This window comes from Thermobia domestica, chromosome 17, assembly GCF_964235325.1.
Source record: "Thermobia domestica chromosome 17, izTheDome1.hap1.1, whole genome shotgun sequence".
Lineage (NCBI taxonomy): Eukaryota > Metazoa > Arthropoda > Insecta > Zygentoma > Lepismatidae > Thermobia > Thermobia domestica.
The window spans coordinates 79,080,383-79,368,740 of NC_137470.1; the positions used below are offsets into that span (position 1 = coordinate 79,080,383).

Genomic DNA, 288,358 nt, shown 5'->3' on the forward strand with positions numbered 1-288,358 from the left:
GAACAAAATTTCAATTAAAATACAGTGACTTTCAAAATTGAAAATCGGGGTCTTTTTGTTTTTTTCTTGAAAAAGGAAATCACTTGAAAAGCAATATTTTCAAATGAGGGGTCACTAATATGAGGCATGAAATTCTTTGTGTTTTTCCATAATTGCACTGAAATCTGGAATAAGTTTTGTCACTATCAATCTTGAGTCCGATTACACACATTAAGACGATTTCGCTTGAAGGTTTTAATACTTCAAAGAGAAGAGATCTGCTTACCTAAGTAAATGGTAGGGAAAGGCATCAAAAATTACAAAACCTTTTTTGACAATTCTTCATACTCACAACCTACACGCCACCAGAAGCTTCTTTGAAAATGTTTTTCCATGAAGTATCGCAGGATAGTTCCAATAGCTGTCCTTGATATGTGTTAGAGAGATTCATACCTTGTATGTCATGCATTTCTACATTAGTGAAGGGATTTTCAATCCAACCATTACCAGGTTGTGGGTCAGGGAAATATTCTCGAAAAGTTGTAGCTAATGCTCTCAGCTGTCCTACAAGTGTTTTGTGCATTTCAGCAGAGATTTTTCATCTGAAGAATCAATGAAATCCTTGAGCACTGAAAATGATGAATAGTTATTGTTTTGTACTCGTACTGCCCACAGCTGAAGTGCCTTAATGTTAAAAGTATTTCTTGCATAACAGCTGTGATTTCCATTTTATTACAATACATTTCAATTTTCAGGCTTCATGGATCTCCTGGCTAGGTCCCGCGAACCCCGTTTTGAGAACCACTATCTTAAAGAAAACAGCTTGGACGGTATTTTTTGCCTATCACAAATACAAATTGCAATAAAAAAATCGTAAAATAGTTATCGAGCATGTATCTCAATAAATTAAAAATAAACTTATTTACGGAAAATGCGATTTTCGTTCCGACCATTATTTCGAAACGCCCTAAGTGATTACGTACAGATGACTTGAGTGAATATTTCGTTACCCGTTCTACATTACTGCATAATCAATTTATCTTCTAAAAATTTACAGAGGAAATCAGGTAGTTAAATACTTATGGTGATTTATAATTTATTATTTTTTTTAAACGGGGAAATTGAAATTGTTCATATTTTGTAAGTATTATCTTACGAGGAAACGGTCTTGAGTGTAAACAACCGATTTGGCTGGGGTCCGGATATGTGTTACGGGAGACCAAAGTAGGAGACATGTATTTTGGCGTTTGGGCCCATACGCAGAAATTTCCGAAATACGGGGCCCCAAAGTGGCCCTACATGCTATAACTAGGAATACCTACCATTTCCTTATTGACATCTGTATGTCAGTATGTATGTACGTTCAAAGAATATTTCGTCAACGATAAATCATGTAAAAGATTATATATACACACGTTGCCCTGAATAACTTTTCACTTGCTTCAATATACGTGAAGTGCCTGAGATTTAATATGCAATATCTTGCAAACGGTACAAGCAACTCACTACACCAATGAATTTCCGAGAAGATTTTACATGAATTTTATGTATCACTTGCACCAATTTCCATTTGGAAACCGAAAGGTGAATCCAATATGGCGGATTTAAGATGGCGGCCGGGGTGGGTAACATGTGTCAGAGAAGCAGTACTTGATCCAATTTGTTTTGCATATGCCCACATTCATGTCAAATTACGTCTAAATAAACTAAAAGCAATTTTGTCTCCGAGTCTTATAGTGTACATTGAATTCCGGATACATGAAGGCCCATAAATATGCAACTTGCCGGTATGTGTCGCTAAAATTAGTACAATACACATTGAGTTGCTGAGAACTTTTTATTTTTGAATCAATTTTACACAAATGTCAAGATGTATCTTGTCAGATGTAAGTATCAATGAAATCTAATGTTGAAGTGAGTAGCGAAGAAGCAAATCATAGAGATCTGAAACCAATTCCAATATCTATGTTTTAATCACATTTCGTGTTCGGTTATTGGTTTACATATTTGTTTATCTGAAATTGTAGTTTTGCTTATTAGTTAGTGTCTCGTAATAACAAAAATAAGTAAATGCCATAATGAGAAAGGGCTTGCTGCTTTCAACCACTCTAGTTGTCTTTACAAGAAAGTGATTATGTTATTTAAATCACCAAACAAAACTCGCCACGGTATTGCATACGTACATAGCAGTCTGAAGGCTTGCCTCTGAAATTCGATTTTAAAATTTTAACAGTTGTGCATGACAATTAAAATTACCGTACTATTCTTAAGCTATACGTGGGATTTTGGTGGGCTATACGTGGAAAATTTATTTACGTAAAGACAGTGGCATTAAAGTTTCCAATAATCTTTAAAAAAATGCATAACTTTTCCAACCTTATCTATATCAGAAAAAAAATCTTTCTTACTGCACATTGTGGTAAGTAAGTAGAGTATATTTCCATTGTATAATATTAAAGACTAGAAAGAATATATTGATTCAATTAAAGTTTTGTAATACGAAAATTACTTAACCTTATTAGGGATCCTGATAATGAAACATAAGCTTAGTGTGCAGTAAAGACAAGTTTAAGACTCAGAAGAATAAAACTAAGATGAATGCATTTATATTAAGTATTCCAACTTAAATATGATCTTACATACATATAAGGAAAGGCTTTATTATTTAAGCTAATATTATGTATTTAAAATAATTAATATTTCTACCCAATTTGTTTGATTACGACCTATCCGTGGAAGCGAGGACGGGATAATAATTTAGATGCAAAGAGAGAGAGAGAACAAAATGAAATATAAAAACCTGATATTTTAAGGACTTTTAAAATAGATTTCCTGTACGAATCATATCTAAATTCGGAGAAACATGAAACAATATACATTTTTAAATACGTTTGATAATTTACCTTCAAATCCTCATAAGGAAGAAAATAATTCAATTACAAGCTCCTTCAATTCCGAAGCACCAGTACCTCAGGGCTGCGATTGCAACCTTTTTATGAGAATATCAAACTCAAGATGAATTCTCCAATCAAGAACTCAGATGTCACGTGTTAGAATTCCGTCATAAGAGTTCCGTGCTGACGCAAACGTAGTACTTTGCTTACTCAAAATTAACAATTGTTTTCTTTCTTAATCCCTTGTTTTTTCTTTACTAGTATAACATGTTTGGAAATTGAACCATTTATCTAATATTATACACGGATGTTGCTTGTACCATTGTTCTGTAATATAGCTAAAACGAAAATTAATACTTGTTTATTTCTTTTTTCTTGGTTTTCAGTCACACTTTTATGACATCTTGAAAACTATAACATGAATACAATAAAAGTCAAAACGTGTTCAAATTACGACGTCTATGTGTTTTATTGAAATTTAACTTGTTCCAAGAAATACTTTTGGTTGTTCCAGAAGGAATGAGAATACCCAGAAACAGGGTTTCACAAAGATACTAACGCCATCAAGCGAATACAGACCAAACTTTATTTGCCTGATCTAAGGTTGGAATCAATGCGAACAATTTATTTAACGGCTGCAAATCTATTTGATTGCTTAACTTCTTAAAAATAGATCCTTCTGATCTTACCTTGATTACGTTAGGATCAGAAGTGGGTTACCTTCATAAAAACGAAAAGGTCAGTGGTAGAGCGGTGCTATTCTAATTTTTCACGACCGGTTCTGTATTATATATATATATATATATATATATATATATATATATATATATATATATATATATATATATATGGGGTGCTCAAAAATGGCGCCCATGGACTACAGAGCACTATTATACAAGTCAAAAGAAAGCAAAGAAGTACATATAATACCTTTGGAGTCCACGTTTGGAGACGCGAATTGCACTATGTGGCAACGTTGCAGACAAAGAACCACAGAGATGATCTACCAATCTTTAAAATAGTTACTTCGATTCCTTCTAGATGGAAGTTAAAGTTGACACAAGCACTATTTACTAGCATAACAATCGATGTAACTGTTTGATGGATTCGTAAGACAATGTTAATGGTTCCAAGTTTGCGACGTTGCCACATTGTGAAATTTTGATTCTCTCTATCGATTAAAGGAGGCCTTGGAGGGTATGAAATTATGCAGGATGTTCGCTTTATTTTCACATGAAGAATAGTGAATAGTTTTTTTTACAACACCCAATATATATATATATATATATATATATATATATATATATATATATATATATATATATATATTAGGGTAGTCCAAATTTATATGGGGAAAAGTAAATTTAGGAATTTCTTTGGACTCACCCCCCTAAAATGGTTCCATATGGAACCAAATTAAGCCAGGAGAAAAATTAGATCCATTGAATAATTTTAAATGGTGTCCCAAACGGCCTAAAATTTTGAATGCGCTTACAATACATAGTGTATGTGGAAAAGCTGGAATAAACTCTTGTAATTTAGAAACAGTTCAAGGGAATGAAAAGATATCTTGGATAATTGAACTAGAGGAAGATACTAACCTGATCTTGTATACATTATTATGGCGGCCGTCTTGAAGTCCGCCATCTTGAATTCAGGTCAAAATTTTTAAATAGGAAGAGGGTCATGTGACATATATTTTTCAGGTAGCATTTTACCAGATGTAGAAATCTGGTATTACTTTCAAGTTACCTATATTCATGTAAGAGTTATTACATGTGAAAAACAAAATGCTTCATATAATGTTATTTTATTGCAGTTATAGAACACAGATTTGTAAGAATTTTGGAAGTGTTTTACATAAACTGAAACAAACTGCTTGTTTCGCTTTGAACTACAAAAGTTTTTTTTCCCCCATCAAGATGATTCATAGACCATTATGAGTGTTCGTTATGTTTGGTATGTGTGATTGATAAGCAATCGTTGGAGGACCACAGCTAAATTATAAACAGAACTGTATTTCCTAGGAGGTTCATCCACGGATACGCAAGTTGAATAATAATCGCATTCGTGTTCAATAGTAATTTAATTTATCACATATATAATAAGTTGAGTAACATATAAGTCAATTAAAGAAATATATAAATATTGATTGCAGATTATAAAGTTAACTAAATATATAACTTGAATCTATTGTTTCACTTGATCGATTGTTTTTGTTTGTTTATTTTATAATTGCTGTATAAGCTTTTACGGTGATTGTTCTTGATATACAATTGTTGTATTGCAATGTGCATAATGAAAACTTTGATTGTTTATATGAATATTGAATGTTAATTTTATGCACTACACAAAACCACCCGCGCACTGTCCATCTCTGCTCACTTCTGTTCCTCGCGACGAACCCTCTTCGCTCAGCGAGGACACTTCTTTCCCCTTCACCCTTTCTTAATGGTTGTCTTTGAGGTGAAAGTTGGAAACTAGGACTGTTTACAAAAAATGCATTCCAATGCCATCTTTGGGCCAAGAAAACACCATTTGGGAAGGGAAATAACAAAATACTAACATACTCTCCCATCTTGATCGGATAACGACCAACAAACAATGACACGCTTTCACACATAATTGTCACTGATGGGAAGAAACTGGGGAAGGTAATGGAACCAGTTTATTTACTGCACGTTTGTAAATGCCGCTGTTCGTACAGTAAGACCCCTTTTAGGGAGCTTTTAGACTTTATGATAAATCATCAAGGGTAGACATTTTTTTATCATATGCAAGTGAGATATTTCTATTTACACATAGCGATATTTTCCGGAGATATCTCTGGCACATGGTCAATAGAGTCTGACATCTTTCGGAGATTATGTGAACTACTTCAGAAACTGCGATTCTCTTGGACGAACAAATGATGACCACGATGTTTGTCTTAGTGTGTATGTCGTGTCACTCGGAAAAGGACAATTCCTGTTTCTCGCTATTTTGTTCCCGCTGTAGTGAGATAAAGGCCTTGAAATGGAAGAGAGCAAAGCTGCAACTTTTAGCTTTATCACGTCCGTGGCAATGGTATCATTCTATTTATGTTTAAAAAAGAAAAGAAATCGTAAAATCTGGGTAAAAGATTGGATTAGAAGACGATACGGACGTGGGATTCATGCTAACCTCGTACAGGAAATCAGGACTGATCAGGCTGTAATTTCATTTTTTTTACGTTCAATAATTATGCCGTAAATGTAAAGAAAGCCATGATAAATACAAGTAAATTATAAATAAATAATAGGTAGAATATTTCTGATTATGGACAGAGCATATTAATGGAGTCGTAGCTATGGAGGGGCCGTCGCCTCGGGCGTTGAACTCGGGCGAGCAAGCAGAAAAAACTGTCAGAAAAGAGTAAGCTTTGCGGTGCCCCATAAAAGTATTTGCGCCCTATTAAATTAATGTTGTCGGTTTCTGTAGAAATACATTTCGTAAAAAGAAAAGAAACTTCCCCGCTTCGGTCGTAACCCAAATGTTTCAAAAAGTTACAACTTTTTACTTGCTCGACACTTCTTAAGAAAAGTTATTCTATCCTAATGACAATGTGATATACAAGGTGCGAGTAATGACTTATAGTATACACAGGAGTATTTTCAAAAATCAGACATGGTCAAAGTATGCTTTCGGCGTTTTGATGATGAGCTTCGTTAGTTAATCCCACTTTTCTACCCACAAAATGTTGAATTTGCAGAATAGGGGATTGGTGGCGTGTTGTTTGCCACTTTAACATTTTTTATCTTTGATCTGTGTGTGAAAATGTAAAGAGAAGAGGACAGAAAAATATTGGTATATTCCATTCTTATTATTAAATCTTTCAGCTTGTTGAAGAAAGAAAACATCTCCACTATTTACCCAGAATATGATTAATAATGCTGTATGTATATGAATATGTATCCTGGAACTTCATATTCTATTTTTAAATACTCATGTGAGATTGAAAAGAAATGTAACATTTTATGGAATTAATCCCACCAAGAGATTGTCTTCTGGTGGGAGCTCATCCGGTTCGGGATCCTGAGTATGGTTGTAGGTCCACGTCCCATATAACATTCGTGCTGAAAGTGATGTCAAACTGTAAATCAACCAACCCATTAGTTTTACGGCTTATACATTTCAGTGAACATTACTTTTTTTTGTTATCAGTGAAGGGTCAAAATTAATCTAAAAACCATGCATGTAGGAAATTCCATGTGCAACCAAAAACAGATTAAAGTCACGAATATGGATATAAAAGTTGATCTCTAGCTGAACATTGAGATTCAATATTAAATTTCGGACTTTTTGCTTCCAAAATTGTGCACTTAGGTTTCCAATATGGGTTCAAGAGATCTTAAGTATATTCTGAAAATCATAAAATAAAATACACATTTTAAAGAAAAATATTACAGTAGATGGGGGAATCTTTAAAGGGTAGTCACGAACTAGTTCTAATTCCCATTCTTCGAACGAGAAAAATAAGTTTATAGAAATATTATTTGCGAAATGTTTAATCCCCTTCCTCCAATAGTATAGCATTTCAATAAAGGTGAAATCATAAAGATCCACGGGAATCTAACAAGGAGACTTACGGAAGTGTCACTAACCGATTTGAATGAAGCTTTGCATGCTTGTAGAACATCGAAAACTAATCGACACGTATTGTTTTGTTTCGGGAATGGCGAAGATTTAATGGCAGAAACCACCCTTTGAACGTTAGGGGTGGTCTCTAAGCATACACAGAAATCAATCATTTAATATAGAAGAAAACATACTGCCAAGAGGGTTTTAGGACAGCTGATTCAGAATCTGACTTAAAATTACAAAATCTAAAATGGCGGATCCACAAAATGTCTTCTTGTTTGAAATTCTTTGCATTTAACCAAGAACAATTAAAGTTGGTAGAGGGTACTACGAGAAGGTTGCAGACAAATTTGAAAACCCTTTCTGTTGATTTGAAACTCCTTCATTTTAACGGAATGCTTGATTAAAGTGAGTCTCTGCATCTCTCCCTATTCGGGGCGCTTATGTGTAGTGAGTCTCTCACTATGTCAGGACTTCACATATCCTCAATTATAATTACGAATTCATTGGGAAAACTCTTCACAGTAATGATATTTCGTAAAAAAAAAAAAAAAAAAAAAATGTGTGTGATACATAAATGTTGTTTACACCGAGTTCACCTTATTACAGCAATAACTGTGACAAATTTTAAAATGCAGCACCACCTTCTTACAAATAACTGTTTTTGTATCTAATAAGATTTGCAAATCTTTGAGAAGAAAATCGATTGTGATTGTGATCTGAAAGAACTCATAAATGAATCGGTGATTTGGATGTAAATTATATAATTACGAAAAGTAAATTTATGTTATAGTTGTAAAGGACAATATCAGTAAAATGACCCAAGAAGATTTTCCACGGCCTAAAGACGAACATATCAAGAAGCTAGGTCCTACTAGTTGTTAGTGACGAATGGTTTCTATTTTGTGGTACTCTTTTGTTCGTAAAATAGGTTGAACCGTTGATTAATTGTGACCACTCTACAAATCTAATAAAAATATACTTTGCATTAGACAGTGGGAGAAAAAACTTCTTGAGACCATGATCTCACAAGGCCTGATGTTAATTTTCCCTAATTTGATGCTTTCACAAGGACATTTTCAGATTAAACGAGGTTGATTTGGACTATAGGGCCAAATGTTCTATTCTTCTTCTGCAAAATAATTAACAACGGTGATAGCAGAAACCATTTTCAGAAATTAAAGGCTGTATGTTGTAGCTGTGAGGCATAGATTTATTGACTGTGCCACACTTTCTATTGTTTGTGTGACTGTAAAGGCTATAGTGAGAGGTGCAGAGACTCACTTTAATCAAGCACCCATTAAAATGAGTACAGGAAGGGGTTTCAAATTAGTCTGCAACCTCCTCACAGAAATCTCTCCCAACTATAATTGTTCTTGGCTAACTTCAGAGAATTTCAAACCAGAAGACATTTTGTAATTGCAATCACTATATTGGATCGGCCAGTTTGAATTTTGTAATTTTACCTAAGATTTGGAATCAGCTGTGCTACCCCTGGCAGTATGTTTTCTTTTAAATTAAATGCTTGTTTTCGGTCTATGCTTAGAGACCACCCCTAACGTTCAAAGGGTGGTTTCCACCCTTAAATCTTCACCATTGCCGAAACAAAAAATACGTGTCAATTACTTTTCAATGTTCTACAAATGTGCAAAGTCCCATTCAAATCGGTGAATGACATATCCATAATACTCCTGGTAAGTGCTAGCAATGTTCAAGGTTAATTTTAAGGTTTTAAAATTTTCCTCGTTTTGGCCAATTTATGAATACAAAATGGGAAATTAAGATATTGTGGCAGTTACTTTCCTTTTCTGGTAGAGGTAGAATGTTCGAAACGGTGGAGAACATGGTCACACATTTTCAATTCGGAGTTTATATGTCGAGTTTCATCTTCCTATGATGAGATATTCCTGAGATACTCTATTTAAAACAAAATGTTTAATTCTGCTTTCTCTGCTTAGGATAAGCATTGTAAAATAAAGTAACATGATAAAAATCCGTCCGCTAATTAACAGCTAGTCAGGATTTAAAAAAATCATTTTAGGTGGTTCATCCGTTTTGCTGTGATGACAAGACATATAATTTCGATATCATCATTCTGAAATATGGAGCTAAAGAAACTGCCTTTCTTCTCCATTTAACATCGCAATTTCTAAAAACGCTTGGACAGGTGCCCATTAGGTTTCAATAATAATTATTATTATAAATAATAATTTCAATAATATAAAATTATAATTATATATACCGCGTTTCATCTCCCGAACGTTATTTTCTGTATGCTATATTATTGGCATACAGTTTTAGCCCCCTCTCCTCCATTAGGATACCTTTTCGGAAAGTGCTGGAAACTTTTACATTATTCAGAGAATGGTTAACTGCGGCTAAATACAAAATTTCAGGTGGGAGTGCGCACGGACGGGGATGTTATGAGGATTGAAGTGAAGTTTAACACTGAAACTCAATAAGAAACAGAATTTGATGCAACCGTACACGGCCAGCATCAGTGTTGTGCTAAATAATTTAGAAACGCGTAAGAATTGTCAAGCTCTCGAGGCAAATAATTTGTTCATCAGTTGTTCATGTATTCAAATCTTGAAAAACGTTAAGGTTTTTTCGTTTGCGCTTTTCAAATTCTTTTTCTCTAATACTTCCAGTGCTAAATTTCAAATCCTTATTATTTCTCCCCTCACTAAGGGTTTGACACATGTTTACTTCCACCTAAATTTTATGTTTATACATAATTCTAAATTCTGTCCAAGATTTTTCAAATACCCTATGAATGCTAGTGTTCGAAAATTCATATCAGAGGCTTCATTCGTTTTTCAGTAATAATCAGACAGGCTACCACGATATAACTTTTATATGTTGACAAGCATTTTGAGCTTGCTCTCTTTTACCTTAAAAGCGGATTATTCGTAGACGATGAAGGATGTGCTCATATGTTTTAACATAAGGTGTTTATATACCTAGTTTCACCTTTCTAACATAAGGAGCTCAACACATACTTCATTTTCGCCCTACCTTTTAAATATATATTCCTCTTACGATATACATTTTAATGAATGTAACATAGTAAAAACCCAACTGGAACCAACTGCTAAATACAATATATTTTTAAAAAAATCATTTCTAGCGGTTCATCCGTTTTGCTGTGACGACAACACAAAACCTCGATATTGTCCATTCTGAAATATTGAAGAAAAGCTATAGAAATTAGCCCTCTTCTCCATTTAACATCGAAATTTCTAAAAGAAAAAAAAAGCTTGGACACACACCCACTCGTTTTTAATAAGGGTTTTAAATGCAAAGTTTCATCTTTGTAACATGTATACTATATTTTTGGCGTACAGTTTTAACCCTCTCTTCTCCATTAGGATACACTTTCATAAAAATGACGTGACAACAAGCGAGTTAGAGGTAGATGTTAAGTACGTATGTTTTAAGAAAATCATTTCAAACGGATTAGCCATTTTTCGTAATAATAGACAACGCGTTTTCATTTGTATATTTTGTATATACGAGTATACAGATTTGATAGTACTGCTGTTGCCTTACATGTGTAAGTTCTTTATCGATATCAAAACTCAGTTGCAATATTTAATGCGGCTAGCAATACATAGCAACATATCCCATGTTATCAAAGGTCAAGCTGTGACTTTTTTGTAAGATTTACCTTACGTTGAATTAATATGTCGCTGCACTAGCTAGTACATTAGTAGCAAATTAAGCTTAAATTCTTAAGCATTATTCAGTTTCATTTCTCAATAGATTTTCTTTTTTCTCCAGTCATTATTTTGACAATATCTTCCCAAACATTGGCATCAAGCTTTTTAACGTTTTCTCATATATTTTTTATACTATCTTACATTGTTGAATTTATTCCTGAACACATTTTTTTTTAATTCCTAAAAGTTGTTCATCTAGTGATTTAGCATTTGTACCATCCTGAAGTGTGCTTCTGATAAAGAGTAAAATTAAACTGAATATGAACAACATCATGTTTAGATCGTTCCTCTTGTAAAAGTTTCTTTGCTATCGATATCATGCACTCTTCTTTCTTGATAAATTATTTGCTACTGCTGCAAGTTGGATTACTTCGGTCACTGATTAATCCACATCACACGATTCGGAAATTGCATTTCAGGCCCAGTATCACTTCAATAGATCCGGTAACCAAAACAAATCTAGCTGTTTAAATAGATTCGATGATCGGGAAGCTAGTGAAATGTCAGTTCTACAGCATTTTGGAGGTCTAATAATGTCTAGTTAGAATATTCACATTTTGACTCGCGCTGTGATATTTCTTAATGTACCAAGTCTTAACCTACCACTATTTCAAATATAATTTTATGTTTATTCGTCTTCTTGTACTGTAAGTAATACAGTGGTTTTGGACATACCACGGAAAAGATTTAACAAAACACTCGTTTTGGTCAGTTGTATCTCTCATATTTTACACGATAAGTTCCACTTCCTGCTCCTTCAAATTTTGACGATCCTTTATTTAAAAATATCATACAGTTTATCTTTTCTCTAATTCCCGTACGTTTAAACTCTTATACATTTTGCAGTTTTCTTTCCGCTAAATGTTTTGACACACACACAAACGCAAACACATCAAGACAAAAAAGGATATTACAAGTTTAGTGAGAAGATAGGGCATCACCGTGTCTGCTACAATTACGTTTAAAAACGAAATGAACTTTTAAAAAAAAATATTAATGAAATACTAGTCTAACATTCCATGTTAAATCTTTTAGGCTAAAAAAGACTATAGACTAATGAAAGTAAATGCTAGATAAAGTAAAATTTTAGTGATCATCCAGCAGGAATCGAACGCGAGGCTACATGTACCAAAATCGCACCTGCTAGCTATTAAACAAACGAGAGGGATCAAAACTACATTAATAGTATCGTACAAATTCTCCATGTATATAACGATGTTTCGTCGATTACAGGCCTGTTCGGGACATACCAGGTAGCTGGTCTGACTGCATCACTCATTCCCAATACGTTTGCTTCAACTACAAGACTGTGGCCGGATATTTTTTTTTAAAAAAAGAAGTTCAATTCACGGGTGGAAGATTGTGCGGTTCCGATCCCACATTCAGTTGTGTGCCCATGTTTCATGTAGCCACGCTGCTGAACGAGACGCTAAACTAATATCAACTACAACAAATAATAGCAAATATTCTAGAAAGGGCTCCACAGACCATATTCTTCATGCTAAAATTCTATTCGTATTAAAATGAACTAACATGCATAACAACAAACATTCTGTAAAACATTCAGAAATATTTAAACACCCTAAGAAAACAGGTTTGATGTTGCTTCTACCAAAAATAAATTATAATAAACAAAATAGGCTATTTTGACATTATTAAACTTGATCAGTTGCTACATTTGCTAATAAAGGTGGACATTACTTTTTCTTCCTGAAATATGCAGAAAGGAAGAATATATCTTATGACCGAAAACCTGGCATGTACTAAAAGTGTAATTAGTTATGTTGATGCATAAACAAATCAGGAAACATTAACTGGTTCAGTAAACCACTTCCTCGATTTATCACTAGTTTATTTAGTTTGTAACAACAATACTATAGCCATGGAACGTCAAAATTGTGTTGAGTTTCTCAAGGATTAAAGTTCTTAATGTATTTCAGATTCTGTCGAAAATTGAATTCAAGATGTATATTTCAAGATGAAGTGCCCCTATGTAGTCAACAAACTTGTGTTACAGCATAAAAGGACAAATATTTTTGCTACATTAAAATACCTTGAACTTTATTACGCTTTATTTCATTATAGATTTTGCTTAATTTATTACATAATTGTTCATAAGGTTTCTCACATTATCTTTTACATATATTTATTTTTTTCTATTTATTTATGAATAGAAACGTAATGGTATAGTTCCATTTTCTACTAAGCTTTCTGTTTTGTTTAGAAATAATGATGAGTATTTTATATGTATTGGTTTTAGTTATATTTAGTTCCAGGAAACCAAAAGATGATCAATGATCATGTGATGACTATACACAAAATAAATATGTATCGTTTAATATAACTGATTATGGGCTATATTTAAAGATAATTCAATTTAATTTTCAACTTTAAGCCCATTCATAACTTTTATTAATAGAAAAATCTGGAACGTTCCTTATGCTTGTAAAATTTTACTTTATTCTCTCTACTTCACGATAAAAAAAAAGAATCAGAATGTCTAATCATGCATAAAATTGAACTCATTCTTTTCTGTTGCTATTGTCCTACCTTTTGAAAAAAGCAAAAGCAAAGTGCAATAAAAACTTCAACGTCGGTCATGTTGGTAGAAGTCATGCAGTGAGCCATGGAATAACATGTAACAGAACTGGTATGCTCTACAAATATATGGCTAATAGCCGTAAGTGAAAGAACTAATTTTATTTTCTTGCTTTTATTAAGTTTTGTTTTATTTCTATAGTGTTTTGTGCTCTCTAAAAGTGATGGAGAGGTTTAAGAAAATCTTTTGGGTCTCGTCCTAAACGAAGGGAAAATCCCAACCTACACCTTCTCTCGAAAGAAAGCGTGTAACGTCTTAGACAGCTAACGTAGGTTGGGATTGATAGACTCCCGGGATAAGGAGCCACTACAAAATAAAAAGGGCCTTCTAGCAGGGCGGATGAGCGAGTGGAAGTCAGGACATCTTCTTGTCCTTAGGAGCGGAAATTGTCCTAAAAGGCGAAGGAACTACAAAATGGTCAATGGCATGGAAATGTGGAAAGCAAATGGAATACTATCACAGTATCTTTTTCCCGGGAGGGACGAAGGAGAATATATATGATGATTCTCCTTGAGGTAAAATATTCCGAAGGTATAATAATTCCCCGTTCGGATCTCCGGGTGGAGACTAGTCCGGGAGGATTCATCAGAGAAGAAAACAATAACTTTCATTTCAGCATAGGAACCTGGAACGTAGGAATTTCACGACCTGAGGGAAAACTCGAAACTTTAAAAGTGGAAATGGATAAATATCAAGTGAACATAGTGGGCTTAAGTGAAGCGAGATGACCAAGAAAGGGTGAGACAGTATCGGAAAATTACAAAATATTCTATTCAGGCAGCGTTAAGGCCGAGAATGTTGTTGCAATAGCAATGAAGAACAGAACTGGTATGCTCTACAAGTTCTGGTATCAATAAGTGTAACCAAAGTGAAACGCTGCAGTGACCACTTGATGTTTGTAAAATTAAGTGCAAAACCAGTTGATGTTGTGATAGTAAAAGTGTATATGGCAAAAACCGACCGGGATGAGTAATATATGATGAGGTTAGTGAGAAAATTGCATCAGGAGATAAGAGGTAAGGTCAATGCTATAGTAATAAGAGGGTTCAATAACGTAGTAGGAGAAGGAGCTGCGAATAAGGTGGTTTGACGATTTGGACAAGGAAAAAGGAACAAACGGGGCCAAATCTTATCGACTTCTCTACCCAACATGATATAGTGGTGATCAACATGTGGTTTAAGAAAAGAGAAAGAAAGCTGTACAAGTGGGAAAGTCCAGGAGATAAGAAACACTACCAAATCAATTACATTCTTGCCAAGCAACGTTTCAGGAATAGTATACGAGACGTGAAGGCAATACCGGAAGTGGACATTGATTTTGATCACAATCTCCTAGTGGTGAAAGTGCAAAGCTGGTTAAAGTCGATCAAGAAAAATGGAAGGAGAAATCGAAAATGGAACTTAGAGCGACTAAGAAGTATAAACAGTGATGTGAAAGAAGATATTGGAGAAAATTCTGTGCAATGAGTAATATAGTAGGCAATGTAGAAAATAGTTGGGGAGCAGTTAAACAAAGTCTACTTGACACGCTCAACATCGGTAGAATGGAAAGAACACTGAGAAAACCAGGAATAACTGAAACAATACTTAAGAAGATGAAGGAAGAAGAAAGACGATAACCACGGACGTCAAAGAATACAAAATAAAGGAGAAAAAGAAGAATGAATTGAGAACAGAGATGGACAAAACCAAACACAAGTACATGGGACACATATTCGAAAAAATAATGTAACTTCAAAGGCGCGGCCAATATAATCTGATGTATCAGAAATCACAAGTTAGGAGGGAAAGCTAACGAAAATATATGGACATTTGGAATTAAAAATCAACAAAGTCATGTAGTCACTGACTATAAAAATCCTTAGAATTTGGGAGGAATACATAGCTGTATGGATCAATAAAACTGCTCCAAAGATAGAGCGGAGGAAGAGGTGGATGGTGAAGAGAAACTTCCTAGTACATTGAAAAATGAAGTAGTACAAGTATCAAAGATATGCGTAGAAGGAAGGCCTCTGGAGACAACGACATACCAGCAGATTTACCCAAGAGACTAGGAGACAATGCAATGAAGGTACTAACATTACACATTAACAAGATGTACCTGAGTGTAGAATAACTGAAGGATTTTCTTGATGTTACAATGATCGCATTACCAAAGAGGAAGCAAACAAAGAAGTGCAGCAAATATAGAACCATTAGCCTTATTTCACACACTGGAAAAATTATTACACGCATACTGAACAGGCGGCTGGAAAGTAAGACAGAAGAGATGTTAGAGGAAGATCAATTTGGATTCCGTGTAAAAATGTCACAGAGATGCTATTGGGTTGATGAGAATCTTATCAGAACTAGTTCCTGATGTAAAGGAATAATTGTCTTTGTGCTAAATCAACTGGCAAAATGCCTTTGACAGGGTTAATTGGATGACATTTCTGAAAATACTTAAAGAAATTGTGGTCAACTGGAGAGGAGGCCAAAGACCCATTCGGAACCTGTATATAAGACAACGAGTGAAGTTGAATGAAGGAGATACTAATAGTGTGGAAATTCGAAGAGTAGTCAGACATGGATGTAGTATGTTGTCCCAATTATTCAACATTTACAATGAAGGGGATTTCAATTGGGGATAAATGAGAATTGGGGATTTCAAGATTGAAAGGTATATCATTAATAAGATCAGGGATGAAGACAATACGGTTATTGTAGCTAAAATCGAAGAATACAGGAGATGAGATGGCACTGGGCAACTATTATAGAATGGAAATTAACATCTAAAAATCGAAAGTCATGAGAATATCCCGTGGAAACGCACGGTGAGAGTAGAACACAGAGAACTTGAATAGGTCGATTATTTCAAGTATTTGAGAAGTATTTTGACGAGAGATGTTTATTGTACCAATGAGATCAGGCCACGAGTTGTCATAGCCAAAGAAGCATTCAACAAGAAAAAATGGCAGGCCTTAACAAGCAGACTTAATATTGCACTATGGAAGAACTTTGTCAAGTGCTATATATGAACAATGGACTGTATGGTTCGGAGACATGGACATTGAGGAAACTAGAGACGAAATATTTAGAATGCTTCGAAATGTGGAGGAAGATGGAGAAGATAAAATGGACTTGGAGAGTAAAAAATCAAGATGTTTTGAAACGGTTAAGAAAAAGGAGAACGCTTCTAGGCAGCATCCTTTATAGGAAGGTCAATTGGATAGGACGCATCTTGAAAAGAAATTGTATTCTTCATACCGCCATAGAAGGAAATATAGAAGTAAAGGAAGAAATAATAATAAGAAGAACACAACTGATCGATGATTTGAAAAATAGAGGAATATATTGGGAGTTAAAAGAGGAAGCTGAAGATAGGGAAATGAGGAAGAAATATTTTCAGGGCCAGACCTAAAACCGAAAAAAAGTCATTAGCTCCAGGACGTGCCAAAACCAGATTACTTAATAATAATAATAATAATAATAATAATAATAATAATAATAATAATAATAATAATAATAATAATAATATGCTCTTCCGTGAAAAATCATGCATTTTCTTTTGTAACAGATATGCACATACTTAATATTCTCTATCATCAACTTCCAAGTTTACGATTTTTCTCTTCCAGGGTGATCAAAATAGAGAAGGTGAGTGCCTTCGAGGAGAAGTCAATAATCGTTCGAGAGAGAAGTTGGAGGGAAAAGTTCTAAGTGACTAATCGATTACTTCTCAGCTCTTTAGTTTTTAGAGGGTGTACGTACGCTTAACACTTCCGCAAAATTGATAGGTCCTAAAGTTACCTGAAGGTCACTAGTTTAAAGTTGTCAATGTGTGCATGACTATTTACGTATATTTATTTCGTCGTGGACATGAATAACGTAGTAAACACTATTGAGTATGTCCAGTCAGACCCATCAGTACTAGACGTTGTATTTTTATCATATTGGATGAGACAAACAGATTTTTCCACAAGACCAACTTTTCAGTTGGGCAACTATGGTATACTGAATTTGCCTATACTTTAAGGTAGATTTTTCTTTACTTACTCTACTTTTCTAACATATCTTCATGTACATTTTTATTGTTGAAATTCTATTATTTCAACCTAGGTCCTATGTTTAAAATCCTAGAACATCAGGTTTAACCATCATTCCCATTTATATTCATTTAAGAGTGTAGTCTGAGCTCAATTTTTGTTAACACTAACCACTTGTTGCATTGTATTGATGTGGTATTATATTCCTTTTTTTCTTTATTGTTAGTTCATTTTTTTTAAAAAAATTAGAAGTTGTTATTATTCTTAGTGTTGTGATTTTCAGCATTTTATCCTCACAGGTTTGAAGAATCGGCTAAGTTGATTTTTTCCTTGAGTTTTTACAATAACTATTGTGTTAAAATAGGTATGTTGGACTTCCCGCTTATTATCTGTATTGTTTGATTGTTGTAATTTGAGTAACTATTGAGAAATTTTCGAGTTGTCTATCCTTCGTTCTAATTAGGATTAGTAATGGAAATAATTCGTTTTGTGTTACATATTTAAGTTTTTCTTGGTGGTATTTTGAGTTGTACAGTATCTTTGGCATCACCATGGAACACGAAGATAATCCTAATATTCATTCTTCACTGACAAGATATCATGTTGTAAAACTAGTTTTCCTCCATAAGAATGGAAACTAGTTTTACATCTGAAACTTTACATTCGGGGAGATGTTGAATTATGTTGGACAAATCCGGAAACTGCGCATTAATTTGCGATCTTGACCGAGATTAAGTGCTAGTATCTTTTGTTATACTGTCTTAGGGACTCGTTTCGTCTTTGGTACATAGCTTTCGACCGTACTTCTGAGTTTATGAATTTAACATATGTTCAGCTAAAACGACGTTTACTTGGTGCATTTAGTAGCCTTTTGCTTTTCAAGTAACGGAAGACGAGATGAGTACTTTTGAGCGGGATTAACCAAAATGTGAATTGTGGCATGTTTATGCGAAGCAAAATTTAACATTACGTTATAGTAGAAAGTGTCAATGGAAGATCAATTAGAGTTAATTCTGGGAGGGTTGATCCCAGATTTGTATAGTGCTGTTCACAGTACAATTACTGCATCAGTTGAAGTGCTCGTAAGGATTCTTCTCTCGAAAGAAAAAACTGAATATTATTTTCAGTAATTCTTGAAAAGAACAACAATTACTTCGTAAAGAGAAAATGATTGTTGTAACATCCTCTCGTTCACGCCACTTCAAAAAGATGTTTGTCATGTATAGACATCGGATTTTTATGCAAATTCATATTTTATTTGCTTATATGCACCTCTGTTAGACTTGGTAGGGGTTACTAACAACAATAACGCCGGTAGAATTTGAAGTTTTATAGTGCATACAAATGCATATTTCAAGGGATAATGCATATACTTGTGCTTAAGAGTATATTCAGCATATTCTAGGATTTCATTTAAGATATGTGCTTATGCATGCAAAAATGTCTATGTAACAGAATGGCTTTTTGCATTTGAGCATGAAGAATGCGTAGTTTATGAAGAAACTATTTTTAGCAACCAAGACAAACAAGACATTAACTTGTTCCAAAATGCTACAGATTTTTCTCTCACATCCCTAAGCCCTCCCTCGCTTTCCAGAAGGACTAGGCAGAAAATGGAAAATAAAAAAAAAAACTTTTCGAGGTCATTCTCTTGTAGAAGGCAAAGGAAAGTTAAGAGGAAGAAATAATTGATATACTCCCTCCTCCTGCTCCCTGCCTGCCTAGTATATTTTCTTTTATTGTCTCCGAAACACCATTCCAAACAAATGCTTTTCGGTAGAAAAGTAAGAAACAAACCATCCCACTCTTGGACAAAGTGAGCAAGATGCTGCACTCATTTCAATTAACCTGCTGTGGAATTTTTTGTGCAATTTAGGCTACTGAGAGGGTATAGTTTCTTCAATTATGCTGCCTTCTATGGATGGTGCCTCGTGCCGTAAATAAGTCATCGTCTGATCACATGGAAAGAGAATTTCTGAAAAATACAGCTGTCCTTTCAGTTAGTGGTTCCTACATTGCCTGACATTTGTTTCATATTCATATTGGCCATAATATTTGGAAGAAAGTAGAGACACAGTGGGCGTTAAGACGTTGCGACCCCGCAAATCCGGGCAAAAGAGGGATGAAGAAAGGAAGGGATGCTGTTGTAAAAATTAGCATCGAACTTGAAAGAAATAAGCCTAACTGCTCCCGTGTTGACTGAACGCACTGTTGTAAGTTCAGTTCGTCGTGAAGTAGTGTTCACATCGTACTTGCATTTACTCTAGTTTACTGTGTGCGTGTTGACTTTCTCTATAGCGTTACTGAGCGATTGAATGGGTGTGAACAATGTCCAAATATAAATCGACAAGAAGCTTACTGCTTAAGCTAAGCAGTGGGTAGAAAACACTACTAACTACATCACAGATGGTAAAATATTTTTAGTCAATCATGTTACAAGCAAATTGCGTGTGAGAAGAAGTAACAACTGGTCCAGCATTCCAACACCAAAGGCACATATCGATGCAGCTGACAGATACGTGAGCTATATGTTACATAAATCCTTCTGTATGTGAGATCCTGATAGCCTATATAAAGTTCTATCGTTCTTACAGAAAGTACGATTATTCGGAACAATTGTACGGAAAGTACGTCTAAAACATATTTTTTCAGTTGGAAATATAAACGTTTTCTGTACGTTAAGTCCAAAAACTACAGGATTTGCACATGTAACCTACGATTTTACGTATATCATATAGGATTTTTTCTCAGTGTAGGTGACATGATTATTATTCTTATTAAAATGTTATTGCAAGTTTAATAACATAAATACGACGAGATGTACGCTCCTTATAATCGTATGCGTAAAATGTGAATATTAGGTACATACACCATGCAGAGTAACAGCTGTAGTTAGCAGTACCCTCATACATAAACATAGAACTTACCACTTTTAAATTTCTTATATCTCAACTGATAGTCATAGAAACTTGAAAGCACACTTTTGTACTTTTCTCGTCTTTTCTCTTCTTTCCATTTATTTATATATTTTTCTATGGTAATTAAGTTGAATTTGATATACTTCTGCGAGTATATTTATCCACATTCACAAGTATTAAAATATATTACATTCTCCAAGAATAAATTAATATAGGGTCTACCAGTAACACAGATTGAATGCTTGTTGTAACCGCAACCAAATTATGCATTTTTCAAACAAAGAATAGACATTATAATCCAACACAGTTATATGGAAAATACCCAGTCGTGCCATAAGTTCTGTCCCTAAATTCACTAATGCCACACAGCTAATCCGACTAATGTTCGCGACTAGATTTGTTTACACATCGTACCGAACCTGTAGTGCCTACCAGACCTCAGTTTATGAAGTTCACTCGTCCACTTAACATGGACTGGTTCATCAAAGAGAGTCGTATCGATGTGATCGCGTTGCGTAAGTGCAACAAGTCGCCAGTACAGATTTTCAATATTCTAAAGCCTTTGCAAGTTAGGCAAAAAAAATGTGTATCGGGGCATCAAACGGTTCAAGGACACCTCCTTGATCCATGACAGAGCAATAAGTGGCCACTGCGCATTTCAAAAACGCCAGCAGCTGTGAAAGCCGTAGCTGCGTGAATTCGTCGAAATCCTCTTCGCAAAAAGAAAATCTTGACACGATAGATGGATATACCAAAGAAAACAGGACCTCAAACTTGAGCTTACAGAAGAACCACAGGACAAACGTTGACACCAGCTTTAAAGAAGATACGAGCCACAAGAACCAAGGGGTTTCTCCAACAGTACGCGAACGGGGAACACGGACACATCCTGTTCACCGATGAAAATATATTTACAGCACAACCAAAAAGCAACCAGTAAAATGACAGAATTTATGCCCATAGTTCTCGGGAACAAATTTCTAGGGCACAACGAGGCCACTACACAGTTTCCATGATGGTTTGGTGGGGTGTGTCTTACGACGGTGTCACCCAGCTCCACTTTTGCAAATGGGCAACCAAGAATAAGGCGGCTAATTACGAGAACGATGGTTTGGAGTAGGGAGTGAAACCATTGAAGCCCAGTCTGTTTTCTGGCGCAGAATGGATATTCCAGCAAGACTCCGCGTCGGCACGTATGGAGAAGGTGAACCAGCAAATGTTCCTCACTTCATAGCCGCTGATGTTTGGCCGTCTTGAAGCCTGGATCTCACCCGTTGGACTACCACATTTAGGACTACTTAGACGAGAAGGCCTGCAAGAAATATCCCGCAATATTGAGTCGTTTAAGGTCGATTTAGTAAAAACATCCGCTTCCATGCCTCAAGATATTGTGCGTGCAGGCATTGACGAGTGACCTCAACGATTGAACATGGGTGTGAAGGCCAACGGAGTCCCTTTTGAACATACTAGTTTTTTTTTCCTTTAGTGCTGAAGTACACACGGATTTAGTGTAATACTAGAAAATTCGGTTTCGGTTCTCCTGTTCGAATAAGGAGCAGAACTTATGGCATGACTATGTTTTATGGGGTCAATGTCTATCAAGGCTCAGTTGGAACTTTGGTAATTTTTTTCGTTGTTTCCAATGTTATACATCAATTAAATCTACATTTCATCTCTATTGTTCTTTAATCCTGTCTTTCAATGCTTCAATAATTTGTGTGTTAATGGAGGCCTACGTTAATACGTGTGATAGTGGTGACCAGATACCATCACCATTGTTGGACAGAATTCTTCGTATAAACTTGGATCGGAAAAGGAGCCGTAATTTATTTTAAAAAAAGTAAACAAAAAAACAGCAAAATCGCTAGAGAGAAATACCGTTGTATAACATATCCATAGTAGATTACGTTATGTGTTGTTTTAAGCATATTCTTCTTTGCAAACTGTGTGTTTTTTTTACATTGTGTAGTAGTGCTCGTTGAAAGACTTCTGTTATCAAAATAAAAGAATGTTTTTTTTTGTTGTTATTATTCAGATTTCCTGAACGTTTTTAATTAGTATCTTGAAACAATTATCATTACGATACATTATATAAAATTGCATTACTTATAGCAACTAGAGGTACTAAGGAAAATGGATTAGCACTTCTGCGTTCTTCATCTTGGTATGATCTTTTGACGTGTTTCTGCAGTTTCCATTGGGCTATAGACTAGAAGTGAGAAAATAATTACCTAAGAACAACTAAAACGAATGTTTCACAAAATGTACAAACAAATTACCAAAGAAAAGTTCTTCATTACTGTAATTATTTGCAGAATACTTAGAAAGTTAATATATGCTTACTTCCAGCTATTGGAAGTACAGTTTGCTATTTTGCACATTAGAAATTAGTTTAGGCATTCTAGTAAAACAAGATACTAACAAGGCATTAATGCATAGGGGGGCAATGACTCGTAATCATGAGTCAAAATAGACTTGTAATAGACTTGTAATATTAAGCATGAGTGTTATTTGTATTGAATTGCAGTTAAAATTAGATTAATTTAACCTATTGATAGTTATACATGTAAAGACATCAATTATCTTTAGTATCCATACCAATTGTTACATTTATTAGGAAAACTGGTTAAAGTTAATGCTATCATATGAGTTGAATAACAACGCAACAATTAGCTTAATCTATCATTTTATTTTAATTCAGCTGAACTGTGAGATGACGAATGGCTCTTACAAACATAAAATATGATTAAAGAAGCCGACATGGTTGTTTAGAAATGTTTCTTGATCATACAACGTTAAAGCAACAAATATTGAACATAGAATTAGAATATGAGATATTAACAACGTTTGGGCATAAAAGCCTACTTCTCTGAGAAATTTAATTTTGACTAGTACTGCTGGCTATGTTTAAGTACAATAAATATAACTAAAAAGTAATATCCAACTTACATTTTCCATTCCATTTCTGATACACCAGTAGGCGGCTACAAACTATTTTGCATAACTTCGGTGGCGAGTACAATATGTGCACCTGCCCGAAATTGAATACAGAATGTGTTGGTCTCTCGATGTGAACGCGACAAAGGCCAAACGCAAAGAACGAATGAACCTCCTAGTCTATTTTCACTGCTCTACAATAATTTTGCTGTTTAGAAACTATTAAGGTTTTCTTAACCCTTAATTGGTGACGTGAGGTCCCACGGACACTGAACATCTTTTTTCCTTCTCCGTCTAGCAGACGATTGACCTTGAAAACGTACCACTTCCAGTACCTTTCTCGCTCGCAATTGGTTGCAAGTAGCTGTAGATTTCGGATGTCTAACAAGGTACATTCACGAAGTGTCCCCTCGGGATTCATGTAAAACTGATTTAAATGCAAAGTTCTCCACGGCCAAAGGTGTATTGTACTAATTTTAGCAGCCCATATGGGTAATTTGCATATTTATGAGCCTTCATATACCCAGAATTCAATCATACACTACTATAACGCTCGGTCACAAATTGATTTTAGTTTCTTTAGATATAACTGAACATGAATGTGGTCATATGCAAAACAAATTGGATCAAGTACTGTTTCTCTGACAGGTGTTATCCACACCGGCCGCCATCTTAGATCTGCCATATTGGATTCAACTTTCGGCTTTTCAAATGGGAATAGGTGCATGCGATACATAAAATTCATATAAAAATTTCTCGGAAATTCATTGCTGAAGTGAGTTTTACGGTAGCTTGTACCATTTGATTACTTCTGCTACATATGTGGCAGTTTTTTTAGTCTCAAACAGAGACAAAAAATTAGATTGTTTGTGAAACCTGCATATTAGTTTATTTTGGAATAAAGTTAGAGGATCAAGAGCAATCATTTGAGCCACGCATAGTATGTAAAGTATGTGTGGAAGACCTAAGGAACTGGACAAAAGGTAATAAGAAATCTCTACGTTTCGGTATACCAATTATATGGCGTGAAGCAAGAGATGATAGTAATTACTGCTATTTCGGTTCGTGTGAGGTTAAAGGTTTTATCGCTTAAAAAAAACGAAGCCTTACATATCCTAACCTGCCATCTGCATTACGGTCTTTGTTATATAGTTTTGGTATTACAGTACTTAACTAACCGCAAGAACTACTGTCTACAGATTTTGCTTCTAGTTCCACCGAATGTAGTGATGAGATGTGCTGCAGAGAAGAGGAAGCTGCTGAGCCGAAGTATTTACACAATCCGAGTTAAACCATTTAGTGTGTGACTCGAATCTGTCCAAGCAAGCAGTGGAACTCTTAGGCTCAATGCTAAGTGAGAGGAATTCATTGGCTTCAAGGGCATTATGTTCATATTTTAGACATCGTGAGAAACAGTTTGTACAATAATCCAATGTTCTCGGGATTGCTGCCAGAGTGAGTGTTGCTGTGCTGAGCTTTCGGTACCATACAGCGGCAACATCTTCAGAGCTATGTGTTGAAGTGTGCTGGTCGTACAATAGAATAGGAGAAGCTGCATCCAGATGTCAGGTAGACGATAACCTTCGTCTCTGTTGATGGATGGCTTGTATGTACGGATGAATAGAGATTCATGTATTTTCCTGTCCCAGAACTGTTTGCTTTTCTTTAGTACTTCAATTTGGTCCCACATGGCCGTATGATTGTATTGTATGCAGTGTTCGGCTATTGCAGATTTTTCCGGTTGTTTAAGTCTGGTGTGTCGCTGGTGTTCTTTCATTCTGTCTTCAATGTTCCTTCCCGTTTCATCTATGTAAGTGGCGTTACATTCACAGGTGACCCTATAGAGGCCCCCTGAGACCCTATAGTGTGTTTAATCCCAATCAGTCTTTTGCAGTTGGTAGTAAACTCCTGTTCTTCGGTGGAGGGCAGTGTACAGTCTTGATGTTAAATTTCTTCAATAGTCTTGCTAGTTGGTTGGAGGTTTTTCCCATATATGGAATAACTGCAATATTTTCCTTCTCTGCCGTGTTGTCCTCTTTTATGGTGCAATTTCTGCTACTACATTTTCTCATGGCTGTCTTGATCTGTTTGGACGAATATCCGTTGAATTTGAATACCGTTTCCAGGTGAGACAGTTCTGTGCTTATATTATCTGGTTCTGCTATTTGGTATGCTCAGTGTATTAGAGTATTTAAAACCCCCATCTTCTGTGCAGAATGATGAAAACTGGTCGCGTCGAGGTAGAGATCAGTGTGCCTGGGTTTCCTGTAGATTGAATGACCTAGACTTCCATCTGGTTTCTTGTATACGAGTACGTCCAGGAACGGGAGTCTTCCTTCTGTTTCTGTTTCCATTGTGAACTGGATGTTGAGGTGTATAGAATTCAGATGCTGCAGGAATTCGTCGAGTTTCTGTCTGTCATAGGGCCATATGACAAATGTGTCGTCTACATATCTGTAGAATACTTTAGATTTGTATGTTGCTGTTTCTAGCGCTTTGTGTTCAAAATACTCCATATAGAAATTCGCTATTACTGGAGAGAGAGGAAAGCCCATTGCCACACCATCGCTTTGTTCAAAGAAATTGTCTTGGTAACTGAAGTAGGTAGACGTTAGGGTGTGTCTGAAGAGATGTACTATATCCTTGCTGAAGTACGATTCCAGGAGTTTAATGGAATCTTCTAGTAGTACCCTCGTAAAGAGAGAAACCACATTAAAGCTGACGAGTATGTCATCTGCGTTTGTCTTGATGCTGTGTAGTAGTTGTACGAAATGGCTGGAGTTTCTGATATGGTGTGTACACTCTCTTGTTAGTGGCTGTAGCAGTCCTGTTAATTTCTTAGCCAGGTTGTACATGGGGCCTCCTATGGTGTTAACTATGGGTTGTAATGGAACTTCTTTCTTGTGTATCTTCGGAAGACCATAACTCCTTGGTGGTATTGAACCGGAAGGTTTAAGCCTCTTCTTTTCTTCTTCATTCAGACTGGAACTTTGTATTAATCTGGAGGTTTTCTTTTCGATAGGCTTGGTTGGATCTCTGTCTTGTTGGATCTTGGACGAGAGTGCTTCTTCAGAACAGAACCAACAACCTTCTGTACCCATTGCTCATTCTGTACATCTAAAGAGACGAAAATATGAAATGCTTTTGAAAAAAAAATCAAATACAGCGATCATCACTTGTTATTGTGCGACAATCCATGGGTGATATACATGCTTCTTGGAGAGCAGCAAGTGTGCACCAAATACATTTGGGAATAAGACAGCAGAGAACGCGATAAAGACTGGACTTAAACTGATTAGCCTGCCAAGGAAAACGGCAATATAGAAAGTAAAAAATGTGAAAAACGTTGCCTCTTAGAAGCATGGAAGCGTAGGTCCTCGTAGAAGCATGGATTGCATTCAGGGATGTGAGTCATAATTTCCTCGGGAACAGCAAGCACAAAAATTAGTACATTATGCTCCAGAAGTTTAAAACATTAGGGTGAAAATGAGTCTTAACATTCATTTTCTGTATTCACATTTAGACAGTTTTCCTTCTAGATTGGATGATTTAAGTAAAGAACATGGTGAAAGATTTCGCCACAACATCAAATCAATTGAATGCCGCATATAGGGACGTTTAATACAACAATGCTGTCTGATTATTGCTGGACGTTGGTACATGAAAAAACACGAACTACTCACAAAAGGAAACCTAGTTTTAGGATTTTACATGCGAAAAGGCAGAGACAAAAATTATATAAGTTGTTTATCAGTGGTGTTAATAATTTAGAATATCGGTGTTCAGATTAGTTATTAAGCAAAATAATGTTCCTTTGTTAGAAATGTTTAGTCATAATGTTACTTTATATTACCAGCGTTGTTGTTTACCGGTAAATAGCACAATTTACGCAATCATGTTTTCCGATTTGTGAAAAAACCTGACGTGCTGAGGAAAAACTAACTTCATATTTGTAATTAGCAGCCTCAAATTATATAAAAGTAGATGTCAAATCAGAAACAGCTTCCATAAAGTTTCATTTTGTGGAGCAAGTTATTTTCCTTCTCTTGCCTTTCAGAACCAGGACTTGCTGTTCTGAAACACTCCTAGAGTTGCTTCCGTTTTGAATGCATTTGTCAACTTGGCTAATGAAATTCTTTTAAGGATAAAGTTATAATATTGAGCTCTTAAAAATTTCAATAAAGTTTATGCATTCATGTGATACTAGTGAATTGCACATTTTGGAATGTGCTGAGTTACCAGTGGAATCAAGTGTTGTATGAAATATGACTGCCATATACTGAAAGGTTGTTTCTCTATTGTCCAAGTGATGGCACTAGTATGCTGGCATGGTGGAGTCTCTGAGTAGATCTCCGGTTTTCTCATTTATTGAAATGTGTCATACAGTGTTTCTCGATGGAATGCTTGAATCGTATAAAACAGAAAAAAATGTTATTATGTAGTGAATAATAAAAGGTAAAAAAATAATAATAAAATAATAAAAGGTAAAGAAAAATAATATGAACTGTTAGAAGTTTCTTGGAACTATTGCCGGTTTCAGCTTGAATTACTTCAACTTGGAGAAATTGGATTACAAAAAGTAGACATTGAGGTTAGTTTAAAAGGACAAGTTTCGCCGATAGATGTCACTGGAGTCTTCGTATCTCTCTCATGTATTTTTTTACCTTTCACGAAAATTCACGATTTCTCTTACAAATTTCAACCTAGAGATTTCAAATTTTTAGAGAAGGAACTTCATAACCTATCGAAGAAAACAATTTGTGCCGATTTTTTATTTAGAATTTTCTTCATTCTTGAAATGGCTTGTTTGTTGAAAGGTATATTCAAACCTTTAACTACAATGAGTAACCTCTTTCAACAATGAATAAAATTTTAAATAAGAAATCGGCAAGGATTGTTGCCTTCGATAGGTTATGAAGTTCCTTCTCCAAAACTTTGAAGTCTGTACGTTAAAATTTGTTAGAGAAATTGTCAATTTTCGAGAAAGGTAAAAAATAAATCAGAGAGATACGAAGACTGTTGTGATATCTATTGGCGAAACTTGTCCCTTTACACCAACCTTAATACGACACCTTGTTATTAGATACTATAGAGAACGGAATTGTTTTTTCTTGATATAAAGAAGAATCTTCTGAAAAATAAAACAACACCAGTGGTATCAGGCAATATTTCCAGTTAGAACAATATCAATAGAAGTTTTTCAGTAGTTAGATAAGGTGAAAAAAACTTGTAAATTTAGTCCTTTCTATACATATACTTTTTTCCTTAGTGTTATACGAAGTCTATTCAGAAAGAAACAAAATTTCCTAAATATAAAGATATTTTCCGTTTGTGGAAGTCATTCAGACTTATTTCCTTCAAAATAATTTCCTCCAGTATAATACATCGTTCACAGCAATGTCCATCACTGCTATAAAACATCCTGGAACTCACTGTTTGGAATAACTTGGACGTATCGTAGCGAAGTTTTTGTTATCTTTTCTATGGATTGGAAACAATGATGTTTCAGAGTGGATTTGAATAGGGATGGGCACGAGACAAGATTTGTGACTGTCTCGTCTCGAAAATATGCTGTAAAAGTGAAGTCTCGACTCGAAAAATGTATATTTTACTATTGCAAGAGCCGTGTCTCGACTCGAGTTTTGTCAGGAAAATCCTGTCTCGACTCGTCCCGTGCGCATCCCTAGATTTGAAAATGAGAAATAGAAAGAAGTTTGCAGATGCCAAATCAGACGAGTAGCTTGATTAGAGTACAACAGTCGATTTCTTGAAAAATTCCTGAATGAGGAACGCCAAACGGCTAGGAGCACTGTCATGGTACAACATACATGCTTCATTTTTCGATGCTTTCGGTCTCAAAGCCTCCTTCAAAACACCTCATCACTTCTAAATAACTGTTTTTGTAGATGGTTTAAAACGTGGGACACATTCATGATGAATAACACTATAAAAGTTAAGGAAAACAACAAACACCACTTTGACGTGCTGTTTCGGGTCTCATCGAAGATTTTTCCATCCACTTGGTTGCATAGCTATAGACCCAGATCTCGTCACCTTTCAGATCTATTGTCCTCGTTTGCAGGATTTAAGAGATCTCAAAACTCGAGTGTTTCCTTTTGTTCATTTGTTAGCATCCGTGAAACGAGTTTTGCAGGAAAAAGTAAACGTTGAGTTTTCCAAGATCACTATTTTGTACTTCGTCAGCTACTTCATTGTCGGCCAAACGACGATTTTTCCTTACAACATCGAGCACTTCCTTAACGTGAACATCATCACATAGTGTTGATTGGCACCTTTTGTTTTGTCTTTGTTTGTTGTTCTTCCTATCTTGAAATGCTGGAACCACTCGTAACATTTGATTCGGCTTATACAATTTTCCCAATATACTTCCTGCAACAATTACGAAGTTTCTGTTAATGTCTCATGCAATTTGAAATAAACTTTGAAGCACAGATGATGTTCTCCCTAAATGTTCATATTTTTTATGCCACAAAATTGTCACAAGTTTGTTACACAAAATTCTTATAATGATACAAAGTAGAACAATTCAATTACCATTGAAGTGGTTAGGAGGAATCCACTAGACGGCGCTGACAAGCACAAAGTCAAGGACGGTTCTGTTTATCTATTGTCGAGTTAGATTTCTGTCAGGATAGAGCTCGTGAATCATTTATCTTTAAATACCCTTATTATTTTCAAATTAAAAGTAAAAACGTGAAGAAGTTTTACGATAAAAACATCAATAGGAGAATAATATTTTCCATAACGTACAACACTATCACGTTAAATATTTCTAGTTGCCAATCCAAAATGAAGCTTTATATATATATATAAGTTAAGACTACGACAGATTATTGCATATTTCAAATATACAGCACATGTCACATTTATCATGCCATGTTGCAAACTATGGAAGCTACAGGGTGCTACAATATCACAAGCACTCAAACTTTGGAGGCCTCTACATCAGAATTTACGCAATTGACACGTAAGGGGCAACCAAAACTAAAAGTACACTAGTGTTGGAAGCTAAGATGATATATTTCTAATAAACAGGAACAAAATTACAAGTTATTAAAAGCTCCTCTTCTTCTTAAGAAAAGTTATATTCCGAAAAAACTACTGACATAAGTATCACCTTTAATCACACCCATAATAAGCAATAGACGTAAATGTCATAATGTAATTTTGCCAATATGATATTTCCGAGATATTTTAAAGATCGACAAAGCTCGCCACACTGCTTCAAATTATATAATTGTGAGTATCGGTATCAATTACACCTACTAAAAGACTTCCTGTAATATTATAGAATCAAAAGTAAGCAGTCTTTATAAATAAAAAATCGCAATATGTCGTTTAGGCAGAATACAAATATACAGGATATTACAAAAATTTGTTAGAATATTTTGGGAACAGATTCCTCACGTCAAAATAAGAAAAACGTTCATATGAACCTGTGCTCAAAAGTGGACAGTTTCGCAGTTATAAGGTGCCAAAAAATTGAATCTAATGCACTTTGAAAGTTCATAGGTCTACTACTATGGGACTTATCGTTGGCGTGTTAAGACATCACTAAGAAGCTGGTATGGGAACTATCTAAATATCCATGCTTAAGAATGTTCCAGTACTTGCACACCAATTTTTAGAGAGGTAGGTGGAAAGTGATCAAGTACTCGCAAACAGATTCTCTAAAAATGATTGTGTATGTACCGGAGATTCTGAAAGATGGATATTTAGAAAGTTCACATACTAGTTCCTCAGTGATGTCTTGACCCGAAAACGATCGGCCATATAGTAGTGGAATTATGGACAATGTCTGGTGCTGAAAATTAGTCTGGTACACTGAATTATTCTGATTGGAAACACAATAACACAAACAACCAAGAAATAGAAACGTATCTAGTTGACAATTAAAATGGATAGCTTTACTCTTAATAACTTTCCGGAATTACTAAAACTCCCCACTGGTGAAAGGAGCCTATATAGCTCATGGTTTTACCAAAACAGATAGGGTAAACGTACAACTATTTCTTGAATTCCTGTACATGCTTTTTCTTGATCACATCTTCTTTCACCACGCTTTTGTCAGGGTAGTGTTCTGGCCATTGACCTGCAAAAACAAATATTGGGAATCTATGCTTCTTTATCTCCAGTCATAAATACAGACACATGATTCTCATATGGGGTTAGGAAAGAGTTAAGCAAAACAACAAAGTGGTATTTTGGGTGGTCAAGATACGCAGGTTAATTTATGATTATCATAATAGGGTAATCATTGCTTCAATGCGGCTAACTTCAAAGATAGATAACTGACCAACTTACAGAGTAATAAGTTCCGAATTTGTTATGGAGAAAATGCAGGTTCAAGACGAACCAACCCTAGATGAACACGTGGCTCACTTAGACAGGTGTCCAAGTTGGCAGGTTTTACTTTACATGTTTGAGGAACACATAAGGTAATGTATTCGAATACAAGAAGAACTAGGCAACTCATTGTAGGGAACAGTTAAATCACAAGTGTCTTATCGTAGGTACAGTGCTAATGAAAGAAATGAGGTACACGACGAAAGTGTGGAGGAAATCTTTCGAAAGATAACTCTTCAAATGCTCCGCCACATGTTAGAGAGAACATGGATACTTATACATATGTTTTTGTACGCAACACGATGAAACACATCCACATCCACTGGACACATAATTAATAAATAAATAAACTAATATTATATTGACATTGATCTCTATGGTGCTCAAACCTAAGAGTATGGGGATTTCACGGACATCCAGTAAGTAATCGGGTGCAATTGTTATTTTAACACCTCTTCAACACAAATCCTTCTGGAAAAGTAAAATTTTCAATTAATTGTAACCTTGTTTCTGTTATTTCGAAATACATCATTTCAAGATCATTCTGTACAACACTAAGGCACTTTCCATTTGCAAGGCTTTGTGCGTCTCACTTACGCAATAATTGCTGTACAGACCTCCGAAATTTAAGCGTTTATAATAATACAGCGTCCTTAACCTTTTAATGGGCACATATTTCTGGAAATATGTACTCTCAGGTGGCAGACGTAGAACTACGTCGTAACCATAAAGATCTAACCATATATTACTTCTGCTGTCGTCACTTCCCACACATACATACACACTTACTCCTTCCGTCCCCTCATCTATATATATGTGTGTTGCGCAATAACCTCCAAACCGTGTTTTATAAGGGTAATGACAGGTTTTCAGTTTCATAGCTATAAGTCACGTTGTATTTGCACTATTCATGTTATTTTCACTTCATTGGTATAACAAGAGACTATGCTTACGGACTCTTACACATGGGGGAAGTAGGGAAGGGATTTCTTCTTTTAAAAATCCCAAAAATTTTCCTTCTTCCGAATACTTTTTCTTAATCAGTTTACAATCTTGTCCTCTGAGAATAGCAACTAAACTTATATTAAATACACCATAATACGGAAAATATAGCCTACAAGTTTTAATGGGAATGATAGTGATAGAAAAAAAGCAACTGGTGTAGCAGGTTTCAATCACGGAGTCAGTTATCCGACTAAATTTATCAAATTCCCTCTAAAGACAGTATTAAATAACATTGCACAACATTATTAAATTAATAATTTACTGAATAATATTTCAAAGTTCTTTTACATTTCACAGACATTCGATCAAAGAAAAACGCGTGGAAGTTATTTTGCTTGGAACGCAGATTATTGAAACATATTCTGTAGTTGGTAAGCCTACTGGCAAGGGATGTTTTGATGCTAGTTTTACTTGTGGCGACGACCTGCTCACCGGTCTGTCGACCAGTAGTTTGATTATTCTTTAAATAAAATAAAGTGTTCGACTATTCCTAAAACAATCCAAATTTTGAGCTAAAATAACCAAATAACGTGTTAAATTAGCTTCAAATTGTGGGATTACATGAACACCAATTTAAGGGAGAATTTTTGTATGTTAGTCTCAGTGTAAAGAAATTATATTAGCTGAGGTTTATAATCAAAGGACCGTTGATGCAATTGCACACTTATGACATTTTATCGAAAGAAATAGCGAGAGTTGTGTTTTATTATAGCCCAATCAAATTAGAAGGCAAAAAAAGCTAAACCCAGAAGAAAATCATAACAAGCTTAAATTTTGCACACACCTTTGAGAAGGTATATATAACAACATACTAAAAGTCCTAAAATATCCGGTGAAGGGTTTGGCTGATGGCAGATCAACTTTGTTTTCTTAAAGGTAATAACCGGTCCTATATTTAATAGCTATAACTCACGTTGTATTTGCACTACTGATGTTATTTGTAATTCATTCGAATAAAAAATGACTGCGCTTACTGACCATGCATCTCACTTACCAGTTTACTGCACATGCGGGACGTAACGGAGGGATTATTTTTAAATCCCCAAAATGTTCCTCCTTCCGATTACTTTTTTTATTAATCAGTTGACAATCTTGTCCTCTGGGAGTAGCAATTAAACTTGCACTAAATATACCGTAATGCACACTGTATAACATCCAAGTTTTATTGAGATATAGTCATAGAATCGTAATAAGAAATAAAACTTTATTAAGTACTGGTTCTTGACTACGCATGGAGCGAATAAGGTGTTCTGTGATGCTACATTACCCAACTGTTATGTTTACTTCAACGCCAGTTGTCACATCTCAAGAAAAAATTCCTTGCAAATCTGAAGAAGAAATCTAGATTTATTGAAGTACTTTCTAAGCATCTCATTGCTTGTTGTTGGCATCAGTGTTCTTCAAGCCTCTGGAGATGCAGATACCAAGACAGTGCGTACAGCAATAAAATTCTCTCAAACAGACAGATCCAGTATCAATTATTGGGGAAGATATTGATCAACTTGTACTTTTGGCCACATTAGTAAGTGACGAAATAAATGTTACATTCATTAAAACTGGCAGGGGAAAAGTCTCTTCTAATGTCTTCAGTTCAAGAAAATTACAGCAGATACTTGGAGACATGAAGACGCATTTACCATTTTACACGCTGTCACAGGCTAGGATAGAACATCACCTCCTTACCGACAAGGAAAGCAAAATGCATATCATTAGCTGAAGAAACGCAAAGACCTACAAGAACTCAAGACTCAACAATGAGAATGCGACTCGTGAATCCGTCACGGCTGCTGGTGAATTGTTTCTTCTTACTTTGTACGGTGCTAAAATGTCAGTGCTTACCTTAGATCAGCTGCTTTAACGTGCATTCATGATATTAGTGCGAAATGTCTAGATTCAGTTAGAAGCTTTGCCACCTAGCAGTGCAGCAGCCCATCAGCACTTATTTCGTTTTTACCATCCGGTACAACTCTGAAAGTGTCGAAGCTACTCTCTACTTTCTGGAGATAGCAACGATTGAGGTACATTACTTACTACACAGTGTTGCCAGATGCAACCAAAGGTTTAAATCTATCTATCTATATCTATATCTATAACTCATACGTATAGATATTCTGTCATTAATTTTCAGTTTGTTAAGTTGGAGTAGCTCGGATACTATGGAGAAGAAAAAATATGTTTTCATTTCAAACGATAACTAATTGGATGAGGCCTCTGTAAGGGGGAACTAGAAAAATCGTAGTTTTCATGAATTAGCACTGAATTGGCAACTCTGCTGATGTTTCAGTGCAACTAAAGAAGTGTTAAGAGTCTGTCTACATTATGCAATTCCTAAAAAGAAACTTTGAGATTTTCATGATAATGGGGCTACTTAAAGGGAAAGGTGTGCAACAACAATCCTCGAACTATACAAGACCATAAAACGAACATTCGCATTACCATTGAGAACATTTAACACTTCTACTCTTCGTAAAGTTGCTGCCAACAATGTGAAATGTAAGAACCTCTGTTAGAATCAAACAAAGGGTGTTTCCAACATCTGTTGTACAGCTGATAATTTACTACGTGATAGTAACAGTGTTGCCGGTGCATGTAAGTAACAGTTTTATCATGATAATTTCAAAGTTTATTTTCCGTTTTTTTTTCAGGAATTTCAAATTTGTATACATACCCTTAACACACCTTTTGATGCACCGAAACATCAGCAGATGTGCCAATTCAGAGTGCTAATTCACGAAAACTACGATGTCAATATAATATTAGTTTATTTATTTACGAATTATGTGTTCAGTGGATGTGGATGTGTTTCATCGTGTTGCACAAAAAAACATATCTATAAGTATCCATGTTCTCCCTAATATGTGGCGGAGCATTTGAGGAGTTATCTTTCGAAAGACTTCCACCACACTTTCGTCGTGTACCTCATTTCTTTCATTAGCACTGTACCTACGATAAGACACTTGTGATTTAACTGTTCCCCACAATGAGTTGCCTAGTTCTTCGTGTATTCGCATATATTACCTTATGTGTTCCTCAACCATGTAAAGTAAAACCTGCCAACTTGGACACCTGTCTAACTGAGCTAACTGTTCATCTAGGCCTGGTTCGTCTTGAACCTGCATTTTCCTATAAGACATTCGGAACTTATTACTCTGTAAGTTGGTCAGCTGTCTATCTTTAAATTTGGCCACATTGAAGCAATGCTTACCCTATTATGATAATCATAAATTAACCTGCATATCTTGACCACCCAAAATACCATTTTGTTGTTTTTCTTAACTCTTTCCTACCCCCATATGAGAAACATGTTTCTGTATTTATGACTGGAAACAAAGAAGCATAGATTCCCAATGAACCATGATAGACATTGGCCCGATAATACATATTCATCCCATAAGTTCTGCTCCTTATTCAAACAGGAGAAACGAAACCGAATTTTCTAGTATTAGACTAAATCCATGTGTACTTCAGTACTAGAGGAAAAAAACACTAGTATGTTCAAAAGGGACTCCGTTGGATTTCACACCCATGTTCAATCGTTGAGGTCACTCGTCAATGCCTGCACGCACAACATCTTGAGGCATGGAAGCGGATGTTTTACTAAATCGGCCTTAAGCGACTCAATATTGTGGGAGATTTCTTGCAGGCCTTCTCCTCCAAGTAGTCCTAAATGCGGTAGTCCAACGGGTTGAGATTCAGGCTTCCAGACGGCCAAACCTCAACGGCTATGAAGTGAGGAATATTTTTGACTAAACACTGCTGGTTCATCTTCTCCATACGTGTCGGCGCGGAGTCTTGCTGGAATGTCCATTCTGCGCCAGAAAACAGAGTGTGCTTCAATGGTTTCACTACCTACTCCAAAAATCGTTCTCGTAATTAGCCGCCTTATTCTTGGTTGCCTATTCGCAAAAGTGGAGCTGGGTGACAGCGTCGTAAGACACGCCCCAACAAACCACCATGGAAACTGGGTAGTGGAATCTTTATACCCTAGAAATTTGTTCCCGAGAACTATGGGCATAAATTCTGTCATTTTACTGGTTACTTTTTGGTTGTGCGGTAAATATATTTTCATCGGTGAACAGGATTTGTCCGTGTTTCCCGTTCTCGTACTGTTGGAGTAACCCCTTGGTTCTTGTGGCTCGTATCTTCTTTAAAGCTGGTGTCAACATTTATCCTGTGGTTCTTCTGTAAGCCCAAGTTTGAGGTCCTGTTTTCTTCGGTATATCCATCTATCATGTCAAGATTTTCTTTTTGCGAAGAGGATTTTGACGAATTCACGCAGCTATGGCTCTCGTAGCTGCTGGCGTCCTTGAAGTGCGCAGCGGCCACTTATTGCTCTGTCATCGATCAAGGAGGTGTCCTTGAACTGTTTGATGCACCGATACAAATTTTTTGCCTAACTTGCAAAGGCTTTAGAATATTGAAAATCTGTACTGGCGACTTGTTGCACTTACGCAACGCGATCACATCGATACGACTCTCTTTGATGAACCAGTCCATGTTAAGTAGACGAGTGATCGTCATAAACTGAGGTCTGGTAGGCACTACAGGTTCGGTACGATGTGTAAACAAAATGGTCGCGAATATCAGTCGGATTAGCTGTGTGGCATTAGTGAATTTAAGGAGAGAACTTATGACACGACTGGGTATTTTCCATATAACTGTGTTGGATTATAATGTCTATTCTTTGTTTGAAAAATGCATAATTTGGTTGTGGTTACAACAACCATTTAATCTGTGTTACTGGTAGACCCTATATTAGTTTGTTCTTGGAGAATGTAATATATTTTAATACTTGTGAATGTGGATAAATATACTCGCAGAAGTATATCAAATTCAACTTAATTACCCTAGAAACAAAATATATAAATAAATGGAAAGAAGAGAAAAGACGAGAAAAGTACAAAAGTGTGCTTTCAAGTTTCTATGACTATCAGTTGAGATATAAGAAATTTAAAAGTGGTAAGTTCTATGTTTATGTATGAGGGTACTGCTAACTACAGCTGTTGCTCTGCACGGTGTACACACCTAATATTCACATTTTACGCATACGATTATAAGGAGCGTACATCTCGTCGTATTTATGTTATTAAACTTGCAATAACATTTTAGTTAGAACAACAATCATGTCACCTACACTGAGAAAAATCCTATATGATATACGTAAAATCGTAGGTTACATGTGCAAATCCTGTAGTTTTTGGACTTAACATACAGAAAACGTTTATATTTCCAACTGAAAAAATATGTTTTATACGTACTTTCCGTACAATTGTTCCGAATAAAGGTACCTTCCGTAAGAACGAAAGAACTTTAGGCGGTCAGGCTCCCACATATAGAAGGATTTATGTAACATATAGCTAACGCATCTAGCATACGTATGTGTATGTAATATATGGAAGACTTTTAGATGTCATACATCCTGCAACGGCATGATGTAACATCTAACCAGGGAAGGGTACGAATGGGGTACTCTAGTTGCCGAACGACATGTATCAGATATGAAAGAGGGTCTGAAACTATGTACATATGCACATTTGTAGCGGTTGAGTGCAACATGGAGAAGCTTGAGAGTAGGAAGATATATGGAAGACCGTAAGGCTCAACAACAGAGAAAGCTAAGGAATTACTGAATGGCCACAGAAATGAAGGTCAAATGTTTAGTAGTTGATACATGGTAAGATCTCTTATATGTTGGGTAATATGAACATCAATGCCGCCATATTGAAACTGGCCATCTTAACTTTAGATTCACAATGTAAAAGAGAAAGTGGATTATGTGAAATGTCGAATAGCATTGAAATTTTAACAGGAGTTCATTGGTGTTAGCCATTCTGTAGTAATTCTGTTGTGAGTTGAAAGTCGCATGCAAACAGCACGCATAGAAAATCTGTGTCTCACTAGTAGCACGCTAAAACTGGAGCTTGGAGAACTTTGGTTTGCATACAGACCAAAGGAAAAGAGTGTTTATATGCGGAATATTTGAGAGTAAAGGAAAAATCGTCGAAGATTATCAATTTCCTGCAAAGACGCCTGATATCCCTTCTGATATCAAGGCACTTGCTAGAAAATCAGCAAATATGTGCAAGGATGATTTGAAGGTTTTTTCTTCAGGAAGTATTTAGCCACATGTGCACGAGAATCCCATCTCGCTTCTGGTTGGTTCGTTATTTTGTAACAAAGATGATAAAGTGATACATTCCACTGTTTCGGATAATATAGAGTTTCACAAGAAATACCAACGGGTATCCACGTGGGAGGGTACCATGTAATTTCTTACTGACCCCTCTAAAATTTTCATGGTAGGCTTGCAAATGAACTATAATATGTTTGGTTCGGCACCCCCATATACTTTTGGGCTAGCTGTGGGCCTAAATGCATTGGAAGTATTCAACCTGTCGACGTTGGATTATTTAGCACATACAAACAGTCACGGATGCTGCGTTACATATTGATGGGTTTCATGTATGGCATCATGACTTCATCCATCTCCAAGCGTTTATGTACTTCTAGTTTAGTGCTCCCCGGTCACCAGTTTTAAACATGTCTTTCATATGGCTGGATATCTTGAAGATCATCCAGTCTTCAATGTCCTTTTGTTTTGATTATGGAACAGATTGTCAGCAGCATCAGGCAATAATCGCTGTTTTCTCAAGCGTGGACACTTTGAACAGCTCTTGTGCTTTCATCACAATCATATAGATACTCTTCACATCAAATGTCCTTCATAGATTTGTATGCACCTTTATCAGTATACTTGATGAAATATGAAGATCCACATCGTAATTGTACTTGTAATCCTCAGCCCTCATTTGTTTCGGGTGTTTTAACGTGATGACGACCACCAATCTTTAACATTGCAGCTTTACCAACTCTTTGCATGTGCAAATACTCTTTGTACTCTCTTTCTAGATGCACATCCTGTGACAACATTTTGCAGATGGTTTAGAGCATATACGATTGTCCACACGCTCATTAGAACGTACTGGCTCATTAGAACTCAACTCACAATAAAGTTACTACAGAATGGCTAAAACCAATGAACTTCTGGTAAAATTTTAGTGCTATTTGATACGCCTCATGACCTACTTTTTCTTTTACATTGTGAATCCAAATTTAAGATAGCCAGTTTCAATATGGTGGCCATGATGTTCGTGCTCCCAACATATAGCAGATCTTCTCATCTATCTATTACTAAACATTTGACCTTTATTTCTGTGGCCATTCACACACGGAACGAGTAATTCCTTAGCTTTCTGTGTTGTTGAACCATACTGTCGGTCATATTTCTCCTACTCTCATGCTTCTCCATGTTGCCCTCAGCCGCTATAAGTTTGCATATGTGCATAGTTTCAACCCTCTTTCATATCTGATTCATGTCGTTCATCAACTGGATTACCCCGTTTGGGCCCTTCCCTGGTGAGCAGAGAAAGTATGTAGCATTGGGTAACGTTTTCTCCATACTGATTTCCATAAAGAAAATAAAAGGATTCCGTATATTTGTACAATATTCCGCTGTTTGGATAACGGATTTTTTTCAGTGTATAACACTATTTTTTTTAGTCAGTACGTCTTTTCTTCGTTTTTATATTATATTATAAGTTGCTTCTATAATAACTAAAACATACATTTGAAGCATAAGCTTTCCTTATAACAAATTAGATTGATTCATATAGAGAGTTCGTCAGTGTCGGAATATTTAGTGTTATTCTTTTTTTACTCTTTCCAAGTTTAACAAAAAAAACTATTAAGCTATTGTTTAAAGATATTATTATTAAGCACCTTTTTATATTTCTTTTCTTGAAACAGTAGGGCCTAAATGTTTGTATTTATGACACTCATTGCGGAAGAGTATCATGTCATACTTCATTAGAAAATATATTTTTAAAAGAACGAAAGCGTTTTGACTATACTAACTGCTTCACTATTCTCTTCGTTTGATTTATTAATTGATTGATTGAAGGATTAATGGAGAGGTCAGCATCAGTTCTATTTGTTCTCGTTAAAGCGGGCGGATCCACTACGTAGTTTGTATCAGTAATACAGTCCCTGTCCATAAGACCCGTAGGAAAGTCACGTCTGACGGCTATTCTCTCCAAATCCTGTTAGTACATGTCTAAACAAGTGTAAATCACAAGGGTAGACTTTTTAACTTATGGGCAGTTTTTTTCTGCAGGGGCGTATTCCTAGGGGGACGGCGCCCCTTTTGAGTTGTTGCCGACTTTTCTTAAAATGATTGTAGCTGCCATTGAGATTGTAGCAGAACAATGAGTGAAGGTTGTTTTCTTTCTAAATAGTCCACGAAATAAATCTAGGTATAGATTTCTGTCGTAGCCGTACAAATAGAGGGGGAAGAGGGGGACAAATTCCAATTTTTGCTAATTTTTTAAAAGCTTGTTTTTATTTTCTTTCCATAATGTCCAAACGGTGATCTCTTGGGTGACAACGATTTTTTTTACCAAGGCTTACAACAATCCTCTAGTCAAGGACGCAATTTTTGATAAAAATCTTCCAATAGTTATCTCCACAAAAAAGTAATATAGTCAGATGCGCGAAATTTTTCAGGATGTAAACTTCAGTTGTTTCGTGTTTGCTTCACTACACACGTTGCAATTCTAACAGAAGTAGAAAATTATTAACAGATCCTTGTATTATTATTCACGACTCTTAGAATAAACAACACTGATTATGTTGTGTGTGATATTCCTGCTCCAAAACGTACATGATGTACAAGAATATTTCTATGTGTTAAGTGGCTTTATTTGTGAAGCTTTTGCTAACGGTGGATAACTTTGTTTTCATTGTGTGAACTAATAATGAGTTTCAATATAAAATGTCTCGAATTTTACCACTAAAATAGAAATTTTGTCGTATGTGAGTTTTTCCAGGTTTTCTTTACAGCAGCTACTAGAAAGGATGGAGACAAACGTACTGATTTAGTGTGCCTTACTGCCTGCTACGAGGATCACCACTTAAAAAATTCTGGTGAAGTGTGAAAAGTTCTTTACGTGGAGTGAAATTAACACAAGGAACTAGTAGTGATTTTTGAACTTACAACATGTGTGATTTTCCAAAAGATAGACAAAGATCACAAGACTACAACTTTAGCAATTTGTAGAAATAATATAGAAATGCTGCTTAAATCGGGCAAGATAAAATGTTGTAGAGACTTCGTTCAATGGATTCTGAAGTGGAATGTATCATTGCAATAATACCTACTACAAGCCTTACACACTGAAAAAATCGTTACTTAAATTACAAAGAGATAGTGACTCTACGATTCAAGACTGTGAGGATGAAGAATCGGCAATTAAACAATCTACAAAAAAGCTACGTTCAGACACACTATTCCGTACAGAACCGTCATGTCCAAAAAATCCAGTATACGAAGTAACATACGTAGTGTGTGTGGTCTAAATAAACACGCAAGTGTCACGCAGAAACACAGGATTTGTGAAAATAACCAAGCTCTTGTCTTCCTCGAGGCAGCAATGTTTTTTAAAGACAATGTGTATACGAAAACTTGTGATCTAGAAGATGAGTCATCAGTTTTTGGAGCAGACTTATACTATCATAAAATATGCCTAGAAACATACCTTACTAAATTCAGAAGAAGTTCACAGGAAAACAAAAACACTGAAAGAAAGTCGCATAAAGAAGAAATGATGAAAGAACTTTCACCTATAATCAAACAGCTTCTGGAAGATAGCTGCGGTGTGACTTTGTCATAAATACGAGATTACTTAAACGGTAAAGGGACAGGAATCGTGATAAGCAATAACGGTCAACCATTTTTTACTGAAGATTTTTGGAACTACGATTAAATTTTCTAAACCTACTAAAACCAATGAGTCTCTTACTGCCTATTCATCAAATTTAGACTACCGAGAAACTAACACAGACCATCCGGAATCACAATGTTATAAGAGATGCAGGAAGATTAATAAGAAACTCCCTTAAAAGCTGCAACTTTGACCTTGACAAAACAATTGGTGATGCTCAGGATCTAAAGACGTCATGGATCACTACCCCTGTTCCACAAACGCTGCTTGATTTTTATCAGAACTTTTCCAAGTAGGACGATTGTCTCTTATGTCAAGCTCCACTGAAGACGTGGATTTACTTGAAGACCATGGAGTCGTTTATAGTGAGATCACTGATAAAGCTGAAGATGACGTACTGACAGAAAATTCTCTTTCTTGTAGAATAAAGTCAATATTTCAGATTCTCTTTTATAACGTACATAGAGGCAAGAAAAAAGAACACCTTTACATGTCATGACAGCCTATGTTATACATGAAAAATTTAAAAGTAAAAGTTTGATAACATCTTTCAGTAAACTTGGTGTATCTGCAAGCTACAACCAAGTTATGCATGCACGTGCCAAATTAACCCAATACACTGTCAAGTATTGTTCTGACGGTATTTCTCTTCGAAGTTACTTTGTTAATAATGAATGTACAGTGGGTGCGATTGATAACTTCGACCACGAAGAAGCTACACAATCAGGTTTGCAAGGAAGTCATGACACTGTTCTGGTAGTATTTCAAGAGAAACTTAAAGAGGTAACAAAAAAGTCCTATTCACTGGATATTGTTAAGAAGAATTTCTCCAAACGTGTGACGTCTCAATTCCCATGTCAAAGCCTAAAGCATTATCGCAAGCAATCGCCGCCTTTGATCGTACCTCAGAATTTAAAAGTGTTTGAAGATTTTTTTGATGCGGATGTAAGTGAAGTGACATTAAGGGAATCTGTGTTCACCATGATGGAAGCTTTGCATTCACTTAGTGATAGGGACGTTAGCGTAACTTGGGGGACTGTGAACGAAGTGATATCGAAATCTGAAGTTCCTCTTCAGCAAGTTGGGTTCTTACCTATATTCTTACCATACCCTATTACAGCATACGACAGTGTCTATTCTGCAATGAAAAACTTCCAGTACCTTCTCAATCATCTTCATCAACCCGCTTTACCTATAGCTTGCGACGAGGGAATTTACCACATCGCTGCAGAAATCGAAATTACTTCAAACGAGTTCCCAGACATCATCCTGATGATGGGATCTTTTCATATGACCAAAGCACTATTGGCGTTCATAGGTAAATATATATCAGGAAGTAGATTAGAAAAAAATCCTTATTGAAAACTCAGTATTTGGACCAAGAGTAGTCGAAAGTGTACTGAAAGGGAGTAACTATTCACTCTACAAAAGCAGTGTTCATGCTTGCCGAAGTAATTGAAAAGCTGAAATGGAAATCATTTTTGAAAAGTAATGTCAGTGCACCTATAAAATAGCCACCGACACATTGAGAGCAGTTAAAGACAAAGATATTGAAAAAGTACAACTTCTGTTTCAAGATCTTACTAACAATTCTATAAGCTTAATCCAAGGGATGAAAGAGTTCTCTCAGATGAATGCGGAGCGATCAGAAACGTGTCAGGATTTGGAAGGAATTTTGTTTCTTGTGTCTCTTCCAAAGAATCTTATTCGAGCAGATAGAGAAGGTAATTGGCTTCTTCATTTGAATTATGTTCAACAACTCCTTTCAGTGTTTTACGTTTATGATAGAATCAATTACTTGAGATGCGAAACTTGGAATTTCAACATCCACAAGTTTTTGAAAAATTCATGAAAGGATATTTGAAGTCCGAAGAACCACAGGAAAATTCAATGCGGTTGGCTTGGACATGACACTGGAGCAGACGATAAGTAGATCCCAAAAATCAAGGAGGAATAATTGTCCAAACTAAAAGAAAAGAGAACGTTGTTGAATGGCAGTTAATCTACTACGAGATTCTTGAAATAAGAAATGCTTTTTGGTCATTAATAGGCGTTGCAGTGGTTAACTACGATCTTCAAATACATTACAAATTAGTAGGGAAACAGAGTGAGGAGATTGAAGCAACCAGATGATGTGCAAGCATCCAGATAATGTGCTCTTATATTGAGGATACACAACATCCTTGTGATACCACTGGAACGATGAAACTCCAAAATCTATCGACAAATGAACATATTCCGCCACATAATGCAAAATCAATACTTTCCTTTGCTGCAAAAGGAAATGCACTTTATATTGAATTTAGGAATGAGAGGTTTGTTTCCAAATCAAAAGCACTATCTGTCCTCATACACCAAGTGAAGTTGCCATCTTTCAATTCTGTTGGTTCACAGGATGCAAAAAATGTTAGGCGTAATTCAGTTACAGATATCATCCATGCGCAAAGACTTGTTAATATTTGTAAGGAAGGAGGCATGTTATTGAGCGAGATTCTAAGTTATGACATTTTACCAGTTACAACATTGGTGGATAAAAACAGTGCAACCATTAAACCGCAGAAATCGGATTTGATGACTGCTTTGATAAGGAAATTATACGATTCCGAGTGCAGTTCTACTTTTGAAAGAAACCAACCGACGTGTTTGATAGTGGATGTTATGAATCAAATCCGCACGATTCCTCTAAAGGAATTTAATATTTTCGGTAACCTTTTTGCTGCCCTCGTTGAAAGCACGAGTTCCATTCACCAAGAAAAGTCAGGAACTAATTTTGTCTTTGATAGCTACGTAACAAACTCGATTAAGAACGGAGAAAGGGAACGAAGAGCTGCGGTTCAACCAATAACTGTATCTAACATTTCAGCTTCTACTCAATTACCGGTTCAAATTAACAAATTTTGGGCGTCTATTGAAAACAAAAGTATGCTTCAGAGCACTTTGCGATATTATATACAAGAACCTTCACTTCCTTTGCAAGGAGCTAACTTTCTGAGTAGTGAAGTACGTGATGGAGGACCAATTTCGACTGTAACAATCAAATCTGGCAAGTGCAATGAAGTTTCGGATGACGATTTAATGAAGCCTATTGAAGAAGCAGATTTGAGAATAATTCCACATATATATCACGCACTTCAAGAAGGCTATCACCAAGTAGTCGTAACATCAAATGATACAGATGTACTTGTCATTCTTCTTCACTTCTTGAAGTTCGTTCAAACAAAAGGTCTTGAGGCTTTTTGACTGCGAAAATCTTCAAAAGAATGAATACCAATTCACACGTTAGCACGAAAAATTGGCACATTCTGTGACGTTATTATATCAGTGCATTTCCTCACAGATTCGGACGTCTTTAGTAAAGTGGGGACCAAGTTTTCGGCCTTGAAAGCAAATCATGAAAAGTACATTCTATATTTTGGCTAGCAATTACCTGCAAATCCGGATACATTTCGACTAGCAAAACCCAAACTTGTACAGGTGTTAAAGCCTGGGAGTCCCTCTGCAACGTTTGATTAGCTACGGCTCAAACTATTTTCATATTCAGGGACTCCAAATCTGCTATCACTACCACCAAAAAGCTTTTCATTAAGTGTACATCGTCAGCATAACTTTTTCATGATTAACACTTGCTCTTCTGTATTGAGTTCAAACGCGTCACTGTTACCACAAGATTATGGTTGGTCAGTGGATGACAACGATACGGTAATTCCAGACTCTCATTTAAATTTCCTCCCAGAAGATCTCTTGATTACTTGTGGTTGCAAAATGAAATATACAAAACGTTGTCGCTGTATCTCCAACTTTGTGTGTTGCATAGACTTCTGCAAGTGCTGTGAATTCTGTGAAAATCGAGAGAAAAATGACTTCTAGCTACGTTAAAGAATTTAACAGAAGTGCGTGATTACGTAAACAAAAATATGAAATTTTAAATACTGTATATATATTTATAAAGAAGTAATTCTTCACCTGATCTATTTATGTAAATATTCTCCAATAATATAACAACATACTATATCATTCAAAAAGGAAAAAAAATCCCTCTCGAATAATGTCTCCTTGATCTCAAGAACATTATCAGTGCTGTTTATTCTAAGAATCGTGAATAATAATACAAGGATGTGTTAATAATTTTCTACTTCTATTAGAATTGCAACGTGTGTAGTGAAGCAAACATGAAACAACTGAAGTTTACATCCTGAACAATTTCGCGCATCTGACTATATCACATTTTTTGTGGAGATAACTATTGGAAGATTTTTATCAAAAATTGCGTCCTTGACTAGAGGATTGTTGTAAGTCTTGGTAAAAAAAAATCGTTGTCACCCAAGAGATCACCGTTTGGACATTATGGAAAGAAAATAAAAACAGGCTTTTAAAAAATTAGCAAAAATTGGAATTTGTCCCCCTCTTCCCCCTGTATTTGTACGGCTACGACAGAAATCTATACCTAGATTTATTTCGTGGACTATTTAGAAAGAAAACAACCCTCACTCATTGTTCTGCTACAATCTCAATGGCAGCTACAATCATTTTAAGAAAAGTCGGCAACAACTCAAAAGGGGCGCCGTCCCCCTAGGAATACGCCCCTGTAGAAAAAAACTGCCCATAAGTCAAAAAGTCTACCCTTGTGATTTACACTTGTTTAGACATGTACTAACAGAATTTGGAGAGAATAGCCGTCAGGCATGACTTTCCTACGGGTCTTATGGACAGGGACTAGACTACAGTATCAAGAGAGGTCACCTGCGTAGGTCGCTTCTATCGCCTGTAGTGAACTCAGTTGGAGCTAGCTTCTCAAAGTGTTTTCATCTCAACATACCAAATGGTTTCGTTTCGTTTCGTTTCATTAAAGTACAGGGTAAATCACCCTGAAATTGGCACAGGCCAGTTTTTTTTTTTTTTTTTTTTTTTTTGGCACTTTGTAGATTTTTCAGATTTATTAACATCGGCGTTATCTACTTTTCCCCCTGTCTTTCGTCGATGACGTTACCAAGTGGCGTCTGTTTATTTTTTTTAATTTATTGTAAAAAATTCGCTTTTAAGTGAAAGGCTTTCATGATATTGAAGTTTTTTGCTCGATTCTAGGCAATAGGTTAGGGAATATGTTTTCAGTGTTTCCGCGTTATTTATTGTTCTAAAGGAAATGTTGCACATATTTTATGTTGATCCCTTCGTTAAGCCCTAAAGAATGTGCATTTATGTCATACTGTTAAAAATTGTACATTCGTCGCATGCTTACAACGGTGCTAGAAACGTGGCTAGGAGAGGACATGGGGGCCCACGGACCCCCTAAAAGTTGGCTTAGCCCTCCAAATATTTATTTAAAGTTATTTATATGGAGCCCATTTGCTAATATGGCTTCCCAAAATCAGAACTCTAGCTACGTTCCTGAACGGTATCAAAAATTAGAATTTCTAATGTACAGTCATGTCCAAAATTATTGTCGCATGTCTATAAATATGTTGTTCTAGGAATAAAATTTGATAACAAATCCGCCCAGTATTTCTTACAATCTTAGAATGTGTATATGTGGCAAATTTCATGTCAAAAGAGCAGTAAATAGGAACAGTAAAATGAAAATAAAATTGCTTTGTCCATTTAGCAACATTTTATTTTACTCATTACTTCTACTAGTGCATTCTCTTCAACTCCATACCCAGTAAATATGCAGATAATCCCAATTATAACATTAATTATTACTTTGTGACGATTAAGGTGTTGCATATGAAAAATTAGTATCCTCCCTATTTCAAATTTAGTCAAAAACTAAAATTTGTTCGACACTGTTTCAGGAGAAAAGGCATAATTAAAGGCAAACTGCAACTCTTCAATCAAATTAAACTCTCGTGAATTACAAATTATGGGCAATATTTTCCCTTGCAGTTCCAAAATCATAACTATTTGAATTCATATTGGTACGAAAACTGGGTGTGAACGTTTGCACACAAACACATATAGGTGTTATTGAAGAATGGCATACTAAATTATTTGTTGTATAACTACACGTATTATAAAAATCGCCTTGTAAACGTTGAAGTTTATTCAGGAAAAACAATTTTTTTAATGTTTAGGCTTCTAAGATTTATGTAGAAGAACATATTTTGAAATTATTTCGAATTTTTTAATTATGATTTCGTATATGCTAAGACATATTCTCTATCAAAACGAATCCAACGACCCCTTTGTTTAAATCATTTAAGTAAGTTTCGGCTGTAGAAGTTACTGACCACATGTTCTTGTAAAAGGTAAATAGTCAGATAAACTGTAAAATCATTATTTGAATATGTAACATTATTAGAAGGCGGCATAAAGTACATTGAAATCTGCTGAATGCACTTTAATTGATTTAGTCATATTTTAAACTGGTATAAACAACAGAACAATTATTGATTTTAGAGGGAAAACTTTTATTCATAGTATGAAAGGCAAGAAACTAAAAAAAGCAAAGAATAAGATACAAGTTCAATTTTAAGTATCCAAATTGTACAGTCTGGTAGCATTCCACATTTATATATATATATATTTTTTTCACGGAAATAGAAATCAAGTAAGTATCATTACCAATTGAACTTTGGGTAGAAATTTTCGAAACAAACTAAAATAATAACAATAGTCGTCATCATCATCATCATGAAGTTCACTACGTTGTAGCTCTTTTATCAGCAGTGTTCTATTTTCTACGGAGAACAAAAGTTAAGGGCGTTCACGAGTTGTGGGTCATTTAGGTTGCCGTCCATAAATTCTTCAATTGTGATTAGACTGTCTTCATCTTCCTCTGCGAGATCTAATACTTTGTCTACTTTCTCTTTCAGGACTTGAGGCTCACTTATTGTTACACCCTAAAACAAGAGAACGGAAACATTAGTAAGTCAATTTTAAACATAAGAACTTCCCGAACACACACACACACATACTCAATAATATAGATATAGATGTAGTTACAAGGTGCACACAAGTAGGGTTAGGGGTTTCTATATCGATATCAGCACGCAGGAGTCTGTGTCGAAAATCATCATCTATGTGAATTTTCTCGTTCTTCTGGTTCTGTTCTATGCTTTCAAGAGTTGAAGTGAAGAACGAATTTCTGTTTCTAGTGAATCACTAACGATCTTTATTCCAAACTGCCTAAATTATATTATCTAACTTAAATTTGTCATGCGCAATAACCGGAACATCTCATCTCGTACATTACAAGATTTAACATATATTCACACATAAAACATATTTGTTTAATAAATCGAACACGTGATTTTAATATAGAGAAGGGAACACTATTTTTTTTATTATTCTCAACAAATTATTGGATTTCATGGTAAGTTTTGAATTTCCACTTGCCTTTATCCACGCATGCACGACAGTACGTGAAGTATTTGGTTCGGTCTTATTTGGTCAAGTAATCGTAATATCTGTTAATAACTGCAATCTATTGACATTTGAATGTGACAAGTGAAGGGGAATGCTAATGCCTCTTGAGTTAGTAGAATTCTGAATGATACACAAATGTGTTTACTTTTAAAGAAATAGCTAAATATGGGCAGTTATTGTGAATCGCTGCTATCTATGACACATAGCTGCTACTGGTGTGCAAATCAATGTTTCAAGATGTCGAAAGTAAGCGTTTCTAGGAAAGAGAAGATGATAAATTTTGTGAATGTCTTTGGTGTAGTGTGTTTTTATCAGATGGTTCTGCATTACTTTGCAAATTATGTTAAATTTGTTTTAACGAGGACTGTTATTTTGTCACATCACATCCGCACTATAAAACGCAAATATGCAAGGACACTCAAATAAGGCTTCTAAAACGATCCAAAATATTCTTGCAACATTGACGAATTCCATTTTACTCTACTTACAATTTTGTGAGTAATCTGTTGGAAGCTCTATTATTTATGTGTTAAAGTTTACCCTGCTGTAAAATATTCTATTGTCTTAACAAATATCGAAGATACTAAAATCAATAAGAGCTCAATCCGCTCATTGTTTTGAATGAATGTGAAAGTTGATCCCTTTCGCGAATAGAAGAACGGGAATTGAAGGGTTTCAAAAATAAAATGTTCATAAAAATATTTGTAGCGGAAAAGGCAAAAATTCAGGTGAATTAAAATAATATACAAGCTTTTATTTCGTAACTACTACAGGTCACCGAGTATTATTGAAACAGTAAAGTTAATACGTATAAGATAAGCATAATACGTTGCTTGTATGGGAAATACGTTCAGCCTAATTCCCGTTCTGCCTAAAGGCCCTCCAGCACTTTGTAGAAAATATTTTGAATTGTCTCATCTTTAGGCAGAACGGGAATTCTCGATCTGCCTACTTCCCGTTCTGCCTAATCTTTGGAGACAGGGAATTTTATGCGGGGAGGGATCTCTTAGGGAAATGCAGCACCGAAATGCCTGACTCCAGCTCTTTTTATCCATATTGGAACTCATGTATATAATGGCTGCAATGACGAAGGTGAAGACAAAATCCAAGCGGTCAACATCCAAGAAAAATTCTGACAGGATGGAAAAAAAATACAAGGAACAGAATCATAGGAGTATATATTGGATGTACCAGTGCACCCCCTGTATGATTATTTTTCCCTTCAACTGTCATATATTCTAAAGTGTTATCTGTAATTTTTCAAATTGCTGAAATCATTTTTTAAAAAATGAAAACCTAATTAAACCAATATAATAAAAGGGTAGATTGGCTTTAATTACTTTCATAGACACCCATATGAAAAGTTTTGGGTACTTCTATTTATTATACATATGTTACATTTGAAATACGTTCAACATATTACTGTACGACCATTCATTTTCATTACGAAAACTGACTGTGATGTTATTTGACATTTTTAAAGACTTTCATCCTTAAGCTAGGTAACATATAGAGTTTTTTTGAGTGTTGTATAAACATTTACTTATTTTAACTCTGAAATATTGATCAACATTTTTTAAATTAAAGATCAAAATGTGAAATATATAGATACTTACTAAAACAGTGTTACGTGTTTTATTGAGTTTTCAGTGTTTAAAGAAAAATGTTATTTCGCTAAAGTGAAGAATTACACAACATTTTACATGCATGAAAGTTGAGGAAAAAAATAATCTTCCTTTTATTAGGTCGAGTCTATGATTCTGTCCTTTGAATGTTGTCCGTCCTGTCAGAATTTTCCTTGGTTTTGTCCTCTTAGATATTTTCCTGCGTTCGGAATAATCTGTTTAGGAATTCTAACAGATTCTGTAAGAAGAATAGCTATATCTTTTAATATCATCACAAATTTAGATGTTATTCTACTTATTCTTCTCGAAAAAATGACTAAGATACAATTTTGTTATTAGCGGTGTTATTTGCATCTACTTTACAAAAGATGAGTGTGATTTATTTTTAAATGCCTGCAAGGAAATGGAAAATATACTCTTTGCAAGAAAACGATTTGACATTGTAACTGAAACGAACACAACAATAACTAACCTTGGTCTAATATCAAGTCATTTCACAGCAAAACTTTATTCGGATTTCCACAAACTTATATCCAGCATTCTAAGGGTCGCAGTATTTAAAATATACTTAAGATATGTTTGGTCATATTTAAGCAAACAATGTAAGAGGATCCATAAGGCGGCTCTTAAGAAAGTCTTAGTCCCCTACATAACAACTCCTTTTTCGGCATCACCTTATCGGCTGATTTGTATTCTGTATATAGCAACAATACAAAATATCAATATCACATATTGAAATACTTGTATGTTTTTGTAGACTTTCAACCAAATCTAATGGTCAGATAATCGGAAAGGAAAAGGAATTAGTAAGATTTTGTTTCAGTTTACAACGTTTGAAGGTGATTGCCTACTGGGTTTACTAGTAGCAAATCAGCGTTCAGAACTTCAAGTTTCTATGTTAATGTTGGAGGTAGGAAAGAAGCCAAAGGAACGGTAGGCGAATTGAACAGAAAATCAAATTATTCAGAAGAAGGCTGGAATCACATGTAATAGACTTGGCGGCTTACATAGATGTGGTTACATACTGTTTACATTTAGAACAGCGATAATGAGATCTTAATTTAAATTGTATTGGCTATATTAACGATACGTGGTATTTAGTATTGTTAGTATTTGCATTGATAGTATAAATGAAATGAAATGAAATCTAAGTTTTACGTCCAACGGTGATGCCGGCTAGGCTAAAGGAAACAGTGATGATGAGAAATGAATGGCATAATGGAAAGTGGGAGGCAACGGTAGAACACCGAGAAAACCCATGCACACGGTGTTTGTCCAACACAAAGCTCACCTGGTTCAAGCTGCGATAGAACCATGGACCCCATGCACCAGATGTAAACGCTCTACTGCTGAGCCATCGCGGCCCCATTTTTTTTTTTACAATATAAGTACGACATATTTTGTGTAGTACAGAACCATGTGTAGAGGACAAAGCACCTGATCATGTATAGAGGTGATGCCGGAAAAAGAACTGTGATGTAGAAGACAAAGGCTCTTTACAGAAAAAGAAAAACAGTCCGAATTATGCATCATCTTGCACTGTTTTCTTAATATATGGCCCAACATATCTTGAGGATGTGAACTGTAGCACCTTTTACGTACTGAGATTCTTAGGATGGTGGAGATGAACTACTGGAAAACTGAATAAAATTTTGTTGTGAAATTACTCTATATCAGACCGAAATAAGTTTATTTTATGTTCGTTTCAGTTACAATGTAAAACGACTTTCTTGTAACTGAGTCAATTAATTTTCCATTTCTCTGTATTAAAAAATCACATCTTTACTAAAGTAGACGTGAATAACGCTGCTAATAACAAAACTGTGCCCAGTCATTTTTCAGAGAAGAACAAGTAGAATAACATCTAAAATATACGATGCAACTTGAAGAAATAATTATTCTTCTTACAGAGTCTATTAGAATTACTAAAGAAAAATTTCCTATAAAAGATCCCTCACTGCACAGAATTTCCCGTCTCGATAGATTAGGCAGAACGGGAAGACACCGAAACTCCACGTTCGAAACTTAAATAATCACGGAGCGTGGGTAAATTTATGGTGGAATCTTCTTTCTGTCACCCATGTAGCAACTATACAGTTACATGATCGACATGCAGTGACAACAGAGTGGTATCTTACTTATTACTAGAGCAACCCAAAAGCATAAAAAGCATAAAAAGCATAATAGCAATTTAAACATGTGGTTGGTACCTTGAACATGGTTGTGTTTATTTCAGGGTCCAGAAGAAACTAATTTTAAATGCATAATAAAGCATAATTTTAGAAAATAAAGCATAAAGCATAATTTAAAATATATAGCACAACTCTTGGAAAATTCTGTTTAACTGCAAGTTTAACATACTATATTAATATATTTTTAAAACCAACATTTACAAAGCAAAGTCATTGAGAACATAATGCAACAATGAAAAGCTAATTTTTCTCTAAACTTTTCGGTGTAATCCTTTGAAGTGGAGAAAAAAGGAAATGAATAAAACATTCCGCCAACAACGAATAGTACACAAGAACTCCACACTATTTTGTTATGTGTACCACTTGAACGTGAGCACTATCTGTATTTTTTGGTAATATCTTTTACTGTACCTTCTATATATATATGCACCTCTAAGGCGCACACAAGTGAAACAAAAAAATGACTTGAGTAAAGCATATCTCTTTACAATGCATTAAGTAGAAATTTCATTAAATGTGAAAGAAACTGGTTGCATAAAATATTAATAAACAGAACAAGATATTTAGAATATTTAATGTATAGTAAATATTTTACATTATACATGATTAATATAAAACAATGACTGAAATTAACAATAAAGCATAATTTGAAAAAAAATGCACAATTACACAAAAAATAAAGCATAATGTGGGTTACTCTAACTTATTACCTTCCGCGTAGCTTAGAAACTTGGAGATCTGCCACGAAAAGTCTCCACTGTCTCACTTTCTTCTTCATCACGAAAATGCACGGTCACGCACAGCAATGAAAACTTTGGAGTTTTACCGGAAAGTGGACTTAGAAATCGACTGAACTCGTCTTATTCTCCAGAATTTGCTCTCTGTAACTTTGTCTTGTTTCCAAAATGAAGAAAATGCTTCGAGGGCGCCTCTTTCAAAAAAGTAAAGAGGCTATCGCAATGTATAATAATAAAATTTCTGATATTCATTACAAAAAAATAAAAAAAAAATACTCATGGTTTTTAAGAATGCAAAATGTATTGTTGCTTGTGGTGACTATTTTGGGAAATTGTAAAAGGTATGTAAATTGATGTTTCAAGGAATATTTAAAAACCTTCGGCACGTACCTCGTATATAGTCATCTGGTATTACCTCCAATCTCTCATCATCCTAATTAATTAATTGTTATTGACTCTTTAACATTAATTATATTATTGAATCTGTGAGATTTTGAAGACGATAGTTCTAATAATAGACAGAAATGCACGTTCATGTTAGGCTTCATGACAATCTATTTTCAAGTAATTAAAGTAATTAAGATGACACAATACAATTTAAGCTGCAATTAAATCGTTATAATAGTTTGAACTCTGTAAATTACCTGAACTAGCACCATGCATTAGCATCAAGGACGCACCGCACCTAGCGCAGCGGCGAGTGCCAATTATTAGGAATTATCGATATTCAGATATTAGAACGTTCTCCTTTTGTTATAATGATAGTATATTGCAAAACAAAATGTATTTTCTACATATTGTAGAACCATTATTTAATAAAGCTGCATATTATATAATTACAAATTTTCATCAAAGGCAGGGTGTCTCACGAGCAGCAGCGTCCTTTGAGATTTTGGTGCCCCGTCCTTGAAGATGGGCAAAACCCTACGTGCAAATACATTTACAAGGCTTTCATTCTATTATTATTATCTTACAGATTAAAATGTATACATGGAGTTAAACTCAGGGAGGGGGAAATTTCCTCCCACTGGAGCTCTAAATGACGCCCCTTCCCACGAGACAGTAGGGGACAGAATTTTTCGAGGAGATTCATGACGAGGCAGAGTAATTCAAACAGAAACATATATACATTCACCCCTTTTGATATGAGACAGCCTCATCTCTGGTGTCGTAGCTAAGATGACAATTTGGAATTGGAGCTTACTGAAACTTACGTGAGTTCAGTCTCCCTATTATGAATAAGGTTCTCCTTCACTGATGTTAGCTCAGGCTCGTACTCGCTATCATCAAATGAGATACATTCTCACTCCTTTTCGTGCTCACTAACCTCACTATACTTAAGCTCGCTAACCTAAATGAGGCATGCTCACGGACTCAGGCTCTGGCTAGCTGTCGCTTATAAGGCTTCAACTTCCATGAGCTTGAGTTCAATTATTGAATTTTAGTTGATTCAGCGGCTTCACAAATTAGGATTTCCTATACCATAAAAGACAAATTCCTACCAAAGCATGTAATATCTAATAAATAATAGATTTATAGTTTCGGCAAAGTATCTTTGGTTTCATCAGACACATTATGAAATATAACTTCTAAGACTACAGATTATCCAGTAGCGTAGCCAGGATTTTTGTTTGGGGGGGCTTAGTGTTGGAGCATATTATACGTGCAACTCCCCTCCGTTCTGAATATACACTATCTAAAGTGACAAACTGGCAGTGGAAATAGCAATATTTTCCTAAAATTCCATGTCATGTTTTCGTTTCGGGCTTAAACGAAAGCGGTTTTGCTAAACACAATAGTTGAAATCAGTCGTCATACACATCACAGGTGCCTAAAAGCATTTTTAAAAAATAAATTTGATTCAAATATAGTGATAGTTATTGGCGCACCCCTGAGAAAATCCTGGATCCGGTCCTGTATATATATATATATATATATATATATATATATATATATATATATATATATATATATAGTGGCATATTTAGGGGGGTGGCTTCCGGGCTTAAGCCCCCCACCCGAAATCTTACTTAGTATAGTAAAGTAAATGAAATATCTTGCAGAATTTTCACATTTCCAGGCAAAGCCCCCCCCCCCGAAAGTTAGCAAAGCCCCTCCCGAAATAAAATCATAAATACGCCACTGTATATATATATATATATATATATATATATATATATATATATATAACGTTATCGTTATATATTTTTCAATCAACCCTCGTGTTTGATGAGGATTACTTGGAATTGTTGTGCACCAGATGAAAAATTCTTTGAAACCGAGACGCTGCGAACTTCTTTGTTCCTACATTTCTATGTGTGTCTGTGCATCCACTCACCTACTCTCCTCTCCGTGCGACCAAATACGGACAAAAAATTGAACTCAGCTTAACATTCTTCTCCCCCCTACCTAAAGCTGAATTCCGAAGCCAGAAGACAGAAGTGAGTTTTACGTCATAAAGTGCATTTTTTATAATAAACACTTATTATGCATTTAATTATGTGCTTAAATGTGATTAATATGTTCCCGATAAGATGTTATTCAATTAACCAACTTTCATTAACACAGATTACTTTAAAAGTTAAATGTTGTGTGGGAACTATCTTTTATTCCACCAGTGTATACATACGCCGTCAGAGCGACTACAAGGAGTAATGCGCAGAAAAGGCGGCAGTAGTTTTGCTTTGAAAACGCGTCGTACCAGACGTCGCTTCTCAATTCTCTTAAAAACGACCAATATTTGTTGAATTTTGAAATTATTTGTGTGAAATATGAAAATTTATATCTCTAGTAACATTAATTATTTGGATAACCTGTGCATGTATCATTGTAAGTTAAAAGTTATCAAGATTATACTTCTGTAACACCGAAAATCATGAAATAAGGAAAAGTGTCTGAAAATACTGTTGAAGGAACTAATTTCCCTAGTGATTATGGAAAGAAGAATATATGTTTTGTCTTCCAGAATTATCGCGTAATCCCTTGAATCTCTGAAACCGCGATATCCATGAGTTTTCACCGGCACCGTTTCGTGCGCGTCTAAACCGTATTTTTGGGCCACTATTTTTTTTAACAAAATCTATTTTGTTTGTGTTGTACGAATGTGTTTTTAATTACCTAAATATCAAAATATATGTGTTAAACCTATTCATTCCGTATGCTTATTTTAAATCAATCAATAACACGTAAATAGTGCTATTGTGCATATTTCCTTTTGTTATTTTTTTATTGTGTAACAGGATAAGTATTGTCGTATACTGCATGCATGATTTAATATTTCATTATGTCATAGTTTTAGTGTGTTAAATGTGGCGCAGTGCAAAGGTACATTAGTCTCTCTATGCAACCATCTGGTGTTAGTGTTGTCCTTTATGCTTCTCACAAGTTTCCCTTTCGAGACTATGGATAAGAGAGGTTCTAATCCGATTATTGTAGTGTCATTGACTCGTCAGAGACGGTGGGCACACGACCAAGTCTTTTGGGGTAACCTATAGCACTCGAACTTTGAGACCGTGAGTGTGTACTCTTCCCATATATTAATTGGAACTTCGATATCATCATTAAATGACTTTTAATCAGGGGTTATTAGGCATACAAACCCAGGATTGTCTTTAATGGTTTATCCCAAATGGGAACACGCAAGAATCGAACCCAACACACTTATTATATATATATTCGTTTGTTGAGTTAGAATATTTAGTTATTATTATTATTATTATAGTAATAATAAAATATCTTTCTCTGAAGTTCTGGATTCTTTAAATATTTATTAGTTGTTTCTCGATTGCTGTTTTCGGACATTTTCTTCGCCAAAATTAACTCCACTACTGTATTTTTTTCGTTCTAGCCACATTTTTACAGCGTTTTTTGAGTCTTTCCCCAAATTAATATCTTGTTTAGATGTTTCTCCGTTGCATTTTTTGGTTTCTTTGTTTGCATATTTTTCTTACTGAAATTAACACAGTTGTCATTTTTCCACTTTGCAATTGCAAACTAAGTTCTTATTTCGACACCCTTAACGCGTCTAACACAAGCAAATCTTTTGAACTGCTCTAACTGATCAAACATTAGAGATTGCTTTTACATAGTCACCCGCTACAAGTCTTTACTATTGTTTTCACTCTCTCCTGTTGACAACTTTTCCTCAGTTATTTTTCATCTGAATGAAACCAAAACAATAAAGAAAAAAATGTTAGTTATAAGCCTTTCTTTCTTTCTTTCTTTTTTGAAACTAAATTAGCTGCTGAGCATTTACCGAAATCCATTCTTCTTTTGATGCCAATTAGGTTAGAATTGAATGGCACGGAACCGCGGTTTCTGGTTGTAGTTAATCCTATTAGGAACGGCGGTGAGTGATTCAAAATAGACGATGATAGGTCACTTGTTTTGCTATTTTTATCGAGGTCAATGATTTGTTGGATTCAAACATATCCATTCGCTCTGATAAAGTTTTTTTTTTTAATTTCCTTTCATGATCAGAGACGAACTAATTCTGTTCAGTGTTCCCTGCCTCAGTTTGCAAAGGCTTTGGGTCAAAGAAGACACGTGAAAACTTTGGTCATTGCTATGTCAAACAGTAGAACAATAACTTCAATGTTACCGTATGAATATAGGAGATCCACCCTCTTTCTTTTCTTCCCTTTGAACAGCAGGGATTCCTAAAAAACCCGATTTCAATACTCCCTAAAATGCAAACATTTTTAAAGAATAAAGACGACGTTAGCGAGCTTAGCTTTCTAGGAACTGTTTAGTGACTTTTTTTTTATTTTTTGAAATAGAGCACATGAAAGGCAATTTATGTTTCTTCCGAGAAAAATTACGAATATCAAAGTAGCAAAGTACATTGTCTGAACCCTTTGGGGGAGGGCCAGCCCCTTGTGCCACACCTTCTCTACACCACTGAGCTTATATATCTCAAAAAATGCGATGAGGGCATATCTAGGAACCAATCAGAACCGTCCTTTCATTTTTTACATTTTTTTTAAAAATTGATTACATATTTGCAACTTCTAATGATCCAACTTTCACTTGAGAGCTAAAGTTTTAATTGGTACATCCATGTGATTTCAATGAACAACTTTCACTTTTGAGAATATTAAACTACTAATTGGCTGTCTGCTATTCAATACATTTGTGTTTCCTCTTCTTTTCTCTTTTCTTTATCCAATATCTTTCACCATACATCATGTACATTTAGTCCACTAATCCAGTTTATAAATTCCTCTATTTCTTGCTTTCTTATATATTTTCTAAAAATTTAAATCTAACATTTATCTAACAAGTGATAAAAACATTAAAACTGACAAGTGATAAAAAAGAGAACAATAGGAGAGAAGATAGTGAACACAAAGGAAGGACTAATATAGGACCGAGACTTAGCCCAGTGTCATCAGGAATTGGAATAAATAAATGGGAACAGAAAGTGAAAGAGTAAGGAGATGAAGAATTGGTTATGTTTTTCAGATATGTGGATGATTGCTTAGGTATTTGGAAAGGAAACAAGAAGAGGCAGTTCGAGCAATTCATCAGAATAATAGGAGAAAGAAAGAAATAAAGAAAGAGATACGTAAAGATAAAGAAAAATAAATAAATCTAAAGGTGGAACTAGAAGAAGAGGGAAAATAAACGTTCTAGATATGACAATGAGAAAGGGAGATTCGAAACAACGTAGTATAGAAAACAACTTTCAGCTGGTGTTTATTGTCACAGACGGAGTGATGTAGATGAAAGAACTAAAAATGAATTTTATTACAAACTTGCAGAAAAATATAAAAATGATGGCAATGATGACGAGAAAAGAAGGGAAGACAAAGAGCAGTTTCATAGTTTATTAGTGCAGAATTGACATAGTAAAGCTAGACTTAAGAAAGATAGCAAACAAGAAGAGGAAAGAAGGGAGAAGACAGTAAGAGGAGACACAGAAAAAGAAAATTAAAGATGGTTTAAGATAGAAAGCATAGGAAGAAAACAAATCCTGAAGAATTTACTGATGAAAAGGAGGAGTAAGAACATACAGGGAAGGGAGTAGAAGAATGTTAGGTGTACTGAAAAATGACGGAAGGATGGTAACATATTCAATTAAGTGACGAAAGAGTTGTGTATAGAATTAAATGCAAAGAATGTGCTATGCGTTATATAGGTGAAGCGAGAGAGAGGTTGGGAGAAAGAATTGAACAGCATAGGGACGACATTGAAGAGGGATAGTAACGAAAAATATAAACATGTGAAGGAGGCGGAACATAAAATAGATTAGAAAGGAGTAGAGAGGCTAGAAAAAGAGAGAAGTATTGTAAGAAAATATAAAGAAGCGGAAATGATAAGAAAAGAAAAAAGTCAGGAACTTATGAACTGGAATAGCGGGGTAAATATGCATAATGCATGGAGAAAGATATTGAATAAAGAAGAGAAGAAAGAAGAGGTAACACAGAACAGGAGAAAGAAGAGGTGTATTGAATAGCAGATAAACAATTAAAAGTTTAACGTTCTCAAAACTGAACGTTGTTCATTAGAATAGCACAGATGTGCCAATTAAAACTACATCTCTCAAGTAAAAGTTGGATCACTAAAAGTTGAAAATATGCAATGAATTTTAAAAATGTTAAAAATGAAAGAATGGATCTTATTGGTTTTTAGACATGATCTTGTCTAAATTTCTGAGATAATGTGTCTCATGAGAACAAAGATACTTTGCAGAAACTGTAACGCTATTATTTATTAAATATTATATGCTTTGGTCAGAATTTCCCTTTTACGGCATACAAGAAGTTCCAAAGCTTGAATGAGTGATAATCAGATTGAATTTTCTGTTTCGTAGGCACCCTACACAAAGCAGAAAAAAATACATGTACTATTAACTTACTTTACTAGTAACGAGTTTCCCTACTGAGGAAAAAAATCGTTCTTTATTTGATTTTTAGGATGTATTTATTATGAATACTTGGAGGCTTCGTATTTTAGTGGTTAGAGCGTTGTCCGTGTGATCCCTTTTACACCCAACGTAGTGAGTGAACGGAGAACTCACGTTAAGTCAGGCATGATGGCCATTATATCCAGAAAGCTCTTGATAGCCCTGTTAGTGGCTGCGCAACGCGAAGCGCTGAACACGTGTTCCTCGCTACGCTGAACATAGTACAGCCTGCTGCTAACAGATGGAATTGGAACAGGTTCAGGACCTGCGAAGGGCTGTAACGTTTGTGGTTTATTTTTTGTTATGAGTACGGACTGCGCTTATTTCATATTTAACAAATTTACACGTATACTCAAATTAACCTTTAACATTTCTGTCCCATATATTTTCCCCACTTTTTCTTATAAATAGCAATAACGATTTTTTTTTTTTTGAAAAATTTGACTAAGTTTAAGGTCAACTTTAAATGCCTGTAACTTGGGGACCAACGCTATGTATAATAAAACTGTTTCACGTATACCGAGAACTTAAAGTCCAGCTTTATGCGAAGTTTCGAGCAAATATTGTATGTAGATCACGCACGATTTATACTCCGAAAACACCAATTTTGATTAGCTACAACTAGGGAAAAAACTTTTCATTAACTAAAAGTGACAATATTTATTTATTTAAAAGTAATTTCGTTTCTCTGTTAATAGTCGAAAATGACTAACATCATTCTTCTCTTTCATGTAACAACAATTATTATTTTCGAGAGTTATGCAACCAAATAGAGCATATTCAACTTCAAAGAAAATGTCATGTATATATAAAGTTAAACATATAATTTAGTAACGATTTTGAGGGTGTATTTACTAACTTATTGTAATTTAAGAATAAGAAAATTAAAAATACGTGAAACCTTAGAATATGGAGCCTGGGTGAGTATTGAGCCTGACGACACACAGGAATCTTGTATTTGGCAATGAAAGCCTGAATCAAATTTGGCGAACATTCCCTCATGCACAAATTCTCTTTCGAAATTTCTGTATCGATCCGACTGAATGGTTTCCGCCTAGGTATCGCAAAGCTCTTGGAAAAATTTCATCCAATATCGCTGCTCAAGTCTTTCTGTCATTTTATGAAAGTAACCAAGAAAGGCATATTCAAGCACTACCTTCGGACATCGACGTGTCACCTAAGACATATCTGGAAGATCAAAAATAGTCCCCATCAGGATGGGCGACTTTCTTCCAACGTTCTGGAAGGCCATGGATTTAATCGCAGTAGAACTTGGTGGGCCGAGAAGCGAAGGAAATATCAAGTGCACTTTGCACCTCTACTAGGAATTTGAACTGGTGTCCTCTAAGGTTATTGTCCAAGGAGTGGAATAAGTTATAATCTGACGGTGTGATGTCCGGGGAGTATGACGGATGCAATAGTCTTTCCCATCTAAGGCGTAGAATGATGCCCGGGGACATCATAGCCGCGTGAGGCTTAGAGTTGTCGTGTAACAGGAGGACCCCTTTGCTTTTCAGAAGTGGTAGCTCCAGAGTTTTGAGCTTTTGTTGAAAATGGATCAACTGCTGACAGTAGAGAGTTGCTTTGATGCTCTGACCATCTGGTGGCAGTTCCCGATGCATAATGCAGCGAGTAATCTAACACAGAAGGACCTTCTTCTGTTGCAGCACTGGTTTCGACTGTTTTGTAGCTGGTTAATTTGATGCTAAAAATGATGACGGTGCCGTAGAGCTTCGTACAGGACCCAATTCTCATCACATGTCAACATCCTACCCAAAAATGGCTTCTTGCTCAGACGAGATAGCAAAGAAACACACGTGCCTGCTCACAATGCTTTCTGGCCTGGAGTCAAATCATGTGGGACCCATCGACTCAACTTGTAGTGCTTCTCAAGTTGATGGAGGTGCTGGGAAATGGTTTCTCCACTCACGCTGAATTGTAGTCCAAGTTCATCACATGTCTGACCACTGTTGGTCTCAATTAGTGCCTGGATACCTTCATATTGTACATGTGTTGGTCTTCCGGTAGTGGTGCGTTTTCGAGTGTTTCGTCACCGTCCTTAAACTTGTTAAACCATCACTTCACTGTCCGCGTATTCACGACAACCTCACCAAAGGCCTGGCATATCTTCTGCCCCGTTACAGGGACGGCGTTTGATCCAAATTTGAATTCGTAGAGCATACACGCCCTTATGTCGCTATATGAAGGTCCCATGTTCGCTCTGTTCTTACGCAAGTTCATGGTGCAACTGAACTGCCACAACGAGTTGGTATGTTGGATATACCCATATCAACAACTGACTTTCGTCTTATCTCCATTCGCATTTAACTCACGATGTGAGGCCGAGTGGAGCACAGACCTGCACAAAAGCAACAGAACTTTCTTGGTTACCTTTATATTTAAAAATGAAATCCGAAGACCGCTGACTACATGTCTTTACTCGCTGGCCGACTGCATGCGACTGACGCTTTCTGCAGGCGGGAAAAATAAGGTCGGATACTTTTTTAACGCAACTCGTCAGAGATATTCTTTCAAGTTATTCTTAGATTTTCTTTCTGTTATTTTGTTAGGGCAGAGGTATCAGCATGATAAGTCTACTCTTTCGAGAAAGAGTAACCGTCTTTGGGCTCAGTGGTGTCCAAAGAGAATCAGGTAATTTTTAAATTTTATGGGAGGACGGAAAGTTGTAGTCAGGCTTTCCTGATAGAGATAGGTAGTTGGACGAAACTGTGACGAAATGGCCGATCAGTGGAGTCCAGATTGAATGAAATTTTAGGAATATTTCTTGATGAATGAAAAGGAGCAGAGTCATAAAGAATAGACCTCTGAAGAGAAAGAGCTTCAAATATTATTTTTATCTGTTTTAATACAATTTCGTCCAATCACATCTTTTTAAAAATTTTTGAATGAAGATTATCCCTACCGTATTAAGGTTTTACGTTTTATTTGAGAATAAGTTAAACTTTTCTTATTTCGTGTATGTTTTTATATGTGTTGTTGATTTATTTTGATTATCTTATCTTACAGCAGCCAAATTAATTAGGGAGAGAATTGAACCCACAACAAATTACGGAATTTATATCAAAGCTAATTAACGTAATAGGCATATTAAACGATGCAGAGATACTAACTTTCAATTATCTATAGCTGCAGTCGTATGTAACAGAGCATATCACACAAATATGAATAAAAATAGAATTAGTAGGGAGATTGGGGTAAAACGGGGACATTAAAGCTTGAAGGCTTCCAGAAATCACTGTTGTTACCGCAAAGGAACAAAATCTTGCAAACGTATGCACTACTTATTTGTTAATACAGCCAAAGTTTTTTTTTAAAAAAAGATTTAATGTATTTTTATTTTATTTTATTTTTTTTTGTAATTGTAGATACTGTTCTAGTAAAATAAGTTATTTTGTCCGGTTTTGCCCTACTAGTGGGGTAAAACCGGGTAGACAGGTTATTGTTATGGAAAAACAAAAATGTTAAAAGTTTCCACAAAACTCAATTTCTTTTTTATTGACATAAGTTAATTATTGTTGTAAAATATAGGAATAAGTCTAAAAGAACACAACTTGATGAGTTGTTAATAAATTCAATTGTCTTTGTCTTTACTTTTTTTGCTGTAATAGAAGGCATATTGACATAAGTCGCAAGTAAAATAGTAATCTTCCTCTTCGGCCCCAGAGCAGCTTTCATGGGTCCAACAACGCCATTGGATGCATTGGATCCGTCCCTCACCACCTTTGGAGTCCTACTAAAGTTCAATGCAGTAAATGGAGGCAGTATTGTCATCCTCTTCTCTGGAGTCTTCCCACATTTGTTCCTTCGGTTTCTCTTGTTTTGGATGCATATTTTCTGTCTGTTGTTCGATTTTGGCATCTTTAAAAAGTTTCCATTTCTTTGATTCGTTTATCTTTCTCCTGTCAATCTTTGTTCTTCTTTCCTTCATTTTTCTTTTTCTTTTCTTCTAATGCTGTTTGAAGTTGATACTTCTATGGGAAGCCCGTCAAAATGACAGTGTTTCCTTTTCTCTTGTCCTCCTGCGTCTGCGTCTTTCAGTGTATGGGAGAGGCATAAATTCGGAGGGTGAAACACTGAAAGATGATTCGGGAACAGGTTTACAGTTAGGCGTCAAGGACTTAGAACAGCAGTGTAAATTCAGTGGTTCGGGTTCAGAAGGTGTTGATTCGATAGTGTTGACACATTAGGAACATTTGCTGCAGGACCTTTAGGGACTCTTACTGCTAAACCTTTCTTGTTTGTAGAGTCTTGATGTTGGCTTTGAGGATTCCTTGGAACTTCCACTGCGATTTCTTCCGCTCTTGGTTCAAATCCCGCTGGAGACTTCACACCTCGGATACAAATCCAAGTAGTGGGTGAGTTGTCACTTTAAGCAGTAGTCCCCGTCGCAAATAGCCACAGTGCTAATACAGAACGTAAAAGTGGAACCAACCAACCAACCAATCAATTCACCAGTGCGGAAAAATGCAAGATTATTATTGTAAAATATTATTATTGCATTGTATTAAGCATTAATATAATACAATAAGAATATTTTACAATGATAATTAGACATTTATATACAATAATAATATTTTACTATTATTACTTAATATATCTTGTTTCGTAACTTCTTACATTGTAAACTAATATGGTCATATAAATGTACTTCGGCCTATATAATAATATACTTTCCATGTCTTAAAAACCCAAGAGTCAAAACTGGGTAGTAAACGGTTTTTCTCCGCACGTACAGCTTTCATCACACATGGCGTCATTTGATTATACAAAACGCTACATACAATTACATTGAATGATAATGAAGTTAATTAAATGTTGTACAAAGACAGCTTCATCCCTTTGCTCTTGCAGAAACAGGAACGCAGTACAACCCGTCTAGTTTTCTTTAAAAAAATCGTAAGTAAGAACCACTCAAACTGAATTTTCTTCACAGCAGCAAAAGGAGGAGTCTATTGAGTTCTGGTAATGGCCACTTTTCCTTCATCAAGGTGGAACGTAGTTCGTCCGTTGTTTGCGCGATCCCAGTGCATACAGAAGCTAGAAAGATCTAGGTCAAAACTCCCACAGCCAAAACTCCCAAATCAAGAAATGTCAAAACGCCCACACAATCGGTCATAATTCCCACACAAATGGACAAATTTCCCAAATGCACGAACGGTCTTAACTCCAACAGCCAAATCCCCCACGCTCAAGAATTGTCAAAATGCCCACAAAATCGGTCATAACTCCCACACAAATGGACAAAACACCCACACATAGCAACGGTCAGTAAGTACGCCAGAAATTTTTACTTAGGGGGGTGTTCAAAATAAAAGGGTGTGTGTGCTCTCAGAATAGTGATATAATTTTTAAACAAACTCAAACAAGAAAACAGTATATTTTGTTACGCAACTAATGCAATATTATTATTATTATTATTATTATTATTATTATTATTATTATTATTATTATTATTATTATTATTGTTATTATTATTAATGCTACTAATAATAATAATAGTTATAATAATAATAATATCAACTCTTTGCAGTGGTAGGTTCAATAAAGTAAGCTCACACATTTGAGCATTTATTATTATTATTAAACTAAGTAATACAGTGAAACCTCTCAAAACGGACGTCGGTGGAACCGATTATTTGTCCGTAAATGAGAGGTGTCCCTAAAAGGAAGGGTTTTCTCTCATAACACCACATCACACATATTTATGTCATGGAAGAGTAAGAAAGTTTGTCCTCTTACGAAGATATCCACTATTGAGAGATGCCCGTTAAGAGAAGTTTCACTGTATTAGGAATTAACCCCCACTATTTTACCTAGTAATTACATGTAAATTGATTACATACGAATTATTGTAGTCTAATTATTTCGCAAAATTCTGCTATTGTTTCAATTTATTCACCCCAGCAAGTTTTAGTGGGTGATTTTTTTTAAAGTATTAATTGGGAAAAAATTCCCTCGTCCCATGCTGAAATCACATTCGTTTAGTAATTAATACTGTACATAGTTCCAATTTCATTTCATTTAATATTCTAACCCTGTTGTTAACGTTAATTGTTGTAATATTTGATCTCTTAATCTCCGTTCCTGCCCCTTCCTGGCTACGTTATTGGCTCTGAATATCTTTCATAAGAAAATTATTCATTGATTTAGTTGTTTTCCAGAAATCCAGTTTTTCAATTTACAAATATGTTGTATCTTTCTGTTTTGTCTTCTTAAATATACCCTAATTTTAATAATCCCAAGGCACATAATGGTCTAATCTCTTGTAAATAGTGGAAAAGTAACCAAAAATGGCCAAAAGCACACAAAAGTGACCAAAATCTCATCATGCCCCTTTTTCCTTATTGAGGAGGAGGTAGGTGAATGACCACTCAAGACGTTGCCAATTTCAGTAATCTGCATCTGCCCATTAACCACTTTACTCGGAAACGACTGCGGAGCCCAGGAGGGTAGGTATCAGCGGTCTGTTTTGTCAATTGTTTCGGTAGAAACACCGCCCGAAACAATGAGATCATGTGTTTCTCGAAGCCGTACATGAGTACGAGGTCGCTTCGTATTTTGAAGTGAAATAAATAAATAAGAATATTGCCTTCTTTCCTAAACGCTAAACCTTTTTTAACTTGATTTAATAAATAACCTATATGATACTGATTGATACAATTGGATTTGGGGGAGTATTCCTTTTGCATCCAGGGGTGTGTGTAAAGAAATTTGGAGCGGTGTTAGGGGGGTGTTGGAGGGGTGTAGATTACTCCCTGGCAACGGTCACAGTCCCCACATAAATGAACGAAACTTCCACACAAATTGACAAAACTCCCACACGCAGAAATTGTCACAACCACCATAGAAATGGAGAAAACTCCCACACAATCGGAAAAATATCCCACAATTTGAACTGATCCTTGTTGCATGTCTTGTGTGGTTTCACACGCTGAAAATAATAAAAAGAAGTACAAGGGAGTTTTGACCGTACGTGCATTTGGAAGATTTGTCCATTTGTGTGGGAATTAAGACCAATTGTGTGGGCGCTTTGACATTTCGTGAGTGTGGGAGTTTTGTCCATTTGTGTGGCGGTTGTGGCAATTTCTATGTGTGGGAGTTTTGTCCATTTGTGTGGTAAATTTGTCCATTTATGTGGGGATTGTGACCGTTGCTATGTGTGGGAGTTTTGTCCATTTGTGTGGGAGTTATGACATTTGAGGGTTATGACCGCTTACCTGTATGGGAGTTTTGGCCGTGGGAGTTGTGACCGTTCGTGCATTTGGGAGATTTGTCCATTTTGTGAGAGTTATGACCGATTATGTGGGGGTTTTGACATTTTCTGAGTGTTGGAATTTTGACTGTGGGATTTATGACCGTTCGTGGATTTGGGAGATTTGTCCATTTGTGTGAGAGTTATGACAGTTTGTGTGGGCCTTTTGACATTTTCTGAGTGTGGAAGTTTTGGCTGTGGTAGTTTTGACCTGCTCCCAGCTAAGAAGGGGATACCCGGTTTACATTCGAATCACCGGTTTTACTCCACTCTCCCCTATATGAATACCCTGTTCCCCTATTTATTTAAACTTAAGAAACAAATAAATATCCGTATGAAAATGAGATGCTTTACATTCAATAAGCAAATAAGACAGATTGAAACTCTACACTTTACAAACTACACAGTTGAAACTGATATATTATTACTTCCATAGATAGCACTATACGTCGTTGGGGAGATGTTTTAGTATCACGCCCGAAACTTCCAGAAATATAATTTAATATGCTTCAATTCAACGACGAATACAAGCCATACTACAGCAAACACCAACTTTTAGAATTTGAAATGATACACTTTTCTGCAATTATGAATGTTTCATAAATACATAATACTTGTAACACCTTTCTCGCTTAAGACATCCTGGATCTCAACTCTAGAAACTATCAGGAGAAAGATTGACAGGGGGGTGCCTTCCAGATTCAATCCGATATTCAAGAATTAGTATTTCAAGATTGTTACAATGTTACAATTAATGCGCATATATGAAAGATATCAAATTTACAAGTATTTTTATGAGTATTAGTAAAGAAAAGGTAATTCACCAATACAACCAACTTAGTACTTACGAGAAAACAGTCCCAAACTCACACGTCCGAATTGGACGAAATTTCGTATAGATACCAATTTGAGTTTGGTGAATAACGTGAGAATAGTCATTCGATTCGCGTTTGCTTATTTTACGAGATATACAGGGTGATGCAAAACGGAATGCAACATAAGACAACTATGTAATACGAGTTCGAATTGGTCGAAATTTCGTATAGATACTAATTTGAGATCGATGAATAATGTGGGAATTGTCATTTGATTCGGTTTTGCTTATTTTACGCGATATACGGGGTGATGCAAAACATAATGCAACATAAGACAACTATGTAATCTGAGTCCGAAATGAACGAAATTTCGTATAGATACTAATTTGAGGTTGGTGAATAACGTGGGAAGTCATTCAAATCGTTTTGGCGTACTTTACGACATATAGAAGGTGATGCAAAACTGAATGCAACGTAAGACAACTATGTAATCCGAGTCCGACTTGGACGAAATTTCGTATGGATACTAATTTTCGGCCGGTGAGTAACGTGGAAATAGCCATTTGATTCGCTTTTGAATACTTTGCAAGGTATGCAGGGTGATGCAAAAGTAAAAAACATAGAAGGATTCTGTAATTTACCGGTATAGAACAATTAAAGCCCACACGTGGAATCCAAAATGAATATGCGGAATCTCAAGGCTATAATGGGGAACTCATTGGTGTCACAGGAAAATCTCTTGAGTAAAGGGGGTTCCTCATGAAAATGAAAGCAGAAACACTGTTCGATGTTGAGATCCTGGAAAGAAGTACGAGTCTTTGAGGACATATGTCCCTGAAATCGCACCGTTTACCAATTAAAGAAGCACCTTGGAAAGTCAACATTAGAAGGGAAACTAGGTTCCAACGACTGTAAACAGTAATAGACAAAGTTTGGCAAAAGAAGCAGCCCAACTCACATGTTCGCTTGTGGCACGCCGCTCGTTGCTTGTCAATGTCGCCTGCTGTGAATGTCAGAATGTCATTCTGCATACACGATTCAAATATAGCACGTTTCTCTCTTACCCATGAACAGCAGATTCATACGACAGGCTAATGCAAGTACATCCGAAATGACCGTTGTAGATGTGCAGACTACGTGATGCACAAATGAAAGCTTAATCTCCGCCGACAGTCATAAGTCATAACAGATGATATACGGAGGATCAAAATCCCTGGTTACAATTTGTTGCTGGACTAGGATTAGGTACTCTTGTGGTGTATTCTGTTTTGCATCACTCTGTACATTTCGTAGAGTACGCAAAAGCGAATCGAATGACTATTCTCTCGTTATTCACCGACCTCAAGTTAGTATCTATGCGAAATTTCGTGCAATTCGGACGTATGAGGTTGGGACGAATATCTTGTTAGCTATTTCGATGAGAGCATGTTAATCTATTTCTTCGTCGTTTTAAAGTTTAATAATATGACAAAACTATACTTACAATCATCTGATAAATGGCGTCCATAATGGCATACGTCTCCTCTTTTGTAATAATACCGTCATGATCTGTATCATAAAACGTAAACGCCCCTGGAAAGAAGAAGAGACGAGATCTGGTGAGAAAAATTGATATAATGTACAGAAGTTTATATAATAAAATAATGTTTATTCTATTTTCCATTGTACGAATCATTTCTTACTTTCAACTACAAAAAGTTAATTATTTATGAACATTTGGCCAATTTATGCATGAATTTACACTCTTATGTGTTCAAAAGTTACGTGATGTATGGGAAATTTCATGAATTGCTTTTTTATTGTTATCAGTACGAATAACTGGTCAGTAGACATCGGATTTTGTTTGCACTTAAAATTCATGAAATATGCATGCAACTATGCTGCTAAATGTTTAAAATATGCGCTCAATATGCACTAACAATGCAATTAAAAAGAGCATTTACAAACATGCAGCAAAGTTGAGACAAAGTTTTGTAGGTGAAAGTAACATCGAAAGTGTACTTTGCCTTTCAGGAGCTTCTCTTCACAATTTACTTTAAATTCAGTTTATATACTTCTAGTTTTTAAACACATAAAGTATCAGATTAAAATAAACACAGTGATTTGGGAACACGATTTCTAGTTTTTCTTCACATATCTATTTTCGAGTCCATTTACTTTACATGAAATAGTAAGAGTCCCACTTTTCTACACGTTTCCACTGTACCAAAAAAAAAAGTTTTCGTTCTTAAGGATTTATTCCTTCCCGTAATATGCCTTACAATGTATTACAAAATACTTCATTTCTTGGTCAGTTTATGATATTTGTATCCACAAAATGACCTCCTAACATCAATAGATGTCACTGAACAATATTTATAGAGATCAATAAGTTTAGTATCTATATTTTTGGGCAAGTCGAAATTTAACACTTGAAAGTACTTTCCCATTGCTTCAATTGTTTAGAAGTTGGAGTTTCTGGCAATAACATCCGTGAATTTCTTTCCCAAAGACTGCCAGAATTTAACAGGAACTGACTGGAGCTCGTGCTGATCTTCATCAAATAGAGCTGAGCATTTACTGGGCAGCATTTCTTGTGCCTCTTGTTTCTGAATTGATGTCAACACAATCTTATAATGTCTTTATAATTATCACATTTCTCATAACCTATTAACAATTGGAAGCGTCTTTGGTCTGCTGATTGGTTGTTAACATTGTTGGTCCTCCGTGTACTAGTCGTTCTTCCATCCTCCCACGTAGAAAGCCGTACTCTTGCATGTACATTCAAATGCATTGAAAATACAAACTATAACTGAATTTATTCAATGGTTTATGCATACATCTGAAATAAAAGCTTACAGAATATACTCTTAAGCATCAATGTATGCTCTAATCTTTAAAATATGCATTTATATGCACTATAAAACTTCAAATTCGAGCTGTATTATTGTTAGAATGTCCTACCAAGTTTAACAGAGATACATATAAGCAAACGAAATATTCATTTGCATAAAAATCCGATGTCTACTGATCAGTCACAGACTATACGTTACAACAACGTACATTCGTTGTGACGGAATACATCTGTGCGAGCAATAGTGCTGTGAACCGGAGGGCCTTCACAAAAAAGTACAAAAAAATGTTCCAAACAAACCCTCCATCAAGCGGATATACGAGAAGTTCCAGGAGATGGATAGTGTAGTGGGTGCACGGAGACGAGTTCAACCAAGGTTGTTTACAGAAGAACAATGTTCAAGCTGCGTGTGTTATGAGTCCAAAAACATCTGTGTAATGACTTTCGAGCCAGTACGGGCTCTGCATTGGCTGTGTATTAGGATGGTCCAAAATTTCGAAAGTTTGAAATTTTATCGTGGCACCCCCTAAATTTGTTCTCCCTTCCAAATAAATAATCCATGCAAAATTTCAAATCAATAGCTCAATATTTAGAGGTTGCGCAATCCACTTTAAGTTTAACAAAATTAGTGGTTTATTGTCAAACTCACAATTGACAATGGGATACACTCTGGTATTGTGCATTTATTCTTCTATATCCAATTCATGTAATTATTTATTACAAATCAACTATGCCACTGCAGAAGATGTTGTTCAAACAACGACCAATAAAGGCTGTTTTATCACGTTATATTGGTATATCATTCCCTTTGATGCATCCATTGCGTTTTGTATTTAATATGCCATTAAAAATAATGTAAACTTTACAAATTAAACAAATGTAAACTTTAAAAAATTTAAACAATTCACTGCAATGACGAATTTGTTCCCATCTGCGTCAAAAATTGCAGTCATACTTTGTCTTCCGGTGACGGAAATCACATTTCATTTGTTTTACGATTATAATCCAGGAACACCGCAGTCGGTGAGACATTTGGTTGCAGTAAGCTAATAATACCGAATTATAGCTGCTGATTGTTCCCGTTTATTTACCAGAATAAAAGGTAGAAGTGTGTTGATGCAGTTTTGCCTTGGACTGTAGTGTGACAGTGATTTTGGGATAAAATTGACATATACTTCGTTACTGCTATGGCAGAAACCACTAGAAATGAGACTAGACTTTATTTACTAGGAAAAGATAGGGAAACTCTGGCCTGAAGTAAGATACCTTCAAACGGCTATGTTTTGCGTTTTTTCGCCAACATCTAACCTTTAAAAAAATCCATGATTGTGCTAGAGTTGTTTTATGAGAAGCTGTAATATTTTGGGAAAAGGCTCGTATTCCAATTCGTAGGGAAAAGCATGCAACTGTGAAACTCGAAAAATTAAGTGGCAATGGGCAAATTTAAAGTAAAGCAAGAACCGAAAATCTACAAAAAACAGAAAGAGAATGAATGAAAGTTTGAATAATTTATTTGATATAACACATGGGGATGCCCTTAGACTAATCAGAAATAAGGAAGACAAGGACTTTCTCATTACTCAGATGGAAGAGGGACGATGTGGTTATACGGTGTGAGTGTACAGACCTCTTGCTCAAAAGGAAGCCAAGATGGCAAACAAGAAGAAAAGAAAACATGAATTGACAGAGGCAAATACTAATGCTAGCACTGCCACTAACGCAGTTACGCTGTTTGTTTCCATCAATAGTGACAGCGGCAGCAATTTGGAATCAAGTAAAAACTACTCTGATGACGAATAGAAACCTACGCAGCAGCGTACTCTGCAGAATTCCTCAGGCAAAAATGAAAGCAGAAAACCTGAAGGAAAGTTATTACTCCCGAATTTGCTTCTATGTTGGGCAGCTCGAAATTAACTGACAGAAAAGCAATTTTTCTTATAGTAGGAGCGGCCAAAGGTTTGGGCCACAATCTGGACGAAGTTACCCTCAGTCGTTCATTCATCAAACGAGTTCGTGAGCGCAATCGTCTCGGGTCAGTTGCTATTATAAAGAGCAAGTTCCAAAGAACAAGGGCCCTCGTTGTCAATTGGAATAGCAAATTCTACCAATCATAACAGGAAAAGAGTCCATCGATCACCTACCTGAAATAGTATCTGACATGGGAAAAACTCCATTGCTCGAAGTCCCAAAACTGAAATTTGGAATTGGACAAACCGATGCCATGCTAGGTCGTTGAGGTCATGGAATAGTATTGACCAGATAAATGCAATGGTAAAAAGGTAATCTTTCCTAAGATTTCTCTTAAATATGAAACAGACAATCCAGCCATTTACAAAGCCAACTGAAAAGTGTGGTCATCTCTGGTACTTGAGCGAAGAACTCATTGGCTTGGCGTTCTTGGACGACGAATTGCCCACAGAAACAAAGCAAGAAATGGTGATAAACACAGACATCAGTAATGATGAGCCTCCAAAATCCCTGCATATGCCTCGAGATGCTTTTGTTTCACTACAGGATGCAAAACAGCGGCGCAAATCTGTCTTCAACATTGGGAGGGGGACGGGTAAGACTGTTCCCGTAACCTTTTATTTTTTTAAGCGATGTTCAAAATATTTATGAAGTTGAAAAACACTGCTGTGGAGAATCTGGAAAGCAGAGTTTCTCAAACATTGGGAGGTGGGCATATTTTAAGCTTATTCTGGGGAAGGGGGAGATGAAACTCATATTACAGTAGATGAATCTGATTTCTGAGGTGAATCTGTTCTATATTATATATCAGGCGCTGTAGATGAAGTGGCAGTCGGACACAAATAATCACCCTTCTCCCCCGCAAAAAAAAATCAAATAAGATTATTGGGTGACATTCCCCCCACTTCAAAGATTGAGGGGGACATGTCCCCATCATCCCCCGGGATTTGCGCCAGTGATGGCGAGATCGAGAATTTGATAGCGAAGAACAAGATTCAGTTTTCTGAACGGCTGAGTATTCGAACAATTTATCTTGCACAAAATACGGAGACATGGAAATCAAAAACTGGCAGCTTAGCTGGCTATGAAGTAGTTAAAGACCATGCAGAACACGCAGATGCCCTCACAAAAGAGTATAACGGTAATATTACAAAGAACGAGGAACAGAAACAGTACCTATTAGGAGTTGTTGCGGAACACAGAAAACAATATCCATACTGTTCAAAGAATACCCTATCTAAGTAAACTCAATATGCGAAAGTGAAGTGTATAAATAGTGTAAACAAATAAACTGTACAAAGTTTTAATAATTCAAGTACAAGCAGCAATTATGTGCTTGTATGTAGAGTTGGGAAATATGTATAAAACGATGTGTATACAAAATATGCAACAATATATATATATATATATATATATATATATATATATATATATATATATATGACAAAATGCATATACCAATAGTATTCAAAATTTCAATCGGCTTGCGCAACCATTAAACATTGTTGTAAAAAATTTAAATTTTACCAATGTATCTATTTTCAGTCGTGTAATAAATGTTAGGGGTGCCGCAGGTAAAATTCGGAAAAAAAATATTTTTCCCTAATTTTTGAACCACCCTACTGTGCATATATGGCCTTGAAATTATACTACCATAAAATTAAACCAGTCAAGTAACTGTTGCCTGAAGATGTGGATGCCCGAACATGCAATTCTCGTGGAACCTGTACCTTCACAAGGGAAGAAATTTGATAATTAGTACTAGACTGATAAGGAATGATTGGACATATTAATGGTTAAAAGTTTCAGGTATGGGCCAGTGACAGTCCACATCGCTGAAGGAGTTGAATCTGCATTCACACAAAATTGGCGTTTGTTGTTGCATATCACGTAGTCTCGTGTTAATTATAATAATAAGTAATAATCATGCGATATGTGTTCCCATGAGTTTGCGAAGATTTTTGAATATCTTGAACATTCAGAATTAAAAAAGCAATTTCAGCTTTTAATCCCAGAAACTTGGATGCTTTGGAGTGGTTGAATGCTTATTGTGCTACGTGTCATGGAGGTCCAACACTGGAAACGATAAACTAAACACTTTACACTAACCACTAATTTGTTTAGAAAGTATTGGCACAACAGTCTAGGTAGACGATGTGCACTTTCTCACGATTCTATACATGAAATTCAATTAGTGTTATAAAATTAATAGCACATTATAGTTTGGTAACTATATATTAAAATCTTTAAATCGTATATAGAAAAGCCACAAACAGACGTGGTTATAATGTATCTAGGTACACTTAGAATACTTGAAAGAAAAATATGGGAAACTGGTTCTGGTTTAATTTCCATGTTTCTATATATAGAGGTTAGAGAGTTAGAGTAGAAAATCGAAAAAAAAGTCCTCGTACACGATTAGATCTGGTGAGGATTATCAGGGTACAAAATTAGGTGGATCCAGAGCATTTCCTTCAATACGAAAATGTGATGGCAGACAGATGAACAGTCACACACACATTAGTAAGGAATAATGAACAATTTAAATAAAACACTTATATGTGCAGTAAACCATAAAGCCTCTGACAAGTGAGGTAGTCAATTTAACTGGATTTTCTCTTGTGGCGCAGATTACCTATCTTTCAGAATTTTGCGTTCTTTTGCCTCTTCCTCCTGCATGCGTTACTCTTCCAGTGCAAAACACGAACATGTCAGCTGGTACGAGAATAGAAAGAGGTTCGTTGTTACGCTTTGCTTAATTTTCAAAGATTTTATAAACATTAATATTCCTGTGCGAGGAACTGATTATCATATAAAGATAACGAAGAAACATAGCAATTAGTTGTATTAATTATAGACTACATATAGTGATAATTTACTATATAGCGTTAGTTTCTTCCTAGAAAGCGAACTATCTAGGTATGCTTTTGTTCTTAAACTATATTTAATTAAACTTAGTAGGTCTGGTAAAAAAAAAAATGTTGCACTTAGAAATACTAACTTTATATTTACATCTTGCATATGTTTTGGTGTGTGTAATTGGTTGTATTGATTCCCAATTCATTTATAAGGAGTTTTCGTTTAAGTGCATTTGCGAAAATGTTTATCATCCGCGAATATGATTGAGATGTTTAAGTTTTAAGCACATTTTAAAAGAGATAATTTATTAGCATAGTGGTTGTGCAATGTTTGATAAATATGAATATTTTTCTGACGACTGCGTGTGGGTGAATATTTTGCGAATTATAGGATGAATGCACATTGTTTTATATCTTCTTTTCCTTTTTCCTTGCAATTTATCGTCAACATTAAAGCTACAGGTTCTTCTGGCTCTAGTATCACTGCCATTTTGGTATCACGATCTTTTGAGGGGCTCAGACTATGCAACACCTTCACACTACAGGTTCACATGAGCGGTTCAAGCGATTAGTGAATATGTGTGTTCCATTCGATACTAGCTATGAAGAGAAAAAATAAGAAAATGAAATCTTTGAGTTTTACGTCCCACGTTTATGTCATGTAGGCTAAAGGGGGCGGTGATGATGAGAAATGAATTGAATGGTGGAATGAAGATAGTGAGAGAAAGCGGGAGAACCTCGAAAAAAACCCACGCAGACTTCGTTTTTCCACCACAAAGTTCACTTGATGTGAGCTGATATCGAACCAGGAACCATTGCATCAGAGGTGAATGCTCTACCAATGAGCCACCGCGGCCTCGAGAATAAAAAAAGAGTCTGATTAGAAAGTGCTTCGGTTGTTTCGTGTCAAACCCAATACCAAGTGGCATGAAAAATATAAGCACACAAAACTCTCTTAAATACTTTGCTTATTCAGAAATTTTAATTGCAAAAGAAATTAGACTTTGCATTATTTTAGAGACTATAACTGAGTATGAAACAATTGTTACCTCCAAAGTTGCTATGTAAATTATATTTAACAGATTATGATTATTTGTAATACGTGATTACTTGTATTCGAAACTTTTGTTAAGGCGAAAAAATAATGACAGTTTAATCGTTGCACCTCAATTCACCTTGTCCATGACACACGATAGATACAAACTTCGTAAAACTTGGTGCATCTATTGTTTCACTTCTGTTACTATTATCCATACGTTTTAATAGTATTGGGGGCATGGTGGCTCAGTAGTAGAACACTGAGGGGTTCAACGAGACACATTATGGAATTTAACCCTGCCTTTACACAATAAAATTTGTCTCATTGGTATTATTTCTTCAGCAGACACCGTCTTAATTTTTGTAACTGCAACGTGACACAGTAACTCATTCCCACATTAAAATATTCTCAGGAAAGTTCAAAATTTTTATTACAGATACAACTCATTATTTTTGTACATTTTCAAGGAATTAGTTGGTAACAGATTGATATTAGTCAGTATGAGTTCACACATACACAATCAGTGGCGTATCCTGAGTTTTGAGGTTGGGCATGCAATGTTCCAATACCACTACTTCTACTACCACTATATTATTATTATTATTTTATTATTATTATTATTATTATTATTATTATTATTATTATTATTATTATTATTATTATTATTATTATTATTATTATTATTTGTAAAACGCTCCAGCACTCCTGTATGGTGGAACATTCTATCTTGCGGCGTAAAATAAACTTTACATCTGTTTCAGTATCATGATGATGATGATGATGATTGGTGTTCTGCCCGAAGGCAAGTCTTTGACCCGAAGGTCCCATGGTGTTTTTCCATTTCCTTCCATGGGATGATGATGACGTCCTAAGGATGGGACCTACAGCTTAACGTGGGATCCGGACCACTTGTATTTCCACCGGGATCAAACACGGGACCCCTTGATTACAAGGCGACGAGCGTAACCACTCATTCACGGGTGACACAATATTGAATGATGAAAAGAAATATATTTTGTTCAAGTGCAAACAGTACACTGTTCGAGAAACGAATGTTCCACCGTCAATTTCTAACTAGTTTTCAAAATCACTTTCATGCTTTAAAATGCTTGCACTTCCTCTCCCGCTAATAAAATAACGTAGTTCAAGTATATTCTTACTAGGTAGCTATTGAACAATTTAAAAATACACACTATTCACTCGGAAACACAATTAAGAAATAATATAATCAATCCAAGGGTTAATATAATCCACTCAATAATCAATCCAATGTTTGCTGAATTTGCTTCTCCAACTTAAGCTCTTAAAAAAAAAAAAAAAAAAAAAAAAAACAGAGACAGTGGTAAATTAAATAAGTTGGCTACTGTGACTGAGGACATGAGGAAGATTGTCAGCGAGGACAATGATCCCCTTTCTCAAAGAGGGACACCTTCGAGCAGGCAGGCACATTGCGCTTTTTTTCTCACCCTCTCTCTCTGTTTCGTTTGACAGAAGAGCAAAAAGAATGTGGATGATCCAATCACCCATGTAACGCTGTAATGAAGTCCCAGTCGTCATTGCATTTCCTCTTGCCCCTCTCGCCCAGAAACTTACGAAACTAATGGATACTTTTTATATATGTTCCTCGCTACGTTCCAGCGGTTTCTCAAGCATGTATATAACTCCAAAGTTTGTTTGTTACATTGGTATGCACATCTATAAGCGCATCCTAATAGTAATGCGGAATTAATACTTGAAAAAAAAATAGTTTGGGAAAAGAAGGGGGTTCAATTATCTTTTGCGTTACTCTTGTACCCACCATTCTCTGTAAATATAACATGTTCAAAAAGAGTAGACTATCTGAAAATAATTAGAATTATGATAATACTCACCAATTACTTGAAAAGAAAATCCACTCTTCTGGTCTTCTTGCAAAATTCCTCGGTGACTTTGTCAAAGAATGAATCGTTGCTTTTCATTTCTATTAGAAGATCTTTCTCTATAGACATCATCGCCAAAGCCGAAATACGTTCTTGTCCTTGAGAATTTCTCTGGAATGTTTTTATGCGTTTCAAGGCCGAAATAGAACGTTCCACTGATGATGTAGTTGAAGGTATAACTCTAATTAATTCGCACAGTTTGTTAAGTTCTTGAAGGCCAGTCTGTAGACCATTTAAAACTAAGAAGTTGTAAATATCTCCCAAACTCCTTCCCACAAAATGATCAGAATTATAGAAACCCTTAAGCTCGGCTTTCAATCGTACAAAATCAAATAACTTTGCGTACATTTTCTCCAATTGCACAAACTGTGGTTCTGGAAAATCTTTAGAAAATTTTGAAAATTTAGAACAATCAAGAAGTTCCAAAAAAGACATTTCTGGCAGTGAATCAAAACGGTGCTGCAGCTGCAATATTATGGTGTCATATATTTCACAATAAAGCCTCTTGAATTCCTCCTCTACTGATAAGGAATTGGCTTGTTTTCGACGTTTTGTCGGCGGATCATTAGATAGTAAGGTGTCGCGCAAAACTTCTTCAAAACCATTGTTGCGTTTTGATGACAGTCTCTCCTTCAGTGTCAGTATTTCTTTTGAACAATACGCAATGTCTAAAGACTTGGACTGTAAGATATTAAACACTACATCGGTGAAAGTGTATATGTCTTGAAACAAATTTAGAAGAAAATTAAACTGAAAGTCATTTAATTTTGCAAGAAATCCGTCTGCCTCTTGTACGGTAATACTATCCCAATCCCCAGGAGATTCTAAGATGGCTTCTAATAGTTTCTGGAGCTGATCTTTGCAGTTAGCAATAGTTTGCACTAATCGGCTGGAAAAGTTCCATCTCGTAGCTGCAAGTCGTGGGAATCTTTTCTTAACAAATGTGTCCAACATATTAGTTCTTTTTGTTGAAGAAGAGAAAAATGCAGCAATTCCATTAATCGTAACGAAGAATATGCGACAAGCACTAATAAAGGAAACGGATTGTGACAACACAAGATTTAGCTTATGCGCGTAACAATGTATAAAAATCGCCTCCGGAACAATTTCCCTTACCCGCGTCTGGACCCCACTTATGTCACCTGCTAACACTGCAGCCCCGTCGTAAGTTTGTGCGATCAGTTTATTTTTGCACTCAAACTGTTCTAACACTTTCATAATTAGATTTGTTAATGCGGCAGCACTACGATCAGAACTAACGTCACTAAACCCTAAAAATCTTTCAACAACGTTATTGTTGTGACTGTAACGCAACACAGTAGATAACTGGGATAGATTGGTGACATCTGATGTTTCATCGATCATTATAGATACGAAACGTCTTGTTTTGATTTGAGATTTAATTTCTTCAACCATAACTGCACCCACACTTTGTATTAAATCATTTTGAATTAAGGGAGATGTACCTGAGAAAACCTTAGATGTGGTCAAATGATGTTTCAATTTTGCATCAAATTCTGATAACAACTGCAGGATTTCCACGTAGTTGCCTCGGTTGTTCGATTCTTCGCTCTCGTCGTGCCCGCGAAAAGGTAATTCTTGCTTGCATAAAAGACACGTCACATACGTTAGTCTTTTCAAAATTCCCCTATTCTCTTTTACTGTTTCATTATGTTTTCTAATATCCTCTCGCTTTTGCTTATCAAATTGTACGTCTATTCTAATTTTGCCAAAGGTCGCCAATGTTATTAGTGCATTAACGTGAGAGTCCGATTTGTCGTGCCTTGTAATAGCAGTATGAAGGTTATTCAGGTCTACGTAGCCCCGGTTTTTACTGTTCCATGGTGAGTTCTCGGTTCCGAACAAAACATAAGGCCAACAAAATAGTTTGCACAAATTTTCCGAACCGCAAAGCCACACAGTTTTATTATACACTTCGGGATTAAAATTACGCACACAAGTTTTGTTTTGTGACTTTAAGTTCGTTAGAGCTGGAGTGGGTCGTCCATTCCTTACTATAAGTAACTTTTCCTCCATAGGGCGAGCACTGAAAGGTTTTTCAAACAAGTTCAAAATTACGTCTTCTCTATCCATAGTAAACACTAAAAAGATACACTTCACACAAGACACAACACTAACGATAAAGTAAAACGCACGCACTATAAATATTTCATACAACGAAACGAAATAAAGTTAAAGATCGCACCGTACCACACATCTTTCCGAAATTTCTTCAACTATGAGTCAATGAACTTTTCCCGCTCGAACGAGGACTTCCGATAACACATTCTCTCGTCAATTTTCGCGGATTTTTCGGCCAACTTGTGCTTTCCGTAAAAGTACGCTTTGTTGCCGTAATTCAAAGCCATATTTCACAGCATTCATAAAACATTTTTTTCATACACCGATACTCTCTTGCATTTAGATCCGACAACGCTGCAAAAGCAGAAGAAATTCTGCTTTCACGTCAGACATTTTTTTTAAATACTTTGTTTCCAACCACTTAAGCATTTCTTTTTCACTAAACAAATTCATACACATTTAAATCACATCTGCGCGATTCTTTTATTTAACAAATAGTACATTAAGTGACTACAAAGTAAATGTATTTGAGATAATGTCAATACATATTCTCCGTACTAGCAATTTGATTCATTTAGCTCATTTCCTTCATTTAACTAACTAACTAACTCTATGGCTTATGGAACCCGGAGGTTCAATGCCGCGTTCATAAAAGCTCTCCACTGACTTCTATCCTTAGCTAATTGCATCCAGTTTCTACTTTGTATTCCAATCTCTGCGAGATCCATCTTAATATTGTCCTCCCATCTTCCCCTAGGTCTTCCTAATGGTCGTTTTCCGATTGGTCTTCCAGTCAAGACTTTGAAAGCGGTTCTACTTTCTTCCATTCTAGCTACATGACCCGCCCACCTAAGCCTCCTAGACTTGACGACCCTAACAATGTTGGGTAGACCATATAAATTATGTAGTTCCTCGTTATGAAGTTTCCGCCATTCCCCATTCCCGTTCCTCTTGGATCCGAATATTCGCCTCAGGATCTTGTTCTCGAAAACTTTCAGTCTATGTTCTTCCCTCACAGTAAGCGACAGTGTTTCGCAACCATACAGAACAACAGGCATGATTATCGTTTTATATTTAAGCTTCAAATTCTTCGACAGAATTCGCGATGACAAGAGATTTTGAACCGAATAGTAACACGAATTCCCTGCTTTTAGTCGACATTTAATTTCTTCGTGAATATGATTTTCGTCTGTTAATATCGATCCTAAATATTTGAAACTATCCACTTTATCAAAAGTATTATTTAATATTTTAACGCATCCACAATTTGCCGTATTACGGTCCCGACGCACTTCCATGTATTTAGTTTTCTCTGCATTTACTTCTAAATCCATGTCCCTGCAAGCGTTTAATAAGATCTCTGCATTTCGTTCTATTGTTCTCCTATTATCCCCTATTAAATTTACATCATCAGCATATGCCATAACCTGGTGAATACCGTTCAAGTGTAGGCCCTGGTTGCTATCTTTGATTTTCCTTATAGCGTATTCTAGAACGAAGTTAAATAATAATGGAGACAACGCATCTCCTTGTTTCAGGCCATTCTCGACGTGAAAGCTCGTGGACAAAAATTTTCCTACCCGGATGTTACTTTGGGATTCATTTAAACATATCTTAATTAATCTAATTAGCTTTCTCGGTATTCCAAGTTTTGTAAGAACGTTGTATACTGTTTCTCTGCTAACCGAGTCGTACGCCTTTCTAAAAACAATAAGTAGTTGATGTACCGGGGTATTGTATTCCCACTTTTTTTCGAGTATTTGGCGAATGGTAAATATTTGGTCGATAGTTGATCGATTTCGTCTAAATCCGCACTGATAATCTCCAATAATTTCATCTGCGTAAGGGGTCATCTGCTAACAGAATATTTGAAAGGATTTTATAGGATGTTGACAGAAGAGAAATGCCTCGATAATTATTACAGTCTGTTTTGTCGCCTTTCTTGTGAATCGGAACAATGATTGATTCTTTCCACTCCTGTGGCAATTCTTCCTTGTTCCAGATAAGGAGGATGAGTTTGTGTATCTTGTTCCACAATTTTTCGCCTCCAGCTAAAATTAACTCAGCCGGAATTTCATCTACACCCGGAGATTTATATTTCTTTAATTTCTTTATAGCGGTTTCTACTTCTATTCGGTTGGGTTCTGGAATATACGGTTCTGCGGTGTGTATCACCTTTTTTCCACGCGCACTAGTTTTTGATTGCGTGTTAAGCAAATCGTCAAAGAAATATTTCCATCTATTTACGATGCTATCCGTGTCAATGAGAACTGTACCGTCAGATTTCTTTAATATATAAGCACGAGGTTGATAGCCCTTTTTAAATTCATTGATTCCCTTATACATGTCCCGGATGTTTTTATTTTTACTATTATCTTCATGTTCCTTAATTTTAGCTTTCAGAAAATCGCGTTTCTTTGTTCTAAAAGTTTTGGAAGTTTCCCGCCTGATATCTGCGAACTTTTGTGTAGTTATTTCATTCGGATTTTGTAGCCAGCGTAATTTAGCCTGTTTTCTCTTCTCTGCTAGTGTTATGCATTCCTGGTCGAACCATGGTTTGTTCCTACATATTTCCGCATGTCCCAATGTTTCTTTTGCTGAAAGTTTAATGCTATCTCTAATTTCAATCCAGGTATCCTCAACACTAGCGCACTCCGAATCTTCCAAAGCCGAGAATCTATTCGAAACTTCAATCTGGTATTTCTCTCTTACCTGGCTCTCTTCTAATTTCTTTAAATTGAATCTCTCCGTTTTCGGACAATGAATATTACCTTTATTCAACGATAACCTCTCTCGTATTATCGCTGCTACCAGGTAGTGGTCGGTGTCACAATCAGCCCCTCTAAACGACCGGACATCAATTATGCTGGATTGCCTTCTTATATCTACTAAAATGTGATCAATTTGATTGTGTGTTTTTCCGTCTGGTGATGTCCAAGTGTATTTATGAACGTCGCGATGTGGGAATTTTGTACTCTTCACGATTAGGTTTTTGGATGTTGCAAAGTTCACGAGTCTAACACCGTTGTCATTACTTTCCTTATGCAGACTTCCATTTGAAATAATCGGTTTGAAAATATCCTCTCGTCCTACCTTCGCATTGAAATCGCCTAATAGAATTTTCATATGGTATCGCGGGAGTTGGTCAAATATCCTTTCCATTTCTTCCTAAAAACTGTCTTTTATATCGTCATCCTTATCTTCAGTTGAGACATGTACATTTAAAACAATAATATCACACCACCGTCCCTTAAGAGTAATAAAAGAAAGTCTATCAGTAACAAATTCAACCCGTTTAATTGCTGGTAATATACGTTTATGAACGAAAAACCCTGTTCCTAACTGGTGATTTTTATTTCCTTCCCCGTAAAAGAACGTAAAATTTCCGGAATTCTCAGATCCATTTCCTTCCCACCTAACTTCCTGAACTCCTACTACGTCCATCCTGTATTTCTCTAACTCACTCGTTACGGATTTTAACGCGCCTGCCCTCTAAAGACTCCTAATATTCCATGTTCCAAATCTCATGTCCATTTTCTTTTGCTGAGGTCGTGCCAAGTTATCAGTCCGTGTCTGAGGCTTTTGTGAATATTTCTGAACAAGTGCTTTTCTTTTACAGGATGAGGTTGTTAGCCCTACCCAAACCCCCAAGCTGGAGGACCACTCCTAGTCGGCTGTCCGCGACTGCTTATTCAGTATATTCGCAGCTAACCTCTATATCTAGAGGCCTTCTCCTCGATCCGCAACCTGAGGACGCGCCATGCCGTGGTGACAGGAACCCACGTTAACGTTCCTTTATTTAGCTAATGCAATTAAATTGAGAGAGTATTTGGTATATCTTTGATTTAGTCATTTCGTGTATATGTATAGATGGCAACTATGCTGCGTGCAACTTTCGAGTTGCATGCATTTTGGATTTCTCTCGCTTCTTTCATTCAATAAAACACAGGTTTACAGGCTAGCGGACGAGAAGGATCTTGAGCGGATGCCTACACACATTGTCGAGAATACTGCAGCGCCACACGTGAACAGTTTTCTCAACTACTGACTGCCAGCTTTCGTAACGCGTACTGGCCTACGATATCAAGGGAAGTTCCGTAATTTTTCAGTCTTGGCTTCTTGAAAATTAATTAAAAATAAATGAACTAGAATAAGAACGCATGCAATGCTTGCCTTGCATTCATGCAGAATACGCCACTGTACACAATGCACTATAAAAATATTTTCCACTATAAAAAATATACACTTTGATTTAAATATATATATATATATATATATATATATATTAGAGACTTCATGTTATTAGCCCTTTCAGCAGATACCCTCACAATTGTGAGTGCTACTTTCACTGTGGCAAAAACTGCCAATCCAAGGATTTTAGACCACAAATTAGCTACAAGTACATTTGTGACTGTCTGAATGGTAAGTTATCAGGTGTTGAGTTGACATATGTTGAGTATACTAGAAATCACAACGTTTATGAGTAGTGTGTCCTGCGGAGTTGAAGAAAACCCTCGAGAACCATAGTTTTGAAACTCTATTACTCGTCGTCTGAAGTGTACTTGGTAAGTATATATGCTTTGTATTGTGAATTAAGATCTATTTCTTCATTAGGGCAATTTGTTATGTTTGCAAGGTAATTATCAAATTGGCGGGAAAGTCGTAAATTTTGACCATCACAATTGAGAGGGTAGCCAATAAAGGCAACTTTTTTGTTTCAGAGATTTAGAAAATTCACTTTTTCTTTGTTTAGAGAAAGCAGATTTTTGTGTCTTTTGAAACCAAAAGAATCAATATTGTTTTTATTTTTTCGACGATTTTTCTTTAAATTATGCCACTAGTATACAAATTCAGTAATTTCGTGTAAAATCTAAGGGTAATACAAATAATGTTTGACGGGGTCTTCGCACTGTGTATTGAAATGTATTGTTATTTCTTCGTAGTAGTAGTATTCAAGGTCTTCTTACCTAGTTGCTCTTGATTGGTATATAGTAAATATTTCCTCATTCACACGACTCTTGCAAGTTGAAAAGGTAACCACCGAAATATTTAAGTACGTATTTCGGAATATTCTCTTCTACCCTAAATTTTTAATACTTCTATTACTCATGTATGGGTTTACCTTTTTATATAACTTCCCGCTTCATATGCAACTATCATTTTAAAGAAAACCTTCTCACCTTGCAATATGAACATAGAACTTGATAATCGAGAGTTTGTTTTGTTTTGTTGTGTTTGTGTGTGTGTGTGTGTTTAGATGCGATAGATAAAATTAGTGTCTTCGACCAAAACTTATCATTTGGTGTTACTGTTTCTCAAACAACAGTAGAGAAAGATATAGTAGGGACAGTAGGGAAAGATACAACAAGAAAAATAAAAAAAGTACGATAAAGTAACTCGGCCAGAATTTGTGAATCTGTACAATTGAAGTATGGGATGAGTTAACAAGATAGGTTAGCTTATATCCTATTACAAAATTCATTTGAAATCTAAAAAGTGGTAAGTACGTGTCATTTTCCATTTTGTTGATATAGCAGTGTGTAACTCATGGTTTGAATACAAGAGCAACTCCTTGGCTTGCCACGTTCCAGAAAACCAATCATCGATATTATTCACTTCAGTATATTTTGGTCGAAGCTTTAATGCTTTCTCAGTTTCCACCAAGAAAAAAGGGAAGACCTAGTACCGACGAAGAGCAAGAAGAAACTGAGTCAAAGAATTCAACAGAAAAACCACCAACACTACCAGTAGATAATGTGAGGTACGATTGTGTCTTTCACTGATCTATACCACAAAAACTCAAAAACCGTCTTTGCAGTAGGGTGGAACGATGCAAAAATATATCTAGGCTTTTATGTAGTAATTGCAATGTATTTTTATGTTTGACAAAAAACAGCAACTGTTTCCAACGATGTCATAACAAACAGGTTTGAAATAACTGTTACAAGTGGTGATCTGGAGCCTCTGTAGTGATCTGGAGTTTCTACCATATATAACAACTATAGATGCAACTTTTCAATATGCGAGCACACTCTACTTGTCTATAAATAGTTTTCCACTTAAGAGCCAAGCTAAGAGAAGAAATCGATTCTCTTCAAAATATGTACACATTCTGCATTGCAATCATATATGTTATATTGTGAAACATCGAAATAATGAAACAAATTTTTGAATAAAGTGTACTAATGTAAGCCAAAACTACAGAAGCAAGTTCGTTTATTTACAAATACACAACTCAAAAGAATCTGAGTATTAAAAAGAATGAAATAAACGGTATTTTCTTAGAAATAATATACATTTGTGTACCGTAAGTGGCTACCCTGACAAATGTGAGGGCATGGTTTCTTACGCAAAATGCAAAATTTTCAGGATATTTTTTCCACATTATGTTAATATGGCTAACAAACACCCCAGAAACAAAAATAAATATTTCACGGCCCCAGAAACAGATTTTGAAGTGAAAGGGTTAAAGAATAATTTTCTTTATTACCAATGATGTTCTAAATCCATTTCATACAGAATAATTGATTCTTAGAATGAAGTTGAAAGGAGATCTGATATGGATGCTTATGGAATGTCGGGCACACTATATATTAATAGAAATTAAAACACATGTGACAATGAAAATTCATAAATGTATAATTTTGGTAAAAAAAATGTATTTATCTAGGAACAACAGTGTAATTGGAACTAAGGCCTGTTGTATTGAATGAATAAGTATATAACTTACTAAATAAATAAATGTTAACTGAACACTAAATTGTCTTATTATCATTATATTGCGAGTGGTGATAATGATTAGAAATAATGTAAGTAAAAGGCTAATACTCACCGCAAGAAACAAAAACTGTTTTTGTTTCTTGTGGTGACTATTAGCCTTATACTTACATTATTACTAAATTGCCTTGTTTATTTGATGCATAAAACATATGTTACAAAAACAATGAAAGAAAGAGTTTAAGTTTTTTTCTCTTCTCAGCGGTTTCTGTTAGAGCAGCTTGTTATTTACGCTGAAATTTAAAGTTTACTATATCTAAATTTTAATAATAATTTATTGAAAACAACCACCATTTGTACCACCTAACAATTAAGGATTTCGTGCAATATTTTGTGCATATTTGCAGACAACTCCAATAGTCTGACCATTAATGGATATTATAAACAAAGTATTGCAGCTAAAAACGCACTATAGAACAGCAAATTTCCATCATTTACTCTCTTGGATAATACAATGCATCTTGATACTAAATTCTCAATTAATACAAATATAGATGGTTTTATATCGTGTTAACCAACATTTACCTAACATTCAAATATTTATTACTTTAATGGTTGTACTACCTTGATCAAAACGTTCCAGGAATCACCCTCATGTGGCGCCCTCAGCCACCTGATTTGACTTGTGTGTGAGTTTCCACACCTGTCAGCAATATTCCCCCCCAATTTGAACATCTTACAGTTAGTTTGCCATTTGAGAAAGTGACGTAGTGTTGAGTACATATGTTTGGGTACATGTTTCGATTTTTGCAATGGAGTTAATTTTGCAACAACGAATGTGTGCGTTAAAAAAGGATTCAACGATGCAAAGACCTTGGAAATGTTGGAAAAGTATTTCGGGAATGATACTCCAAAAACAGCGGTTTACGAATAGCGAGCACCCAATGAGCCGAGACCATGAAAACCACTTCGTTTTCAGTCGAAAAATGTGATGGTTACGGTTTTCATAGATACAACACTGTTCTACGTCATGAATTTCTGCCAGGAAGTCAGACAATCAACAAGGAGTATCATTTAAGTGTTGCGAAGCGTTTGCTGAAGCAATTCGCCTAAAACGAAAAGATCTCTGGACACATAACTCGTGGATGTTGAACTATGACAACGCAGCGTCACACAATGCTATCTTTATCCGCGAGTTTCTCACCAAAAACGTAACGAATACCATTCCGCAGCCACTGAAGTTTGAAGTTGACCGGAGTTTGCTCCGTGCGGCTCTTTCGTGTTTGATCGACTCAAGAAACCATTACAGCGAACGCATTTTATCATCCGAAAGGAGATAACACGAAAATCGGAGACGGCTCTGATGGACACACAGAAAATCGAGCACCACAAATGTTTTGAGAAGTGGATTAAGCGCTGACATAAGTGCATTGCAGTCGATGGGAATTACTTCCAAGAGGGGTGCATCAATTTTCACGAATATACTTGTATTTTTAATTTTGTGCGTGAATTCCAGGAACTTTTTTATCAAGGTAGTATACCTGAAAAATGCGAATTAGCATTCTACTTACATTCAAGTTTCTCCTCCACACTTCCACGTGAAGTTATTGACATGCCTTGCAGAAACTCAGCAAATTCAATATATCCATCCTACATTGCAGAAAGAAGACATCAAAGATGTGGAATATTCATAACAAGAATACGTTTTCAGTGCTATACTAAGAAGGAAACGAGCAATAATTTTTGAATGTAAACGTGTATCACATGTCTGTGTAAGAAGTTAACTCTTTCGATGGAATAGGCCATTATGAAACAAAAATGTATGAAAAGATGGGTATAATGTTGTTACTTTTTTATATCAGTTTTTCACTGTTACTTGTAAGTAATATTGCTCCATCTTTTAGTTAAAATGAAAGGCAAAATGCAAAATAAGTAAACGTTACATACCAGAGATGCAGTAGGTCAGTGGGTCAGTGGGTCAAGTGGGTCAAGTTTTCTAAGTGGGTCAGTGGGTCGTGGGTCAACAGCTTGTATCACCCACCGTGACCCATAGCGACCCACCACCCACCATGACCCATTGCGACCCACCGACGCAGACTAACCTACCGACTCATTCTGCTCACTGCATGGTAGTCAGTATCTTCTGAAGACTGGTAAATTTGTCTGCGTTTTACTTTCAAGACCTTCATTTCCCTTCCTTTTCCATTTGTTTCTATTTACCTGTAGTGAGTAGGCTATATCTAAGTGGAAAAAGAACTTCAGGCACTTTTGGATATTGATATTTGTAATTGTAATAATAGCAACAGGACTTATACTACTACTTGGCTTTCGAGACGCACAGCCTATGAGCTTTTAGAGGAGCTATCTATTGGAAAAAATACATTTTTGAATCACTGTAATATACAAATTATTATATAAAAAATTGAATGTAACTATGTGTGCCTGATCATCACGGCCAAATTGCAAAGTCAAATGAAATGACTTTTGGTATATAGTTAGGCTATCCTAAGGAGGTAGTGAGAATCCGAATTTTTGCGGGAAAAAAATTAGTATCTCGCCAGCCGTTAAACTTACGGAACTGAAATTCAGGGTATTAACTCTTTATTGAAAATAAACAGAATGTGTCCTAGCATTTTTTAAATTCTCCGATTGATTTCGATTGGTGCTATGCCCTGTGCATTCAAAAACTTTATCACTGCTCGCACTTCGCACGCGCCGGGAGCTGGAATAGGAACATCCATCTTCAACCATTGTCACGACACTACTGAAAGCACTAGGGAAGCTCCGCTAGTGCATGTGTCATGATAGGACCTTACTCTCTCACGTACATGTAGTCACTTCGCGCAACATACCGTTTCCTAGCTATGGGACGCGTGGGAAATTTACTTTCTGGATGCGCCTCGTATCTTTTGTAGCCATAATTCTATTCAATCACGGTGCTAATTTTAAAGTGTATGGATGAGTGGTGCACATACAGTGTGTTTGTTACCACAAAATTACCCTATTCTAATACAAGAAACATTAGTACTCAATGATCTTAACGAGCTCCTCCGTAGCTAAGCGGTTAGCGTACGCGCCTTTGGCGTGGGAGACCCGGGTTCGATTCCCGGCGGGAGCTCATGTGGTTCGGATTCCACGTTAATCAGTAGGTCCACGTCTCATATAGTCTCGCTGCTGAAAGGGACGCTAAAACTAAAATCAACTCAACTCAATGATCTTAAATGCAAACGAGTAAATACAAAATACTGAAAGCATAAAGTAGTAAAATATTCGAAAATTTCTATTTTTCCCAAGATTTCCGTTTTGTTCCAAGCCAGGGAAAAGAATGGTAAAAAGCTGTATTTTTGGGTCTAGGACAAATCTGCCAATGACCAAATGCGCCATTCGTGAAAATTGACAAAACTGCCAATGGACAAATCCGCCAATACACAAATCTGCCAATTACCAAATGCGCCAAACGCGAAAATGACCAAATGCGCCAATTGTGAAAATGGACAAATCAGCAAATTACCAAATCTGCCAATTACTAAATGCGCCAAACGCGAAAATGACCAAATGCGCCAATTGCGAAAATGGACAAATCAGCCAATGGACAAATCTGCTAATTACCAAATCTGCCAACTACCATATCCGCTAATTACCAAATATGCCAATTACCAAATCTGTCAATTACCAAATGCGCCAAACGCGAAAACGACCAAATGCTCCAATCGTGAGAATGGACAAATCTGCCAATTGACAAATCAACCAATTACCAAATCTGCCAATGGACAAATCCGCCAATGGAGAAATCTGCCAATGGGTAAATCACCGAACTATCATTTTATTTTAGATGTATTCTTCAATCATTATCCCACAGTATTACAAAAAAGAAGAAGAAGAATTATTTATGAAAGAAAGCGAGAAAGGGTATTTTAATTTTAATGTGTGTTACTTATATAAATTCGCAATTATGTTTCAAAATGAATGTTTACTGATGTTGGTTGTTGGAGTTTAGTATCCCATTGCTGTACTTAGGTTATAAGAGACGTGACGTAACACGTTTGAATTTTAATGTCCTCTCACTGGGAATCGAACCCGAAAAGACTAATGTTTGTTGTAATTATTGGATAGCCAACAAACAGCCAACAAGCCTATTTGGCCTTTCACTTAAGTAGCTGTTGCTTCAATTCTGTTCACCTGATTATCTTGTTTCATATGTCATTCACTTCAGAATAAACCAAGCTTGCAAATGGTACTATGCGCATGTGTACATGATGTAAAAGAAGAGGGAAATTTAAGGTAAAATTGGGAATTTCCCGTCAAAAAGTCTTTTTTTAAATGTAGCACCCCCTGGTACGGCCCCGACTAAAGGCACCCGAATATAATATACATTTAAAACTACTGTAGTTTATAAGTAACATATGTGCCAAGATACATTATAATACCTACAATAGTTGTGACGGAAAAAATATTTCTCTGTTCTGCTAGACAATACCAAATTTCATATAGGAAAAAAGTGAGATAACTTTAAAATCAAATGAATCTGAACAGTATTATTTATTTGAAATGAAATGGAATCTGAGTTTTACGTCCAACGTTTATGCCGGTAAGGCTAAAGGAGACGGTGATGATGAGTAATTAATAAATGTTGGAATGAAGAAAGTGGGAGAAAACGGGAGAAACCCGAGGAAACCCACGCACACGGTGTTTGTCCACCACAAAGTTCACTTGGAGGGGACTGGAATCGAACCCGTGACCCCAAGCGCTAGAGGTGAACGCTCCATCACTGAGCCACCGCGGCCCTATTATTTATTTAAGTATCATGACTTATACGTTATTCTCTTCAGAATAAAACATGCTTTCAAATTGTATCATGATAATATATATGTGTGTGTGTGTTGTATGAGAAAAGGGGAAATTAGGGTAAAATTGGGAATTTTCCGACCAACAACAATCGGCAAGAGCAGGTTTGCTCCAGTAGCCCTGATATCGTTTCTCCATCATAGATGTAACTTGGTAGAAATGTTTCCCATGTTCATCAATGACTGTTCCGCAATTTTCTGGGAAGAAATTTATATGGGACTGCAACATATGTATTTTTAGTGATACATTACACCCTTTTGCTTGGTAGAAGGTATTAGGTGCAACTCTACTTCCTTATAGTTCTGATACCGCTCGTTTTCCAAAACATTCGTCACCACTATTCGGAAAGAATCTCATGCTATCCTCTCCTCATTTTCTAACACTGTATCAAATTCAGGATCATTGAGGAGTTAGCGGATTTGAGTGCCTATAAGGATTCATACCTGATTTTAGTTTCCGCAATTTGTGGAAGTTTACGCAGAATATATTTGAAGAATGTTTTCATGCGTCTATGAATAGCCGCCATTCATTGAGATTATCGTCTGTTAAGTTTACTCATAAGACCAGTTAGGCCTACATTGTTACAACGTAATATGTCACTTTCCACTAAAAATACTGTTTAGGGATTCTGACGTGTTCAAAACACGAACACTTTTAGATCTTCAGAATAAGCTCCCCATTTCTTGAGTTTGGATGCTAGCAGTTTTGCGCCACTTTTTGACAACACCAGGTAATTTAATTCAGGTTGAGTATCATATGGTGAATAGATAACGATATTTTGGTTTTGTGAGGTTAGGACCGGTGGAAGACGATGAATCTGCAGCAGAATTTGACAATGTGGGTCAACATTGTTCGCCTTTTGCTCTTCATCGGGTAAAACACTGGAGTAAGGTACGGGAAGTTGTGGAACCTTTAGTTCTTCAGAGTGTGGCACAGTGACGAACATTTCAAGGAATATTTGAATAAGTAGAAGTCCACTTTTTTTTTCTTTTTTGGATAGACCTTTAATTGGAAGAACTATGCAAAAATAGCAATTTGAAGTATGATCTGTCGGTTCTCTCCATATCATTGGAACTGCAAATGGCACGCATGGCCTTTTTCCGTGTAGCCAGTCCCGCAAATTTGTAGAACAAGTATTACAACATATATGTGGTGCTTACTTCTTGTCCACATCTCCCAGTTTACAGCCAAAGTACAAGTGATAGTCTTTCTTTGTGATAGGAGCGAAATTCCACTTTTTGCTTCACTTCGTTAAAAACAACAATTTGCTCTGCACTGCAAACACATTTACGCGACATGTTTCTGCTTAGTATAGTCATAGAAAGATAAATAATAATAATAATAATAATAATAATAATAATAATAATAATAATAATAATAGCAGCACCCACCGACCAGCCCAATATCTCACCACCACTACGTCCGAGATGGCAAATTGTAACTACAAAAGAACGTAACACAACATGTTTTCTCTGGCAAACTCTTCAATACAAACTAAACCGTGAAGTGGTTGATATTTCTTTGTTAGCCATGAAGTGTGAGCAATATGGATAGGAATTTATTTCGGGAGGGCCCCTAAGCTTTTCGGTGGTCCAAATACAATTTGAAGCTAAATTATATTAAAATTTGTAAAATTTCACCTGAAATTAGACTAAATTTACAAACAAGTCGGGGTGTCAAGACCCACAGGACCCACCCCTGCGTATGTCCCTGAGGATAGCAATGAAACTAACTGTCAAACGATGAAAATTTATTGAAATAAGTAGACAGCTCCTGTTGCCACGAATCCTTAATTTGCCCAGCAGAGCACATCGGGTGATAACGTATTTCTTTGAAACCCGAACCAATCTTCAAAAACTAATTTCATATTCGTTATCAGCACCCTAAAATTAGTAAGAATTTGTTACTTTATCTCCGAAGCATTTTCACTGTTGACTAGTGTTTTCAGAGCAAGTTTCTCTTTTTGTAGTTAATACGTTTCATGTGGATTAAATATGAACCAAGATTAGTTGATATAAAAGGAAAATTAGTATAATTGAGTTCACGTTTCATCTATTAGTAAATACACATTAGTAACTAGTGTTTTGTAACTTGTATGCTTAGTGCATAAAATAATTTTGTGATCCTGATAACAGATTCCTGAAGTGAAAAATATTAACTTTTAACAATCGGATTGTACCTTTTGTTGCTTGGTTTCTCATAAGACTGACACACATATTTCCAAGAATGATACGCGTAGCCCTAACAGTCTTCCAATGACGAGACATATATCATTCCATTGATAATATTGAGGTAAACAAAATGTCATGATAAAGCTCGTATAAACTTTTCTAGAATATGTAGTAAAATATACTATTCGTAGATACGAAAATTGATGCTTTGTTACCGCTAATTACTCATATAAAAGTGAAACTGAATTATATCGTCATTAACCATGCGCGCTGATCTTGGGGATTGGCCTCCCTGGATGTAGATATCTTGATTCAAATTTGTGACAAGGAACTACACATATTTCAATGCCTCCCCAAAGTTATACAGAAGTCGTCGTCGCTGTCATTAAGATCTTTATTACACCAATTCTAAGACTAAATTACTCAGTTAATGAGTTATAGTCCAGAATGTTGATTGATTTTCTTCCTTTAAAAATAATATTGTCAAACACATTACATATGTATAAATCAATAAATCACATCAAACCAAATAAAATGAGATTCTCGAATACAAGTTTACATGTTTAGTTTATAAAAAAAATGCTGCACTAACAACTGAATCTTTCGTTGCAATAATCAGTGACAGCTTTCATTCATTGTCCTGGCAGTAGCGAACTAGCAGCTTGCTTTTCTTTTCGTAAGGTGGCACACATATACTTTTTCGAACATGCTAGTTGTAACCGTAGGTAATAACAATCAAGTTAATTAAGAAGTCTTGGTAATAAGTAGTTTCAAATTGGTTAAAATGAATCCGAACCTGTTTTTGGGATGGGTAATTTGAATAGGGACATCAAAATATAAGCCGTCACTTTAGAATCTTTTTGAAGAAAATTACAAGTGTTTACTTAAAATATTTACTTTATTTATTATTTAGAAGGCTATGAAAAATATTCATTCACATTCTTTCAAATATTCACAACTTTCACAATTACAAATTAAAATTTCTCACTAAGTACAAGATCGTACAAAAAAATAAATACCAAAATTTATAGCTGTAAAACAATTTCTTCTGTTATAACTTTCGGTTTTAAATTTCACGACTGTAAATCAGGTCAAGAGGACAAAAGTTACTTGTAATATGGGCAAAGTTCCTACAATCTAAGAATCCAGCAAAGCTGACTCTCAGTGAACTATATGAAAAAAAAAGAAAAAAAACTAAATATTCTAAACTTTCTAAATAGAGTACTCAAAAAAGATCTCAAGATACGTCTTTGTAAACAAGTCATGATTATACTAACTACTGTTTACTTATTAACGATGTTATTATTTCTATAATAATTGCATTTCTTCTTACTTTCCTTATCCATTTTCTGTTAAAGATTATAGCTTCTTATTGAAGACTTTTTATTATTAACTGATTATCAACTGCATTGTTCTATTTATAATAAGGAATACATATATTGGTTTATTTCGAAAATATAAAAAGGAAGCTGACATCCGCTTAATGAATTATGTCAGCCATAGACTCCTAGATTTCATGGTAGCTCGTAGATTTCATGGTCTTTCACACAAATTCTATGCGAGGTCTAACCAAACTTGTGAAATCTCCATCCCGTAAAGGTCGCCAGCACAGTTGTAACTTCGTTTTTGTTGAAATAGTAAAGTAATAATATTTATATGGTTCAAGTCCTCTTTTATTATTTCTTCCACTACTTATAAAGGGTATGTGACAAATCCATAAGGTGTCTGGGCCACAACAACAGATTTTGATGTAAATTGGTAGATTAATAGGACACTTTGCAAAACTAATGTAACTAGCAGGAACTTGTCGAAAAAGCTGTAGTTTCTGAGATTCGAATCAAAGCCAGTCGATTCATTAAAAATGACATATGTCGTGATATCTCGGGAACGGCTCCACCGAGAACAAGCAGACTTTGCAAGCCATAGTAGACACATGATAGTTTTAAAACGAAATTAAAACGAATTGTCTGCACCTGCGCAGAGCGAAAGGATACACTATCAGTACTATGATCGCGGTCTATTGGAGCACATCAGTGTGATGCAGGCATCTATTCATCAAAGAAACATGCCAAAATCATAGCCCATAGGGTTACCTATATACAGTTGCCACGAGACGAGCTCTTTTTCATGTCTCGTCTCGTCTGGACAACGAGCTAACACTTCGAGACGAGACCTGTCTATTATTTGCAAGACAAGACACGCGACAATGTTGTAAGGAGACAAGATGCGACAGCCCCAATATGTCTCGTAGCAATACTACCCAGTTGTATAAAGCAAAGGCTGACGTAAGAGATCTGCGACGGTAGTTACGCAGGCTTGTTCGGTTCACGACTAGCATATAGTCGGTTTTCCCTTGATTTTTATCATGAGTTTTGTCTCATAATGTTCTACGAGACGACACGACACCAGGCACAGGTTCGAGACGACACGACACCAGGCACAGGTTCGAGAACAAGACACGAGACGACACCAGCATCTCATGTTTGCGACGAGACTGTTTCACGCGACGAGATGAGACAACACCAAAAGTTTCGTCTCATGGCCACACTAACTATATATAAGTAAATCTTATGACCTATGATTTTGACACGTTTCTTTGAAGCATAGATGCCTGCGTCACACTGATGTGTTCGAATAGACCGCGACTATAGGCCTGATAGTGTTTCCTTACACTCTCTTAATACTATGTTACTGTTGTGTAACATTGACGACTTACAGTACTTGATATCACTACACCCCGAATATGGCGACTATTAACATTAACTATATGACTTCCACACAGGTGTAATGGAAATGTATGACTGAGAAGACAGTCAAAGTGCGTAACTAGAGGTGGGTGTCCGGGGGCAGACCACCCCAACATCTTCTCACCTCAATTGCTTGAAAACGCTCACCTTTGAGTCTAATTCTTTTCTTGCATTATGTTGTACTTGTCATGTAGTTCAAACTAAGCAAGAGAAAAATACATCGCAGCCTTCACGTTTTCGAGATATGCGCATGCGCACAATTATTTTCGCATTATGCGCAGTTCTGCGCAGGTGCAAACAATTCGTTTTAATTTCTTTTAAAAACATCATGTATCTACTATGGCTTGCAAAGTTTGCTTGTTTTCTGTGAATCCGTTCCCGAGATATCACGAGAAATGTCGTCTTTAATCAATCGACTGTATCTCACAAACTACAGTTTTCTCGACAAAGTCCTGCTAGTTACACTAGTTTTGCAAAGTGTCCTATTAGTCTACCAAGATTCATCAAAATCGGTTGTTGTGACCTAGATACCTTATGGATGTGTCACAGGCCCTTAGAAAATTGAAAGAGCTTTTGTGTAAAATGTATCTCTCTCATAGTGGGCTACTTACATGATTGTGCACCACAGGCACTACGTCGGTAACTTCAAACTTGAAATACTCATAACTGAATAAACAAAATAAAGAAAAGAAATAAACTGGCTCCCCAAAGACCCGTTTTCCAACAATATTTGCTACAGTTACACCCTTTGTGGTCATATTAGTAAAGAAACGCAGTTTGTCTTTTACAAGATAATATTTCCTCGCAATACATTTACATTCTTTTTAAGATTAAATAATCGTCTACCATGACATAGGGGCGTAAGTGACATTTTTTTTTGAAAATGCATTTTTTTCGCTCATTGAATCACTTAAGTTACATTTCCAAAAATTTCCGTTCTTTTTCAGGACTACAACACTAGTTACGACACAAATGAATGATATCGGCCATTTTTGATCATTTTTAGAGATGCGCACGAGACGAGTCGAGACAGGATTTTCGTGACAAAATTCGAGTCGAGACACGGCTCTTCCAATAGAGAAATATACATTTTTCGAGTCAAGACATCACTTTTACAGCACATTTTCGAGACGAGACAGCCACAAATCTTGTCTCGTGCGCATCCCTAATTATTTTTATATATGTCTCCCTCTCCAAAGCTGCGAGGCTGAATTTTGATTTAAACTTCATCGAAAGTGTCAGTGCTCATCTCAGCGACCCCAAAAACTATAGACTCGACACCAACATCGGTCATTTTTGATCAATTTAAAATGTTTCACCTCCTCCCCCTTCCTTAAATTACATCGTCAGAGTGATGCGGCAAAAACATCTCAAGTTCGAACTTCATCTAGGTTGAAAATTTGATCGAGATCGGTCCGGTGGTTCAAGAGTTATTAAGTTATATATATATATATATATATATATATATATATATATATATATAGGGCCTGATCCAGAATTGTCTGAAGGGGCGCACCAATAACTACCAAAATAACCAATCATACTAAAATTCTTCAAAGTGACGTATGGCAATATTCTCTTTGCCCCTGATAACACTGATGCATAGAACGGAGGAAAGTATTTTCAAGAGGGTCACGAGTGGAATGCAGGGCAAAAATGTCCTTCTCTCTTCCTGCCTTCTGTTTTCTTTCCTACTTGACAAATGTTATATTTTTTTGCTTGGTGAATCTTTTTCCTCCAACCTTCGGGAAAGCAAACTATTGCTTTTGCAAAGCTTTGCTTTCTTTTAAGCCCCAAACGGAACCATGATGGCAGAAAGTTTCGGAAAGTGTTGCTATTTTCACTGCTAGCTTCTGATTTTAGATAGTGTACATTTACAACGAAGGGTAGGGTCACATGTACATTTTCACCCCCTAAATCCCCTTCCCACTCCCCCAAGCTCTATCTTCAAAGTGAAATGATAAAATACATCTCAGGCCCGAACTTCATCTATGTTAAAAATTTGATCGAGATTGATCGTTTGGTCAGAGAACTATTAGGTTTTATTTATTGTTTTAAACTCCTCCCTCCCCTCCCCTAAACTCTATCGTCAAATGAATAGATAATCATCCCAGGTTCAAACCTGACCTATGTTGAAACTTTGGCCGAGATCGGTCGGGTGGTTCAAGTGTAATGAAGACACAATGTCAGTCACTTTCATTCCAATTTTTACATATGTCTCCTGCTCTCCCTCCCATATGCACCACCGTAAAAGTTAAATGATAAAAATTACCCCAAGCTCAAACATCATCTATGTTGAAAATTTATCGAGATTGGTTGGGTCGTCCCCTCTCACTAACCTAGGTTCTACCGTCAAAGTGAAAATATGAAAGAAAACTTTCCAGGTTCGGACCTCATCTATGCTGAAAATTTGATCGAGTTCAGTCGGGTGGTTCAAGAGTTATTGTTTTATTTATTTAATATATCTCTCTCCCCTCTCCTTCCCCGCTCCGAAGGTCTGCCGTCAAAGTGATATCATAGAAACCACCCTAGGTTCGAACATGGTCTATGGTGAAAATTTGATTGAGATCGAGCGAGTGGTTCAAGGGTTAATAACTTACGAACATAGTCACTATTACACACACACACACACACACACACACACATATATATATATATATTCGATATCTCCCCCTGCTCCCCCTCCCCTACGTTGCTCCGACAAAGTGAAATAATAGAAGACATTCCAGGCACGAACCTCATGAATGTTGAAAATTTGATCGAGATCGGTAGAGGGGTTTAAGAGATTAGGAGTCACAAACATAGTCACTTTTAATTTTATAATATAGATATACCGAATTTCAAATTTCTAACTTAAACGAATTCCTACATTCGACACTTTGAGGATAAATAAATAATTTTTATATAGGCTGAAGTTTTAATTACCACTCAAATCCCTCAAGCTGAAGGACTGGCCCTTGACCGCGTCTTTGTGCGATTGCTTATGCAATATATTCTCAAGTAAATTCTATACCCAGAAGCCTTATTCTCGATTAGCATAGTAGGACATGCATGCCGTAGCGAAAGAAAGAATCTAATGATCAGGAATTTTCCAGTATCAATATTTTGGTTGTTACTTATTCGTAATATTGTTAGAATTTACGCTTGGCATGAAAACTGAGAGTAGAGTAAGCAATGAATAGAAACATATAAATCACACATAATATATGATAAGTATTGCAATGACATCAGAGACTTCAGAAAAGTAAGGGAAATTTTGAAGCTGAGAAAAAAAAACATTACACTTAGCATTTCCTGTTCAGTTAAAATACATTTATGAACTCAAATGAGAGAAAATTAATCTTACGTCATCTGAATCTAAAACAGTGAAAGCCAATTTCGCAAACTTGGTAGGATCTCCGTTAGTATAGTACTCTTTGTATACTGTAACAAAACCCTGAAAAGAGCGAAACAAAAAATATATGAATTAACATCTCAAAAAATAAGTTCAACTCGCATTCATGATATTTGATTAATAAACACTTATTCAACCCAGAAAATAACAACTGCAAAATAAATATAGTTTACTGGAGGATGAAAATAAAAGAAACCTTATTTTCTCGAGCACAACTCTAGGGATGCGCAAGAGTTGAGACATGTCTCGAACCTCGAGTCGACTCGACTTGAATTCGAGTCGAGACAAACTTTGTAAAATTCGAAACGAGTCGAGACAAACGTATTTCTCGACTCGAATTTTCAGACACGAGTCGAGCCGAGACTGCTCGTAAAAATCTCGACTCGACTCGAATGTCTCGAAAGTTTTTCTATAATTTTTAATATTATTTTGAAGAAAATATTCACTCAGGAACATCCTTGAAACCAAATCCAGCATTTATTAATTTAAAGAGGTACAGAACGCATAAACTTTATAGTTAATCTTTCGAGATCAAGATTTAATTTTCGGCTCAATTCAGTTAATTAAAACTAATAACGAATGTGATATTTGATTGTACTTCTATAATAATAATAATAATAATAATAATAATAATAATAATAATAATAATAATAATAATAATAATAATAATAATAATAATAATAATTGATTATGTGGTTTGTATAAAACTATTATCCGTACCCTATATCTAGTTTGCATAAAACCATTGCGATAAAGTGAACATCATAAATTCTCTCAATGAGCAATTGGTAGTCTATAGTAATTTACAATAGTTATAGATCTAACTATTGTGTTTTCATTTCCATGAACGCAATAGGGCTACATAACTTCTGGATTATTCGCTTCCCTACCTATTTTGAGGCTTTAATGTGTTGCTAGATAACACGTGTTACGGATAATATATAATGTAAAATTTGTTGTATAGAAGACTCCAAAAGTGCATTACCACCTGCAATTCTCCTTTTCTTGCAATAGCAGGCAACCCAAGAAGCTCGGCGGTTGGGTTGGTTGCAAATTCGAAAGGCGTTGGAATAAACCTCAATTTTGTCACAAACATATCAGTGTGGCAAACTGCAAATAAGAGAATAAAACAAATTCTTAAGAATGACAATTTTAACATTGTGACCGAGTTGGATGACGTCAAAAGTTACAAAATGACTTACTTAAGCAGTTCAAACAAGATGAATGGTAAGAAACAGATATAAAAAGAAACCATTTCTCTCTTCCCCCATCCTACCCAAAAAAAAGAAACCAATAAAAAGAAAAAAGTTATATAATATAAATGTTTCATATAAAAGCCTAACAGCACGAAACAAATAGATAAACGAAACGAAAAAGGGACAAACTCCGAATAGAGGACACCACAGACTTGCGGCGTGGTATTCATAAAGATAAAGAAATGGAACCCTAGTTGTAAAACCCATTCTTATATTATTATTATTATTATTATTATTATTATTATTATTATTATTATTATTATTATTATTATTATAAAGTCGTTTCCTTTTCAATATCTCTGACTCTGCCTAAGAGCATGAAAGCATATAGTGATCATGTGTGCACGTTTTTTCAATGAGCGGTCCCAAAGGCCAAAGGGGTGGAAATCTCCAAGAGAGAGAAATAAAAAACTTTCCTATGGTAAATTCTAGTTCAAAGTTCGAAGCACTTGCTTTTGAACGTTTTTTTGTTTCTTTTTTCAAGGAAGAGAAGTTTTGGCGCCTAAGAAATTATATCATATAATATTGCAAATTTGCAAGTGGATGTAGCCTATTTACATTGCAATTTGTGGTAATAAAGATATTATGATTAGAAAACAATATTGTAAAAAGTAAGTTTAATTTCTTCATCCATCGCAAGTCTTGGGAGCCCCTTATACCTCGCCTCCCCCCGAATATCGATATCGAAAATTTAGAATGATATATAGCCATATATTCGCGATATCGAATGTTGACATATGATAATAAAGATATCGACGATAGCGATGTATCGACATATCACAGGCCCAGGTCCGAGAAGTGGTGCTTGAAATATACTGGAATCAACAATCAAATTCTAAATAATTCTAAATTAACAGAAAACAGTTACTGTAATTTACCTTTTACTTCTGTTTCTGATTGTTATCACAAATCAGCGACAGTACACATACTTTACATAGTATACCAATACATTCTATAACTTTTCACAACCAAGCAAGCCGGAAGATGAATTTCCTGTGATATTAAAGTGGAATGTTTTTCAAAATAGTGATAATTCATTGGCCACATTTCTATCAGTACTTTGGTACGGACTAAGAGCTACAAGATTAACAGAACTGGAAATTAAAGATTTTATTCCTTTTTCCTCTCAGAATAAAAGACTTCTGCATTCTCCTGAGATTTTCATTTTCTTAATATAAGTCCCCTATCCTGGGCTAATTCTGGCTACCGCGGTTTCGAGGTAATCGATAAACGAAAGAGCAAAGTTAGTCGACTCTCAACTCTCGACAGTTTGTGAGAAGATATTTCACAGTTCGTGTTGTTATTTCTTCGTTACAAAAACACTTCTAGTTGATTCTATTCATGGTGAATTACTGAACTTATAAACTTTTACAATTATTGAAAAATGAATAATTATTTTTAAACATAAAATGTCGTTACAGTTCAGTAGAATACAGTAGTAGAATGCAGAAGTTAAAGAAAATATTGTTTATTTTTGAGATGTGCAAACTGGATGTGAATAATAAGTGTTTCCCATTCTCTTGTCCAGAGACGGATCTACGATGGACTTCTGGGGGCTCGGTGGTTCGTAATACTCTTATTTAGAGCTATTTTTAAGAGCTCCAAAATCTAGAATGGGTTTCATTTATATATGAAATAAGAAATATATCTTTTCTGGGGGGCAATCACCATGATCGTCCGCTGGATCCGCCCCCGCTCTTGTGTAGCAGACTTTGGAGATATTTAGCTCGTGTATGCTCCTGACGATGCTGATTAGGGATTGACACAGGATAATTTATATACTGAAACTCATCCGGATTTGCAATATCCGGTTGACGGATAACAAGACGGATGACGGATAAGGGATATCAGGATAACGATGACGGATAATATCCGGATAACGAATCACACATAAAATCCAGACAACGGATACTATCCGCATGATGGATAACGGATAATATCCGAATAACGAACGACGGATAAGATACGGATAACGGATGATATGCGGATGACGTATAATATCCGGATAATTGATTTATCCGGATAATTTATAAAATTCAGATAACAGATAATATCTGTATAATAGAACATTCGGATAACTGATAACATCCGGATAACGAATAAAGGATAATATCCGGATAACGTATGTGGATTGAAAAAGACAATATAGGAGTTTCGTTGATTTTGAGTTTAACGTCCCGTTCAGCAGCGAGGCTATATGAGACGTGGACCTACTGATTAAGATGGAATCCGAAGCACATGAGCTCCCGCCGGGAATCGAACCAGGGTCTCCAACGCCAAAGGCGCGTACGCTATCTACTTAGCCACGGAGGAGCTTAAGACAATATAGGAGAGAGACGTGTCAGTCTTTTCTCCTCATGGAGTTAATAAAAGACGATCATTGGGGCAGTGTTCTTTACCATTGAAAGATATTGCTTGTTAAAATGTTTCCTAGTAACTTCCAATTTTCTTGTTCTTGTTGGGCGCGATGGCTCAATGGTAGACCGCTTACTTTGGCGCGTTGGGCTTTTATTGTTTCGATCCCCGGGCAAGTAAGTTTGCGGTGGACAAGATCGCATCCGTAGCTTCTCTCAGGGTACTCCCGCTTCTTGCCACTTTTCACTCCATCAATTCGTCTATTATCATTGACTTGCTTTAATCATTGGACGGGGTGGCTCAGTGGTAGAGCGCCTCCTCTCGTGCATGGGGTCCTTATTGTTTGGTTCCCCAGCCAAGTAAGTTCTGTGGTGGAGAGTATCGTATCCGTGGGTATTCTCAGGGTACTCCTTCTTGTTCCCACTTTTCATTCCACCAATTCCTCTTTTATCATTGACTTGCTTTAATCATTAGGCGCGGCAGCTCAGTGGTAGAGCGGTTCCTCTTTTACGTGGGGTCCTTATTGTTTCGGTCTCCACGCAAGGAAATTTGTACTGGAAAAGATCATATCCGTGGATTTCTCAGGGTACTCACGCTTTTACCCACTTTTAATTCCACAAATTCCTCTATTATTATTGACTGGCTTTAATTTTTGCACCGGTTGCTCAGTGGTACAGCGCTTTCTCTGGTGTACCAATTAAGTTTGAAGTGGATGAGATCGTATCTGTGAGTTTTCTCAGGGTACTCCCGCTTCCTCCCACATTTCATTCTACCAATTCTTTTATTATAATTAAATTGGTTCAATGACTGGACGCAGTGGCTCAGTGGTAGAGCGCTTCCTCTGGTGGGCCAAGTAAGTTTGTTGTGGACAAGATCGTATCCGTGGGTTTTCTCAGGCTACACCCGCTTCCTCCGAAATTTAATTCCACCAATTCTTCTGTTACCATTGACTTGCTTGAATCATTGGGGGCAGTGGCTCCGTGGTAGAACGCTTCCTATATTGGGACAAGCAAGTTTGTGGTGGACAAGATCGTATCCGTAGATTTTCTCAGGGTACTCCTTCTTGTACCCTCTTTTCATTCTACCAATCCCTCTTTTATCATTGACTTGCTTTAATCATTAGGCGCGGCAGCTCAGTGGTAGAGCGGTTCCTCTTTTACGTGGGGTCCTTATTGTTTCGGTCTCCACAGAAGGAAATTTGTACTGGAAAAGATCATATCCGTGGATTTCTCAGGGTACTCACGCTTTTACCCACTTTTAATTCCACAAATTCCTCTATTATTATTGACTGGCTTTAATCTTTGCACGGTTGCTCAGTGGTACAGCGCTTTCTCTGGTGTACCAATTAAGTTTGAAGTGGATGAGATCGTATGTGTGAGTTTTCTCAGGGTACTCCCGCTTCCTCCCACATTTCATTCCACCAATTATTTTATTATAATTGAATTGGTTCAATGACTGGACGCAGTGGCTCAGTGGTAGAGCGCTTCCTCTGGTGGGCCAAGTAAGTTTGTTGTGGACAAGATCGTATCCGTGGGTTTTCTCAGGCTACACCCGCTTCCTCCGAAATTTAATTCCACCAATTCTTCTGTTACCATTGACTTGCTTGAATCATTGGGCGCAGTGGCTCCGTGGTAGGACGCTTCCTATATTGGGACAAGCAAGTTTGTGGTGGACAAGATCGTATCCGTAGATTTTCTCAGGGTACTCCTTCTTGTACCCTCTTTTCATTCTACCAATCCCTCTTTTATCATTGACTTGCTTTAATCATTAGGCGCGGCAGCTCAGTGGTAGAGCGGTTCCTCTTTTACGTGGGGTCCTTATTGTTTCGGTCTCCACAGAAGGAAATTTGTACTGGAAAAGATCATATCCGTGGATTTCTCAGGGTACTCACGCTTTTACCCACTTTTAATTCCACAAATTCCTCTATTATTATTGACTGGCTTTAATCTTTGCACGGTTGCTCAGTGGTACAGCGCTTTCTCTGGTGTACCAATTAAGTTTGAAGTGGATGAGATCGTATGTGTGAGTTTTCTCAGGGTACTCCCGCTTCCTCCCACATTTCATTCCACCAATTATTTTATTATAATTGAATTGGTTCAATGACTGGACGCAGTGGCTCAGTGGTAGAGCGCTTCCTCTGGTGGGCCAAGTAAGTTTGTTGTGGACAAGATCGTATCCGTGGGTTTTCTCAGGCTACACCCGCTTCCTCCGAAATTTAATTCCACCAATTCTTCTGTTACCATTGACTTGCTTGAATCATTGGGGGCAGTGGCTCCGTGGTAGAACGCTTCCTATATTGGGATAAGTAAGTTTGTGGTGGACAAGATCGTATCCGTAGATTTTCTCAGGGCACTCCTTCTTGTTCCCACTTTTCATTCCACCAATCCCTCTTTTATCTTTGACTTGCTTTAATCATTAGTCGCGGCAGCTCAGTGGTAGAGCGCTTCCTCTTTTACGTGGGGTCCTTATTGTTTCGGTCCCCACCCAAGGAAATTTGTACTGGAAAAGATCATATCCATGGTTTTTCTCAGGGTACTCACTCTTTTTCCCACTTTTAATTCCACAAATTCCTCTATTATTATTGACTGGCTTTAATCTTTGCACGGTTGCTCAGTGGTACAGCGCTTTCTCTTGTGTACCAATTACGTTTGAAGTGGATGAGATCGTATGTGTGAGTTTTCTCAGGGTACTCCCGCTTCCTCCCACATTCCATTCCACCAATTCTTCTATTGTCATTGACTTGGTTCAATCATTGGGCGCAGTGGCTCAGTGGTATAACGCTTCCTCTGGTGGGCCAAGTAATTTTGTGGTGGACAAAAGTGTATCCGTAATTTTTCTCAGGGTCTTTTTGCTTCTTCCAACTTTTCATTCCACCAATTTTTCTATTATCATTAACTTACTTTAATCTTTGGGCGCGGTGGCTCAGTGATAGAGCGCTTCCTCTGGTGGACCAACTACATTTGTGGTGGAGAAGATTGTACCCGTGGAATTTTTTAGGGTGCTTCCGCTTCCTCCCACATTTCATTCCACGATTACCCCTATTATCATTGACTTACTTAAACATTTGGCGCAAAGGTTGAGTGGTAGAGCGCTTCCTCTGGAGAGGCAACGTAAGTTTGTGGTGGAGAGGATCGTATCCGTGGGTTTTGTCAGAGTACTTCCGCTTCCTCCCACATTTCATTCCACCAATTCTTCTATTATCATTGACTTCGTTCAATCATTGGGCGCAGTGGCTCCGTAGTAGAGCGCTTCTTCTGGTGGGCCAAGTAAGTTTGTGGTGTACAAGATTGTATCCGTGGGTTTTCTCAGAGTAGTCCCGCATCTTCCCACTTTTCACTCCACCAATTCCTCTTTTATCATTGACTTCGTTCAATCATTGGGCATGGTGGCTTAGTGGTACAATGCTTTCTCTGGTGCATAGGGTCCTTAATGTTACGATCCCCTGCGTGATAAATTTGTGGTGGACAAGATAGTATCCGTGAGTTTTGTCGGGGTACTCCCGCTTTCTCTCATTTCATTCCACCAATTCTTCTATTATCATTGAATTGGTTCAATGACTGGACGCAGTATCTCAGTGGTAGAGCGCTTCCTCTGGTTGGCCAAGTAAGTTTGTAGTTGTCAGGACCGTATCCGTGGGTTTACTCAGGATACTCCCGTTTCTTCCCACTTTTCATTCCACCAATTCCTCTATTATCAATGGTTTGGTTTAATCACTGGGCGCTGTGGCACAGTGGTAGAGCGCTTCTTCTGGTGGACCAAGTAAGTTTGTGGTTTACAAGATTGTATTTGTGGGTTTTTTCAGGTTACTCTTCCTTCCTCCCACATTTTATTCCACCAATTCTTCTATTATCATTGGCTTACTTTAATCATTGGACGCTGTTGGTCAGTGGTAAAGCGCTTCCTCTGGTGGGCCAAGTAAAGTTGTGATGAACAAGATCGTATCCGTGGGTTTTCTGAGGTTACTCTCGCTTCTTCTAACTTTTCATTCCACCAATTCTTCTATTATCACTGACTCGTTTCAATCATTAGGCGCAATGGCTCAGTGGTAGAGCGCTTCGTGTTGTGTGCCAAGTAAGTTTGCGGTGCACAAGATGGTATCCATCGGTTAACTCACGGTACTTCCTTTCCTTTCCATTCTTCATTCCACCAATTTCTCTACCATCATTGATTTGGTTTAATCATTGGGCACGTTGGCTCAGTGGTAGAGCGCTTCGTCTGTTGGGGTAAGTATTTTTGTGGTGGACAAGATCGTATCTATGGGAGGAAGCGGGAGTACCCTGACAAGACCCACGGATACGATCTTGTCCACTACAAATTTATCAGGCAGGGGATCGAAACACTAAGCACCTCACACACCAGAGGAAATTTTCTACCATTGAGCCTACGTGCCCAATAATTAAATCAAGTCAATGATAAAAGAGGAATTAGTGGAATGAAGAGTGGGAACAAGCGGGAGTACCCTGAGAAAACCCACGGATACGATCTTGTCCACCAAAATGTAGTTGGCCCACCAGATAAGCGTTCTACCACTGAGCCACTGCGCCCAATGTTTGAAGGAAGTTAATGATAATAGAAGAATCGGTGGAATGCAATGTTGAGGAAGCGGGAGTACCCTGACAAAACCCACGGATGCGATCTTGTCCACCAAAAATTTACTAGGCCGGTTATCGAAAAAGTAAGGAATCCACGCACCAGATGAAGCGTTCTACTACTGATCCACCGTGCCCAATGAGTGAAGCAAGTCAATGATAGTGGAGGAATTGGAGGAATGAAAAGTGAGAAGAACCGGGAGTACAGTGAGAAAACACACGGATACGATCTTGTCCACATTAAACGTAGTTGGCCCACCAGAAGAAGCGCGCTACCACTGAGCCACCGCGCCCGATGATTAAACCATTTCAATGATAACAGAGGAGTTGCTGGGATGAAAATTGGGAAGAATCCGGAGTACCCTGAGAAAATCCACGGATACGATCTTGTGCACCACAAACGTAGTTGGCCCACCAGAGGAAGCGCTCTACCACTGAGCCACTGCGCCCAATGATTGAAGCAAGTCAATGATAATATAATAGGGAGAATGAAATGTGGGAGGAAGCGGGGATACCCTGACAAAAACCCACGGATACGATTTTGTCCACCACAAACTTACTTGGCTCACCAGAGGAAACGCTTTCCCATTGAGGTACTGCACACAATAACCGAAGCAAGTCAATGATAATAGAAGAATCGGTGGAATGAAATGTGGGAGGAAGCGGGAGTACCCTAACAAAACCCACGAATACGATCCTCTGCACCACCAATTTATCAGGCAGGGGATCGAAAGAGTAAGGACCCCACGCACCAGAGGAAGCGTTCTACCATTGAGCCACCGTGCCCAATGATTAAATCAAGTCAATGATAAAAGAGGAATTGGTGGAATGAAAAGTGAGAAGAAGCGGGAGTAACGTGGGAAAACCCACGTATAGGGTCTTGCACACCACAAAATTACTTGGGACACCAGTGTAAACTCTCTACCACTGAGCCACTGCGCCCAATTATATAACTAAGTCAATGATATTAGAAGACTTGGTGGAATGAAATGTGGGAGGAAGCGGGTGTACCCTGACAAAAGCCACGGAAACATCTTGTCCAACAGAAACTTACTAGCCCGGGGATCGAAAAAGTAAAGACCCCACGCACCAGATGAAGCGTTCTACTACTGAGCCACTGTGCCCAATGAGTGAAGCAAGTCAATGTTAATGGAGGAATTGCTAGAATGAAAAGTGAGAAGAAGCGGGAGTACAGTGAAAAATTCACGGATACGATCTTCTCCACCGCAAACGTAGTTGGCCCACAAGAGGAAGTGCTCTACCACTGAGCCACTGCGCTGAATGATTGAAGGAAGTTAATTATAATAGAAGAATCGGTGGAATGGAATGTGGGAGGAAGCGGGAGCACCCTGACAAAACCCACGGATACAATCTTTTCCACCAAAGATTTACTTGGCTCACCAGAAAAAGCGCGTTACCACTGAGGCACCGCGCCAAATTAGTAAACCATGTCAATGATAATACAGGAGTTGCTGGAAATAAAAATGGGAAGAAGCAGGAGTAACCTGAGAAAACCCACGGATACGATCTTGTTCACTACAAACGTAGTTGGGGTCGCGGTGGCTCAGTGGTAAAGCGATCACCTCTGGTGCAGGGGGTCCCGGACTCAAACCCTGCTGCCCCCAAGTAAACATTGTGGTGGACAAAAACCATATGCGTTTGTTTTTTCGGGGTTCTCCAGCTTCCTCCCACTTTCGTCACTAAACCATTTCATTCGTTTCTCATAATCACCGTATCCTTTATTCTAACCAGCATAATCGTGGGACGTAAAACTCAAAGATTTCATTTCATTTTTTACATAAGCAGTTGGCCCGCCAGAGGAAGCGCTCTACCACTGATCCACTGCGGCCAAAAATTGAACCAAGTCAATGATAATATAATAGGGAGAATGAAATGTGGGAGGAAGCGGGGATACCCTGACAAAAACCCGCGGATACGATTTTGTCCACCACAAACTTACTTGGCTCACCAGAGGAAACGCTTTCCCATTGAGCTACTGCGCCCAATGTTTGAAGCAAGTCAATGATAATCGAAGAATTGGTGGAATGAAATGTGGGAGGAAGCGGGAAAACCCTGAGAAAACCCACGGATACGATCTTGTCCACTGCAAACTTACTTGGCTCACCAGAGGATTCGCTTTTCCATTGAGCTACTGCGCCCAATAATTGAAGCAAGTCAATGATAATAGAAGAATCGGCGAAATGAAATCTGGGAGGAAGCGGGAGTACGCTGACAAAACCCACGAATACGATCTTGTCCACCACAAATTTATCAAGCAGGGGAACGAAACAGTAAGCACCCCACACACCAGAGGGAGCGTTCTAACATTGAGCCACCGTGCCGAATGATTAAATCAAGTCAATGATAAAAGATGAATTGGTGGAATGAAAAGTGGGAGGAAGCGGGAGTACCCTGAGAAAATGCACGGATACGATCTTGTCCACCAAAACTTACTTGAGCCACCAGTAGAATCACTTTGCTACTGAGCCACTGCGCCCAATGATTGAAGCAAATCAACGATAATGGAATAATTGTTGGAATGAAATGTTTGAGGAAGCGGGAATACCGTGAATAAACACACGTATACGATCTTGTCCACCACAAAAGTATCAGGACGGGAATCGAAACATTAACTACCCCACGCACCAGAGGAAGCGCTCTACCACTAAGCTACCGTGCCCAATGATTAAGGTAGGTCAATGATAATATAGGAATGGATGGAATGAAATGTGGGAAGAAGCAGGAGTACCTTGAGAAAACCCACCGATACGATCTTGTCCACCACAAACTTACTTGGCCCACCAGAGGAAGCTCTCTACCATTGATCCACCGCGTCGAATGATTAAAGTAATTCAATGTTTATAGATTAATTCGTGGAATGAAAAGTGGGAAGAAGCCGGAGTACACTGAGGAAACCCACGTATGGGATCTTGTCCACCAAAAACTTAATTGGCCTACCAGAGGTAGCGCTCTAACACTAGGCCACTGCACCCAATGATCGAAGCAAGTTAATGGTGATAGAAAAATTGATGGAATGAAATTGGGCGAAGCGGGGGTACCCTCGCATAGTCCACGGATACGAACTTGTTTACTTCAAACTTACTAGGCTGGGGATCGATACTGTAAGGGCTTCATGCACGAGAGGAAGCGCTCTACTACTGAGTAACCGCGTCCAATGATTAAAGCAAGTGAATGATAATAGAGGAATTGGTGGAATGAGAAGTGGGAAGAAGTGGGAGTACCCTGAGAAAGCTCACTAATACGAACTTGTCCACCACAAACTTACTTGGGCAGGTATCGAAACAATAAGAACTCCACGCACAAGAGAAAGCGCTCTAACACTGAACCACCGTGCTCAATAAATAAAGTAAGTCAGTGTTATAGAGGGCCTGTGGAATAAAAAGTGGGAACAAGCGGGAGTACGCTGCGGAAAACCACGGATACGATCCTGTCCACTACACAACATACTTGGCTGGGGTTCGAAAAAATAAGGACCCCACGCACGAGAGGAAGTGGTCTGCCAGTGTACCACCGCGCCCAATGATTACAACAAGTCAATGATAATACAAGAATTGGTGGAAGGAACACTGGCAAAAAGCGAGAGTACTCTGAGAAAACATACGAAACGATCTTGTCCACCGCAAACTCACTAGGCCGGGGATGGAAACAAATGACCACACTCACCAGAGTAAGTGGTTTACCATTGAAGCCCACAACAAGAACAAGGAAATTGGAAGTTACTAGGAAACATTTTAAGAAGCAATATCTTTCAATGGTAAAGACCACAGCCCGATGATCGTGTTTTAATAACTCCATGAGCAGCAATTACTGATATGTCCGTCTCCTGTATAGTCTTTTTCAAACCATATACGTTATCCGGATATTACCCTTTATTCGTTATCCGGATGTAATCAGTTATCCGAATGTTCTTTATCCAGATATATCCGTTATTTTAATTTTATAAATTATCCGGATAAATCCATTATCCGGATATTATCCGTCATCCGAATACCATCCGTTATCTGGATATTACCTGTCATTCGTTATCCGGATATTATCCGTCATCGTTATCCTGATATCCGTTATCCGTCATTCGGTTTGTTATCCGTCAACCGGATATTGCAAATCCAAATAAGTTTCTATCCGATTTCAGTATAAAAAATTATCCAGATGTGGCAATCTATAATCAGCATCGTCTGGAGCATACACGAGCTAAATATCCTCAAAGTCTGCTACACAAGAGCGGGGGCGGATCCAGGGAGCGATCATGGCGATTGCCCCCCAGAAAAGGGATATTTCTTAATTTATATATAAATAAAACCCATTCTAGAGTTTGGAGCTCTTAAAAGTAGCTCTAAATAGGAGTATTACCAACTACCGAGCCCTCAGAAGTCCATCGTAGATCCGTCTCTGGACAAGAGAATGGGAAACACTTATTATTCACATTCAGTTTGCACATCTCAACAAATAAATAATATTTTCTTTAACTTCTGCATTCTACTACTGTATTCTACTGAACTGTAACGACTTTTTATGTTTAAAAATAATTATTCATTTTTCAATAATTGTAAATGTTTATGAGATCAGTAATTTACCATGAATAGAATCAACTAGAAGTGTTTTTGTAACGAAGAAATAACAACACGAACTGTGAAATATCTTCTCACAAACTGTCGAGAGTTGAGAGTCGACAATCTTTGCTCTTTCGATTATCGATTGCCTCGAAACCGCGGTAGCCAGAATTAGCCCAGGATAGGGGACTTATATTAAGAAAATGAAAATCTCAGGAAAATGTAGAAGTCTTTTAGTCTGAGAGAAAAAAGGAATGAAATCTTTAATTTCTAGTTCTGTTAGTCTTGTAGCTCTTAGTCCGTACCAAAGTACTGATAGAAATGTGGCCAATGAATGACCACTATTTTGTAGAACATTCCACTTTAATATCACAGGAAATTCATCTTCCGGCTTGCTTGGTTGTGAAAAGTTATAGAGTGTATTGGTATACTATATAAAGTATGTGTACTGTCGCTGATTTGTGATAACAATCAGAAACAGAAGAAAAAGGTAAATTACAGTAATAGTTTTCTGTTAATTTTTGTATTCAAGGATAAACGGAAAACCTACTTTTATCTTAACATTTGTTTTTCTTAAAATTTCTATTCGGGTTCACACCCTTGCTCCTCAACATTGAATACGGAAATGGACAACTTATTTAGAGTTTGATTGTTGATTCCAGTATATTTCAAGAATCACTTCTCGGACCTGGGCCTGTGATTTGTCGATACATCGCTATCGTCGATATCTATAGTATCATATGTCAACATTCGATATTGCGAATATATGGACACGAATATATCATTCTAAATTTTCGATATCGATATTCGGGGAGTGGGGAGGCGAGGTATAAGGGGCCCCTAAAACTTGCGATGGATGAAGAAATTAAACTTTTTACAATATTATTTTCTAATCATAATATCTTTATTACCACAAATTGCAATGTAAATAGGCTATATCCACTTGCAAATTTGCAATATTATATGGTATAATTTCTTAGACGCCAGAACTTTTCTGTTCCCTGAAAAAAGGAACAAAAGATCACGTGCAAAAGCAAGTGCTTCGAACTTTGAACTAAAATTTACCATAAGAGAGTTTTTTTTATTTCTCTCTCTTGGAGATTTCCACCCCTTTTGGCCTTTGGGACCGCTCATTGACAAAACGTGCACACATGATTACTACATGCATTTATGCTCTTAGGCAGAGTCAGAGATTTTGAAAAGGAAACGACTTTTTAATAATAATAATAATAATAATAATAATAATAATAATAATAATAATTATTATTATTATTATTATTATAAAAATCGGGTTTACAACTGGGGTCCCATTTCTTTATCTTGCATGGGAGGGACGGAAGTCTGCTACGAAACTGGTGTCCTCTATTTTTGTTTGTCGCTTTTTCGTTTCGTTTATCTATTTGTTTTTGTGCTGTTAGGCTTTTATATGAAACCTTTATATTATATAACTTTTTCTTTTTATGAGTTCCTTTTTTGTTTGGGTTGGGGGGAAAGAGAGAAATGCTTTCTTCTTATATATGTTTCTTACCATACATCTTGTTTGAACTGCTTAATTAAGTCATTTTGTAACTTTTGATGTCATCTTACTCCGTCACAAAAATAAAAATGTCTTTCTTAACAATTTGGTTTATTCTCTTATTTGCAGTTTGCCACACTGATATATTTGTGACAAAATTGAGGTTTAGTCCAACGCCTTTTGAATTTGCAACCAACCCAAACGCCGAGCTTTTTGGGTTGCCTGTTATTGCAGGAAAAGGAGAATTGCAGGTGGGAATGCACTTTTGGAGTCGTGTATACATCACATATTATGATACGAGAGTATTTTACATAGCATATTACAATAAATGGACTGCTTGGATGCCAAGAACTAGTACAGGTACCTTTCACTTCTATAGATAGGTGCTTTAAAAAAGAGTTTTGTAAACACTAAGTTATAAAACAATAAACTACATACAGTAGTTATGGTTTTGGTTCCCAAGATAAGATAAATATGGATTGTTCATAAGATATTGAACTTCAACTTTTACTCCTGGAAAATTTCAATTTTGAGTTATACCACTTGGAATCAAAGCAGTTCACTGTAAGATAAATACACTCTTCACCTTATTCTTCTGTTTGCAACGCTATTTCATTTTTTTCTTTCTTTTCACGACAATTCCAGATAGTATTGTTTTGTTGTGGGAGTATATTTTATATTCACCAAATAAAATTAAGGATTCATTTTGTAATCAGCTTTAAATTTTTCAGAAACTATTAATATAAGTTCCCAATCAAATCGAGCTAATTGTTTAATGTATTTCGAAGACTTCATAATCGTAACATTTATGTACTACGAAACTACGAACGTAAAGTGGACTCGACCTAGGCCCGGGGCCGCTGTGGCTCAGTGGCACAGCTTTCACCCTTGGTGTGCGATGACTCTGATTCGATCCCAGTTGGTGCCAAATGGGCTTTGTGGCACAGAAAAACAGTGTATGTGGACTTTCTCGTGGTTCTCTAGTTTCCTCCCACTTACTTTATCCCACCATTTTATTCATTTTCAACGTCACTGTTTTCTTTAGCTTACAGGGCAAAATCTTGTGATGTGAAGTAATACTGAAAGATTTCATTTCGAGTTAACCGCTCAAAATTATCTTGTTCTCCCCTGTTTTAAGTTATGGCTGGAGGTATGAAATCCAGCATGCAAACACTTCGCTCATAAAGTAAGAAACAGTAATTCCTATATTGCTCTAACTTCAGATCTTATAAGTACATAATGTTGAATGTGAGGACTCACTTATCGACGTGAATTATTGATTGTAAGCTCCTCAATAAGAATGAGCAAACACGTATTCCAGATTTCCCGTTTTTAAAGAAGGAAAGAGGTTATTTCGTATAACACTGAAATTTCTGGGAAGTTTTTCATTAAACTTTATTCTTCCTCATGTAACTCGGACACTTCTGCTAGTATTTGTACCTAGGTATATATACACTGTTGTGCAACTCTTAGGACAAAAGTAAATTCCGCGTGCTATGTCACTTGCGAAAGTAAGTTTCGTATGCCCGAGGTGGCCTAGATTGGTGGAACTTGAACCATACGTAGAAAGTATGATACAGGAAGCAATACAAAGAAACTGAAAAAAAAATGGAAGGTCATTCTCTTGTAAAAGGCGAAGGAAAGTTTAGAGAAAGGAATAATTGGTACACTCCCTCCTCCCTGCTCTCTCTCTCTCTCTCTCTGTGCCTAGTATATTTTCTTTACTTTATTGTCTCCGAAACACCATTCCAGACAAATGCTTTTTGGTAGAAAAGTTAGAAGCAAACCATCCCACAAAGTGGACAAAGTGGACAAGATGCGGTACTAAGGTCAATGAACCTGCTTTGGAAATTTTCGTGCTATTTAGGTTTCTGAGTGGGTATAGTTTCTTCAACTATGCCGCCTTGTATTATGGCTCGTGCCATAAATAAGTCATCGTCTGATCATATGGGAAACACCGCTGTCCTTTGAGTTAGTTGTCCTTGCCTAACATCTATTTCATATTCATATTAGCCAGTGGCGGCGATAAAGGGCTCGCAGATCCCGCAGTGCGAGGGGTGCAGACCTGAAGGGGGCTCTACAAAGTACGCTCAACAAGGCACCTTTTACTTGTCATTTGAAATTGTAATGCATTTTGAAAGCGTTTCTACACAGCCTATAACGAATTCTAACAATTTCACAAAATTAACTAATGAAGTAATCGCTAAAATTAAATAATAAGTTATGACTGTGAATATGAATGTCAGGTTGCTCTTTGCGATTTTCCAAAGATTTCTTTTTCAGTGTAACATTTGTATATTATTATGTTAGTCTATTATCCCATATTTTTGTTATCATGTATCTTAGACTACAATTACCGTGTATTACAATAAATTATCGTGTTTACGGGAAATATCTACCAAGAAAACAATTCGAGATATTGCAACTTGTTAATTGAAGAAGACAGTTGCTTACTGACAAGGGAGTGGGTCCGCTAAGATCCAAACGAAACAATTGTGTTCGCATTTAATATGTTATAACTAGACGAATCCCAAAGTTATACGTGCCACCGGGCAGGAGATTGTGAGCTACAACATAGTTTGTAATGTAAAAGCTACAAAAAAAAATCATTTTCAAGGGCACACTTTTTGGGGTAAAAAAGTTTGCCCCGGGGTTCCTCGCAGGGTCCCAGACGGAGTCCAACTCAAAAGTGCCAAATGGCAAGGGGGGTTAAGTAGCACATCGTTTGAAAACTGTTGTAAAATGATGGAAAATGGAGCAAGTCTCCACTCTCTACGACAACCCTGTGCAAAATGACTGCGGGACAAAATGTAAGCAAAAACTTCAATGAAAAGTCCACGGCCACCCCTATAAATCGAAAAGTTCGACACAAATGTAAAAACAGGAAAGGACGTGTGGGGCATTACGAGATCGAGCTAAAGAGAATTTCACAGTGAATATCAAGCTCAAGCTCGAACTAGTGAGAATCTTAACTAGTGTGACCCTTATTGAGATTAGCAAACGAAAGTTCCATTCAGGATAGAACGCATGAGCCCGAGTGCGTCAAAATTACCATAAACCTACTCAAATGCGTAAGGTTTATGAGCTGCAGAAGTGCTTATTAGAAAGACCTTAATTAGCATGTGCTTGCATTATCCATAGAAAGTGCTTAGATATCTATTGTAACTTACGTTCGCATTTTAACAATTCAGGTTGTAATTAAAACCTTGAATACTGATCAGATAAGCACGCAGAATTGTTTGTTGAGGTGTATTTCTGATACGCAATTAATTCTATGTGATCAAATACAACTACATAGTATCTGAAGCGGCTTAAGTTGGATTGAATGAAAACGTGAACATGTATTTGAACTTCGCAATGTATTTTAATTATCATGAACTCTAAAAATTAGAAAAAAATAGAAGAGCGATTGCTGAGCACCAAACATCAAAATTTCACAACCATTAAATATTTGTTGACGTCAAAGCCGCACACCTCAAAAACACAGAAAAAAAGATTGCCTCATCAACTAACCGTTGTCTTGTCCAAGTCAGTTGCTTCTTGTCATAACTTGTGAAATTTCGCGCGAGTTAATCAGAATGTTGAAAATTTCCTACATTTTAAATCTAGTTATAATGTACTGATCAGTCAGAACATTATGGCTACCTACCTATTAGCGATATAAACTCATCCAGGCGATAGCTGCGTCATCTGACGAAGAATGCCTGCTAGCCAGTCACTCGTACGCTGCATGTAGTATCAGTGAGAGTGCTGGCCGTGTGTAGAATGGGGAAAGCGCTCGATCTATCTGAGTTTGACCGACAGCAGGTTGTAGTGGCCTGGAGGCTCGGCAGGAGAATTTCGGAAACTGCACGACTTGTCGGGTGTTGGAGGAGTGCTGTGGTGAGTGTCCTCAACAAATGGCGAAACCAAGGAAAAATGACGTCTAAACGTCGAGGGATTGGTCGCCTCCACCTCATTACAGATGTCGGACGTCATGGGCTGGGCAGACTGGTAAAACAGGACAGGCAGCGAACTGTGGCAGAACTAACATCAGACTTTATTGCTGGGCAAAGTACAAGTGTGTCTGAACACACAGTGCACTGAACACTCCTAATGATGGACCTCTGAAGCCCATGACACATCCATGTGCAAATGTTAACAAAACGACATCTGCAACTACTACTGAAATGAACACATGACCACCGTCACTGAACCTTGGCAGAGGTGCAGATCGTTGCATTGTCTGATGAATCCCGATACCTTCTTCATCATGAGGATGTGAGGTTGCAAATCTGTCATGTTCCAAGGGAGGTCCTGCTCCTTAACACCTGTACTGCAGGACGGATACAAGCTGGCTGCATCTTAACTATGCTGTGGAGAACATTCACGTGAGCATCCATGTGTCTAGTGGAGCTCGAGCACGTCACCATGACGGCCGAGGCGTATTGCGCACTGCTTGCAGAGTACGTATACCCCTTCATGGCGACCATGTTTCCCAACGCTAGTAGCATTTTCGGAAAAGATAATGCACCATATCACAAGGCGAGGATTGTGATGGAGTAGTTCGAGGAACACAGGGGCAAATTCCAAGTGATGTGCTGGCCCCCCAGCTCGAAGGATCTGAACCCAATGGAACACAGATAGGATGTGATTGAACGTGACGTCAGAGTGCATCGTCCCCTCAACAGAATTTATGGAAATTAGGTGACCTGCGTGTACGCATGTGGTTGCCCACTCTCTCCAGTGACCTTCCAAGGATCATTGCGTCCATGCCAAGACGCGTCACCATTGTTATCCGTGCCAAAGGTGGACATACTGACAGGTAGGTATTCATAATGTTCTCGCTGATGTGTGCGTATATTTTAATTTGTATATTTTGTCTCGACTCGAACTTCGGGACGTCTCGTCTCGAATTCGAGTCGAGTCGAGACAGGAACAGTCGAGTCGAGACATGAACTGAGACAGAAACATATTTTCGAGTCGAGAAAACATTTTCTCGAGAAGAGCCGAGACAGGCTTAAATCTCGACTCGAATCGACTCGTGCGCTTCCCTACACAACTCTAACGATTTTGTTGATTTTTCGTAAATTAATATTTCGTTACCAACACCATAAAATCGTATTTCTGCGAAAAGTCAGAAATGAATGGCTTTTTCTCAGACGTTTCTCTTAAGAAAGACTCAGGAATTTTGTTCACGTTTCGTAAGCGCATATTTGATTAACAAAATTGCAATCTGTTATAAATCAGTTTTAACTTAAAAATTCAGATGGGAAAATTTGTTCTTGTGGCGAGTTTTACTCGGAGGACTTTCTCGAAAAAAGATTCCGGTATTTTTTGTACATATTTCATAAATGAACGTTTCACTAACAAGCATACAGTATGTTTCGAATGATTTTTCATTAAACCATTCTTAAGAGACAGTTGATTCTCGTCTGATGATTTTCTCAGAAACGACTAACACAAAATTTCATAAATAAATCTTTCATTAACAAGTCTGGAATATGATATTAATATTTTTTTCTTAAAATTCACAAGTGGTGGGTTAGTTTGCACGATTTTCGTGTAAGGAACTCAGCCAATTTTGCTCATATTTAATAACTAACTAACTTACTAACTCTATGCCCTATGGAACCCGGAGGTTCAATGCCACGTTCACAAAAGCTCTCCATTGACTTCTATCCTTAACCACCTGGACCCAGTTTCTACTTTGTATTCCGATTTCTTCGAGAACCATCTTAATATTGTCCAACCACCTGCGCCTAGGCTTCCTAATGGTCGTTTTCCGATTGATCTTCCAGTTAAGACTTTGACTACTTTCTTCATCCTAGTTACATGACCTGCCCACGTGAGTCTCCTAGACTTCATGACCTAACAACGTTCGGTAAACCGTATAAACTAAGTAGTTCCTCGTTATGAAGTTTCCGCCATTCCCCATTCCCGTTCCTCTTGGATCAGAATATTTATCTCAGTTCTTGTTCTCAAATACTTTCAGTGTAATAAGTAAATGTTCCTTTAAGAAACTTACATCATTGTATAAATATTTTTTTATTATTAAACATTCACAAAGGTTAGCTTTCTCTTTCGCGTGAGTTTTCCGAGATGATTTTCTCAGAAATGAGTCTGGTAATTATCTTTGTTATTCTTAAATAAATATTCCGTTTAATAACTACAAGATGATATGATTCAATTTGAGAAGTGAGAGGGGGAAAGTTTAGTGCAATGGTCCGTACTTTCTGCTGTTATTTACTTTTCGAAATATGTTATATCTTTTCCATATTCATATAATCCATTAAAAATGACTTTGTTACACATGTACATTCTAGAATATTTTTACGTCACATATTTGTATTAGTCACTAATTGAACATAGCTTTTACCTTGTATTTTAAAATACCTAATATAAACAAATTGTAAGATCTACACTATAAATCCGAGAATTGTTTAAAGACTGATAAAGTGAACGTCAGTGATCACTACTTTGCTTATTCAATCATGAACTACCAGTTGTGTAGAGACGTGAATCACGGTAGTGATTTGTTGAGCCAAAAAATAAATAAATAATTATTCAGCGTATATTTGAAGATTATAGAAATAATAACACATCTTGCTCAGACAAACTTTACCCGACTCAGCTATATGCTATATTTTTGTAATGCATTCCAATTACCTGCTCCACTGTTAACAATTTCAGATACGACAACATTTGCGCTTAAAAAGCCAACTTCTGTTGTGTAATTACACAGTTAGCAACATATTCAATACAGAGTGCGCAATCCTTAGACAATTGTAAAGATAATCTTCAATAATGAAATTGGGACGCGCTTAAAGGATGAAACATAATGGGGTCAACACGTTCAATACATCTTGGCGATATTCTTCTTCTTCTTCTTCTTCTTATTATTATTATTATTATTATTATTAGGCAACGGACGATGGCAAGATTCGTGAAAGCAAACCACATTCACAACATTCGAGAGTTTTTATACGAATATGTAAAAAAAATCTTACCATAAGTATTCCTCGTAATGCTATAAGAAATATTGATCAGGTTTCAGAGCGATAAATAAGAACAAGAAACCATACGATCATAAGGTGAACAACGTTATAAGGGTAAAAAAAATCTGTTAGTTTTTGTGGAGATCTGTCTTCCATTGGCTCTCACATCATCAGTTGAATGCGAATGAAGGTAAGGCGAAGGTCAGTTATTGGTGTGGGTATCCAACATAATACCTGGCTGTGGCAGTTCAGTTATACCATGAACTTGCGTAAGGACATAGTGGACATGGAACCTCCAAAGAGCGTCATAACGACATCTTTGCTGTACGAGTTCAAACTGGGGTCAAACGCCGCTGCAGCGGGGCGGAATATATGCCAGGCCTTTGGTGAGGGTGTCGGGACTACTCGGACAGTGTAGTGGTGGTTCAACAAGTTTAAGAACGGTGATGAAACACTTGAAGACGCACCACGTGGCGGAAAAATACATGTACAAAATGAAGATCTTCAGGCAGCAATTGAGGCGAACAAGAGTCAGACATGTGAGGAACTGGGACTACAATTAGCAGCCCATTAACCGGCTCCAAAACGGCCGAAACCACCACTGAAACAGAAGAAGGTCCTCCTGTGTGTTTGGTGGATTGCTCGTGGCATCGTGAATCAGTAACTTCTACGAGCTGGTCAGATCAGTGCAATTGTGTACCGTCAGCAGCTGAGTGGTGTTCAAGATAAACTCAAAACTCTTTTTTTTTCTGAGACATGGTCGGTATTACCGCGGGTGAATTCAAACCAGTAAACATAGTTCCATAAATCTCCCGTCCTTCCTTGATTATTTGCCACAAATCGCATGAAAATCGCATTTCACAAAGAAATGCTAGACCAAAATGAAATCAGTGTTAAAAAAAATCACTCTATAGAATAATTAACTTTATGTTCCGAACATAACATGTCGCTAAGCTGGAGGCGAAATAGTGTGGAAAGAAAGAGCATATTATCTCAAAGATGATTTTGAATAGTTGTCAACATACTCGCCGACTACTCTGGATTCAAATATACCACTATATATATATATATATATATATATATATATATATATTTTTAATGTACTGCTTCGTTCCTATTTGACCTAGAGTTATGGTTCAAACGCCATTTTCTTCAGTGTAACGAGTCCTTTTCAACGGTACCAATTGCGTGTCCGTATCATACACCTGAATCGGAAAATTTGTGAAAAACCAGGAATACTTTTTTTTAATCTTGCAAAAACACTTCGAACCTCTGGCCCAAGCTTGGTTTGACGTAAGGATTTTTTTTTAATTCTGAAAATACGTTGTTAAGTACATAATACGTGTGCAAAATTTCAGTCTTACATCTTGAAAACAAAGAGCGAATAAAAATTGTTGAAAATCTGAATTAAGTTCTCTCTGTATATACACACATATATTTATACATATTACAATAATTTACTGCGTCTTTACTATTTGGCCTAGAATCATAGTTTAAACGTTAGTTTCTTCAGTATAACAAGCCTTTTTCAACAGCACCATACATCTGAACCGGAAAACTTTGAAGAACCGGAATTTTTTTCTGAAAAAAAAATCACCCCCTTGGAAAACTTGCTCCCCTCGGGACCGACCCCAGTTTCACGTAGAGATCTCAGAAAATTTCGAAAAATATCCAAGGATATTCACAATCCTTATGCAAAGCTCCAATCTGATATCGTGAAAACTAAAGGCCTGACAAATTTTTGAAATTTCCTTAAGAAAAAAAAAATAAAAATCACGCCACTCAGCTCCAAGTTGACCATGCGGTTCCAGAATGAATCTGGAGTGTTCTTTAGTCCATCCTTGACTTGGCGAAGGAAAGAAACGGCTTAAATGCCTGTTACAAAACCTAAATAAGTGGTCAAAGACGATACTATGCCATGGTAACCAACATTACCAAAATCCTAAAAGGGTTAATTTATATATATGAGCGGATCTGAGAAAAATAACATGGTAAGGAAAACTTCCAATGAAATTAAGTTAATTATGTGGAATGAGTTGGCGTCAAACTACAGAACAGAATTCGGAAATGTACCTAGCGGAACGGAAATTGATACTTGTTAGGAATTTTCATTACCCACAGACAAAATATTGCTGCTACAATAACATTTTCAGAAAAGAAAACGATTGCAAGAAAAACAAATATCTAGTATAGAGAAAACTTTTTTGTGACATTCTTGAGTTAACTAACAGCCACTTAGATTTAAATCAATTGAGGAATAAATCAAATTATATCAACGTCCAATCTTGCAGACTTCAGAGTGAATGAAGTTTTCATAAATTTACATTTGAAAAGGTAAAAAAAAAAAAAAAACTCACCTCCTCTGGCATTCTTCCATTAGGGCAGTCTCTTTTAAATCCCTTGTACCTATAAAAGATTAAATAGTGTTCGTAAATTCTTAAATTTAGAAATTTTATTTCAAAGTACACATTTCTTAAAATATTCATAGTACTTTCATCTATACGTACGCCTTACTCTCTTAACGTTGTAGTTTGGTTTAGAAAGTTATGAAGAGATGAAAATTCTAAACTAAAGTCTTATTACCGTTGAAATCATAAAAAAAATAATTATATACAGAAGGTTGTTTGATACATATCAGTCCGGTTTGGCAATCCTATCATCACAAATATGAAACCGGCATCATTAATGGTCTAATCTCATCTTGCCTATCCGATCTCGGTTAATGAATTGTCAGCAACATATTTCTCAATGTTAAGATTTTCCACCATTTTAGGCAGATAGGAATTCACATTTTACATAATCTCATCTCGCGTAAAATTGTGAAGAGGGAATGTCTGAACTCATGAGAGAATTATTATACTACATTAATAGCCTTCAGCAATACGAAATTGTGATATCAAAATATCAATTTGAAAATAAGTGTAGCATCACGTGTACGCTATTTGAGGAACTTTGGTTTGTATGGCGCGATATTTTCAAATTAATATTGAAAGCGGAATTCCCACCTCTCCAAAAATTGCTAAATTCTAATGTTGACGAAATAAGTGGCTGATAACCCGTTAGACGAAATGGGATGACACTTCGTTATCAGTGTGGTGTCTCAGTTTGCAGATACCGGCGTGTTGTGTTGGTGGTCCACAAACATCTACAGAAGTGAACCGATATTACAAAAGATACGTTACGGCTCTTTCAAAAGAACATTGTATGTATCCTCGTCGCCAAAAGTGCCTTTACATCGCCGTGACGGGTATGTGACAGCACAGTACTTCAAGGAAGGGATGGTTGTATAAGAATTTGTGATTAATTTTGAAGAGTTTTTATTTTGACTAGGGAATTAACATAGGTGAAGAGAGTAAAGACACAGATTTGAAGCATCAGTGCACTGTTATTGAAGCATCAGTGCACGAAAAGATTTGTATTCTCAGTTTTCCTATTTATTGTTTCATATGTTAAGTTAAACACCACAATATGTATCACTGATATCGCAGATCGTATTATTTTTTAAAATCGTGTTTGTAACCTATTGTCAAGACATTCATCTCCAGACATGATGTAGAGAGAAGAGAAAGAGATACGACATCTGTAATATATGTATATGTGATTCACTAAGTAACTGTAGGAATTAGTTAAATGACTCATAAGAGAGCGAAAAGGAGGTCTAGAAGTGTGAACTATTTAGAAACGTCCTAGATAGGTGAAAATATAGTTAAAAATTGCAAAAGGTATTGTGTAATTTGTCTTTCTTTTCTTATATACTTTTTCTTTCACATCCAAACATCTCTATTCAGAATTACGAGATAAAGGTGAAGGGAGAAACATTTATATTTCAAGAATTATATCAGGAAAAAAACTTTTGACTTAAACTAGATACGAACTCGCAACCCTTGACTCCATGGATCAGCGCTCTACCGATTGAGCTAACAAATTCTGTTGTAGAAGCATGATTTCTACAACTACCGGTTGCTGAATGGTGTGTATTAACGAAGTTGGCCGAGATAATTGCTTAATATAGCTATTGCAATAATAATAATAATAATAATAATAATAATAATAATAATAATAATAATAATAATAATAATAATAATAATAATAGTAATAAAGAAAAAAAGAAGAACAGAATTTAAAAAGTCGCATACGTTAAAAGTTTGACGTGCAGAGTAAGTCCTAATATGAGATTTTATTAATTATGTATAATAAAAGTAAGCGTGGTTTATTCGTGCGTGCTACTCAAACTGCGCAACTCACTACCGTAGTCCCATAAGGGTTGTACGCGTATGGTACAGTAGCCTTGCGTCCTCCAACCATGAAGAATGTTTTGGTTTGAACCTATGCCTGCCCTAAGAGGAAGGAGGAGATTCAAAGAAAGAGAAGTGGTTTAGAAATTATGCAAACGTAGAATATCTCACGAGGTGAGGTGATATAGAGTTCAGCGTGTCTTTCAGCTACTACTCTATACAAGACGTGCATCTACGACTTAACGTGGAACCCGAACCGCACGACCCCTGACGGAAATCGAAACCCGTATCACATCTAGTTCTATTATGGGAGACAAAGGAACATGTAAAAATAATCGAAAATGAACTATATTAATGTTAAATCCATAGCTTTTGAGTACATGAATTATGTATGATACCCTCTATATCGTTCACATCAAAGTTTAGCATTATCGGCATGGAGGTTTAATGGGAGGATTGAAAATTAAAAATTCCTAATTGAAAGATATGTGTGTCTATTCAATAGCTTTCGGGGTCGCTGAAATGAATAACTACATTCCCGATACTATTAAAACCCAGAGCTTTACTCTTTCGTTAGCAGTAAAGTTTATTCTTTTACTTAACTCAGGACACCTTAAAGTTAAGGATATGAAACTCGATGCATATATTTCTAATTCAAAATTATTTAAATATTAGATACGTATTGTAGCTTAGACTTCTAAGGAAGGGAAGGGACAATTTATGCAAGGATTTCCTTTACATTCGAATAAAATACTGCCTCATTATATTGCGAAAACTCATTTCGAGTAGTGTCATTGCAAATAGTTTTCCGTATCTGTTTATATCCCTACTCATTTATAACAGTATCTCACTTTTCCTGTGACGAGAGCAACATCTAAGCGAGTATTGAGTAAAGGAAATGCCATTAAAATCTATATTCATAGCACAGTTGTGCAAATAGAGTTGAGCTCTTTGGCAATCTTCAGCATGGGAAGCGAATAAACCCACCACATTGGAAGAGTAGCTAATGAATTCCTCTCCGAAAAAGTTCACCCGCACATTTATTTTACAGATGGTGGTTTATGGCTATACTTATGTTTGTTGAAATTGCTCCAGTGGGGCGAGACACTGAAGCCATTCGTAATAAGGAGGGAAGGGACATGTAAAAGTAGTAAAATATGAGCAATATTAGTATCGGAATCATACTTTTCGTGGTCGCAGATGAATAGTGACGCTGTCGATGTTGCTTAGGTACAAGTTAAGCCTTGGTTGGCATGGATGTCAGAGTGGGATGGTGACAGGCAAAAAATAAGTAAATAAATAAATAAAATCGAAAACATCCTATATTTGTGTCGAATATATATTTTTCGGTATCTCTGACATAAATAGTAATATTCCAGATGTGGTATATGACCAAGGTCGGCCCCATTCGCGTGCGGTTTCAGAGGAGAGAACCGGTGAATATTTCAGAACAGTTCCTTTGACTTAAGTTTCAGTACAGTGAGAGTGAAGAGTGGTAATACACAAATACTGGTGTTACATCCGGACTTATCAGAGGTATGATTTCTGTTGAACTGTCGTTGCTCCAGGGAGGCATTACCCCATGATCAGTCCCTAAAATTCTTACTGCTTTACAGGGGCGTAGGCAGGAATTTATTTCAGTGATAGAGAGCAATTTTAGGGGTAAATTGTCCAGATGGTAATGTATACATATACTAAATTCATTTGAAATCCCTCCAGGAGTCCAGTAACAGTAAGAGTTCGTAAGTGTTCAAACAATATTTAGGCGCCCCGACTATATGATAGTAAAAGAATAGAATGCTGTAATGGACAAACATTCTTACGATAATTGTTACAATTACAAATTTCTTCAATATATAATAATTCAGTCTTCCTGTTAGTTGCGAAATTAAACCTAATTAACTGTGGATGAATCATGACCAAAATTCCAGTTTTAATAATTTATATTTTTTTTATTAAATAAGCACAGGAAACAACTAAAATGTATACCTAAGATGTATTTTGACAAATACAGTTGAAACATATAGTCGAAATATAATAAAACTAATGACCTTCAAGTCTAACATTATCACAGGTTTGATTTTGACAAAGAGATATGCTCTTACACTTCATTAAAAACATATTTAAATAGTGTTTTGTAGTGATACAAAAATGGTAATTAGCTTAATTTCTCGTTTTCTTTGTTACTGTAAAGTTCATGTTATAAAGATACTTTTCTGGCTTCCAAACATAAGACAAGGTAAGCCCACGCCGAGTCTGTTCGACACAAAATCACTGACCCTTCGAACAAGATAACATTGTCGCGCTCTCAGAGTCAGGTTTTAATTGCATTTGGGTTGAAGTACGTTTTCTTTGGCTTTTAAACATTTGATGAATTTCTTACACACTGTTGTGTATGATATTTTCTATGTGGAATATTATTGTATATTTTGTACTGTACACATTGTGTAAATAGAATTCATTTGAATTTCTTACATTGACTTTGAAAACTTTGGCAATGCCCTCATGCGCCGCGTACGGCTTTAAAATGAACACACCAAATATAAAAGTTGGTGAAGAGAATGTCAAGTTCCGTTCATTTCCAAAGCAGGGAGATTTACAGCAATTGTAAAACAATAGGGATTTTTTCATCTGTGGTTGGACCCAAAAAGCCGTAGCTCCACGCTGCTTATGCCCTTAGCAGAGCTGAGCTGATTTTGAGTTTAACGTCCCGTTCAGCAGAGAGACTATATGAGACGTAGAGCTACTGATTAACGTGGAATCTGAATCACATGAGCTCCCACCGGGAATCGAACCTGGGTCTCCCACGCCAAACGCGCGTACGCTAAGCTTGTGCCCTTAGTTTTATAAATTTTACCAAATGAATGAATATCTACACATTTTAACATAGTATATGAGTTATTTGCTATACTGCTTTTGAAATAATACTTTTGTCATTAATTTGCTTATTATGTATCTTTCTATATAAAATAACAAGTTCTGGCTGGCTGATTGATCAACGCCTAGGCCAAACCGCTTAAGCTAGAAACTTGAAGTTTAGAAAGGGCATATGATTTGTAATGTAAGGTCCCACTAAAAGAAAAATATTGTAAAGTACCCAAAATCCTACATGTGTTTGTCTAATTTATGTTGTTTATTATAAAACAAGTAAGTTATAGTCATACTGCTTAGAAAAAAATAAAAACAGACAACGTCGGCATCACACCACAAGGAAGTTTTCCTATACGGAAATAAGGAAGTAAGAGATTGCAGAAAGAGACCTGAGCTAAGCTCTTCGCCACAACCAGGAAGCACCGGAATCCCGGAAAGGGGTTGTGCTGGTTGAGGACGGAGACTAGACTCGGGAAGTTGGAATTAAGATTGGAGAGTGGAAGGACATCGTTTGGAGTTGAACTGAGCTGAACTACCTGTGAGTACTGCATCTATTTGCGATGTTAGATAACCATAATGGTTAAGTTTCTGTGCCATTACGATGTAGTAGATTCCTATAGTTAAGACCATTTCGAATCCTAATAGTTTGTGGTGTGATGTCGAAATATCCAAAAGTAATTGATTATTTCATTTCTTATCCTTAAATGATTAGTTAAATTCATCCTTGAGTTTTCTAAATACACGGTGTTACAAATTTCAAATGAGCTACGCTCTATCCCCAAGTATACAAGTTTCTTAAATACTAATTCATTCCAGTTAGAAATTTGTAGCACACGTTAATATTTGGAAATTGGAAGGGAAAAGGGAGAAAGAGGATTGGCAATTATTATCTTAAAATGCACGCCCATACCTTGGAATCTTTGAGTATTAACGACATGAAATTTGGTATATGGACTTCTCATTTAAAATAATTAAATATGTATGTAAGCGTTTTTATATTTTCCCTAGAAAGGAAGAAAATAGGGTAAAGTTTCAATTGTTATAATTGGATGTTAATAACTCGAAAATCGTTAAGGTTATTGGCATGAAAATTGGTTGAATTGAGTTGATTTTGAGTTTAACGTCCCATTCAGCAGCGAAGGTATATGAAACGTGAACCTACTAATTAACGTGGAATTCGAAATACATGAGCTCCCGCCAGGAATGAAAATTGGTGTTTAGGTTTTGCATGTAAAAGAATTAAAGACATGTTTCTGCGTTTTTTCATTTTTCCTTAAAAAAAGGTTTAAATTGTAATTGGTAAAATAGAATGGCCATATTCTGAAATCCCTTAAGAGTAGAAACATCTTGATTAAAGATGTATTTCAGCGTTTTTTTGATATTACGGTTAGAAGAAAAACAGCAGGAAGACAAAGTTGAGGGTTGAAATTGTTACAATAAGATAGCCATATCTCGAAACCACTTAGGATCAGAGATCTTAGGGATATGAGAAGTGAGAGGCCGGAGAAAGAGCAAATGCAAGCGTCTGGGGGCGGACTCCCCGCCTAGCCGAAAGCTAGTTATGCAATTAAAAAATTTGCATCAGTTAGACTTTAGATGGCGGTTTCTAGGCGTTGGTTTCTGAAGCTCCAAGTTAATCACATAACTTCAATTTACATGTGTTTATTTTCTAAAACTCAGTAGTTGTTTATAGGTGGGTATTTTGGACTCAAATTTTATATTTAAATTCATGTGTTTTTCGTTATTTATATCTGGTATCAACTTTATTTTCTTTATCAGAAAGATAGAAGATAATTTATTAGAATATTTTCATAGCTGAGGCTTTTGTTATACAATAATTTCAATCTTAAGTACTCTCCTTTAATATGTCACATTAAAGTGGGCCAAAATATAAAACGAACAGTAGCCGATTGTCCACAAGGTTTATTTTTTTCCTTGTGATGTATACAAATAACCAACGAAATTTCAATACAATTAAGTCACATTTACAGGTCGCTTCATTTTTGTCTTTTTTAGTTATTGTAGGATTAAAAGTGGATCTGAAAAGGCATGGGAACGCATTCGGTCACGCTGTCCCGCGTGCCTATTTTTGCCCATTGTAATATTTTAGGAAATAGGAGATGCCACGTATATTTTTTGAAGTGAGGCTAACGGCGTCTCCCCATTCCCCTTCAGTTTTACCCCTGATTTGTTGCCAAAACTTTTAGAAAAATGTCACTATTTATATCCTCAATTTAAAAAAACGCTTTCTTCAGTGGAGTGGAAACATTTTTGAGATGGTTTTCGACCAATCGAAGAATAAACTGTTTCTGTTCCTAGTCTTCTGTCAAGGCTTCATTATACTTTTGGATGAGGCTGATTCCTCTTTCAGCTACATTATTCACCACAGCCATTTATTTTGATAATTCACAAAATTCTTGGGGAAAAAAGCATTATCTCGCCAGCGTTGTAGTGTTTGTTTGAGAGAAGATTGAGACTTCTCTTTGATTTTTTTTTTCATTAGGACATCAAATATTGAGTGCTGTCGCTGTTACTAGATCCTCCAAACTAAGTTCTGCGGGTTTCTTTGTCAACTTAAGTCGTAGTTTAATGTTTGGTAATGCTGGCCGCTGCAGGCTTTGTCCATCTTTTCCTTTGTTTCTTCTGATACTCTCTCATAAAAAAAAATGGTAATCCTAATAAAAGTTCAGACAAAAACTAGAGATATCTTGAAAATGCTGCACATGCACTACTAGAAATGCAGTCCTCTGAGTAAGTTTTCAGAACTGACATAAAGTTAGTCATTGAGAGGGGTTTGGTTGACAAGGGGAGCTTCATTCCACTTTTTCACATAAACAAGGCTGACAAACAGCGCTAAACATGTGATAATTTTGCTTCCGCGCACAGTCATCCTAAATTGAGACTTTAAAAAAAATTAATGCTTAAATGCCTTTCTCCATCCATCTAGCGTGGTGTTGTGGGTCTCGAGCTTGAAATGACTGATTGTCGTTGCATCCACCAAGAAATATGAGAAATAAACGCAAAAGTTTCTTATAATCATCTCTAGGCTTCTTGGCTTAAGGAGCACTTGGTGAATATTTTAACATCTGATATGTTTGTGCATCACTGGACTTCGTGCATAACGTCTGTATCACTGGACTCTCAAATAGGTCGTTAGTTGTCTTTGTAAATCATCCTGATTTATTGATGACCACTGTTTATGAAATCGTTTGAACGACGAAGTTGATAGACCTTCTGTTGGACTAAACAAACATTTGAAGACACTAGAGAGGGGCCGCGGTGTGTCAGTGCGTTCACCTCTGGTGCATGGGGTTCCGGGTTCAAATTCTGCTCTCGCCAAGTGAACTTTGTGGTGGACAAACACCGTGTGCGTTGATTTCCTCGGGCGTCTCCCGTTTCCTCCTACTTTCTTCATTCCACCATTTCATTCATTTCTCAACATCACCGTCTCCTTTAGCCTAGCCGGCATAACCGTGGGACGTAAAACTCAAAAATTTCATTTCATTTTTTAAGACACTGGAGAAGACTCCCTCCATAACATGATGACACCATCTAATGATCACAATGAAAGCTACGAACTTATCCGGCTATCCGGCTACTAGCACAGCAACTATGTTAACCCTATATGGCCTGAATTACTATAACATTAAAGAAAAAAATTAATACTTACAGCATTTACTCCTTATGACACATAAAATTGAAAATGTATATTTCAATGTAAAATGAGACCATACTGGTGTGAAATTTGAAACGTGACGTTTTCGTTACGCTCGGCATTTACAGGATTAAATATATGAAAGATTCTAATAATAAGCAAGACGAATTTGTGAATATTTATTTTACACTCGTACCCTAATGCACTAGGAAATCATTTTCATTTTATATTAATGCTTGTTTTCTATGAACACATTTTTAGATACTTGAAAAAATAAGGTAAAATACAAGCAATAGAATGAGATACTCAATTTTGATCTTTTACTAACTATTGGAAAAGTTTCAACGTTATCTTTATTGGTGTACCAGTTTCAATGAAACTCAGAGAAACATTTCTTTCGCTTGTTGAAACACAGGAATACGTTGCACTTCTGACACATAGTAATGGGACATCCATTGAAAGTAGGATTCCTACATCTGCCTCTTTTCTTTGCAGTTTCAGGCCAGTGCCCTATGTTATCTCTACGGATGGCCTTCTTCTTTTCCTCTGATAGTCGAAGTCAACAAAATTGCTTGGGCATTCTGATATTTTTCTTTCACCTTTTCTCAGTTTGGATAAGACATCTGCTACATCTCCTCGGAACTCATACAATTGACGCTCATTTTTCTCCGGTAGTCCAAATTTGTTACAATCTTGCCTGTATAATAACTAACTACTAACTAATACCATATCGATGATGTGGAAAAATAATATATGGTAGTACTTCTTCGGCCTTAGAGATATTCTATATAGTACCATCAAAGAATCAAATAAATCAACTGCATCTATGAATTATTGTAAGAATCGTCACATTCCTCATTTGGAATATATTCATCATCTGACCCAGAATCACTCAGCATTTCATCTTCATTTTCGCCATCTATTGGTCGTGTAGCGATCTTTTGCCTTGCCTCCGACCGTAAATCATAGCAGGATTCATCTTGATGTAAAAAATGAAAACTGGAGATTTAGTGCCGGATGTTACGAAAACGTTATGTTAAGTGACAATAATATAACAAAATCCAGATTGAAGCAAAAAGTTTCATTACAACCGTAAAGAAAGTTTACAAGCGTATGCGTTTTAGAAAATAGTTCTTCAACGTTATCACTTAATTGAACATCTACTTCTAATACGACGAAAGCAATGTTTCGAACACAGCAACAACAACAGCGACCTCGCCAGTAAAACGTCTCAGAAAAACTTCCAATAGATTCCACCCGGGACATCCACCCATAGGAACAAGACAGTGAAATGTGACGAAAACGACACTATCGTCTCTTTTCACAACACTCTTTTCCTTACTCGTTACTCTTCCCTCTGTGAAACGTTACGTTTTCGTTACACCTGACCATATAGGGTTAAATTACATTGTAGTCTTGACGCCTATAATATAGTATACATGAATATAATGGAGCGTATACCCATTACCAATCTAATATTTTTATAGTGCAGCATATATTTACCTTAAATTTACGAATGAACGAGTATATACGGAGAAGGCTATACGCTATATTTTTGAAAACGGTCCAGCGTATACCTCAGAAAACTTCTAGCGTTAGTTCATTGGTAATACTACATAAACAAAAAGATTTAAAATGGAGCGACTTGTAAATATTAAGCAATAGAGCTGAAATTAGGCAGGTAAGTAGGTTATGGCTGGAGGAAAAAAAAATAAACCTTGTGGACTATTATTTTGAACTAGTTGAATTTTTGCATTTGATTTTGGACCACCCTAATGTTACATGTTTCATTTAAAAAAAAATAATCCTATTCTTTCTAAAATTATTTATGTAGATCAAGCATGGAACAGAAAGAAGTAAAATTCGTCCTTTTCCGTATGTATTTCAGCTGTTATTTGTTCCTTTTGTTTTGTAGAAGAATCAAAGTACAGAATTGTGCAGGAAAATTGCTTTTGACAAAGGAATTAAATGAAGATTGTGTAGAAAATTGAAAGGGAATCACTTGCGGTATCGGCATTTGTGATACTGCAACAATTGCGGTACTTCGAGTATTGACTTTTGTGGTATTGGGACATTTGCGGTACTATTTGAAATAACTTCTTATTCTCTTTGCTAAGAGAAAATATTTTCGAGTGTTCAGTTACAGGATAAGCACGCAGTATCAACTGCTACACAAAGACCAAAGACATTCTTGTAGCTAGCACTTTGTATTAGGGGAAAATAACATGACTGTTTTAGGGGACTCGGGTTTTTGCATACTAAAAGCAGACTAAAAATCTTCTTTCAGAATATGAAACCATTATTAACTCACATACATACATACAAAGTTTTCTCAGAACAATAAGAACATGTAAACTCAAATATAAGGATCAATTATAAAGAAAAGTGAAAAGAAAAACATTTACTAAGATACATGGTATACACATCCGAAGGATATAAACAAATTCTTGTTTCTGATTGGCCAAAACCGGAAAATGTAAACAAATTCTTATCTCTCATTGGTCAAACGCCTGTCCATAATATTTAAAGGGAACTTCTAGAAATATTTATATTTTTGCTTTCTTTCATAGCTTTCATTAACAATTTTCCAACAACTACAGATAATTATGATGGATAGATTGAGACAACTTACAATCACAATAATAAAAACAATAAACAACGTAGCCTCTCTTCTGGAACAAACAATAATTACTCCAACTTTTGAATGTAAACCATTTTCCTCAAGAATTTCTTGACATCTTTTGAGGATACATAATCAGTTAATGCATTTTCTATTCTTCCGTCCAATTCTATGTACACTTGTTGTTTACGTTTCCCTTTAATGTTTAAAGGTCCTCTTTGATACAGCCTCATTTTGTTAGATACTTCTAAACAACACACTTAGGAGTTGATTTACTTATTAATTGAGTCTGTAATTCCACCTTCAACAGCATTATTCGTTCTGTGCTCTTGATTCGAGTAGTTTCACATGAATACGTTAATACCAATATTATTTAACCGGCGTTATTACTTAATCATTGTTCTGCAAGATAATCTAAAAACTTAAAGTTTTCGTCGTGTGATGCATCTTCGATAATGGAAAGCCACGCAATATCGATATCATCTACAGGGAGAAATGGTAGGGTAAAAGAAATTCTGAGGCGGAGCCTCACCTCTGGAACTGATTTATAGTTATTTATGAGTCCTAATTCCTGAACCTTCCTCCACAAGCACTGATTAATATTGTAAGGATCCCCACGTTGCCGTACCAGGCAATAATCACGTGTGAACTACATGTGTTGATAATAAACACAAACAAACAGACGACGTTCCCGAAGAGGAGTCGATCACCATCGCCAACAGTCGGAAGGACGAGAATCGACGATGGAAGCCGACAAGACAGAATAAAAAGGACCTGCACACCTCGACCAACATCAATCTTCCCGGATTCATCACAACACCTAAAACCCCTCTCACGACGCTTGGTCACCGAGAGGTACCTATCCTTATACCCACGACGCTTGGTCACCGGGTTCCTTTCCTCTTTCTCACGACGCACGGTCACCGAGAGAGAGATACCTAATCTACACCCCTCTCACGACGCTTGGTCACCGAGAGTACCTCACCTCAAAGCCCACGACGCTTGGTCACCGGGCTCCCATCTAATATTACCTGATATTAGTGGAATTTCTTATTATTTTTGTACATAAAACTTTTGTAATAAAAGGGTGAAGGGAAAAGTCCAAATCCCGAGTACATTTATTGCTCTACCCGAGAAATCTTTACAATATGGAACTTACACCAACTAATGTGCGTTTCCTGGAACAGTGTTCTTCGAGATGTTATTGCTTTTTGCTCGAAACGTAATTTGCTTAATTTCGGATTCCAATCGTAATATTAACCTTCACCAAACTGAAAAACTCTGATATGTCTTACTATCTCTTGCTGGTAAAAGGCCGAAGATCCAAGGGACAATATTTGTTTCCTCCAAGATATGTTCCCGTTCTTGAAATTTCAATATTGTCTGTACTGAAAACCCTGACGAAAAACGCATGGTTTCTTCTTAGATGTTTCGGTTATTGTGATAGTTTCCATTAAGCAGCCCGCGTGATCTCCTCTTATATATTCATTACCTACTAAAATAAGCCAAACAGAATGAATCACATATATTAGGCTATTCCATCTGCATACCCAACCTCTTTATTAATGTATTCATTCTAATTTACATTAATGGGGCTGAAACGGATGATATCGGCGCAAGTTCCACGGTGTGTATCGCAAATGTCCTACTGCTTTGAACAGTACCGCAAATATCCCAGAAAAACTGGTGTTCTGGTTTTACCGCAAATGTCCTTATACCTAGAAAACTAATGAGTTCAAGCAATGACCATCCGGATTCTCTAGGATTTAAGTACAGACTAAGAGGGTACATAATGGAAAAACATTCTACATAAAAATATTGAAGCCATTGAAGAACCTTTTACACAGCAGGAAACAGTAACATCTGCATTAATTGATGATATATATATACTTGAAAAGCTCCGCACTGCATGATGAATTATTTACAACAGTACCAATGTTGTCAACGGCTTGAGCGGATCGGATCACGGCTCAGTAACCACCGAGCCGAGCCGAAAAGTGAGCCAAGCCAACAACTCACCCAACGGAGCCGGCTCGAGCCCTCGGCTCAGTTGGTCCGAACTGATGGCTCACCCGAACCATGCCAGCTCGAGCCGATTTCTCACCTGAGTCGAGCCGAACCAAGCCGGTTGAGCGCAACATCGTCCTGATTAACAACAAAGAAAAAATACAAGTTTGCTTAGAATTTTTTTTCAGTTATTGACAAATTTGAACCAGATGAATTTGAAGAAATACGTATATTCTATATCAATTTTTTACTTGTTACGTGAGCCCACTATGGTTGAATGTATAACACACCTATTTTTGACGCAGAAATCCTCAGGTTTCATTCCCAGTGGGGGCGAAAGGAACACACAGTCTTGGTGCTAGTTTCCACAATAATAATAATAATAATAATAATAATAATAATAATAATAATAATAATAATAATAATAGTAGCAGTAGTTTATTTGTTAGGTTTACTACAAGCAAGAAAAAGCGTTTCCGAAAAAATCGTCTTTAACAACTACACGTTACAGCTGATTTGCAACGCAGGTGTATCACTCTTTTAGAGTTTTGATAAAATGCGTTGATCTCCGCATGTAAGTTTGTTTCCAATGGACCAACAACCAGTTTCTACTATGTTTCATTCTCAGTAATTTTTGGGCCGATAAACTCTGTCACATTATACATACAGAATGCAATACGAAACCCATCATTATTTCCTCAGTTGGGTATTTCAAAAGATTACGATTATAACTTTTTCTTGTTTAAGAAGAACTTACAATCTCCTAACCCCCTGTCTATCCCCATAGCTTAAACAGACAACATAATTTAAAAATGATGAATTTAAGACATAAAACCTCTGTATTCTTCGTTTATTTATAAATGTATTTAATTTGGAAGACTGCAAGACTCTCGCAAGTGGGTCTCATTCTTGTCCGAATCGTGCGCACTTGGACTTGTTTCTGCACACTTGATTTTGGTCTCGGTCTTGCATATAAATACGGGGTCTTGGTCTTCGAACCAGACAGTTTTCACCCAAGTTAGCACTCTATCAGTTCCATTGGTAATTGGAGTTCGGAGGTTGAGGTCGACGGAGAATGATCTATTGTTGGAGTTTGGAGGTTGAGTGGTACTTGCAGTTCGGAGATTGAAATCGAACCGAATGAAGGTCAAGGAGCAATCGGAGTTTGAAGGTTAAGATCGTAGTTTCCTGTAACTAGTGTTGTAAATGGCTTGAGTGGCTCGGCTCAAGGCTGTCTACACTGAGCCGAGCCAACAGCTCACCCAACCGAGTCGCCTCAAGCCCTCGACTCAGTTGGGCCGAACAGAGCCAAGCCGATGGCTCACCTAAGTTAAGCCGAACCGAGCCGATAGCTCACCTGAGCCGAGACGAACCGAGCCAATAGCTCATCGTAACCGAGCCGGCTCGAACCGAGACGGCTGACATCACTAAACAGTACAGCTGTAGACGCATATTTTACCAGAAGATAAAAATGAAATTGAAGATCAAATGTATTCATTTAATACGCACGATCTTGAAGAACAAAATCTTGAATTTATAGCTGAGAAGCTAGCTTTCTAATTTAAAATCAAATATCCACAGCTCTATGTCAAAGAACCTCTTCAGGGACTACAGTGCAACTGGACAAAATTTATCTCGAAAGGAGGACTAACATTTTCATCAAAGGAACTTCTAGACACAATCAAAATAGCTAACTAATATTTTCTTGAAGAATGTAATGGAGAATTTTTTTTCGCAAAGGAAAGAACATCATTAGAAAATTAACAGGCAACATAAAAAAATGAATTTGTTAGCAAGTGCGAACTAGAGGTTTTAATATTTTATCCCATTTAGAACATACATAAGAATAAATTAACTAAACAAGCAACTGAAAAGTTCTTCCTCCAAAAAAACATTTTACAAGCAAATGAAGAAAGTGGTGAAGTGAGAAAATTAAAAGTTCAGGAAAGAAATTCTGATTGACAAACGCAACTGGATTAGGCCAACTGGGAACACAATTTAAGGAAAAAAAAAGAAATCTTTGAGTTTTACGTCCGACGCGACGGTTATGCCGGTCAGGCTAAAGGGGACGGTGTTGATGAGTAATGAATGAAATGAAGAAAGTGGGGGAAATGGGAGAACCCCGAGGAAACCCACGCACACGGTGTTTGTCCACCACAAAGTTCACTTGAAGGGGGCGGGAATCGAACCCAGGACCCCAAGCACCAGAGGTGAATGTTCTACCACTGGGCCACCGCGGCCCTTAAAGAAAAGAAAAGAAAAGCGCACCACAGATAATACCTGTAGAGTTGTGGGGAAACTTGTCCAAATAGACTTTTCTTTTTATTTACATTTAAAAAGAAATAAAATATATTTCCATGACGGAATAAAATACCACTAATATAATAGACATCTAAATTAGAAATAGCAAAGACAGCTGAAAGTAAGGAGAAAACAGTAGTTTCACATCACGTTCCAAAGATAATACACAGTAGCAAGCGAGTAAGCAGACAACAGCGTTACTCCTCCTGTGGTCCTGTCCCGAGCGTGTGTCAAAGGTGACGTCATTGCACGAGTAGGACGGAAACGCATCCAGTGATGAACTTACCAAGGCAGTAACTACTGTTTTTACGCCACGGAGTCCGACACTCTATAAAGTGCCTTTTATTATACAGGATTATGCGCGATCAATATTTTTCATTCTCTGTTGCAAGAAAATAATTGACACAAGGACATTGCTGTACTTAAATGCAAAATTACATAAACGGTCTGATAGTTTTAGATAGAACGATCCGTCAACTGTAGGTGGGGTAAGTTCTCAAACATTTAAATATACGACGTCTTATGTAGGTGCACTACGCAACCAGTTACTAGAGAACAAGCCCCGAAGTAGGACTGGTATCAAAACGAGACAATACGAGACTACTTACAGTATTAGTCTCCTTTCAATCGACAAATAGCGGTCTCAGTCTCGTCTCGATAGTTTCTAAATAAATTGTGTGAAATTATTCCACACTAAATTCGACAGTAGATAAATAAAATATACATCCAATAGTTCTCCCTATTACTTCAGAATATATCCTGGATACACCATTTTCTACTAGATAAAGTATGAATTAGCAATTCATATACAACATTCAAAAATGCATATGTCTGTTTCCATTAAATATACTCATTGTTTCTTAAATTATTTATTTACTAATTGAAATACCCGGCGTTGCACGGAGAGAGTAGGTTTATATTTCAAAGATATATTTGAGATTAGTTTTCCCAGTAGAATACGTATTTGAATCAGAATGAAATAGTACGAATCCATTTCCAGCAGGACAAACTCAATAAACTTTCCGCTAACGAAGAGTAAAACCTTGGGCTTTTATGGTATCGGAAGGGTCATTATTCACTTCAGCGACCTCGAAAACTATTGAATAGACACTCATATTTTTCGCTTAGGAATTTTCAGGACCTCGAAAGCTATTGATTTAACATTAATATCGTTCATTTTTTATTATTTTTACATGTTCCTGTGTCTCCCATAATAGAACTAGAGGTGATACGGCTTTCGATTCCCGTCAGGAGTCGTGTAGCTCGGGTTCCACGTTAAGTCGTAGATGCACGTCTTGTATAGAGTAGTAGCTGAAAGACACGCTGAACTCTATATCACCTCACCTCGTGAGATATTCTACGTTTGCATAATTTCTAAACCACTTTTCTTTCTTTGAATCTCCTCCTTCCTCTTAGGGCAGGCATAGGTTCAAACCAAAACATTCTTCATGGTTGGAGGACGCAAGGCTACTGTACCATACGCGTACAACCCTTATGGGACTACGGTAGTGAGTTGCGCAGTTTGAGTAGCACGCACGAATAAACCACGCTTACTTTTATTATACATAATTAATAAAATCTCATATTAGGACTTACTCTGCACGTCAAACTTTTAACGTATGCGACTTTTTAAATTCTGTTCTTCTTTTTTTTCTTTATTACTATTATTATTATTATTATTATTCCTGCAATAGCTATATGAAGCAATTATCTCGGCCAACCTCGTTAATACACGCCATTCAGCAACCGGTAGTTGTAGAAATCAGGCTTTTACAACATAATTTGTGAGCTCAATTGGTAGAGCCCTGACCCATGGATTCAAGGGTTGCGAGTTCGAGTCTAGTTTAAGTCAAAAGTATTTTTCCTGATATAATTCTTGAAATATAAATGTTTCTCTCTTCACCTTTATCTCGTAATTCTGAATAGAGATGTTTGGATGTGAAAGAAAAAGTATATAAGAAAAGAAAGACAAACTACATGATACCTTTTGCAATTTTTAACTATATTTTCACCTATCTAGGATGTTTCAAAAAAGTTCAGACTTCTAGACCTCCTTTTCGCTCTCTTATGTGTCCTTTAACTAATTTCTACAGTTACTTAGTGAATTACATATACATATATTACAGATGTCGTATCTCTTTATCTTCTCTCTACATCATGTCTGGTGATGAATGTTTTGACAATAGGTTACAAACACGAGTTTTTTTAAAAAAATAATACGATCTGCAATATCAGTGATACATATTGTGGTGTTTTTTACCTAAAATATAAAACAATAAATAGGGAAACTGAGAATACGAATCTTTTCGTGCACTGATGCTTCAATAACAGTGCATTGATGCTTCAAATCTGTGTTTTTAATCCCTTCATCTATGTTAATTCCCTAGTCAAAATAAAAACTCTTCAAAATTAATCACAAATTCTTATACAACCATCCCTTCCTTGGAGTACTGCGCTGTCACATAGCCGTCACGGTGATGTAAAGGCACTTTTGGCGACGAGGATACAACCACATTGTGAAACAACATCTAGAAAACTGTTAATCATGCTCTCTATGGCCACAGCTAGACGTATAGTAGGCAAGCAAACACAAAGTGAGTCCATGTAAAAGCATTCGACAACTAAATGAGCCCATTCTAGGTTACCAACATCGCATAATCTGAGGTGCTTTGTACAACTCATTGACTGGTTGACCAGGAGAATCCCCAGGCCAACGTGACATGGCTCAGAAAATAAAACTGTCACAGCCTACTGTCACCCACAACGTCCTGAAATGCCACATTGCAAAAAAAAAAAAAAAAAAAAACAGAAACTACAAAATACATCTGGAAGGAATCAACGTCAAAGATAGTTGCAAGGTAAAATACCTCAAACACTTACACGATGTGTAATGGTAATGGTGATAAATCCCATGAAGAATGTGCTGATTTTTACCGTTAACGTATTGCAAAAATCTAAATATATACAGGGTGGTCGGTAACTCCACCGAGAAACTTTGAGAGGCGATTCCTTATATGAAATGAAAGAAAAATTTCTAATAAACATTGGCCGAAAGACGTCACCTTTAAGAGTTATAATCCACTGAAAATTCGAAAAATCACTTTTCAAAACTAGGATTTAATTTCTGGCTTTCAGCATCTAAGGCCATTTAGCCCTTCAAGATTTGAGGGATGAGGTCCCTCGGCGAGCACACAATCTCGGGAAACGGAAGAAAGAAAGGATTCGGAAAGGAAGGAAGCTTCCTGGGACCTATAAGTTAGGTACTACCCCGTCATTTGCCTGGTGTGAATGAGGAAAAAATCATTCAGGGTGGCTGGCCTGAAAAAGCGTGTTACACTTTTTCGACTGAGTGATCCCACCGGGAATCGAACCCGGGACCGATCGCACCGAAGACGAGAGATTTAGCGACTACACTACGTGGGGTCACTTTTCAAAACTCCCTAACTTACAAGGGAAGTATCAATGAGCTCATATCAAAACCTACCGTAAAATTTCACTCAGAGGAAGGAAGTCCCACAGAAAGACCACAAAGACCATACACAAAAAGCAGCTGCGTTTTTGAGTTGGAATTAATCAAAATGGGAGATTGAAATGTCGCGTATCCATGTCGAAATTGCACAATACGTTCAGTACCACTCCTTGTAAACTGCCTGTTAATAAGAAAAAGTCAACAACAACAATGTGGGTACATACTGTACCTAAGGGAAAGTCGTACGGTAAGGTGAACCTTGATGGCAGCCACCTTCAGGTCTGCCATCTTGAATGAAGGTCAAGTTTTGTAAATAGCAATAGGGCAATATGATACATGATTTTCGGCTAAAATTTAAGCAGAAAAACAATCGTAGCAATAGTTTTAAGATACGTGCATTTGGTAAATCGTTACAGGCATATTTGTTGTGTATGTTTCCATGTGCACAACTCCCAAATGAAGCAGCTGTCCAAAAGTAAGTTGTCGCTATTAAAATATAACACCTACTCGATAATTTTCGTATTATCTGGTATATCTTCGCTCCTATTCAACCGATTTGAACCAAATTTTCAGAGTAAGCATTCAAAGTATTTAGTTGTGACCACCATAATTTCAAACAAATCATCAGAAAACATCTACATGGTTTCTAAACTATTTTGTACTTTTCCAATGGAATTTTTGTTTTGTCTGGCTTGTATCTCCGCCTCTATTCAACCAATTTGAACCAAATTTGCCGACTAATCTCCTACAAGCGTGAAGCTTTGCTCAACAACACTTAGGACAAATTGGGAAAATATAGAGGGTGTTTCCTATATTTCTGTATTTTACAAATTGTTGGTAAATGATATTACTATGAAAAACCTGCTACTTACATTTGTCTGAAATTGTATACTGTTAAGACAGTGAAATAACTTTACAAACACGGAAAATACAGCCAAGTTTCGACCCTTGGAATGGGAAAACAAATGAAACAGTATAGTAGAAACACTGCCAGCTCGATCCTCTATTGGGAGAGGAGAGCGAGTAGAATAAAGATGTTGATGATATTCTAGATTCTCCTTGTCTTGACAGGGAACGTTCCTTTTTTTCCTGATCCACTCAGCCGAACGGTAACATAAGGGTCATTCCGAAAGTCCAAATACGAGCGCACACGATGCTTTTGGCTGGAACGTTGAAAGGTGCTTCTGGAGTTCGCTATCGGAGTTCGCGTTACCTCTGCAATCTGCAGGATCAACAACAGTATGTTCCTATTTGGTGCTGGCATGTTGCGTTCATTTCATTGTAAATGTGGCACAGGCCGTCCGACCTTTTTTTTTAAAAAAAAAAAATAAGGAAATAAAAAGAAAACATGTAAAGATCTTCCCATGTTGATGATGAAATTTAGACATATGAAAACAACGGAAAACTCATAATTTTACCGTTACCACCGGTAACAGCGGTAATATGCACTACACATCCCTGCAACAAATTATCATTCAAATCCAATCCCAGTTACGGAAGTTAATGAGTTCACAAGGTTGCGTTACACCTATCTATCCTATCTTGCTAAAAATGATGTATTTGTGGAACATATTTAAAATGTTTGTTATTTTCCTTCTTTTCTATAGCTTTTAGTAGCTATAATTACAAGATCTCGTAAACACACGATTTAAGCAGTGTTGCAAACTTCAGCAATATTTATCATATCTACGGAACAGTTTGAGATATCGAAGTGCTCTAAGCGGCAAAATACTTTGCACATCCATTACAAACCATACAAGTAAATAGATATGATACTTATCTCAGCATTTTTTCAAAATAAAGGGTTTCAAAACATTAAAATTTTCAAGCCCTGCTAACTTCGTTTCTATTCATTCGAAACAAGCCACACCATGACCATGGATAAAACACTAAAGTACTTTCGAAGTGCATTATCCTGTGCATCCCTGGCATGCTATATTTGCGTTAGAGGTTTCCAAACTTTGGATGTTTGTGATATTATAATATTCTTAGTTTGCAATACTGAATGATAAAAGTGATATTTGAAGTTTACGTTTGACACGCTGATTTGAAATATCTAATAATGTGGTGTAGTGCTGCTTGAAAAAATATTGGGTTGGCAACACTGTTTGTTCGATCTTTCTGTTTAATACATACATACATGTCCTCCACCTTATACTTGCTTAATGGAAAGTTTCTTTTATCTCTTTCGGTTTGTCCGTTATAGCGCATGGTCAAGATAAATTGTCCACCCTGTAGACGAGGCAATGATCATGGAGCTAGAAAGATTAAAACAAACACCACTTGCAAGCTTTTGCACAACTGAACACAAACAAAAGCGGGCCTAATTGCTGAGCCATGAGATCTAGCCTAAAACATCTCAAAATATTTAAATTCTTCCGGACTACGACCATCGTCACGCACGTGCTTTCTTAGCGTTTCTATCATGTCTTCACTTTTTTCTCCAATAATATGAGTCAAGATTTCTTTCTTTTTTTTTTTTTTTTGCAATAGTTTATTCACAGACACAATTACTGTGTGGCCTCGGCTGCAATTTTTTTAACACTTTGCCCTCCCGAAATATTACGTCCTAAAAATAGTATCAAAATCATAAAGTTCAATTTTGGACCCTCATAAATCTGCTGTGCCGGTAGTACCATAGGTGTAGATATTTTTTGCAAACTCTTTACATACAATAGTATTCAGCACAAAACTTATGAACCCTCCAATTTATGCTATTCTAAAATACAGCTCTTCCAAATGTATAATTTTTTGTACTTTTATAGTGATTTCATATATCGGTTTGCAAAACTGCATATTTATTTAGAAGCAAGAGTATACACTCCCCGTGTACCTCAGTCTCTCCTCTAAACATTCGGCTTTGGTTTTCGTTTGACATGTATGTTCTGGGCAACTGTAGCTTTCGTAAACACTTTGAAATAGAAGAAATGCCACTCCACTCCACCGACAACAAAGATGGAGGCCATTCAGTAACACTTGTACATACGACAACGTGAATGACATTATTGACCTTCTCATACACAAGATTCATCACACCCAATTTTTATAATTTTCGGAGATGGTCGAGCAACCACATCTTGACCACTTCGTATGGATTGACCCAATAATGAATTTGTGACGTGACTTGCCAAACTTACCTGAAAGATATATATACAGTGCCGTAACAATGTACATTGCAAACTGTGCAACGCACCGGGGCCCCAAGTCTAGGGGCCCCGCAGAACCCGTTAATTACTCAGTAGGCTACGGAATACTTATATTTTATTACTCATTTCTTATGTGCGAGAGAAAATAATTGTCAATTCTAAAATTACCGGCATTTTTAGTAAGTTTTTACCCTGCTTTTGGGGCCCCCAGGCCTAGAGTCCTCGCTGAACCCTTTTATTATTCGGTACTGAATAGTTATATTGTCATTCACTTTTTATATTGTTATTACTCTACTTCACCTTTTTGAAAAAAAAATCATCGTCAGTGTTAAAATTGCCAACAATTTTAGTTACATATTTCTTGTTTTGCCCCCTCCCCAAACCTATAGGACCATTTCTTATGTGTAAGAAATAATCATTGTGGTGAAATTCTAGATTACTTACAACTTTCGTAACTTTTCTTTTTTCGTTTTGGGAGTACCCAATCCCAGGGTTCCTCGCTAAACTCGTTTATTCCTCGGTACTGAATACGTATATTCTGTTATTTATTTCTTATATGGAAGAAGTAATCATTTTGAAATTTTAGATTATGAGTATTTTCGTAACATGTGTTATGTTTTTGGGCCCCCAAACCTAGGGACCCACTGAAACCGTTTATTACTCAGTATTGAATAATAACTTATATTCTGTTATTCGTTTTTTTATGTGTGAGAAATAATCATTGTGAAATTCTAGATTACTAGCAATTTTGGTAACATTCTTTTCTGTTTTGGGGGCCCCTAAGCCCAGTAGCCGATGCTAACCTGTTTATTACTGAATACTTATATTCTGTTGTTTGTTTCCTATGTGGAGAATTATGAACATCTCGTTCGTGAAAGTTTACTCAGCAACCAAATCGACATACAACGATGCAAAGGGCAGAAATTTGATGGAATATCAGTAATAAGCGGAGTTTGTGGTGGCTTACAAGCAAGAATTAGTAATACTACTCCAAACGCTTCTACGTTCATTGCTGTGCGTATAATCTGAATCTTAATTGCCGATGCTGCAAAGTCTCCACATATGTTTCCACTTTTTTTATGCTCTTCAATATATCTTCCTTTTTTAGTTCTAGTGCTCCTAAGACGGTCACTTTAAGCTCTTGGTGAGGAAATGGCTTCAAAATTAAATAAGAAAACTTAAAAAAAATGTATAACTAGGTGGGAAACAAAACCTGTTAGCTGCATTGAAGACAGAATTGCTGATGTTCAAACATCTCTTACCGCAATTTGTCTGACAAGTAAAGAAAAATGACTTGAGAGCAGGCGAGACATTAAAAAAAAGATTATAATGTCCATGTATGTAACTTCCAAAAGTTTGCAGTCTTCTGGTATTGCTCTGCAGAGAAATCTAAAGAAATCACTTCAGCAAATGAAAGATCTGCGGTGAAAGTATGACGAGCTTCTAAAATCAAAGAAAGACCTGTGCACAGAATTGAGTACTTCAGAAACATTTCAAGAGAAACGCAAAATGTTCGCAAAGAAATATTTTGATGAACTGGCTAAGGATAGTCTACTAGATGTATCGCAAGATATATTTCATGTCACTGTATTTCTATACTATTCGGGATGTATTGTGTCACAACTTAGCACACGTTTCCACGGAATGACTGAAGTGCTCAATAGCTTTTCTTTTCTCACCCAACAACATTGTTGTCTGCATCTGAGGAAGACCTTCGGAAATCTGGATATTACCTTGCTACAAAGTATAATAGTGATGTAACCTCAGATTTTCCACGGGAAATACTGATGTTCAGAGGTTATAATAGGGCTAAAACAGGTAACCTTCGAAAATAGCTTTGTTCTTAGTGGGCAATGGGTATTCTACACCTTTTCCTGTTGTGCTTACCGCATGTGTAATCAAGCCCGTATCTATATATTGTGCGCTCATGTGCTCTAAATAATTTGTCGTCTCCCCCCCACAAACTTATGTCTCAAACAAGGAAACAAGCCGTGATTTTGCAAACATACCAGCTCTTGTTGAGTAGCAGTTTAGGTATTACAAAAGTTACAACATAATTTTAAATTGCCCAATTCTCTCAAATGATGATTATGATGTGGTGTTCTGCCCGAATGTAGGTGTTTGACCCAAAAAATCTCTGGGGAAGATGAACCCATGGTAGTTTACCGTTGCCTTCTATGGGATGATGATGATGTACTAAGGACGGGACCTACAGCTTAACTTGGGATCCGAACCACTTGTGTCCGCAAGAGGAATAGAACTTGGCACCCCTTGATTACAAGGCAACGAACTTAACCACTCATTCGTGGAGGACACATTCTCTCAACACTGTCAGGTAATTTATTCACGTAGGTTTTAATTTACTGTCCGAAGAAAATGCATTCAATTAATTCTTAAGTCATTTTTATATTTTATAATTTCACTTGCATTATGATTGAATTTGTTAAATATTTACTCTTATCATTGTAACAATAAAATATGGAATTGTAAAAAAATCCGAAATTTTGCCGTCCCTAAGTTCTGAAACCCTGTGCTCGAGCACAGAATAGAACTTACCTAAATAGGGCCTGTGTGTAATTTTTCTAACAAGTCAAGTAAGTGTGACTTCTGCTCAATGCTCGATCTCCAAATTAAAGTTCATAAAGAACAACTTGAGAAATAATACCTTACAATAAAGGTCAACAAATTTTGCTATATTAAAAGTAGAACGAAAGCAAACTTCAAGCAAACATAGACAAGATAGTTTTAGATTCTGCTGATGCTAAAGCTAGGAGTAAAAGCTTTCTGAAACGACTTTAAATTTTTGTTATATTGTCCTGTACCTTGCATGTTTGAATATTTGAATCTATTACAACAAGTTTATTTTGAAATTGTTTCAGCAGTTGTGCAGCATCCCTGATATTCCTTTTTATTTCTTAATCATGATGTTCGTCTCTGTAAATAACGCGTATATATTATTTCTTATGTTTTTCGTTTTTTCTTTAAAAATGTATGTGATTAATACCTTTTTTTTTATTTTGACTAAGACATTTCACTTACTTTGCACGATTGATATTGTGCTGTGCTTTCCGAAAGGCCTGTAAAATTATCGTAAATTGTGAAATGCTGTAGTATGTAGATATAAGTTTTCTAACTTATGTTATTCTATTATTTAAGATTGCTTTGGAGAGGGTTTCATGGGAGTCGCGAAGATAAGCAGAAGAGATAAATGTAATTATAATCTAATACAACAAAATAATTATTATTTTGAATTTTGTTCTGATAGGCATATTTTCATTTTTATACATACTGTTTTGAAAAAGAAAAATAGGTCTATGAAACATCTTCAACAAGTGCATAGTTGTTTATAAATCAATTTAAATGAAAGAGGATCGGATTCGATATTTGTAATATGAGTGAACTGACCAAATTTGGTTTTAATCCATTCCCTCTTAGGGAAATTACTGTATCCAATACATAAAAAAAGGTCTCTACTATCATAGATATAGATGGATATCATAAGATCTCAATAGATATATTAAAAATCCCGCACAAGGTTATTACAAATCAGAAAAAGGGGAAAGTTGGCAAGAGGATGTGATAAAATGGGGATTATGATAGGCATTAGGTTGAGAACCACTGCTTTGGAGAAAAGTATTTCTGTGTATGTGTGTGTGTTGTAATATTGTTTGCTGCTTTTACTATTATATTGAAAAATTCGTTCGCTTGTGGGAGAGTAAGTATCCTCTTGCACCGGGGCCCCGAAGAGTTTTGTTATGGCACTGTAGTATATATATATATATATATATATATATATATATATATATATATATATATATATATATATATATGTGTGTGTGTGTGTGTGTGTGTGTGTGTGTGTGTGTGTTGATAGATAAATGGATATCGGAATCCATATACACGGTATTAACAAGTTATCAACAGTATCCTTTGTTCAGGAGTTTTATGGTCTTGCCCGGAAGCGATGATAACTCAAGTGAATTGCGTATCACGCACTATAATTGAGTATCTCAAATATTGAAATTATATATGTAAGGGTCTTTCGTTTTACAGTCTAGTATTCAATTACTTAAAAAATAACTAATATGCACAAGTATTTTTAACCGACTTCGAAAAAGGAGGTGGTATTCAATTTCACTTCTTTATGTATATATACGTTATATATATATATATATATATATATATATATATATATATATATATATATATATACGTTATATATATATATATATATATATATATATATATATATATATATATATATATATACATGTTAAGGGTATGTTCACGTATAGCTTCAACATAAAAATGGAATGGAATCTTTTAGTTTTACGTCCCACGCTTATGCCATCTAGGCTAAAGGAGGCGGTGATTATGAGAAATGAATGAAATGGTGGAATGAAGAAAGTGGGAGGAAACGGGAAAACCCTGAGAAAACACACACACACGGTGTTTGTCCACCATAAAGTTCACTTGGCGCGAGCTGGGATTGAACCAGGGACCCCATGCACGAGAGGTGAAAGCTCTACCACTGAGCCACCACGGTCCCTTGCTTTAACATAAGGTAACCAATTTTATTTTTTTGTTCTTTTTTGTTTGATAGTCTTCGAGCTAAGCCATGAAAGACCTTACTAGGTGCGGTATGAAAACCGTATGTAACCTGGTTTAAGAGAAACAAGGGTTTTCTTTGTATTCCAGTCAGCAGGGAGATAATCATAACAAAGAATAAATGTATAAATAAAGGAAAGCAAATATACGACAGTGTAGAAGGCTTCCCTAAACGTGCTTTATATGTAATAGAGTTCATACCAGAAGCAATGTTACGGTTATGTACAACGACAAAAGTGGTATTGGAAGTTAAGACTGGCGTAGCAAAAGGATTGTTTTCGGGAATAGTGTTCCAATATTAGGTTGTAAATGAGAGTAGTCAAGATTCAGTTTGTGTACTGGACGGGGACGATTAGGTAAATCAGGTGTGAATGGAGTAAATATGTCCAAAAGATAGTGTAAAAATGTATTTTCCTTGTCACTAACAGTCAGGGGTAAAAGTGCGGGGGAACGCGAGAAGACGTCGTCCCCTAACTTCCCGAAAATATCTTTGGCGTCCCCCAACTTTCTAAAAGAATACAATTAACAAAGATAGGCACGATGGACGGCGTGACGTCATGCGTCCCCCTACATTTTCAGATCCACTTTTACCCTGCATGAAGTTGTGTATTACATTCGAAAAGAGGTTCGAGTATTTTGATCAGTGATTGCCTAAAACTCTTCAATAATAAGTAGGATGAGAAACAAAACGGAGCTGATTTTAAGTTTCAATCCAGCACCGTAATTTGTAAGCTTTGAGGTAATTGTGAGCGGTACAATGTACTTATCGATATGCTGTAGAGAATCGGGGTTGTCAGTAGCAACAAAATCCCTACAGATCTGGCAAGAACGTTTGATCATAGACAGGTATTGAAAATACAACGATAATCCAAAGATAGAAATAGTAGATTTAATTATGTAATTTGCAATAGTGCGTAGCATCACATTAACGATAAAATCGAGAGGGTGATAGAATTTTGATTCGATAGTTGGTGATGATAGATAAGAAAGACGATCCGTGAGATGCGATCTGCTTATAGTACATTTTTCTTATCATAGCGGTAGGTAGTTCGATTATGATTAGCTTCAGAAGCTGTGGTGCATCATAAGTGGTTCGATTGGAGTATAATTACTACCATTGAGATTGAGACTCTCAACAGAGCTATTATGTAAGATATTATTCTAAACAATAACTATATCAGGAGTAATATAACTAGCGGTCCTCGTTGGTTTCGGTAAAGACAGAATGACATCTTTAATGTGACCAGTCACTTAATTAATTAATTGAACTCTTCCGCTGTGTAGCTATGTGGCTACGTAAATTCACATTCGCTACAATTATAAAGTGAAAAAATTAATAGAGATATATTGGAATAAACTGTGTAGGATATCACGATCAAGGCAGAAGCATATGGTTACTACCATCACAAGGAGTTGCTTGTAATACAAGGATGTGGTAAGATGATGAAGAACATTTCTAAAGTTCGAGAATGACTACCAATGGAATGGGAGAAAAGCTAATCACTAGTCCTCTACTGGCTCAGCTAGAAGTACAGTGATGCCGAGACGTAACAATTGTAAACGACGGATGCAACATAACAGATTGAGGTGAGATGTACCTTATTAAGTAGGAATATGTGGATATATTCCTCAAGAAAAGTGTTACGAAGAGCGGCTTGTGCTGAGGTAAAGATTGTGTGATCTAGAATAAGAAAGAAAACGCTACGATATAGACAAATAAGATAACCTAATGATGTTTGGAAGCTTCAAGATGATTTAAATAGCTGTTTTAACTGGAGTCTTGAAAATAAACTGCATTTCAATATCAATAAATGTATTGCAATAACCTTTTCAAGAAAAAGTAATCCCACTTATTTTGATTATAAGATTAATAACTTAAATATCAAAACATGCCAAGAGGTAAATGATTTGGGAATTGTCATCAATAATAGAATGTCTTTTAATGTACATATTGAGAAAGTATGTAATAAGGCTTTTAAGCTTTTAGGATTAGTAATGAGGAACACCAGAAACTTTCACAATGTTCATGCTTTAATAACTGTATTTAATACCCTTGTTAGAAGTATACTTGATTATGCTTCTATAGTCTATTCTCCTTATTACAAAATCTATATTAACAAGGTTGAACGTATCCAAAATATTTTTTGAGATATCTGTATTATAAGGTTTTTAATATTAATTCTTATGAAACAAAGGTATCGTACAAAACTCTTCTGAGTATTTTTGGTTGTAGTTCATTGGTAGCTACACACGAGCCCTATCAGCTAATTTTCCTTTACAAATTAGTGAGCGGAATTGTCGAGCGTTCAGAGTGTCTAAAGTTATTGAATTTTAATATAAAATTAAAAAAAATTAAGAAACCGATTACCTTTTATCTACAACAGATCTCAAACTATGGCATATTTAAACTCACCTATTACTAGAGTTTGTCGATTATTCAACAAGCTGATACAGGAGAATGTCGACTTAGACTTTGCTATGCCTTGTTCCGTCTATGTAAAATCTCTTAAATATAATTTTTGAATATAAGAGATTTTAATTCGAACCTGACATTGATTATGGTGTTTTGAAATTAAGTGAAAACATTTGTTCTTTTTTACAGAAATCTTATTTAAACATTTATATTTTAAATATTTCTATTCTTGTTATGTTCTATTTTTTTCTGTGTCACTTTTGTCGTGAAGGACTGGGTTTATAGTCTTTACTAGGTTCTATTTGTATATTTGCATATCTTACTGGAGGAATTAATGCAAATATATATATTCCTTGTATTTTCTCATGTTTGTACTGTTCAATGCATGTTTATTTTATTTTTCTTCTTTTGTTGCGTGTCTTAATGTTTATAAAGCTTGTAATTATGTAAGCATATTGTAAATGGGAATATTATTTTCCTTTAATAGGTGCCCAATAAATAAATAAATAAATAAATAATAAGTTGTAGTAGTAATATCATTGATAATTATATTGTCTATGTAGGTTACTTGAAGAGAGTACTTGGAACTACACAAAGAGTTTAACTCGCATTGGCTCGTTTTGGCTTGACACGACTCGAAATCCGATCCGAATTCGAGTCGAGTTGGAGGAAAATTTTCTTCTCGAATCGAGCTCAAAGATGTCTGTCTCGAGTCGAGTCGAGTTTCAAAGAAAACTCGCTCGTGCTCATCCCTAGAAATAATCTATTGCTGTCTTCTATATTAGTATGATAAGCTTTGTTTCAAAGCGAAAGGTTTATTTACACACAAAGCAGACACGTTTACACAATATATTCAATATGTCAAATCTACTTCCCTTTGACATTTTACTATTAGAAAAAAGCTCCTAAATTTGTCAAATTTACATACTATACATAGTAAAAAGTTTATACTAACCAATTATTGCCTTGTTCTTGTTTTATTAATATCAATTCTTATTATTCTCTTATTAATGTCTACAATCTGCCTGTTGTATTGTATACGCTCTTGTATCAAATGCTTTTGCGTCCAACATACATGCTACCGAAACGCCTCTTCTGTCTTTGCTTTAATTTTGCACACCACCTCTATTCTATTTTTGTCAGTGGTACAATTTCTCGATTTTTCATTAAAGATTCTTCAAAATGTTTAGGAATATCAAATGAACAAAAGTTAAGTGTGATCACTTGTAACAAGTAAAGAAGCTTTGAACGAATACCGGTATATCAATTTATTTCAAGATAGGAAACTACACAAAATTTATGCCAAGTCTTTACAAGAACTGATAATAATTTATAGCAACTGGTTAGCTAAGAAAATGTTAAACCAAAGAAGTCAATTGAACAAAACTTCATTCTTCAAAGTGCCAACTATATATTTTAATTTGCCAACTTGCCAAGAAATCGGTAACTTTGTGGGGAGACTCCCCCCTTACACCCCCTTAACGACGCCCTTGACAGAGACACGGTGATCCAGGTTCAATGACAAACAAACAATGACAAACAGAGACGCGTCGGATCGAGATCCTTTAGAAACTTACTAAATATAATTTTACATTCTGACAGCATTGTTTTCTCAGTCTACGTATGTTTCCACTTGATTTTAATCGGAAGCTGCCAATCTTTTAAATACATATCTTATGTGGTTCAAGGCAGAAGCAATAAGTCTTCAATAGAACTGTTAGCTTCGTATATAAAAAGGTAGCAAAGTCATTACCTTGGCATAGTTTAAAGTTAGCATTAGGTGATAACTTGGATACTTATTACTATTTACAATATTCTCAAATACTGATTCGCAATGTCAAAAGTAAACGTAAAAAAAAGATGGTTCCAGAAAGTTCGATGATTGACGTCATACTGCTTACAGTCATAAGAATGCACTACTGACACACCCTTCACCAGACAGGTGACTATATGTCTGAAATAGTTCGCGAGCGGCGACCCTGCTAGTGGGCTTATCGTGTTTAAACTGCACATTGTAATGTAATGGTGTAGTGAGGGCGGTCGAAATCAAAAACGAACCCTAAATGGAGCAGGAAACGGATATGCTGTTCTGTTTCAAAGTTGGAAAATCAGAGAAAGAGACTCATGAAATGCTTACAACAGTTTACGAAGAACGTGCTGTCACCTTGTAGTGTGTTTATGACTGATTTACACATTTCCAACAACGGTGGGACACCACGGAAGACGCTCCCCGAACTGGCCGAACTGCAACTACCACATCCCGGACAACGTACAGAAAGTGAAGGAACGTTTGGTCCAGGATCTTCGTTGAGTTGATTTTGAGTTCAACGACTCTTTCAACAGCGAGGCTATATGAGACGGGACCTACTGATTAACGTGAAATTCGAACCACATGAGCTCCCGCCGGGAATCAAACCTGGGTCTACCACGCCAAAGGCGCGTACGCTAACAGCTTAGCCACGAAGGAGCTCCAGGATCTTCGTGTGACAATGCGAATGATAATGGAGGAAGTGGAAATTTATCTTGAGATGTCCCACCTCATAACTACCCAGGATTTGGGTAAACGCAAGCCTTGCTCTCGACTCGTGCCTCACACTTGGACGTTGGAACAAAAGCAACTTTGGCTTGACGCCTGTGGAGACCTCACGCACATGGTAGATAGAAACTCAAATTTCCTAAAAAACCATCCTCACGAGCGATAACATCTAGTACCTCCGGTACGACGCCGAACACAAACGTCAAACTATGGATTGGCAATGCCCTTGGTCTTCGAAAAGCAAGAAGGTGCGAAGTGACAGATACCGCATCAAGACAATGTTCGCGATGTTCTTCGACTCTGAGGGCTTCATCCATAAAGAATTCCTCCCTGAGGGTATTACGTTTGTGCCCTTATAAAGAATGTCTGCCCTTATGTACGTGGATAAATTGAAATGTCTGCAACAACGGATCAAGCTGGAATGAATCCCAGCCAAGCAACGCGTCGGTACCCTGCTCCACGACAATATGAGGCCTCACATTGCATTTCTGATGTAGCAGTTTCTGGCCAACTGGGGAGTAGTGTCACTTAATCACCAATCCTACTTCCCAGATTTGTCTGGCCCGGACTTTTTCTTGTTGCCCAAATTGAAATCAGCCCTGAAGGGCCATATGTTTTAGAAAATTTCTGATATTCAACGTAATGTTATGAGCTAGTTGAAGGACATCCCTAAAGACAAGTACGCCATGAGTTTCCAGAACTTGTACATAAGTTCCGAGAAGTGCATTACCATCTATGAGGATTACTTCAAAGGACAGTAACTTCTCTTTCAAGTAATGTGAAGACTATATATTGTCTGCCAGTTCATTAACCCAGATAGTTACTACTTACAAGCAAACGACAGCCCGCTCATTTCTGCCACGCAGCTCACTTCTCTTTCCATTTTCAGGTTCAAATGGCTTCCGTAACAGCTGTCTCTATAAATTTGTGAGTGGAGGTTGCAAGAAGTCGCTCTTGTGCAATTGGGGTGGTTAAAATGGATTGAGTGATTAAATCTCCCCCAACTGTGAGGTTCAAACTAGGAATAATTACTATCTCATTTTTATTTAAAACTCTATGCAAATAATAAGGTCGATTCTGAAAGGTGAAATCGGTAACTGAAAGTAGTGCATGACAATTATGTAATGAAGGAAGCAAATATGAGAAACTGGTGTGAAATGTTCAACAATGGAGAAACAAATGTGCACCATGAAACTCGACCTGGACGCCTATCACTCCTCACAGAAAACTTGAAGACTGCAGAGAACAATCTTGCAAGACAGGCGCGTAACCCTCGATGAATTGCACAACGTATTTCCAGACATTTCTGGTTCTTTGCTTGGTTAAATTGGGTCGCAACATCTCGGCTACAACAAAATTTGTACACGCTGGGTTCCGCGGCATCTCAATGAACAACACAAGCTCAGAGAATGGGTTCAATATCGACATTTTCGACACGATATCACACAGATGGGGACGCCTTTCTTGATTGGATTCTGACTGGTTCTATGACCTGTGCACCTCACATCACCTCAGAGATCAAGCGCCAATCATTTGAGTGGCATCATCCTTCATCCAAGAAGAGAAAAAAACAAGAAAATTGAAACAGACCATCTCAACAGGAAAAGTCATGACAACCTTTCTTGAGAATCATAAAGGTGTTTTTTTTTTAAGGATTTCATGCCAAACTGTATTGTTATTAATGCAAGTTGTTACTGCGAGACTCTACGAAAACTATGGCGAGCCATCAAAAACGGGAGGATAGAAATTCATTCTGAAGGAATCGTGTTCCTTCACGACAATGTCTGCTGCCATGCTGCTGCTGCAACTAAGAATTGTTGGATCAATTCAGATGAAATTTTTTAGATGATCCACCTTATGTTACGGACCTTGCTCCTATCGATTTCCACCTCTTCCCTAATTTGAAAGTGTTTTTGGGCGGTAATCGTTTTGGGGGTCCTTATGAGTTGAAGAAGATAGTGAATACCTGATTGAATGAACTGGGCGGCAGAAAGGTATAACATGGGAATCTTAAAGCTCGTGAACAGATACAACAAATGTTTAAAAGAAGGTTGTGATTATGTAGAGAAGTGAGAGAAGCTTCAGGCACGTAACAGAATTATTTTTTGTAATGAATATTGTTTTTTTTTTTTTTTTTCATTTTGTACAACTAAACGGTCTTATTTCCTGAATTACCCTTGAATATTCAAATAATAATTTTATCGCATACACATTTTGTGACAAGAATATTCACTGTACTATTGTCATATGTGATGGGTCGAAGATTTGTTCAAAACTAGATATCTCGAAACAAAACAAAGGTACACGAAAGAAAAAGTATAGTGTGATAGAACCTTTCAGTACCTTGCATATGACATGCAGTTTGTTTCAAGGAAACTTCAGCAACAGAGTGAAACTAGTGAAAACTGCTGCCAAATCATTTCAAACATCTAGTCATATTTCAAGCTTCGTTGATTGATTGATGATCGTTTCGTCCCTTTTCAGCGGCAAGGCTATATGAGACTTGGACCAACAGTTTAGAGTGAAATCCGAACCACCCTTTTCATATGATCTCTCACCGGGAATTGAAATCGAAACCCTTGATACCAAAGGCACGCGTAATAGCCACTAGACCTGCGGGGAAGGCATTTCCACCTTCGTAGCAATGACAACATATGTCTTTTGCAGTACTTGCCTGACAGTGTAATCCAATGTGGTACAAAGCAAGGTTGCATTTAGTTAGTGCTAAACCTTCAATAAGAGAAGTTCTTTACACTGTTTTCTGAAATCAGTTTGTTTCCATTTGTGTGCATAGGTGTTTTGAAAAACAGTTTGTTTACGTTTTAGGTAAGTATAGATTCAAGTCTCTTTAAAAAAAATCACTAACCAAGTCTTCATTTTAATGCTTTATGGTTGGACATGCTTTTCAATTAATCAAAATAGAACCACTTGCTAAAAGATTGTGGCTTGATTGCTCCAAAGATCTCACAAAATTGTCTAGTGGAACGTATTATAACTTTCAACGGACATCCCTCCAACAAGTGCTACAACAATCGATATAAGCAAGCTCAGTAAATGAGGTCATTTTTATCTTACTCTTCAAATCTAGAATCATCATTCAAAGGCGCAAAATTGAATTGAATTGGTAATCATGCGCACCGCAGATTCCCATCACTCTTGCCTTTTTCCCTGCAATAAATCCTCAATACCTCGTCTGTATTCCGAAAGGATGAAAGAACACCCTAGTGAACCTACCCTCCTCCCACCTCTCGGTACAAAGGATTTCCGCATATCAATAAAAGTACTTCGTTTGTACCGGTTTTTGTGGCAAATATTTTTGTTTGTACTGTACTGCAGTATGAGAAATTAAGAAAACAATGTGAGAGGGCCAAGTTCACGTAGCCCCCCGCAATGTCCTAGGATCGATTTAATTGGCTCATTTGAAAGACCTTTGTTTGTACCGGATTGTACCGTAATTTGTTTCGTTTGTACCGTCCTGATTATGAAAAATTAACGAAACAAAATGGGGGCCCAGGTCAAGCAGGCCCTCAAATCACGACTTAATACATCGGGTACACATGACTTTTGTATGTCATATGAAAGTACTTGATCAGTACTGTATTGTACCACAGTGAGTTTTAGTTTAATCATAATAGATTATGATATTTATGGGAGGGTGATTTTTTTTTCTTCAACCATTTGTGATCATGGACAATATTAATTTTTATTACAGAGCTCATTTAGAGGATGAGTTCTGTGAAGTCGTCTCCATCCACTCATATCTCCGTTTCGATAACAAAATATAAGTTCTAATTTGCTTATACAATTTTTTACAAATTCAGTTACCATCAATAATAAACATCAGAGTTAAAATGTTTAATGGTATCAGTCAGAAATTCGTTTGCAAAGTGGTGATGTCGAATAAAAAAAAAAAAAAAAAAAATACGATTTTGTTGTTTACCTTGAGATCAAACAGATCCACATATTTGAGTAAGCATTTCAAATTTATTGAATTGGTGAAGGTACAATGTAATTTTTTTTGTTTTATATTGTCTAAAAAAAAATTGGAGAATTTTCATATGAATTCTGAATAAGCCTTTGGAATGGAAGAGTTGACTTGGTAATAAATTGGCCGTTCGTTGAATAACAATTTCTAATCATTATTCGTACATAATTTTGCTCATGCAAGTTATAAGCAAACTTTTCGTTCCGTTTTTATGAATTGCGGGGAAATTTGGTTATGTGTTCTCGTTCGAATCGAATAACATTTTGATTCAGTACAAAGAAAAAAGAAGATAGGCATGCCCATACAGATTGCAATGAAAAATCAAATTTCTAGAAACAGGTAGGGTTGGAAATTCTAATTTTGACAGTACAAACTGGTACTTACTTGGCACAAATTTTAGGTAACATTTTAATCCGAATTCGTAAACAAATGAGTTGCGGGAGCCAAGTTTCGACGTCAGGTTGACTCCAGCATTCAAAACTCAAATTTCTTCAAATCGGTGAGGGTACAAATTCTAATTTTGGTGATAGAAATTAGTACATATCGAGTACAAATTTTTGGTAACTTTTCATTAGAATTGCAAAGAAAAATAAGTTATGAGGTCCAGTTTCACCCGCCACCGAAAATTATAATTTCTCGAAATTAGTGGGGGTACAAATTCTAGTTTTGGTGATACAACTTGTTACATATTGGGTACAAATTTTTGATACAGTTTTGATTCGAATAGGGCAGAAAATGTTTTGTGCTATCCAGCTTGACCTCCTAACAAAAATTCAAATTTCTCGAAATTGGTAAGGGTACAAATTCTTATTTTGGTAGTTCAAATTGGTACATACTAGGTACAAAGTTTTATAATGTTTTTTGATTCGAATTGGAAAGAAAGTGTTTGTGGGTCAGTTTGACCCGCCATTAAAAATTAAAGTTCCTTGAAATTGGTGGGGCTAGAAATTCTAATTTTTGTGGCAAAAGTTGGTACATATCGGGTACAAATTCTTGGACAATTTTGATTTAAATTAGAAAGAAAAATAAGTTGTGTGGGCAAGTTTGACCTGACAAGAAAATTCTGCCTGATATGGCCCGGGATGCTTCACGAAATTTCTTGGGATACAAATTCTAATTTTAGTGTTACAAATTGGTAGACATTGGGTACAAAATTCTGATACCGTTTTGATTTGAATTTTTTTTTAGGAAAGAAAGTGTTGTGCAAGCCTGCTTGACCCGCCATTAAAAATTCAATTCTCGCAAAATTGTTGAGGGTGCAAATCATAATTTTGGTGGTACAAATTGGTATATATTGTTAAGAAAGTTTTAGTACCGTTTTCATTCGAATGAGAAAAAATGTGTTCTGTAGGCCAGAATGACGTCATACTGATTCTCTATAAAAATTCCATTTTTTTCAAAATAAGTAGGATATACAAATCCTAATTTTAGTGCTAGAAGTTGACGGATATTGGATTCAATTTTTTGGTACCATTGTGATTCGAATTTGAAAGAAAAATAAGTTTTGTGATCCAGTTTGACCCGCCATCGAAAACTCATATTTCTCGAAATTTATGGAAGTTCAAATTCTAATATTGTGGCACAAATTTGTTAGTATAGGGTACCAATTTATTGTGCCATTTTGATTCGAATTGGAAAGAAAAAGAGTTGTGGCATATAGGGTACAAATGTTTGATACAGTTTTGATTCGAACTTTTAATGAAAAATAAGTTGTGCGGGCCAGTCTAACCCGCCAACATAAATCCAAATTTCTCGAAATTGGTGATTGTACTTATTCTAATTTTGGTACTACAAATTGGTAAATATTGGCTACAAATTTTTGATACCGTTTTGATTACTATTCGAAAGAAAAATAAGTTATGGGTGACAGATTGACCCGCAATCAAGAATTCAAACTTCTAAGTATTAGTGCTAATTCGACTTTTGGTGGTACAAATTAGTACATAACTGGTACAAGTTTTTGGTCCCTTTTCATTCGAATTGTAAGGAAATTGTGTTTTCCGGGCCAGTTTGTCCTCAATCAGGTTCACGCAGCCCCCCAAATTTTGTTCTCATAATTTTTCATAATCTATTATGATTAAAACTCATTGTGGTACAACACGGTACTAACCAAGTACTTTCATATGACATACAAAAGTCATGTGTACCTGGTGTATTAAGTGTGATTTGAGGGCCTGCTTGACCTGGGCCCCCATTTTGTTTCGTTATGTTTTCACAACCCAGGACAGTACAAACGAAACAAACTACGGTACAATCCGGTACAAATGATAATCTTTCAAATGAGTCGATTAAATCATTTGTACAACGTGGGGGACATGTTCACACAGGCCCCCAATTTTGTTTTCTTAATTTATCATAATCTGTTATGGTTAAAGTAAAACTCATTGTGGTACATTCTGGTACTAACCAAGTATTTTCATGTGACAAGCAGAAATCATGTTTACCCGGTGTATTAAGTCGTGAATTGAGGGCCTGCTTGACCTGGGCCTCCATTTTGTTTCGTTAATTTTTCATAACCCAGGACGGTACAAACAAAAATCTTTCAATGAGCCAATTAAATCGATCCTAGGATATTATGGGGGCTGCGTGAACTGGGTCCTACTTTGTTTTCTTAATTTCTCATACTGCAGTACATTACAAACAGAAATATTTGCGGTACAAACCGGTACAAACGAAGTACTTTTCATTGATATGCGGAAATCATTTGTACCGAGAGGTGGGGGAGCGAGGTTTACAAGGGTTGAAAGAACTCATGTATTAATAGTCACCAAGATTGTCAATTCCTGGGAAGACTCGGTGCTGCAGCACTCATCTCACTCCAGACCAGCTTTTGTGTTCAACATTATTCTAGTCTTTGCCTCAAGCTATTCACACCGCCACTTCTACGTTTGCATCATCAGAGTTGAAATGGCTGAGTTTTGCGCTTAGAGACAGTGATACCAAGTCAAGCAGCAACAACTTGGCCTCTGACGTAATGAGTGTCCGTCAAATTGGAAATCAAACAGGTCTTTCTCGAGAAGATATTGAGACTTTTGCTTCCAAATTAGATGCTGTAGGTGAGATGAAATACAAGGTATGTTTATATCTGTCTCATAGGCAGTGGCATATGAATGGCACATCTCCCAATCTACGAAAAGTTGTTGGATTAGAGGAGCTAGAGAGTTCCTTGTATCCTACTATGTCCCCACCCATATTGGCATGGACAAAAATCACTCGCGATGTCATTACACAAATACCTCAGAGATATCTCGCACTCTTATAGTGTTCAGAGCGAAGAAATCATTACAATCTGGGACGGGACATATTTACCTAGAGAAATCTCGTAATTACTTCTTCCAGAGAAAAACGTGGGGAGAGAAGAAAAAGTGTAATCTCATGAAACCAATGATGATCACCTCAACAAATTGATTCATCCTGCAATCGTTTCAGTTTTGGCTTCCAGGCACAAATGATGTCAAAATCTTATTAGAATTGATGGAGTAAAATTACTTCAAAAAGCTATTTGAACCTGGCGATATCTTTGTTCTTCATGGAGGATTTCTTGGTTGCAGGGCTGCATTAGAAGGATCACAATTTCAAGTTTGTAGTCCACCATTTTTGAACCCGAAGCAGCTTCACCTTTCAGACTTAAGTGCCAATCAATCTAGGATTTGTACCTAGATTGTAGATGGATTGTAGAGACTGTAAATGCTCAAATCAAAAGATTCAAATATGTTGCACATTACAGCCCTCCAATCAATGTCCAATATCTTGCTGAGGATCTTCAAGCTGTTTGCACTATTGACAACGAATTTCGATCGCGTCTTTACGCATTTTGTGGCCAACTTGAAGTAGCCCATAGATTTTATGCAAGGTGTCGCGAGAGAATCTTCTCCAGCCCTTGGTTTCACCTCTTACAAAGCACCGATTTGTATATATATTTTTTCATTCCTATAGAATTTCTAACCTCAGATGTATTTCCCTAGCTTCGCCCTCGGGAGATAACTAACATCACATCAATCAAGCTGCCTCATATTATGCAGAAGTCAGAGTGACCAGAAGAATATTTGACATTCTCTGGATCACATTCCTTTAGATTACTCAAATGCAGGTTTCAATACTCTTCAATTACCGTTACTTCTCGCTTCTCCAAGAGCAAAGATCACTGGACTTTACTCATTGATCGTGCCTTGACAATACGTAGCTCAATTCAAGCTACATATTGTAGCTGTAAAGCTGGTAGCCGCACCACAGATACGTACGTGTGTAAGCTTTGTGTTGTCTGGTTTATCACTCGCCATCTTCCTGATACAGAAGAAGCATATTAGTTAACATTATCCCTGGAATAGATACAATATCATTCGCTTCAGTCTTTAATGCGTCCACCCAGTTTTGAATACAGTCTCATTAGGGAAAACATATTTTTATACGTCATAATGACGTCATTTGGAACTTTTAGCAGCAGTTTTAACATGACGAATAATGAGCTCTCAGTAGCCTCCTCCTATTCCTGAAGTTTCCTTGAAACAAATTGCATGTCATATGCAATCTCCTGAAAAGTTCTATTCCAAACATACCTTTTCTTTCACATGCCTTTGTTTCCTTTCGAGATATCAAGATTTGAACAAATCTTCGACCCATCACCTATGCCGATATCTCAGCTTGGTGCTATCCTCTTTGGATGTTTCTCACATATGCTAAATGCGATTGCATACTAATCTTATTCTTATATTGATTTCATCCCTAAAACCTCTCAGTTCCTCTAAATCACTAATGACTCACTTACTTTGCTGCCCTTTTCGACGAACTTCCTAAGGATTTAGGGCCAAAATAACAGTATTTCTAGATAAGGCTTAAGAAATAATTCCTATTACATCTGTTGTTCAACATCTACTTTTTGGAGCCCTTGGTAATGGAACTGCGAATAAACCCTTTTAAATATCTAACACTGATTTATGTGAAGAGATTGGCATTACTTCCCTGTGCCATTGATTTACACTAGGCTTGTTATGTTATGTATCATAAATTAACAATGAAGCACAATGCATTTTAAACATAAACTCAGTTTACAAAGTTCTTATCTTAATGTCTGACTCTTGTTATTATTCAAGCTTGTATCGTAAGTAACAAGATTGCAAAATTACAATACTGATACTTACCATTTCTTGATCTCCTTCTCGTTAACTGAAAAGGAAAGAAAATAATATTATTTAAAATAATATTTTTTAAATTAAAGATAATAACTTTTTTCACAAATTATTAAAAATAATAGTAAGAATTTATTTTAAACTGTAAAATGTGTCTATATAACAGGAATCAATGTCGAAAACCAACCATTGGAATCAAAAAACCTGATAATGTAACTTTCCTTCTATCAATCAAATCTAACATGAAAACATCAGTTTAAAATGTAGAAGAGCATGGATCATAATCATCATGGGTATTTTGTCACTATTGCAGGTCACACCGTAACTGAGAAGCTTCCATGCCTCACAGGCATCAGATAACTTCTTCCTCTACACACATGATTTTCTGTTTTGATACCGTCTATCAATTGTAACCTCTTTCGCCTCTCTATCTCTTTCTTGCCATCATACCCTCTAACACGTCGTTCATGATACATTTCTTTCTCAGCCATTATCCGAACAAGTTTCTCTACTTCCTTTCAATTGCATCTAAAATTATTCTCTTTCCCCATCATTTCTAACATCCTCTCATTTGTTTGCCACTCGATCCAGCTAATTTTCTCCATTCTACTCCACCCCCACATTATGAAAGCTTTCAGTCTTTCTTATTCGCTTTTGTGTAATTTCCATGTTTCTGTTTCATGCAGTACAATAATTCACACGAAACATTTTATGAAACTATTTCTCAACAGTTTATTCAGGGAAACACAAAATAGACTTTTCTTTCACCTAAATGCTTCTTGCATTTTTTCTGCCCTTCCTTTCGTTTCGTGTTTGCACCTCATATAATAAATGTTAGAAAAAAAATGGTGCTTGAAACGAAGCGGTCTGTGTCTTCGCTTCCATTATTTTCATCTCACATTATTTACATTCTTCAGTCAATTTTTAACGTCTTATTCATTATTTTCTTCAGATTTCAAAACAAGCACCATATCATCTGCACATCATATACATCTAATCATTCTACCTACTATCGAAATACCGTGTTCATTATGTAGGCTCCTTTTCAATATATCTCCTAAATAAATATTAAATAATGTTGGCGAGAGACTTCTTTCTTGATCTCCCCTTCCAATTGCATTATCTTTTGTCATTTCTTCCCCTATTTTAAAATTAGTTGTTGCTTCGTATGTAGATTTCTTATGAGTCTTTGATTTTTTATTCCAACCCAACATCTTTAGAATTTCCAACATTAATTTCCAGATTACATGGTTGAAAATTTTCCTGAATCAATAAACACAACATAATCTTCCGTCTCTTGTTCCATAAACGTTTCATTGAGTACTCTTAATAACCCAATTACATTCTTGTGTTTTTACTTCTCATAAACCAGAACTGTACCTCATTCACTTTTTATGTTGTTTTTTTTTTCTTCCGTACAACCTCCTGTTTACTACTCGAAACATAATTTCTGCTTTATACGGTATGAGAATAACAGTTCTATAGTTCTCACATGTCTATATGTTCGATTTATTCGCAAACGGTATGGTCGCTTTCAGGAAATAATGTGTTCACCCTTTTGTTTCATACACAAGAGTACTTTATTGCAGAGTTGGACAATTATTTTTTACCTTGTCTCTGATACCCTTAATGGATTCCTTTAATATATGGGGTAACCAAGAAAGTTATGTCACTTTTTCATCCACCACCTTCAAACATCGATATGTCAACTAAGACGTACCTGAAAGATCAAAATTAGTCCCAACCAGCATCGATAAACTTCTGACAACGTTCCGGAAAGCCATGGATTCCGTGGGCCGTGAAACGAAGAAGGTATCAAGTACATTACACCTCTACTAGGATTTGAACTGGCATCCTCTAAGGTGATTGTCCGACGAATGGAAAAAGTGTCAAACGGACGGTTCAATATTCAAGGAGTATGGCGGATGTAATAATGTTTTACATGCAAGTCATAGAATGGTGTCCCGGGTCATCATAGCTACATGGGGCTTAGCGTTGTCCTGTGACACGAAAACACATTTGCGATTCAAAAGTGATGGCTCGAGAGTTTTGAGTTTTTCTTGAACACGGCTCAACTGCTGACAGCACTGATGCCCTGCAAGGACCAGTTACTAGCATTGATACTCTGACCAGCTGGTAGCAGTTCCCAATGCACGATTCCGCGAGCAGTGCCAGTCCGCCAAACTCTTCTGGTGCAGTGCTGGTTTCGTTCGTTTTCGAAACGGTTCATTTGATGCTAACCAATGATGACGGCGCCTTGGAGCTTCGTACAGGATCCACTTCTCATCACATGTCAACACCTGTACAGAACTGGCTCCTTCCCTCAGACGAGACAGCAAAGAAACATAGCTGTCTGCACTCGTCGCCTTCTGACCCGGAGAGAAAATCATGTGGGACATATCGACCCAATGTGTAGTGCTTCCCAAGTTGAAGAAGGTGCTGCTGAATGGCTTCTCCACTCACTCTGAATTGTAGTCCCAGTTCGTCACATGCCTAGCAAACTGTTCGTCTCAATTGCTGCTTGAAGATCCTCATTTTGTACATGTGTTGGTCTTCCGGTAAGTGGTGCGTCTTCGAGTGTTTCATCACAGTCCTTAAACTTGCTAGACCACAGCTGCATTGTCCAAGAAGTCACGATACCCTAACCAAAGGTCTGGAATATCTTCCGCCCGACTGAAGCGGTGTTTGACCCCAGTTTGGACTCGGACGGCGTACACGCCCTTATGACGTTCTGTGGAGGTCCTATGTTCACTCTGTCCATACGCAAGTTCATGATGTAACTGAACTGCCGCAACCAGACAGTATGTTGGATATACCCACACCAACAACTGACATTCGCCTTACCTCCATTCACATTCAACTCACGGTATGAGGGCCACTTGAAAACAGACCTGTACAGAAAACCACAGAACTTTCTTGGTTACCGTTATATTATTTATTTCGGTTGCTATTCAGTTCCTTTTTGAAACTGATCACAAAGAATATTAAATCTTTTATCATCCTCGGACATTTCATTGCCTACTTCAACATCTAGGCCAGACAGTCTATCCCTAATCTCAAACAAGTCATCAACATATACTTTCTATCTCCTAAGACGTCACTCGTCTTGCTAATTACCTTCCCATTCTTATTTTCTACTGTCACTGTAATACTCTTTCCTTTCCTCCGGAGTTCAATAGATTTTTTCTCCTTGTATATTTCCTTGTATTTCCAAACACTATCTAGTTGTTCTATATCCTCACATTTTCCTTTGTAAACCCTTCCCTTCCTTAGTATATTTCCCTCCATAATTCGTTGCTTCCTGCAATTTTCCGATTTCTTCTGAATTAACTAAAAGCATCGAAATCTAGTATTATTTTGGAAGTCTCTGTAAGACAAACTATTAAATAAGTCAACAAAATGGGTGAATATTATAAAATTGCATCTGAGGAAACTGGGAAAATATAACAATTGGTTTAACACAAAATAAAGTTTGCTCCGTTAGAGCCAAGGCAGCGTTTAATAAACTCGACACCTTGGAGGTGCGCAACCAGTCACACAGCAGTGTCAATTGGGTTACATAATAGTGTACATTAAAGCTGTGGTTGCGAAAACTTCTGCAAGGACTGTGTATTATGATCCAGACAACTATTTTGCTACATTCCGGTGCTATCTTAATGCTATCCTCATGCATCTGGTGCAAAGCATGCAGAATAAATTTCAACCCTGGGGACAAAACATCTTACTACTTACAAAATGTTAACAACAAAATATATCTGATATATTACTGCTATATTAAACATATATTTTATTGGAAATTTATAGTTAAGAAATTTGCAATCGTGAGAACAATCACTTATCTAATAGCATTTTATAGACACAAAGAGATCTACTCCAAACAATTTATACGGTTATTTACTGATTTTAATGTTGATATTACCTTATAATTAAATCATACGATATGCTTAGTTTAGCTTCTATTTTCATAATTTCTAACTGTTTTAGACTTTCAGCGCGGGTAGACGAAGCATTTCACCATTATTCCTGCCAAGACACTTGGAAGTGTTTCGACAAACAGCAAGAGTGTTGAGTTTTAATATTAAAGCAAAAGAAACGCGTTTTGAATAATTCTGTACAGATAATACACCCAAGATTCTTATTATGCGTTTAACTAATGTTTTCTTGGTTTAGCCTGGAAAAATAGGGGACACGCAGTTATGTAGTGTAAAACACTTATTGGAAAATAAAGAAAATGACAGGAAAAGAAGAATGCTAGTTCTTTCTAATATTTTAAAGAGCGAAACTACAGCAAATTAATTCCATTGATTTAAGCACTCATATTCTAATTCTGTCAAATCTGTTAGAAATTAATACTTATGATAAACAAACGTAACACTAAACCTTCTAATGTCCCAAATAATATATAGGTTTAGTAAGAAGTAATTTATTACACAAAAACCTTGGGAAAGAAGTCTAGTACTTAGGAATTAAGAAAATACACCGTAACAACAATATGGCGTTTCAGTCTCCAGGTCTTAAACTTACCGGATAGAAAGAGTAACCTTAAAAAGCTATACACTCACAAAAAGAAATATATATTTGTCAAATGTTAATATTTTTTCATGCTTATGAGAAATTGCCCAAAGATAAAGCTTGATAAGGACCTTTTAAAAATTATGATGCACACAGAGAGTTTCTAGGTACCTTACGTTGAATATTCTTTTGTTCTTGTAAGGAAATACAATACTTTTTTCATGATAGTAATAATTTTGTAAGTTACTCTTTGGTTCAGCTAAAATTAGAAATGTAATATAAATTAGTAAGGAAAATCCTATATAAACATAATAATAAAACAAAACTTTACAGCGTATTTCACATTGAGTTCTTTTAGGCAGTTTTGTTATGTTACAATTACACAATCTATTCTAAACATCATTATTTTACAGTTCTGTTATTCGAAAGTTTCACAGCCTGTACTGCCTTGAAATATTTTTGTCAGTCTTGTTATTTTGAAACTTCACCTCTTATACAGCACTACATTGAATTATTTTCGGCAGTTCTCTTATCTTCAATTTTTCACTTCGTCGTCGTTAATTTCGGTCTCTATTCCTCTAACAACACTGCACTCTTTGCAAATAAAAACGGTGTGTTCTCTATATATCGGAGCCAGACAGAAAGTACAGTCTACATTTAATTTTCTGTTTTTGGGTCTGTCACAGGAGTAGCATCTTCTAGTGCTAAGATCTTTGGACTTTCTCCATTTTTCCTCAATTTCTCTTCTTCAGACAAAGCTTCCACGAAATCTTCAGCTTGGCTGATTTTTGCGAATAGCCTCTTCTTAACAGTTTCCTGCGTTCTTTTAAAGAATTCGTTCTCACTTTCATCTTTTTCCACATTTTGTAACAGTTTGTTAACCCTATCGACCTCTCTTATGCCCATTAAAATATTTATGTTTAGATAGCTACAATCACTTTGTCAAGGTGTAGTGTTTATACTATGAATGAAGTGAGACTGAAACAATGTTTGAGATCTAAGACATGAGGTTAGTAGTACGGCTTACGATACTCAATGAATTAGGGATGCACGCGAGACGCGAGAAGTCTCGTGAGACGAGACACGGGACGAGACTGAAAATTTTATGCGAGACGAGACTAAACCATGCGAGACGAGACGCGAGTCTCGCAGTCTCGCAACATTTATGAATTACATTTAATTGTATATTTAGTGATTTTACATTTATTGAGTTTTCTAAGTTGAGCGTTAATGCCTCCAGGAACAAAAAAGTGATTGGGACAATAGTCATTTTATGAGATTTATTATTATTCAAGATTGATTTTCAGAATTAAAGCCTTGCTCAGTTTCTAAAAAAGAAAAGCTTTGTAAATTGGAAATTTATTACAGCATCGATTTAGGACTTTATTTTGCGACACAAACATACACGCAGGCGCGCACGAATACATGAACTGTTGTTTTTGGTCTGAAAAGCGAATAAGACTCCCTATTACTGCGAAATGTGATATTTCTGTTGTTTCTGTCTTTTTAACATTACTACTAGCGATTAATGTTGGGGGATGGCGGGGAAATCCCCTCTCGTCAAAGTTTGTCCCCGGCCCGGCTAGCAGAAATAACTCGATATTTTTACATGGAATAAGCATTTTTTTGGTTTAGTTTAGGTAACTGTGTTTAGTGTTGTTTAGTGTAACTGCAACTTCAGTCCCTGCGGAGAGGTTGTTCTGTAAAGCTGGACTTGTACTGCGAAAACAAAGAAACCGTTTCAGCCACGAGTCAGCCAAAAGTCTGATATGTATAAATTTTTGGGTATCATCAGGAATGTCAGTTACCATTACAGGGTAGACTTTGCGTGTTTGTCAAAAATGATTGCCTAACATTTTTATTATTAATTCCTTGTTCTCTTATGTTTAAGAGCAAAATTGTAAAATGAAGTACAAATGTTCATTTTAGTGTCTTTTTATATCTGGACATTGACGCAAGGTAATAAATCAAGTTTAAATATGTCTAATGAAAATCAATTATGCATTTCGAACCGAACCCCGATTACTTTCCAGTTTACAACAACGAAATTTTAAAATATATTCATCATAGAAAAGTTGTAATTTAATTGGATAAGTCGAGGATAAAAATTAATAAGTAAGAAAAGGCAGTTTTTAGAACAACTAAAGTATAGTTTTTCTTGCTTATTCTTAAAAAAAAATTCTTATGTCCCGAGTCAGATTAATCGAAATCCGAAAAGTCATTATCACTATCATTGTCTAAGGTTTCTGTTAGAAGCATTCCAATTTGTTTACATTCTCCTAACCATTGTAGTAAGTAAAGGTAAACAACATGATAATAAAATAGAACGTATAACTTGACCAAACAAAAGCATTATAGGCCTGAGCAGTAAACCGTAAAAATACAAATGTCACTATTATTCTTCACCACTAACGGCTCAAGTACACGTACTTTAAAAAAAAAAATTAATAACCTCCCATTTGAGTAACACGAACACTGGCGCCTAGTCTGTCAGACCCAACATTTCCTTTTCTCCGGATAGAATGCCTCTCAGCAAGTGATAAAATGCGGTCTACAACTGAGGTGTTGAAGTAGGAAGTTACACGAAACCGCGTTCTTGTAAGGTCAGCATTTTACTTAGCTCAGGATCAAAAGACATGTGTCTGTGTCTGTGTGGCTTGACACCAGTGCTGTTGGGTTAACCAAAACTTTTCAGGTTTTGATATTCTGGCAACACTCCATTTAGTTCAACTGTATGATCTGGAAAATTGATCCAGAAAGCTTTTTTTTTTTTGGATCAAGTATAGTTTGCTGGATATTTTGTTTCTCGCAATTGTTAACATATTGCGTTATCCACAAGTCCGTTGACACAAGTAATGTTACTCCTTGGTGGTTGGTGTAAAGGGAGATAGGGGACAATAGATGGCAGAACTGTTCTCCTACACAAGTAACGTATTTTTATATTTTCTCTACTGCTTCCACAAATTTAATGCTAGAGTTTAAACTTTCTGAAAAGACATTTCAAACCTATTCTAAGGGAACAATTCGTGTCAATTTTGGATATTGTGACGTTATAGCATTCCTCGGACTAGAAGCAGGCAGAGACAAGGTTGAAATCCCGCTAAATAAAGACGAAGAAATTTACATATAGATATAGTAAAAGGATCCGGGTTTGGTTCAATGAGTTCAGAAAAACATATACTGAAACGTTATATTCTTTATATCCTAATTACATTGGCGACTTTTTTTCGGGGCAAAAATGTGCCCGCATGGCATACTGGAAAATATTGCTGGAGACCCCTAAGCTGGAAAACAATGTTGGATCCAGCAACAATTTATGCTGGTTTTGCTGTAAATTATGCTATTAATTTGACGAAAATTAATGGTCCAGCAATCAAATTCCAGCTCAACCTTTCTTTTAGTTTGGAGCGGAGGGGACACAACTTCGGATACCATGTTGAACTCTAGGTTCCATCTCCTTAAGATGTTACGAACATTCATCCCATGGAAAGCAATGGCAAACCACCATGAATTCACCTTGCCAAGGGACTTTTAGGTCAAATACCTGCCTTCGGACAGAATATCACATCATCATTCATTAAGAGCAATAGAATAACACATTGCAAAATTTTGATCCAGAATATATGCGAGACTGCGAGACCATGCAAGAAAGTCTCGCGCGAGACGAGACTCAAAATTTTATGCGAGCCGCGAGACGAGACTTCACATTTGCGAGACGAGACGAGACGCGAGACGAGACCAACATTTGAGGCTGCGAGACGAGACGAGACTTTTTCATTTCTCGTCTCGTCTCGTCTCGCGTGCATCCCTGCAATGAATTGTCCATCTCAGAAAAGGAGACTAGAATAAATGTATCTCATCCCGTCGCAAATTTAAAAACGTGATTCTCGAATCTCTTAATAGGAGAATTAAGACGGAAAAACATTACTGAACTATATAAAGGAGAAATAAACGTTTTTAGGCAATAGAAGCGCGGGCAATGTCAGGGAGCCCACAATAGAGGAACACGAAATGGGTTAAGTTATAGTGGAAGTAATTACTGCAATGTTTTAAAATATTTTCTTTTTAGGCCAGGAGCTAAATCAGCATAATAGTTTTTACTGGATTAGTATTGACTCCGTGTACGTTAAGAAGAATAATGCACAGCATTGTATCCCCATCTTTTCTCCTATTGTTTATGTAGTGTGAACGCTAACGGGCTACCTTGTGTTTGCAGGAATTTTCGAATCTGGATCCACAGTGTTCACGTTTGTGCATCAAATCGCAGTGAAGGCTCTTTATTCACATCTCAAGGTTATACTTAACCTTCGAATGAGCGAGGCATATATAGGCACAGAAATTCTAGAATGGAAGGAAATCCTGTGTTTCATGAACTCGGAAAATTTTTAGTTCTAGCAATTTTCTGATTATAGATGTATAAAATACTTTTTCTTACTTGTAACCTTATACGTTGATCAGTTCAAATCATTCCGACTCATACTCAACTCGACAAATTAATAGAAAGTAATTTTTGACTTGAAACCTTACTAAATATTTTAAATTTCTTGAGCTTTTCAATACTGCAATGACTCCCCACAATGTTCCAACCAACATATCCTTCTGAAACTAGAGTTCTAATGGCCACAGGTGTTAACAAACACATGTTGCCAACTGATTAACTCAAGGAGAAAGTAAATAAATAATTGTAATTTCTTTTAACTATTCTATTAGGCCTTGTTTCCATTTTGTACTAATACACAGTAACACACTGAGCAAGGCTATGTGATAATATGTAAAAAACACTATCACGTAACAGTTTCAACACAATAACTGTCTTCATCAGACTTCCACTCCTTCTGGCTCTGGCCTATAGCCTATCTCACACATGTTGTACTCAAATTTAGGTCGAGCAATATGAAACTATCCTACAAAATACAGCTACCCTCATAATTATCTTGCTCCTCCATTTGTCTCTCTCAAGAAATTCATGTGATAGACAAAGGTCTCCCCAACTTTGTGACTAAGAGACACGGTCAGTAAACTTAGGCTTGTGTCTCCACATCATCCCCTTCCTCTTTCTGCTTTAGCTTAGCTGTAATGTTCTCTGGTCTATATGTAGCTTGTTTTACACGTTAAGTTCTTACTACACTTGGCATTGACGCGAACACATGGCATCGGAGACAGTTTAAAATATTCTTGCTTTTCAGTGGAGCCCGAACTCAGGTTAATCAGTCTAATGCCTCACACTGCTCAACAATACCACACTGACGCTATTGAGTCACCGCACTTAAATTCAATATCATGAAGGCACTGTTACTTAGCGGTAGAGCGCTTACCTCTGGTCTGTGGGGTGCATGGTTCGATCCCCGGCCAAGTAAGTTTCTGAGTTGGGTTGAGTTGAGTTGATTATAGTTTAGCGTCCATTTCAGCAACGAGGCTACATGAGACGTGGGCCTACTGATTAACGTGGAATCCGAACCACATGAGCTCCCGCCGGGAATAAAACCCGGGTCTCCTACGTCAAAGTCGCGTACGCTAACCGCTTACCCACGAGGGAGTTCAAGTAAGTTTCTGGTGGACAACAATATGTCCATGGGTTTTCTCGGGGTACTACTGTTTCTCCCCTTATTCTTATTCCACAGATTTTTCCATTATCATTCACTTGCCTTAATCATCCATCTCCCTTAACTTAAAGGGCATGATCGTTTCACGTTAAACTGAAATATCTTAATTCAATATCATATACTAGTCTTTCCAATTATTCTTTTTTTTTCTGAGTACAAAATCTGGCAAAGAAAAACTGGCAAATTTACCACATGAAATGACGTCTACTTCACGATAAATTGAATGCAATTTTTCGAGTTTATTTGAACAATGAAGTTTCTGTTTTCTTAGAGATTTACTGATCACAGATCACAGACAAACGCACACGTACACACACACACACACACACACACACACACACACACACACATATATATATATATATATATATATATATATATATATATATATATATATATATATATTCTACAGTCTTTTCCACACTAGTTATTGATATTTCAAACACACATATTAACATAAATCTGATTAAAGTTTGCTCTTTTTCACTATCGGAATTTCAACAGTTTCTTTTTTGTATTAGGAAAATATTTTGGAGATATTTTACAACCATACGACTATTATTATTATTATTATTATTATTATTATTATTATTATTATTATTATTATTATTATTATTGCACATTCTGAATCGCTTAATGTAGATCCAAGAGCAAAATCTTACTTGACAGCTAGTAACACTGACTAACACTGCGTTACCCGTAGAGATGGGCACAAGCGAGCTTTCTTTGAAACTCGACTCGACTCGAAACAGACATCTTTGAGCTCATTCAAAAAATTTCATCCAACTCGACCCGAATTCAAGTCGAATTTCAAGTCACGTCGAGCCAAATCCTGTGTGTAGTTTCAAGTGCTTTCTTCAAGTGTCCTACATTGACAATATATCAATTATACTACTACTACTACAACAACTTATTATTATTGTCAATTATAACAACACTGTGTATAAGCATAAAAAATAGGCGGCTTGTATTTGAATACTTGATTGCCAACTCGGTAGTCGTGAAGTCTAGGAGTGAAAGACATTGTTCACGTGCTTTTGAATTTGAGTTGAAGGTCTAGGTTGAGTATTCGTGCCCGATCCCAACATTGATAAAATTTATAGGACACTACCCAAATATGTTCAAAACTGCTCGGCCTGGGTTTGGAATTGACAATGGCTCGAGCAGCTTGGCTCACAACTCATTAACTATAGAGCCGAACCGAGAAGTGAACTGAGCCAACATGTCACCCAATCAAGCCCGTTATAGTCCTCGACCCATTTGAGCCGAACCGAGCAGATGGCTCATTCCAACCAAGCCGGCTCGAGCCGAAGATTCACCCGAAGCAAGCCGGCACGAGTCATCGGCTCAATTGAGCCAAGCAGAACTAAGATCGTTATAAAAATCTCTTGTGATCTCGTTACCCCAACAGCACAATTACATACCAGGTATATGTCTATCATGTTCCCTCAGGTACATGGGAATGTGCCCAGTATGTGCCTTATGTACCTCTCAGAGAGAAATCACATGGATGGCTAGTGATAGTCACAGTTTATGTCCGCCCCTAGTAATATGCCTGACATGTACCTGGGAAACGTGCCTTCCGCGTGCTCTTCCGACTTGGCTGCGAAGGCAATGAAGAATACGTCGCTTGTAGAGGGATAAATTATTGAGGTCTTTTGAATTTGGCTAATCAGAATGCTCCTTTAACCACGTATGTTCGACGATAACCGTTTGGGATCAGATAAAATCTGCTCGCCATGTATTTTTATAACAAAATGACGAGCGTCTATTTACTTTATTTCATGGTTCTTCCATATTTACTTTCAAATGATCAGCGACAGTTGCCATCCAACAAAGTTGATGCGTTTGTTGCTTCTAGTATACAATAGCTTAGAAAATGAAGCAACAAATGCAGCAAATATATGAGATCAATTTAGAACACCTAAATGGCTTATACCCAGCCTAGCACATCTTGTGCTGTTAGGGTATCTACAACAGTATGTACTTAAAGAAAGTGCCTAGAACATGACAGATATATATCCCAAGTGATGACATAAAAACAAATGACTGCTAGAGTGCGAAACTGAGCCACGTATGTAAATGCTATATTTGTGGTTCATAGTTGCAAATAGCAATTAGGTGTAACAAGTACCTAAAACTGTAGGTAGCTGAAGTACATACTTAGCACATGAATATCATATATGCCAAGTGTCGGGTACATAAAAAGTAGCTGGGAAACCTAAATGGCACATGCCTAGCACATCTTGTGCTGTTAGGGTATTGAGACGAGACGAGATGCGAGCAGTGTCCCCTCTCGTGAGCAATACTATGGCTTTCGCTTTCCAATATAATCAGACAATGATTTCAAAACGAGTTAAAACGAGCTGAACGAGCGATCAGTTTATCAAACTCGACTCGACTCGAAAGTCGAAGTCAAAAACAGTGAATTGGGTCGGAACTCGACTCGAGATTATTACCTTTGACTGACTCGAAACTCGACTTGAATTCGAGTCGAGTCGAGTTTTAGCTCGGCTCGGGCCCATCCCTATGCGTTAGAAAAATGCTTGCTTATTATTGTTCTGCTAAATTATACTGGGTATCCCATTGTAACCTTTCCAGGGAAATATCTCGAAAACGGTTGAACATAAATGAACTGACCAAACACTCAAAAAGGAAATACCATGGGGCAAATCGAATAGTGATGTTGCAGTACCCCCAAGGGCCGCTCTTCAAGGACGTTCGGGACCCAACTTTAAAATTTTAAATGGAAAAATGGGGCGAGTGGAACCTCGTTCGATACATATTTAAAAATTAAAAAGCGATTTGAAAAAAGATTTTTCACATCAGTCACCGTATTCAAAATGGCCGCCAAGATATGTCACCTGTATCAGATAAACGTCCAGTACCACTAATATGAAAACGGTTGAACATAAATGAACCAAACAAAAACTTAAATAGGAAAGCCATGGGGCAAATCAAATTATGTTATCGCTGTACCCTCCAAGGCCGCATTTCATGGGGGCCCAGGCCCAATTTAGAAATTTTAAACAAAAATATGAGTCAAGTGATACCCCATTCGACATACCTTCATATACTAAACAGCGTTGTGGCAAAAGATTGTTTATATGGATCACCGTTTTCAAAATGGCCTCAAAGACATTGTGCTTGTATCAGATAAAACGTCCAGTTCCACTAGTGGGAGATAAATGAACAGGATAAAACTCGTATAGGAAATCACAGAGGGTATTTATCTTTCCACGCCTCGAGAACAATCCAACGGAGAAAATGATTATTAAAATATAAGTGACCTAATCCTAAAGAGGAAATCTAATTGTTAGAAAATTAACTTTCCGATCTCCCTCCATAAGTGGGTGAAGCGGGAATGAATGGTAAAATCTCAAATGAGAATCCGACTTTTACTTACAATAGGTATGGTTTGTCTGAAACATTTGGGTGTAAAAGTACTGTAATGAACCAATATTGTGCAGGCAACTTTTGAGCAAAACAAACGTTTGTACACATTGTTCTAAAATTGCATTCTTCGACAAATTAATTTTGTATTTCAGTTGATTCATTTTTGCACAAGCCATTACCTGCAATCAAAATGGAAGGTACCGTTTAACAAGAATTTTACCTACTTTTTTCCATTACTGACATCTATCTCTTCTAGAAACACAATTCAGATAATTTTGTTGTGTAGATAAAATTTGCAAAAACTTTATTCAATTATTTACCGCACAAACAGGGTTGCCAAGTTGGGGCCAGCGTGAAGCTAGCCCCACCCACCCAACGGAGGGCCCCCAAACTAGTGCCAAATTATAGTGCTAAAAACGTGTTCCGAGAAAAGCATCAAAACAAAAAATGTGCTCAATTATTTACCGCAAAAACAGAGTTGTCAATTTGGGGCCAGCGTGAATCTAGCCCCGCCCACCCTACGCAGGGCCCCCAAACTAGTGCCAAATAATAGTGCTAAAACTGTGCTCCTAGAAAAGCATCAAAGCAAAATATGTGCTCAATTATTTACCGCAAAGACACGGTAGCCAATTTGGGGGCCAGCGTAAAGTAGCCCCGTCCACCCAACGCAGGGCCCCCAAACTAGTGCCAAATAATAGTGCTAAAATTGCGATCCCAGTAAAGCAACAAAACAAAAAAAATGTGCTCAATTATTTAACGCAAAAACACGGTTGCCAATTTTGGGGCCAGCGTGAAGCTAGCCCCGCCCACCCAACGGTGGGTCCCCAAACTAGTGCCAAATAGTCAAGTTCACTGTGTCATGATATATAACTTCGCGGGAACTTCGTGGAGAGTCTGAAAAGTGTGCATTTCTTGAAAGCTTATAGTATAAGCAATAAGAAAAACAATGTTTCCATTTCCTACGAGTCCTACGTGGACGCCATCTTGGATTTTACAAAATGGCTGACGTAAAAACAATTTTTGTTAATATCTGAGCTTCTAAACAACATAAAAATATAATTTTGACAGATAAACATACATTTTCCAGGCTAGGGCCCGTGTGGAGATTAACATTTGTAAATCCGATCTAAAACATGTAATTCTTAGTTGTATCACGCAAACTAAAAACGACCGTTCAATCAATCTTGTTTATTTTAATAAGCGTTTTGTAGATTTTAAATTATATTATATTATCAGTTTATCAGAACACCCGCGATAAGAAGTTGATGAATCTTCTCAGTTCACATGGGTACTGTGTTCCTTATGGCCGTACCCTACTTTTGGAAAATGCTTTGGCCAATGCTGTTGTAGAAAACACGCGACAGTTAGGTGTGTATGTACCACCATTCTTAAAGAAGGGTGCCTTTGTGTTCTTTGAAGTCGATAACACAGATTTTGCTGAGGACACTCCTGATGGGAAAGGAACAACACATGGAACTATAACTGCTGTATATCAGAAAGCAGATGTTCTTGGAGAGCCTGTTGCACCACCCTTGAAGATAACTGGTGCCCACACTTTATCTGTCATTCCATACCATGTACCTATAATGCACTGTGACAAGCCAAAAGCACGGCACACCCCGAGAACAGAACACTTTGTCATAAGCCAGAATATATCAGGTTCCTACCAACAATCACAATTTGGATGGATTGTTGCTACTGCTATGTCCAGATTGAAGCAAAAGAAAGCATCCAGCATTATTTCCAGGTGGGCAGGATACAACTCAATGTTGTTCGAAAGCAAGCAACTTACCCACGTCGGAGCCCTACCACTGCTACCAGAGCTGGCACACGAGTGGTCAACGCTGCTTACTGTGATCATGCAAGCGAGTGAACTGAGGAAGTTGACTGTTGGTGAAGATCATCCTACTGTCATTTCATTTGACATGGCTCTGTATGAGAAGGTGGTCCAACTGCTAGATGCCAGACCTGAAACGCACAGTTGTCCCGCGACTGGGAGAGCTACATGCTGTTATGGTTGCCCTAGGTGCTCTCGGCACCTCTATAGAGAGCTCAGGTATTGATGATGCGTGGATAGAAGCTGATGTGTATGGGTCTGCAACAACAAGGCAAATCTTGAAATGTACCCATTACAAGCGTGCTATTCGTGCCCATACGTGTACATATGCTCTGTATGAAATGTTGCTGGATGAATTCTTCATTGATAATCCGAAGCTAAAGCAGGTGTGTTTGATGGCAACAGAGAGAGTTGAAGCTGCATGTTCTGAGAGGAACAAGAACACAAAAAGTGAGTCCATGAAACAAGCAAACAACACACTACTTGAGGCCATCTTCACTAGTAATTTAAGCACACAGTTCCATAGATGGGTGAAACAGAGATCCAAAAATGCAATGTTCAAGTCAACTACATACAGCGAGTGGAAACAATTCTTATGTTTGTCGCTGCAACTTGGAATGCAGATCTTGAGCTTCATCTTCAAGCTGAGAGCAGCTCAGCAAGCTCTTCTTTCCATTTGACCGGATCAAATACAAACGACTCTAACCAAGATACATCACGGACATGCATGACCTTAGAAGCAATCACCCTCAAACATGGGCAGAACTGAAAGCAGGTAACATTTCAGTGACGAAAAATGATGTCCCCTTTGTATCCATCGGGGAGGACCATGCATGCGAGCATCTGAACAAGCTCATGAAAATTCATTCTGGAATTGTCGGCATCTCGAACAATGCCAATGCTCGACAGAGATTCTTCATGGTTACACCTGAACTCTCCCGTGTTTTCAATGAGTTTACGAGTCAGTTTGATGTAGACAGTGATAAAACCAGAGAGCATCATGAACTTGGGCCAAGTACAGTCAAGAAGCATCATGTTATAGACAAGATAAAGGAAGCAATTTTGAAACACGGAAACCCATTTGCTGCTGTAGGTGACAAGTTGTACAATATTATCACCCATACCTTCATCCCTGATGAGTATGTAAAAATGATCGTGAATGCAGATGAGAATTGCCAAAAGCTGTACGAAGAATACGTGTCGGAGCGAATCAATGGGGATGTTAGTCTATGAGCACCAGTAAAGAAGGAGAACAACAAGATGTTTATGTCGGAAAATAAGAAAACCAAAGTACAACTCCGAGACAAGACTGTGGAGACCAGGAACTTATATGGCAGAATGATGGTCTTGGCAAGGTCCACCAGAGACATTAATCAGAAAGAGGGAATTGGGAACTATGAATTCACTGTGACACCAAGAGCTCTTTTTGCTCCAGATGGTATAATCTTGCCATGCCTTGATAAGTCGAAACTGATCAGTCTCCTCAACAATTTGGCAACAGCAGAAACATTAAAGGAAGATGTGCACCCAGAGGATTGGATGGACACAACATCAGATGCTCCAAGTTGTAGGATCGTCCTGGTAGATGGGATGGTTCTTCTTCAGAAGATGGCCAAAAAACCAACAACGATGGCGACGGTCAAAGATCTCGGTGCTTCCTTCAATAGCAGGCTTATGTCTCTCGTGGGAAATTATGATGAAATCATCCTTGTGTTTGATACATACAGAGAAGATTCTCTCAAAGGTGCTACTAGGATAGAAGAAGGCAAGGAAAAGCACCAATTCAGTATCAGATCAGAGATGACACAAACATTAAACACATCCCAATGAACAGGTTTCTTTCACATGACAAGACAAAGGCAGACCTGACAAACTATCTTGCTGCTAAGATTCTAGAGTACAATAGTTCCTCACAAAAACTCATCATTACTTCATCTTCAGGGCGCACCAGGAGCAACAAAGATTTAGTTTTCGACGAAAACAATCATGAAGAAGCAGACACACTATTGATCTACCAAGCTGTCCTGGCAACACAACGAAACTCGCCGGATGCAAAGATAGTTTTCTTTTCCCCAGATACTGATGCCCTGGTGTTAGTTATAGCTAACTATGACCTCATGCTGAAGAATACGTCGATTTCAATGGTCTCTGGAGTAATCAACATAGAGAAAATAACGAGAGCCCTAGGGCCAGAAAGAGCAAAGGCTTTGCCAGCTTTCCATGCATTTACTAAAGCCGACAACACTGGACGGTTCTCTCGTAAAGGTAAAGCAATCTGGCTGCAGCTTTCATAAAAGCAAACCCAGATATGATCAGTTCACTGCATATGCTTTCAACAGAAGCAGAAGTGTTCGATACCATGTTGTCAAGTCTTGCTAGCTTCGTCTGTGTAACTTATTGCCCCAAAGACATCTATATCGACAATATCATCGAACTGCGATAGCATCTATTTTGCAAGCATATGGCAGAAAGTGACAAGCTACCTCCCACACTAGGACCTCTCAAACAGCATGTCCTCAGAGTCCACATCCAAGTCAGGGTGTGGGGACAGGCTAACATCGCTATGCAAGATCATCAGCTGGATCCCACGAAGAATGGCTATCACAAAGATTTGGATGGCCAGCTGAAACCAACCATGACAGATATTCTTCCAGCTCCAAAGGCAATAATTGAGATGATTAATTGTCAATGCAAAAAAGACTGTTCTTCTGCAAGGTGTCCTTGCAGAGCAAATAAGCCTACGTTATCATGCACCGATCTTTGCCAGTGCGGCAGTGAGTGTACAAATGATGAGGACACACAAACACAGCATGAAACTGATGATTACAATGACGACGATGAATTGTAAAGACTATGTAGTTGCTATAAAATTAAAAATATTAAACCCTATGATGTTGGTGTCAGGAAATTTGTATAAAAAGCCATTTGAAATAAATCAACATAGTTTGTCGCTTAATCTAGATAATTTATTTCGATACCATTGGATTCCCTAGTCCGGAAAATGCATATTTATCTGTCAAAATTATATTTTTATGTTGTTTAGAAGCTCAGATATTAACAAAAATGTTTCTACGTCAGCCATTTTGTAAAATCCAAGATGGCGCCCACGAAGGAGTCGTAGAAAATGGAAACATTGTTTTTCTTGTTGGTTATACTATAAGCTTTCAGAAAATGTACACTTTTCATACTCTCCAACAATTTCCGGCGAAATTACATAGTGAACCTGACTAAAATAATAGTGCTAAAAATGTGCTCCCAGAAAAGCATCAAAGCAGAAAATGTGCTCAATTATTTACCGCAGAAACAGTGTTACCAAGTTGGAGACGATCCATCTAATACCAAATAGTAATGCTAAATTCCCTTCCAAATTAGATATTAATTTTTCTACTAGAAATATAGTGAGTTTATATAAGTATGTACATTTTGAACCCGAATGTTTTTTCATTGGTGGCTGGGAAATCTTGTTGATGCAAATATCTTTTGTTTCTCTGAAATTAGTTTGGAGGAATATATTGGCAGCGCATAATTATTATTTTTTAAGTTTTTTTTTTTTTATTTTGTTATCACTTCATTTCACGCTTACCACGTTTAACATAATGCATACATGCTACAGTGATAATTTGTTTATAAGAACTAGTTAATGGTGATATCTGTAAGACGTTAAGTGAGTCATCTTTGCTACCGCATGTAGTACATCGTGTATTAAGAAATTCCTTAAATGAGTATTCCTGAAAACGTCTTAACATTTACTTATCGCACTTCTCAGCTTCATTGTTGAAAAAAAAAAAAAACGCTTTTTCGTTCAGTAATCCCTTCACAGCGGCTCACCCTCCCCTTATCTTAGTGTTTCACTCGCCTCTGAGTTATTTTTTCTACTGTACTTACAACATTTCAGTTTATTGGAAGAAGAAACTTGAACCTCAAAGATACTTCGTGAGTGATTTGCAAGTGTTCTAGACGGTTTGCATTGGTTGCTCTGTAATAATTTATCGTAAATTGGCATTGGCAGTAATGAAATTTATATTCTTTCCTGGAGAACTTAACAATTTAATAAAATATAATCTTATATACCCTAAGAAATTTTTCATTATGATAATTCCCATTCTACAGGTTAACCGGTTTAGGTTCGGTTTAAGGTTTAAACAAATCTGTCGGTTTATTTCAGAAACCAAACCATATTTCGATTCGAGTAGAAAACGGACACACGATTGAAACTTTTCCAGGATATTGTTAAATCTTAAAAAAAAAAAAAAAGATTCGAAAAATGTAATGATTGCATTCAGGTTAAGTAACTTTGAATCTTTTGTTTCATTTTGGAAACGAAATTACGATTTCTCAGTTTTTTTTTTTTTTAAGAATATTTTTGCTATAACACATATCAAGAAAAAAATAAAACTTTTTTTTCAGTTTTAGGTTACCTCTTTGAAACAGGTTCATATTAGAAAAATGCACTGTGGTTTACGATTCCAGGAACCGTCCAGGAACCAATGTCGGGACCATTTGGTTGTAGTGCGACATCTTCAAATCTGAATTTTAACTAGCTCAGAATTTCGTCCAATTTTTGACCAGTTTTGTCCAAACCAAGTAAACATTTTGAACCATTCAAATAAGCGATGAGGGACCATTTCAAAATTTGGCCTTTTCGATTCCTGTTGTAGGACATCTTCAAATTCCAATATTAACCTCTAATCTATTCGGTCCTGAGCATATTTTTGATGATAATTGCATGTATTACTGTATTTGCTCCCATCTATAGCTTTGGCTCGCATACATGTGATGGGAAGAAACGGGTGACGGTGTTGTGAGTGTCGGGGTTCTATGTCTCCTGTAGGCGACATTGGGACTCAGTGACTCAAAAATATCTCCTACCATGTTTATGTCTCCTGGGGAACGAAGAGGTTAACTAGTTCAGAATTTAGTCCAATTTTTGTCCAATTTTGTGTAACAAAGAAAAAATACCATTCAAATTAACCAAGGAGGGCAATTTCATAAATTGGCCACTTCGTTCAGCTGTAGCGCGACATCTTCAATTTCGAATTTAAACTAGCTCAGAATTTTGTCTAGTTTTGTCCAACCAAGAAAAAATATCATACCACTGAAATTAACCGAGAAGGGTAATTTCAAAATTTGGCCACTTCGATTACCTGTAGTGTGACATCTTCAAATTCGATTTTTTGTAGCTCAGATTTTTGTCCAATTTCTGTCCACTTTTGCCCAACCAAGGAAAAGGATTGAACTATTCAAATAAATGAGGGAAGGCCATTTCAAAATTTGGTCACTTCCATCACCTGTAGTGCGACATTTTCAAATTCGAATTTTAACTAGTTCAGAATTTTGTCCGATTTCTGTCCATTTTTGTCCAACCGAGAAAATTTTTGTATCATTTTCAAAATTTTGGCCACTACGAACACATGTAGTGTGACATTTTCAAACTCCAATTTTGAAATTTTCCAACGGTCATCCTTATATCCGCGATCTTGGATTTAACTTCAAAATTTCAAATGGGAATGGATGTGTGTAGCACTGAATTTCCATCTTCATCTTCCTTCATCTAGTACCAGAATTTTCTCAGAAATTCGGATTTGTAATTGTTTCTTGACTAACTCTAACGGTTTTTACGATATTTAACGTTTGTTTCGTTTTCTCTCGTTTTAGGTTCACTAATTGACGATTGTCCTCACCAAGTCAGAATACATAGAGATTGTAATGTTGCACCCGTACAAACTGCAATTATTTCAGCATCTTACTGAAGATGAGACTGATCGTCAAGTACAATTTGTAGAATGAGCCACGCAACAAATTCAAGAAACAGCGGGTTTCGCACATCAGATAATTTTGTCTTAAGAACCTGTTTTGTACGTCAATGGCGAAGTTAATAAGGAAAACCATCAATATTCGTCTTAAGTCAATACGCATTGGATTTATTCCAGCAAAATGGTAGGAACACCAAAGGCAATGGTATGGTGTGGAATTTGGGGAACACGAAGGGTCCTTTTTCATTGATAGGACTCTAATGCAGATGGCTATCTGCTATTACTGCAAGAGGATGTGCTTCCATCACGGTTATCCGAATATGGTAATTTTCCCACATTATTCCAACAAAATGGGGCTCCGCCTCGTTTAGAATTTATCTAGATCAACAATTTCCGTGGAAATGGATTGGACGGAGGGGACTTGTTGAGTGGTCCCCACGATCACCTGATCTTGACGCCTTTAAATTTTAATCTCTGAGGTCACGTAAATTCGACGGTTTACGCAGTGAAGATATGGGATGTTGATACCTGGAGAGCCGAATCCGTAAAACCATATACTCTTTCCAGATTGAAGTGTTATTCAGAGTTCATACAGAGAGGGAGCACTGATTAATATTGACGATTGAACAGAATGGGCAGCATGTGAAACACATATTGTAACGACAAGTGATACGGTTTTCTCATAAATGTCTCAAAAGCAATTAGAAATAGTCAGTGGCGTATTCAGGGGGGCTTCCGGGCTTAATCCTCCCCACAAATTGTATTTACTATATCAAAGTAAATTAAATATCTTGCAGATTTTTCACATTTCCAGGAACAAAGTTAGCAGCGCCCCCTCGAAACAAAATCGTAAATACGCCACTGGAGATACTAAAAACAATCACAATCTGAATTTCTGAGAAAATACTAGAGCTACATAATGTGTCTCACATACCCCTTCCCATTTGAAATTTTGAAGTTGAATCCAAGATGGCGGATATCAAGATGGCCACCAGAAACACGGTAAAGTCTATGACAATATAATTTGTATATAAAATGCGTATCTGTCTCACCCCACTATTTTAAAATTTTAAAATCTACTTTACTGACTTAAGATTTTTGGCCCATCCTGTACAAGAATTCACTCTAGACACAAATTGTTGCTAGCGTTCTTTCTACCGCAAACAGCTCGGAGAATAGGCAAGTGACTAGCGTTCTTGGTTAGCAATCGGGGGTCCATAGTCCCGAGGACGGCTATTCTGACCTGTTTTTCCGGACTTTTCTGTTACAATAGTCGAAATCTTTAGCGGTACTAGAACTAAAGAATATTGCCGCCTTCTTTTCACTTCCCCAAATGTCATCATTTGCGCAGTGTTCTAGTATAAAATGGGCTCTGACCCTACATACGGATATTAGCATAATTCAAGCATTACATTTAAATATTAGTATTTTATCTCTCTGTTAGGTAGGTGAAGCTATCACACACTGACCCACAATTTGGCGACCCTTCTTGTACGTAAGCACATTTTTTTTTGTTTTTATGCTTTTCTGGGAGCACATTTTTAGAACCAATATTTGGCACTAGTTTGGGGGGCCTGCGGTGGGGGGGCGGGGCTAGCTTTACGCTGGCCCCCAACTTGGCAACCCTGTTTTTGCGGTAAATAATTGAGCACTTTTTTGTTCTGATGCTTTTCTGGGGGCACATTTTCAGCACTATTATTTGGCACTTGGTTCCGGTCCCTCCGTTGGGTGGACGGGGCTAGCTTCACACTGGCCGCCAACTTGCCAACCCTGTTCTTGCGGTAAAGAATTGAGCACATTTTTTGTTTGGATGCTTTTCTGGGAGCACATTTTTAGCACTATTATCTGGCACTAGATAGGGGTCCCTTCGTTGGGTGGGCGGGCTACTTCACGCTGGCCCCCAACTTGGCAACCCTGTTTTTGCGGTAAATAATTGAGCACATTTTTTGTTTTGATGTTTTTCTGGGAGCACATTTTTAGCACTATTATTTGGCACTAGTTTGGAGGCCTTCCTTGGGTGGGCGGGGCTAGCTTCACGCTGGCCCCCAAATTGGCAACCCTGGTTTTGCGGTAAATAATTGAGCACTTTTTTGTTTCGATGCTTTTCTGGGAGCAGATTTTAGCTCTATTATTTGACACTAATTCGGGGGCCCTCCATTGGATGGGCGGAGCTAGGTTCACGCTGGCCGCCAACTTGGCAACCCTGTTTTTGCGGTAAATAATTGAGCACATTTTTTTGTTTTGATGCTTTTCTGGAAGCACATTTTTAGCACTATTATTTGGCACTAGTTTGGGGTCTCCGCGTTTGTTGGGTGGTGCTAGTACTATTTTTGGTACTATTTTTAAGTAATGTGCTCAATTGCGATGGGCCAGCTTCACGCACGTTCATAGCTCAACACAATCCGAATTCATGCATTTATTTATTTATTTATTTATTTATTTATTTATTTATTTATTTATTTATTCACTAAGTTTCGTACAGCACAAGGCCAATCGGCTGAAAGTGATCAACATGAAAAAAGATATATACAGATTAATTGAGCAACTTTCTTCCACATTAGCGGCTTATATCCCCTAAACCCATCAAGTATCCCTCGATGAGCACACTATGTGAGGAAATTAGAAAGAACAAACGAATAGGGATGAAAGCGGCCTTGCACTTGTATTACACCTGGTGCGAATGAAGAAAACCCAGGAAAACCTTAACTAGGATGGCTCGCCTGAAGACAATGGCGTACGCAGGAATTTATTTCTGGGAATCCAAACTTAATATGAGGGTATTTTATATTAAAATTGCTAAAATTGCTCCTAAAATTAGGCTAAATTTACTTAAAAGTCAAAATTTCAGGGGGAGTCTGGACCTCCGGGACCCACCCCCTGCATACGTCCCTGTCTGAAGAACTTGTTACACGTGTTCGATTAAGCGTCTCCACCGAGAAAAGACTCTACACCTCGCGTACCAAAACCGAGAGCGTTAGCGACTATACTGCGTGAAACCAGACGGGATTATTCTGTTTATCGTTACATCTTCAAATGCAGCGTTGGGTGCACAACGATTCAAGTTCAATTTTCGTCATTTAGAACAGTGGTGTCCAATTATAATGAGCCTGAGGGCCATAACCATCTTTACTAGTAAGGTGGTGGGCCGCAGCTAATAATAATAATAATAATAATAATAATAATAATAATAATAATAATAATAATAATAATAATAATAATAATAATAATAATAATTATTATTATTATTATTATTATTATTATTATTATTATTATTATTATTATTATTATTATTATTAAACTACAGAATAAAAATATAAAAAAATATATTTGAAATATTACATACCTATTCAATGTTACTAGTTAGGGTGACTAGTAGCGTTTACAAGGAATGGGGTATCTCCATCCATTCCTCTTGTTGTAAAAGATGTAACCCGCAGAAGATGTAAAAGAGAAGAATCTCCAAGGAAGCTTCTGGAACGATTCTTTACAATTTTCATGGTGGAAAATGTACTTTCACATAGAAAAGTACTACCAAACATTCACACTATTTTCCGACACAACTCACAAAAGTTAGGTAAACGTTTGTTAGAAAGAAGCCTGAAAAATCTACTCCTTTCTTTGTTCTTGTCTGAAAGAATGGGTCAGCCTGAAGGTCACAAAGTTCAAGCTGTAAGTTTGGACTAATTTTATGTTAATTAATCTTTATAAATATATAGCCTAAAACATTTTTTATGTATCTGCACCTTAAATCTCACTACGGTCGCTTGTTTCCCGAAATTTCTGATTTTCTTTCCGAAATTTGGATTTGTCAGGCCTATATATGGTGTTAATCAAAAGCCTAATTCGTTCATAAATCAATGACGTACGCATCAAGAATCTATGCTAATTATTGTGGAAGCAGGAACGTCCTAACTGCATATTTACGAGTTATTTTAAAGGAGCTAATAGAGCCTTTTTAAAATGTGTTAACTTATATTGACAGCCTGACATAAGGAAATTTTGTACTAATGAATTGCTAAAAGTTAATTTTCGTAGTTAAAACAGAAATCGTAATAGTCATGCATAAAGTGACAAGCCATAAAACTACAACTGAAAATAGTCTGTACTTACATAATGTTTCATTCTTGAGGTACTCCATTTCTTCTTGAGGTAGTAGTTTTGACTTCTTACAACCCATTTTTATTGATCTGTGAAACTTTTAAGATTGATAATATAAAGAAGGTCACTTTACAAAACAATTCTAGCAGATGCTATGGACTTCAAATTTTAGTACTTGCACTCATATTTTACACTGTAACCTAAAGGTGAATTATCTCAAAATGTATTATCAAAAATTCACAGTTCTTTTTGTTCCACGAGACAGAAGTTATTTTTCAAATTAATATTTACTTTTTTAAACGAATTAAATTGTTGTGTAGAAACATATTAACAAATAAATCATTCTATAGTTTTATAACAATGCTTACGTAACAAAAGTTACATTGTTGTAAGTTGTCATGTAGCATTTTTTTTTTCTATTTTCAAACAACAATATGAATGATTAAATTTTGATATACGGTAAATCTAAACCCATGGTAAATATGTGATGTCTGCTAATTAATGTGGCATCATCAAAGAGAATACTTTGTTCTCTTTCGTGTACTGTGCAACTGTTGGGCCTACAAGATGACTGCACCTCTTGTCTTGAATTGTAATATGCTTGCAAATACACTATTTTACATTGGAATTTTACACGACTTTGCTATATGATTACATGTTTGGGTACATGTAACACGTATAATGTTCCTTTTATTTTCTCTTTTCCATTGTAAATTAACAAATAGAAAGAACTATGAATCATTACCTTCAGGTTGTAATACTTATTGGTTCTTAGCTTTTAACTAGAGAATTTTTACTTTTCGGAATCCGGAAAGTGAAATAAAAAATCCGGAATTCGGAAAAATCCGGACATCGGAAAATTCTGAAATTCGGAGCAATTCCGGATTTCAGAAAATGTTCGAAAAATTTCGGATTCAGAATAATTCCGATTTCGGACAAACAGGATTTCGGAAAAATTCCGGAATTCGGAAGAAATCCGGAGTTTAAAAAAATTCGATTTTTTTCTGAAAATTTTCGAATTTTGCAGAATTGATGAATTTTCTAAATCTGAATTTTTCCGAATTCCGGAATTTTTCTACATCGGAATTTTTCTACATCGGAATTTTTCCAAAATCCGGAATATTTCCGAGTTCCGGATTTTTTCTGAATTCTGGATCTTTTCCGAATTCCGGACGGTGAAATTTCAGAATTTTCCCGAACCCGAGTTTCGGAAAATTTTAGTCATCCCTACTTTTAACGCGATCACTCTTAATCGATTGTATATATCAACTTTCATAAACGAGAAAGAAAGAACACGGAATCATGTCTCGGGGAATTTATCTCTATAATTCACATACATACAGTATTTCTTCTTTGTTTGGAGATGAATTTTTACGTTTAATAAAGAACGAAAACAATGTTATATGTATATACATAACATATTCTCCTGCAACACAATTCTTTAATAAGCTAATAACCAATTAGAAATAAAACAATAGCTCATTTAAGTTATGAAATAACTCCAAATGAAAATCTAATCGAAATATAAACAATCTACAAAATGAGACATCGGAGACATTAAACTGATGATCGTGTGTTCTAACTCCATTCTCTTTGATATGTTTTCGTATACCTGTCGATTGTGGTAACAGTTACATGTCAGACTAGTTGCGTATTGTCCAGAGAACACAACATTCAAAAAATGGCAGAGAATTGCAAGAGAGAAAGTAGAGGCATAGGCTTAAGTTCATTGACCGTGAGTCTCAATCATGATGGAGAGACCATTTAATAGCATATGAACATCTTGAGAGAAACAAAGAGAGGAGCAAAGAAATTTTGAGGGAGCTATATTTGTAGGATAATTTTATATTGCTTAGCCTATATTACAGTACAACATGTCTAGAGACAGGCGTGGCCAATGGGGACGATCACCCTACTTGCCTCTTGCTCTTGCCTTATCAATGAATGGGAACTCATATAAAATATCTCATTTTTTCTCTCTCTTCTTTAATGTGTGTGTTTTAAACAGCTTTCCTTCCTCTCTTAATTAGAGATAATATTTGTACTAATCTTGGGAAAATTAAGAAGACCATCGTAAAACTTATTAAGCCGCAACCAGTGTCATAAATCATGGTCATTATTATCATTATTATTTGTTTTTTGAACTTCTTCTGTAAAAAAACGGTCATGTCTTTGAAATAAAATGAAATCTTTCAGTTTAACGTACATTATGCTTCTTAGGCAAAGGGAAACTAATGATTGAGACAAGTGAACGATGATGAAAGAATTAGTAGAATGAGAATGTACTAGAAAACGGGAATGGCACCAGAAAACCGACGGACATGACGTTTTCTACCAGAAATGTTCTTAGCTGGGCATTTTCTTAGCAGGGATTACATACAGCAGAAGTAAGCACTCTAACACCCAGCCACCATGTCCCACGCGTTTGCAACAAAAAGCGGGTAAACTTATTTCCAGAAGTTATTACATATTCTTACCCTCATTTCTTTATCCTACGCAGTATGTCAGAACATACCTACTAACCTAGTAGGTATAAAAAGTACTAACTAATACTACAGCACAACTTTTTTTCCGTTGTCATCTCGCAATAGATAGAGCGGTAAACATTTCAGAAAATAATGAAATTTTTGAATCCTGAAGAATAAATGCTTCATTTACCCATTTTATTATATTAAATGCAGTCCCTATCAGGAAGTCGCGGTCGGCAAGAGAGATTGCCACCGTCGATTGTGGCAGGCCGCAGGTAGGCAGCTGGCACGCGTCCGCGGCGGCATGACAATCTACTTGTTCAATGTTGCCAACCTTTTGCCGAGGCGGCAAGCGGTCGGAAACCGTAAAAAAATGCCTTTTGCCGACTCTTTGCCGACTGTTGCCGACCGTCAGAGTCGGCAAAACAGTCGCAAAGGCCTCTTTCCGACCCTCTGCCGACCCTTTATGCCGCCTCTTTTCGACAGCGTCGCCGACGCATTCTGTGCGCCTTTCCGGCTGTTTGCCGACCGCTCGAAAGGACCTTTTTCGATGTCGGCTTCCCGATTCTCCCACGCGCGGCATCCGAACTCTCGCCGCCGTCAAAAGTGTCCCTTTGCCGACTGGAAATCAACCCTTCAATGAGGCAAAATTTTCATCGCCTTTTACATTAGTCTTGCCTAAGTCTTCCCCCGTGCTAATTTCTTGACAAGAATCACCATTGCAAGTTCTCGAAGTATAATGCTTGCATTTTTTTTTTTGTGTGTGTGTATGTGTGTGTGTGTCCCAATATAAAATTTCTTTTTTTTTTTTTGCTTTTTTGCAACACTCTCAGCCAAAAAAGAAGAAATTGAGTGAGACATGAAAGTATTATATACTTTCAGAACTAGCAATTGCGCCCTTGCTGAGAAATCATAGCACGGATGCAAACTTAGGCAAAGGTATTGTAAAAGGTGATGAAAATTTTGCATTCCTGAAGGGTTGATTTTCAGTCGGCAAAGGGCTACTTTCGACGGCAGCAAGAGGTCGGATGCCGCCTGTGGGAGAAGCCTTTCTGAGCAGTCCACAAACAGCAGAAAAGGTGCGTACCAATGCAATGAAAATCATGGCGGATTCCCACCAGTAATGTTGCACTCGGTACATACGCAGTGCATTTTTACAATTCTCAGTACGATTTAAGTGCCTAATAGAGGGAATGTATCTGGGAATGACTTACAAATGTTTGAAAGCGACCTAAAATTAACAAGTAAGCAGCTGATAATGCAAGTTAAAAATAATTCAATTAACACGTCTCTGGGCCTAACGGGAACAGTCAGTTCATTTTTCTCATGAAAGCACATTTTTCACTATCAGGACCACTAGGAACAACAATATTCTATGCATTCAAAATTTGCTCGTTGGAAACGCTTTCTTCAGAAAAAAAAAAAAAAAGCTGCAGCAATCCGTCGGAATACGGACTTTTCAGGCTGTCGTTTTCCCATCAACTATTTGAAAAAGGATTTTAAACGTCAATTTCAGATTTTATCGGCGAGCATGGCCAAAATTCGGCGACTATAAACAAAAGAATAGTCAGTTTAATTTATCAGATTTACTGTTCCTTTAATTACCTGTAAAAAAACTTTGAAGTCGGCACGCCACCAGCGTTCCCCATTGACAATCCGCTGGCGGGCCAAGAGCGGCCAATCAGCGGGCCTCGGGCCAATATCGACAGCTTCCCGCCAACGACTTTACACTTTTTCCGCCGCCGGCCCGCTTAGCGGTAACGTGTCTGCTTCCACCAAAGTGTCGCACGTGGGTTGGTCAGCGATTTGTGTTTTTTACAACAAATCCGTACGCAGGAAGCCGGATGAATAAATGCCTGCGTCTTAAGGACCAGGTTTCGGAGAAACCAAATTAAAGTACTGCTAAATATTACCGTTTTCCGTAATCAAACTGAAAAAAAAAAAACTCGAAAAATTGCTTTGTAGGAACAATAGTTTGCATGAGACAGTTATCACGAGTCGGCTAACTGCTTTCGTTAAGATGATCTGGTACCGCTAATAACCTTGAAATTTAGCCTATTTAAAAAGCATAGCAAAGTTTTTCACTTTTTCTTCTTTATTATTAAAGTTACAAACGTCAAAATTTGAACAAACCCTGAGGAGACACATATCTATGCCGTGCCGTAGATTTTGAAAAAAAAAAAATACAAAGTAAAAAGCTTCCATGTTTGACTTTAAAAACTGGCAACGCAGCTGCAACTCTCCCACTCAAACTTTGAGCTGGTGCCTGCTTTTGTTGAAATGTCTATTGACTCCTGTGTGAACCTCTCTGTCCGCGACTAGCGGTCGTCTTTCTGTCTGTCCTTCGAGTCGTGGTTGCTTGAAATGTGAATGTCGACGTCTAATTACTTATGAGTGACAGCAGGGTATATAGCAGTACAAATATGTGTGCCGTGAAAGGATAACGGAAAACAACATATTTCTGCCGACCGAGGAAAACTATCGAACTGACTTTCGGCTTCAGAAACATAAGAAAAGAGAAGAAAGAAGCGCTATTGTGTTTCATATTTCCCTGGTTATTTCTTGCGTTTCTATGTAGCTTTATTTCTATGCAGTATTTGAATGTTGAATGAAAGATGATAAATTGAATGGTTGTTAGATAGGTAGAAAGATATACATATATATATATATATATATATATATATATATATATATATATATATATATATATATATATATATATATACAGAGAGAGGGGGGAAGGAGGGAGGGAGATAGGCATATAAATGCAGAAAAAAAAGTCCAAAAATGATTACAAATTTAAAAATATAAATAGCTAGAAAAGTTATATAGGACCTAACACATCAAAGTGAAGTTCTTGAAAAGTATGTACATTAGTAAATAAATACCTTCAAACAGTGGGGTACTTCAAGAGGTGTTAATGCAGGTTGTAATCCCTCCCATTGAGTCTTTCATATAATATTGAAATGAGAAGATTTTAGCTTCCATCTCGGATCGACAACAATCTTCTGTGTGGAGAAGGGACTTACATATACGTACGACGATACATCACAATGTTTAGAAAATGTAAATGGGTAGAGAATATACACACCCAGGCAGAGGTCCCCATTTTCCCCTCAAGGTTACCATTCTTCCCATTTACTCTTCTCTCTCCAAATTTACCATTCTTTATTATGACAATTACTTATTTAAAATGTTATTCATGTTAAGTTCTTCTTTATATCTAGTGCTCATAAGAGCATCATTGTGGTATAATTAATATTCGATTGTTGGACTTTTAATGACAAATTATGCTCTACCATCTAAAAAAATTATAGGCGCAACCTGTGCCCCAAAACATGACTGTGGGCACCCCTGTAATCCAGAGAAAGCTTGGAAATGGTGTTTATTTGTTTAAAATATTTCCTAACCCCCTAAAAGACTCCCTAACATCAACCAAAATTTTACATAAATCCCTGGGCGTAACAAAATATATTGCCTCCTTTGCGTTTGTGTAAAAATATGTATCACTATTCTAAATGCTTCCCCTCTTGTGTTTTGAACACCCAGCGTACTTACTAGTTAAACGGGAGATTCAGGTGAGATCCCCGATTGCAATACGTATACTTCCAGGGTTTCCCAGAAGGAAGTTTTGCCTCGCACACTACACCACACATATTTTAGGTGAGGACATGAAGACTATAAACAAATGCATCCCAGTGAAATTAACAATAAACAGAGAAAAAAATGAAATGAAATCTTTGAGTTTTACGTCCCACGGTTATGCCGCTTAGGCTAAAGGAGACGGTGATGATGAGTAATGAAAGAAATGGTGGAATGAAGAAAGTGGGAGGAAACGGGAGAACCCCGAGAAAACCCACGCACACGGAATAAACAGAGAGATGGACCACCGAGACTGATTTGGAATCTAAAGATGTGGGGGGAACATGTTTATACGGAGACGGACAGTGTCAGAGGAAGAAATCTACATCTGTTCTACGAAACACAATACAAAAGGGATATTATTATAATTATTATTATTATTATTATTATTATTATTATTATTATTAAACCCGAACAATGATTATTTTCTGGCTACGCCTATGCCTTCAAACATAAGTGGAAAACATTTTTGCGTACCTAATTTTACCCTATAGGGATGGTATAGAGACTTGTAGGCGGACCCTGAGGGAAGAGTCGCTCGCCACCTCCAATGGCACAAGCACCAGTGCTGCCAAAGTTCAAGTCTGTACATAATAAAAGTAATATAACCCTAAGTAGCAGTGGTACAACTCACCGCTACCCCATGCCTCAGGAATCCATCCTGGATCCGTCCCTGTGTCATCTGGAGTCGAAAATATGTCATGTGAAAAGAAAAGGTATGAAAAATGTCATCTTACTGCATTTTGCGTCGATTTCCTTATAACTTGGGGGGGGGGCATATCCTAGTGTGCTAATTGACGAGGGGATGTCAGGGATTTCTCCTCTGAGAAATCTTTATCCCCCTGCAAGAGAAAATTTTCATCCCAGACAGGAATAACTTCTCCCCTCTCTTACGTGTGTGATGGCTGGGAGCGTATATGAGTGAAGTTCCTGCGCCCTGAGAAAAATATTCAATTTGCACACTCACCCGTCCAGTTATCCAATTTTTATATAATGTAGTGAAGAATGTTTTTTTGCGAACTAAAGTAGTGGTGTTTATTTTTCGAAATAAAGTACTGAGGTTAGGGCCATAAAAAAGCCAGTGCAAAAGCACAAACCAACCTGTTCTAGTTAGCCATTAAAGGCACGAATTCTATAAACCTTAGTCAGGGCAGAGCGTCGCTGGTGGAAACGCGCAGTAAGGAGGGGTGTGTCCAAAGGGAGGAGGTGCATCAGCGACGGTAGCGTAAGCGAGGGTAGTGAAAACATGTGGGCTTTGGTAATCATATATATTTCAATATCACTTGCTATGGTTTCATGCTAGTAACGCTTCAGTTGCACACATAAAATACAGTTTTCGTACACTATGCAGAAATATATTGCTTTTGAGTTAGAAGCCACTTAACTTCAAAACTAATGCTTCAAACTTTTGCAATTTCAAGAAGAAAATCGTACACTACAGTTTCTTAATTGTCGCTCGTTATTTTTAATAGCTCTAGGTAACTCACACATGATACGTCATTCCCTTGACATACACACACCTTTTCCACACTGCTTTCGCGCCACTATATTGTAACAAGTGTACCTCTCTGCGAAATAATCTATCATTCCCTTGACATACACACACCTTTTCCACACTGCTTTCGCGCCACTATATCGTAACAAGTGTACCTCTCTGCGAAATAATCTATCTTCCTCCACATACAGTAAAGCTTACATCGGAAACAACTACTTTCTTAACTTTTACTATTACCATTACCTCACTTTCACTCATTCTTCCTCACAAACAAATTCTCCAATTGATCCGGTAAATATCCTAAAATTGGTCCAGCGATACAGCAATTAATCCAAATTTAGTACCTTGGGTCGTAGTCTTACCCACTTTCTTTATTGCGTGTCTTGTCCGGGCGTAGCTGAGAGCGAGTATGCAATAGTAACCCAACGTTCTGTTGCGCGGGAACATACTATACACAAACTTTTTCCTACACAGGAACAATTAACATATGTAACACAACATTTAAAATTTATGACAATTTGAAATGTATATGCATAATATTCAACACATGTATATACAGCTCTTCCACTTCGTACTCAGGCCACGATTCCTCAGGTTTCACATGGAATAATATTAGCCGGTTAATATTTAGTTTATTTGTCGTCTTCCCAACCATGGGCCACTTACACATTATGTTTTCGTCATATTTGCTTAACCAGGAACTTGGTACATTTGCCAGACTTTTGTTCACTTTGAAAAGAACTACAGTATAATGAATGAACATTTTTATCACACAAAACTCGTTTCCGACTTGTAAACTCACCTTCACTTTTACCTATTGATAGGAGTTGTAATTGGCAGAGTGTAGACATAGTCTGTTTCACCAACATCCTTTTCTAAACGTTTGAAGACACTGACTATAAGAATCAACACTCTTTGTTTGAAGCAGTCCACCAACACTGCATCACCATGTGACAAACGAAGAACTCGAACGGAACGTACAGACAGCGCTAGTAGACGACGATTTATCGTGTTATCGTCGCTGACGGGCCGCCATCGGGAAAGCGCTGCAAAACGGCCACGCCCCGCCTTGACACCGCCTGTGTTGGCGGTCTGGCCGCTGAAGTATTAGGCGGCCCGCCGTCGACGGCGGCAAATTGTCAATGGGAGAGGCATATACGAACATTAACTGCCGCAGTCGTTTCGTCCACTGTCTGCCGACCCTTTTTCTGACTCGTTTTAAAACCAACATCAGCTTACTGTATTAGCTGTGAAACTTACTTTCCATATACTGTTCCACTTGCAGGTCCTATAGCACAATAGTTACCTTACTAGTCGGCGAACCGCCAGTGTTTCGGCGTCTTTCCGGCAACATTTGCCGTAGTCGGCCCGTCCGCTGTTTCCCGTCTTCTTCCAAAATGTTTGTCAAGGATCCTCTCGTACTTTGATTTAATTTTAAAAATTTACTTCTCATATAGTCTTTGCATGAAGCCTTTACTACATTTCTTTTCATACACTTACCTTATTTTTATTGTCGGCACGCAGTCAGCGTTTTGACGTCTTTACAACCATCATTTGACGATGTCTTTCCGTCCGCTGTATGCCGACTTTCTGCCGACTACGTTTTCACAAGACATATTTAGTGGAATTAGTGTCCACCCACAAGAGAAAACCTTCGGACCGTTTTAATTTTTACTTCATCATTAAAGAAGATACATGCTCTATTCATTTTCCAAAATTCGACTCTATGCCGCTGGTACGCGATATAGAAACTTTCGCCGACGTCGTTTTTCAACAAATTGCCTGCAGTATCTTTTTGCAGTCGTCGTCCGTATGTCTGCCGACTGTTTCGAGAAAGCTTTATATGAGGGAAATATAAGCCCTAATTCGTATTTTCAAACAACAAATTGCCTTCTAGCTCCCTTTGTTTTCTTTTGGTAAAGGACTCTGTTTTTGCTCGAAAAACGGTCGAGGTCGAAAAACTCGCGGAAAGACGCCGGTGTCCAGCACCGGCAATCCGACCGCCGCTTCTGGTCTGCATGGACAAATTGTCTTACTGTAGGCTGCAGGATCCTGATGGGGGTGTTGCTCAAAAGACGAAACGAGACAATCTATTCGATTCTAGGCAAGTTTCTTTTATAATTATATAAAAAAATTCGTCTCTTGTCGTCCCATAAATTTAGAATATATACAGAAAACTAGTACACAGAAGGAAGATTTTCATCATGTACGAGTCACTGTCATGCAAGGAAATTTTAAGCGTGGCCAAATGTTCCAAATTTAAGGACTTTGCTCACGTGGCCAAATTCTGCAAATCAGAGGAAACTAGATGTGGACACTGTGGCGAAGAGAAACATGAGAGAAATGCCTGCAAAACTTAGAAAAGCGGAAGTATGTATTCCGTGTTATATCAGGAATAAGAAGTGTACTGCTAGAAAAGATAAAGATTTGCCTGACATACAAATACTTCTATGATACGGAAATAATTAAATTTGATGTGATGTGATTTTAGTTTAGCGTCCCGTTCAGCAGCGAGGCTATATGAGACGTGGACCTACTGATTAACGTGGAATCCGAACCACATGAGCTCCCGCCGGGAAGTCATTAAATTTGACTATGGCTGCAGTAATTAACGATATTCCAATAGAAGAACAAACCATTGACGCACGAATCCTTACGAATGAAGGTAGTTCAGGAAATGGAAATGAAGCAAAAACGTGTACTGCAGGTAATACTTCTAAGTACAAGTCAAGAGGTTTCATAAGGATGGGGGAATACAACTTAGGTAAAAGCAGTGAAAAGATTCTACTTTGGGCTAAGAAAAATTTACCAAATTTAACCGAGCAGGATGATCTCCAAAAGCCGTTGACAGTGGTACCAGGAACGATATATGTAACAGTAAAAGGACAATGTATCTTACATTTTATAAACCCAAAGCTGAAAACCTTTCCAGCAGTTTCTGCAAAAATTGTGGCAAATTCTCATGATGAATTCGAGATTACAAAGTTTAAAGATTTAGAAATGCCAAATGGTAGTGAAAAAATAGTTAGAGCTTTATACTCTACCAACAAATGTAAATGTAACTTTATACATATTATCTCAAGTAAAGAATAATTTCTAGAAGATCTGGCAATCACCTTGGATTTTTTTCAAAATAGAAACAAAGACTTAAGTTACATGGTCATTGTCATACCGGCAATTGGTATTGAAACAGCAACCAAGGGAGGTAATGACGGTATTTTATAGTTACTATAGCGTTCCTGAACAAAAGTGTAAATTCAAAATATACATAGAAAATATGCATATTTACGCAGAGTTTGATTACGGAAATTCGAATATAAGTTAAGGAAACCTGATACCACCTTACAGGAAGAAATGAAAAACATGTCCATAACAAATACACTCCATAGTGACACGAAGAGGTGCAAGGAAACTGTAGATTATAAGACTGACTCAAATGGAGAAAAGGAGGAGAAGCAGGATAATGAAATATCAATTGTCAATATACGAAGTGAACCTAAAGAAATAGTAAAACTAACTGGTGAAACTACAGAGGAAAACAAGGTAGATTATGTGGAAGCAATTACATATAATAGGGCAGGCAAAGACTCTGACTTCTCAAATGAAAGAAAACCTTCGCAATTTCTAGGCTTTTTAAGGAAGAATTGGAAAAAGAAGAACGAGGATAGAATAACCAGCAGAGAGGATTGCATAAATGCAAGCCATAATCCTGACAAGCCGGAAAGGATAAAGCCTGCCAGAGGAAAGGATAAAGGAAGCTTTTACGGTCAGAAATCTTGAATTACTAAAGGGAAAATCGAATGATGGGAAACGTGGTAATTGAAAGGAACGTGAACAGGAAGATTTCTATGGAAACTTTGAACTAACGCTACGCCTCTCAAGATTGGAACAATCTATTATGCTGAGATTGGCTTTAAGACACATAATCAAAAAGTTAAAAGAAAATGGCAAACAAATAGTCTTTCCTTCAACTGAAGATGAAGACATTGTGGACTTAAGTATAAATAACTTACCCACAGATCCAAAGATATTGCTAGAACTGGTTGATATGGCATATGCAAGACGGAACTTAAATTTGGATTTAAACAGAATATACACGCACTTTGTACGACTTTACGGTCGCGTAGTGTACAATCACAAGAATGTATTTCCCAATTCTTGGGTTAAAACATGCCATACCTGAGCAAATGGATGGTAAATTAAATACTCTACAAGTTAACAAAATGCGGCCGAAGGCCGTCATGGAGGAAATCATACCAACCAGCATCAAATGGGAAACCGATATTTTATGTCTTCAAGAACCATATTTTAACAGTGACGAAATTGGAACATCAATTAACAATTTTAGAATTGTAAAAGAAGATAATCAGCCACTTGTTTCACTAATAGTTTTAAATTATGACATCCAAGTTTTAAATATTGCACATTTCTCTAAGAGATGGACTAACTGCGTACAAATAAAAACTGCTTTACTAGATTTTATTTTAATTAATTGCTATTTTCAATATTCATAATTAATTGACTCGTTTACAAATGGCATTGCAGAAGTATGTAATACTTATTCCGAAAAAAAAAACTTCTAATATGTGCAGACGCAAACGTAAAATCACTGCCTTGGAATTCGGGAGTGTTGGATGAAAGAGAAGAGCCCCTCGAACAAATGATTATTGAGCTTAACTTAATAGTAATAGATAGAGCAACCCACATTATGCTTTATGTTTTGTTTAATTATGCTTCATTTTTAAATTATGCTTTACTATGTTTTATTCTTAATTTCAATCACTATTTTATATTAATTGTGTATAATGCATAATATTTACTATACATTAAATATTCTAAATATCTATTTATTAATATTTTTTGCAACCAGTTTCTTCCATATTTAATGAACTTTCTACTTAATGCGCTGTAAAGAGATATGCTTTACTCGAGTCAGTTTTTTGATCACTTGTGTCCGCCTTAGAGGTGCATATATACAGAAAGGGACAGTAAAAGATGCCACCAAAATGTACAGAAGGTGCTCAAGTTCAAGAGGTACACAAAACAATATAGTGTGATGTTCTTATCTATTGTTCATTGTTGGCGGAAGTTTTCTTCTTTTTTCTTTTTTCCACATCAAAGGTTTACACCGTAAAGTTTACAGAAATAAAAATAAGCTTTTCATTGTTGCATTGTTGTTCTCAATGACTCATCGGCTCAATTCTGGAATATGGAATTGCAATCGCTAAGGATGAAAGTAAGAGCTAAAAGAAGACAATGCCAATGGATTCAAGATCCGTATTTAAAAGAAATAAGATTTATGCAATACTTTCAAATCAAAATTGAGTACATAGAGAAAATTCAAAAAGAAAGAAACAAAGCATGGGAGAAATTTGCAAATTTATATGTATGTACTGATATTTATATATGTACTGATCCATGGGGCATTCCCTATAAACTCGCCACAGAGAAAGTACAACCTTCTCTGGTCTTGTCAACCATGGTTAAACATGATGGAACTTATACGAGGGATATAAATAGCACCATGGAATATATTATAAATCAATTACTTCCAGACGATGACCCGTCTACAGACACAGTCAAAAACAGGATGGATAGGGAGAGTTATATGAATTATAGAGCAAGACGAAATTTGGACATACAAGATATTAAAGTAACTAACGAGGAAGTCGAGCAAATAACTAGCAATCTAAAAAATAACAAAGCGTCTGGTCCGGACAGTATCAAAGCAAAAATTTACAAATAGAGTAAGAATATATGGATCCCGTATTTAGTAAGGCTTTGCAATAAGTGCATCGAATTGGGATTGTTCCCACAGCGTGGAAATTGGCGATCCCTCAAAAAAGCAAAAGAGGTGCTATTAATACACCTAAGTCCTACAGATCTATATACCTCCTATATATATTAGGGAAAATGCAAGAAAAAGTAATAACAGACAGGATAAATGCCAAAAGGAGGGCTTAAGCATGTATAAATTACAGTATGGGTTCAGGAAGAAAAAAGGCACCGCAGATGCAAAAATAGATTAACTATTATCATATACAACTCTAAAGATATGTGAGAGAAATATACAGTGGTGATCTTTGTGGACATATCAGGCGTCTTTGACAATTTATGGTGGCCTGCTATGTTCAAGGAATTACGGATTTTACAGATTGACGAGAGGATTTTAAATTTGATCAAAAGCACAGTACAAACAGGAAAATATATTATTCAGCTGTTAATACAAATTACACAAAAGGTGTTACCAAAGGGTGCCCACAAGGATCCATATTAGGGCCACTGTTATGGGACATCATGCTAAAACCGGGATTAATTCACCTAAATAACTGTGTAGAAGTATTAGGGACAGTCGCTTATGCAGATGATCTGGCCCTGATAATAAACGCAAATAGTAGAACGGAAATAGAAAATAAAGCAAACTTGGCCATGAACATACTCTCAAATTGGTGCAAATCTGCTAAATTAAGCATCTCTTCTAACAAAACAAAGTACATTCTTGTAAAAGGAAAATTAAGTAGAAACCCTATAATTAAAATTGAAAATAAATCGATCTCAAGAGTCGGAACTTTTAAATATCTGTGAATTTGGATGAACGAACTATTGAACTTTGGAGAACATGTAATCAAACTATAAGGGAAGATAACCAGTGTAGCAAATACACATTTTTACATAATGGCAAAAGACTTTAATTTACCACCAAGACACCGCCAGCTGTATTACAAGGCTATCTTCATTCCAATTGCAGGCTATGACATGTGCTTAGGGCTCAAAATAATGAAAAATATTAGATTAAGAACCAAGATAGATAGCATACGACTAATTTTATTAAGAACGTCAGGAGCAATGACAAACACGCCGGTAAATGCCTTACAAGTTTTGCTGGATGTGGAGCCATTGCACTTAGCCCTATTAAGACATGCAGGAAAGTATTGGATAAAAAAGGACGACTATGGAAAAGTGGAAAAGAATCTCTAAAATCAGATTAAATATAATCGAGGAAAGAGAATAAACTGGCAACTTTTATTAGAATAAACTGGCAAGAGGATTGGACCAGGAGCACAAAGGCTAGAAGAGTCTACGACATATTCCCGGATATAGAAAAAGACTGGAGTTGGGTGATTTAGAGTTAAACAAACAAGCTGTGCAGTTTTTAATTGGAAATGGCCATTTAGAACTAAATTCAATAGACTAGGTCTTTTAAATAATGACGAATGTGAATGTGGAGAAATCCAAACTTCAGATCACATACTTTTTTATTGCAATAACCTAGTTCTAACTAATGACATTTCGACCTTGAGAACTGACTTAAGATACGACATGATGCAAGACGGGTTAAGGTTAATACTACTAGACAAAAATAAAATATCTAATTAAACAGACTTTGCAACAAAATTCTAGAAATTAGTAGGGTTCAGATACGACTGGATTTAGCAAGAAGAAGTAACCAAGTCTAGAAGTGAACTCAATGTGTGTGGTGTGTTATGTGTTGTGGTTTGTGTCATACTAAATAGTGTAGTTCGTAGTGTAGTGTAATTATATTGAAGATATTAGTTCAGGGAATTAATGCGGAGGACCTTTTAGTGAATATGTAATTACATCTAATATTAATACGGAGGAGCGTTGGAACGCCAGCTAAAGTAAGCCTCTAAGTGGGAAACCATATTATTTGTAATTCCATTTATTATTTTATTATTAATATAATGCAGTGTTTTATTATACAGGTGACAACCATCTTTCAGTTTATTTTAAATTTTATTTTCTTTTATCAACGCGGTGTTTTAATCAAATACCATTAATAAATGAAGAGGTAACAATAAACACAGGAGGGTACCTCAACTAATAGTTAATAAAAGAAACACAAACAAAAAATATACATATATATATGTGTATATATATGTGTGTATTTCCATATACATGTGTATAAATGATTTTACAATTAACGTCACATGAGAGTACAGGTAGCAGGTGATATAATAGATATATGTAATTTGTCTTTGTTGTTGTATTTGTTTGTATTGTATGCATGTTTTATGTTTATGTACTTAAAACTTTTCTTATATTTCAGAATAAAGGATTTAAGATGCTTCACCGAGGAAATAGATCATCATCATAGGTATTCTGCCTTTATTGGCAGGTCACTTGCCGCAGCTGAGAAGCTTCCATGCTCCACGGTCCTCCGCTAACTTCTTCGTCTTCGCGTATGATCTTTCTGTTTTTATATAATCCATTAATTGTAGTCTTCTTCACCTCCTTCCCCTCTTTCCCGCTACCATACCCTCTAGGATGTCCCTCATGATACAATCTCTTCTTAGGGAATGTCCCAACCAGTTTCTCTTCCTCTTCCTAATAATATCTAAAAGTGTTCTTTTCTCACCCACCATTTCTAACACTCTCTCATTCGTTTTCCGCTCGAACCAACTAATTCTTTCCATTCTTCTCCACACCTGTATTTCGAAGGCTTCCAGTCGATTTTCATCACCTTTACGTAATGTCCACGTTTCCGCTCCATACAGTACAACACTCCACACGAAGCGTTTTATGAGTCTTTTTCTCAACTCTTTATTCAAGGTCCCACAAAACAGACTTTTCTTCCTCCTAAAGGCTTCTTTCGCCATTCCTGTCCTTGCTTTTATTTCACGTTCGCACTTCATGTTATTACTAAGAATACTACCCAGATATCGAAAACTATTCACTTGTTCTATTTTCTCCCCTCCTACTTTTATATTTGACACGGACCCCTTCGTTCCAATCACCATGGCTTTTGTCTTTCTAACATTTATTTTCATCCCATACTCTTTAAAGCCCTTTCCCATTTTTTTCTAACATTTTATTGATTTTCTTTTCAGATTCAGCAACAAACGCCATATCGTCTGCTAATCTTATGCATCTAATCATTCTACCTCCTACCGAAATGCCGTCATCATCATGTAAGCTCGTTTTCACTATCTCATCTAGATAGACATTAAATAGTGTTGGCGAGAGGCCGCATCCTTGCCGAACTCCCCTTCCAATTGCACTCTCTTCCGTCAGTTCTTCCCCTATCCTAACACTTATTTGTTGGTTCATGTATAAGATTCTTATGAGTCTTCTATCTTTCCATTCCAACCCTATCTTCGTTAAAACTCCCAACAACAATTCCCAATTCACGCAGTCAAAAGCCTTTTCTAGATCAATAAATATAACATACACATCTTTCCCTTTTTGTATAAATCTTACACCGATCGCCCTTAATAATCCAATTGCATCTCTTGTGCCCTTGCCTCTTCTGAACCCGAACTGCTCCTCCTCAACTTCTTTATTTGTTCTTTCATATAACCTTCTGTTCATTATTCGGAGCAGAATTTTAGCTGCATGAGATATGAGACTAATAATTCTATAATCCTCACATCTCTTTGGGTTCGATTTCTTAGCCATAGGTATCATGATCGTTTTCAGAAAGTCTTTTGGCCATTCTTCTGTTTCATATATGTCATTGCATAGTCGGAACAATTCTTTCTTTCCCTTGTCTCCCATATTTTAAACGAATTCGATTGGTATGCTATCTATTCCGGTTGCCTTTCCACTCCTAATCTCGGATATGGTCTTTTCAAACTCTTCCCTAAGAATACTAAATCCTTTATCATCCTCGCCTACTTCATTTTCTACTTCAACATTTAGGCTACACGGTCTATCCTTACTCTCATATAAGTCTTCAACGTATTCTTTCCACCTTCCTATGACCTCATTTCTCTCGCTGACTATCTTCCCATTCTTATTTTCTACTGCCATCATAATACCCCGTTGTTTCCTCCGAAATTCCATAGATTTCGCCTCCTTGTACATTTCCTCATATTTCCCAACTCTTTCTAATTCTTCTATGTCCTCGCAGAGGAAATAGAGACCCGAGATTAATATTAGGACTCGGGTTAAAAGTAAGCCCCACACTCAGCTTTTGGGAAAGTGTTAAAAATAATATATACAGTAGACTACCGACTATTCGGCTGGCTGTCTGGCGACTTCCGGCTAATGTGTTGGAATGCAGTCCGGGTGACAAGAAAGTCGCATATGCCTGAATTGGGTTATTACTCACTTCTCGCCTCAGCCACACCATTCAAAATACTTTTATTTAAATTCTCGCTCATCTCAATATTTGTTGACCTCTTAGTAAAGACCAGTACTTTATAAATACTTTACGTGTTGCACTGTACATTTAAACATACATAAAAATAAAACTCAGTAATAATAAAATATTGTACATATATTCAATAAATTCCATAATGTTTTACTAAATTCCAAGAAACATGAAACATCGTAAACTAGGGATTATCAGCTTTTCAGTGGAATACTACCATCTGTACACTGTGCATAGGCCTACATACGGTTTTAAACTAAAGCAAATGTTGATAATAGCACAAATGTCAAAAGGTAAGTATAAATTTGCAAAATCTTACAGTTTTAATACAATCTAACAACTACCAGCAACTGAATAAATATTTTCACATAAAACATAACAATATATTAATATATCATATTTTTAAGCTTTATAAAAAGATTCATTTCACATGGCTTTCGAAAAAAAATAACAATTATGGATCATCTCAATATTGTTTTTGGTATAGCAGCAATAGCATGCTGAACATTAAGTGCGGCCTTTTGCCCCGCTTTACTCTACTAAAGAAGAAATATCTCCTCCAGTTCCCCTCCAGGCGGCAACATACCAAGAATCGACGAAACGCTGCCACGCTGGACTGCAATTGATATATGTTCTACTAAGAAGGACGCTGAACGAACATCTCCAGAAACGATAGATATGCGTCTGCCTACCTCTCTGATAAAATCAAAGCTTCCAGAACCCCATGCCTCACTGGTCTCGATGGCTATTGGAGCAAAAATAGACTCGTCGAGGAGACCGCTGTATTTCCTTTCCTTTTCCGCCTCTCCACGTCCAGCAACCTCTCCAGCACTCATAACAGTCAATGGGAGGCTTGAATGGGCAAATGTGTCCGAACATGCAAAGTCCCAAACTAGTGATTTGCCTCTCATCCAAGGTATCAATGTCATGCCGTCAGGTCGTTTACCATCAGAACGACAACAGCCCGACGGTTCACGAATGGAAGGATTTCCCGCCGCTGTGAGGGCTCGCAAAATGATGGCATTGACAGATGAATGTCTGGTGTTCCCGCCAATGCTCTTCATGCATGATAGGCCACGCAGGCCGCGTTGTGCAACTTGACCCCCGCAAGTCGGACAACGATGCGGCTCACAAACGTCCGAACCTAGTCTTAAGGCTACTGCGATTCGGAAGGTTTCACCAGACATGTGAAGACCTAATTGGGAGGAAGGTAACGCATTCAACCATGCCCCAGCATGGGGGGATGACGCAGCAAGAAGCCTAGCTTCATCCTCAGGAACAGCAATGGACTGTAAAAGAAGTTCATGGAAATGTGCAGTTTTTATTTTTGAAAATGTTAACAAATTATTGCTTCTCTTTTCACATTCACGTAATAGTTATGGATGAATCGTTTAAAAAACTATTCATTTTATTACAGAGTTAAAAAACTACTCTTTTATTTCTAGACCGAGTAGTACGGAGGACAGATAATCGAGCGTGTAATATACTTTACTTTTTTTAACAACAAGCAGCAGCCTTGGTAGATTAATTTAGTAATTGACCAGTAGCGGCCAGTGTCTATAACTGTATTCAGTATGGCTCGCATGGCATAAAATAAAGCAAATATTTTCGTGAAAGTTTAAAAGTATATAATATTGTGATGAACTGCAAAATATCCTCCTGTACAATTGGATTTAGTTGCACAAAAATTAGTATAGGAAATCGGGTACTCTTAATTTGATACATACCAGTGATCAGAAGACCTGCTGGCTGTATGCCATGTTAATATTTTGAAAGCTTATGTTTATGACTTTGTAGGTATGAACGACATAAAGATTTTATCTGTGCATTCGTCTGTCTCTCTGGCTTAGAGGTTAGGAAGCCTTTTCATTCACAAAATCTACTTATGTAACAATTTAAATTCGGTAGCAGAGGAGCTCGAACAATTTGAAACATTAACAAAAGTAAACATTAAATGCATTGGGGGAGTCGGGGACCAGAAAAGGGTAGTTTGTCCCCCCCCCCCCAGCGACGCAGACAGCAGTGCTGCAAAAACCTGGTGTGAGATAAAACTGAGAATGTCTCACCGTACTTATCTCTCCCAGAAATCTATACTGGATCAGCATGTTAAATAAAGGCAATCTGAACGCATAATCAACGGAAGGTTGTTTAAACCCTACGGGATCCTGGGTTTTTGGGGTATTTTTGGACTTTTAGTCAAGCAGCTACTGTATCGTCACTATTTATCCTAGGATCATAGTTCATACCTCATTCTCTTCAGAATGGAGCTGGCTTTCAAATGGTACCACTTGCATGCTCATATCGTATACCAGGAGAGGGAAAAGTGATGTCAAAGGGAAAATTTCGAGGGAATTTTTTTTCACAATTTGGGCCCCTCTGGAATGGCCCTGTTTGAAAGTAGAGATCTCAAAAAATATCTGATAAATAGTACTTGGTATACTGAATGTGTGTGCCAAATTTCAAGTATCTATCTTGAATACTGAGGGCGGGAGAAATTTTATCAAGAATCCACACAATGCCCCAAATTACCTTAAAACACCATGATCTCAGGTAAAATATTTCCTGAGACATCTCTATTTACCCTGGGACTATAATCCGCCAATCATTCTCTTCAGAATAGAACTGCCTTTCGGTCGGTACCATTCCCGTGTCTCCATCATGTATCTAAGTGGGGAAAATCCCGATTAAAGGGATTTTTGGGGTCTAAATATTCTTTTTTCTCAACTTTTAGCCCCTCTGGACCTCTCTGTTTTAACGCAGACATCTAAAAAATCTGATAAATACTACTAGGTGGGCTGAATGTTTATGCACAATTCCAATTTTCCAGGTGCAAAAGTAAGCCCGCCAAAAAAATATATACCGACAATGTCCCATATTCCTGTATACAGAGGGATATTTTTAAACATTCCCTGAGACATCCCTAATTACCCTAGGATCATGGTTTGCACATCAATCTCCTCAGAATAGAACTGCCTTTCAGGCGGTACCATTCAGTTGTCTCCATCATGTACCTAAGGCGGGAAAATTCCGTGAAAGGGATTTTTTGGTAAAAATTTCCCTTTCTTAACTTTTAGCCGCTCTGTACCCCCCTGTTTTAACACAGAAATACGAAAAAATCTGTTAAATACTCATCGGTGGACTGAATGTTTGTGCACAATTTCAATCTTCTAGGTGCAAAAATAAGCCCGCCAAAAACATAATGAACATAGACCAGCCAAAAAATAATAAAAGAAAATATATATTTTAGAATTATGACGTCATCACCTCCTATGTCTCGACGCAGGAAGGTGTGAAACCATACGTAAGGTCTTCTACAATGGCTCTGGACTTGAAAAACAAAAAAGCCGGAGGGAAAAGCTCAAATAGGAGAGTTATAACGCAATGTACCATGAAACACCCGTATGGTACAAATTGTACCATGGGTTCCCCGAAATTTTTGTCCTGACTTCTACTTAGAAGATGAGAAACATCACTAATATAATTCTGTTGTTAGAAACTACGAACTGAAACTAATCCCCAAACCACATCTATGAAAAACCAGAAGAGCTGATGGTTCAGCTGCAGCATAGCATTTGAAGAAACTATAGAACATGAAAAAAGCACAAATTGAATTAGAAGCAAAGAAATCGATGCTTCAAATCTGTTCTATATTACTACCACTTTTGTGCTACCAAAGCGATCAATTTATAGAATATATTCTCCCAGGCAAGGAAAACTAAATCTTATACGGTAACCGACATATATTGTCAATGTTTGGATGAAGTCATTCATGACCATTCGATCTTCATGTAAAGTTAATATATTTTCAAATACGAAAAATAGGTGTATTTGCAACAAAATATTTTTATGATATATTTTCCGCAGATTTTAACTTTCTTTTGTGTTTTAGATACGATACTACCATAGCAATTTGTATATGTTGTGCGTTTCTAGCAGCACAAACTTATTTATTTACCTATCAATATTACAATTCTATTACTCACATTACTTTAATCGTCTGTTCACTGAGCATTTAACTAAATTTTATAAGTACGTTTGAAACTGCATTCATAATTTTGGCATAATTTTAACAAAGGTTTGAAAAAAAATATTTTAAACTACTAGCCGATAGTTCTGAACATCAAAGGATAATGCAAATTTAATTTGTTGCTTTTCGCCTAAATGTTTCGTCCATAAAGAGCACGGCGAAAATTCCATTAAAATCCTTCAACGGTAAGAAAACCGTGATAGCCATGGAGTTGGTGGATGCGGATGTTGGTGTTGGAATAGCCGGGGTCCTCTGAGCACAGCGGTGATGTCAGAAATCGTGCCGTTCCCTGAGACCCAAAAATGAGGTCCCGATATTTTTGACACGTGTCCCTTGTATTCGTTGTTAAACATGGAGCTGTCAGACGCAGGTGATGGCGTTAAATAGGTCTGGGTCTCCTAAGCACAGCAGTGGCGTAAGAAATCGGGCCTTGGCTCCAGTGTGCGAATTAGATCATCTATATTGGGGGGGATAAAATTAGGCCAAAGGACATAGTCTGAAGGTTCAAATTTCAAAATGAGACAATAAATGCCTTACCCCTCATATATATATATATATATATATATATATATATATATATATATATATATATATATATATATATATATATATATATATATATATATATATATATGTGTGTGTGTGTGTGTGTGTGTGTGTGTGTGTGTGTGTGACATCTATAATAAATAAGAGTTTTATTAATTTAATAAATCTACCGACAATAACTATGCACATATATATTGTCTGACATACACACACCCCACTAAACCTTTCTGAACGTGTTTTAATGTTGTACTCACTCTTGTCCAAGTAGCTCTCTAAGGTTTCTTTAGTTAATAATTTGGCTTGAGTAATAGCCATGATCACAAGCATATGTTAATTTTTCCACTCATATTGAAAGCTTCCACTTTGTATTAATACATACAGGTTGCGAAAAGAAATCTACTTCAGTCTTGTGAAAACCACTAAAATTATCAGTTAAACCGGACTTTTTTTTAAAAAAAAGAAAATCTAGATATTAGCCTATCAAATAAGAAATGAATTGTTGCTGGTCTCGATTTCTCACATCAAGGTCAAATCGAAGGCCAAATATTTAAAATCTCTCAATTCAAATTTCGAGCTTGTGCTTCTACTTCCCGCTAAAGCTGTGCTCATCACGACTTTTTTTCTCCAAATATCGATTCCGTGATGGGCACGGAAAGTCAACACTTAAAAATTACTTTACTGTTAGGTTGAAGATGAGTTGACTCACTATGGGCTACGTTATTCAAATAAAGTAAAACATTACACTGAAGTTTTGCAGACAGCATTAATTGCGTGGACAGCAAACTGTACAGCGAAAAGATGGAAAAATGAAGGGTTAACTTAAAAAAAAAAAAAAAAAAAAACGCTCCAGTTGAAATGCTTATACAGACACGGAGAACCAGTTGTATTAACAAATGCTGAAACAAATCTTGAATTATTCGCTTATTCACCTAAAAATCACCTTCATTAACATGTCTGCTCACTAGGAGCGTATCCCCCAGCGTGTACGTTAACATATACTTACGAGAGAATACCTATATCTCAGATTTTGAGTACAGTTTCAAAAGTTCATTTCCGTAAACTGTAAAAGCAGTGATTACTATTAGTCCAGGAAATCTAGAGCAATTCTACCCTCAACCTGGGCAAAATTGCAACCTTTAGTTTTACACCTGTATTTTGTTTAGGTACCCCGCCTGATGAAAATATCCAAAATCCGACAAAATCGGACCACGGGAACACCTCCAAAAACGGGTTTCAAAATGGCGGACCATGGTTTTTCGAAAAAATCGTAGACCTTTACGTTGGCGGCTCCAGTAGTCCTCTTAATTGACACAGAGACATGAATGATACCTCGTTGAAACGCTCATAGACAACAAATTCCAACGAAGTGACTTTTGTACCCATCATGCCCAACCCCTAGAAAAAGAAGAAGAAGAAAGTTGATTTTTTGTTTTTTTCCCTTCTAAATTGATATTTCTTGGACCCTTGCAACACTGTACGTCCTCATACGCCTTCAGAAAACTTCCCACGCGTAGACCAGATATTGGTAACAATGACATTAAAAAATGAAGTACGTATGTTTAACAGTAAGGGAGATAAAAATTCGGAACCGCGGACCAAGGAGGGTCACTCTGTATATTTTTTACAGTGGTCTAACTTATGTTTCTTAGATCTAGCATCCTCCCTAATTGTCACAGACATGGAGCATACCGCTTTGGAAAGCTTATGGAACCCCCTTGCCAACGACGTATCGTTTGTGCCCCCTGTGCCCAACCTGTAGAAAAAGAAGAAGAAGAAACCTTGAAAAAATTGGGAAAATCTACACTTTTACCTTTCTTGGGCTCTGGCAACCTTAAAAATCGTTGTGCACAAGGGGCACATACGATACGTCATTGGAAAGGGGGTTCTTTAAGCTTTTCTACAAATCAGTACTGAATAGCGTACTTAAAATCATAAAGAATAAACCATAGTAACTATGTAGTTTAATAAGCCAAGATGGATGTTACATTTACTTTAAGTGTTCCGCAATATTGTTTCACTACGTTAGCAAAGGCGATTCAATAATAACTCGTAAACATGTTTCATTTTTCATAGTTCTTGAATTGTTTTCACACTTCTGTGCTGTGTTTTGTTTCAAAGGTCTAACCATTCTTCGGAAGCCTGTCTCTGATGCTCATGTGAAGTCCCTTGCCAGTGTTCCTATTCATGCATACACTGAAGCCAGGGCTATTCTTGAAAAGGTCAACTGTGAACTGGTAACAGCACCATCACCGAACGAAAGCTCCCTGGACATTTTGTGGAAACTTTCCTGGCACTTTCCGTCACGCACTCCAAACTGGTCAGGAATGATGCAGGCCATTCACGCAGATCCATCTCTTCATCATCCAGGGAAATCCACTGTTCTCTGCTTACCGATTATTGACCTCCCTCCATCTGATATGTCATGCATCTATTCCACTTTAGTGTACCTGAATAATCTTGCGAGAAAATATAAAGTCACACCAATCATCACCTTAGACCAACTACTGTTTTGGAAAGCTTTACGTATCCTGCATGACAGAGCACATAACACCAGTATTAAGGACACGGTTCTCCTGTTGGGCTCATTTCATATTCTGATGAACCTTCTAGGAGCAATTGGTTCCCTGATGGATGGTTCAGGCTTACGTGAAATCTTGCATGAGGTTTATGGAGAAAATTCGGTTGTACATATGTTAAGTGGCAAGTCCGTAGCAAGAGCCTTCCGTGCGCACATGATGGTTGACCTCGCATTAAGTGCATTGCTTGTGGAGAATGTTTTTCTGGAGACCAATAACGGAATACACAGAACTATCAACGATGCTTACTCTCTCTACCAGAGTCTGATGTCGGGTGAGATTAATGTAACTGAAGCTAGTTCTTCACCTCTTCTTCAAGAAGCCCAGAAAAAAATAGAAGAACGAAAGTCAGAACTTATTAACACGTCAAAAACAAGTCAGTTGTGGCTTGCATACCAGCGCATGTTGACTACAGCAAGGAAACTTGTGGCAGCAGACCAAACAGGAAGCTGGGAGGATCACCTTGATGCTATAGCAGAGTGCATTCCCATATTCGCTGCAGCAGGACACTTCAATTATTTGAAGTCGACATGCTTGTACCTGCAAACAATGTTAACGCTGCCTTCGGTTAATCCAACAGTTCACGAAAGCTTTCAAAATGGGTTCGGAGTTATTAGAAGAAGCAACCGTTATTGGGCTGGGTTGTCTTCTGATCTAGTCATAGAGCAGGTTCTGATGAGATCGCTAAAATCCACTGGAGGTCTAACCCATGGGAGTGGAATGTCGGAGATGCAACGATCTTTGTGGGTGCTTTCAATGCCAGCATGCTCCGAGTATAATCTGGCGATGCAAACTCTTACTCACACAGCATATGTCACTAGCGAACAACATAAAGAAGCCGAAACGTCAAGAATGTCACGTGATATCAGTGACACACGTCGCATTCTTGCACGACTGCAGCCCATCTCACCATTTGACGGAGACAAATCATTGAAAAACATTGTCACTGGCGTCATAGCGGACTCCTCGGTCAACGTCCATAATTTATTTTCAGTTGGGGAAGAGCTTGCAAAGAAACTATCTGGCAAAGACCTGTTCACTGTGAAGTGGAAGCGTGCTGATAAAGTCAAAACTCTAGCATCCGCGAGTAGTGTTAAAATCAGCAACGATATCTCCGTCGATTCGAATATTTTGTTTCAAAGACTGTTAGTTGTCGCTAATGCAGGCAGCACATCTTTAGAGGAGACCTTAGCTCATGAATTATGTGCCTACCCACCAGCTTTACTTGAGTCACCCAGCATGATGCGTAAGGCAGACAAAGCCCCACTGGCCCATGTGATACTAGAGTTCAGCAAGCAGCAGACCGCACAGTTTGAGGAAACGGAGCCAGACAATATTCTGTATGTCTTAGACGGAGGATCTTTGTTACATAGACTTCAATGGTGTAAAGGCAGTTCGTACGACAATATCGCTGCATCATTTGCTGAGTATATAGTTCGTAAATATGGCACATCAACCATCGTGTTTGATGGGTATGGCTCACCATCAACGAAAGATGTCACACACCGCCGTCGAGCGAGATCCTGTGCTGGTCCAACGGTGCATTTTATGCCATCGATGGAATTCGTGGGCAAAAAGAACAGCTTCTTGTCCAACAAAAGTAATAAGGAGCAAATGATCGACCTCATAACAGTGCACCTAGAGAAAGTAGGTTGCACAGTGCTTCACGCTGACGGAGATGCTGATGTTCTGATAGGCACAACAGCAGCCACAGCTTCCAAAACTTATCACACTTTTGTGATTGGAGAAGACACAGACGTACTACTTTTACTCCTATATTACTCACAACCAACTCCATTCCGCCTCGTCTACCGCAGTGACATAAATTCAAGAAAAAATGTTAAGCCCGATTATGACATACACCTAATTCGTGAAAGTCTCAGTCCCAGCTTGTGTGAACATCTCCTCTTTTTGCATGCCTTTACTGGTTGCGACAGCACATCACGAGTGTATGGGCTTGGAAAGCAGAAGGCATTTATAAAAATGCAGAAAGACTCTAGACTTCGAGAAATAGCTTCTGTATTTTGTTTTCCTGGCCAGCCAGCAAGCGCAATAATCGAAGCCGGGCATAAAGCAATGGTTCTATTGTTTGGGGGTGATGATCACATCGACCTCACTCGTCTTAGAAATATCATGTTCAGTGCAAAAGTCACAACAGCCAAATGTTTCGTAGCTCCAGAAAGACTGCCACCAACTGCGTCTTCCACCAAATTCCACTCTCTTCGCACCTACCACCAGGTCCAGGTGTGGAAGTCGAAACCTGCAAACGCTACAGAATGGGGCTGGCAAGAAAGGAATGGTGAGCTCCACCCAATCTTATGTGATCTACCACCAGCTCCAGCGAATTTGCTCACCATTGTTCATTGCAACTGTGTTACCGGGTGTGCAACAACGCATCGTACTTGCAGAAAGCATGGCCTTCCATGTGCTATTGCTTGTGGTGTCTGCCAAGAAACTGAATGTTTTAACTGTTTAAATGAATATAGTGAGGACAGTGTTAGCGTAGGCGATGACGATGTAGATGTGTAATTAGCCTCCAAAAGTCTTTCGTCTTCCCATTCTTTTGCTTTCGAATATTTTTGCTTTATATATAGGTGTTATGTTTCTATAAAACGAATTGTCTTGTAAACTGTATTATGGTATGACCTTCTATTTGCTATTTCTTGTGGTGTGTGCCAAGAAACTGAATGTTTTAACTGTTTAAATGAATATGGTGAGGACAGTGTTAGCTTAGGCAATGACGATGTAGATGTGTAATTTTCCTCCCAAAGTCTTTCGTTATTCCCATTCTTTTGCTTAAGAATATTTTTGTTTTATGTATAGTACTTATATTAAAGCGACCTTTGATTTAAAGAAAGAAACAAGATTTTTTTCAAGCGTACAACGATTATCAGGGTTGCCAGAGCCCAAGAAAGGTAAAAGTGTAGATTTTCCCAATTTTTTCAAGGTTTCTTCTTCTTCTTCTTCTACAGGTTGGGCACAGGGGGCACAAACGATACGTCGTTGGCAAGGGGGTTCCATAAGCTTTCCAATGCGGTATGCTTCATGTCCCTGTGACAATTAGGGAGGATGCTAGATCTAAGAAACATAAGTTAGACCACTGTAAAAAATATACAAAGTGACCCTCCTTGGTCCGTGGTTCCGAATTTTTATCTCCCTTACTGTTAAACATACGTCCTTCATTTTTTAATGTTATCGTTCCCAATATCTGGTCTACGCGTGGGAATTTTTCTGAAGGCGTATGAGGACGTACAGTGTTGCAAGGGTCCAAGAAATATCAATTTAGAAGAGAAAAAAACAAAAAAATCAACTTTCTTCTTCTTCTTTTTCTAGGGGTTGGGCATGATGGGTACAAGAGTCACTTCGTTGGAATTTGTTGTTTATGAGCGTTTCAACGAGGTATCATTCATGTCTCTGTGTCAATTAAGAGGACTACTAGAGCCGCCAACGTAAAGGTCTACGATTTTTTCGAAAAACCATGGTCCGCCATTTTGAAACCCGTTTTTGGAGGTGTTCCCGTGGTCCGATTTTGTCGGATTTTGGATATTTTCATCAGGCGGGGTACCTAAACAAAATACAGGTGTAAAACTAAAGGTTGCAATTTTGCCCAGGTCAAACCGTATTTTGACTCGACTATATGCTAATTATCACAAATTAAATGCAACTTTTGAGTTGCATTCACACAACCTACTAGGGAACGAAGACCATGTGCTAGCAAAGAGTACACTGGAAAATGAAATAACATGTTATAAGAAAAATTAAAATAAGATGATAATCGATACAAATATAGAGGATGAATATGGCATATCCGAACTTCGCCAAGTATGGTAGAAGAAGCTATTTGTTTACTTCTTCTTGGCCAACCGCTAAGAACATTTATATTATGTGGCTTTCTTATACGCAATTAGTACATTCAAATTCACAAACGATGACGAACTGAAGGGTACGAAGGTACAGTTGCAAGTAACAACCGTAGTCATAATAATATAGTTCTACTAAACAACGTTGAAAATAGTGGGTAATTAGGTGGTAAGTAGAAATGACCAAAACTGAACAGTTTACATCGATCATTTCGAAATACAGCTAGAAGATTAAATTTACAAGAAATAACAAAAATCAGTGAAATTTGGAGGGGGACGCGGCAGAAGTCCTAAATGGCAGAAGTCCTAAAAGGCAGAAGTCCTAAACGGCATTAGACCTAAAATGCACAAGTCCTAAAAATTATTTCGTGGCACAAGTCCTAAATGGCAGAAGTCCTAAAAGGCAGAAGTTCTAAAAGGCACAAGTCCTAAAAATCATATCGCGGCAGAAGTCCTAAACGGCAGAAGTCCTAAAAGGCAAAAGTCCTAAATGGCAGAAGTCCTAAAAATCATACCGAGGCAGAAGTCCTAAAGTGCAGAAGTCCTAAAATTTAGGTCTAGTGCCCATATTTTTAGGACTTCTGCCTTTTAGGACTTCTGCACTTTAGGACTTCTGGATGTCACCCAGGAGTTATACTAAGCATAGTTTGAGAGGGAAAGCGAGCATCCCCGGTAGGGATACTTCAGCTGACTTCTTTGGGGGGAACAAAATGTGATTGAGGGGGAAAATCCTCCTCATCCCCCCCGGTAATTCGCACCCTGCTTGGCTCTGAGGCCCCAGAAATTCGTTGACAAAAATTTGGACACGGGTTCCTTTTGTTCGCTGTTAAAAATGGAGCTGTTAGACGTGTCTGGTGACGTTGGAAAGATCCAGGCTCCCTTAGCATATCGGTTATGTCAGGGATGAAACTCGGGACCGAGGTCACAGAAATGAGTTCTGGAATGTTGAGCTCGTGTTTATTCTATTTCTATTTTAATGTTGGAGTTGTTGGATGCAAATTGTAGTGTTCCAATCTCCAGGTCGCCTTAGAACATCGGTGATGGCAGAGATGAGACAAGGGACCTGAGGCCCTAGAAATGAGAACCCAAAATTTTAGTTCGGTTCTCTTCTATTTGCCTAATAAACATGGAGTTGTTGTACGAGTGTGGTGGCGTTGGGAAGGTCCGAGTCGCTTGAACACCATGGTAATGTTAGAAATCGAGCCCTGATTTCGGAACCCCGGAAATGAGATCCAAAATTTGAGATCAGGTCAATTATATTCGCCTATTTAAAACAATAACTTTTGGGACGCAAATGGTTACGTTAGGAAGGTCATGGTCCTTTGTGTACTGCGGTGAAGTCAGAAATCAGGTCCGGGCCCCGAAGTTTTGGATTGTGTTGTAAACCTTTGCTGTGCCTCAATTTCTATACCCGATGACTCAAGATAAAACCATCAATTCACACACACACACACACACACACACACACACACACACATATATATATATATATATATATATATATATATATATATATATATATATATAGATAGATAGATAGATAGATAGATAGATAGATATAGATAGATAGATAGATAGATAGATAGATATATTGCACAATCAAGTACTGAGACTAAGCCACAGAAAATGTTTGCGACGAAACCCAAAAATTCGGGGCCAGGACCCGATTTCTTACATCATCGCTGTGCTCAAAGGACCAAGTCATTTGCAAAACCACCATCTGCGTCTTACAACTAAATGCTTAATAAAAAACAGAAGAAACACAAGATTAAGGCTCCGGGACCATATTTATGATGTTTCAGGGTGCGGTACCAATTTCTGACATCAACGCTGTGCTCAAAAGACTAGAACCTTTCCGGCGCCACTACTCTAGCCGGAAACGTCTGGAACTAATTTCTAGAGCCTCAGTCCCAGGTCTCATTTTTGACATCACCGATGTTCTAGGAGTACCGTTATCTTTCGAGCACCACCAAACGAGCACCACCAAGAACACTATCTTTAATAGGCGAATAGAGGAACCGTAGCTCTAAACTTCAGGGCTCCACTCCTAGGTTCTAAAGGCCAGGGTTCGATATCTACCATCATTGCAGTATTGAGAAGACCTGGTCATTAGCAAACGCCACCACCCATGCCAAACAACTCCATACTTAATAGGCGTATAGAAAGAATCTTGCCAAAAACTTCGGGACCCCATTTCTTGGGTCTCATGGCCGAGTTACGATTTCTGACATCACCGATGTTCTAAGAATAATCTGATCTTTTGAATGCCACTACCCGAGTCTATGAACTTTATGTTTAATAGGTGAATAGATGGAACTAGAGCCCAAACCTTCAGGACTTATTTTTGGGTCTTCGGAGCGACCCATCACTACTTTTGACATCACCGATGTGTTCAGGAGACTGGGATCTTTCCAAAGCCACCATCAACAACCAACAACTCCATGCTTAAAAGAAAAATAGAATTTACACGAGCTCAAAATTTCGTTACCCCATTTCCTTAGCTTCAAGGCCATTGCTCAATTTCTGACATTACCGCAATGCTCAGACGACCTGACCTTTGAAACGCCACCAGCTCGTACAAAACTTTATATTTATTAAGTAAATAGAAGGGGCCCGAGATAAAATTTCGGGACTTCGTTCTTTTGGCCTCAGGTCTCGATGTCATTTCTGACATCGCCAATGTGCTAGGGGAAAAGGGACCTTTCAAAGGGACCACCCGCGTCGAAGAAATATAAGTTTAGTAGATGAATAGAAGGAATCCGGACCCTAAACTTCAAGACTACATTTGTGACATCATCACCGTGTTTAGAAAACCCAGATTCTCCAATGTCAATACCCGCGTTTAACAATTCCATGTTTAATAGGAGTATACAAGGGACCTGCGCAAGACTTCGGAACCCCATTTCTGAAGGGCTTTATCCGGGGCCTAATTTCTAATATCATCACTATGTTTACGGGACCTAGGCTTTTCTAACGTCATCAGCCGCGTTAAAAAAACCCATGTCTAACACGATTTCCCTACCGTAGGAGAAGCGGCTCAATGTTCTTTGTAATGAGCCAATCTCATATCTCCAATCGCTATGGCAATCTGGCACTTAGAACTTTTTCGAGCAATGGTTGTAACCCTACTATTTCAACATAAACACTAAGAATATTGTATTAATACACAAAATCATTCTACTACTATTAAACATGCATATATATACTCGTGGTATAGATGTAATGTAGCACATGTAACAACTACAGTCGCATTCGAGAATTGAAAGAACGAGTACTTATATCAGGCAGTAAATTTCAGATATCCAACGAGGTAGTTGTATATCTAATCATACTAGGGAGGAGAAAGAAACTTAATGTATAATTCACTTCGAAAGATGAAGTCCTCGCTACATATATTCACCTAAAAGTAAAAACCTTCCCTTTGGGAAGAAAATTGTCATATCGATTTAATTAAACAATACCAGTCATAAACTTTACCGCAAATTCGAAACTCCCCAGCCTTTGATTTCACTACCAATATTATCATTAGGCAGAAATCGCATTCCTTCCTAGCATTCTCTGCATCACATTTACTTTAGTTTTGCTAATTGGGCTTCTTGCCATAATTAATAATACTCTAAATATATTTTGTTTCATAATCCTAGGACGTCCATCCGACTTCGGATTCCTGTCATTCCATTAATCTTGCTTATAGCGTGTGCAATAAATCTGAAGAGAATTCTCGTTTATGGAATGTATACCATTTCAAAAACAATAATCTTCTTCCTATTCAGTATACATTATTTCGACTCCACTTTACCCAGTTTGACTCAAGATCGCTGTTCGTAAACAATGTAATACAAATGTTCCGTCTTGCCTGGTAGCCTTTGATCCTGAGAAAACTCATTTGATATGCATACTTCATAACTACCATCTGACTCATCATATTCCCAATTTATCCACCCTTCCTTAACATGGCGACTACCGTACATATCAATTATTGGAACACTCTCTCATCAATTCCGTCTTCCTGCAATTTGTTGCCCCTCAAAACTCGTTATTATTTCTTGTGTTATAGGTATTGTAAGATCACCAATCCTGCTATTGCCAATGGCACAAAAATATTAGTTTTACCTAACGATCTAGCCTTATTTTGTTACAATGACAGTAGTCTGGATAACGTGAAAGAGAGACAAAACTATTTTGACACAATTAACGAAAGAAATTACAGTATACAATTATATAATAACGGCTAATTCATTAAACTAGTAAAATAAGTACTCATAGTAATTTTGAAGTTTCTTGGTGTCCAGCCTCACTTGTCTTCGAAAGCAGATGCTGCAGAGTCTTCATCGTCTTCATTTTCATCCTTCGTTTCTTTAGATATACACCGGAGACCAATCTATTCCGAAGGCAGCTTTCTATTTTTTTTCTTTGAAGTCCAACTAAATTGAAATCAGTGGGTCAGAATTTAACACTAACCTACGGGAAAAGTCCAAATTAATGTATCTTCTTCAAATTTTCTGAGTATAGTCTTCTCTATATTTTCTAGCATCTTCGTTTCGGGACTCAATTGCATCTTCGGAAAGCTCTCCAAATGGTACTGAACTTATTTCAGATTTTTCGAGGAACCTTCGAGCAGTATTGCTGTCATTTATAGTACCATAACTATGCGTAGGTACATCTACAATAAGTCCCGTCCTACTTTTAAAGCTATCTTGGATAAGTTTCTTTCTCCTGTTCAACATTTCACGTGAACCATCTTTGTCACTCGCTATCCAGTTTTGAAAATCCACTCGATAAGATATTTGCAGAATACATTCAAAAAATAGTATGTGGGCTTGCAGTATAGGAAGTCTAAACTCAAGATTAGAAGCACTTTTAGGTAGTTCTTTAATGTTTTCAAAATAATTCATTTCGGAAATTTTTTGCTCCACTATATGCTAGGAGATTTGGTAATGGCATTGAATACTTTTCTGTCAATCATTGACAATATTAAGTAACAGTGTATAGTCAGAGTGTTAGTTTTTAACGGTTTTAATTGTTCTATCTGTTTTCTCATGTATTCTCTTTCTTCTTGGGCAACTACACTTGTCTCATGAATTCACTGGAAACTAATAAACCTACAAATGCGCGTTGACAATAGTAGTTTTTCTTTCACACATTATTTCCCGTTTCACTATTTATCAATAATAAAGAAACAATAGGGATCAAACTATCGTCACTACTGCCACTTGAACCCGTATCTGTTTGTACCTTAAGCAGAGCTGTAGTCAAAACCCCATTTGCAATGTGAAACGTATGTTTCGTTGCTATTTGGCAGCTCACTGTCCCGTAAAATTTGTAAAATTCTGGTTGTGTGGTCTAATAACCGTTCTACACATATGTTGTTACATAAATGAAAACACCAGCTCTTAACTAATTTGGAGGTGCTGAATACGAAAATAAAATTTAAAAAGTCCGATTGGCTCGCGTTTGGCCATAACAAGGATGGGGTTATATCTAAGCGTTCCCATACTTTTTTATATATGGGGCTACACCGTTCAAGGTCTGGCAACGTCACAGTCCAGTATATTATGTCAGCATTGGTTGCAAAATATGCCCGCAACATAGGTCGATAACCAGACGGATCAAGGGGGGTCTAGTTCCCCTGATCCTACCTAAAATTGTTGTTATTTGACGAAAAATCTTAGTAATTTCGTTTGGTCCCTTCCTTTCTAACGTCCTGCATCCCCTTATACGTTATGTATGGAATAAATATAGTATAGTTACTGGCTCCCTGCTTGGTTTGTTGTGCAGGAGAAATTATCTGTTTTCTTACTGAAATACAACCCATAAACATTACAAGTACAAAAATTGCTAATATTGAATTATTAGGCTTACCCTCATTAATTCCTGGATTTTGTAGCTTGCCGTTTGTAACCAACTTCTGTTCCTTCATTCCTACAGTCCAACGGAAATAAGCGATCATTGCTACTTCCCTTCCCTTTCTATCTTCTTTCCATTGTCGCAATTTGCTGATGAAAGCGTTTCCCATGCTCGTCGCTGATATCACCACAATTGTCAGTAAAGAAACTCAAACGAGAATGGAGAACATGCTGTTTTAGCGACATTCTATACCAAATCTTCTCGCAAGGTGACAGAAGATTGTCCGCAAGTTCTTCGTAGTTCCCTGCTCTCCTGTTAACCATAAAACTACGACACACTTCTTAAAATGCTTTCCATGCTGCTTGCTTTTAAGCTTTTTCATCAAATAACAGCAATTTTAGGTAGAACCAGGAAGGCCTAGTCCTCATAACGCCCCCTTGAACCCTCTGGGCCAGCCATAACGTATAAGGGAATGCAGGTCGTTAGAAAGGAAGGGAGTCAACGAAATTACTAAGAATTTTCGTCAAATAACAGCAATTTTACCTAGGACCATGGGGGTCTAACTAACTAACTAACTAACTCTATGGCCTATGGAACCCGTCAGCTTTCTTTAGTATATAAGCACCTGGTTGATAGCCTTTCTTAAATTCGCTGATCCCCTTATACATGTCCCGAATGTTTTAATTTTTACTATTCTCTTCAAGTTCCTTAATTTTAGCTTTCAAAAATCGCATTTCTTTGTTCTAAAAGCTTTGGAAGTTTCCCGCCAGATATCTGTGAAATTTTGTGTAGTTATTTCATTCGGATTTTGTAGCCAGCGTAATTTTGCCTGTTTTCTCTTCTCTGCTAGTTTTATGCATTCCTGTTCGAAACATAGTTTGTTCCTATGTATTTCCGCGTGTCCCAATTTTTCTTTTGCTGAAACTTTAATGCTATCTCTAATTTCAATCCAAGTATCCTGAACACTAGTGCATTCCGAATCTTCTAAAATCGAGAATCTATTGGAAACTTCAATCTGGAATTCTTCTCTTACCTAGCTCTCTTCTAATTTCTTTAAATTAAATCTTTCGTTTTCGGACATTAAATATTACCTTTATTCAACGATAATCTCTCTCGTATTATCGCTGCTACCAGGTAGTGGTCAGTGTCACAATCAGCCCCTCTAAACGACCGGACATCAATTATGCTAGATTGCCTTCTTCTATCTACTAAAACGTGATCAATTTTATTATGTGTTTTCCGTTTGGTGATGTCCAAGTGCATTTATGAACGTCGCGATGTGGGAATTTTGTACTCTTCACGATTAGGTTTTTGGATGTTGCAAAGCTCACGAGCCTAACACCGTTGTCATTACTTTCTTTATGCAGACTTTCGTTCCCTATATTCGGTTCGAAAATATCCTCTCGTCCTACCTTAGCATAGAAATCCCCTAATAGAATTTACATATGGTATCGCGTTAGTTGCTCAAATATCCGTTCCACTTCTTCGTAAAAACCGTCTTTTATATCGTCATCCTTATCTTCAGTTGGGGCATGTATATTTAAAACAATAATATCACACCATCGTCCCTTAAGAGTAATAAAAGAATGTATTCAGGAACAAATTCAACCCGTTTAATTGCCGGTAATATTCGTTTGTGAACGAAAAACCCTGTCCCTAACTGGTGATTTTTATTTCCTTCCCCGTAAAAGAACGTAAAATTTCCCGAATACACAGATTCATTTCCTTCCCACCTAACTTCCTGAGCTCCTACTAGGTCCATCCTGTATTTTTCTAACTCACTCGTTACGGATTTTAACGCGCCTGCTTTATAAAGACTTCTAACGTTCCATGTTTCAAATCTTATGTCCATTTTCTTTTGTTGAGGTCGTGCCAAGTTATCAGTCCTTGTCCGAGGCTTTTGTGAATATTTCTGAACAAGTGCCTTTTTTTTACAGGTTGAGGTTGTTAGCCTTACCCAAATCCCCAAGCTGGAGGACCACTCCTAGTTGGCTGTCCGCGACTGCTTATTCAGTATATTCGCAGCTAACCTCTATATCTAGAGGCCTTCTCCTCGATCCTCAACCTGAGGACGCGCCATGCCGTGGTGACAAGAACCCATGTTACACGCCCATGGGGGTCTAGTCCCCCTAAATTATACTTTTGTTGGACTAGGCCCCCTTTGGCCCGTCTGGTTTTCGACCTATGTTGCAGGTATATTTTGCCACCAATGCTGACATAATATATTGGACTGTGACGTTGCCAGACCTTGAACAGTGTTGAAACACATATAAAAAAGTTTGGGAACGCTTAGATATACCCCCTTCTTACACCCAAACGCGAACCAATCGGACTTTTTTCATTTCATTTTCGTATTCAGCATCTCCAAATTAGTTAAGAGGGAGTGTTTTCATTTATGTAGCAGAAAAAAAAAGTTAAAATTTGTCATGTATTGATGTTTAGTTTGCAGACACTCTTATTCATAAAGATTCTTCTTCTGAAGGATTTGTGGCCTTCTTTCTTTTCTGTAGACAGTCTTTCGCGTGGGAGGCCCGGGTTCGATTCCCGGCCGGAGCTCATGTGTTTCGGATTCCACGTTAATCAATTGGACCACGTCTCATATAGCCTCGCTGCTGAACGGGACGTTAAACTCAAGTCAAGTCTTTTCTGTAAACACGTATCGGAAATTGTCTTAGCTCGTCTAGGTGGTGTTACCATCATTTATTTAAAAATTTTTGTCGCATCTTCGTCATCTTGAGCCCTCAAATTTATCATTGTGGCATAAGAAAGTTCAACTGTGCTTACATTTGCCCTTTAGTTTTCGGTCTCTTACTTTTGTCAACCGATTCTTAAAATGGTTTAGGCGGACGTCCGGGTGCCTCCGCAGAAGAGGTGGAGGAAGTCTGTAATTAATAATTCTCTTTTTCCTGCAACCAGTCTGCATATGTATGAACAAATACCGTGCGGTGACACTTGTTCCTGCGCTGATGGTATGGAACAACACACCATATACTCAATTTACTGTGCAAAGAGATATTGTACTGTGGCTATCTGTATTTAGTCGAAAATTATTTTTCATATATTTCACAAAACGTTCTTCTTGTTGCACACTAGTCCCTTTCTTCTTTTGGGGCCACCGTGGCTCAGTGTTACAGCATTCACCTTTGGTGCATGGGGTCCTGGGTTGGATACAATTTGGCGTCAAGTGAATTTTGTGGTGGACAAATACCGTGTGCGTGGGTTTTCTCGAGGTTCTTCCATGTCCTCCCACTTTCTTCATTCCACCATTTCATTCATTTTTCATTATAACCGTCTCATTTAACTTAGCCGGCATAATTTTGCGACGTAAAGCTTCAAGATTTCATTTTTTCTTTCTTTTTTTTCTGATTATGTTATGTTATTTTCTGTGCGAGACACACGCAATGCTATTTTTTATTTCCCGCACTATGCAATGAATAGAAACAAATAGTACAAAAGACAGTTCATCACAAACTAAGGCACTGAAACATTAGTTACTAACCTGTCACAGACATGCTGTCTCTCGATTTCAAGCTCTATAAATGTTATCCTCCAAAAAATGCTTATCGCGCGCATTTATTGACACGTGTGTGCAAGAGGGTAGTTTTCAGGTTTTTTTCATGATTCGGCAAGATTTGGAAAATACAACCATATGTGATTTTTGTCTAAAAGTCTACTGCTTACAATGTATAAGTTTGGTGATGCCCTTTCGTATCTACCTCTTTTCTTAGCTCTACTTTTTTATTTTATTTTTCGCAAATCTACATATTCTATTCATTACCAGATACTTAGATGCAATAAAGTCTCCTAATTATAGTTCTGTTGTGTTCAGCATAATCTAGACTCAAAAGATAAAATATACACTTTTGTTTATATTCTTTATAGTTCGAAAAATGACTTTTATCCACGTTTTTAGGGATTCGAACCACTTTGTGACGGCCAGCACAGGAAAATCCATCTACGCAACTATCCAATAAACTAATGATACATTCTTACAGTGCTATGTATGGCATCTGGGTAATAATTCATCTGAGACCCGAACTATTATTTTTTTGCTATTGCATGGATGAGCATCTGGATAAGGATTGGGATTAGGAAATATATTTCTGGGCTTTCGTTATTTATGACCAATTAACCCGTTATGAATGAGGTATGACGTCCATCCGTGATCACACTACCCGGGGAATATGGGTTGGTGGAAGAAATGAGTGACCTGGGACCATTATTTTAGGTCCTATCCCGAAACTGCCCGGTGTAAATAACAAAAAATAATAAAAACTCACTATGGATAGGTAGCCTTAAAAAATCTTACACTTTTTCGACCAAGTGTCCCCACCGAACTCGAACATGGGACCGTTCGCACGAAAGGCAAGATAGTTAGTGGTAACGCTAGGCGTGTCCATGACACTCAATGCGAATAAACCAAAACCCAATTATAATAAACGTGGAATATACCTCCGTTCAAGCATCTATTCTTATCGTTCCCTGTATTATGTGGTATTTCACATGAGCTTCACATCGAACAAAATTCATAGATGAAGCTCGAAACAGGTTCAACCGACTCATACGTTTAGTTGGTATTTTTACAGGTTAAAGTCATGCAATACTGAATATGTATAAAGTATTCACATACTACATACCATAGAGCCTGAACATCCGTACTGCCAAAATTATATCAAAAGCTTACTCTCCCTGAGCACCACGCTCTGCGGCTTCCATCAGTTTACCGCATCCAACACGAACAGTTTACGATCTCATTGACTTTCACTGTTTAGTTTGAAATTGAACAGCTTCGTACTCATTCTATTTGAACATGTTTTGAAAATAACTATCCCATGTTAGTCGATAACCTACAATACGACCGAAATTGCGACACACAACCATCTTAAATCGAATCTACTGACGTAGAGTCTGAAGGTACAATAATTCAAAATGAAACAATATTGCTTTACCCCTCCCACACCCACAAATAAATATGGCATGACATCTGTAATAAATAAGGGATTTATTAATTCAATAAATATACCGACAATAACTATGTATATATTGTTTGACATGTACACATCATACCTAACCTTTCTGAACGTGTTTGAATGTTGTACTTACTCTTGTGCACGTAGCTCTCTAGAATTTATTTACTTAGTAATTCGGCTCAAATGATAACCATGATCACAAGTATATGTCAAATTTTCGCTCATATTGAGATCTTTCACTTTACGTTATTACACACAGCCTTGCGAATGAAAACCTACTTCTGTGTTAGGGAAACTACTAAAATTATCAGTTAAACCGGAGTTACTTTAAAAGAATTCTACTTACAAGCCTATCATACGAGAAATGGATTGTTGCTGGTTCCCGATTTCTGGCATCAAGGTGAAATCGAAAGCCAAATATATATATATATATATATATATATATATATATATATATATATATATATATATATATATATATATATATATATATATATATATATAAACCCTCTAAATTCAAATTTCGAGCTTTCGCTTCTACTTCTCGCTAATGCTGCGTTCCTCACGTGTTTTTTCAAATATTGACTCCATGACGGAGCTCAGGAAAGCAACATTTATAATTACTTTACTGTTAGGTTACAGCTGAGTTGATTCACTATGTGCTACGTTATCAAATGAAGTATAAACATTACATTGAAGTTTTCCAGACAGCATTATTGGCGTGGACAGCCAACTGTACAGCGAAAAGAAAGATGGAAAGTAAAGGGTTAACTTAAAAAAGCCCGCTCCAGTTGAAGTGCTTATACAGACACGGACAATGAATGACACGGAGAATCAATCGTATTAGCAATTGCTCAAACAAATCTTATGCGCTTACTCACCTTCACTAACGTGTCTGCTCACTACGGACGCATCGTCAGCATGTACGTTAACATATAGCCACGAGAGAATATATAACTGAGATTTCGAAGTTCATTTCAATAAACTGTAAAAGGCAGTGATGTTCAGGCAATAATAGTCCACTTATGTTAAGTCCACTTATTCTATTTATTGGATATTATAAATGTTATGCGAACTTGCAAACTAAAATGAAATAAAACAAAAATTAAAACAAGATGATAATCGATACAAATGTAAAGGATGAATATGACATGCCCGAGTATGATGGAAGAAGCCATTCGTTTATTTCTTGGCCAACTACTAAGAGCATTTATAAATCCATATGCTACTTTGTTATGCGCAATTAGAACATTCAATATTCACGAACGAGGACGATTTGAAGTATATGACGCTACCGTTGCAAGTACCAACTCTAGCCATAATAATATAGTTCTGCAACGGTGAAAATAGTGGGGATATTAGAAATAATCAAAACTGAATAGTTTACATCGCTAGCAGATTAAACTTACAAGAAATGACAAAAATCAGTGAAATTTAGCGTTATACGAAGAATGGTTTGGGGGGGAAACGAGCATCCCCGGTGGTTATACTTCAGTTGATCTCTTTGGGGGAGAACAAAATGCGATTGAGGGGGAAAATACCCCTCATTCCCCCGGTAATTCGCACCCTGATGAGTACAAGTGCTGTGTTGAAAGCCATAAACAATGTTGCTATAGATGAAGCAGTGCTCCCTACTCAGGAAAAAGTATTTTGTTTGAAATAACAGATTATACAAATTTGCACTGATTTAAAATGCACTATTATCACTAAACATAACAGTGAAGTGTAGTGGTACAGTGTTGCACACTGTTGGAGCCACGTGTGCTGAAAACGTATAATGAAGAAGTCTAATGTAACGCAAAAGAGAGTAATAAAGGAATGCATTAGATAAAGTGAGGGATCTGCAGTACACTTCCATAGACCCCGTGAATAAGCAGATAACTCGCGAAAACAAAATGTTACACGCTAGGAAAGAAACCCTTGTTTTCTAATTCTGTAAACTGCTTTTCCAGATTATCTTATCCAGATTTGGTACAGAACTTTCTTCTTTTATGTCTTTCATGTTAAATGACATATTCTATTAGGCCAATTTCCTCCCCTACACATCATACTGTTACTGTAAGCTGTAACAGTACCATATTCATATTGGAAATATAATTATTTTATTACTACCTCATTTCGCTTTTAATCTGCCCAGATACCCATGTAGTATAGGAGGCTAGGTCACCGACTTATTAGGGATCGTGGGTTCCAATCCCGCCTCGGACATGTGTGCTTTTCACCTTGCGTTTCCTTATAATCTTTCATAGTGATTCGTATACCACTTTACTCTGATGGTCCCTTACTATATAGCTTCGGTGCTGACACAGAACTTAAAAATGGCATCACTCAATTTTGATTTACAATTGCATCATTTCTTTGTGACACTGCTGACATTTTGCTATGTTATGCTGTCGGTGTTATTCTGAATTTGAATTAAATTCATAATATAAGACCCAGATTTCTTTATTACCCTTTGCTGCCACAGACTTCCCCATTGTACATTTTCAGCACACGTAGCTCCAACAGTGTGCAACACTGTACCACTATACTTCAGTGTTATGTTTAGTGATAATAGTTCATTTTAAATCTGTGCAAATTTGTGCTATTTCAAACAAATTTCGTTCATGATGAATTGGCAACATTGCTTCATCTATGGTAACATTGTTTATTTTTTTGATACGGTATTTTTTTCTCATTATATTGTGCACCTTTTTTGATTGGTTTAACGGTTTTCAAGATATATATTTAAAATGTATATATTTCCATTTTGTTGTTGAATTTTTGAATTGTTGAAAAGAGTGAGTGTGCATATAATGTTTGCTCTGCAATTTTCGTTTGATTAGGTGCTATATATCGCGTTTGTGATTGTATCTATGTATATGTGTGGGCAGAACGAGTGGTGCTTCCGGAGGAGTGCTTCATCGCAAACGATATCGCTCGATATTAAGGTGATTTTATGATTTAAATTTGATTCAGTGATTATTTGGAAATTCCGCTAAATTGTTCTTTCAACTCCGGTTTAAAAATTCATATTGTTTGATTAAAATTATTTATTTTATCAACAATAGTGGATGGAGTCACATAAAATAAAAATAACAATCCAGAACTACCTTTGTGCAGCGTGGCGGCTGATCGGCAGAAGCTTGACTCCAGTTATGATGACGTAAATATTTTAATCTCTAACGATGTTTCCTGCCATGAGGGCCACAATCTTGATGGAAATATTTCTCACATCGGAAGCGAGTCACTTGTTAACAACGAAGAATCGGCTAATTTTTCTCACGATGGAAAACAGGTATCCTGCCCTCATTGTGAAAAACATCTGGCTAATCACAGAGGACCTGCCATTCACATTAGCAAAACTTACCAAACTGTCCACAAGAATAATAAGCTTTCCATACCAAAACAGAAGCTATCTCTGAATTACAATGCTTCCTCATCAAATGGAATTGAATATGACAATCAGAACAAAGAACAAAAGATTTCCGACTTTTACAATCTAATAGTCTAATTTAAATCCTCTGTACCTTTATTAAGAAGAGTCCCAAGAGGTGCTCGATCATCTGTAACTACCTCTCTCTATGTTGTTATCCGTAAACACAAACGAACTAGACGCATGGACTGATCTGTTGTTATTCCCATATGCAGTCCTCAATCTTCCTTCACAATCGGATCAAGTAAAAAAATAATAACTACCTGGGTCAAGCAAAGAGTCTGCGAGTGGAATGATTCTCATCGAGATTCATTACTCCCATCATTATACAAAAAAAGCAAACAAACAAACAAACTCAAACCTCAACATTCTTCTGATTCAACACCCTTTCTCACCTAAAGAGTCCAAAACAAACTCAACGAGGGAGCATAAAAGGTGCATATAGATTATTAATTTCTGAAGATATTATCACCACACATAACGCCTCTGTTTTAAAAGCACTTAAGGATAAGCACCCTTCACAATCTGACACTTTTGCATTACCAGATCCTCCGAAAGATCAGCCTAATATACCAAGAGTTACAGCTTCTGAATTACAATATGCAGTAAAATCCTTCATATCCGGATCAGCTGGAGGTATTGACGGTCTCCGTCCTTCGATTCTTAAGGTTTACTCATACAACACGAATCGGATTGAAAAGAAAGATTAACCATAGTGATTCTGGAATTACTTAATTTAATCCTTTCAGGTAATGTACCTCACGAAATAAGACCAACCTTTTTCCGAGCACCACTTATTGCACTCAATAAGAAGAGTGGTGAAATTAGACCAATCGCTGTAAGAAACATTTGGAGAAGGATATCAGCAAAAGTTATAAGTTCCAGAATTAAAGACTCCATCGTAACTTACCTTTACCCTCATCAATTGGGAGTATGCGTCTCCAATGGAGCCGAAGCCGCAGCACATGCAGCTCGCATTTACTTTTTCTGCTCCTCATACACAACAAAAGGCTTTTTCGAAATTAGACTGTTGTAATGCTTTCAATGAACTGAACCGAAAAGCAATGCTACTCACAATTAAAGCTAATTTTCCATCAATTTATCATTATGTCTATCAATGCTATGCGCACCCAAGTAACTTATTTCTGGGCGATAATATTATACTTTCGCAACGTGGAATACAACAAGGCGATCCTTTAGGTCCCGCTTTGTTCACCATTAGAATTCAGTCCATCGTGTCTAGGATCAACACAGAACTAAATATCTGGTACTTACGTGATGCTACTGTAGCAGGATATCTTGACACAGTTATGAGTAAGGCCCGGATTTTTATGTAGTACAAAATACCGAAATATGTACATAAATATGTAACCAAAATCAATGAAATATGTAAGAAATATGTTAAAAATATGAAAATATGTAAAAATATTTTTTCGTGTTTATTTTGTGTGTGTGCTATTTTCTTAGCTAATAAATATACTGTAACATCTTTCTGTAATAACCTCCTACAGATACGTACAAATTTTCAAGAGAAACAAATGAAAATATGTATCAAGAAAGTAAAAAATCACATTATTGAACATAAAAAATATTGATTTTTTTCTAGCTTCTCGCTAACATTTGCAATCCACCCGAAATTACTTGCAATGTACGCTAGTGAACATTGAACAACAGGATTTTTGAACGCACTTTGAGAATCACGTACTGCTGCACTGGACCCTCTGCAGGAAATGTGGTGACAACTGACTTTACAGCATCAAAATGTTCATTGTAGAAGTTAACAGCCTGTATCCAGGTGCCCCACCGTGTCAGTACAGGCTGCGGTGGTAGCGAGATATTTGGTAGCATATTGTTGTAGCACTGCACACGACCAGGAGCTTTCACAAAAACTTTCTTAGTAGAAGACACAAGCTCATTGACTTCAGGGAAGTTGATCCGCACTTCCTCTGCTACACGATGTAATCCATGGACCAAACAGCACATATGAATGAGGTTTGGGTAGAACACTTTAAGCGCATCGGCAGCTCTTAACATGTACGCCGCAGCATCAGAACACATCAGAAGCACTTTTTCTGCAGGAACACTTTCTGGCCACAATACTCTCAGTCCATCATTTACGAAACGTGCAACTGTGGAATGGTTTGTTTTGTCCAAAACGTTTGAACAGATCAGAAATGGTCGTGATGGAGAATCAGGGTCAAGATTTCCTACTACCCGATTGGCAACGAAACGTCCTAATACGTCTGTAGTTTCATCCACCGCAAACCATATATGCAAATCACCAATTTCAGCTCGAATGTGTTTGATAGTATCTTCATAGCACACATCCAAATAATTCTTGCGGATAGTAGATTCGTCAGGAATGTGTCTCTTGCAATATTTTTCCAAAAAGGACGCGAACTGTGGTACTTGCAATTTATACCACGGTATGTCTGCTGCTATGAACGCATTGGCAAGATCTTTGTAATATTCACTGCTGTTTTCAGATGCTGCTTTTGTTTGGGTTAAAAGTTTTTGCTTTGTGGCACGCTGTAACACCTTGTTTTTCATGTGAATAGCTGTTTTCGTGTTCTGATCCAATTGCGACTTCATTGAACAGCCCACTTTCTTATCGAATACTTGACAAAATACAATTTTACCGTCTGTGGTATAAGCGTCATCCATAGGTATCCACGATTCCAATTTTGACGCTAAAGAGGAAGCCATCATTGAAAACAAGAAACAAACTTAACTCGGTCACAAGCTGCACACTAACAAACCGGTCGCGAAACTGAATCTTTTTTCCCTTTGTTTGAAGGAAGAAGTAGCGAAGTAGCCATCGAGTCATACAAAAGCAATTTTTTATTCGATTTAAGAAACAAGTGATAAAGCATAGCCGCTCCAATCACCTCCCTCTCACCGCCACCCACACCCGTAGAGGTTGCACATACAAAAAAAAAAAAAAAAAGGTGAGAGAGCCAGTCAACTGTGTGCGTTTTAGTTTGTTTTGTCGGCACACATCCGAGTGGCGTCTGCTTGCAAAGGCGATAAGCACAAAAATTCTTATATTGTTTTCTTTCTTTATATATAAAAAACAGATTTTTTTCAGGATTGGAAGCGATAACTGACGACGTTTCTTTGCATATTGTAGGGTGTATGATTTGTTTTAACCCAGCTTTCCCGCAATGCAAATCGGTTGAACAAAGTGAGAGAAAAAAAATACAGATAATTAAATAAAGTACTTTTTGAGTTATTGTTCCATATATAGGTCTATTTTTATTTGCGTATTATTTAAAGAAAATTAGCGAAAAGGAGCAAGGAAACTGAATTTCTGTAAAAATATGTACAGTAGACGGAAAATATGTAACAGACTTCAAAATATGTAAAAATATGTAACGTGATTTTGGTTTATATGGCTCTTTACTTCGTAATTTGCGAACATTTCATATTTTCACCAGCGTACATACAAAGGAAAAAATATGTAAAAACATAAAAATCCGGGCCTTAGTTATGAGTGTCATCATCATCATAGGTATTCTGCCCTTACTGGCAGGTCACTTGTAGCAGCTGAGAAGCTTCCATGCTCCACGGTCCTCCGCTAACCTCTTCGTCTTCACGTATGACCTTTTTGTTTTTGTATGAGTGAGCTACACAATATTCGAACCATGGCTGCAGACATTGTACTACACTTACAATTTCATGAAATGTGAAGTAGGACTTTTAGGAGTTTCACAAGATCAAATGCAAATGTTATATTCACAATTTAAAAATTCAGCACAAGGAATACAACTTATTACAACCTCTTCAGCTTTCCTTCTTGGTGCAGCCCTTTCACCTGAAGCAACACGTAACTTATTAATTGAGAAAACTGAAAAGTCAGAATTTTCCTTGTCTGGCCCTAGTCTCCGCACATTCAGCTTTTTACCTTCTTCGCGCGTCGTTCTCCATGCCAAGATTAATCTACTTTTTACGCTGTTCTCCTTCCTGACGTAAAGTCGATTTGCTACAGAAGTTTGACAATGTTCTGAAAAGTGGACTAGAACCCTTACTTAACTGTAACCTAAATAATAACGCATGGATACAGGCCTCCCTTCCAGTTGATTCTGGAGGTCTTGTTATTTGTCGGGCTGTCGATTTGACGTATCCTGCATATTTAGCGTCGTTCTACGGATCTCGGCATACCATTGAAATACTCCTCAATCAAGAAAATAAGTCTTACATAGAATTGGATGCCCAAGACTGCATATCTGGCTGGTCTAGCCTAGTTCGTTTAAGTCCTCCTGAAATAACTGGCAAAAGTTCACAACCTGTTTGGGACAATCCGATCATCAAATTGCATCAATCAGTGATACTACAAGAAACAGACAGCCAAGAGGACAAGGCCAGATTTCTCGCTTCCTCATCTCCAATTTCACGTGCTTCGCTACAGGCTTTACCTTCACACAATCTAGGACTGCACATTTCAAACGAAAGTTTTCATATTGCAGTTGCACTTCGCCTAGGGACAGACATATGCGAATCACACAACTGCTTTAAATGTGGTACATGAGTCAACAAGAGAGGATTACACTGTCTCTCTTGCATAAGTAGTTCCGGAAGACATTTGAGACATTCAAACATGAATGACATTATCTGGAGAGCACTCACATCAGCGGAAGTTCCATCTATTCGTGAACCTCCGAGATGTAACAGATCTGACGGCAAAAGACCAGATGGCATGACACTGACACCATGGAAGAGGGGAAAGAATCTTTTCTGGGATTTAACCTGCTGGACATTTTCGCGTCATCCAACCTTACTCTTTCGTCAGCACGAGAAGAAGGTATTGCAGCCCGCAGAGAATGTGAGAAAAGAAGAAAATATAAAGAACTTCTTGATAGGTACGTCTTCATGACCGTGGCCATTGAATCGAGCGGCACTTTGGGCCTCGATAAATTTTATCAAAGAAGTAGGCCACCGTATTGCACACATTACTGGGGACAAACGGGCTACTAATTTTCTGATACAAGGTATCAGCATAGCCGTTCAAGCGAGGCAATTTGGCTTCCATTTTAGGTACATTACCTCCTGGCAAATTATTAGAAGGAGATTTTCTTTTGTAACTATGCAGAATTTGCTGTTTTCTCATATCATATTTTTCTTTCTTTCTTTTCTACCACCATCGTTTATCTTTTTTTTCCTTTGTACCTTCTTTCTTTTTCTTTAATGTCTTTCACAATTCATGACCTATAACACATATACACCTTGTTGGTACAGGGTCACCTATTTGCAAAATAACAGTTTGGTTCCTTGTTGCTCATAGGGTCTAAACATTTTCATTTTCCTACCAGTCCAACAGTTATGTTGATTTTCCTGCAACTTTTGTAACTTACAAGCAAGGGGCGCGATATCGAGACTCGAATTGCGCAATAAGAGTTACATATACTGAAAGAGCATCAGGTAGTTAGTAAGTTACCAAATTATTAGCTGCAGTCCGCCAGTAGGGAAAAAGTTATGGGACTGTAAAGTTCAGAGCCTGGCGTACGAAAACCACACAAAACGTAGCATTTGGCTTGTTCCTTTTTGTGTTAACAAGAGATAATGAACTCTAACGTATTCCCATCACAGAACATGATGTTTGACATAAGAAAATCTGTATGAGAACAATTGTCAGTGTTGCCACCCATAGAAATTACAGTGTTACCCGAATAAGAATACCTCGAAAAGCTTTCAAGCAAATAGTACGTGATTGGGAATTGCGTTGCACAATACAGGTTATAAAGTATATTCTGAAAGAGCATCAATCATGAAGTGACCACGTTATTAGCTGCAGTCCGCCAGTAGGGCAAAATTATGGGGCTGCGAAGTGAACATGAGAAACTATGGCAAACAGAAGGAATAACCTGTTTGTGTGTGCAATAGCACATTGTATTTGTTTGGGAAGGGGAGATAGCTATGTAAATGAAAGTGTTAAGCCACACAATTGGAATGAAGAGCAGAAAGTATCGAGTGATCTAAACAAACACAGTTAGTACAATATGCACATCGGACGATAGCCAGCGAAGCGCAGTGATAACACATTTCTGTGGTAAGGGAGTCAAAACAGTACTGAATTGGTGTCTGGAATGCTTCCGGTGCGATGTCCAGGTATCCCGCTTTATAGAAAGCAAAGCGAATCATGTTGCGGAACAGGAGAGCGCAGAATTGGTACATCGTGAACGACTGGGGACGCAGGAAATTGTTACGGTGCCACATGTTCGTTTCCTGCGACAAGACAATTGTGTCAGTGACGAACTTGACAAAGTTCTTGTAAGGACGCAAAAAGTACACGTCCAAGGGCTGCACCAGTCCTGTACATCCAGCCGGGATCAATTGCTTCCTGAATGTGACATTTGCAGGAATAAATTTATCGGAAAGCTCGTCGTCTTTGTTTGGGGTCTACGAGTCCACGCTCCGAGAGACTTGCCATTGGTATCATCTATAGACACTACAGTGTTGCTAGAATACCCTACACTCTTCGTTAAAGCACGGACTACAAGAATGAATTCAACGGCGTTGGATGATATATCACTGACAACACGAACCGAGTTTTACGATTCGCTATGCTCAGCATTTGTGTTGTCTGTCTGTCGGTATGCCTCACGATCAGTGGCGTATTTACGATTTTGTTTCGGGAGGGGCTTTGCTAACTTTCGGGGGGGCTTTGCCTGAAAATGTGAAAATTCTGCGATATTTCATATACTTTACTATAATAAGTAAGATTTCGGGGGGGGGCTTAAGCCCGGAAGCCCCCCCTAAATACGCCACTGCTCACGATAAATGTCCAACGAACAAACCGATTCAAACCCGAATAACATTTTCACAGGTTTATCGTGAGGTCTACTTTGCGAAGCACCTTCATACTAGTGTTCTCTATGTAGCTTTTGCACTTCTGCTTAAATAACATTCTGTAATGTTAATACAAGTATATTATAACTACTCTGATTCTAACAAACTAAATAGCGTATTATGTAAAACGTAGTTCCGTGCGAACCACGAAAACACGATGTCACAAAATACCGTTGTGCTCACTCTTTCATTCGCTGCAAACCAAACTTTTCGCGGTATTCTTATTCGGCCAACACTGTAATTTCTATGGATGGCAACACTGACAATTCTTCTCATACAGATTTTCTTATGTCAAACATCATGTTCTGTGATGGGAATACGTTAGAGTTCATTAACTCTTGTCAATACGAAGAGGAACAAGCCAAATGCTACGTTTTGTGTGGTTTTCGTACGCCAGGCTCTGAACTTTACAGTCCCATAACCTTTTCCCTACTGGCGGACTGCAACTAATAATTTGGTAACTTACTAACTACCTGATGTTCTTTCAGTATATGTAACTCTTATTGCGCAATTCGAGTCTCGATATCGCGCCCCTTGCTTGTTAGAAGTTTTCAGAAAAACGCATACGAACCGAGATATTTAGCCTTCCGAAACTTTTCACACTACTAACCCCAATAGACTTTTCGGCAATGTAGGGCCGGTACTCACATCCTACAGCTCTGACCAGTACACATTCTGATTTCCTTTCTTCCGTAGACACCGAATTTGGAATAAAAAATGAATTTGAAAAATCGCAGATAGGCCCCGTGGGGCCCACACAGAGCCACACACATTTTGAAAGACAGGGGCGTTCGATAGTTCTATTGATATCCTGTAACTTTTGTATCTTTCAAGTTTTCAGAAAAACGCATTCTACTCAAGATATTTAGACGTTCTGGAACTTTTCACACTACTTGTCCTAATAGTTTTGCAGCCCTGTAGGGCCTAATATTCACATTCTACAGTTTTGAGCAGTACATATTCTGATTTAATTTTTTCCGTAGTTACCGAATTTGGAATAAAAACCGAGGGCTCTCATTTGAAAAATCGGATGGGCCTCCTGGGGCCCACACAGGGCCGTGGAGGTTTGAAACGCAGGGGCTTTCGATAGTTCTATTGATATCCTGCACTCTTGTATCTTTCAAGTTTTGAGAATAACGTATTCTAATTGAGGTGTTTAGCCGTTCCGGAACTTTTCACAGAACCCACCCTAAAAGTTTTTCCGGTCCTGTAGCGTCTGGTACTCACATTCTACAGCTTTGAACAGTACATATTCTGATTGTCCTGTAGATGTCGAATTTGGAATTGTAAAAAAAAAAAAATGGGGGCTCTAATTTGAAAAGTCACAGATGTGTCCCTTGAGGCCCACACAGGGGCGCACCCAGTTTGAAATTCGCGGTCAAATAGTTCTATTGATATCCTGCAACTTTTGTATCTCTTCAAATTTTCGGAAAAACGCATTCTACTGAAGATATTTAGCCGTTCCAGACTTTACATAGTACTCATCCTAATAGATATTCCGGCCCTGTAAGGCCTAATATTCACATCCTACAGCTTTGAGCAGTACAAATTTTGATTTTGTTTGTTCCGTAGATAACGAATTTGTAATAAAAAATGGGGGCTCTTAGTATATTTAAGATATCGCAGATGTGTCCCGTGGGGCCCACACATGTTGCTGGGCACGACTTTTCGATAGGCCTGTTGATATCCTGCAATTTTGTATGTTTTAAATTTTCAGAAAACACATTTTACTCAAGATATTCAGCCGTTCCTTAACTTTTTACGCTACTCACCCTAATAGATTTTCCGCCCTGTAGGGCCCAATATTCACATCCTACAGTTTGAGCAGTACATATTCTGATTTAGTTTGTCTCGTAGATACCGAGTTAGGAATAAAAATGGGTGCTTTAAATTGAAAAATTACAGATGGGTCGCAAGTGGGGCCCACACCGGGACGCACCCATTGTAACGGGCACGAGTTTTCGATAGGTCTGTTGATATCCTGCAACTTTTATATCTTGCAAATTTTCAGCAAAAACACTTTCTAACCAAGATATTTAGTCGTTCCGGAACTTTTGACAAGCAGTATATATATATATATATATATATATATATATATATATATATATATATATATATATATATATATATATATATACAGATGGTGATCAGAAAAATGGAAACACCTGAACGAAATTGCAACTTACCAAATTAATATAGTGTCGGGCCACCTTTCCCCTTTACAACAGCCTTGATGCGACGTGGGATGGAGGCATAGAAATCGTGAATGGTAGCAAGTGGAATTTTACACCATTCCTCGTGCAGGGCATCGGCCAGTTCTGTGAGAGAGGATGGAGGTGGAAATCGTGGCCGGAGTCGTGTTTCCAAGACGGACCACAGATGTTCAATTATGTTAAGATCTGGGGATTGGGCGGGCCAAGGGAGGTGTTGAACTTCATCCCGATGTTCCTCAAACCACGTTGCAACAACGCCAGCTGTATGAATGGGTACATTATCATCCTGGAAGACGACGTCATTCTCCGGGAAGAACATCCGGACCATAGGATGCAAGTGGTCCAAGTTGCATGGTCGCGGCACCATTTGCGGCGTGCGAAACCGTTATGGTCCCTGATGAGCGGTTTGACCCGTGCAACACGACCCCGTAACTTCATGTAATTCACAGCGTAATTCGCAGCGGACTGTGATTGTCGAAACAGGGTCCGGGAGGTGCTGATTGAGTTCCTCCGTCACTTGCTTCGCAGTGGCACGACGATTCTGCGTGACAATGCGCTTTAATATCCAGCGTGACCTGTGACTGATGATTTTCTTCCGCCCACTGTTCCGCTTCCCCGATGTGGTTTTCCCGTGTGTTGTGTAGGCCGTTATCACCTTCGAGATTGTCCCACGCGACACACCTAACACAGTAGCCAGTGCCGTCAAACTCACTCCACATAACCGCGCACCAACAATTTGCCCTCTTTGAAAATCTGAGGTGTCTCCCATTTTACACTACCTCCGTCTGCTGCAGCCACTGGACACTGCTGTTCCACTGCGCCTGACGTAGTATGGAGACCAACCTAACACACCACTACCAGCGGTCCGGCGCTTCGGGCGCCACGACACCACTGCCAACCCATACATCTGACGTGTTGCCAACTACAGGTGTTTCCATTTTTCTGACCACCACCTGTATATCTGATGGTGGTCAGAAAAATGGAATCACCTGAAAGAAATTGCAACTTACCAGATTAATATGGTGTCGGGCCACCTTTCGCCTTCAGGGATGGAGGCATAGAGGTCGTGAATGGTAGCAAGTGGAATTTTACACCATTCCTCGTGCAGGGTATCGGTCAGTTCTGTGAGAGAGGATGGAGGTGGAAATCGTCGCCGGAATCGTGTTTCCAAGACGGACCACAGATGTTCAATTATGTTGAGATCTGAGGATTGGGCGGGCCAGGGGAGGTGTTGAACTTCATCCCGATGTTCCTCAAACCACGCTGCAACAAAGCCAGCTGTGTGAATAGGTGCATTATCATCCTGGAAGATGGCGTCATTGTCCAGGAACAGCATCCGGACCATAGGATGCAAGTTGTCTCCTAAAATTGCGACATAATCTTTGGCAGTGATTCGTCCGCTAAGTGTGACCACAGGACCCAATGAAAACCATGATATGGCGGCCCACTTCATCACCGAATCGCCGCCATGTTTCAGAGATGGCCGGAGGCACTGCAAATCATAAGCTTTTTTGGGCGTTCTCCACACATAAACACGGCCCGTGGTTGGGAATAGGGTAAAGGATGACTCATCCGACCATATCACACGTTTCCAGTCCTCAACGGTCCAAGTTGCATGGTCGATGTACCATTTGCTTCGTGCGAAAGCGTTATGGTCCCTGATGAGCGTTTTGGCCCGTGCAACACGGCCCCGTAAGTTCATGTCATGTAATTCGCGGCGGACTGTAATTGTCGAAACAGGGTGGGGGAGGTGCTGATTGAGTTCCAACGTCACTTGCTCCGCAGTGGCACGACGGTTCTGCGTGACAATGCGCTTTAATACCTGGCGTGACCTGTCACTCATGATTTTCTTCTGCCCACTGTTCCGCTTCCCCGATGTGGTTTTTCCGTGTGTTGTGTAGGCCGTCATCACCTTCGACACTGTTCCACACGACACACCTAACACAGTAGCCACTGCTGTCGCACTCGTTGGCTCAGTGGTAGAGCGTTCACCTCTGGTTCTTGGAGTCCCGGGTTCGATCCCAGCCCCCGCCAAGTGAACTTTGTGGTGGACAAACACCGTGTGCGTGGGTTTTCTCGGGGTTCTCCCGTTTCCTCCCACTTTCTTCATTCCACCATTTCATTCATTACTCATTATCACCGTCTCCTTTAGCCTACCCGGCATAACTGTGGGACGTAAAACTCATAGATTTCATTTCATTTCATGCTGTCGCACTCACTCCACATAACCGCGCACCAACAATTTGCCCTCTTTGAAAATCTGAGAGGTCCCTCATTTTACACTACCTCCGTCTGCTGCAGCCACTGGACCCTACTGTTCCACTGCGCCTGACGTAGTATAGAGACCGACCTAACACACCACCACCAGCGGTCCGGTGCTGCGGGCGCCACGACACCACGACACCACTGCCAACCCATACATCAGACGTGTTGCCAACTACAGGTGTTTCCATTTTTCTGATCACCATATATATATATATATATATATATATATATATATATATATATATATATATATAATTCAAATCTTGAAACCCCATATATCCTTCTGGACCACAGAACCTTAAATTTTACTCATTTTTATTAATCATGATGCTGTAACAGATGTGCTATGCAGCAATTAGATTTGAGCGAGAACTTACGGGACCTTCATTCCTTTGTGAGAGGATTTTAATACCTAAAATAGTACTATTTTTAAAAATTATATTTTGATAGTAAAGCTTTTAAAACATGATTGTTTTTAGGCATAAATAGAAATGTACATATTCACAAATTGTTTGTGACTGGTTTAATAATTCTAATTAGTTGTTGTCTTTGGTGTTTGTAAAGTGTTTATGTGTTGTTATATGAATGACAGTTGACAAATATTAAATAAGCACAAACCTGATGATTGTTAATTGATGCGTATGTTTTAAAATCTTCTTACTTATGGTACAGTCCAGAGATGGAATGAGTCACTGATCGGTGTGTCAGTTGGTCAAGATTTGTGAGTTGGTTAGTTTGTCGTGGGTCAGGAGAACGTGACCCACTTCTACCCACCACCCACAGTGACCCACTATGACCCACAAACCCATTCTGATCCCACGCTGACTTACATATCCCCTCTGACTCACTGACCCATTCTGCTCCGTGTATTGTAAGCAGCTTCTTCTGAACACTGATGAATTTGTCTACGTTTTACTTTCAAGGACCCCCTTTTTCTCTTTTTTTTTTGCATTTGTTTCCATTGAAAATAAAAAGAACTTCAGGCACTTTTGGATATTGATATTTTCAATTGTAATAATAGCAACATGACTTACTACTTTGCTTTCAATACACAGCCTGTGAGTTTTTAGAGGAGCTAACCACTGTAAAAAATATTTTTGAATCGCCTGTAATATATAAAATTATTATATAATAATTGAATGTTATTATATGTGAAAGTAGCAGGGCGACTTGTCCGAGCTGTGGGGTGAATGCTGAAGCTGCTCTCACTTGAACTTGTCTAGTATACTTTGTATTGGAGAAGTGTGGACGAGCGTTATCGTGGAGCAGAATCACTCCTTCTGAGCAGCCCAGGACTTGCGCTCTTTGCTCTTTGTAGGCTGACGTCTTACAGTATACGTCAGTGTTAACGGCTTTTCCGTGCTATATTAATTATCTGAGTACCGGACCTCGGACGTCGAGAAAGACGGTGAGCGTCACCTTGTCTGCTGAGGGCACGGTTTTGAATTGTTTAGGGCAGGTGACAATGCATGCTGTCTCGCTTTCTCCCTGGCTTCAAGCTTTCGCACTAACTTTAGTCACCAGCGACCATCCGCTCCGGCAATATGGGTTCTTCATTATATCGAACACGTGTTACAGTACGCATACGCAGCCATATACGCAGTTCCTTTAGAAGTTCGCTGAGCATCTTCGGAAACCATTTCTTGCAAACCTGTCGTGCACAATTGTCCACATTTTTCCAATGTTGGCCACCACCATCACTGCAAATATTCACATTGTTACACGCCGATCACTTCTCAGCAGGTCATTACCTTATTGGTGAGTTCGGCTCCGATTAATGTGTTTGTCTGGCCTGGTATTGGATCATCATTCAAACTCTCCGTGCCTTCGCGAAACCAGGCACTCCACTTTCTTACTCACTGTTCGGACACACAGTATACCCATATAAGGCCACTATTCGGCGATGAATATCGGCTGGTTTAACCCACTCGGCACTCAGAAATCTGATAACACTTCACTGACCTTTAATCGTCGAATTTTTCAATGTGAATGCCATGATTTCCTCACACACACTGCTGCGTCAATAGGACGGATCACACAACAGCCTGAATGTCTCCTGCGTCATGGAAGAGACGACTACCTATGCGCACAACCATGCCGACCATTATGCTTTCTAGCCTAGATGTTGCCCTACTTTATCCCAAACTGTATACTCCTATCTCAACCAGTTTGGTTTGCACGACGTTTCCTACCTTTTTAGTTGAACACCCCTTGTACTATTTTCATGTTACTTTCTATTACTTTTTTGAGCATAAGTCGGAATGTTTTGATCTGATCAACGTATAAGCTTAAAAGTGAGGAAAAGTAATAAATATTTAAAATCAGAAAAAGAAGCCAATACTGATAATTTGCCGAGTTTGTGAAACACACGATCTCCACTCATTCTATCATCCTCGTGCCCGTTTGTATGATGTTTATTTCAAAATTAAATATCACCCTGAAGTGTGCACAAAGAGCCTTCACCGTGATTAGGTGCAGAAACTTCAACACTTTGTGCCCAGATCCTGAAACATCATGCAAGCATGAGGTAGCCTGTTCGCGTTCACGCTATTTAAATAATCCAAAGAAAGATGGGGATACATTTCTGTGCATCATTCACCTTAACCTGAATGGAGTCTATATTAACCAGTACACACTATTGTACTGATTTACCTCTTAAATATTTAAAATGTACCAATAATTACTTCCAGTTAAGCTTCTTTTGGACCCTTATTGCGGGCCCTTTCATATCGCCCGTGCAAGTTTTGAGTAAGAAACATTATTTTTCATTTATGTAGTTTCTGTAATGTTTTCCCGTCTTGATTGTCGTATCAAGAACGAGACGGCAATCATGATTTTAAATTTGCAACGAGATCAAAAACATTATCATACTAGTCTTATTTCTGAAACGAGTATCTGGAGCAACACTAATTCAGTTAAGTCTTAGATCTGAAACATTGCTTTAATCTCACTTAATCCATAGCATAAACACTACGGATTAACAAAGTGATTGTACGAACTCAATGAAGAGCGTATATATCAACGTTTGAAGACACACAAGTCATTAATATATATATTTCCATAATAAATCGTCAAACTTAGTCAATAATAAATTTCGTTTAATTGTTGATATATCAAAGCATAATGGACCTCTTGTAGCACGCAAGGGTTGGCATCACTTTCAGATGAAATTAAGAAAATTTGGTAATCGATTTTGTACTGAAACTTTCAAATCATATATGATCCAGAACATAAATATTTTCGAAAATTGAGAGATAAGAATGAATATATTGGTAATCAATAGGGGACTAGACTTCTACAAGGTTTACCAGACGATATGAGGTGTATCACCCTACATGTACTAAAGTATTGGTAACGTAAGCTACGTAAGGTGTTTATTTGAGTTGGTGTTTATTCAAGGCAAATAATATTTAGTGAAAATAAAGAGCAATACTTACTTTATTTTTCCTCATAAGAACGCTGGTTTATTTGCCGCATCACTTTACGAAATTTTAGAAACCCTCCCGAGAAATGCCTGTATAATATATACAGAAAAAATCCTTCAAGGCTGTCTTGATTTCGTCGTTGGTTCCAAAGTATATTTCGCTGAGATCCTTCTTCAATGCCAGAAAGAAATGAGTCACTTGGCACGAGATCAGGACCATACGGACTCTGATAACCCTTACTGAAAACACGACACCATTCGCTTCGACAAGCCACGTGAACAACAGATCTATATTTCCACAAGCCGGTTGTGGATCTTTCTCCCGACATTCCATGGGCTCATTCGAATCGCGCAACAGCTCGTATTTCATCTTTTAACTAAAAATTCAAATAGTCTCTTATCCTTATTTCCTGGACACAAATTACGAATCTAATCTGAAATTTCTGGTTGCATTGCGTTAGTGCTATCCGCAAGTCCTTAGTTGTGCAATACCAAATGGTGTATGATGGGCTCGAACAATAAATCACTGTATGGTTTGACCCGTTTTCTAACAATTCATCGAAAACAAGAAGGGTAAACCTAGTTTACGACTTATCACTTATGAGTGCGAGCAAAAACTCACATCCAGTAACGTATTTATCAATATATACAAATGAGAAAAAGCACTATTGACTAGTTACAGTATCTTCGAAACCTCAACCTAGAAAAGAGAGACTCCATGGTAAATGGTAGAGTATTCACTATTTGTACAAGGATTTCCTGGGTCAATTTCGGCCCCTCAGTAAATACATTTGTGTCCGTGATTTTCTTAGGTATGTGCCGATTCCTTCCACATTCTCAGGCACCTATTATTTCATAAGTATTCATTTGTATCAATTCGTCTATCTAACTTTATTTTCAAATTGTGAGTGCTTCCTAAGAAAATGTATTAGAAATATATAACCTTAAACGGGTCAGGGTTGTACTTTTGTTTCTAAATAATAATAATTTGTCGTTTTAAACAGCCCCCGGTTCGTTGCCAGATCAGTTGAGCTTGTAGAATAGTATATAGAGTAGTATAAATAAGGATTTTTAGAATTCTCTCCGTTTCCTTACACTCTCATTCCATTTATTCTTTCACGGTTATTCACTTTCATTTATCATTGTCTTCTTTAGTAAAAAATACATAACGGTGAGAAATTAATTAAATGAATTCACTTTAGTCTTGTCTTAAAAACGTTTATTAGACTGATATTAGTCTTATTTATGACTTTATTAAAAACCTAAACATGTTTCATTTTGAATAAATCGTCTCTCTTATCCTAAAGGGCAAAATTGTGGGACGTTAAACTCAAATATTTCAATTCATTTCACTTTTATTGTGAATTAGCAGAACACCCGTTGTTCGCACGGGATGAATGTGTTTCTTTTTGGACATAAAAGACAACGGAGGTTGAGTTTGAAATAAAACGACAGCGGTAGTGTTACTGTTCGTCTCAGTGACCCCAAAAACTATATAATCGACACTAACATCGTTTATTTTCGATCATTTTTATGATTCTCCCCTCCTCTTCCCCCAAGCTGCGGGTCTGAATTTGGATTTAACGGGATCAGAAGTTTCACTGTTCATCTCAGAAACCCCGAAAACTCTGGATTCGGCACTCATATTGGTCATTTTCGATTATTATTATGCATTTCCTCCTCCACTTTCCCCAAGTTGTGAGGTTGAATTTGAATTTAAACGGTCTCTGGACTGTCACTGTTCATTCCAGCTACCCCAAAACTGTGGATTCCGCACTAATATCAGTCATATTTGATCATTTTTATGTAGCTACACCTCCCTCTCCCCTAAATTTCACCTTCAAAGTTAAACGATAAATACTATCGCAGGGTCCGACCACATCTGCGTTGAAAATTTGGTTGAGATCAGTTGAGTGGTTCAAGACAGAGGTACAATGACACAAACATAGTAACTTTCAATTTTATAAATTAGACTAGCGTTGGACCAGCCGAGGGTTTCGCTCCCAGACCCCCGCCTCTCGACATACGGCCTCGTACCTCTTGGACCCACAATTCTACCGAATTTCAAGTTTCTTTTCCTATTTCAACATTCTAAAAGGTAAGATTTTGTACACCAAGAAAACGCCCACTTAAATAGCTAGCAAATTTTTTCATCCCCCTTTAGATCCTTTAGAAAGTAAAAATATTCATTATTGGCAATTTTCCTGATGGTTAGAACCAGAAGGCTACAATCGTGCCAAATTTCATCGTTCTGTTCCGGCCGGAAGTGTCTAAACTTTTTGAGGTGTAGTTGTTCCATATAAATAACGTGGGAAAGATTTTTTTAGTTCCCTATAAAACCACTCCAAATTTGATTTTTTTTTTGATTCACTTAAGTAACACTAACAAAATGTACAAGGATACCCAATTTTAAGTTTCTGTTCCAATTCCAAGTACCTTCTAGTATTGGAACCTTCTATGAGATTATATCCCCCCCCCCCCAAAGAAAAGCTCATTTAAATAACATTGGGAATTTCTTCATCGCCCTCTAGACACCCAAAAAGTTAAAAATATTAACTTTTGAAAATTTTACTATCGGTTAGTCCCGAAAAGCTTCAATCAAGTCAAGTTTAGTCATTGCAGTCCTACAGGAAGTGTTCAATGATTTTCAGGTGTAAAATGTATACCATATAAATAACAGGGAAAAGATTTTTCAGTTCCACATAAAACCACACTAAAATTGGAAATTTTCATTTTTAGTGACTTTGATAAATAATGGTATAAGCCCGAGGGATGCCATTCCTAGGCGAGCACACAATATTGGGAAAGGAGAAAGAAGAAAGGAATAAGGATAGAAGCGGCCTTGGGCCTATGAGGTTTCAACCCGGCATTTACCTGTTGTGAATGAAGAAAGCCCAAGAAAACCTTATTCAGAAAGGCTTTCCTGTAGAACTTACTACAGGTATTCGACCAAGTATCCCCACTACAAATAAACTGTACACCTCTTCCACCAAAACCGAGAGCGTTAGCAACTACCGTGGATCCAGACGGGTTTATTCAGTTTCTTGTTACACCTTCATATGGAGCGTTCGATGCGCAAGAAATTCAAGTTCAATTTTCGTCATTTAGGAATATTCCACACTTAAGACATGTACACTCATGTACAAAATTATTGTCGTATGTATGTAAATATGTTGCTGTAGGAATATAATTTGATAACGAATTCGCGCGGTATTACGTTTAATGTTAGTATGTGTATAATCGGCAAAAACATGTATGTGGTAAATTTCATGTCAAAAGAGCAGTAAATAAGAACAATAAAAGAGACTAAAACTTTCTTGTCCATTTAGTAACATTTTGTTTTACTCATTCTAATTTTCGTATGTATAATTCTTTTCCTACGAAATATACCACAAATATACATTTCCCGATTATACACATAGTATCAGTATTAAAAGTACCCTACAAAATCATTATCAAATTATATTCTTACAAGAAGACAGTTATAGATATGCGACAATCATTTTGGACATGAGTGTACGTACGTAAGGCTCTATTCACTGTTTAAAAGCTTGATATCCAGACTTTATAAATATATCTTACATAATATAAAACTTGTTCACTTTTACATGTATTCAAACGTGACGTAGAAACTTTATATCTCTTTTTCTCTCAACTTTACCAATTTGACTTGATTCCGGTTTGTTCTGGTTGCAATATATATACTGAACTTATTTTAATAAATCTTTACAAATATATAGCCTAAAACATTTGTTTCTTGATGTATGAGCACCTGGAATCTAACTAGGGGTGCTCCTATTCCGAAATTTCTCAAAATTTCCGATTTCATTTCCAAATTTTGCACTTGTGAGACGTATATGTTGTGCAGAGCAAAACCGTAACTCACATATACTGTAAGTCAATGACGTACTAAGCAAGAATCTATGCAAAGCAGGAACGTCCTAAGTGAATATTTACGATTACTTAAAGGAGCTAATAGAACGTTTCAATTTAAAATGTGTTAATTTATATTCACTGCTTGACATAAGGGAATTTTGTATTAACGAATTGCTAAAAGTTAATTTTCGTAGTTAAACACGGATATCATAATAGTCAAGCATAAAGTGACAAGTCATAAACATACAACTCAAAATAGTCTGTACTTACATAATGTTTCATTCTTGAGGTACTCCATTTCTTCTTGAGATAGTAGTTTTGACTTCTTACAACCCATTTTTATTGATCTGTGAAACTTTTAAGACTGGTAATTAATAGAAGATCACTTTACAAAACAATTCTAACAGATGCTATGGACTTCAAATTTTAGTACTTGCACTCATGCTTTACACTGTCACCTAAAGGTGAATTATCTTAAAATGTAATATCAAAAATTCACGGATCTTTTTGTTCCACGAGACAGAAGTTATTTTTCAAATTTATATTTACTTTTTTAAACAAATTGAATTGTTGTGTAGAAACATATTAACAAAGAAATCATTCTATAGTTTTATAACAATGCTTACGTAACAAAAGTTACATTGTTGTAATTTGTCATGTGGCTTTCTTTAAAAAAAAGAATAGAAATATTTAAATTTTGATATATGGTAAATCTAAGCAAGCGATGTCTACTAATTAATGTTAATGCTTTGTATTTTGTTCTCTTTCTTTGTTATGTTAATGTTTTATGTTTTGTTGTGTTTCTTTTGACTGTTACAAAATGACTGCTCCTCTTGTCTTGAGTTGTCATAAGCTTACAAATACACTGTTTTAAATTCGATTTTTACACAACTTTATTATAAGATTACATGTTTAGGTACATGTAACACGTATAATGTTTTTTTCATTTTCTTATTTCCACTGTAAATTAATAAAGAAATGCAAAGAATTACGAAAATTGCCTTCAGGTTGTAATACTTATTGGTTCATAGTTTCTAACAGGGTCACTCTTAGTTCATAAACGAAAACGAAATAACACTAGGAGCTGAGGCACATCTCGGGGAATTTATAATTATAACTCTCAGAGATACAAAATATTTTCTTTGTTTGGAGGTCAATTTTTATATAAAGAAGAAAATATGTTGGGTTTACGTAAAATATTTTTCTGCAACCCAGTTCTTCTATAAGGTTGGAACCAATTCGGAATATAATACTAATTCAGACCATGTCAGTTATAAAGTTAGTACCAAATGAAACTTTAATCCATATATATCTTATTTGACTGACGTTTCAAAAGCACTTACTCTGCTTGTCTTCAGAATTGTATTAGTTCGCGGAATTGTAATCATTGTAGCATAGTTTTAATTATTACTCTGTTACAATTTTATATTTCAATATACAGGGTGAGTCAAAAGTCCTTGGACACCTGCAGAAGTTTGAAAATCGACGGGAAAAGTAAAAAGTGATTATGGGAACAGAGGTTTGATGAGGGGCCGCAACTTTTGGAGTGTATGTCATTCATGACCGCCATCTTGAAACCCGCCATTTTGGATTCAAGTCAATTTTTTAAATGGGAAGGGGGTGTATGCCACATCAAAATAACATTAGCTTGAGCTCAGGAATTTAATGGTGACATTTGTTTTTTTTTTTCTATCTTGTACAGTTTAGAAGTTATTAATGTTCAAAGGTGGGAAATTACTTTGATACTGACCCAATTCTCTCTTTGTTCCAGGTGATCTAAAATGGGTCTGACACGTGAACAGAAGATCGAAATCATCCTTATATTAGGGGGACGCAGCTACCCAACAATAGTAGCTGACTACAACAGACGGCACCCAGAGAGAGAACCGGTATCGCACAGCACGGTGGCTCACGTGATCACCAAATTCCGGAAGACGGGCTCTGTTCAAGGTAGGGCATGTAGTGGGCGACCAAAGACTGCCACCAATGAGGAAACTGCAACAGTGGTTGTTGCGTCGTTTGTGAAAAGTCCTAAACGAAGTACCCGTCGTGTGTCCCTAGCATGTGCAATAAGCCAATCCTCCGTTGTCCGCATATTGCACCCCAATCAGTGGCATCCTTACAAGCTGCACATGCAATATAAACTGAACGAGGATGACCCTGATCGCCGGTTGGAGTTCTGCATGTGGACTACTGAACAACACGAGCTGGATCCTGCGTTTGCCAAGGGCATACTGTTCAGCGACGAGGCGTATTTCACTTTGAACGGGGAGATTAATCGACATAATTGTCGATACTGGTGTGTCGCAAATCCGAACTGGGTTGACCCGAGTCGAGAACATAGTCCAGCGAAGGTGATGGTGTAGTGTGGCATATGGGACACCCGCATCATTGGGCCATTTTTCATTTACAACACCTTAACTGCATCACAATATCTGATGCTGCTGCAGAACCTTGTGTTCCCTGCCACACTGAACGCTGACTGCATTTTCCCATCTTATTTTCAGCACGATGGAGCCCCTCCACACTATAAAATGGTGTCCGTGAATGGTTGGATGAACAACTGCCAGGGAAGTGGATTGGTCTCCGTGGTCCCGTGGAGTGGCCACCCAGATCCCATGACTTAACGCCCCTTGATTTTTATCTATGGGGACATCTTAAGCAGATAGTGTATGCTGAGACAATCCGTGATTTGAGACACTTGGAGGAACGCATCCAACAAGCCTGTGACCAAATTTCTGTGGACATTCTCCTCCGTGTGCAGTCAGAGTGGTTGCGGCGACTACAATTGTGCATTGCACAGGATGGACAACAAGTAGAACATGTGTTGTAGCATTCAGTATCAAGGTAATTTCCAACCTTCAAACATTAATAACTTCTAAACTCTACAAGATAGAAAAAAAAAACAAATTACACTACTAAATTTCTGAGCTCAAACTAGTGTTATTTTGATGTGTCATATACCCCCTTCCTATTTAAAAAAAATTGACTTGAATCCAAAATAGCGGGTTACAAGATGGCGGCCATGAATGACATACACTCCAAAAGTTGCGGCCCCTCATCAAACCTCTGTTCCCATTATCACTTTTTACTTTTCCCGTCGATTTTCAAACTTATGCAGGTGTCCAAAGACTTTTGACTCACCCTGTATATACCAGCATATTCCAACTTGGAATGTATAAATAAGTGATACATTTTCATTAGTTTTGCAACATTTCTGAAATTCTTACCATTTTTAAAATGAAAACTGTTTTATATTTTCTAGTTTACAGTTAAGATCATTGAGTAGTTATGTTTCTCTTTTTCTTTTATCTTAAAACAATAACCAAGTAATGTATATCGCGAAAGTAAATAAAAAATGCTTTCCTGGATTCAATGCATTCTTCGGAACATCGTCAAAGTGGTTGTCAGCCTTTTATGATATCTGTACTTTTATCTTATTGTTGGTTTTAGAAGAAAAATCTCGTTCAGTTCTTTCCCAGGAGATAATGTGTCTAAGATCGATGACACATTCCCGCGCCGGATGGCAATGTTGATACCTTGGAAAAGGAATGCAGTTGCTCTGGGGCCATTAGTTTTCATCGCTAATCGATTACCAACTTCGTTAATGAAATTAGATCCTTCGTGACCCCAAGACTCACTGGTTTCTATTGCTACTCTTACAAACCAATATTTGTCCTTTAGGTTTGTATATTTTAGTCTTTTGTCGAGTTTTACCTGAGCGGCGACGAGACCTGCCTGAACTGAAGAATGTGGTATGTTGGAAGGAGCAAACGTATCGGAACATGTGAAATCCGAGATTAGTGCTTTTCCTTTTTACCATGGTACTAAGGTCATGCCGTCAGACCTTTTACCATTAGAGCGGCAACAACCATTTGGTTCTTTTATTGAAGCAACTCCCGCTGATACGAGGGCTCTACAAATGATGTCGTTCACATTATGGTGTCGAGATTGTCTTCCAACACTTGTTTTTACATGAATGACCATGTAATTCTTTATTATCAACTACGCGTTGCAGGCAGGACAATAGTGAGGCTCGCAAATATTAACTCCTAAGCGAAGAGCTGTAAAAATACGAAAGCTTTCATTAGAAAGGTTTAGGCCGAGTGTGTGAGAATGCAGGGCTTGAAGCCATGCACCTTTTGGAGGAAGAGACAGTTAATAACCTGGCTCTGTCATCTGGGTTATTAGTTGATGACAGGAGTTAATATAAACGAAGCTTAACTATGGGTTCATCCCAAGAAGACTAGACATGTCTTTTTCCGTTAGGTGCGGGATCCATTCCAACCAAACTAGTCCATTTATCGATGCATTCTTGTATATCTCGAATCGAGTCTAACGAGGAAGGTCCATAAACCGTGAGAGTTGAATTTTGATGAAAATTTGTGACAAGAAACAGTTTAAGTTGCTAAGTAACGTAGTAATAGTCACTCGATGCGCAAATGCTTTGTTGAGCTGCTACACCGACGCCATCTTGAAATCCAGTAGGCAATGTCAAAGAATAACCTTTTGGCACAAAAATGAAAAAGCTTTTGATAGATCTGACTTCAGTATTATAAACCAAGGTAGAGCATCTATATGTGGGAGTACCTCCAGTGCATAATAGCCATCTTGAAAGGCGCCATATTGAATCGCCGTCATATATGATAAATAGCAAGGGGGTCATGTGGGGTATCAAATAGCACTGGAATTTTCTCCTGAATCCATTTCCGCAAACAAAGTTTACATATCTGTTTCCACTTCAGAGTTAAGAGCTCTCACCCACAGGAATGTATAAAAACCGTGCAAGTTAGACTTGTGTTATGAAACACAGTCGTGCGAACATTTGCAGAATTTTAACTAATGCAGTACAATAGCCACTATACCAATCAGATTTTGAGGCTAGTAAGAGAAACCGTTAATTAAATTGAAATGCCTGTAGTAAAAAATGGAATAGCAGCATGCTACAAGTTATACCTATCTCAAAGTGCGATGGAATAGACTGCTGGTAGATGAAACACGTGCCTAATAGTGCTGACGAGTAGAGAATACCAAAGGGATTCTTCGAATATATATTAGAAAAATGATATAAACTGGTGCATATTAGTTGAACGACCAAAAAGGTTCGGATTCCACTATAATCAGTAGGTCCACATCTCCTTTAGCGTAGCAGGCATAAGTATGGGACGTTGAACTCTGTCAAACCATAAAATCTATTTTAGGCAATTTTACATGGTCCATTATAGTGTGTTAAGTTTCCTTCTCCAATCTTGAAACCTTACGTAAAGACCATTATTGTTGCAGAATATTGCATTATTTTCCAATACTCATACTTGATGATCTATAATTTACCGTGTATATTACGAAGTTAAAATACTTTAATGTATGTATTACCAGTTTGTCTAAATATAATCTATTTATTGCTGCCTCATTGAACAATGAAGAGGATTTAAATTATCAGTTCACAGCCAATTCTTAGAAGATACACCTGGAAACTTAGAATTCACTTTTCTTGTGTCTGGTCTACTATTAGTGATAAGAAAATGCATACACACCTGCTAAGAATAGATGGCAATAAATATTATTACAAGATTCAATACCAAGTTGCAATCCATAAAACAAGCCTCTTTCTTGCTTTTACCTACAATATTAAATAATTAATATCTGCATCTTTCCACTTTTAACGATAAAACGCTTATAATAAGGGCAAGACTAGTTTTCATATCAAAACTGTGGTGAATAACTAATTGTAGCAGGTGTTCATTTGTTCTGTGTATATATCAGAATGTTCATTAAAAAAATGCATTCTGTTGTGTATCATCAATTTTGTGCGCCAGTCCTAAAGGACATGCTTGCATATGCATGGCAGAAATGTGGGTACGTAACAGGAGCAATAGTTGTTTCATTTACAAATGATTTGGACACTAGTAGAAAATAGTGTCTGCGGTCATGAAGATTGTGACGAAAGTGCGTGCGTTAAGTGGTTTCACTGCTCCATGATGCTGTGTGCTAATCATTTCGTTTTGGATCTCCATCGTCACAACTGAAGAGCAAAAGGTTAGTAGGTTAATATTTGCTTATGTGCACCAGTTTATATTATTTTTCTAATAATTTTCTATTATTTTTCTACTAATTTTCTAATAACTTCAAGACACATTCTTGTAGTCATATGTACGGTTGCACCTAACTTATATTACAGCATTTAAATGTTATGTACAATCGAAACACAGACTCATATGTATAGCGCACTTTGAAATAGGTATAATTTGTTACGATGCTGCTATTACATTTTTCACTATAGGCATTTCAATTTAATTAACGATTTCTCTCACTAGTTTCAAGATCTATGTGGCTATTGTACTGCATTAACTACTGCATTAGTTAAAATCCTGCAAGTGCTTGCACGACCGCATTTCATAACACAAATTTTACTTCCTCAGTTTTTATATGTTCCTGTGAGCTAAGGAGCTTATGACTCTGAAGTGAAAACAAATATGCTAACTTTGGTTACGGAAATGAATTCAGGAGTAAATTCCAGTGCTATTTGATGCCCCACATGACCCCCTTGCCATTTATCATATTTGTCGGCGAATCAATATGGCGCCTTTCAAGATGGCGATCATACACTGAAAGTACTCCCACATATAGATGCTCTACCTTGGTTTACAATACTGAAGTCAGATCTATCAAAAACTTTTTCATTTTTGTGCCAAAAGAGTATTCTTTGAAATTGCCTACTGGATTTCAAGATGGCGTCGGTGTAGCAGCTCAACAAAGCATTTGCGCATCGAGTGAATATTACTACGTTACTTAGCAACTCGAACTGAATGTTGTCACAAATTTTCATCAAAATTCAACTCTCACGGTTTATGGACCTTCCTCGTAAGTCAACCTCCTGTTGAAGAAGAGATCCAATTAGTTCTCATGAGCCATAGAATGATGCGAGGAAAGAAGGTATGGTGATATCCATGGCTCGGCGAATACCAAGACCTCCATTTTCAACTGGTAAGGAAGCTTGTAACCATGAACTGTTTTTCAAAGAACTGTTTAGTATGGATTCCAGTCCTGTTCTAAGAGTGTGGTCGAACTTATCAAGTAATTTATCATCCTGCTAGGAAGGGGAGCAACGATGAAAATATAATAATCTTGGAATTGAAAGTGAAGCTCGTAGTAAATAGTAAGCGGAGTGTGCAGAAATGTTTGATAATTGACTTAAGAATAATTCTAATTTTGATATCTTGTCCAATAAAAGTTTGCTCCTTGATTCGGCAGAGATGGCAGCGCCTAAAAGTTCCGCACTGGTAGATGATAAGAGTTTCATACCAGGTGCTACTTCGTTAAATCTTACATAGAGGTCATGAACTTCGTCATCTCTGGCGCTCAGAAAACTCACTTCACATTTGAAAGAATTAAGAAACAATCCAATAGATGAAGCTTCTACACGAATTTTTTTAAAAGCGCAAAATACTACGTCGATATTTCCAGCTAGTGTAACGTCGTCTAAGTACCAGATATTTAAATCTGTGTTAATATACACTGCTCCACAAAACTTAAGCAACTCAAAGGAAGTAGCAGGAAATAAAACGACAAGATCACTGTACCAATTATGATCAACAGAAAGACGGTACAAATGCACAATGCAACACAAATGAAGGACAACAATACATTTAGGATGTATAGGGTGACAAGAAATTTCAGAATCACGATACTTCAACATATAAAACTGGACTGTGCGAGGGCATAGGCAGTCAATATGGCGTGTGACTACCACGAACAGATACATGCGCATGATATCTGATATCCATGCTGCAAATGAGAGTATTTATCAAGTCTTGCGGCAGATGGTGCCACTCCTCGAGGAGAGTTGTTCGCAGTTCAGGAAGAGTTGGTGGTGGTGGAGTGCGCTGCGCTATTCGCCGCCCAAGAGCATCCCACACATCCTCGATTGTATTCAAGTCCTGCGAATTTGCAAGCCATGCTATGTGCGTAATGTCTTCGATCTTCAGATACTCAGATACTAGATGTGCACGGTGAGGACGGAGATTGTCATTCATAAACAGGAAGTCCGGACCAAATTCTCCAGAAATTACGCACATCTGTATCGAAAATTTCAACGTTGTGCCGTCAAAGTGCCATGCTACACAGTATGAAGCTCCGTTTTCCCATCCAGCATGATCTCACCCCACACTATGATGGAGCCACCTTCCAAGGACGACCGTTCAGCAATGAGGTTTGGGTGGTAGAGTGTTTCTGGCTCTCTGCACAGTAATGTCCGACCAGAATCAGACGACGGATTGTATCGAGACTCATCGGAGAACATAACGCGCGCCCACTGGTGTTTCCATGTTGGCGACATATTCCTGAGACCATGTGTAACGCGCACGTCTGTGCTCCTCTTTCAATGGCACACATAGCACAGGCCTCCTGGCATACGGTCCTGCTGTGTTGAGATAACGATGTACAGTTTCAAGACTAACACGTTGACTCCACGTCTGGAACAAATCATTTGCCAGTTGAAAGCATGACGCTTGACGGTCACGTCTGACACCAATTGTGAGAAACTAGTTATCGGCGACCGACGACTTTCTCGGACGACCTCCATGACCTCCATGCGACCTCCATGACGTCTACTGACTGTATGTCCAGTTTGGAAAGGCTCCACAGCTTTGACACAACGCCTTCCTTTACATTGAATTCCTGCTCCCCGTCCACTTCGGATTTTGCAAGGTGTCTATGCTGATATCCCACACAGGAACCACCAACTCACTGCTTGCAGCCTCTAACACAACTAGGCTGCTATGTACGCTTCGTGGCGACATCTGTTCACTGCGGTTGCGACGGTGCTATCCACGCGCTATAGTGGGTTCTCGCATTGTCTGTGCGTCTCTTTGTACGTAAATGCCTTATACAAGTGTTCAATGGGCTCCACACGTTGCTTATCCCATGTTATTTCTGGCTGCTTTAATTTTGTGGAGCAGTGTATTTAATAATGTGATGGATGGTTAGGGATTCCCCAAAGAAAGTGAGGATCCTCGTCAATTCTTTTGAGAAAGAGAGGTCTAAATTAGCGTGGTTTGTAGAGTATAAAAACATGAAACATTAATTCGTTGTCCGCGATATGACATCTTCAATGAATTCAACATGGAGCGGGAATTTTGTAATTAGCTATTTGGGGTTGCATAACTGCAACATCAATAAGTGGTAAAAACATATGCTTTAGCTACCATAAATGAGAAAGGCGGTCCATTCGAGGTGAATAGCAGCACCACAGTGTGTGTATACCTGCAATAGGAATTGGCGTGGGAACGTGAATGAAAAGAGGGTGAAGTAACCAAAAACATAGGGAATATGAGAAACTACTAAAAAGAACATGCACATGAACACCGTAGTATATACAAAAATAAAAAAGAAATGTGTATCCAATATGTGGCAAAATAAACGAAATAAATAGGGAGAGACTATGGCTGCATTGTACTCACCATTAGTAGGTTCTATTTGCCAAATTGCTGTTCAATATTTCCAATATCCGCCTTAGTCGTTCCTGTGTACTCGTTTTATGTTCTCAATATATCCTCCATAAACACGCTCACATGCATGGACACAACGCAGCAATGACTGACAAACATTATCGAGTACTTCGGGTGTATCACGAATCGACTGGAAAGTAGCCTGGATACGTTGTTTCAGATCGTCAAATTCATGCATTTCCCTTGCATGAACTACTTCCCTAACATGTCCCCACAAATAAAAATCCAATGGATTTAAAGCGGGAGAACGAGCAGGCCATGCATATCGACTACTCCTTCCTATCTATCTAGTTGTAAATGCAACATTAAGATATTTGCGAACTTGCCTCTGAAAATGAGAAGAAGCCCCACCGTGTATGAACCACATGGAACGTCCTACTTCCAGAGGTACATACTCTAGAAATTGTGGAAGTTCATGCTGTAGAAAAGTGAGATACAGCTCGCCAGTTAAACACCTTGGGAAGAAATATGACCCTAAAAATTGGTTTTCGATTATGCCTGTCCACATGTTTACACTAAATTGTCTCTAGTGGCGGCCTACGACAATTTGATGCGGATTTTCTTCGGCCCAGAAATGGCGATTGTGTAGGTTGACAGTGCCATGTCTCGTAAACCCAGCTTCATCTGTGAAAAGAATGAAGAATGGAAACATCGGGTTGCGTGTGCACTTCCTCAGTATCCACCAACAAAATCTTCGTCGTGGGGCATAGTCACTCATTTCAAGAGCATGCACATGTTGTAAGTACCATGGATATAACAGCTGTTCACGAAAAAAAGTCAAATAATATTGTGGGATATGCCTTCTGTTGTAGCTGCTTGACGTGTGCTGATTTCTGGCTGCCGAGCTACTTAGTTCAGAATCCTTTTTTTTTTTTTTTTCGTCGGCAGTCGAAGCACTTCATGTGGTCCTCCACGATCCGCGTTTCCAAGGAAACTATCAGTTTCCCTGAGACGTCTACTAATGGAAACAAATGCCCGAACATTTGGAAGGCGGCGATTTGGGAACGTCTCAAAGTATAAGCGTTGTGCTGCCAACGAGTTACCTTCAGCACGTCCATAAATTAGGTGCATATCGGCTAGCTTACTAAACGAGTACTCATTCATTTTGTAGCACTTAATACGTCACTACACGTTCGTTTGAATCACAAAATGTGAATAGTACACCACCCACACAATAAAAACCACAGCACTGCACAGGAATTGGGCCAAAATATTATTTATTATAAGAGCACATGATTCAGCTAGTGTCAGGCACATTTTTGTTTCGTTTGTTTAAAGATAACCTGTTTCACTAATGTTATACAGACATACAAAGCTTCTGTTCTAGGCCCTTGTAACAACATTGGATGACATTTGCAATCTATTTCTTTCAGAACGAATTCTGCCACCTCGGTGTTCTTGTAAGTTGCAAGTCACAGGTTAATTGCTTGTGTACTTGAATCAAAAAAAAAAGTGAAAAGAGGTCTAATACAGTACCCCAATTAAACACAATTACACATTTGTAAAACTCCCGCGTGGTTGAGTATTAGTCTGTGTGATTGGAAGGCTTATGTCACTAGACTTCCAATCACAGAGCCCCGTATTCGAATTTTGGCTGGAACAGATACGGGATAACCCCGAGAAAAACCACGAGCATGGTGTTTCTAGAACTTTAAGTCCACACGGCGCGAGCTAAGATCGAACCAGGGACCCCAACCAGAGAGGTAAACGTTCTACCACTGAGGTAAAGTGACCCATACATTTACTATTAATATATGTGGAAACCCACTATATATTATTTTACAAATGCATGCATACGAACAGAAAAGTGAAGAACAAGACGAACGCTCTCTTTATTACTTCCCTGTCCAGACACATTTTTCTACTAGAAAAATGTCAAACGTAGCATACGCTATCTCGCAAATGAATGATGGTTTGTGAAAAATCAATTCAGATCATCATTTGTAGGAAGATTCTAGCATCAGTTTATGCGACACAGATACTACATTCTATTTAAAAGTATTGTATGGTATACAATATGCGGAATTCAGGATGACTGAAATGATGTACAGTAAACCATTTAACGCAGTTTCTACACCAATGCCAAATTGTAACCTTTGGTTTTACTCCTCCATGCGTGTCTTTGTTACTTCCCTGTCGTAATACTTTTCCTATTAGAAACATATGTCAAACATAACATAATGAGTTCACATTCTCATTTTTGGGAATTTTCAAGAACTGACAAATCATAACCTTTTACATGTAAAACAATATTGTGTGATATTCAATGTTCCGCAATTCAAGATGGATTACATGGTGACCACACTCCAAATCAATGCAGTTTTTTTTTTTCTTTTTGCAATAATACCAATTCTAACACATATTTCCTCCGTCCACGCATATCGTTATTGTTGTTCTGTCCCAGTACTTTTGACTGTCCCAATATATATGGTTCAAGGTCCGAGTTAAAACAGCCAGGGTCAAGAGGTCCCCGCGCCAATAGGGCCTGGAAATACAGTTACACCGCTAAAAACCTGTGATCAAAGCAGGAATGGAAATCAGGAGAAAGAAAGAGATATAACAAGTGGCGTACCTAATTTTACTGAGCCTGGATCGATCGATCTTCGATTTAGTCATCCCTGCCCGCTGCACATTCATTTTAGCTGCTGCGTTATATGGTTCAAAGTCCGAGTTAAAACAATCAGGGTCAAGAGGTCCCCGCGCCAATAAGGCCTGGAAATACAGTTACACCGCTAAAAACCTGTGATCAAAACAGGAATTGAAATCAGGAGAAAGAAAGAGATATAACAATTGGCGTACCTAATTTTACTGAGCCCTGGATCGATCGATCTTCGATTTATTCATACCTGCCCGCTGCACATCCATTTTAGCTGCTGCGTTATATATCGGGTTCCATGTCATAAAGGCCCGGACAAAAGGGCGAGGACAGAAATACCAATGTCCAAACGACCAAGGTCAAAAGGGCCTCGCGATAAAAGGGCCCGAGTTAAAACGGCCCCGTGTCAAAAGGGCTCGTGCCGAAAGTGTCTCGCGTTAAAAGAGCCCCACGTCAAAAAGGCCCGAGCAAAAAACGCCCCGCGTCAAAAGGGCAAGGTAAATACGGATCCACAGGTGAAAAGCCTGAGATCAAAGCAAGAGTAGAAATCAGGCATGCACAAGAGGATAGTGTCCCCTTAGTAAGTTGTAGTGTTTGTGCAAAACAAGGAAAAATATCAGTGATTACTAGTAACAAATTTGAATGCTGATATTAATTTTGATTAGTAGTTGATTGTTCTGCAACAATCGCTATCGGTTAAGTTTGCTTGCATTCCCATCTTTCTGACAAGTAAACCTTACGTTTGGGTGAATCGAGTTGCTGACTGAGACACATATGAAAAAGTAGTACTAAATGTGGTCAGTATTTCAGTGAAGTTTTAGGTGCGAAGCTCCAGGGGTTTATGAGATACAGCTACCAGAACATCACATAGAAGTACAGAATAGTCTTCATACAGTTGGAGGTAAAAGCTCTGTAAGACCTCTTGTAACGACAAAAGATGAATAACAAATATATGGGTACATATTAGGACTAGGGAGAAGTCATATAGTAAGGGTATACCTGACGGCGGCCATCTTGAAATCCGCCATTTTGAATTAAGGTTAAGTTTTTAAAATAGGAATAGGGTCATGTGATACATGATTTAAGGCGCAAATTTAATCAGAAGAACAATGGTGACGTTAATTTTGATTTACGCGCAATTGGTAAAAAGTTACAGGGAAATTAAATATTGTTGCAGCATATGTATTAGTCCTTTACCCCACCTTGTAAATCTTGTGTTAATGATAATAATTAAATAAAAAGCAGATGGATAAATATTAGGTCTATGGTAAGAGTTGCCTTGATGGCGGCCATGTTCAAATCCGCCATTTTGAATGAGACAAAAGTTTTAAACAAAACGCATAACAGTGACACCTTATTAATAGCAAATTTTACCATAACTCCAACGGTATAACCATTTTTGCTTTATCATTAACCAGCACAAAATTAAATGGATCGCTCCTTACGACTACTGCTTTGACGGAATTGTTAACGACAAATGTGTCAAGTGTAACTCGATTGCCTTTGTCAGGTGTGCTCACTGTGAGCAGAGCATTTGTGCAAGTCATGCACTCTTTTCTGAACTACATATTGATTGTACTAATTGAGGATTTTTCTGGAAGAAAGACCCAAGTTCAATTATGACAATTCCACTTTGGTCATTTTTCCTTAAATTAGCAACTTGTTTATGCGATAACAAGTGCTGGTTAATGATAAAGCAAAAATGATTATACCGTTGTATTTATGGTAAAAATTGCTATTAATAAGGTGTCACTGTTATGCGTTTTGTTTAAAACTTTTGTCTGATTCAAAATGTCGGATTTGAACAGGGCCGCCATCAAGGCAACTCTTACCATAGACCTAATATTTATCCATCTGCTTTTTATTTAATTATTATCATTAACACAAAATTTACAAGGTGGGGTAAAGGACTAATACATATGCAGCAACAATATTTAATTTCCCTGTAACTTTTTACCAATTGCGCGTAAATCAAAATTAACGTCACCATTGTTCTTCTGATTAAATTTGCGCCTTAAATCATGTATCACATGACCCTATTCCTATTTTAAAAACTTAACCTTAATTCAAAATGGCGGATTTCAAGATGGCCGCCGTCAGGTATACCCTTACTATATGACTTCTCCCTAGTCCTAATATGTACCCATATATTTGTTATTCATCTTTTGTCGTTATTAGAGGTCTTACAGAGCGTTTACCTCCAACTGTATGAAGACTATTCTGTACTTCTATGTGATGTTCTGGTAGCTGTATCTTTTAAACCCCTGGAGCTTCGCACCTAAAACTTCACTGAAATACTGGCTACATTTAGTACTACTTTTTCATATGTGTCTCAGTCAGCAACTCGATTCACCCAAACGTAAGGTTTACTTGTGAGTTTGTATTTTCGTGACATAGCCCAATCAAACTTTAGGTATTATTGTCTCTCCCCTTAGTTCTAAATTTCTATTTCTAACCCTGGATCAAATTATAGTATGAAAAATATTCTGTGAAAAAGATGTTTAATTTTGCTGTGAGAAGACATATGTAGATCTGTATACAGGGTAGTGAAAAGTATTGGGACAGAACAACAATAACGATATGCGTGGACGGAGAAAATATAAGTTTTAGAATTGGTATTATTGAAAAAAACTGCATTGATTTGGAGTGTGGTCACCATGGAATCCATCTTGAATTGCGCAACATTGAATATCACACAATATTGTTTTACATGTAAAAGGTTATGATTTGTCAGTTCTTGAAAATTCCCAAAAATGAGAATGTGAACTCATTATGTTATGTTTGACATATGTTTCTAATAGGAAAAGTATTGCGACAGGGAAGTAACAAAGACACGTATGGACGGAGTAAAAGCAAATGTTACAATTTGGCATTGGTGTAGAAACTGCGTTAAATGGTTTAGTGTACATCATGGCAGTCATCTTGAATTCCGCATATTGTATATCACACAATATTTTGAAATGGAATGTAATATCTGTGTCGCATAAACTGATACTAGAATCTTCCTACAAATGATGATCTGAATTGATTTTTCACAAACCATCATTCATTTGCGAGATAGCGTATGCTACGTTTGACATTTTTCTAGTAGAAAAATGTGTCTGGACAGGCAAGTAATAAAGAGAGCGTTCGTCTTGTTCTTCACTTTTCTGTTCGTATGCTTGCATTTGTAAAATATTGTATATTGAGTTACCACATATATTAATAGTAAATGTATGGGTCACTTTACCTCAGTGGTAGAACGTTTACCTCTCTGGTTGGGGTCCCTGGTTCGATCTTAGCTCGCGCCGTGTGGACTTAAAGTTCTAGAAACACCATGCTCGTGGTTTTTCTCGGGGTTATTCCGTATCCTCCCACTTTCTACATTCCACCATTTCATTCATTACTCGTAATCATCGTCTCCTTAAGCCTAGCGGGCATAACCGTGGGACCTAAAACGCAAAGATTTCATTTCATTTTACTAGTAAGTCTAACATATTTTAATTTTTTTAAAATACTAACAATTTAAAAATAGTTGTTAAGTAATTAATTTGTTGTTAATTGTTAATTTAATAATATAAAGTAATTGTATGGTCTCGATATGCAAAGTTTCGAATATTCAGTAGAACTCAGCGACTTCGTTTAAATATTAGCATGAGATAACAATGTTTTATCTTGTCAGTGTATTGTGCTGTGTGGAGTTAATATGGTAAGTTTATAATGGTAGATTAGCTAGAAAGAAACTGTATATTATACAAATTAAGAAAAATAAGATACTTAAATTTTCTAAAGCCTTCGTAAATAGGCCCAAAAATTCGTGGGAATATGTGTTGTCTTACGACGAATATAAATTAAACCTGCATGCATATGATGGTAGAGTAATAGATTTCTGTAAGTAAATATAGAGCTAGTGTCAAGAACTTCAGCCTACTGTAAACCACGGAGAAGGAGGTGTAACAGCGTAACAGCTTGGGTTATTTATGTTCAAATGTTGGAGAGCTATTGTGTGTTGACGAGAATATGACAAACACACACACACACACACACACACACATATATAGATAGATAGATAGATAGATAGATAGATAGATAGATAGATAGATAGATAGATAGATAGATATTTTAACGTTCTTAGGACAAATCTTCACAAAAATACGGAAAGTTGGGAATGACGAGGACTTCTAATTTTTCAAAATACTTATTACGGACAATGTGTATATTGTAAGGAAATGGTTGATTTAAAGCTGTCTAAATATGCGTGAAACCCTACCTCAAAATACTGATTTAACCTCATTGAGAATCTTCGTAACCAATTGCAACATAAGGTAAGTATGTACGAGTTAAAGCTGAAGAAGGTTTGTAAAAAGTATTACGCATATATATGGGTTGGACAAAAAATTTAAAAGTGTGAAAATCATAATTAGGAGGAGGTGAGGACCCCCTTTTGCGTCCAAAACACCTTGGATCCGACGTGGAATATACGTATACAGCTCCTAAATCGTGGTGTGTGGAATTTTGCACCATTGTTCCTCCAAAACACGCTCCAGTTCCTTAAGAGATACTGGCGGAGGGTAATGAGACCAAACACACCTTTCTAACTCAGACCACAATGGCTCAATGATGTTCAGATCTGGTGATTGTGGGATCCAGGGGAGGTGTGATAGCTCCTGATGATGCTCCTCAAACAATGATCTCACCATTTTTGCAGCGTGACAGGGTGCCAAATCATCTTGGTAGATGCCATCACAATCAGAGAACAATATTTGGGCCATGGGTAGAACCTGGTCCCCCAAAATGGCCTCATACGCCTTATCATTCATCATTCCATTCAGGGCTATGATGGAACCTGCAGGAAACCACGATATCACTGCCCATACTGTAACAGAACCACCCCATGCTTCACAGTTGAGAGCAGACAGTCTGTATCATAAGCCTGCGACGGTGTTCTCCATACGTAAACACGACCGGTTGTTGGAAACAAGGTGAAGGTCGATTCATCGGACCACATTACGTGTTTCCACTGCTCATGAGTCCACGCCTTGTGGTCCTTTCACCACTGGATACGCCTCCTCTCATTTACTGGTGTGACCAGAGTTTTGGCGATAGCGGACTGCCATGAATTTTTCATTTTATGAAGATCACGTCGCACTGTTTTTGACGAAACAGGGTTCTGCCGGCTGGAATTGAGTTCGGACGTAATTTTCATTGCAGTGTTCCTCGTTTTAGCTGCTACAATCAGTTTTAATGCCCTCCGGTTCCTATCTGATAGGATTGTCTTTCGACCACTGTTGTGCTTTGCAGACGTAGTTTGCCCATGAATTGTGTATGCCCTCGTGACATTGGGCACAGTGTCTTTCGATAACCCTACGATGTTCGCCACTGTTTCCACTGAAGCTCCAACCAGACGGGCACCAACGATCATGCCTCTTTGGAAGTCTGTCAGGTTGCCCATTTTACCGCACCACTTTCACAAAATGACACTCACAGGTGAACTGGTTTACTTCTGACAGAAGAGGAAGGTCCACACCACACATTGAAAACAAAAAGGATCGGTAACCGCAACACATGTTGTACAGTGGAGGGCCAAATTTATGTGTCCTGTATGTCCTGTATGTAGTGTTTTTAGATTTTTGTGCAACCTCTCTCTCACTCTCTCTCTCTCTCTCTCTCTCTCTCTCTCTCTCTATATATATATATATATATATATATATATATATATATATATATATATATATATGTGGGGTGTTTCAAAAACACCGACAACATTTGGGAGGTGTATCCTGACACCAAGATAAGACGAAAGGTATAGACAAATCTGTGTGCACAAATGCTTCCATTCGGAACTATAGGCTGCCGAAAGCAAAAAAAAAAAAAAAAAAAAAAAAGAACTTGAAGGGTACATAGATTCGAAACTGTGGGAACTACCGTAGTCGGGTCAAGACTTTGCGTAGGAACTAGTATGTGCCCTATCCAAATATCCATGTTTCAGAATTTTGCCATACTTCTGCAACAGTTTTCACAAAGGTAGTTGGTGAGTACTTCAAATTATATGCGCGTATCCAAACAACCTCCACAAAAATTATTGCGGAAGTATCACAGGATTCTGAAACATGGATATTTGCTTAGGGCACATACTACTTCCTAAGTGAAGTCTTGGAACGACTATGGTAGGTTCTATAGTTTTGAAGCTTTGGACCTTTAAAGTTCGTCGGTCTATAACTCCGAAAGAAACATTTGTGCATTCAGGTAGGTCTACACTTTTTTCTTATCTTGGTGTGAGGAATCTCTCCCCAAACATTGTAGGTGTTGTTTTGAAACACCCTGTACACACACATACATACACACACACACACACACACATATATATATATATATATATATATATATATATATATATATATATATAAAACGCAGCTGCTGAAATGGATGGGACAGGGGGTGTATGGGTAAATCGATGATCGATCGATTCAGGGTGCAGCAAAATTTGTTACGCCATTTGTGATATCTCTTTCTTTCACTTCTCTCTACATCATATCTGGAGATAAATGCTCCGTCTAATAGGCTACAGCGGCGACTATGTAAAGTGAGACAATATATTTTATCAACGATAAATGTTATGACTTTTAACTTAACATATATAGGGCAATAAATCGAAAAAATCTATGTCGGTCTTCCCTCCCCTGTTGGAAAAAATCCGGCGGGCGTTAGTGATTTTCAGATTGCTTAGTTACTGTATTATATTGTCCTGTACACGGAATAAATACTTATCTGTTTTATATAATAATAAAAATCTTATTTACATTTATTACGGTTCTTGCTTTACAACAGCGAAACATATTCACGTTCGGCGTAATCAGTTTCTATTCACAAATAAAATCAATGAAACGAATGAAATAATTCACACACACATTTAGAAAAGTGTCCTGCGAACATGTAGTAGTAAATTGACGAAGAGTGAAAATCGCTAGTAGCAGTTATTAGCTCAGTCGGTCCCTATAGTCCCTTAATGAATCACATAAACCATACAGATGCTGTATCTCTTTCTTTCTCGTCTCTCTACATCATGTCTGGAGATTAATGTTTTGACAAATAGGCTACAGAGGCAATTTTGAAAAGTAAGACGATCTACGCTATCAATAATAGATGTTGTGGTGTTCAACTTATAAGACAATAAATTTTAGAAACTGAGAATACTTAATTTTTCAGTGCGCGCTGATGCTTCAAATATGTGCCTTTACTCCCTATGCCTATGTTATTTCCCTAGTCAATATAAAAACTCTTCAAAATTATTCACACATTCTTATGCAACCATCCCTTTCTTGGAGTACTTCGCGGTCACATGCCCGTCACGGCAATGTAAAGGAACTTTTAGGAATGAGGATACATTCGGTAAATATATTCCCTACAGCACTTTACCACTTACACTTTATCAGTACACACAGCACTCGAAAGATTTAGAGTACTTTATAAGTACAGATAGTAGTCCAAAGTTTTACGACATCTTATCACCACAAACTAGGAAACCACACTTATTTCTCGGAAGAGGGAGAATCCTTTTATGTAATACTAAATTATATTATTTTCCCCAATGAACTCTTATTTTACGGAAAATGCATAGAATAGACAACATTATTCAATAAAGCAATTATTTAGGCAGGAATGGGCGAAATAGACAAAATAAAATTGGCTTAAATTGAAACTGTAACCTCCATATAAACTTTAAAACGTTATTTTTTATGATATTTTTTGATATTAAAGAATAGACATTTTGCCTAACATTCGTCTCTATTTATTACTTTACAATCTTTAAGCCCTATGTTTAGGTATTATTATTATTATTATTATTATTATTATTATTATTATTATTATTATTATTATTATTATTATTATTATTATTCGTAGCTTAAATTCTTCCGTCAGAAATAGAATTGTATGATACGAGGACATTAAGCTTAACGTATCATGTTAACTACATTAGTTTCTTCGGGTTCAAGTTCGAGTCTTCCGCTTCAAATGTGAGAATGGTAAACATTTATTCAAGGGAAAGTATTTTCCGTTCGCAATGTAAATTTTTACAGAACCTATATAATTCAACATCTGTAATTTACTGTTTTGCCATCGTACAAACTTCAGTTCTCTGTTACCACAAATTTGAATTAACACTTCCAACATGTACTGAACACTGCCGCCAATTGTACCCTAATTCAGTAAATTGAAATTATGTTTCTTCTCAGGACGAGTCTCTTACCAGTTGAATTAGATAGCGCTGACATTAGGGTTGAGTGACAACCAGAGTAAACAAAATGTATCCCGTGAGTTGTCAGAGAAAGGCTTGAAGGCAGATTTTTTTTACTGAATACTACAAGTCAAAAATATTGGAAATGTCTCTACTCAGCAATGGATCGACAAGCGTTGAAAATCGTATGTATTTTTTCTACGTGTTTCGAATAAAATATATAAGGTGACCACTTCAGTCATATGCTCGTAGTTCTTATTCTTGGTATCTGAGCATTTGAGATTAAGGAACAAATGCTTATACCTTGTTCTGAGGGATCATATGTTTAACCCCGTAGCTGTAAGAATTTCAAAAAAAAAAAAAAAAAAAAAAAAAAAACGATGAAATAAAATTTACCGTCCCCCTCCTCACACCGCCATTGATTTTCTGGTATGTACAGAGGAAAACAATGTTCTTTAAACAGGCCAATTGTCTTTGCCTGTGAAACATTTGTATCCAACTAGCTTTCCCTTCCAGCTGTGTGTGTGTGTGTGTGAGAGAGAGAGTTTGTGACTTGGTAGAACAAACATTTCTGCGAACTCGAAATATTTTAACAACCGATACTAGTGAATCGGTGCAAACCGGCTGAATAGCACCACTGTGTGCATCTGTCTGATTGGTCAATACTTGAGTGCTTCCCCGTTTTCCCTTGAACGTTCGTGAAACACTTTATAGGTTCGTTTGTGTTGGCATAACAGAAAACGCGGAAAATCAGTGTTGCTAGTCGTCAGAACTTTTACGCGATGTTTTATTCCATAGCTGTTATGTAAAAGCTTTATCTCACGAGGAAACCGATTCAAGTGCGACACGAAATTTTGGACGAGTTTATGCCCAAACGAAGTGTATTTTGTGTACAATTAAACCCATTAGAGGGAAAAACATTCGATCTCAATCGTTCCGGAGATATAGAGGAATAAGGGGAAGGCTGGTGCGCCGATAGTTTGCGAATTTTTGAATATGTACTCTTAATACAAATAAAAGAGTATTTTAAAAATGAATAATTCCTTCATCCAGGAAACTGTTGTAATATCTCGCCTTAGATATGAGAGTTGCAAAACCGAAGAGTCCATAAAAAAATTCTAGGAGATGAATGTTTTGGTCTGGGAAGGCGAAAATACAGGAGTTCCATTGTTGTCTGAAATAGGCGTGTCATGTATCTATGTTCAGGTTTCTTGATACGCTGAATCGAATAAAAGTATTATCAGTCAAATAGGATGAAAGGTGTAAAAAATGGTGGCCGTCCGAACTCTCCAAACCTTTATAATTTCTACAATATTAACCGTCGGAACTGTATGTGACATACATTACATAAGGAGTACTGGTTTTCGTTTTTTTTTTTTAAAAAAAAAAGTTGTAGACACTACTTTTGCTTATTGATCCATACATTGCGTTTCAATGTATGTCGCAGAACTACACACTGTCGTTCTTACGTTTGCAACAATATATGTTCATGATTCACGTTACTTATTTTTTTTTTTTTTTTTTTTTTTTTTGCATATCATATAGCAATTGTATTTTTGTTCACACAATGATGTCTCTGTTCCTTTAGCAATCTAATTAATACATTCTTATACCACCTTTTCTCATTTTCTAAGAACTAACCACATGATATTTTAGCATGTAATATCATACAATTTTGTTCTTCGTGTCAAAAGCGTTTGCTATATCTTAAGCTCCTTCTTTTTCCGGCCCCGGGTAAATGCTACGCCACTCATCTCAATATTCAACACCACTTTTATTCCACCCTGGTGCATCTTTCTTAACGTTTCAATGCAGTTTTCAAACATAATCACTAGCAACATAGCCGCAAATTTGCAAAATATCGAAGCAGCATCCTTCCACTTATTCTTCTATATCTCCGGAACGGTTGAGATGGAGAGTTTTTATCTTTAATGGGTTTAATTGTACACAAAAAACACTTCGTTTGTGCATAAACCCGTCCACAATTTCGTATCACACTTGAATCAGTTTCCTCGTCAATAGTTAAAGTTACTACCAAATATGTTGTAACAACGATTTTGGAAAATCTAATTCATATCTTGAATTTAACGTGTTAATGGTACCTTGCACCGCCTTCAGCATTTGTTAATAAATATAGAAAAATCTTCTTAACTGGATAATCTATTGGTCGTTATATTTACTTTATTTAGAGCTAGACTATGTGATTAAAAGTATCCGGACACCTGGATGAAAATGACTTACAAGTTCGTGGCCCCCTCCATCGATACTGCTGGAATTCAATATGGTGTTGACCCACCCTTAACCTTGATGACAGCTCCCACTCTCGCAGGCATAATTTCAATCATGTGCTGGAAGGTTTCTTGGGGAATGGCAGCCCATTCTTCACGGATTGCTGAACTGAGGAGAGGTATCGATGTAGGTCGGTGAGGCCTGGCACGAAGTCGGCATTCCGAAACATCCCAAGGGTGTTCTATGGGAATCAAGTCAGGACTCTGTGCAGGCTTGTCTATTATAGGAATATTATGGTCGTGTAACCACTCCGTCACAGGGCGTGCAGTATGAACAGGTGCTCGATCGTCTTGAAAGATGCAATCGCCATCCACAAATTGCTATTCAACAGTGGGAAGCAAGAAGGTGCTTGAAACATCAATGTAGGACTGCGCTGTGGAAATTGCACGCAAAACAACAAGGGGTGCAAGCCCCCTCCAAGAAAAACACGACCACACAATATAACACCACCACCTCCAAATTTTACTGTTGGCACTACACACGCTGAGAGATGACGTTCACCGTGCATTCGCCATACCCGGGACGATTAAATGTCCCGGATTTCAGCGAAGAAGAAAAGAAGATAATATTATAGTTTGCTTACAAGGGAATATAATATAACAAACTCCGCCGTTCTATATGTAAAGAAGAAGAAGAAGAAGAAGAAGAAGAAGAAGAAAAGGCATACAACGTGTGAAAGGAAACATCATAGCTACCTTGAATGAGCTGAAACAGACTCTGGAAACCACAAAACAAAAATCCTGAAAAAAAAAAAAAAAACAATTTTGCTTACCAGGAGTAGGGAGTAAATCATCTGCTTATGCTTGCTTAACTAGGGAGAAGGTTTCGTGAAATGACTAAAGATGTTATAAAGCAATGTTTGAACAATTCTATCTAATGGAAGAAATTAAATTTGTGTATAGCACTTCTCTTCATTTTAAGCGTTTCAAAGATTATCGTATTTTGCAGCGACCCGGATTTGCATTTTTGAAAAATGGCAAACCTAACTTCGGTAATTCAATTTTTGCTTCAGCCATCTTGTGTAGTAATATTTGGATTCCTATAATAGATATGATGTAACAGTTGCAAGATTTATTCCAGGTTTCTAGCAGTATTCTAGACTTTGCGTACTTAAATGCACATGTTAGTAAATACGTCAAGTTGAAACACTTTTTTTTTCCCTTTAGCTTAGGTGTAAAATAGAAGTAAGACGCATCATTGCCACATTTTCTTCTACACGCAGAAAAGGCTATACTGCAATGCACATGACTTCTTCTTTGTGTTTCATGAAAATTCAGGCCATAAAAAATCAAACACCCTTAACATGGCGTACTTACTTGCACCTACCTTAGGTATTTGGAAAACATTATATTCCACACATAGAAGGAAAAATAATACAGTACAACCCCTCAAATCCGAACTAATTGGGGCTAAAGCCTGTTCCGATTTCGGGGGGTTCGGATTACCCAGGAAATAATATTACGTACTTATTTTCTAATCTTCGACAGTTCAAGATAACTGACATCAAGTTAAAAATCAGTGTTTGCTTAATCTTGTGTTGTAAATTTTCGTCTGAATCGTAATCCAGTAACCTAAAATGATTTCATTGTATTGCATTTTTTGAAATACGAAAGTAGACGTAAACTATTTCCTATTTTATCTAAACTTGACTGTATTTTATGACGTTTTGGATAAGCATTAAGTCAAAAATGTTAAAACCTTTTAAAAAAACTAAATTTGTGTGATGAAATCTATTTTTTTTTCATTTCCCAGCTGTAGTTATTTTTTTTCCTGAGAACGTGTTCGGATTTGCCGGGTTTTGGATTTGAGGGGTTGTACTGTAACACCTACCCACTTAGCTGACAATGTGTAATGGATATCTATTGATTCGATAGAGCCTAGCCATCGCAGGATTCACATTACACCCAGCCTTCATTGAACGTCTCATCACAAATTATGCATTCCTTGGTGCTTTCCTGTTCGTCTGGTCGTATTTTCTCTTTGTCGATGTGGTGGTTCATTAGCTTCATGCGACCTTCCTTTGGTAGTTCGTGTGCTGAAGTTATGTTTCTTTCAATGGTCAAGATACTAGTATCGCAATCGCTCCAGTTCTTTTGGTTCATGACGCTAATCGTCTCTTGCGATTTTCCGGTAGTGATGGTAACTGTCCACTAATGGAGAGCTCTTTACTATTGGTGGACGAGAAGATTCTGATTCCTCAGTGATATGTGGAAAACGTAGATCCGCTGCAGACGACGAACAGGAAGTAGTCCCCTTTTCCTCAAACGCTGCCGAAGTTGAAGGTTGTGTGCTGCACAGGTAGGCATGGTGTAACATCTTGCAACACGAATCACGTTTGCGGACAGATTGTCGGTGTCTGTGAACAACTAAGGGTTCAGTGAATATATTCCGATGCACACAAAATCAATCCAGAGCAATGTCCATGCGACACACGTTTCGGTATGCCTCTAAAACAAGTTGCGCTATATCGAATTCTGTTATCTTTACTCCAGCATTCTTGCGCATCCACAGCGAACAAGCTTAATTATATGCGCCTTTAAACGGTTTCATAAAACACTTGCCAATGGGTTGAGTCTTATGAGCGGTATCTGGAGGAGTACTGAGCAGTGAATACTGTGATCTCTCTCATATTGAATCATTTTCATTTCTTTATGGCTGCCATGTTCATAAGCAATTAGCAGAACTGAGTTCTGAGGGAAAGGATGAGAGAATTTCACAAGCGTTGCAACAAAGTTAAAAAAAAGTATCACACGTTATCCAACCAGTACTTTCTGCTACAGAATGCTCTCGGGTGGAGCATCAACCATCTCTTTCTCACTCATTCTCTGATGCGAAAATATGAAGAGGGGTGGTACAGAACAAACTGACCAGTAGCACTCATGTAGAACATCAACGGCATATTTCGACCTCTTTCGCCCAAACATCAACTTGCCAACAACACGTTTTCTTTTTCCATGTATCATTTTGGGATGATACGACGATACACCAGTCTCATCCACGTTCAATGTTTGTGACGGTGGAAAAGAATATTTCTCCATCAGTGTGCACTAACTCGAAAGAAATATTGCAACTTCGTTCTTATTGAAAGTTGTTGTTCTCAATATACTTGTTGACACAGGAGTTCTAAGAAACAAATCCGGATGTCACTTCATAAACTCGTAGTAAACATCTTTCATAGAATTCTGCTTATCTTTGTTGAACGTGTGATTGATTTTCAGTTCTGTTTCACATGACATTTCAGCTCTTTTTCATACATATCAGGAAAAGTATTTTCGAATCTCCTAACTTACGTGCAACGCTTAATTTCATTCCAAGCTTTCACTGTGACAGTCTGTCTTGCACCAAATATGTTTGCTTGAAATGACTACGTGTGCAACTAGCCGAGAAAAATGTCTGGGAGAGGTGGTCAGATAGTAGCAATTCTACAACAAATAACAGACATAGATGCTAAACCGTAGATTTTAAAGAAAAGTGTTTCCTGTAAAAGTTGTTTCGTTTTCAATAGTGCTTCCAAAGATATCGAAATTGATATCACTTTCCATTTGAAATTTTGGTGTAGACTCCCCGTAGATGTACTCCCGCTACGCCACTGAATATGCAAACATCACCATTTGATTCTACACATAAATTCATTTTTGTTGTTGAAATGTCTACGTGCATTACGAGCTGAAAAAATGTGTTGGACGGGTGGTCTGATAATAGCAAATCTACAACAAATGACAGACGTAGATGCCAAACCGTAGAATTAAACGAAAAGTTTTTCCTTTCAATAGTACTTCCAAAGAAATCGAAATTAATACCATTTTCCATTTGAAATTTTGGAGTTGACCCCCCGTAGCACTATTCCCGCTACGCCACTCAATACAGAAGCATCACCATTTGATTCTCCACATACGATTTGGTAATTTAATTTTTTGTTCGAAATGTCTACGTGCATTACGAGCTTAGAAAAATGTGTGAGACGGGTGGTCTGATGATAGCAAATCTACAACGAATGACAGACGAAGATGACAAACCGTAGAATTAAACAAAAAGCGTTTCCTCTAAAAGTTGTTTCTTTCTCAATAGTGCTTCCAAAGAAATTGAAATTGATACCATTTTCCTTTTGAAATTTTGGAGTTGACCTGTCGTAGTAGTATTCCCGCTACGCCACTGAATATGGAAACATCACCATTGTGTATATATATATATATATATATATATATATATATATACAGGACCAGATCCAGGATTTTCTGAGAGGGAGTGCACCAATATCTACTACAATAATCAATCACACTGAAACTCTTCAAAGCGACATGTGACAATAGTCTTTACCCCTGACAACACAGATGCATGAAACGGAGGAAAGTATCTTAAAGAGGGTCGCAAGTGATATGCAGGAAAATAATGTTCTTTCCTCCTGGCTTCTGTTTTCTTTCCTACCTGACAAATGTTATATTATTTTGCTTGATGAATCGCTTTCCTTGAACTTTTAGAAAATTGGCTTAAACTATTGCTGTTGCCAAGCTCTACTTTCTTTTAAGCTCCAAACGAAAACATAATAGCAGAAAGTTTCGGAAAGTGTTGCTATTTTCACTGCTAGCTTCTCCTTTTATATAGTGTATATTTACAACGAGGAGGGGCCCGCCCCTCCTAAATCCGGCCCTATATATACTATGCAGAAAATACGGCAATTTTAAGTCACAAATTTAATATATAGTTTACATTCAAAATCTAGAACTATTTAAAGGTCGACATAGAAGTAGAGGCAATATTAAAACGACAAATAGCCTACAATGATTAACCATCTGTTTCAAGTTATTTGCTTCTTGTTTCTCCGGCAATTCCAGTTTTCTTAAAGCATGACTTTGCCCAGTTAGCTTCATTGAAGTCAAATTAAAATGCAATTTCTGAAAAATCTACAGAAAACAGCAGGTTAAAAGCATAAATATTTGAAAAGATTCTGCTGTTTCCTTGTAACATGTGATTCATCCTATTGAGGGACGCACACAGGAATTTATTTCGATAGGGATCAAAAGCTTCTATGGTGGAAAAAAATCAATATGAGGACAAATTGTATTAAAATTTGTAAAACCACAATAAAAGTAGGCAAAATATACAGAAAAGTCGGTATCTCGGGGGGTTTAGACTCTAGGACCCACACCCTGTGTACGTCAGTCGCGAGATACTTGTTTCCCAATTAACAAGAGTATAGTCTCGAAACCTACAGTAAAATCTTTGTAAGGTTCGCACATATACCATAGGACATACATGTTCACCAGTAGCGTAGCCAGGATATGTGTTCGGAGGGGGTGAAGTGCTTTTATAGGTGCATATAGAAAAATTACAAACAAAAAAATACAAACATAAAAATATATAAAAAATTACAAACATCAAAGTACCAAAGTACATTGTCGGACCTCTTTAGGGGGACGCGTCCCTTCTGGGCCCCCCTTCCCTACGCCACTGATGTTCACCATAGGTTGCTTTTTTGTGAAAAGGACATCAATTGATCTTTGTGAGTTTTCCCCAATGCCAAAAAGAAAGAAGACAAGTCTTCGAGGATTTTTTTTCTGAAAACATTTCTGTAAATTTATTTTCACATTTTTTTTTAAATTTCGTTTTTATTTGCGGCTCATATAGAAAGTCTAATTGAAACCCCATGTTATTTACGTGGAACTTAACTGTTTTAAAAATATTTTTATATTGCACTTCTTAATGCAATGCATTTGTTAATAATTTTTAACCCTGTGCTCACAGATCATTGGAACAACATTTTAACATTCTTTCATAAATTTTTAAACATTCCTTTCTTCTCATAAAGCAATTTTATACATTGTTTGCATAGTCGGGATAGTTCCAGCTAAACATGGAATTGTATATACAGGGTGTTTCTGAAGATCGTTTACAACGCTTGAGAAGTGATTCCTCACACGAAAACAAGCACAAAGTTTATGTGCAGGTTTTACGACTGAGGCTTTGTTTTTGAGATAGAGGCCGATCGAAAGGTGACAAAATGAACGTCACATTTCACTGGGACGAATACTATTACTGATAGGGAGGTGGTTCCAAACCAATCAGAAAGGAATTATGTGTGCTCCGTCAGGAAATCACTATGAAAAGTTCGTGCACGCATGCGCAATGGAATCCTCAAAGAAGATTTTTATTTCCAGCAAGAACAAAGTATGGAAAGGGTATCGAAAGCAACATTAAGGACAAACAGAAATGCGTGGATTGCAACACATTGCGACAACTCACATGGAAACATAATCACGGAATGTAAAGTCCGAAACAGAGACCACGGTTGCAGACTTCCGGTACACGCGAGGAACGAACGAAATATGTCATGTGGCATACGATAGAAAATTACGTTGTGTGCGTGACTCTATTAATAGGAGGGAAATACAATCACAAAAGCAGACGATTGCGACAACCTGTATTTACATTTAACTTGTGCGTATATCTAACATCCCTCCACCCACAAGAAACACAATATATGTTACAATGTCTTACGTACAGACAGTGCGTGCCATGTGACATCACGAAGTCGCTTTCACAAAACAAAAGGGGTGGGAGCAATATTGAAAGTGTTCGCACGTGATCACTATGACCTAAAAGACACCAGTTTCGTAAGTGCTGTGCAGGCAAGGCTGACTCTCGACCTTCATTACTGCTGTACTCGCGAGACGAGCTAGTAGGCTTCCCTCCGGCAGTGATCTCACCAGTCGCGTTTCAAGTGTTTTGATAATAACAGCAGTTCGCTGCAGGTTGTCATTCGCATTGAAGAGTAGTAGTATGTTCTATTGAAAGCAATTGACGTGTTGTATTGGGTAAATCAAGTATCGTATCAATCGGTCTGTGGTGTTCTTAGTGTGATACGGCCATTTTGTGCTGTGTGAGAGAAGAAAATTTGCAGTTACAGCTATCTATTACACAGACGGTTGCGTATATGACCCATCAGCTAGCAAATATGCACCTTATTTATGGGGAGGCACGTGGCAATAGTTGTGAATTAAAGCACCTGTGTGGAGAATGCTTTCCGAATAGACGGTTTCCGTCTCATACCTTGTTTCAGGTAGTGGACAGTCGACTTCGTGAAACAGAGTCAGTGTTATAACCTCGGCTAGAAATTGAATGACCCCAAGTCTATGCACACATTACTTTGAAGAATGTGTGTTAACAGTATTTTCAGAAAATCCTGACACCAATACGCGCCTGCCTGCTCGGGCACGAAACACGTCTCATGTGAACGTATGGTGAGTATTGGCAGAAGAAGGAATGCACAGTTTAAAAAAGCAGAGAGTACAAGAACGCTTAGCTCGTGACTTTGGCCCTCTTCTGGTGTTTTGCCAATGGTTTTTCCATCAGATAAAAACAAACCCTAATTTTGGGGTAAATGTATTGTGGGCTGATCACAAACCATTTTCACCAGGAAGGATGTCTTCAATAGTAGAAACAATTATGTCTGGGACTTTGACAACCCACATGAGCTTTTTGTGGCTCATCACCAGCAGAGGTTTTCAGTGAATGTGTGATGCGGGACAGTGTGTGATTATTTAAATGGAACATACATTCTCCCTGTTTGCTTGACTGGTCGTACGTATCATGCACTTGCACTTCTTCGTGAGGTTCTGCCTGAACTGCTAGAGACGTACCTTTTGCACTCCGGCAAGAAATGTGGTACCAAAACGATGAGTCACCAGCTCATTTAAATCGTAATGTATGACATTTCATTCAGGACGTGTTTCCAAATAGGTTCATTGGTAGGAATGAGCCTGTGTCTTGGCCACTGAAGTCGCCTGATCTCTACCCACTATATTTTTTTCTTCTGGAGAGATGTGCAAAACCTTGTATATGAAATACTTGTTACATTAGCTGAGGACCTCGTTGCTCGCATTATTTCTTGCAGCGTCGACGATCGCAGATACACCTGGATTGTTTGCTAGTACTCGACAATCCTTGCTTCGTTTTCAGCTCTACGTGGAAGTGTACGGCAAACATTTTGAAAACATCTGTAATTACGGCCCTCGGCAAATTCCAATGAGAATACTCTTGGTATTACTTCCACCCCTTTTTCTGACAGTGACGGTGACTGTCTGTGCGTAAGACATTGTCGCATTGATGTCTATGCGTTGATGGATGTTTGATGTCGAATATAAATACACGTTGTATCAATCGTCCTCTTTTGTGATTATCCTTCCCTCCTATTAATAGAGTAATGTACATAACGTATGTTGTCTATCGTATGTCACATGACATGTTTCGTTCATTCCTCGCGTGTAACGGAAGACTGCAACCGTGGTCAACGTTTCGGATTTTGCTTTCCGTGATTATGTTTACATTTGTGCTGTCGCGTGTGTTATAATTCATGCATTTCTGCTTGTTGCGGTCCTAAATGCTGCTTTCGATATCCTTTGAATACTTTGTTCTTGCTTGAATATATCATTTACTTTGAGGATTCCATTGCGCATGCGTGCAGTGAACCTTTTATAGTGACTTCCTGACGGAGTACATACGATTCCTTTCTGATTCGTTTGAAACCGCTTCTCTACCTGTGATGGTATTCGTCCCAGTGAGATGTGACGTTCATTTTCTCACCTTTTAATCGTCTCCTATCTCGGAAACGAAGCATCAGTCGTAAGACTTGCACATAAACTTTGTCCTTGTTTTCGTGTGAGGAATCACCTCTCAACATTTGTAAACGACCATTATAACATCCTGTATGTAAAGTAAATCAAGAAAAACTGAATCCGATTTTAACGAAATGCAAGCTTTACTCGTAGACTATCTGCTTGAACTATCAACAGCTCAACTTCTTTCAACTAACAACTTACCGAAAAAAAAAGTCTAGTGCAGCCGAGCGATTTGAGGCGTTAGGCTGACGACCATGTGGTGAAGCCCATTGGGGTTCAAGTCCCCCTGCAGTAGCATGCGTGGAATTTTAGTCTTTATGTCTGTGTTTGTGTCGCTGCAGTGGAAAGATTATTTAAAAAGCGCTAAAATGTGTTGAAATTAGGGTAGTGAAAATCCGTAGGTTGGAAGTTCAAATCATTCTAAAGACTTTATTATTTTCTGGCTTGAAATTATGAAATACGAAAAAATATATATACAAATAATTGGTTCTAAAGAATCACACAGATCAGAAACGAAAGTATTTCATTAATGTAATTTACACAAAACACATATGCTTCATGCCAAAAGAATAGTCTACCACAGCGACTAGTAAATTTGTTACCAATCTCTCTCGGTTTAATTGTTGAGATAACCGAAACCATACAACGCAAAAAACGTAGTCTATTTGTTGCTAACGAAAGAAAAACGTGCTAAATCACAATATTTGCACAACTATGGAAAAAAAGTTTTTTTTTAGGCCTAATGGTTTTTACATTCTAATTTTAAACTTTACAATTCTGTTTTCACAATATATATACTTTTGTTTCAATATTCTTTGATCTGAAATTGTATTATGAAACTTATGAGTGGGAACCGTAGTTGAGTGGGAACAATAGTACACATACTTTGTTTCTTAATTTTACCTCATACACGAAGGTAACGTTAAACAATCCAACGTTTACCCTAATATTAACACTTTCGATCTTAACCCTTTGTTTCCCAAAGAATGAAGAGAAACAGAACAACACACTTTCAACGTTAATTGGCTATATAATTTCAGCGTGAATGAAAATTCTGGAAGTAATTTAACTCCTGTTCTTAGGTGGCTTGCAAAGTTCATAATAAAAAATGGTTTCCTTCTAAATCCACTAGGTTGCACGGAGAAAAGTGTTAAAACAGTGGCTTCACACTGAAACCACTGGGCCGGAAAGGGCTAAGCCCGAGTCAGACTCGGGTCGGATGTTTATTCCAAAACGCCGAAGCCCGAGTCCAACTCGTTTTTTATGTAATAGCTCCTATGTAACTTATTATGGGATCCGTTCGGTTGTCGGCTGTGTTAAATACTTACTGACACTCAATTATTGAAGAAATACTATTAACCTGACATCCAGCGAAGAGTAAACGAACTTTTGCAGCTTGATTGTTATGATTAACTTTCTTCGTTTGACTGCAATACGCTCGATAATATAGTGGAATATTTTGTTTAGAAAACTATTTAATTTTACAGAAGTTGTCTTGTTTGAAGCAAGTAAAACGAATATAGAAAAAATATCAAATATTTTAGAAGAGTACAGTTTAGATCCCGTTCGGAAGGTGAAGTTGACGATTCAGATTTAGATCCTGATTTCGAAATTTAAAAAGCAGATGAGTACATGAGCAGCTCCGTGCTGTGGAAAATCAGCGCCCGGGGCGGGAGTATACGACGACACCGTTCTCCCCGTACACATAAGTGAAGTCGACAAACCAGCCGCAAAGCGCCACCATAATTGGCGGGAAGCGAGGAAATTTTCAAAAATAAACACGGCTTTTCCTTCATTTAGAGCACTTTTTATGACTTTTTCCTTCCATCTTATATATATATATATATATATATATATATATATATATATATATATATATATATATATATCGGGTGTTGCAAAATAAGTGTTACAACGCTTGGGAGGTGACTCCTGCCATTGAGACAAGAAAAAAAGTTCTCTTGAACTTTCCGCTATCGGACATAGTTTCGGATCTACAACGTGCCGAAAGCGTGGGAAAATGACTTTTGGACGCCAATAGTTCGGAAACTATCCAACGTAAAGAGGGCGGGTAAAAAATTCACTGAAGAAGTCATACCTTCTGTATTGAATTTTCCATGTTTCACAATCCTACCATGCACGCGCAAGGGATTCCCCAAAGAAACGTAGGGATTCCCAGATAATCCGCCAAATGAAAATTGGTCTAAATTGATATGAATTGATAGGGTTTCTACCAGGTAACAATAATTCGTTTGTATTAAGTCGATATCTGAAACAAATACAAAATGGCGGACACCTTCTTGCCCGTTGTGTGTGGTTGCATAATCGCCAGGTACGGATGCTGGCCAACAGTGACGTTCTGAGTATTAAGTGTATCGAATTTGTACTCAAATGCTCTATAAAGACATCTGGAGTGTCGGTAAAGCACAACAGATGAAGCAGGGTGATCACATGTGTGGAAATACTTAACGAAAAATGCCCAGAAAAAATGCACTCATACTAAGTAAACGTGAGTTCAAAGGGTTGGAGATGTAAGGATTAGCGTAAAGAACATGAAAGCCATTGCCAATTCACCAATAATATTCCCTTAAACCGATGCAATATGATATGCACGGTTGCATACCAATAAGGATGCAACAACTGAGGCCAAGTTGTTGCAAGGGGACTCACAAAGAAACTGGGTAAACTAAAGGAATGTCACTAGTGGGATCGATGGTCGATATTGAAATGTGGCCAATGTGTGTGTTGATATCGACATGTAGTTAATGGACAAATGTCAACATGTCCCACTACTGCGGGGACACAGTCCCACGTGCGAAAAATAGGAAAATAACTACCCGGGTCTTGAATCTAAGGCCGTGGGCTCCCAGTAGGATTGGAAACTGCGACCACGCGACCGAAAGCGAGCGCTCTAGCCCTGAGGCTCGAGGAAGCCTCACTTTCTCTGTATTCATTTCTTTGAGGAGTACCCACTTTGTTTGGTAAGCGCTCTTGTACAGCCTCCCGACATGCTTGTGTGTTTCATGTTATTACTCCTACTGCACAGTTGTAAACAATCAAAGTTTTAAGACGTTTCTTTCTATTTCTCATGTCGTTTTATTTTCCATATGTATGGTGTTCCAGCTGTAGTGTTATGTGTGCTAAATTGGTTCATTTTCATCTTTGTATTGGCATGTGTACTGTGTATAAGACACGAATTTCTGGAGGTATTTTCCTATCTTTTGAGTACGTCATATGTCCCAGAAAACGTGGGACATTATACAAGTTTGTTATTTTCATGCTCTATCAGAATTTGAACCATGGATTAAGAGATTTATTTTTATGTGTCGACTGTGGGACAATGTCCCAAACAAAGAGAGTCATTGATACAATCGTGTTCTAGTTACGTTCTACCAAAAAGTGCACCAGATGTAATAGCAGAATGTACAACGTTATTTTCCTAGTTTTTCCACATGAGACGGTGTCCCAGCAGTAGTGGGACATGTTGACATTTGTCCATTAACTACATGTCGATATCAACACACACATTGGCCACATTTCAATATCGATCATGCGATCCCACTAGTGACATTCCTTTAGTTTACCCAGTTTCTTTGTGAGTCCCCTTGCACAATTTCAACTTGGCCTCAGTTGTTGTATCCTTATTGGTATGCAACCGTGCATATCATATTGCATCGGTTTAAGGGAATATTATTGGTGAATTGGCAATGGCTTTCATGTTATTTACGCTAATCCTTACATTTCCGACGCTTTGAACTCACGTTTACTTAGTATGAGTGCATTTTTTCTGGGCATTTTTCGTTAAGTATT

At 37.2% G+C, this 288,358-nt stretch overlaps 1 protein-coding gene across 1 annotated transcript; it reads right to left on the reverse strand.

Annotated features, from left to right (window-relative positions):
* Positions 1-49,126: 49,126 nt before the first annotated feature.
* On the reverse strand, positions 49,127-191,978 carry LOC145674557 (frequenin-2-like). Its single transcript, XM_081744731.1, has 7 exons — positions 191,756-191,978; positions 166,557-166,581; positions 125,930-125,978; positions 102,261-102,350; positions 90,723-90,801; positions 71,219-71,307; positions 49,127-49,660 (listed from the first exon to the last, which is right to left on the reverse strand). Exons 1-7 carry the CDS (start codon positions 191,820-191,822, stop codon positions 49,499-49,501), a joined length of 561 nt encoding a protein of 186 aa, XP_081600857.1. The 5' UTR covers positions 191,823-191,978; the 3' UTR covers positions 49,127-49,498.
* Between the last annotated feature and the right edge of the window lie 96,380 nt (positions 191,979-288,358).

Coding starts and splice junctions, on each gene's coding strand:
- LOC145674557 (XM_081744731.1), bottom strand. CDS start 191,822: ATGGGTTGTAAGAAGTCAAAACTACTACCTCAAGAAGAAATGGAGTAC. Junction 166,582..191,755: donor CCTCAAGAATGAAACATTAT/GTAAGTACAGAC, acceptor TTTCCTTTTCAG/TTAACGAGAAGGAGATCAAG. Junction 102,351..125,929: donor ATGGAAGAATGCCAGAGGAG/GTGAGTTTTTTT, acceptor CGCTCTTTTCAG/GGTTTTGTTACAGTATACAA.